Source organism: Parambassis ranga, chromosome 5 (genome assembly GCF_900634625.1).
Source record: "Parambassis ranga chromosome 5, fParRan2.1, whole genome shotgun sequence".
Lineage (NCBI taxonomy): Eukaryota > Metazoa > Chordata > Actinopteri > Ambassidae > Parambassis > Parambassis ranga.
This window is the reverse complement of record NC_041026.1, coordinates 27,020,590-27,225,080: the sequence shown is the minus strand read 5'-3', so window position 1 is coordinate 27,225,080 and position 204,491 is coordinate 27,020,590. Positions and strand designations below refer to the sequence as shown.

General features: G+C 40.7%; 2 protein-coding genes across 13 annotated transcripts; both read right to left on the bottom strand.

The window, feature by feature from the left end:
* Positions 1 to 10,318: 10,318 nt before the first annotated feature.
* On the bottom strand, positions 10,319 to 16,026 carry mdfic2 (MyoD family inhibitor domain containing 2). Its single transcript, XM_028407358.1, has 2 exons — positions 15,896 to 16,026; positions 10,319 to 10,566 (listed from the first exon to the last, which is right to left on the bottom strand). Exons 1-2 carry the CDS (start codon positions 15,990 to 15,992, stop codon positions 10,319 to 10,321), a joined length of 345 nt encoding a protein of 114 aa, XP_028263159.1. The 5' UTR covers positions 15,993 to 16,026.
* A 50,787-nt stretch (positions 16,027 to 66,813) lies between these two features.
* foxp1b (forkhead box P1b) lies at positions 66,814 to 203,159 on the bottom strand. Of its 12 annotated transcripts, none has more exons than XM_028407313.1 (21): positions 202,696 to 202,876; positions 198,866 to 198,937; positions 188,914 to 188,975; positions 173,359 to 173,398; positions 157,632 to 157,698; positions 140,226 to 140,395; positions 116,160 to 116,282; positions 99,700 to 99,837; positions 99,316 to 99,423; positions 95,827 to 95,977; positions 89,876 to 90,068; positions 84,811 to 84,918; positions 80,569 to 80,656; positions 79,198 to 79,281; positions 75,291 to 75,495; positions 75,083 to 75,159; positions 74,367 to 74,468; positions 73,270 to 73,391; positions 72,379 to 72,445; positions 72,024 to 72,178; positions 66,814 to 69,488 (listed from the first exon to the last, which is right to left on the bottom strand). In XM_028407313.1, exons 6-21 carry the CDS (start codon positions 140,382 to 140,384, stop codon positions 69,344 to 69,346), a joined length of 2,025 nt encoding a protein of 674 aa, XP_028263114.1. In that variant the 5' UTR covers positions 140,385 to 140,395; positions 157,632 to 157,698; positions 173,359 to 173,398; positions 188,914 to 188,975; positions 198,866 to 198,937; positions 202,696 to 202,876; the 3' UTR covers positions 66,814 to 69,343. The 12 variants fall into 12 exon arrangements, with proteins under 12 accessions (XP_028263114.1, XP_028263108.1, XP_028263113.1 ...); XM_028407307.1 differs by having other exon boundaries at positions 72,379 to 72,448; positions 202,696 to 202,875; XM_028407312.1 differs by having other exon boundaries at positions 72,379 to 72,448; positions 99,316 to 99,420; positions 202,696 to 202,875.
* Between the last annotated feature and the right edge of the window lie 1,332 nt (positions 203,160 to 204,491).

Sequence of the window (204,491 nt, the reverse complement as noted above, 5' to 3'; positions counted from 1 at the left end):
ATTTTTATGGTGAAATATAAAAACTTTTTCACATTGCAGAATTTTAGTCACAGTTTTTTTCATGTAGCAGGCTGTTTTACTATCTCACCACTGAGGGGCAGTAAAAAGACAGGCAGCTACAGCTCTGATACAAGGACACAAAGTTACAGCAAGAGGCTATCACATTATTTGCTGTCATCTGAAGGTAATAACACTGAACTGTGTATGAGCAGATTATTATGAAATAAGAGCACCTATCCAATTCTAGTGTTCAAACAGCTATTCAGAAAAACTAGACAAATACTAATAGATTTTCAATTAAATACAGTTTGATAGTGTACAGTTACATTTTAAATGCATTGAAGATGTAATCATTTTTAGAGCAGTTATTTGAATATCTGTTAAAAGTTGAGAGAGAGTAAAGACGATATATATAATAAAATAGGAAAACCTATTTGCATCTGCACAAAATCTAGATTCAGATTTATTTGCACACTTAAAGATGGGACGCACTCTGTGGTTAGCTCTGACAATAAGTGTGGACTCCATTCCACCAGAAATGTTGTATTATGTGGTTTTCAAGCCATCGCAGTCACCATTTAGGGACAGTGTTTAAACTGTTGTTTTGCCATCATGTTTTTCAGCGCATTAAACTCTTTCAAAGCCCTCTTGGAGAGGATCATGTTGTCTTTTACAATTGCAGCCAAAAGAGCTAAATCCATAATTCGAACAGCAAAACATGATCCCATGAACGCCACAGCCTGCTTCATGAGGTGTAAGTGATCTTGAATCCATTATTTATGACCTCCTTTTGGTACCATTACACTAAAGAGTGGGACCCTGTCATACACAGCTCTGTTGTGCTAAACACTTCTCCAGCAGAAAAAAGCCACTTGCACCCTCACACTTCAAATCTACTTTGATTAATGCTCAGCTCTGTCACGGCATGTAACGTTTTACAGCAGCAGCCGTTCCGAGGAAGACCCGGGTCGATGCTGAACAACACAACGTGGCACTGTGTGTTGCTGAGCAAGCTGTGTCCTGTGGTGACAAGATGACCTAAGGGTTTATGGATGACATATTAACATTTGACAATATCAATACACGTTCATTGATGGATTATAGGATCCGGGTACATTCGCTCCCTGTGAACAGTTCAAAGATGAAATGTTACCCCTTATAAATTGAGTTGAGCCCCCCGATGCTATCATCAGAGGTAGGATGGCGCAACAGCAAAAAGAAAATGTCAACATTTATCTTCTAATAAGGGTTAGGAGTGCTGCGTAAACTTCAAACTTAACGACCCAAGACAATTTAATTGGACTAATTATGCGATGGAAAATCTGATCCAAAACATGAAGCAAATTACCTTCACAATACCAAACTGTCACTTGGCTGTGGCATTGTTCATCATTATCTTGGGTCTCCATTCAAATAAAGAAAACAAATAAACAAAGCAGCTGTAACAAGTTGTACTTCAAAGATTTACATATAGCAGTTAGCTTAGCATTGTAGAGGTGCCACAATAACAGGTATAAAATTGAGATTGTGAAAGTAACTTAGCACCTTTGAAATTTCCAGTTTTCGCTGTCTGTAAAAAACAACAAATAAAATGCAGTTTTATTTATTTATTACTTGATAGCACATCTTTAGCATCGTGCTGAGCGAAAGTTAGCCTACTTCAGAGTAGGTATTGGGCATCTCTTAAGGTGGAGCTAGGCAAGCCTTCAATGAGATATCAGTGCAGAGCAAACTGAAAGAGCTAGCTCTAGCACACAGAATGACTATGGAATATATGCAAGATTTAAAAAAATAAATAAAAATTTCATTCAAAGTTTGCATCTTTTAATTTTCTTCCACAGAAGAACCGGCACCAACTATGAACTGCTGTTTCATTTCGATCACGAGGGGTTGCATCAAGTTTGATTAGGCCTTTGTGTTCTCTTGTGATTGCACGTGTGTGTGTGTGTTGCACTTGTCTCGCTGAAGGCACTGGATCATTGTCTACCAACAATTGTTAGCTCATGTGTTATTCATTGAAAAGCTGTTTTGCTGTTTGCTCTCTGCGTGGTACCTGCTGACTTCACTTTAACTGTCTGTTGGGTGTATCTCAGAGGGCTTTCCAATAAATAAAGTGGGCAGCATTATTATATTCTATTTCATTTGGATGCTTGTGAGGTGACTTGCACCATCAGGATTTATTAAGAACCTTTTACCAAAATCATGTGTGAGTATTCTTCTGTTGTGTCTTCGCTTAAAAACACAAGATTTTGTCTTAATCAATTCAGATATTTCATAATAAAATCAAAACATACCTGATGTGTTTTTCTTTCATCACTTGCTTTGACTACAGATGTGCTTTAAAAGACCACACTGTATTATTTTCTGCATTTTATCCAACGTAATTGTGCTGTGTCTTTTAAAGAAGCATCTCTTATGGCATCTAAAGAGGTGTCTAAAAACAATTCAAATGTCCACATCCTGTCTCCGCATCGTAAATATATCAAGCTTTTATTCAACATTAATACTGAGCCAGGGAAACATTGCACTCCGAGTTCTCTAATTACAATGCAGCTAATGTATTATTTCCTTCCCATGTGGGATTACTTTCATCTTTCCCATTAAGATGCACATTTTGTTTGGATACTCAAATTACAAACCCCATATTAAATCTGACTGTGCAAAAGGCATTGATCATAGCCCCGATAGCTGCACTCCAACTTTGATTTAATTTGCACTTCCATTAATATCTATGAGACGTCCGATTGTCGTCTTGGGCATATTGATGGTATTGTAAGCCCTGCCTTCATATAATGTTCCCCAGCGGCAATGAGGAAATGTTACAGAGAATTAGGCCGAGAAGCAGGCTCAGTGGAACTGGCACTGCAGTCAGAAATTCATTATCCTAATAAATAGAAGGGAAAAAAGCAAGAATCTTAAGAGAAATCTTTCTCTCTCTCTCGCTCTCACTCTCTCTCTCTCTCTCTCTCTCGCTCTTCCTCTCTCGCCACAAAAACAGAAAAAAAGCCCTCACTATGGCTTGAGAGTGTAAGTCTGTTACTTAGGTACTTCTTGTTATTGCTGCTCGGGCACCCAAGGGTCTTCTTGGGACCCTGAGAAGTCTTTAAAATGTGCCTGATGATTCAATAGAATAGCAGTCACTTACTGCCTGCCTGCATGAGGCTTTACATCCACACTGTTTGGATGTATGTGGCTGTATCTCTGGGTGAGTGTTACATTAATGAGAATGCAGGCTAAATCTCATTAAAATCATTCGCAACACTTGTGTGTGTGAATGAAATGGGAATCATCAAAACAGAATACAATACAATACTTCAGTGGTATAGACTAGATAAGTGTCAAGCCATGCTGATTCCTTATGTTGATTAATGAAGTGCCAACTGAGTATATGTACTGTTCCTTTCCTTTGTTGAAGCCTTGACGTGCTGTTTTCTGTGGGGAAAACACCACTGGAGCCAAGAGACATGAGTTATGCTGTAATTAATGCAATCATGAAGATGAAAATAGCTGTTGTTGCAACCAGAAAACGACAATGAAGAGCGTGTGAACCGAGGAAGATTCATTGTTAGGTGTCTGCGTTCGGAGACTGTGCCATCCTCTGAGGCCCCACTCCGAGGCTCGACAGTGTATCTTTCAGTAAAGCAGTGCCCCTGAAACAAATATGTTTTACTGCATCTGTCCCTTCCTTTTAGCACAGCTTTTACTACAGACATCTGCAAGCTTTTTCAGTGGATGGCACAATTTCCCTTTTTGTTTTCAAAAAGAAAAAAAGGGGGGGGGGGGGGTCTGGGGTCTCTGCTTCTCTTATGATTCTGCCAGAGTGATTCATTTGCAGGTCATTAAAAAACTCGTCTTTTGAAAGCGTTAGGCTGCTCAGGTGGCGCAGCCTGTGCAGGGGAGACACGTCGTAAATAAAGGCAGCTACATTTCAAATGCCATAAATAGGGGACACCTAAGGACCTTGCATGATTGCAGACATCTAATCATTTAATTTATGCGTGTCTAAAGGAGCCCTCATTAACATTCAAGTAGCACTCATCTGTCTAGCAGGATCATTCCGAAGGCTGCATCACTCTCAGATGGAACGTATCTATTTGGGCAACACAGCATGGCTACACACTCAGCAAGCACCTTCTCGCTTCCTCCCCTCTCAATGTCATGAGAGACACAGCATGTAACTCTCATAACTTACAGTGTGTGATTTGTGATCCAGTGATTGTGTTGCTGTTAATGTGGGAACCTTTGACAAAGTTAAAGCCATATTCTCTAGGTCACAGCACCATGTTGAGACTAACATTTCTGGCTGTATTGCAACAAATCATTTAACCTTTTTCTCTGGACAAAAGGTGCGTCTCAGACTGTATTTGCAGACAATCTTCAGCAGCCTTTTGATGAAGACAACTGAAGCCTGTGATGTTTATTTTTGAAGACTGTCTGAAGTCTTTGTTAGCACTGCGATACGGTAACACACCTCAGTGTCTGCACAGCAGATGCATGCATGACAGAAACTCAATAATAATTGGCGTGGATTGCTTTTGACACGTGCTGCTTGCTGACAGCTGCTTTGTTCTATGGTCAGATTTCATATTTAACACATCAAAGAGTTGGGATACTTCACACTCAGCTAAGGACTGATAGCAGGTCTGACACTTTGCTGTTAAGAGTGGAGCACGTTGGTCTTTCTCTGGTGGAGAAAAAAGTCACGTTGATTTTTTGTGTTCATTCCCCTTTTTTGCAAGAAAGATGAAGAGAGACAGTCTTTTACAAGAAAAACAGTGGGCACTACAGAGATGTGAAGTGTCATGTTTGCATTAATAATAAAGGGATTGTCACATTTACATTAAAGGCTGTCTAAAAAGCATCTCCTACATTTGTTATAAATCAAGATATCATGAAAAGTGAGAAACTGTAACTAAGCAGACGAACTTTCTAAAGCACTGTTTTCCACTCAAGGTATGATTAATTTTACACCTGTACTAAGTCCAACTGATGCTAAATATAACTTAGGCTCTACACATTCAAATCCTGATTTTAATCCAGCTTTATCACACTTTTGGACAGTATGGCATTTACCAAATGTGCAGGGCTTTGGGCTCAAACACACTGATGTATGAGAGTATCTGTTGTAATTCGATGTAATGAATGCATGCTTCTGTGGGAACCTTGTATATCCAAACCTCCCATTTTACTGTCAAATACTTAAAATTGCATACCTGTTATAATTTTAACCAAAATAAATATTGACTTTATAAACAGTCTATAGCCTTTATAGTACTTTCAGTGTTCGCTGCTCTCTGGCTCTCTGATAAACAAATATGTCTGAGCTAGGATCCAGGGCTTGTGGGAAATAGTGCTTGTTAAAGGCAGCAAAAACATAAATATTGAATAAACTGTTATATTTATGTAGACTTAGGAGGCACGGCAGACAACATCCTTTTGAAAAATGCAGTGTTCCAAGGCTGTACGCTTTGTTGAGTTAATAGCATCTGTACAAATGTCAGCAGGAATTGAAATTAGCTTTCTACTATGCAGCAGGTGTGCAGTTAGTGTGTCATTTTGTTAGCCTGAAATGTAGAAAAGGGAGCAAACTGCATTTGCAAACATGTACAGCAACCTTGGTTAAAGGCAAATCAAGGCAAAATATATGTGCCAAAAAACTGCAGTTTTTCAAGCAGCCACTTGGGGCCATCTTTAGTCACACATGCGGTGTATGCTTGTAAACTGCTCAGTAAAGACTTTTATAACTCATAGAACTAAAGTTAGCTTCATGTTAGCCTAATTAGTGAGCTGACAAATCTGCCAGAGACCATAAATTACTTGTAAAGATGGAGTCTGTCCCCATCCATTGAACAAAAGTGAGGCCAAAGTATCTCTCTTTGACGCCATCTTGGAAACCAGCGTCTCCACCTTAGAGCTCAAGAGATAAAGATGCATCGTTGCTTTTCCACCTAAACATCCACCCATTCTTCCTTTATTTTTGTGCCGTGTAATCAAATACGAATAATGTACACATAATGTGAACACAGATCGGCGTGATAATGAAATAGCCAACAAGCCATAAACTATGTCTGGGAAAATGTTTTTGAGGAATACTCTTAGTTGGGTCCGTATACTAACATGAAGGTGGGGTTTATGTCTGGGGCAAACTGAGATGTTTCTGTCTTTTCTGTACCTTTGTCTAAAGTCAAGATAACTTATTGTCTTTCCAGACTCCTGGTATTGAGGAAGAGACTCATTTATAGTTAATGTCATTGGGTCTTACACTCAGAGGGCCTGGAGGAAAGTGGAAGCATTTTAGAGCAATGTGTTTTAGGCCCCCTAATCAACCTAGAAGACCTGCAACACCCCTTCTTTATAAGGCAAGGGGAAGGAAGGTGGGGGCTTTTTAATGACTTTGAGTTAAACACACCATTTCAACTAATACACAAGGAGTGAAGGAGGCATGCTCCTCTCTATAGGCAGTATCCAGCAGCATTTTGATGTCTCTAACAAGAACACAATAAATTGTTCCTCATTATTCAGTAATTAACTCCAATGCGCCGGGTCCCCATCCCCCTGTGCCACGCTCTAAATCACCACCCTCCTCTCCTCTTCTCCTGCTACACAGCTCTTTAATTTCCTCTATGCTGTGGGGGGTGGGGGCAAGAGAAGGTGGAGGCGGGGGGCACACGCAGCTTGATCCACTCCATCATTCCCTTGCCACCCTCTAGTCACCCCTGTTCACCCGGCCACACCCTCCCCCTCCCTCCTCTCTTTCTCCTTCCCGTCCCCCATGCCAGCTCCTCATCAGAGTGTGTGCTCTCTGCAGGACGCCACCTGGTTAAAGGAGGAAGAGGTCACATGAGCCAGGGCGACAGGCTCAAGTCACGTTCAGCACAGCAGCGCCTTGTAGTATCAAAGCATCAAAACTCGCCCCCCCGGCTCTGCTCGCTGTCTTTTCGCTGGGCTTTCCCCTTCCTCCTCTGTTCTTAATTGTTAAAATGAGGTCATTAATTGGAGGCTGAGTCAAATCACCTGTCATTTCAGCTGGGAATCATCCGCTGATTGAAAGGTATCATAAAAACCTGCCCAGGGCCTGGTTTTTGCAGAGCCTGCTGGGAGCTCCCTTTGTGTCTTGTACGATCTCCGCCCACGGGCCCACAACTCACTTTACTTTCTGCGGCGGAGATTAGGCGGGTAGTCTTGGGTGACACACATCCACACACATGGCCCAAATATAGATTCAAGGCAGTCAGTAGTGTCAGGCGCAATTCCTGGAGGATGTTTTGTGGAGTGTTCGTTTTTTTCGCTGTACTATTAACGCCCCTGACCTAATTGAGGATGATGCTCACATACACCACTTCTCTATATGGGAGTGAGGTCAGGTTCATTTGAGGGGGTAATTGTGAAATTGGCATGTAAACTAGGACAATAGAACAAATGACAAAAAAAATGAGGACAGATGACAAATTCTTGATAGATTTTTAATAAATTCAAACATGTCCTGCTACATTAATGGAATAAAAGGCAGATCATATGAAGCTAATTTTATTGAGGGACTGTGTTTTCCTATGTTTACTGTCTTCAAATGTCATAATGCGGTGTTGCGGAAGGTTATTTTTTCAGACTTCACAGTATTTTGTTTCTCTTATGAGAAACACATGCATCATATATTTGAAGTGACGTCAACTTAAATGCACCCAAACATTCTTCACCTTGTGACAGCTACACAGCACGCTGCAAAGGTACAGAAGGCATTACTCTCATCCACTTAAAAATGCTCCACTTACTTAGGAAAATCAGAGAAAATGTTGGCAATATTAACACAAAAAGACCATTAGAAAAACAGCCTCTAAATTATTCTGAATGCACAATGCTACATAAAGCTTCGGGACCCCATTTCCCACACGGACGTAATCTTGAAGAACACTACATAAGATGCTGACAAACCCGCTGTTTGAAATAAAAACCCTCTAAACACATGGCATTAATATTTAATGGTGCTGCTTCCTCGGGAGGCCACTCTGGGCTGCAGCGCTGTGTCTGAAGGGAGATGGTATTAGTGCTGTGTGCTCAGGAGGAAGAGCAGCTTCACACTAATGAAGCGATCAGGGCCTGAACTCTGTGAAGAAACCTCATATCCGATTAGTGAGCAGAGATGCATGTAAACACGGGCAAGCAGCACGCAATTAGATCACTTTGTTAATGTGAGTCTTGTGTCACTAAACACAACAGCGGAGTGGCGTGCGGTGTTTGAAGTGTTTTGTTTGCAACAACCCATTTCACATTTAATCATTTCAGCATTGCAGTTTCTTTTTGACCCTCTTCACAACTGTTTTGAATTAGACTGGGAGCTGGAGGAGCAGTATGAAAGCTAATGGGTTAACACTACCCTCTGAGCAGCCATTAAGGTGCATGCGTGTGTTGTGCAGCAGTGAAAACCACCTGACCTTGTCCGCACTCGCTCGGCTGGGATGGGACAGAATTTGAACCGAGCCAGTAAAGGACGGGCCATTTGGATGTTATTAAAAAACATTAGAGTTTCTAAAGCCCATGCTACTCCCAACGCCATCAGGTAATTTGAAAGAGATCCAGAGAGTTTAAGATGTGCAGATGTTTTCGCTTTAAAACTGGCATCTGTTTATGCAGACACACTTTATGTTCGAAAAACCACAAAGGACATCCAATAGGTTTTATGGAGCAGTATCAGCCAGAGCACTCAGCTCTGTAATTGTACTGCACCAGGTAATGAGAAAATTGGTCACAAACAGTGCTCCCTGTAGATGTAACCCGCAACATACAATTTTGCACAGCATGTGCAGTATCTACCTTTATTTGTCTGTGCTGTTCTGTCTAAGCCTCTGTGCAGCTTTCAGGAGGTCAAACATGCTCACAGTTTAGAGACTAATTCATATCAGGGGATGAATTCTGTCTAAAAGTTCCCATTTAACTTTAACATACATATAAAACCTACACATTCAGCCTATAGAAAGTTGATTTCGTTGAACGTTTGTCAGAGACAAATGAACAAATGTTTTGTGTAAACCTTTATAGTCAATTCCAAGATAATGTGAAACATTTTCCAAATACTGCAGGCGGAAGCTTCTGCTGCTGTGTTCTAGATGAACAACTAGTCCTTGTGCTGTGGTACATTTAACACACAACTGATCCCAGTATTTTAGTTTAAAGGTGAAGGGATTGGGTTATTATCTGGTCTGGTATGGTAACTTAACTGTTAGAAATACACACACACACACGTTCCATTTTCAAACACTGAAATATTGACCTCATGTTATGTTTTCCTGGTGAGGACAGGCTGTCAAACATAAAAAAGAATATTAATGTAAACCAATAGTAATGCAGCACTTCCACAGTTAACTAACTATCATCCTGTTTTATGTATGAATACACAGTTTTGTCATTTGCGAGCTGTATGTTGTGATCATCGTTTACACTGCACATAGGATGTGCTAGCGTAGTGCTGCTATCATAGTCTCCTAGTTTGTGGAGAGGGATCTCTCAGCCTTTACATGTAACAGTAGAAAACAAATGTTTGGTACAGTAATTGAATATACTCCTGGAGTACTGCGTACTCACTCTGACCCGTCTGGGAAACAGATGATGCTTAAGAACAATGTTGTTCTGTGTACCGTTCTCTCTCTGACATAGCTGCTTTGCTCCCGTGTCCATTTGCCATTATGTGACAAGGACATATTTCAAACTCAAGTGATCCAAACAGTGATCTACCACTTGAGAGAACTGTCTTTGAGAACTGGGGTCGAGGGGAGTGACAAGGACAAGTGTCCTACAAATGCCATATCCAGCAGCTCCTGTGTTTCCAGTGGCACTTGAACTGAAATAGGCACGCTCAACAGGGGACAGGCTTCAAGATTTTTTTCTGGCACTTCAGAAAGACTATCATGTTGAAGTTGGAGTGCGTGTTGGTGTGTCAGTGTGTGTATAGCGATGGAATTTACAGGCCTCAAGGCCATTGAATTGTTTGTGATGACACTGCTGCCTTGCTGCATAGTGATTCGGTACTGTACAATTTAAATTCAGCACACTACATTACTCATACTGTTAAGTTATTCACTCATGCAGTAGATGGTGACTGTTACAGTCATGATGTGAGAAGACAGAGGCCAGAAAGACCTTTGGATCCTAATGTGAAATGATCAGGCTACATGCAGATTTCTAGCAGCAAAGTGAGCTTTTTATTATAATATATATTTTAGTAATCGCATGTGTAGTATTTATTCAAAGCTACTAACATAAATATTACTGTGTGATGCCGTTTTACAAAAAAGAAATTATTTGCTTGACAGGTGAAGGCTTCTTGCTAGTGATAGCATATTTCTGAAACCTCCATAGCCAGCTCCAGGCAGTCACTTGCATCACGACAGGAACTGAGCAGACCGCAGTCCAAGTCCGTGCAAAAGTCCTCATCAGTGCTGGGTGTGGACTCCACAGAGGAGACAACTTGTTTGTAGTCTGGACAGCAGTGATTGGTGAGTCCCTCTGGTAGCATGTGGATCATATCGTAGAAACGGCAGAAGAGACAGCTCAGGACGATTCCTGCACAGTCGACTGAGGGAGACACCAAAATAATTTACTCAACTTTTCTTTATCGATATTTAGTTTATGCTGTTTTAAAGGGCTGCAACTCATTCACACATTCGCAATGACCTCTTTGAAATAATGTATGATGAATAGTGTTTAAACCATATCTTGGGACATAAATCATCTCTGCTGCCATAAGAGCTGCTGGTCTTCACTTAGATCTTATAACATTTTAAAAGCTCCCCTTCCTTCCTTTGCACATGCATAATTTAGGAAATCATGCCTCGTTCCCTCACACAGAGGCGAGCAAGAAAGCTGTTTGGAGACATAATCAATTACCAGAAGTCTCTCTTGTATACTTTGCCAGGAGCACTTCAAATGTGCATTGTGGTTGCAGTGAAACAATGCCATGTGTCTTCCTAGCAGCTTTTGCCAAATTGTTGCCCCATGGGAGCTATGAAGTGTGAGATCATTGAATGACACTGAACTGTGACCACGAACGCATAGTTATTCGCCAAAGACACAACGCAGGAGCGACCTTACAACTTGAGCTTTAGAGAAGCTGTGCTTCTGATCTGTACCAAAATATGTTTCTACATGAGTGTTGTGATGTTGGTTGGTTGGTTTATATGTTTAGAATACTATTTATGGCAATCAAGACTTGGTCCGGGGATAAATCGTGCATAGTAGTTCATATTGGTGACCAATGTTTTGATCAATTAAAGGGATTTGATTGTTTTGCTCTTACTGTCAGTGTTGTATTGCTTCTGGTACCCCGAATTTCCCTGAGGAACCTTCCAAAGGGATTAATAACTATTAATTCTATTCTATTCTATTCTATTCTATTCTATTCTATCTCTGATGATTAATCACCTTTTATAACTTTGAAAGGAGACTTCTGTTTCTGTACCAAGGACTTGCAGTTGTTGCTAAAGTAGGCTCAGAGATGTAGGCTATGCTATCATCAACAAACATCCAGCTCTCCCAGTACAACAGACTTTGGCCAAACAAGAATGTGACAGCAGTCTAGGAAAAACTAGGCAAAACATCAACGTTGTCAATGATTCATGCTGAGAACCCTGTTTGATTTTGTTTTTCTTCACAATAGACAGGTGAGCTGACATTACTGCAAATACAGCACACAGCAGCAAAGTATACAGCATGGTCCAATGACTCACCCTTTATGTTTTGTTCATTGATGATCTCCAGCTGCTAATGTCACTCATCCTATTATGTGCTTATCACTGTGTTTTCATTGTCTCAGCCCATAGTAGTCATGTTCAGCTGTCATTATTTGACATGCCATGCAATGTCATCAACCAGGAAGTAATAGACAATAGATGCCCTTTATAATATTCTGGTTAGTTCATGATTTAACATCCAGCAAATGTTGCTATGCTCAAATAGCTGAGTGTTTCAATGAGGATCCAAAATGGCAGCTAGCTACAGTGTAATAAAGTCAGTGTATCATGGTATAACATATACTGAAATGTGCACAAAAATTAAAAAGAATTTTAAAAACATAAATAAATAAATAATAGGTGAATAATGGATGTGTAAAGAAAGCAACAACAAAAAGTTATGTGTTCATCATTTGATTACATTTTTTTCATTTCTTTAAAATAAAAATGATAACATTTTCAGTTTGTGCTGTAATCACTTGATGAGTAGTGAGTCTACTATGGTGGCCATTTTTTTACATTAATCCTTTTTTATTTTTCGCTGTAGTTTCAGATTGTAAATTATTCACACATTTTCATAATTGATTATATGAAGTGTATTTAGGCATTCTCACAGCATGGTGAGGCATAAACCTAGCTATTCGTCAGATTTTCTATTCTGTCTGTGGTCTGGTATTATTATGCTGCATATTAATCATTGTTTATTACATTAGTGGAAAAGCTGTGTTGGGATGAAAAGTGAATTCCATAATGGTTTTACTTGAAGACTCAACACAGGATTATTTTTCTTTCAATAATTTGTGTTTATCTAGAAGGGTTCAGCAAGCAGCAGCCCAGAGCAGCTGTGTGTGCAGTTAGGACATCAGGTGTGATGGAGTGCTGAAGTCACTGACCTCCTATGTTTCTGTGCTGAGAAGAAGAGAGAGAGTCTGTGGTGTGAGATGATGCAGAGGAAGTTCTTCTGAGATACATTTTCGAAGAGAAAAAAGGGGAAGAGGAGCCATCACACTCTGTTTAGTGTCTGTGCCTTCACTCTCTCCAGGTTCAACAGAGGTGCCAAGTCCCAGTCACTGACTGGAGACCCTGACCCTAGCCCTAACCCTAACCCTACACTGAATTCCTTCTGTATACACAGACAAAGTGTTAAATGATTACAAGCATATAAGCCTGCAATGGGTAGTAGTCTTTTTTCATTTTCTTTTTTTTTTTAGTAGTTCCAAATTTCTGCATACATTATAAACCATGTTTTTCATTCCTAAAGCTTAGAATGCGTCATCCCATTACCTGTAATAATATAAATTTTGAATGTACTGTTTCTTGAACAGTGACAGGCAGCACAAACTCAGACTAATTGATTTCAATTAGAATGGTATTTCGTGTCTACAACACAGTTTAGCCTGTATAAAATCCTATGTCAGCATTGTGCCTCTCAAACATAGGTGGAGCCTACAAAGGTAAGCAAATTGGTAAGCAATATTCCCATTAAACTCACATTGTGAGTTGCTTTAGATAGTGCTATGTAATTATTATGTATTATGTATTATTATTATGTGTCATTTTTATGACAGCCATCATGATGACCAACAACAACCTTACACTGTTTTAATGCTTAACCAGTTTTAAATGCCTAAACCTAACCACACACAAAACGAGTTGAAAGTGACGTATAGCTTTTACAGTGTCATGAGGGCAGGTGGGGACTGGAGGGTGAATGTCTGTCCTTCTAACTTGCAACATGAAAATGGAAGATGTATGTTTGCACGAAAAAACTGCCAATTTAATGTGTAAACACTCATTGGAATCAATACATTTCGGAAATGTTTCTAAAGGACAGGACAGTGGCATGTGACACATGGAGGAAATGACTCTCTCACCATAGCCAATGAGCTATAGGCTACCTAAATGCACTGCCTGCTCCACTATTGGTTGCTTTTACCCAATGTTATAATGTTTTACTAACTAATTGGTTATGTTGGTTCCATGAAGACACAGTCATTCAGTATTGTAACAAAGTATTGTTGAGTGGGAATCTTGACCAAGTCATTGCTGATCAACCAAGTTTACAATCTGACATTGAACCAAGCCTGACATATGGGTTACATTGTACTGGTGCCATTTCCACAAATGTACTGAAATGGTGAAAGTTTTATCTTAGACTAGATCTGTTTTTTAACATCTGATTCTAATAGATAATAATGAATTATTGTGTTGGTTTCAGTTTATTTTTTTAATGTCTGTTCAAAAATAAAATATTCATCCTGTCTGTTTTATTAAACATTTAATGCCGGTTAATTTATTCACTTTTGAAAGTTGAATAAACTACATCTGTCTTACCTAAATTGTCGAAAGAGAGATACAAATAGACTTTGCTCAGGGCTGTATCAGCCACGTTAAGCTTTTATTAGCATTTTTGTTTTAAAATATGTATAAAATAACAAAGTTCAAAACGATGTTATCGCCTTTTGTCAGCTAGGAAGAAAAAAAGTCTTTCATCCTTCTCTATGATTGTCATCATTTTTTTTCTGTCATGTCTCAGTGATGGAGGGAGATGTGCAGGAGGCAGGGACTCTTCCTTGAAGTTCAACAAGTTAAAATGATCTTCAGAATCAGTGGCATATGCATGCACGTTTGAACTGAGATTCAATGTGATGCTCCTGGGTTATCTAATGAATTAAGTAAGAAGTGCAGCTGCTCCATGCCCATGACCATTAGCTAATAGAGAAATAAGGCCTGCAGGCATAATATGCATTTTTCAGGTTTTGTTCCAGTATTTCTCTGAGCCACACTCGCTCATTAGGCACCACAGTTACTCTGTGTGGTGTGTCTAAGAATGATTTTAATCAAAATGCAAACTCGAATTGGCAGTACAGTGAAATCCTCAAACACTTTACGAATGTATGTAACCAGACAAAGAAAATACAGCAGTGTCACTACTCAAAAGTATGAGTTGTTGGTGTAAATTGTCCTAAAACCTTTCTACATTTTTAGTCCAAAAATTACTTAATATCCAGATTTCCTATAATGTCTAGAAGTAGGCATGTCTATTGTTTATTCAGCTTTACGAACATAAAGCTATGGATAAGCAAGAACATGAACAAACAAGAACAAACAAGCTGAGCTCATACACACTGAACAAAAATGACATCACTGAGACCATAACGATAGGCCAGGTATATGTCTGCAGTGTGGAAACTTTATAAAGTGTCAGAAATTGAGGGTGGAGTTAAAATAACTGCATCATAGAAGGAAGAAGTGAATGACCTTCCATCAGTGCTTTAAAGTTAACCACCTAGCTTAGCATGCTGCTCCTCTACAGGACAGACTTTGACAGATGCAAAAACTAAATTAATCAATATCAGTTAAAAAATGGCCTCATTTCGTATATCAGCAAAAATCCATAAATGAAACAGATAAGTTAAAAAAGAAAAAAAAAATTTACAGTGAATTCTCTTGGGCATTTCCAGATGGCAGGGACAATTGTCCCTTGGAGTATGTAAGAGACCTTTGAACTTTTATACCTAAGATCCAAAACTCTTAACTGAACTGTATATACCTTAATTTTAAATACAAGCTTACGTCACCTGCTTTAATCAGTTGAATTTAATTCATTTTATTTATATAGTGTCTTTAACAGTCTGTACTTAGGTGCTGTACAGAAACCCAGAGCCTGACCCCAGAGCAAACAGTAGCAGGAAAAACTCCCCTCTAAACGGAATGAACTCTGAGCAGGACCCAACTAATAGGGGGGCCCTCCTGTTGATGGCCAGCTAGGTAGAGGAGGAGAAGAAGAGGTAGACAGGACAGAGAGGATGAAAGACGCAGAGTTAGCTTCCTATGATTCGTGACCCTTTTTTTTCAGTGGGGCAGCCCTATCTACAACTGAGTGTAATGTTTGTGTGATATGTTGTTGACAAGATGAATCAATTTCTGCAGGAGCAAAATGTCTGTTGTACAGTTACATGACACTATAGGGAGCAGTGATGTTAGAATGTGTTGTGTGAAGAAAGCTTAGTTAAGAATATAACAGGAATACACCGTTTATTTGAAATTTGGCATTATGCCATATTCATGATGACACTGGGTGTGTGTGCATGCATACCTAATGATTAATCATCTTAAAAACAAACACAATGACTCAATATTGACACTTTCTACAGACGCTGACATTAACGTACCTCCTCTCACCCATGTAGCAGTCCCCTCAGCACTGTTTACTCCCCGGTTGTCTTTCACATCAGCCCTTGGATTTGTTTCATCTGCCATCTGGTCCATTGCATCACAGATAAAAAATGCACTTAGTATGACAAACCTGATTATCTCTAGCCAAAACGATGTGGCTGCACACATCTGAGGCCAGTGTGACTTAATGTCTAAGCCTGTGGTACCGCAGCCCGGTGTCTTCATACACTCCTCATGCGCTCTTGGGACTGGGTTCTCACACGCAGCTGGCTGCAGCACAGTGTTCCTGCCCTATAGCTGTGGAGGCAGCTGTTTACTTTACGGAAAAGCAGAAAGCATTCAGGACAAATTATCATTTAGGCTACATAGCACAGAGTCCATTTGGCCTGCTGCCTGCTATACTGTAAGCCTCTACAGTGTTCCCATGACGTTGGCAAAAACACTGTAGATCCGCTTCTATCAAAACATCACTCGGCCAAAGTCAGCATCATTTTATTAGTTTGAATTTTTTTCCCCTCTGTGAAGTGAAAATGAAGCCAAAGGCAAAATGCAGAGTATCACATAATAAGAGGAAATATCACAATAGTCCCTGTTCACATGCATTATTAAGCAATCATTACACACTATAAAGAGATTTTATAATGTATAAAAAGTAATAATATGGGAGAAAAAACATAAACATGAGGTGCCAAGTCAATGTTTTCAGCCATTATTTGAGTAACAGGTTAAGATGAGACGTCTCATCTCTCTGATGGTATGCACCAGGCAGCCAGGGCCATTTTGTTTGTTGGGGTGAAACATGCAGTGAAACACGAACAGTGAGCTGCATTCAAATTCCTCCCAATACAAGCCAACCAATTTACTCTAATTAGGCTCAACACTAGAGTTGCATTTTAATAGACGCCCCGCTGTGTTTGCATATGTTTAGAGAACAAGAGTCATGCTAATTGAAAAATTAAGATGTGAGAGTATTTGTCTATTGAGCTCCCACTATGCTGCACTCAGTGCAAATATAACTCCTGAGGAGAGTTTCTGCTGCTTTCTCTCTTTATGATTCTTTCTCTTGTGTTGTGATAAGGAATGATCAAGAAAAGGCCATCACTCACAAACACCATGTCCCTGCTCTTTTATTTTGTTGTTTCTCGCTGACACAGCAGGTTTTGTTTCACCGGTCTATGTCAATCATGCTGTCAGAGAGGTTCAGCGGGTTACGTGGTTAATTTGACTCCTATGGAAATGTGCTCTCTGTGAAATGAGCTGTGCCCTGGATCTGCAGAGAAGTCACCGTGGTTGACACCCCGCCCCATTAGAGCTTCCCCTAATGTGGAGCAAAGTGACAGTCAGAGTTTAAGTTCAGGTACAAATTACACAATGTGCAAGTGACAGCTTTCTGACCCTGTTTACAGCACAAAGTCCACTCCATTATTTACACATGTAAACACCTACTCCACCCTTTCTTCAATGTGGAGCCGTTAATTTGGCTTCACTCTGAATGCATATTACATACTAAACTACTAAACAATATCCTAGCCAATAGTTTTTATTGGTCAGTATATTCTGTCTAAGGTAAAGGTGGCACTGTCACATCACAGCAATAAACTTCCTGCTTTGAACCTGTTAGCTTGCTTGGACCTTTGTGAGTGGAGTTTGTACACTCTGCCTGTACCCACCTTCCAAAGAGGTGCATGTTAGGTTAACTGGGAAATCTATATTGGCCGTAGGTGTAAGTGCTTTTCTATGTGTGGCCCTGCAGTGGACTGGTTACTTAACCAGTTTGTGTCCTGTCTCTCGCCCATTGACATCTGGGGTGGGCACCAGCTGTATAGGATGCAGTTTGGGAGAATGGATGAATGTTTAAAAACTATACCAGACATGTACTACAAAGGTAAAAATGTAAAAACAAATGTGATACGACAATTGTTTTTTGAGTGCCATTGGAGAAGGTATATCAGATTATGCCATTTCTGAATCTACACAGGCTAGACAAGGTGAACTGCCAGTGACATCTTTGGCCTATATGCATACGTATGTGCTTGGTGTTTCCTTTCACTTTTCAGTCACTGTTTGCTTAGTTATTGCCACTGTTTGTTTAGATGAAAAAATATTTTGAATTTGGTAAAAACCTACCGGCTAAAAGTTCCAATAGCAGGATTTTTAGATGCACTCATCCACATGGTCAAAAGAAGGTGTGATTGTGTAAATACTGTGAATATCCTTTAAAATCAAAACAATGAGCAGCATTTGTGGACAGACTGTTGAAGTTGGGTTGTTGCACGATAAAATGACTAAATATATAGGAGCATCTTTTTATGCACAGCAATCAAACACACCCTGGTGTGTCCTCACCTCATACACCATGTTTGACCACCTCACCTAGCATACAGAAAGAGGGGGTGTAACATGATTAGCTGAGTAGAAAACATTTGAAATGCATGCAGCTTTGAGCTTGCTGATACAGCTGTCCACTTCACATGCATTCAACACATTTCTCATTGTCAAAAAAAATGCAGTTAATTTCTGTACTTGGCACTTCAAAATGTTCTAAAGTTTAACAGATAATGCCACCTTTTTCTGTTTTTTCTCTCATTCCTTTTTCCTGGATCACCTTGGAAGGACACGTTAACATTTACCCCATGTATGTGTGTGGCCCCTGGCAGGTGTTTCATGCAGCTGAATGGAAATTGTGTGTGTGTGTGTGTTTTTCTGGTTTTAGTAAAATGTCTTCGTTTGTTGAACATGCTGCCGGTGCAGAGGTCCCCTTTGCCCCTTAATGAGTTCCATGGAGAGTAAGTGTCATAGCTGTGCTCTGGTGATGAGAGCGGACTCCCATGTCACCTTGAGGCCGGCTAACACAAAGGGAAGACGACACTTGATGTCATATTCACTCTATTCTTTTAAAAAATGGGTAACCCTGGTGTACTGGGATTACTCTTACAGGCAGATGCCAGTGTCCTCAGACAGATCAAAGGTGGGTAAAACAGTTGGAGTGGCTGGTTCGTGTTAAGTGATGAGAAGGAAATGGGTGCTTTTGTTTTCCTACAGGACAATAATCACACAGAACACACACAATAACACAATGATGTACAAGTTAAATATTATAAAATGTGTTGATAAATTATTTACTTAGCTATGGATTAGAAATTAGGAGCATTTTCCCCTATACAAATAGGTGATAACCCTGAGAAATAACATAACAAGAAACTAGAAGTGCCACCACTCGCTCACCCATTGGTGACACACACTTGGTGAAATCTCTGCACTTTCCTGCTGTTATTTGCGGTCCTCATTAACCACCACAGAGTGCACTGTGGAGCACTTTGTTCTGATCCACTTAAAGTGCTGTACCTTAAATCAGAGCTCACCTTGCACACTCTGGGGAGTGTTTTTTGCTGAGCCCATTAAGAGCACAATAATTCATTTTCGAGATATAGTTCTAATTGAACGTGTCTGATATATTACATTTTTTCTCCCCCACCACCATCTTTAAGGACACCTGCCTACCTTTATGACAGTTGAGCTGGGGGTGGGGACATGGACGAAACTCCTGCTGCTTTGTGACAGAGAGAGAGAGAAAAAAAATCACTCTTTCCAAATTAAGATTTCAGATAAATGACCTTACAAAGTAAAGGAAATCAAAGAAGTATGGGAACGGGGTAAATTGGATTCTTTGGCGTCTAACAGTATATGACTTAAACCAACTGGGGATTCTCTCCATGCTCGAGGAAGTGAGCATTTCCTAAGGCAACAGCCCCACCTGGGACCTCCTGATGATCCATGGGGTGTACGTAAAAAGCCTTGAAGTTATTCAACCCACTAAAAGGCTAAATAGATTTTTTTCTATTAACATTTAGGCTGTATTGCTCTGATTCTGGGGCTTCCATACTGGTTTCAGGCAATCTATTTAATTTTACTTTGTCAATATTCTGTATTTAATTTGCATAGCTTAATGTCTGAGATCAGCCTAGATGTCAACAATGGTTCTAACAAAAGCAGACATGTTTTCTGAGTAATTGAAGTATAATATAAATCTGAGTGTAAATCAACCGCAATGTCACATAATTGGAATTAAACTGGAACTGTATAGAACTACGAGATTTAAGTAACCAAAACAAACAATATATTATGTTTTGTCTTATTTAACTTTTCATTAATAGGCAGCGGAACAACAAAAAACACATGTCTCTAATTAAGTTGCCATGGATAATTTAAAGGGATGGGTTTTTGATTTTAGGTATTTCTTGGTTCAGTTGGGGTAAATACGGCCATAGACATATAGTTGGTACTTACCATCTCATCTGGGCATCTTACACACTTTCAGCCAGTGAATGCCACACTGCAATACTGTTCCAAGGAAGCCAAGGATCTCTGCCGAGGGATCTAAGTGTGCCTGTCTGTATCTCTTACCTTCAAGAACTATTCATCTGGCCTACTTCACATTTGACATGTTTATTGACATAAACCCGAACAGTACAGCGCCAGGTTTGAAGTGAATTTGTGGCTTTCTATATCTGCATATCTATCTTTTATCCTTCAAGGATGCTTTTTTTTAACAGATTGATTCTATCATTAGTCCTGTTCAGGCTACTGTTTCTTTTGTTATGGTTTTCTGTCTTCTTATTCTTCTTCTGTCCTCTTTTTGGTAGGTTTTAAGACACACCCAGGAAATAAATAGATACTGTGAACATGAAACATTGCTTGAAAGTGATATAAAGATCAACTGGAGTTGAACTTGTGATTTCCACATTGGTAAACATGGGTTTGTTTGGGAACCTGCAGAACGAACATGCCAAGGTAGCCAGCCGGCTCAGGTGAACAGCAAGCTGACACTTGTTGGAAAGATACCTACATGCTAACTTGTAGTTGAGTGTGAGCTTGTTTGGCAAATTGCACAAAAATATCTCCCTCTGAACAACATACTTTTCTTTTGTGAAGTGAGATGGTCAGTGATTCAAAGTGTGACATCATTATGTCAGTGTTTTCAGACTGAAAATCAGAGATCTGCAGGTGAGTTTGGTTTAGGAGTTCCTTGTCTCTCTGATTGTGGTTGTTGTTGATTAGTGCTGATGATGGTCCAGCAGATAAGGATGCCACCTTTCAACATGGTGACCGAAGTTCAATTACTAGGTGAATTATTGTCTGCATGAATGACTATGTGTGCCCAAACCTAAAGAACAATCAACCAAACTTGAAACTTGCATCATTTCATTTGCGAAACGCTGACCTTGCAATTTCTTGCAATTTGCACTTTGACCTTCAAAGGAACATGGGGGAAAGCAGCTAAGATACGAAAGATAGCTTGCTCAGGTAAGCTAGCTTTTACTTGTTATGAAATTAGCTGTATTTTAGCTTGTACCTAACTTAATTCACAGTCATATGTTGTTTTGTGTTATATGTTAGCTTGTTGCACACTGGATCTGTCCCATTTGTTTAATCCATACTTACTCCAGTCATCATTTTGTCTCAGGTTACAGCTGAATACATATGTTTCTAATATACAGGTACAGCTTGATCATCCCAACAGGCAAAATTAAACTCTACTGGTTTATATGAGCTTCACACAGGCATCATGAGAAATAAATAATAAAAAATCAATGTTGGCACAGACTCAAGCCCTGCTCCACAGGCTAAATGCTTGAATTGATCATTGATGCTTTCTCACCAATAAGCAGTTTAAAATGACTAATTGGGAGTAGGGGCTAAGAGAAGCCCGGTCGTTTGCTATTAGTGTAATGATGATATGACATCAGACGTTTTCTGTAAAGCATTGTCTTGTTGTTATTGGGCAAGACAGATTATGATTGGGTTTAGTCAGTGCACATTATGAGATGCTCCTTAAGTAGTGTTCATAAAGCAAAGCTCCTTGCTGTGTCAGAGTGATAATAAGGATAGTGATTCATATATACTTAAAGAGTCAAGGGGTGCACTGTGTTAGACCTGTATTTTCTTTTATTTGTCCTTGCTGTTGGGGGGATCATGGATCTTTTGCTTCCCTTGTCCTCACATACATCAGATGGAGAGCTCTGTCTGGCAAGTCATTGATATTCCAGCTCTGTTTTTACACATTGTCATTTTATCTTTCTCATTACTGTCATTACTACAGACTCAGATACATCTCATTACAAGGGTAATTGGGACAAACATAAAATCTGTGCCCCCCCTCCCTTTAAGTTGGATACCTTTCAAATGCTCAAAGTAGATAATCCCTGTGTTGGGTCCACAACAGCTGTTAATATTCTGTGATAATGTAGCTTCAAACACACTCGTTAATACGAGTTCAAATGTTTCAGCATATTGTCTGCTGTGCACCTGTACACTCTATTACACGTGATTATATGCAACCACGTCATACTGTGAAAGCAATAGCAGACACGCGCTGGAACATCCGAGCGCACATGCGTGCTTTTATGTGAAGCTGGCTCTGGATTCAGATGTCTTTTTATTTTTAGCTGGTCCTCTTTTCTGTCGGAGGCCCATGAAGTCTTTTCCATCTACAACTTAGTTCCTCAGCCAAATATTGACTTTGGGATCTGATTATTAAGCAATTTCCACAAAACTTCAAATTACTATCTGAACAATTATTTTAAAGACGTTACAAGACCCAGTAGACCCCCAAGGTCTTGAAACTGATTATGCAAAAAGATAATTGCTATGAAGATTTAAAAAAGAATGAAATTGGTTTGACAAACCTATAAGTTGTTAACTACTGCTCAGTGCAAAAGAATACATTTGCTGACAAGGCCACAAAGAACCGGAGCAGAGGAGGCTTTTCCCGTGTGTGCTCAGGTGGGCGGGAGGTATCTCTCTCTTTATTATCACAGCTAATGGCATTCCAGATCTGTCCTCAATTATACAGGATGAGATGAACTATTAATTAATAATTCTTCTGATAGATAAATTGTGCCATGTTCAGCAGATGTGCACTTCTCAGAGATGAGGGGAGGCACAGATGGAGGCTATTGACCAACAGTGGCCCTGTTTTTGTGTCTGCTCTTATAGATGTGTGAGCTTTATCGCAGCTTGACATGTTGTTATGTTCTCTGTCCCCCTCCTGTTCTGCTCTAACTGCCCATGTATACCATCAGAGGCCGTCCATGTTTTCCTGATTTACTGTGTGTTAAGCCAATGTTGCATAATTTGTGTTTTAAGGAGAGATATTAATCCTTCTCCACTTTGTGCGAACTGGTTATTTTTTTCTCCCAGGTTAAATGTACACTGCCTGAAAAATGACACATCCTCATAGTACTTTTGAGCAAAGGCTGAGTTGTATAATTTTCCCATAAGCTGGGAGCGTTTAAGTGTAGAAAGGAGAAATTATATGGCTATGAATGGCTTCCTTAATAGTGATATCACTTCCTAGAACAAAAGAAGGTGGCTCGCCGATGAGCCGGGGAGTGCGGATGCCGGCTCGATTGGCCATTTCCGTGGCTTCCATTAAGGTCATGCACTGTGCCACCGTGCCGGAGAGTGCATGAGTGACAACACGGCCGAAGACGAATGGAGCACTCTCCCACAAACCTCGTTAGGACTGAAATCACCGAAAAAATAATAGTTATTAAATTAATTGCAGTCATAATCTCGTAAAATATGTGTCAAAAAATTATATGCGGTTCGATTAACACATAACATGGGTGTCAAATCCGTAATAAAACCCTGATCAATAAAACAATAACCATGTTGTTAAAAGCAGTCATTGAAAGGTGTTGCTGGCAGTGGGCTCCAGGGGTGAGCAACCCTTTTAATATAAACGGATTTCATCTTTCCACAGTGTCACCTAAATCACCTCAATGTTTGTGTATACAATTAAAATAAGATAATAAATTGCAGCAATGGATGGATTGCGAACGCTCCCTTTGACCCCATACATCAGGCTTTGTCAGTGGCCCAGAAAATGCATGTCTAACAATCTGTTGATTACAATGTGGTGAGAGCAGAGGCCCCTTCGGTAGGGAGGGGGGATGACTGTTGCAGGATACATTATTTTAACATATTGTTATGTTTAAATCGATAAGTTCTAAACGAGCGCTAACGACTACTATTAATTAAACTTTGAGAATCTTTTATTAGAAAAGTTACCACTTGTGTGCTTGATTTAATGAATGGTTTATTATTTCATTTTGTTGGCCCTGACCATTATGCCCAAACGACTGGTCTTTTATCTTGAAATGAAGCGAGGCACGGCGTAGTTTATTTGCAGTGCAGAGATGATAACGCGTCAGTTGAAGGGCATATTTGTTTTAAAGCCTTTGAGGACTAACCGTGACTAGTTCTTGATACAATTTGCCTGCACCATATTGAAATCATTTCCCTCCCCTTTTCTCTGGCCCTTAAGATATTATTATTTTTTATCAGTGTGTTTATATGAAATCATTTGAGTGGGGATGTCAATTTGAAAATGAAATTGTCTGTGCAAAGGAAATCATTCAGATTGGAAATTAATGGTACTGCAATTAAAACTTGAGAGTTACAGTATTTGGTAACAATTATGATAATGACTGTAGCTGGAGGTGTGAATTACACAACGGGAGGGGGGGGGGGGTGGGCGGTGTTAACATGTGCTGGAAAGCTAGCAGTAGCAGCCTCTTCCTCACATTGTGAATTTTGTGTCCCGTTTCTTCTAATAGAGCGATGCCACTGTGAAAATATCTTAGCTTCTCCACTGTGGAATGTGTGTTATTCCATTACTGAACACAGATAAACTGCCTTTTGTGATACTGCTGCAGGAAGCTCTTTGCTCTCCAGCTGCCACTGATGGAACGTGTCCTACATTGTACCGCAGTAATAGAGTGGTTTATCAGCTCATGTTGAGAGTAGCTATAGGCTAAGTATGGTTGAGAGTCACAATTACCAACAGACACAACATGCTGTTTGTCTGCTCATGATTAATGCGCTGGATCAATGTGGGCCGTTGCAAAGATGCAGGGTGATGGAAGATTCCTGTGAGATTTTTTTTCCTTCTTCTCCTTCTTCTCCCTGTTTTCTTTTTTTTTCTCCCCCCCACACACACTGCTATCAGCCAAATTGGATGATCAGTGGGGGAATTCTCCCACTCTCTGGGGTTTTCGCTGTGGTTTGTAGATTTTGCCTTCAGGTTTGAAATTCACTCAAACTGCTGAAGTTCTTTATTCAGTTTTCAATTGAGCATTAAGCAGGGGTCCAAATGGGGGAAAGCGGCAGCCTTTTTTTTCTTAGCTGGGAAAGAAATGTTTACATTGTGACATTACTTGCAGTCCCATGTCAGCTAGAATAAACCATAAACAGATGTCTAAATAATTTATTATACACCCTATTTTTCACAGTATCTTAAAAATGATTGAATGATCAGCTACAATTTCTCACTTGATTAGCTTAGCGTAATCAACTGCAACATACATGTCTGTCCAGAAATAAAACTTCCATTATTGTTGCTTTCCTGAAAACAGAAACTCATCTTAAATGAGCTTTAGTGAGGTGCTCTCAGACTCACGTTGCCTGTCTTCTTTCATTTCCAGCCTTTATGATGAGCTGTGCTATACCCAGAATGCTGAATTATTCCTTTAATGACCACCACCTTTGGTTATAAAAGTCTAATATCATTCCAGTGGGCATTGTGAATGCAGCTAAATTGCTCTGCCAGGCTCAGAGCAGGCCATTAAATTGACTAGTACACTCAGCTCAGATTTCAATAGCTTTCAAACAAAAGCCGATCATTCAACACTGAAAACGGCAACGTGTGGTTTAAGTGCAAAGGCCAGCACCACATACCAGAGGTTACTTTGCAAGATTTTATGGATAGTCCTGCCACACGGTATTTAGATATAACCCTCTTCATGGTTCAAACAAATTAGAACATAATATGCTTTTTGGACAAGGCTCAAAAAATGTATTCAACGCATAGTATCTTCCAGAAGGTGTGTTCTTGTTTTTTTTTTTTTTTTTCATCTGGATGCAGAACACTGAGCCCGGAGCCAGAGCTCAGAAAGAGAATTACCCATCAATTCCTGAGCAGATTCAGTGGTCAGTAATTGAATGAGTGAATCCCATTGTCCAATTACCCGCATTATCTGTGGATACTCCTCTCATTAAAAGGCTGGGGAGGAAGGAGAATAATTAAAAAGATTTGCAGCATGGGCATTTAATGATGACGCTGCTTTTGCCTGATATACTCTACAGGACCAGTGAGATCATGTGGGATTGAAGGCAGAGGAGCAGCACCCCCACCACCACCTCAACCCCTCTCTTTATCCCTGCCCTCCCTGCAGCGCCAGCTGGCTCCACTCTGACAGTGAGTGGGCTTCAGCCACAGCTCCGCGGGGACGAGCACACACTGCGGAGGGCCTCAATCTGAAACCTCGCAGGCTTTTCATTTGCAAGTTTTTAAAATTCTCTCTCTAAATGTAAATACACACTGAATATTAAAAAACAGCAGGGTACATTAAAAAGTCACAGTGCCAAAGTGCAGTGTAAACACTTGTAGTAGAGTGCTAAATTGCTGTTTGGCTCGTGGGGCTGCTGGCAGCTGAGACACATACCTGTGGTAGGAATGCCTTCGTCAGGTAGAAATGCTTTGCACCATTAAGCTTGTGAGTGCTTCAAGAAACCCCCAGACCCAAACCCCCCTCCCCCCACCCGAACCTCTCCATCTCCACTTCCATGAAGCACAGCTCTAATTAGCGCAATCTCAATGAAAAACACCAGTGCAATTTGTGAAGATCTTTCGCCGTAGGGGCCTGCTTAGTTCAAGATGTTTTTTACCTCAAAGAGCACATCACATGGTCAAGTGCGCTCTTGCGTGGTGCGTCTGGACAGCCCACGGTTTTACTGTAAACATGCTTGAAGTGTTGCTCAGGAAATTGCAGAGCAGAATGGTTTCATATCTGAATAGAAGTTGTCCAGAATTTTTTGTGAGTCATTCTAAAGAAGCAGCAGCTGACTGTGTTTAGTCGTTTAGTCACTTGTGATGCTTTTTGGTAGTACTCAACTTGATATTTGATGTTTATGGAACATCTTAATTGCTGTAAATATTAGGTTAAATACTTCCCAACAGCTGGCGTGGGTCAAGAGCCTTTGGTCTGGCCGGAGTTAAGAGAATAATGTTTGATCATCCACAGGCTACCTTTGATTATTTTTTGGGCAGGCCAGATGATGGGCTGAACTCCTGTGTCACTAAGCTACAACCTGACACAGAACTCACACTGCTGAGATGATTGGCTATGTGCACCAAGTGTTTAAATCCTTGCTTTGGCAGGGCACCTTGTTTTCAGTCAGGTTATTGCCATGTTTTTTAAATATGTTGAGATGATTCACTCAAATTTTAAAATGGATTAGCACTTCTAGAACTTCTGAAGAAACTGGCTGTTTAGTTCTATTTATTTCAACTTATTATGTCTCAGTCAACCTACTACTTAAATAGGAAAACACACACGTCAAATATAGTCTATATATAACCAACTCTGATAATAGTCTGTTTTTCTTAGAGTCAATAAATCCATAAAACATTCCAGGCCCACAGATTCCTGTAACATATATTGGACAATTTCCCAAAGCCTGATATATTTTCAGCTTTGTGGCACCACATGTGTCTTCATGATGAACATGTGTGCTGTTTATTTAGAGCTGATCCCACACCGCAGTGCTGCTGGAGCATTACAATTCACTGGTAGAAAATAGTCCTGAAAAACTGCTCCATATGCTAAAAGCTACATTACTAAGCTGGTTTAAGGATTTATTTAGCATTGTAATATTAAAGGAGAAGTCTTAAGTTTACAAAAAATCACACCTCCATGGTAGGAACTATAGACACAGAGACAATAATGGTTTTATTTGGCCAGTTTTTGAGACTTCTGTCGCCACACTAATAATGTGGGAATGAACTGATTCTGTTTTCTGGCACTGAAAAATACACAAAAAAGGACAATGACAGTACTTTCCAATAACAATGTGCATATTGACAATTCACTTTTTTTAATAATAACTCTATGTATAACCCCAAGTTAACATGTGTCAGAGCTGAAATACCACTTATTTTCTCCAATAAGTTAAGTAATCTTAGCAAACAGAACTCAAACAATCTCTGATGCACAACAACGAGTTAAATAATTTGGTTGAAATGATCCTGTATGAGTAGTAGTGTTTTTCTGGCTTACTTCTCAGAGAGATAAGAGATAAGTAAATATATATGTATATATGACCTATTTTCTCATGTCATACTGTGACTGTCAGTACAGAATACTTAAACATCCAGACAACTGTCCATAAAACTGTGGTGAAGGATAACACATCTCTTTGATTTGGGGCTGCTCACAATGTTCTTCTAAGGTAATGGTGCTAACTGTAATTAGAAGAAATCTAAGGTAAGTAGCACAAAGGCTAAATGAGCAGATACTGTAGTTATCCATGAGGCAGATTTTCTCTGTCATCAGAGATATATTGTTTCCCACACATCTCTCCTGTGCAGCCTCAAGATGAAATGCTGTGTAAAAGGTGCCATATGAGTGTCAGTGGAGATTAATCACACTTATCCCTGATCTGTGGTGACATTCCTAACCGGGTCACCTGCAAAAAGATGACTTTAGAGCTGAAATAGTCCAGCCCTGCTCACAAAGTGGGAACCTGCACAGGGAAACAAGCCACAACCACATGAAAGAAGCCAGAGAAACATCACATGAGCAGCTGCTGGATCACAGAGCAGAACAATTGGTTTTAATAATGATGAGATGATATTGGTTGTTGGCTTGATGATTGATGTGTGTGCCTGTGTGGATTTCTCTGTGTGTGTTATTGCACAGTAGAGGAAATTGAAGCAGTGTTAGTGGTTAACCTCAGACATTTGTCTCTCAAATTTTCAAATTTTGAGTTCAGCTTACCCAAATGGACACTAAGTAAACATCTGCAACGAGATGGGAATAGTCTGAATTTTGTTTTCCAGTAATTAGATTTGCTGTTTTAAACTGTCTGGTAATTTCATAAGAATACCTTCTTTATTGCACTGAGTTCTTCCTCACTGTGCTCATATTTATGATGGCAGCAGAGCACACAATTCAAAGGTCAAGCCCCTCATACCGGGATGGTAGTGAGGTGTCTTTGCCAGGACTGAATCAACAGTCAGCCATTGTGAAGAAACTGGAGAACAGCCACTAGTTTCAGGACCTCTCGCTTCGCTCTGTCTCCAGGCCTCTTAACTTTTCAGAGAACAGAGTTCTGTCTCAAAGTTGAGCAGCTCAGGCCAAGGATTTTCCTTAACCTCTTTTGAGAAATGGACCGCGGGGTGAATTCATAAAAGAGCAGTCTGTTGGACAATTTGTCTTTTGACAGGAGGGAACATTGGAAGCCACCAGAGGGTGGTCAGCGGTGAGTGGCACAGCCGTGCCTGGGGCGGTACCTGCAGGCCATTCTTCCTCATGATTTGTCCTGGATGAGGAGAGGAGGGAGCAGCAGAGAGGGTCGCCATCTGGCCCCGGCCAGGGAATTAGAGTGGTGAGGTGCGGGTGGCGGGTTGCGCGTTCTGTGTCAGTACGACTCCATCAGGGCTGTTTGTGAACAGATGTTCTGTGGTGTGTTCGCTCCAGCACAGCTCAGGAGGGAAAGACGTGTCTATCAGTGGCTGGAGGCTTTCAGGGGAGCAGCAGACTCTGACCTTGAGCCTGCTGCATGCCAATCCCTGTATCCCTAAGCCCTGTGAGACCACCAAACGCTGCCCTATCTGGACATCAGATAGACTGAGTGATGTACAAACACAATTCGTTTAATCGCAGATATGCAACCATTAAAGTCAGAAGAGGGTATAATCCTGATGATTTGTCTGCCATATTGAAAAAAGTTCAACCCTCACTTCTCAAAATGCAGCACTAGTCAGCTTTTATTTTAACCACAGTATCAGTTTCTCTCTGGCTTACTGTGTATTATCCTTCTTCATGAACAGAGGACAGTGTAAAATGCAAGGGCAACAGGATCTATATCCTCTGCCTCCATCATCCGGATCTCAGCAATCAATAAGCGTTTAATCAGTCAATTATATGGCACTAATTTAACAGCCTGCAGGTAAAGCCATCTCCGAGCACTTCCCCATGAAAATAGAGGCCATAGGAAATTTATCTTTCGGAAAAATGTTAGAGCAGAATATGAAGATTTCAAAGGAAGAGATGTGGATGTCCACAACATGTCATCCACACTGGAAGATAGGGAGGACAAACGGAGAGCTGCAGTTTAGTAGAAATGGTTAAGGAGACGATAATGTACGAGGATGAAAGATTGCAGTTATCAAAATCGAAGATGCCCCATGGTAGGAGTGATCTACAAATACTTTTTAATCAGTGAAGAAAGAGGCAGTCATGGACTTTGGTGGTGAGGGGGATATTCTACTGAATCCAGTGGAAAAGATCACACAGAGTCAGCTGCTCTCCTCTCAGTGTCTGTGCTGAACAATGCGCACATTCTCCTTAATATTTATTAAACAAATATCCCAGCCTTCTCACTGACATCAGACAAATTTGCAAAACTGAACTCTTCATGGCAACAAATTTGTTTGTTTGTTCATAAACTGAGAGCTGATGTTTTATTTATGTGCAGTTATTAGAGAAGACTGTGCTGAATTGATGTTTACCTAATGTGGAACAAAAACAAGAAGCCTGACAGAATAACACACAGAGTTTGCTGGAGACCTGGCTTATAATTTCTGGTGTCAATATTTGAATTGTTGAGAGGAAGTATTATGGGCACGGGTCGCTCTTGGAGGGTGCAGTGTAGCTCGTCGCTCACCTATAAAAACTAACATCTGTTGAAGCATACATTAAATTTAAAAATATCTGCACAGAGATCACCGGGTAAAGTACAGTCAACCAGATGTCGCTTTAAAAGTGCCAGATGGAACAATGAAAGCGGGATTGGAAATTAGAAAGCACTGTGAAAGGTCAGATCAATTAAGAAAGCTGCGTTGGCTGCCATATGACAATTAAGGCAAGTTTAAAGCACTTGAGCTGACGGGGCAGTGGAGTGAGTGGCTGTCGCAGATTGGAACTTCTTTGGGGCACAAAAAAAATGTGCACATGCAGGACAGGGGAACCTTCCTGGACTGGAGTGCATTTACACCAGGTCAAGGTTAATGACCCGCACAGATAAACCTGATAGAACGCCTCACAGCGCTGCTCACGACCTTTGTCCGTCAGTATTAAGGAGCCAATAAATTACAGCTGTGACTTTAAGTGACATTGAAATTTGCTCGGTGCCTAATGAGAGAAAGAGAGGGAGACAGCACACAGAGAGTGTATGAAAAATACAAAACACTTTCCAACATGAGTTTTTGTTAAAATGCGCCCTCTTCCCTGGATTATCCTTTATTCAAAGCTCTTTGAGCACCAAAATCAAACTGTTATTACAGATACTGTTGTCCCAGATGGATGAAGCACCCATGAGTGCACATGAACCACAAGGGGGCAATATTTGCTTTGTTTGTCTGCATCCTCCCCAGGCGCGCACACACACACACACACACACATACGCTGATTTACATTTATGTTTTGCATTTGCACATTTGGACCAAGTACAGTTTAGCTGTTCATTTACATTGCAACATGTTAACAGTAACCATGATAAGCTGTTTCCTGTAGCAACAACAGCTCACACTGTCTGACTAACAGGACCACAGGCTCTTTTTGTTACAATTTACAGGCAATAATAATTTACAGACTAAAACAGCTGCTTTTCTTTTTATATCCAGAGCTTATCTGTACTTTTTTTGGGAAAATTTCTGCAGAGTAACATCTGTTGTCTTGCTCTGGTTTCCTTTGAACAGAGGATTAACAAGCCATTGTTCTAAGTGGTCAAGCATGCAGTGGTACGGCTTGGTACAGAGCCCTGAGAGGCAGGAGATCTTTTCCACTCTTAAACACTCTGAACAAGACCATTTAGGAATTTCTTACACAATTTGTTCAGTTGATTCTTCCAAAGTTCTGTTGTAAGCACTTCTGCAGTGTGCAAACGGAATTATTCATCGCATTAATGATAACATAAATGCAGCGGCGACAAAATTTAATGCACCCGCAGAGATTACCTTTATTTACTCATGAAAATGAATACATTGAACTACTTTTTTTGGAAAGTGGGATCTCTGTAAAATGGTTCTTTTGAACTCTGTCCCTGCCATACTGAGAAGGATATATGTTAGGTCTGCTAATATCTCCATTTGCATGTCCTTAATATACAGTTTTAATTATAGATAAGAATAACCTGTGATAGCAGCACCTCTGCAGCTATGGCACTCCCGCAGTATGTAGAATTTCTGTAGATTAGTGTTAATAGTGTTTTCTGCAGGAAGATAAGATGGTCAGAGTAACTCCAAATAAGATGTGTACTCACTCCTGATCATCCAGTTTTTATACATTTATAAGGATAACCAATAACTGTACCTACATTTTAACCTGGTCATTTTATTATACTTCTGTATTTTTGCCAAAAAAAGGGGTCAGTTTCATACTTTGCAGCAGGTGCATCATCATCAGCTGTTACTGTACACTGCACTCTGGGCTGGGCTCCTTTCCCATGTGTTTTTGTCTCCATTGATTGTTAGGCTACTCTGCTGGAATGTGGGAATTAATTAGACAATTTGTATAATGGACTTAGGCACATAAAGACACGCGGGGCTGGACAGAGTGGCAGCATCCTGTGGCTTCCATTGTCCTTGAGGAACTCTCATCCAGATGTTCAAACGGATTGGAGGCTGACCCTTCACCCGCTCCTAATTATCATCTGAATGACAACATAGCCCAGATCAATAGTTCCCAGTCACAGTTTGAAGATCACAGATAAGAAGCCACCTTGTTGTCAGAGAGAAAATGCTAATGTAATTAATGTTCAATAATCCTCTGGCAAAGGATCTGAGTGTGGATATTAGGACCGGATATTTACTCCAAACAACCCCATGAGGAGAAAACACACCAACCTGGACAACAGGGTTTCAGGGTTTTAATGGTTTAGGATTGTGCAGGCCACAGTGTGCTGTGAAAGTGTAAAACAGAGGAGACTTCCTGTTGAGACTGCAACTCATGATGAGGTCAATGGGACTCTTTAGAGAGGTGTCAGACTCCCTCACTGCCCTCCCTGTGTGTGTGTGTGTGTGTGTGTGTGTGTGTGTGTGTGTGTGTGTGTGGCCAGCTACTGTAGATGCACACTGCAGGCATCTCTGCTGCCATCGCAGACATGCTGTTTAATTACACTTCATGATAACGACACCATAATGTGCATTCTCTGGAGGTATTTTAACCCTTTAACTTTCAGCGACATTTCTCTGATCTCTGTCCTCTGTGTTTGTATTTGCTTGTTAAAATCAGTGATGGATGGAATGACTGTACTTGTAATTAGTTGCTGTAATCCATACAACAAAAATAATCAATCAATTTCCTTAAAGCTATAGAGCATTTTAGTGTCTTCCAGCTTGTTTTGATATGTCACATTTGCATTTAACAGGATGCTCACGGCTCTGTCTGGTGTCAAAAATAACAACAACAATAATACAGCATAAAATGGTGTAAAAACAGTAAGATAACTGGCTGTTGGCTGTGCTTGAATATTAGAGTGACTGAATATTTTCAAACGTATAAAAAATAAAAACTTTTTTACAGCATTCCCCTCAGTGAAACCTTTGAACATGTCTTTACAGCAAAATGTCATGAAACCACCATCCTCTGCTGTCCAGTTCTGCTGACCTCATGACACACACAGGATGGCACCAGCGTCCTCCTCTTCATGGTGCACCTCTTTCTTTCAATCTCAACCCAGCCACTACTGTTTAGGACTTTCTAACTGACTAAGTTCCTGATTAACATGATCATTTTTTTTAATCTTCTAAACCGCCGCTTGCAACAATGCTTCCCACTGAGGCAATAGTAATTTCTCTGAGAAGTTTCACTCTTCATGATTCAAAATCATAAACCCAGCATGTGTCAATGAAAACACCTATCCATGAGTTTTGCAAATATGAGAACAAGTTGTGAATAAATAGGCATAGATGCCCAATTAAAGGAATTGTTATTGTGAAATAGTGGATCTCATTGGGATTTTGCTTCAGTAACCATCCCATTCTAGCTTAAATGATCTAGGCCTATATGAGCAGTGAAGAGAGGGGATGTTTATATGTGTGGGAGGGTGTGTTCGTTACAAGATGGAGAGAGATAGAGCAATACAATTTATTCCTTAAGTGAGGTAAGGGCCATATTGCCCACCATTAACAGAGCAGAACGTCAGCACAGGCTGATAATTAAGTAATCCATGAGAGCATGAGCAATATAGGACAATCACTAACATCCACTGCTCCTTCGCCACATCAAGCTACTCATCCTCCAGACCCCCGCAACCCCAACATCATTTTAGATTACACTGGAAAATATTATTGCATTGTGATTTGAAACTGCTGTTACGGAGGAAAATGTTCTGCTTGCAGCTCCAAACTAATGATACCAGTGAGATGAACTCATTTCAAAGACGCGTGTCGCCTGTCACACTTTTCTGATTTGCTCCCTTTGGAAAGTTTGGGTTAATGTTTGGTTGAACATGGGAAGAAGGATGTTGGTTCATTTTTTTTAAAGTGTGGGTTTGTGTGCATGCTTCATAAAATGAATGAATGTGAGTCATTCTAAATGGATTTTTGAGAATTCACCTTTAATTGATTTTAAAGGCATTTAGGCTAATGTTGTACAAATGCATTAATACAAATGGAATCACTCAAGTCTGACAGTCATTTTTTATCCTACATAACGCTAAGGTTTCCAGTTTCACAATTAAATTAAATTTGCATGAAATGTGAAAAGGTGAAAGAACTATCATGTATTTCATTTTTTGTTTGTTTTTGATCGTAACGTCCTAATGTGAGCAGGTATAAAAACATCTTCAAAATGTAAACAAAAGTGTGATAAAAGCTTCCAGATACACTGGAGTTCACTTCTGTTGCTATCAATGATAAATAAAAGCTTCATTTGAGCAGAAAAAAAAAATCTAAATAAACTAGAAATAAAACTGCATTTATCTACCTGTGATTCTTTAACTCATGCTAATCCTTAGCCACACACAAAGACTTTACCACCTTTAATTTTCAATATCTATATTGTTTTGTTTCTAATTTTCACCGTGACATACTTTTTCATCACTTCTTGCTGTTTTCTCGTCCTGCTTGTGGAAAAATGGACAACATCTCATCCCACGTTTCACCATGTCTCTGAAATATTTATCCAAAATGCAATTTACAACAATGCACAATGTACATCAGCAGTCTGCATCATCCGTCTCCCTGCTTGTCCAAATGCATTTTCTTTGTTTCTTAAAAGAAATTGAATCATGGGAGGTTTAAGACAAGACTCTTCAATTTTTTTTTCCTCGCTTCCTAACAAACGGTAACATTTTAATTCTTGCTTTCATCCCTCAAGACTGAAAACACAATTTCATGATCACCTCGCTGTTAGAGCCTTGTTTAATAATTCCCAATTATGCAGCCAGGCACCTAGTCCACAGCGTGAGCCCCACCATGCAGCCTGAACAGCAGCTGGCCCGCTGCTCTGTGTGTGTTCAGTCACCTTGATATCATCGATGCGCATGTTCCCCCATCTTAGCAGGTTACAATGCCTGGACCTATGCTGTTGTATTAATAATACAGCATGGTATTGTCCAAGAGGGAGTTTACTCTGTGTCTAAGGCTCCTGCCCCTTTTTTCTCCAATTTGTTACGCAGTTTACCCAAACATGGAGCATGCAGCGTTTCAGGCCCCACGTGTGGCGCATGGGGACGACTTCCACTTACTGTGGGAGAAAAAAATGCACTCCTGACACAAGAGGGCTGTGAAAGAGTCTGTATTTACAAGTTTCAAATGAAAGGCATGTTTGTGCTTATTTGAGCTTAGCACATATCCCTCTGGTGACACATAAGCTGAGGAACAGGGAAATGTACTCACACAGTCATGCTATTATCATTCAAACAGGTGCAGTTTAAGCACACTGCATCCTCTGTTTAATATAAATCACCTGAAGGGCTCCTCATGAAAACAACATGCTAATATGATGATGTGTCAACTAAGCTAAACATCTCGGGGCTGTCAGTTTGATAAACAAGCATTCATTTTGCCTAAAGTCATCATTTTTAGATTCATTGTCTATTGACCAACAAATATTTTTTTTCTCAGGCTTTGACACTTTGTGTTAGAGGAAGTAACAACTTAATTTACTTAAGTACACAGTCACACCACAGTGAGCTGTTGTTTATACTGTTAATACTGCTTAAATTGAGCCTGACTGATATATCTGTCTTAAGATGTCAGCTAAGTCTTTGTAAAAATAACATTGGATGATATTTTTACAGAATAGTGCAGAAAAGTAACGTGTGTGTGTGTGTGTGTGTATCATCAAAGCAAAGGTGACCATAGTGACAGATCAAGCATATGAAACATATTCATAATAATGAAGAAAAACAAAGTCCAGCTAAACGACTACGAATATTCTTCTTTGAAATATAAATATTAAAATCTAATATTGGTCAGGCTCTAGGTAGTTTGTTAAAACAATGCCACACATCTAATCATTTTACTCTGTACCCTAATGTAGTGTAGTGTAAAGTATAATATTTCACTTTATTTCTTTAACTAATCCATATGTAGCAAAGTAAATAGACTTTACATTTCTCCGCTGGTTGCACTCATTTAGCAAATATAATATACTTGTGTATAATACACTTGTATACTTGTGCAAAGTGCAGAAGATGACAAAACCTAGAGACAGAATCAAATAAAGACATCTAAATCCAACAGAAGATTACAAAGATCATTATTGCAGTGAAACAATTTAATGAAGTCGGTGACCAACAAGCAGCTGAACTCATCAACTCCCTGAGTTAATACTAAAGACCGGTGGAGGGTGTGTTTTGCTGTCGTGTTTGAAAATGTTTTTCCTTCTCAGTGTGCCTTCTGCATTTCCTTCCTGCTCTTTGTTCCTCTGCTAAACATATCTCTAAGTCACCCTGGGTATCACAACGGGACGTGCTCTCACCCTCCAGCAAACCTTTATATTAGACTGTTGCCTCGGTGTATGTTGTGTGTAGTGCTGCGTTACGCATCCGTTAGTAGTTTTGTTGTTTTGTTTCATGGTTTTGGACGTCGGTGGGTGCAGACTTTGCTGAATGTTAAACAAGAAACCTGCCTATATTGCTTTTTCTTAATCAATACCACCTTAGTGTTAATGCATGAGTATCAGTGAATGGGGTATAAGTAAGGGAGGTGGGAGAAATCACACCCACACACACAGACACACACACCTGTGCCAGAGCATGCATTACATTATACAGTGAAGCTATTCAGGAATGAAAATATCTGACTGTGACTGGGTTATGACACAGTACAGTTCACATCTTTATTTTTCTAAGCTTTCTTTCTTTCCTTCTTTTTTTCTTCCTTCTTTTGCATGTCACCTTTAATACTGCCCTCCCTCTCCATATGGAAGCAAGCTCCATATTAGTGATTGCAGGTTATTTAGAGGTCAAAAGTCTGATCAGAACCATGTGTTGTGAACATTATGTATACATTTTTCACGTCAGTCCTTGTGGAAATCAATCCTTTGCGGTGACCCACCCATGTGCACTCAGAAAGTGCATTTATGAGCTTGTTGAAGTTGAAGAAACACACACAGGTGATCAAGTTTACATTTTCATCAGTCTGATCTTTTTTCTCTAATATTGTTCCTCAAAAACCTCATTTTCTCCATCCTTAGCGGCAGGAATTTGATGACATTTCTGATTTACAGTGTGATATTAGTCATATTTCCTTATGTGGTCTGAAAAATGAAATAAAAAAGTGAGCAGCTCCTGTATGTGTGTGTGCTCCTTGTTGTGTATACTTGTGTGCAGGGCCATGCAGGCCTCTTCAAAGCAATCTCTCTCCATATGGTGTTGTGTGCTGTGAGTGGGTCAACTTGCAGCACAGCTCTGGAGAGGGGGGGATTTTCTCCCTGTCCATTGTCTGTCCGCAGAGCCTGCAGAGAGAGCCTGCCGCTTTCAGGGCATCACTGCCAGCCCCTAATATGGCAAATGAATGCATGAGCGAATACAAGGGTGAATAACTGAATGAATAACCAAAGACAATTTACATAATTGCATGTAGGATATGTATTTTCTAACGTTTGAACAGCTATTTGCATATCCATACGCTATAGAAATTATTCAGTCAATACCGAAGATCCATCATGTAAATACAACTCTTTTGAAATAAGAGAAATCGGGATGGAAAAAATAATTCAAACAATAATAATGTTAATGATGTTTTGTGCCCTGAGAGAATCTCTCCCTCCCAGCCTCTAGAGAAATGACAGAGTGCTTCCAAAACTTCAGTTATGATATGTTTGCTTAGCAGGTAAATATCAGGCACAAACGGGTGTGTTGTTTCCTTTTTTTCTCCTTCTTTGCCTGCAGCATTGATCTTAGCTCAAACAAACCATCCATTTCAAATGTCAAGGGGTCCTTGTTTCACACATGTGATCACAGTTTGCAGAAACTCCCCTGCAAATTGTCACCACTGTCTTGTTGCATCACTTGAAGTGCTATTTTCCCTCATGTCACCGTCCTTTGTGATCAAGATAGACACGGGTTTATGCACGCCGACATCTTTTGAACCGTTCCAAAGCGCCACTATCACTCCATGTTCCTTTTGTTGTTGTTTGAGGTGGGATAAGAGGCCCGTTAACCTTCACATCTCTTGCTCTAAAATGAATACAGGTTGGTTTGGTGGCAGTGGAAGGGGGGCGGGTTTGAAGTGAAGAGAGTGGCAGATGAAGAGGGAGATGGGGGAAGAGAAAGGGGGGAACGGTGGATAGCAAAGTGTTGTGCGTGTGTGTGTTACGACCTGCCTACCCTTCACCTTTTGTCTCACCGTGTGGTGCTGTTGGAGGATATGTGAAGAGCCGGACTCTGGCCAGCAGAATGGCACCCCTGCCTGGGTTTTCACCCGCCCGCCCTTTCTCCCTCTTTCACTCCATCTTACTGGCCTGCAGCTATGAACACATATTTTCTCTGTTAGAGTGGGGGGTGGGTGGGGTGAGAGCAGAGAGGAACCAAACACATCAAAAGCCCAAGGATGGAGTACGTAGTTGTATTTGACCAGGTCATTCAGTGCTGTCAGGTTGTACTTGGTGCAGGAGAACTGAAGGCTTCCTCTCTTCTCTCAATCACCACATTTCACAGCTCACAGTTGAGTACGAGCCTTTATGACTCATTTTGCTTGTCATACTTAAATTTCTCTTGTTTGTCAGCCATAATTCAGCATCTCATGAATTAGTTATGAGAATAACTGCTTTCATTTAGAGGCTTTAACCTGTTCAAAATCCTCCTTGGCTGACTTGGCAGAAGCACACACACACATTGCATTGTGTGGGTGCTGCAGGCAGCCCCCGTGAAGCCACTGTGGATATGCCGTTCTCTGTCCATCCACAAACGGGGGGTGATGTAAATGAGATGGCCTGAGGTCCAAAGAGACAGAGGGGGGGACGGGGTGGGGGGTTGGTGAAGTACCACTGATCACTGTCCACCACATTAAGCACCACTCATTCCCTCACACACAATCATCTCATCATATGCAAAACAGCAGCCTTCCGGTGTGAAAAACAACAACAGCCGCGCTAATGAAACACTCACTTTTAATGTGCTTCTGAGTAGCATGTCATTGGCTAAAAATGGAAAGATGTTGTGTGTTAACTATAAATGTGTTTTATTTTATGCTTTCCCTTAGCATTATACCCTTATTGGAAGACAAACTTATATAAAGTCCATAATTAATAAGAGGAATATTTTAGCTGGCAACCAAAACCATAATTGTTTCCTAAACCTAACTAAGTTGTTTTGGTGAGTAAATGTAACCAAACCACAAGATGGAAAGTAAAAGAGAACATTCTGACTTCTCGTCACACGTGGTCATTGGTTTAGCTTCCCTTCGCTTATATAATTACTTCATAGGTAGCTCTTTAGTGTCAGTTTTCATTCCTCTCATTTCTCATTTCAAAGCAAGGTGGGTGGTGGTCACACAGGGGCTTTCATACTGGAGACCTTCCATGTGGAACACTTCAATTTTTTACAGTGTTTTAGATTAAGGCACCACTGCAACAAGCCACTATTTTCTGATGACAAGCTCTGCAAAAGACAAGGCTACACTAGCGTTTTTAAGTGCCCTCTAAATTTGACAATTTTCCTGTTTAGGACATGCTGCCTTAACACTAAGGAAAGACGGACATAGAAAAACCAATGTCAAATAAAAAAGTCTCTTAAGAAAAAAAACTGTATGCAAAGATAAAAATAAAAAGAGATGGCATGGAAAGCATGGAACTGTCCTTCAAGAGACAACAAGCTCGTTGAATTATGGGTATAGATTAGAGTTGATAGTAGACACCTCCTGAGCTGATTTGTCAATAAAATTGGCTTTCGGTTGCATGTGCTGTCAATAGTACAGGAGACATGTCCGTGACCCCATGCAGATTCTTCAGCACACTCTTAATAACTCAACAGATCCTGGCAAGACTGCATCCCGTATTTGTTAGCGACGAACGTAGCAAAAGCCGACACTTCTCGTGTACTTTACCCCCCCCCCCCCCCCCCCCCCCCCCCCCCCCCCGGTCCACTCAGCAAACATGTGCTGCTGAGGTTATTTACAGCAGCTGCAAGTTCTGCAGCAGTTAACACATTTGTACTCCCTGAATGCTTCATTTATTAAACTGCGTCGGTGCAATTTGTTCACTTAGCTACATGCCTACCTATTTGTTCCTTTACATGACAGGGTAGAGCTTCCTGTCAGTAGTGTTTTTGTTTCCTCTTAGTACGCTTCCAGCATTCAAATGTGCTGAACACACCGAGTGCACCCGGGCAGGAGAGGAAGAGAAGGGAAGGAGAGTAAGCAGACTGCAGTAAACAACGCTTTGGCTCTTTAAATAAAACATTTGTTTGTGATTGAGGCTTCATGATGTGAACAGCATGACCTGTTTTACTGGGAGTCTCTGAACAGCCAGCCCGTCGCCCTCACAGAAACAGATCCCATCTCTCTACCCAAAGACTCAGGGCCTATTTATATTGCATGAGAACAAATTTTTTTGACAACTTGAGTGATAGATTCATACAAGGCCCAAATGTTTTCTTTTTCTGCAGAGACTCTGTCTGAGTGACATAAATTGCTATTAATAAAAATTTTAACAATACATGGCAAATGAGTTTTGTCTGTTAACATGGAGGGAAGCAGGAGCAAATGGTGCTGGTGCAGGGCTTCCTGGGAATACAGGGCGATGTCTGAGTCAACATTTGAAGTAAGTAGCGGAGGAAAGAAAGCATGTGGTGCTGTATCCTGTGGAATAACCGGAGCACATGTTCTGCTAGCAACTGAGAAAACACAGCTTAACTGACCACGATGACAATTAATTCTTCAAAATTCTGCTTTAACCAATCTGCAAAAGATTTGCTAATGGTGGAGTTTATTTTGGACTAATGAATGGGGAAAATTTTAGTGATCTGAAAAAAAAAACATAATTGTTTAATGGTTAATTTTTCACCGATTAATTTTTGTTTCCTTATGAATTTAAGAAAGCTTTTGATGATAAACACCACAGTGTTAGTGCTATGTCGGCTCAGAACTGTGGGCATTTACCATTTGTTTGAAGCCTGTGAGAGTCACTCACTGGGTTCATTGGGTATTTTGCTGGCTGATTCAGTCAAGTGAGTTAGGCTTTTTAAAACTTTTTGCTAAATTAATCAATTTCCAAAAAGACAAAGAGATGAGGCCGTTATCACTGTTCGGAAATGTAGCTTTATCAAGTGATGATCTAGACTAGAGGACATGCGGATTGTTTTGATGTTATTTCTGCTCTAATGCTTGGCTTTTTCAAATGGGAGTGTTTGAGGGGAGTCAGCCTCTAATGGCCACTTTGGGAACTGCAGTTTTTGTCACTTGCTTTTTTTGTCTTCTTTTTTGTCCCCTTTATCAAATATTTACCATTCAAGACAGCAACAGTACAACCTTTCCTTGGTAAACAAATAAACAACAAATAAACAAATTGAACTTCTTTCTACCTGGATCATGTTGTTTTTTTCCTCTGACGTTTTTCAACTGTTTGAGCACCAAAACTGAAATTCTGTTCCTTTTGTTTGAGACAGTATAGGCTGAAAACCCAAAATATGTGCTCTTAAAACCAAAACAATCTGCACTGCCGGTAGAGGTAAGTGATTAATAATGTTTTGTGCGTGTGATTTGTGTGAACTGACACTTTGGTATTTCGTGTATTCAGTAGACACATACCGAAAACAAAGACTTCTCTGTACACTTTTGTTTTTATTTCTCAATCTCATCCTTCGTTTCCTATTATTTAGTTTTGGTTCAGTCCTCATTAAAAGCTGGCTGTGCCCCGCTCACAGTTAACACACACACACACACACACACTGCATGAGGCGGACCCACAGCAGTAGGCCAGGATTCCACAGTTGCCTCTCTATCTCCCCTCTACGCGCTTTGCCTCTCACTTTGTGCTGAAATAATTAACTGCGTGCATGTTTGAAGGCGGGATTACAGTTGTCTAATTGTAGTGAACGTTGTCATGGAGACTATCAGACCATCGGTGAATAAACAGGCTTACTTGGCAGTGTTTGGCTAAAACAGGGCTTTGTGCAGATGTCAGACACAGATTTATGATGGTGAAACAGATTATATTTGGCAGGAGAATCAATAGGCTGACCACTCTGGACTGGGTGCTTATTTTGATAAACAGCTCTGTGGATGTAACCTGCCCAGAAGCTCGTCTGATCGTGTGTTTGCTCTGAAAGTGCAAATTAATGCAGAAGTTTACTTTCCACAGCTGCACAGCTGGGTTCCACTTCAAAGTTTTACACAGATGGACTCTTCGTTGCTGTGAGGATCGTTTAAGGCTTTTCAGATAGTAATATGACACATTATTAGCTTTTTGATAGCAAAAACAGACAACAGACATTAATCAGAGGGAGAATCACTGACTAATGCGATGCTGGATTAGGTGTCTCACATTTTAAAGACAAATCTGGAGAGGATGTCAGAAATAATATCTCGAATTTCTGGAAACAATGATCAAACATCTGGAAAATAACACACTGCTTTGTTATTTAAATGGCATCCAGAAGTCAAGAAGAAGATGATGACCCTAACAGTCAGTTTTACTGTGTTGATGACATTACAGAGTCTTGTGTCTGCACAGTAGGAGAATGCAGTGAGTAGTTGTGTATGGTGAAAAAATATGAAGCAAACGATAACATGGTGTTAATGGTGTCACAAACCGAACGAAATAAACATTTATAGCAGCTGGCATTTGAAGGAAAATGTTCAACTACCAAATGAAAGGCTCAAGAGTTTAGTGCTTAGTGCTTAGTAACTACAAGTCACTTGTTTGCTGTAACCATTTCTTCCAAAATATTGATTGAAATAATAATTATTATTATTAACCTCAGATTAACTCTTACAAGTTTGGGTATGAACAGAAAGGCCAACACATCCTCACAAAATCCACACTCCGTCAATGATCCCACAACCACATGCCTGTGAAGGATATAGTCCTGCTTTAGACACCCATTGCACTGTTGATTCTGTTAAGGGCTTCATAAATGCCATAAATGTTGTGGTTACAGGCATTGAAAGCAACTCAGAAACGTGGTCAGGTTGAGGTAAAAATGGATTAAAGCACACATACTCATGACACACTTGAAGCAAAACTTTTCCCTTCACTACCACCATTCTTGGCTACCATGCTGATGAGTCCCTCCCCCAACAACACATATGACATGCAGGCTGCAGATACGTGCATTGTGGTCATTTCAAAAGCCTGGAAATATTGAACCTTGTTCTGGGTTTTCCTACTGATGACAGGCTGGAAAAATTAAAATGGCCCAAAAACTAGCCTCACCATTTAAAATGATGATTGAGCTTTTAGCAGGCTGTAATTTATTTTTTTATGTAAGTGGCCTGTTTTCATTAATATAGATGTGATCTTGTTTTAGAGCAGACACACTATAAAGGCTGACAAAAGTCTACAGTTAGAGAGGGAAGGCATGGATGCTGCTTATGACTTTTCTTTAGACTTTTCCTCAGGTGGTTGTGCTTTTCTTGTCAGACTTTTGAGCGCTTCATGACCTTTCAGGAAACCTTTTATTTTCTCTCACTTTGCCAGTGAATGTTGGTCAGGATTAGGATTGGACCTAAATGAACACTGAGGTCCCTGGTCGCATGAATGTCATTATAATTGAACTAAACATTTTTTATAAATTGTAAGTCAGTGATTGTCTTGGTCATCTGCAGCAGCCTCCGTGCAGCAGCCTCCATGCAGCAGCCTCTGTGCAGCAGCAGCTTCAGCTCATATCCCACCTCCCTCTTGGACAATTTAATTTGATTGCTAAGACAAGAAAGCTTGGTCAATGCTGTGCCATTGATTTTATATAACTCGTGCTGTGTGAATTGTGTAACTGCCTGTAAGTGCTGCCACTGTGAATACAGCATGAATGCTCAGTTGATCTCTGTTAAGATACTGTAAAATTAAAACAGCTACACAATCAGCTTTTATTGGCATCTGTCAGATTTTTCTATTCAATTTTCCACTAGGTGAATGCTGTCCTGAGCACATAAATCAGGTCTACATTGTGACCAAGTTATGATGGAATGCAGCTATCCATCATCTCATCTAAGGCCCGGATGTACTCAAGTCCTAACAGCAATCAGCGGCTAATCCCCATTTATACGATTTAAGAATAGGATATGTCCTTCATAAATCCACTTTACACATGCCTGCAAACTTAAAACAAATTCTGTTAACAGACAGGAGAAAAACATTCCTGCACCAGGAAGTCAATGACGCCGGTATTCCCTCAGGGTGCACATTACCATTGTTGTGAGCCAGGTTAATGTACTTCAAACAAGGTTTATTATACACTGCAGTGCACAATAGTGAGGTGAGGAGTGTATGTGCTGTAAGGTGAGGGAAGGAGCTGATCTCTCTGTGCTGTCTGTAGTGTGTGCAGTATAATGACTCAAGTGCTACGGAAAAAATATCAGTACAGATTAATCCACTACTATGATCCTGTTATGGTTATCTCCTCTTGTAGCTTGTTAACAACACATGTTGAAGCATTTTTGATGACTTCATATTAAGTGTTTCTTTGTTGTTATGTTTCATTGCTTAATGGCCAGCAGAGATCAGTTGTTGTCTCATAGATCTCTCACCAGTCACAATGGGTTTGCCTATAACCATCATTCTTTCATACTAAATAAACATTACCGCCCCTATCACAGAAACCAATGTTTTCATCAAAGTTCTAAACATCAATGTTAGACTGATGGTTCTTTGACTTCTCAGTACTACTACACCAACTGATAAACTTAATTAATAAAACCCCCATTGGTTTATGTTCTATTTAGATGAAAAGGTCTTTGGTCTATAGTGGGCAGAACATAGTGGGATTCCTCAAGGTTTCATTCTTGGTTCTCTCTTTGTTTCCTCTTTCCCTTCTAACGTTATTTATGCATATGACACTTAAGTATAGAGTGCCCAACACTCCATTCAAGTGCTCCTATGGCTGTACATAGACTGAAGTAGCATTTTAAAAGAACATATTAAAGGAACAGCTTGTATTATGTACACATGTAGCCGTGTAAAGCTGCCCACTGCATCTCAATTTGTCCGCAGAGTCCCTCTCAGACTGTCCAGGGGTCCTGAATGGGGGCTTTTACGCCTGGCTCCTACACTGAGGGGCCTGCAGCTTATCAATATTGCAAAGGAATAAAGTAGGCCGGTTGATGACTGACAGGAGTGTTGCGAGTAATCAACCATTACCATGCTCCATACTAGGACAGTAACAAAAATATAGATTTGGAGATACACTTTGTTAAAGCTGTTAAATAAATGATGAGGAAATGTATGGCTTACTGCACATCCTAAAGAAAGTTACTTGTGGTACAGGAGATAAATACAATGCATGCTGCTGGTCTGTTATGTCAGCCAGGCAGTGAAGAACACCACAGCTTTTAGTGAGTCCTGCACACTTTAAACTAAGGGGTCAGTATCAGAGTGGGGAGGGACATTGGCGACTCTGTTGTTGTGGCGCCCCTCACTGCTTGTTTCTCATTCACAAGAACATAAGCTGCAGCTCAAATGGATGAAGAAAATACCTTTATTTCAATTATAAAGTATAGATATGACTGACTTTGAACACAGCAGGGGCACAGAAGCCCTGCACGGTTTTTGTTCATTATGCTGTGGTACCTTAGCGGCGGCCTACAGTGCTGCAATAAAAGACCAATGAACGGTGCACATCCTGTATTGATTTGTTTGCTGAATATCAGAGTGAATTTTCAGATGTATTTATAATGGGCTTATTAAAGCCCTCTTTGATCTAAAGAATACAACAATAACAGAATTGCCTGTGTTGTTTGCAATGAAAATCCACTGTGGTAAAAAAAATGTCAATATTAACTGGAGTTTTTTAGTTATTTTTCCTTTTAATCATAAAATGTAATCAGTTTCAAAGGTGGGGGGTCAGCCCGCTGATGTTATTCTTTTATATCATTGATGTAAAGCTGTCCATCACATTTGCCTTTTCTTATAAATGAAATATTCTATTTGAAACACAAACAGCTTTAATTATTGAAGCTGACATTACGTTTGACTTTGACAGACTGCCAGCTGTTGACTTTGGATAAAGAAAAGAGAGAGGGATATTAGTTTAGTTTCTGTCCTCTGCACTTGTATGATCACATTATTTGGAGGTGACTCTCATCGACTGTAAGAGATACTGAACACAAAGACAAGTGATCTGATGAAATGATGATTAATGTGAGAGGGTTTTAAGTAAGAACGAAGATCAAATCACTGTGCTTGTTTTTTTTTTCAAATGGTGTTTAAGTGGAGTCAAATGAAGGAACAATAAGGAAGACAATATCAAGTGAAACTCAAGGGACACTCAGTGTCACATTATTGTCTGAAGAAAAAACACTTTAAGCGGCACCACATTTAACTAGAGGAAATGAAAGAGAGACGATAATCAGGGGTTAACATTTGCTGGACAATAACACCGGTGGATGGCAGTTACCACACACAATGAGATGTTTATCTGAAATAAAAAATGATGCTTCTTTATTTAGGAATTGATTAATTGTGGCATTGGCAGATAGATGCGAAAATGTGACTGAGGCACTCACTCGGGCAATCAACACACACACACACACAGATATATACAAGGAAACCAAACTTTCAAAGTAAAACAGGAAACAACCTTAACAAACCAGGAACAATACAAATATACTAAAATAACCAGCTTCTTAACCATTTTCTGAATACCTTAGGTGGTTAAGGTCTTATTCAAAGTAAGCTATAATCATAATAAGACATCGGACATCTTACAACTTAGTACTTTAATCACACTGTAGTGTTGTTTTTTGTTATTCAGTGTAAACTCCTTGAACCTATAGCTCAGCACCAGCTTCGTGTCTTACCTGGTTACCTTGCTGCAGGCACCCTAAGCTCTTCCCCGTCTTGCTTTTAGACCTTTTGTAAGTGGACTGCAGCTCAAACGGGTTGAGATCCTGTGTTTAACTCAACCCTGCATTTGTTGAGTATATTCCACCTCCTCTCAAATGTTCTCTGTTTGGTTTGGCAGTCGGTTAGGATTGTTGCCTTGCTCAGTGATGAATGTAGTCCAGGGAGTTTATTTTAATGTATTTGGTTCGAACTGAGCACACACAACACTGTGTTGTGTAGCTTCCAGCAGCAGCAGTGAAATCATCAATACATTCCAGTGAGTCAGTGCCACTGGCAGCTAAACACCCTAACATAAAATACAGCCCTTCATTGGCATTGTTACAGTTGTATATTTGCAGTTAAGCTGATGGTCTATAAAAGAAGTGGTTCTTCATATTTGAGGAATTTATATCCCAGGCTGTAGTCACCAGGAAAATTTAACGTGAGGTTGATATTTCAGTCCTTAAAAACACGTGAGTGTATTTCTCCAGCCTCATCTCTACATGTTGATGGGGGCGGGGACTCGTCCTGATGGCAGTCAAGTATGACAACAGCATGACAGGAATGGTTTTTCTTGTAAAATGTGTTTAATGTTTTGAATTTGATTGTTTTAAGGTGATCTTTATCTAAACTGTCTGTCTAATACTGTTTTTAAAGCCTAAACTTAACCAGTGTTTTTTTATGCCAAAACCAACCACAATTAAAAACAGGATTTAACAACAGGTGAAACCAAAACAACTGAGAGAAACTGAACCCTGGACTCCTGAATGAAAGTCCACCATGGTGCATACACCACACTATCCCCAGCCTACCTCCTTACTCTGACTTTTCAGATGTATTGGTCTCATGACCAAAACCTTGTGTCGTGTCTGGAAGTATTATTGAATAAATGTGACATTTTTTTCCCTGAGGACGTGTTGTATGTTGTTATGGTGGAGGAGAGAAATGCAGCTTAAGAAAAAAAAAAATCAGGGTGAGTCCATCAGATCCTTAATCGTTAAAAAGTCTAACAATAATGAGAAAATGCCAAATAATAAATAACGGGACCAGGATGTTAAAAAAAAGAAAAAAAACTCACTTCTGTCAAAAGGTCATAACAAATTTAACAACAAGGAGCCTGGTCCATCACTTTTTAATGTCCCTGGCAAAGGCAAAGGTCACTGTGAGCATAAAAGTGTTCTTCCATGAGACTTCATGTGTCAAATTATATTAAAAACATTTAAAAAAAACACAAATATGATACAATGATGAAGATGTTGTGTGGTGAGGTAGAAGTAGGACCAAAACTCAGAGCAAGTAATGCAAGTCCAACAAAAGGTGAGCTTTATTCAGCCAGGGTGCACAACAATAAGCTAGGAGCCAGGGCACAAACTAAATAGACTAAACTCCAAAAACAAGGAAATAAATAACAAACCTAACAAAGGATAAATCCAAGGAGCGAAACAGGAGGACAAGGAGGACACACAACTCACACAGGTAAGACAAACAATGATCCGACAAGGATAAAGGAGAACACAGGGCTTAAAAGGAGGAAGACAAGACACAGGTGGAAACAATCAGGGAGGAGCAGGTAATCACAGAGGCGGGAAAACAAGAGGAAGTAAAGACACAACAGGAAGAAACAGGGAACACAGGACTACAAATCAAGACAGAACTACAAAGCGCACCATAGAACAAGAGGGAGGAAGGACAGCAGAAAGGACAGGAGGGGAAGAGAAGAAAGAAGATGACAGAAGGGAGAGAGAGAGGAAAGAAAATGCTAAATAATAATAAATAAGAGGAAGGAATATACTAAATAATCTAAAAATGATAAGCAAAAGCAAAATGAATACAAAACAATGATCAAAACACAGGCTCATAACAGAAGAGAAATCCAAAAAGTCAAAGGTCATCAGTCTAAACTGACATGGGTACAAACTGCAACCTCAAATCTGTAAATCTTGATCTTAATCTTAAATATAGTTTTATGAAAAAAAAAACTATTTAAGTGTCAGTTTCCATGAGACTTTAACGTTGTGTAAATTTGCTCCGGTGAATAGATCTACTGTGTCGCTGCTTACCAGGAGCGATATCAGGCTCACTTGAGCAGCTAATGAAAGCTGACATAGGGATTGAATCAGTATTCATGAATTTGTCATGCAGCTGACATGACACTATTGTTTAGGTGTTACAAAATAATAAATAACTGGGTACTAAATTGCTGGCGTGTCTTGGATCATTATGATGTTCATGAAAATGTGAAGATACAGACACATGAAAGCTTGGTGCATTTTCAGTGATAATGAAGGTAAAACTTGTATCTGTGTCTCCACTGTGGTGCAACATGAATGTGTTATTTTTTGAAACCAAGAATCTGTTGTCCATATTTAGGAAGAGCTGGTCTGAACCCAAAAATATCATTTCACTTGGCAGGCCTCTACAGGCGACCAGTTGCTACTGCCTTCTGCCTTTGTGGATGAAAAAAAAAACAGAAACAAATTTACCTCCTTATGGATGCAATCACTGGGACTTATCAAACGAGGCCATTTATAAACACTTCTTCCTGTTGGACAGCATGCACGTACCTGTTTCAAATTAACTCTATAAGAGCTATCTTCACTTTTTCAGTTGTGGTGAGGTGGCTTTTTTCTATACAGAAAAACAATCAAGCTGAAGGTTATTTGATCCCGCGCTGTGAAACATGGCGGTGTGAAGATTTGATAAAGCTGCAGATAGCAATTCGACAGGGACGTCGCATGTTTCTCAGACAGATGACGATCCTGCTTCCACGCCGAGCCTGATTGAGAGACAGCTCAGCTCGGCTGCCAACAAACACAAATGACTCTCTGTTTCTCATTGTGTTGATGAGGTGCTGCAAAGGTGCAACGTATGGAGTAGCCAGAGTAAACTGAGCCGTGATTGCTATGAGCTGAAACGCTTCCATGTGAAGCGATGGTCCGTGTCCCGTGTTCTCTGCAGACAGCAGTGTTTGGTTAAAGCACGGCTCCACATTAAACTGGAGCTGTGAAACAGTTTGACTTGTGCAAATATCACTCATACATAAATGTTCACGCTGTTAGTAATGTTTTTCCTTTTTATGGAATCTGTGGCACCGAGGGTTATTTTACAATCTGGACTTTTTTTTTTCAGACAGGTTGCCTTATATAAAACCTCCTCTCACACACACGGTGCATGAAAACATCAGTAAATTTTAAATATCTATAAATCGTTTTATTTAAGAAAAGCTGGAGGAGCGGGGCGATCATTTTCACTTCTTTTAGTGCAGGATAATACTGACATTCTTCTGAAGGCAATGTAAGCCAGAAGGTATTGTATTAGTTTAGGATTTCATACATCAGTTAGAGAACAAACCAACAGCTGGTACTCGGGCCTGTTCTGCCAAAAGGGTGCCACCCTCAGTCATACAACCTGAACGACAGAACTGAGGGGAAAGCAGAGCCTTTTCTTTCCTTTAAACATAAAACAAAGTCATGTATTGTAACGTGGCACCTCTCGTGTTTGTTTTAATCATCCTGTGGCACACAATAGCTCTGACAAAACGGCAAATTAAGTAGAGCAGAGCGCACTCAATCCTTGTGAAAAATTTGCTCATTTGGAGGGGAAATTAAAACAACAAATAAATAAACAATTCAGTTTCTCCAAAGACTTAATTCTTCCGCATTTCAAACACCACAGCAGCTAATTATAGCCTTAATTCAGGAGCTTTGATGCATTTTTCCCTCAGCAGGAATCCCTGGCTTTTCTTTTCCTGGAAGTGCTTTTTCTGCTGCTCCTGAGGTAAACTGCCTGATGGCGCGCAGCAGGCTCTGATCAGTCTGAGCACATAGTGGTTTTATCTGTGTGTGTGTGTGTGTGAAGCAGAAAGAGTGATCCAGAACCAGAGCTGACCCCATACCATGTTGACTGCATTGTGGAAATGGCACAAGAACTGAGCCTAGGCAGATTCTAGACTTTGAAGGTCTGGAAAAGGCAACCGCAACCCAGGCAGCCTTTTTGACATCGTGCAGAAAATGTGCATCTCCACAGCAAAAAATAATACCTTGCTGGTAGAGAGTTGTGGACTCACAGCCGCATGGAGCTTCCACGTCTGACTTTGGCAGGCCCTCTGAGTGTGTGCAAGCACTAGCCCAAGATCAACAGCGGAGAAGGAGAAACCACCCCGGGTGTCGGCAGACCGCTGCTGTTGGGCCCGTCACACACAGGAGGGCTGCTGCTGTCACACTGAAACGCACAAAACCGTAAACTTGTCTGGCCCATATGAAATGCATGGGAGGGAAGGGGGAGGAGGTGGGGGGGGTGTCTTGTGCTCATGCAAGGATGGAAGCATATAGCCTGGGCACTGCCGTTTCCTCTTGGCTTGCTTCCCAGTCTGTCTTCAAGCCCACACCCCACACAGGCATCCAGACCGCCACACATGCAAAGAAGTGTGAATGTAACAGGAGGGGGGTCACTGCGAGGCTAGAAAGTGACGCAGCTCCCTCGCTCTCCTGTTAAAGTCGACCCGGGGTGACATATGACATCCAGACATGCAGGGAATAATTGTTTTCACTGATGCTCCCTGATGATGCCTCGGCCATGTATGAGGCTCCTCGTCTCGGCGGACTGCCGCTCATGTGTTTTCCATCAGGGAAGTCTGTGGTTACCTTCCTGATTTTGCTGGACTGGAAAAACATAGCTAATATGGTGTGAGCTGGAAAAAGCTTTGATGCAGGGGCTTTACAAATAAACCTCTGAATGCCATATGGTTTGCATTCATCTCTTAATTTATTTCCTATAAATGTCTATTGAATATTCTGTGGAGCCAACATGTGTGTAACCAGACTTGGAAAACAGAAGGCCAGGGAGAGCAGTTTGTGGCAAAGTGTGATTATTATGATGTGTGTCTTTTTTTTGCCTCTTTGCTGAATGATAGATGGGCTGCTGAGCTGCTCCAAAACAAGCAAACAAGAAAACATGCAAACAGAGCGTTACAGCCTCCCCGGCTCACCTTACAGCGCCAGGGCCCGACACAAAGAAAATTCCACACGGAGAGCAATTAAAAAGTAACGATTGTAAGCTTCACCATGACTCATCAACTGACAGACTTTTCCCCATTAAGCTGGATATTGGGTTACCAACTGACAGAGAAGTCAACAGACAGCAGGCGTCCAGTAGTGGAAGTGAGCTTTTTCCAAACGCAGCAGACTTTCCTACATTGGCTTCCAGCTAAGTGGAGATAAAACCTGCTTTCTGGCTTCAGGCTTCACTGTGACTTACATTTGTCATCAGCAGCTGCCTGTGTGGGTGTCAGCTTTATAAAACAACACCGCATTTTGTTCCTTTTAATATTCTGCATGCAAAAACACCAAGGAACAAACATGTCAAACGTTCATTTCTCAGTTGCGGTCAGGCACATTTTCCACTTGCTTGACCTTTTCCACCCGAGTGTGTTTAATCTCTGCAGCTGTATGAAAAAAAAAGCAGGAAGTGGGCTGCGAGTTTCATTTTCTGAACACTAAAACGATAGAAAAAACGCTGGCAGGGTGTGAAGACAAAAGGCAGCAGGTTTGAGTGTGCGTCTAAACAAAGTTACAAAAAATGATGGGTGCTGATAGAGTGAGTGTGCCGGACAGTGAACTGCTGCCTCTGAGAACCTGTCACATGGCATTTGGTGAACACTTTAAGCCAAAATGAGACATTTTTAGCACGTCTGAGGCTCCTGGCAGTTTTAATGCCACGCTGTGCTGTACACAGAGCAGCAAGCTATTAAAGGATGCACTTGCAGCGTGTGTGACACTTAGCAGCAAATATGTTCCAAACAGAATATTCATGCCTTTCCCTGCGGTCCAACCAAACGCAGCCGAGTCCTGTATTTACTTTCAGCGGGGTGAGAGGAGAGGAGAGGCTATAATCACTGATTGAAATGTAAATGTGAGGTAGCTAACTGAAGTATTAAGGCCAGGACAGAGTGGAGATATGAATTACAATCTGTCTGACAAATTTTTTCTCATCGGATATTATGTAAATGGAAGTATAAGTGACTGGTAGGATTTGAAACAAAACTCGATGCGCAAGGCGATAAGTGAGAGTGGTTGACAGAGTGCTTCTGGTTATCCACGGATATGTTGAATTCAGAGCTGATAATTTGATCATGCAAAATATATTCATTACATAAGGGTCCCTACATGCTAATAAAACACATTGTGTGTTTTATAAAGTTAATATTTACAAGAGTGGAAAAAGCAGTTAAAACTAAATACACTTTTAGAATAGACAAAGAAAGCCCACAGTCATCAGGAGGAAAGGTACGATCTGCTTTCACTCCAATGTACATCCATGTGTAAAATGCATTTATAGTATAGTATAGTCTTATCTCACACATTGTTTATTCAGGCTTGACTAAAGCAAAAGATCTAAAAAAAGTTCCCACACTAACTTTGCAACTGGCATCCATTCTTTTTTATTTATGTTAAACAACATACTCAAACCCCTGATTGTACTTCTGTTATTTGATAAATGATCTGTATTATTATCATTTAAACCCCCCAATAAAGACTCATTAGGCACAGCTGCAACAGTTGATGTCCAGGAACACTATATATTTATGAGGGTATTTACTCATGTTTACTCATTGTTTATGCCATGCTCACATATGCCTTATCCACTTTTAAAAGACTGAAACATGTCATCAACATGGAACAGGTGTGTAGGGCTCTGTGTCCTTGCTGTGTGATTCCATCACACCAAAAATAAAACCAGAACTTCTAGCTTTTATTTCCGAAGTTGGCAGATTCCAGACAGGACAGGATGGTATTTTTAGAAAATGGATTTAACATTGTTGTTTATTTAATTTCATTTCTGTTTGTAGCAGTCTTTTACAAACACCATTTCCCAGAAGCCCCAAACCACAGCAGGCTAAAAATAACCAGCTTTGACAGAAGAGGTGAGTCCAAGTGGAGCTCGTCCGCCTTACTGAACACCCTCCAGCATGACATGTATCTACTGCTGTCGAGGTCATCGGCCACCCCGAGGCTCGGGGGATAAGAAAGTTTCAGTTATAGGCTTCGCTGAATGAATAACAAACATAAAAACAGATTCTGTTGTTGGCTGCAGATAACATCAAAGTAAACTCCTGTTCGACAGTGTAATCTTTTTCCTCCTCTGTTTAGAAATATGTGTGTGTGTGTGTATGGGTTACCCAGCCCAGTTCCCCGTCTGTAAACAATAGGGGTGTGGATTAGTTTGGAAACAATGTGTTTATTTAAAAAGCCCACTTCCTGTATGGACTCAGAAAGTCTCCCATTAATTTTATTGGCGGCGGCTCCAGTTCTGAAAATCATTGTTTAGAGAGGGGGAAATACAAAACACACAGGGCAAAAAGGAACACTTTGCATCTGTGCTTGGTTCCTGTGTGATAGGACGACAACATTAATACAGTTAGTGTGAGCTGTTTGTGCATTGAAAGGATCTCAGCCATGTTTTTGTTGAGACTGCTTTGGCGTTTGGTGCTGCGTGCTGTACGTGTACAGATGTGACTTTTATTAAAAATAAAAAAAGGAAGCCAAACAAATTTTCTGCTTAGTCTAAACTGCCATCAGCAGTCTGCAGAATCTGCCTGCAGGGACTGAGATTCAGCTGAGGGCTGTTGAGCCCAGGAGCGACGCCCACCATCCCTAACTGCCCAAAGCCACATCCTGTCCAAAAGGAAAAGACTTGCACTTTCTCCTCAGGAGGAACACATGCATTAATGTGATCTCAATTACCCATAAAGCAATCCTGCAGCAGCAGCCCCGCTTGCACCTCGCAGGCTCATTCGGTGTCGGTCACATCCTGTAGCCGATCTTGATGGCTGCGGCGGAAAAAGTTCTGAGGCCCCGGGAGCAGGAAACAAACAAAAACTCCTGACGTGCCGTCACGGCGAACCAATTTTGCAATACTGTGTGGGCCTGGTGAAGTTTATGGGTTAATTTCTGAGACTGACAGATATGAGGGGGGATGAAAAGGCATTAGGAATAAGCAGTGCAACCTTAGCACATCCAGACGCGTGCTCACAGGCCAGAGAGTAACAGGTAAACTCGGGGAAGGGTGGTTAAGCCCTAGTTAGGCATGTAAATCCCACCCTTTACAGGCAAAGCGCTCCAGTAGATCCCTGTCAATTTCCTGCAGCTGTGCTTGGGCGGATTTACATGAATACACTCTATCACTAGCGCTTAGCCTCCTGTGTTATACATTTTGGGGCGGGTTATAAAATTGGTTATTTTCATCTTACTTTTTTTTTGTCTTCAGTAGAGAAAGGGTGGTTTTATTTACAAGCCAGCCAGCATGGCTTCTTTTGTAAATTGACTCCTCAGTTTTGTCCACAGGCCAGGCACAAGAAGGTTAGCTGCCTGTTTCCTGATAAGCTGGCAGAACCTATCAACCCCGGCAAGAAGATAGTGCTCTGTATTTCTGTCATGCTTTATCATCAGCTGGGGTGAAACTAAACCGGTGTTAAGCGAGAGTAGAGGGACCATTTCCCTGGATTAGAGGCGTCAACTTTAATTTCAAAGACCAATGGTGTATCCAGGAAAGGTGCAGGCTTCGCTTGCCACAGATTGGCAGCAGGGTCCTGATAAGGACCCAGTAACGTTGTTCGCATTCACCACGGGGGCCTATTGATCTCCGAGCCGCTGGTTCATTTCATAAAATACAAGGCAAATGGTGTTAGAGCAGCAGTACGGCTCCCCCATTCACCAGGCGCACGGCGTCCCGTGCCAAGTTGTCTCAGCTCCGAGGTGTCGAATGGGGAACACACCACGGGAAGACAGGGTATTTGTCAGGAGTCATTAAGGAGGGAGTTGAAGCTTTCTGTCACAGAATGCAGGCCAATGAGCTGCAGAGGAAATTGTATTTAAGACGCGTCAGGTTACAACAAAAGTTTTTATTCGGAGAAGTCTTCCAGCTCAGCGTGGCGCTCTCACTGGTCAAAAAGAAACATGGCGCTCAACATCTGAGAGCCCCATTCATATCAATAACTCGATACTTGATGGGCACAGATTCATATTGAAATGTCTCCCTTCTAGACCGAATTTATGAAAAGCATAATCACAACATGAGGGCCCTCTTATTTTATTATCAGTGGGTGTTGTTATTAGAAAACCATTTCAAATGATCTGTCACATGGGAACAAATATCATTTACAAACCACTAATGACTTGCAAACACTCCTCTAGCCTCCGGTGCAGAGTGACGCCTTCGCACAGCGTGTGCTCTGCTCGCCTCTCTACGGGGACGTGCAGTGGGATGCTGCACGCTTTCAGAATCAAACAGAATAAACAGGAAGACCTTTTTCTTTCCAGCTCAGGCCATACAGCATTAATTCTTAAAAAATCAGCCCATTTAAACCTGTCATTACCACGGCCATCTAATGGTTTTTAGGTGTGTGTTTGTTGCAAAAATTCAAATGAGACACTAAAATATGTACATATTCTCTGCAGAGATGGATTAGGTTTTGAGTATTAATAATTAAGCAGGCATTATTATTATTACACTATGCATCTTCTGCACGGATCAAACTCACCTCACTGCCGGACTGCTAATAATGAGTCATCAATAAAACATTCTCATAATGTCAGAGAGACACTTGTGTAGATGCACGCTCTAATTTTTACACAGGCTGACTCTGTCATTAGTTCACTATGCCGTGAATGCTCCGCCATGCAAAACACAGAGGAGGTTACAGAGGTGGCCTGATGTGGCCTGACAGTCGGCGCATCAAGCTGCTCCTTCATTAATGTTAATCATCTTGATATTGTGAATAACCAAATCACTGCACCTATATGCAAATATTTAAAGCATTTTACTTTTTAATGGAAAAAAAAAAGGTGTTTTTGTTTCCGGCAGTTTCATTTGCATAGTAATCGTGTCTGTTGTGCCACATTTCTTTAACCTCACACTGAATCAGCACTGTGCTTGGAGCAGCTTGAAAAATAAAATAAAGGCTATAGCATTAAAAATATATATATATTAAAGTCTATGTGAAAGTTTAATGCAGGCTGTTGGACTTGATACCTTACAACATTTTATATAATAAGAAACTAAGAAAAGCACAGACCAGAGGGAGAGAGAGAGCCATCTTTTATTGCCACCCAGACATAATAACTTAATGCAAATTGTAACTAGTTAAGCACAGCAAAATAATATGATACCATTGTCTGCGGCAGATTGCTATTATAATGTTAGCATGTGCAAATAATCACATTTTCGAGCTGATACAATTACATTATTTGTTCTGGTTGTATCATGCACCAATAAAAGCAAACATCATATTAGGATTCATGGCACTTTTCGCATTGCGTTATCAATATGTGGAAATAATTGTCTGCTGAGAGATTAAATTACATTATTGTGTATCTTTTTCATGCCTAATAAATAATGATGGATGGCTCTTATTTTCATCACCACCTGCAAACCATTTTGTCTCTCACCCCCCCCCCCCCCCCCCCCCCCCCCCCCGCAAGTTAAAAATGAGAGAATAAATAAAGAAATAAAAGGGGCGCACGAAGATCCTGCAGCAACACCAACCCGGAGGTGCTTGTCATGAAGTTTTAAGCATCCGAAAAAGGGAAAAAAAGGGAACGTGCAAGATAGATAGCTAGATAGACACCCTAAAAGTCGACAGGGAAGGTGCTTGGAAGAGTATTTCCTGTGTATGACCAAATGTTGTTCCTTCAAACTGATACATAAACTGAAAGTCACACAGAAAAACTTCATTATTTTATTTGGCAGTTTATAAAGAGCTATAGGTTGTCTGCTTCATCTCAGTGTGCATAAATGCACCATCAATGAAAAATGTGTTGCTTGATGGTGAACAATAAATTCCATTACCCTGTAAGAGGAAAGATTGTTTCATTGTTGCTGTTGGAAAGTTGAGGTCATGACTTTAATGTTTTATTTTCTCAAAAAGTTACGAGATAATAACCAACAGGTCCACATGAAGTATCAACATCATCCATGGACATAACATACAACATTTTGAACCTTTATTCTGGTGGATGGATCCTTAGCCCTAGGTTCGAGTCCGCCTGACACCACAAGTTGTTTTGATTTCACCTGCAGGTAATTTTAGTTTTGTCAGTCATGGTTGAATTTGGCATAAAAACACAGGGTAACACATAGGGTAAAGAGTCATGATCATTTTAAAACACATGAATTAATTTTACAAGGAAAAAGCACTTATGTCACATAGTAACCATTTTTTTTGGCTAAGGACTGAAATATTCGATCTCAAACTCCAAACTTAGTTGGTAGATTTTAAACAGGAGTGATTTAAGTCAAACTCAAAATTCAAATATCTGAACTATGGAACATTTCACTGTGTGTGCCAACAAATCACCAGTCACATGATCAGAAAGGGAATTTGTGATGCTGAAAATACATTTTAATAATAACCAAATGGCAAAAAAGGGGTAGACACGCCATAGAACCCCACTGACAATAAGGTCAATATGACATAATTAGATATACAAATGGAAAAACACAGTTTCACATACAGTCTTTTGTTGTATCTATAGCAGTGTGAGTGAGGTGAACCTTGACCATGTTGTTTTCCAGAGATAAGTGTGCAGCAGCCAGCTGTGTGGCCTCCTCATTCACTTTCACTCCTTTTTGCATATCCTTAATTTTAAGCACTTGATTTGCACTTTGTGAGAGATAAGAGGATTGATCAGGCCGCACTCAGGAGGCTTCATGTTTGACTTTCTCTCTTTCTTTTTTTTTCTTCCAGGCCACCAATCTTAGCTGTCAATACCTAAAACTCCTGTTGCACGCCATGCATTTGTTGGCGCCATGATAAAACAAGGTGAGGACATCACTCCGCCTCCACCTCCTCTACCTCCTTCCAGTTAATTGGCATCAGAGAGAGAAATGCTGCTATAACTTCATAACTTCTTAAGTCATGCCTTGTGCACAGCTAGACGTACGGTGTTGTAAAAATTTACATTTTAATGAAATATTTGAATAAGCACTTGAAATTCACTCTACCAGGTCTCCTGGTTCTAAAACCAACATTTCATGTTTGTGTTTTGAATGGCAGCGTCAGAGAAATTAGCATGCCAGTCATACAGATTAGGAGGGCATCAGTGTAAAGTCACAGGCTGCCTCAATCAAGGTTCACTGCAGGTAAACACTACCCATGACATGTTTAAATGATAGCTTTAAAAAAAAATGAAGGGAAAAAGCAATAAATCCACAGTGGAAGGACAGGAAGACCATATAGGAATCAGAGCAGGAAGTGAATAGAAATTCTATCTCCAGTTTACATTAAACTACATCTGTCAGAGGACCAGCTAGCATTTAAATTCACACATGAGCAATGCTTCTAAATCAAACATAAATGAGCTTGAGTATAGTGTGCAGTTTTTTAAAAGGAAGTATGGATTATGTAGCTGCAGACAGCTTATGGCCGCCACATGCATTATAAATGATGTTGTATAGGATGGCTTGGCCTTAGTGTTGTATGAATTATCAATTCGTTTTAAAGGAGAAATAACATTATATAAAATTAGTATAGAATAGGTTGACTTTCTTGTCAATGATCAGACGAGTGATGTCACTCTCATGTTAGCAGCATGTTAGCTTAGTCTAGCTGAAAAGGCACAAAAGTGGAGCCAACTCTCATTCAATGACAGTTGTCCTGTAGGGAGGTACCAGTGCTAAGCTAATGGCTGCTGTCTGAACAAGCCTGTAAGTGATGCCAATGCTAGAGTACATGCACATGTACAGCTTGTCTGTAGCAGTATAACCAATGCTAAGCTAATGGCAGCTGTATGTACAGGACATTTTTACAACATATTTTGATACAAATGCTAAGCTAATGGCTGCTGTATGTACAGGCATCATAAAGGTAGAAATGCTAAGTTAATGGCGGCAGTTTATATAGGCACAGAGGAGGAACCAATTTTTGTATCCTTCAAAAATGAAAGTTAAAACACTATCTGTCAGGTCAGGTCAGGTCAATGTCCGGTCATTGCTTTCACACTCAGTATACATACAAAGATCCCACATCAACACATCTATCAGTCTTGAAACATGGTGGGCAAGCTATGTGAAATCCAATAAATAATCAATGACCTGCTTTTTATTTCTCTCTTCTGATCACAGATCTATCATTGTTTTTAAAAACCACCCCAGCAGCAGCCACTTCTGTTAATTCACTATGACACAAATTGCAAAAGCGAGTAATTATTCATGTTATTTTGCATCCCTTCAATTATTAAAGGAAAACATTTCTTTCAATAAGGCAGGATGCTGTGGACATGAGTGCAGCTCCTGCAGCCAGGACTGCAGCTCGGTGCAGACCTGCAGTTCACCTCATCACAAGAGATACTTTGTCTACAGCAAACCTGAGGCTCTGCGCAGCACAGCTGCTCCACACTGTCAGGTTAGAACACTCAGCCACTGTGCTGGCTGAACACAGAGTCCTGTTGACTCCATTTTTATCACAGAAATTAAAACAATAGATTAAGTGTTGGTATAGATAGATCACATGTAATGATTTTACAAGGTACAAGGTGCTGAATCCTTGTTGTTCAGCATGAAAACATACATACAGTGAGGATAATAAGTATGAACACCCTGCTATTTTGCAAGTTCTCCCACTTAGACATCATGGAGGGGTCTGAAATTTTCATCGTCAGGTGCATGTCCACTGTGACAGACATAATCTAAAGAGAAAAATCCAGAACTCACAATGTATGGTTTTTTTAACTACTTTTTTAAGTATTTGAAACCCTGTCTATTAGCTAGAATTCGGACCCTCAAAGACCTGTTTGTCCACCTTTAAAAAGTCCACCTCCATTCGAGTTATTGTCCTAAATCAGATGCACTTGTTTGAGGTCATTAGCTGCATAAAGACACCTGTCCACCCCATACAATCAGCAAGACTCCAACTACTAACATGGCCAAGACCAAAGAGCAGTCCAAAGACACCAGAGACAAAATTGTACACCTCCACAAGGCTGGAAAGGGCTATGGGGAAATTGCCAAGCAGCTTGGTGAAGAAAGGTCCACTGTTAGAGCAATCATCAGAAAATGGAAGAAGCTAAACATGACTGTCAATCTCCCTCGGACTGGGGCTCCATGCAAGATCTCACCTCATGGGTTCTCAATTAACCTAAGATGGAAGAGAAATTGCAAAATAGCAGGGTGTTCAAATAGAGGTAGTGTTGTTTTTTCCTCACTGGAGTGGTGTGGTTAGTGCAGTGAGCGGTGTGAATAAAGCACCGAGCTTTAGGTGCTTTCAAGATAACTATATGGTAAAGTACTTAACTAAAGAAGTCAAATCTTAAACACAAACTGCTAAATTTCAAAATAAAGGGCAACACAGTCTACATTTCCAAAGGGGGAAATTGTTGGATTTAGGTTGCTATAACAGCATCATTTATTTCTCATGGTAGCACCTGCCTCATATTGGAAGTCATCTTCAGTTAGTGAAGCTGTCGATGGATCCAACAGCTCCCCAACCCTTAACCCTCTGTTACCAAGAGAAGGAGACATCTGAGCATCTGAGATATTTACCCAATGAATGTAATTACCATTGGCTACACACTCGAGGCCTGCTAACTGATGTGATAAGCACCTTTATACTTTCATCTTCCTTTAGTTCCCGTTTTAATTGCTTATACTCTCTTTGAAACCTAGCTGTGCCCTCTAATAAAGAAGAAAGCAGGCCCAGCTGTGAATCACTGATTGTTGTGTTGGAGCTACAGTGAAACAGGCCTTGTGGTATTGTTGTGTATATCTGTGTGTGTGTGTGTGTAGGGGCGGGGGGCAGTGAGGCATGCCTTTTGAACAGCAGGTGGTAATTGAAACAAAACAAGAGCTGATTAGGGAAGCGTCTGGCAACTCATGATCCAAACAGTGAGCCGCCGAGGAGCCCAAACACAAGAGCCCTGGAATAAAGTGGTCATCATCTAATTAACAGAACACATTTTAATTACCGAGTAAACCAAGCAGTGCGCTGTGTCAATTTAACTGATGTGGTAAGTGCCAGTTTACAATATCAGAAACAGACAAATAATTGGAATCTAATTACAAGCAGGTCTATTGCACACCAACGCCTGCAGCCCATCTTAATAAACAAATTTTTACATCAAACCATGAATAACAAACACTGCAGGACTGCTAATTGCCTCACTGCAATGTTTGGGAGTTTGCCAGCTTTGACTATTTGACTGAAGCTCTTGTGTGAATGGATGAGGCAGCCCCGTGCTTTAATTAGAATAAAGTGAACAGCAGCCATCCACGTTTGTTTTTGCAATCTGACGGAGCTAAACAATATGAGTGTGATCTGTCTGCAGGGCGGGGCGGAGCACGTCTCTGGGGTTAAACAGCATTATGTCAGATTAATGAGGAAAATTAACAGTAATCTGTTAACAATGTTATAGACTCCATCCACATATTTTCTGACTTACTTCAGCTGCTGCTGAGGTAGTTAGACAGTATTTGTCTGGGTGGAGGGAATTTCACTTTTGTGGCCCGCAGCCTCAGAATGAGAAATAAAAAGTTACACAGAGTAATAATAAAAATAGCCAAATAACAGCACACTGAATAATGAAATCAAATGTTAATGTCTAAATTACATTATTTATTAGTTAACTTATTATTATGGTCTATTAGTAAAATGGCACTCATCTATGAGTTAATCAGCATCACCAAAAGGTCTGCTGCTGTCAGTGGAAAAGTAACAAAATCATTGATTAACAATTGATTTGTTAGAGATGTATTTGTTAAAAAAGGGGCAAAGACTTTTATTCATGTATAATATCTGTCATACACTAGATTAGGAAGCAGGATGGGGTTCGATCCAACAATCTTTGTACAATACTTTATATTTACAGTACAGTCAGTGCCCAATCGTGCCTATTTAGAACCTTAGCCTAGGTCAAAGGTCATCCTTTGCTATAACACATAACACTACCTCAGGCACAATGTAACTGACTGTCGGCTGCTTTATATTTATTACAGTAAGAAATATCGGGACTAAAATGTGACAATGTCAGGGCTGTGGCTCCATGTGCTGAGGGCCAATCAGGAGGCAGATTTTTACCAAAATAGGATGCCAACCCACAACTGCACCTTCTTTTGATGGCCACTTGAGGCTTGACTTAAATCCTCCATGTTAAAATGTTCAAATTAACAGCAAAAATAGTCTAACATAAAATATATTTAGTCTCTATTGATAATTTCCCTGTTTATTAACTACTGTACGATATAATCTATACTTCTACCAGAGAGGGTGGGAGGAGCTAATGTAAGAGTTGCTCTTTTAGGTGTGAATCAGCATACTTGCTTTTTCCCGTCAGCCAACATCACATGAAATCCAACAATTGATCAAAAACACACCTGTAATACCAATTTATAGCCATAGGTGATGCTAGGACATGGCTCTGCAGCATATTAAAATGAAAAACCTCATCTTCAGAAGGACATCACTAAAAGTGATGAGATTACACCTCAGTCAGTTAAAACTAGATCCAAACTTTATTCCAGAGCTGTTTTCTTAAATGTGAATATAATGGACATGTGGTGTTCAGCCGGACTGCTGTGCTGCTGCCAGTGGTCTTCAAAGAAACTCAAGATTTATAAGTGAAGGAGCAGCGTTGGCTGATCATGTCACTCCATTATATCTCACCCTGTATTTCATCCATCTTTATGGACTATAATAATATCGTATGTTAATGCCTCTCTGTAAGTTATTGTGTGATTAATCTGCGAGAATATTTCCTCTCTGAGTGAAACACCTTCGGTGTGTTCACATTAAGTCCATCCAGTTTGTGATCAGTGTCATGAAAACAACAGATACACACAGGAATCCTGCATGAAATACTGCCTGCAGAAAGATTGCTTGTGATTTTATATCGTTTCCATTAAATCTTGTCTTTCAAAGGCCTTAATTAATAACAGACTTGACATTTATGTTTTCTTGCAGTAAGCCAAGCAAGAAAGGATTTATGTCACCTAAAGCTTTTTAACAAATCAATGCAACTATTTGTAATTGCTTGTTTCACAAGATTAAAAGTGCTTAGACTTGATCTCTGTCTCCTGTTTAGTGGCCGACGTGACCTGCGCCTCTGTCATAAAAAGCCAAGTCCTGGTCATCAGCATTAGCCCCCGTCACCAAATCCATATCGACTATTATTTGTGGGAGTTGTAATGCTGTTACAATTTATAGCTTATCAAATGTAGTTACCTAAATTGCTCTTGGGAAAAGACAGTTTAACTGTCTCTTTTTAATTACGTTATAATTTAATGTTTTTAGGCCCAGAGTCCTGCAGCAGGCGACAAACTCTTGGTTTGGTCTTGCAGGTCCAAATAAAGAGGTAAACAGCACCGACGTGTGTTATTTATCCACGTGTTGTATCATCTGTTCAACCAGTCAAAATAAAAGATTCATTGAATGAAAGACTTTGAGGAAAATCATCTGAACAACCAGCATTTTATTGCATGTTTAGAATGCTCACGTCAGTCATCGCCACTGACTACAACAGAGTGGTCTGCATCAGACAGACGAGGAATGATGAGGTTACAGACTGATGGAAGTGATGAGCAATAATATTTCTGTCTAAGGAAAAAAAAACTACAGAGTACATCTTCAAAGAAAAGGAGAAAGAGAAACAGAAAAGCTGCTGCAGGATGAGAGCACCGTGACAGCTCCTGGGCTGCCACCCCCCCGTCCTTACTCTCCTCTCCTCCCACCCTCCCCCTCCATCTGGAAAGAAACAAAGTGTGATGTGAGAGTATCGGAGAAAGAGGGGGACGGAATGACAGCGGGCTGGATGGTTGGTGATGGATGAAACAATGGCGGCTGCCAGTGTGTGTGTGTGTGTGTGAGAGATTTTTTTTGAGAGGGGTGGTTCTGATGCCCACAGGCTCCGAGCAGCATCTAACCTGTGACCCGCCTGCTGTGCTTGGCCCGACTCGTTCACAATGACCACTTGAGATAAAAAATATAAATATCCCGATGCCAAACAAAGTGTGTGTTTAACCTACATGACATGGATGAGGAGGACACATCTTTGATGTGCGAGTGAAAACAACCAAAAAAAAGAAAAAAAAAAGAAAAAAGACAGCATTTAACAATATTCTTTACATCTTGGCACTGCATATTTTTCTTCTTTTTCCTATTAATTTCATATAAAATATCATTAGATTGATACACCCTTATATTATTACCACTTAACCCCTCCCCCTCCCCAAAAACTCTGTGACCCTGGGATTAGTCATGCAAAGATATCTCCCGTCTTGTAGAGGAAATATACCTGTCCTGCTCGTTCTTTCTTTTTTTTATTCTCAGAGCAGGTAATCTTTAACATACAGCCACAGAAGGCAGTGGTTGGACCATCAAAAGGAAGTATCAAAAAACAGCTTAACACAAAGGGAAAAAAAATCTGTACAAAATGCTTATGATATCAGAGAAAAGTCTGTTTTCTATATTACATTTTAAAATCGGGGATAATCCCCCCTCCCAGCCTGCCCCTGCCCAGCTCTGCCCAGACGTCTGCATGGATGGTGTGACTTTTTTTTCATATTTTTTTTTTTTAAAGCAAGGATTACTAAGTAAAATACATTTGCAGCACAGTTTGCTATTTCCAATACATACAGCAGTTTTTCTCATAGCTATTTCATAGTTAATACAAAGCGATTAAAGCAAACATCATAACACAAATGTATTTTTGATCTTAAAAAAAAACAAAAAAGAGAGAGAGAGAGAGGTAAAGACAAAGGCTATACTGACATGTATGTACAACCTAACATTTGGAACGCCCTTTAAAACAACCCATCAGTACATCAGAGACAGGATGAACAGTGCCACACACAGCTGGGTGATGGTTTCAACAAAAAGGCCTGAGGTTTGGATTGGTTTGGCAAAAAAAAAAAATATAAAATTTTTTTTAAAAAAAGGATGAGACCTTTAAGATAAACAAGCTCTAATTTCATTTTTATGTAATTTTCTTTCTACAGTATCAGACTACACATGCAAGACATACAACTAAGTACAACTGAGTGAAATGTTTATTTTTTTCTCATTTATTGAATCATTCCCTATAGGTTTGAACTGAGGTATGCGTCCTAACAGTTTTCTCATGCTGTTATCTTTAGTAATGTCAAGCTACACATGCTGAGAATGATCTAATCTACCAGCACTTTTCCTCCTTTCAGAATACCAAACAAACCAGCCAGATGACTGGGGGTTTGTGGATGAGCTCGGCCCTGTTTCTCACGATCCCAAAGCCCGGCTGTAACTGACCCATCCCACAGCTGCCTGGATATTAAATACATCTTCTGGAAACCACAGATTGCCATTTTCCATTTTAGTTAATGAGCGGTGAAAACAAACAAACAAGAAAAAAAAAGAAAAGAAAAAGATAACTGCCATAAAGTACCTTGTACCCAGCTTATTAGTTGACAGGAGTGTTTTTTAATATAAAAAGTAATAAGTTGACAGAAATGAAACACAATCATAAAGTCTTGCCAATCTCAACAACATCAACAACAACAGAAAGGGGGTAAAAAAAAAAGGAAAGGAAAGTGGCGTACAATCATTTCAAAGGATACAAATAGAGTCAAAGAGAAACACTGAATCATTGTGTGGTCCAGTTGAAGCACAGAATCCATTTCACATTGTTCTCTTTTTTTCCATTTACCAGCTCTTTTTTTCCTCATCTACTTTTATCTACATACCCTTTATGTTGCACACAGATCTGCTCCTGACCAAAAAGCTCCCTTTTCCACTCACTGGCCCAAAGACAAAAATAAAGAAACAGAAAAAAAAGAGAAAAAGAAAGAAAGTTTCCCTAATTTGGTCATCATGTCAGACTGTCAGCGCCTCCCATTCAGATTTGGTCACTGCACAATATAACTGATAACTGCAGCTGTCCTGTCTGAGACCCTGCCACCCCCCCCCCCCTCCCCTCACGACCCCCACCCTTTGGTTTTTTTTTTAATTAAAAAAATAAAATAAAAAAAGAGCAAAAACAGCAGTCTGAGGAGCATTTAAAACTACCTGTCGCCGGCTAGCCGACATCCAATGGGAGAGAATGAAAGAAAGATATTTGGCCTTATCTGCTATTGCATGGAACACACACAACACTGACTTGTAGGTAAATCTTTGGTTGTCACAGAACAAGATATTAAAACACATAAAAAAGCCAAATAAAACATCAAATATAATAAAACTAGGAATAAATTAAAAGTGGTTGATTGCAGTCTTCTCTAAAATTTAACTTTTTTTTTTTAATTTTTGCTGCATCATGTAACTACATGTGGATTCCACTCTGTTCAATGGCCTACAGCTATTGGCTTTTTTTGTGGGGGGAGTAACATTGAACGTTGAGGCGTCCACACACTTCCTAAATGGCGTATGTGTTTTTTGGGCCCTTTGCGATGGCTGTCATAAGCTGGAATGTGCAACGTTTTTTAGGTCTTATTGCAGGTCTCTAGGATTGTTCCCTCGATGAAAGAAAATGAGCATTTCATCTGGTGTGCAATTATTAACACTCAAAACTTAAAACTAGTCATGCACGTGATACAAAATAAAACTACAGGGAATGCACGTTTATCTTCCAATGAAATTACAGCATGGAAATAAAAGCAGACACGTTTGATTAACGATGACAGTTGCGTTCAGGAATCACAATTAGTTGGTCTAAATCATTATCTCGCCGGTGCACACCTGACATTTTCATTTAAAAAAAAAAAGAAAGAAAGGAAAAAGAAAAGAAAGAACCCGGAGCTTGTGAGTGATCAGAAATTCTGTTGCAGCTCAGCATGCTCTGCCGTGAGGGGCTGTTTTAAAGTATAATTTCATAAGGATAAATCATAACCTGCATGATTTCTCTGTCATTCATTCGCATCTTAAATTAAACTTCATTGATGCGTGGAGAGAGCCTTCATTATGAGTAGTGCATTGCCAATGGACTTCATGAGCAGGATGGGAGGAGGGGGATGGTGGGGTGGGCAAGGAGCAGGCTACACATCAGAGTGGTGACTTTTTTTTTTCCTTTTTGGAAGATTGTGGAATAAATGACAGAAAAATACTACTGACATTCTGCTTCATGTGTGTGTGTGTGTGTGTGTGTGTGTGTGTGTGTGCTTAAATGAAAGGAAATCATAAACATTCATAATCAAGTGCTGACCACACAGAATCTCCACAGCATGGGCATGAGGTCTGATCAGGAATAATAATAATATTAATAATAATATTAATAAACAGCATTGAATGATGGAAAAAGACACAGTATGTTGATATTTTATAAACTTTCACCCCCCAAACGAAAAAAAAAAAAAACACCCAGAAATAAAACTAAATAAACATCCCTCCCACTCTTGATGGAATCAAACCAATAAGAAGTGTTGAAGGCAGTGACAATGAACAGAAGTCCGCACTCGCTCTCCCTCACACACACGGTGTAAATTAAACGTCAGTCATTCTCTCTCTCTCTTCAGTTTATGTTCAGATGTCTGGTAGAAGGAGGGAGGGAGAGAAAAATGGGGGGTGGGTGGGCGAGAGACATAACCCCCTCCGCCCCCCCTGTCTTTGCAGTCCGCTGAGGTGCAGTCCGTACTGGCTGCGCGGCGAGGGGTCTCCCAGACTCTCAAACTGTGGCGCCCCCGTACCAAACAAGTCCGTCCGACACATGAGTAGAAATGAAGTTCACTTTTTAAGTGTTTTTTAAATCAAAAGTAGAAAGAAATCAGAAAAAGGAGCCCTCACGTGTGGAGGCGATCTCTGTGTTTTTCTGTGTGTGTGTGTGTTCTTGCTATGTATTGTAATGGCACTAAAAAGTTAACTTGGAGACATTTGAGAGCTGTCATCAGTGGCTGAGACTGCAGTTCAGTGTTTGTTATCTGAGGAGCGTTTTTTTTTTCCGTCTCCCAGATGACGCAGACTGCCTCGGCCTCTGGGGTTGGGGAGGGGTGGCGCCAGCCTTACAGCATGTCGTCGTGGCCCTGGTCGTCGTCATAATCTCTGTGGTGATCAAAATCCGGACTGTGATTGGCAGTTGTTACCAGGGACAGGGGCCCTTCGTGGTCATCAGGGTCCAGTGGTTCCTCTTTAACGCTGATGTGATGCCTGGTGGAGGAGAGGAGAGTAAAAACTGTAGCTTCAGTTCTACTAGTACTTTGTTAAATGAGTTTTTTCTAACCTCACACACATGCAGAGAGTAAATGATAGCGACCTGTGCTGATTCTGTTTATAAAGGAAGGAGCAGGGGAACAAAAACAAATGTCTGGCTTCACTGAGACTGTGAGGAGAAGCCTCACTGGCACTGATGATAATTTCAGCTTTCTTTTGAGGTATTCCAATCCCGGCAAAGCTGCAGGCTTTTTATTTTCATGGCAACCGACAACAGGGTATTCACTTAGAATTGATAAATGAGGAAGATTAACAACGTGAGACGAGGAGAGGAGAGAATGGACTCTGCGGAGCGAGTGGGCTGCCGTTGTCAGCCTCCTGGTGGCGGAGGATCAGCGGCGCGCTGTGTGTTCCCCTTCCTGCTCGTTAACATGCACAACCTGCGAGGCGGGTCTCCAGAGGACGACCCCGAGCCGGCTTCTATCATTAATCAACTTCAAGCAAACACAGCGACCAGACACCGCCATACATGCTTTAAACTCCAGAATTAATGCATATTTTCAACCAAGTGTCAATAAGGGAAGAAAAGCGCTGGCAGGAGAGGCGTGCGAGGAGAGCGGCAGCGGCGCTCTCGGCACAACGCTGTGATAAGAAACAGAGCCCTTATGAGAATAATAACGCTGTCACTTGTAAACAAGGCAAAAACATGAGCCCCCCCAGCTCACCGCCTGAGCAAAAGAGCCACTAAAGAGATGAGATCTGCCAAATTTCTCATTACAGAAACAGAGCAGGAATAAAGCGCAGGGGGGAGAAGAGGCCTGGATGTGGCAGGGAGGAGGGAAAAAAAAACATTATGAGCAGCTGCGGGGGACTTGCCGCTCTAACCTGCGGTGCCAGGCTGCTGTAGTGGAGGTATAGCGGTGTCAGGATGAGGCACCGGGCTCATTTACTACAACAACAAGGGACAACTGGCACATTCTTCATCACCAAAGCTTGCATTTGATTTATTCACACCAGGATGTCTTGTGTGATTTGCAACTATTGTGATGGAGGCAATGGTATGCTAATGAGCTGACATATTTTGGTGTAAATTATAAAAAGGGTAAAAAGTAAAGTCAGCTTTTCTATCATTTTCACATCAAAGAAACTCCACAAGTGCCGTTGCCTCAGGTCTGACTCTGTGGCTGCAGGGCAGACATGAAATTGTTATTATTATGCTATTGAACTGCATGCTGATTCCACACTTTGCTTATAATTAGCCTTCTCTGGATACCTGATTCCCGTCTGGCTGTTTAGGAAGGCGTGCTTTTGCTTTCTTCACAGTGTCAAATAGCTGTGTCCTGTCATCCAGCAGCACACTGGCACATGTGGAAAGCATATGTTGTTACACGGTTAACGGTGGTGTTGAACTGTTCAGAGCAGTGCCAAAGCATAATGCCAGGTATGTTTTGCTAATAAGAGAAAAAAGTTCTTTAAAAGCAAAAGAAAACAGATTTAACTCATTTTGTACTTGCATAAAGCTTATAGACATAATTATGGAGAAGGAGCAGTGAGCTCTATCAGCCTAAAGATAGAAGCAGAGGGGCAGAGGGAGAAGCAGGCTGCCTTTAGGCCAGCACACCCATCCTGTCTCTGCCTTTCCTGTTCCACAGCCACGCTCAGAGCTATGTTCACAGTGATTAGGGATGGCACTTTCCTCCATTTGGCCAGGAGCTCATTACTGCACCTTTTTTTTTGTTTTCAGGCAGAATTTCCCCCCAAGCTCAGATATTTCAGGAGGCCATCCCTGAGTCTCCTACCAGTGCTGCACATCGGTGGTCTGCCCCCACATCTGGAAACGATGCAGCGTGTGCTGTATTATTTTAGGCTTCAAACAACTTAGCAGACACTCCTATACAACAAGTGAATGGGGAGCTGCGGTTTCCAGGCCGACCGCAACTTTCCTACATGAGAATCTTGGATGATGTCCTCCAGACTAATTATGCTTTTGTGTTGTTTTTCTTTCAGAGGCTCGGGAGCGTTTCTGAATGTGTTGCAGCTCATGTTGCACCGTGTCCAAGCCAGCAGCTCTGTCACTCTTCGTTCTGGCATTTAGTAAATATTTTAACTAACTGGAATGCTGATCATGGCGGGGTTCAGACAGACAGCAGGACACATAAAGGAGAGTTCATAAACTCCCTGTAAAAACAACAGAGGGGCTCCGGTCTTCTCTTCCCAGCCGGTCTGGTGATGGAAGCTCCGAAAAGGTGGAGTTTCCTTTACTGCAGGGAGGCCTGCCACAGCACTGGCCGTGACCCCACACACACACACACACACCACTCTAATATCATCCCCTCTCCACTTTATTTATTGTCCCTCTGCCGTTGTTTCTGTTTGATCTAATGCCATGTATTAGGTCATTTCAGTGCATTTTGGGTGGGCACAGAAATTATTTTCTGTCTACATCTATTTGGAGTGTTTCTGTCTCAGTGGAGACAGCCCACTTTTCTTACACAGACTGTGCTGGTGATAGAAAGCGTGCGTGCCACTCACATAGCTGGCAGGGGCGAGCGTCCCGGGCTGCTGTCACTGCCGTTGCTGTTTCCATGGTCCATCGCTCCATTCATCTCCTCGCGGATGGCGTTGGCCAGGGAGTTGAGGGTGGAAGCAGTAGTGTATAGAGGTGTGGTGTTTTCTGCCATTGAAGCCTGAAAAGCAAAGCCCGAAGCATTAAATGTAAAACGGAAGAGGCTTGTCAGCACTTTCGCAGTTACCCATCACTCTTTTCATGCCCGCACATCCCCGTAAAAACAAAGTGTAAGTATGAGACAGAAAAAGACGTATTTCTTTCTGTCTTTTAAAGTTCAGACTGAGGCAGCTGAGGGATGAAGTCACTTATTATTTTTACCTGGAAGGCAGCAGAGAGGGTCGAACCATAGCCCAAGCTGGTCTGAATGTTCTTCACTAAGGCTGGACTTCTGCAAACAGAAAAAATTAAATTACAACCACAGACTCGTGTCTCACCTAGCGTGCATTCCTCAGATCCAGTATCTTATTTCATAAAAAGAAATCGATGCACTTTGTAAAAGAATTTAACAAGTTTACTGGTGTAGTAATATGGATATTAAAGCTACAGATGTACAATACCACACAACTATCTTCAACACTTTGAAGGAAGAACAGCTTGATGGAGGAAGATCTTGTGAAAGCATGATGAATGGCAAGCTCAACACAAAAAGCATGATGGCAACACTGAGAGGGGAGGGGTGGGCATGCAGGTCAGAGGGGAGAGGAGGGCCATTGGAGTTTGCAGGGCGGCGGGGAAGTGCTTACTGTACGAGCAGCTCGTCACCGGGGATGTATTTCCGAGGTCGGCCTCGCTGAACGTGGCGGCCGCGCTTAAACTCCTCATCATCAACAGTCCAAAAGGACCCAAACTCACCCTCTAATCTCACAAAGCACTTATGCAGGGAAAGGTTGGTGCGAATGGCACCCTGGGAAAGCACACCAGCAGGGAAGGGGTGGGGGACAGCCAGATGCAGATGCAGTGATAGACAGGACAGACACATTATGGACAGACAGACACACACAGATACAAGGGAGGAGGGGGAGGGGGGAGGGAGAGGGTGAAGATCAAAATGAAAATCACCAAAACCCGTCTGAAAGCATGAAGAGGGAGGCACGCCAAAGCAAGCAGGGACTTTGGACAGACAATGAGATGGAGCAGCAGCAGTCTCTTCCCATCAGTCACCGCTGAGAGACACACGCTAGTCAGGGCTCAAAAAAAGGCCAAACCTACCCACTGATCTTTTGAGGCCGTCTCTTTTGGAACTCTATTTCGTCGACTGTCCACACAGCCCCTTTTACGTTTTCTACTCGCACAAAACACTTGTGAAGACTAAGATTATGCCGGACTGCATTCTGCAGTTGGTGTGAAAACAAAGAGAGAAAAAGGGTTTCTATCAGAACAGTAAACATGTCTTCATGGGAATAAAACTTCATTTCAGAGAGGAAATATTTTGACAGGCACTGGATGAAAACCTGAGTGAAAACAATAAATATTTCAGAAGGTTATTGGCAGCAAATGGTCCTAAAGTTCCAAATGACTTAAACAACACGTAAATATTTACAAGTTTCCATAGCAATAGTCCTGAGTCAGTGACATCTTTGTTTTCTTATCATTCAAGCACTGCCTCTTCTGATTAATCAGTGTAAATTTTGTTTGACCAGAAAATGTAAAAAAAAAGTGTTCTACATATATCATCCTTGTGTTATTCCAGGAGCTGAGCTGAGTGTATGTATATACTACAGTAAGTGTGTGTGTAGAGAGGAATCCAGTGTTTATAACACCAATGTGCCCCTATGGAAAGGCTGTCAGTAAGTGCGGGAGCTGATGGAGAATGCGGGTAGAGCAGGGTCGTGGTGAGTGTGTTAGGTCAAAATGATCAAATCCAGCTTCATCTTTGCTTTGGAAATCCTGTCTCCAGTCGTTTCTGTTTTGTTGTTTTGTTTGTGTGTTTTTGTGGCCTGTTAGAAAACAGAGTGTTCCCATCTGAAGTGGGCTCAGCCAGGATTCACTGGCGAGCACTGCTATGTTCAACTAATGCCGCCCACCATCAGAACATCCCCACACATTACATTTTCAACTTTTCTTCCCTTATTTCTTTATTTATTTTTTTTTTTTTTACAGAAATGCACAAATTCCTCTGTTGTGTGGTTGAGATGTTTGTATAAAGGCTCATTTAAACAAGATAAGACGTGTATTATATATTTGTGCAAAGGTTCATTTAAAAAGGTGTTATGGCTGTCTACTGTATTTTTAACTCTCCCTAACAATGTTTTTTCTTTAATTCTCTGCTTCTGGCTGAAAGCTGTAAAGAGGAAGAACAAAATTACCTTCCACGTTGCTGCGTTGCGCCTAAAATATGCAAACATTCGTGTGAACCAGTTGTAGATTTCGTTTAGTGTTAGCTGCTTTTCTGGAGATTCGAGGATTGCCTGGATGAGGAACAGTGACAGAAACAAACATTTACAATTTTTCTCCCTTCACAAACTGATTAATAATTCACAGAAGGCATGCAGGTTTGTGTGTGGTTTCCTGAGCAGACAGCAAGAAAGAAACTGTGCAAAATGTACTCTGTTTCCAGAAACTCTAATGCACTTTTATATTCAAAATGGCAGATTTGAATATATTTTCTTTTGCGGGTGTAAATGAAGGGCAAGCAAAAACATTTCTCAGGCAGATTACAGGGCAGCAATTATGGACAGCTCAGATTAATTCCTGAGATCCCAGATTACTGCGGTCGAGCGATAATTGACTGGCCATCTTAAAACAGGTTCATCCCTACTGTTGTGTGAAATGAATTTGGTAATAATCACAGCCACTGAAACGCTTAATCAAACAAAAGTGTCATATGTGGTTGTGTTTTGAATTCCCAATGCATTTTTGGACTCATTTGCAGATGCTTTATCTGTTCTTCTGTTGAAATTGTGTTCAAATATAAATGAGCAGTGAAAGAAGTGCATTGCGTATCTGCTATATTTCCTGCAAGATCCATTTTTTTTCCATTCACTAAAACGGAAAATGGTTAAAGAGGAAGCGGATGCCTTACCTGTCTTATTAATGAGGCGTACGTGAATGGCGGTCTAACATCTGTGTTCATGTAAAAGTCTTTGTTCTGACTGATATCTGTAGACAGGAAAAAAAAGTGTCATGAAGGAATTACATTATCATGTATGTTGATTATTGTGTGCATACAGTTACAGGTTACAGTATACATGTGTGATTGTGTTATTCTGCTTTTATTTGTCACTGTGTACCTGGGGAGATGGGCATGTTGTACTTGTCTGAGTAGCGCCGTCTCATAGGGCCCACGCTGTGGAGGCTGTTGGCTGTGATGACGGAGTGGGTCTGGGATAACGGTGTAAGAGGTGCTGTGGGTGTGGTGGGGGTCTGTGGAAGGCTCAGAGGGGAAGAGGCCTCAGGGGCTGTCTTGGACAACGTGACATTGGACACTAGGTTGAGCTGAGAGAAGGAAAGCAGACCAAACAAACAGAAAGAGAGACAGAGCTCGGTTAGTCTTCTAATTACCTCAGCGTCTCTGCCTCATTGACTATGCATATCTCCTCTCTAATTGCGGGCGGGCCCTCAGATGATCCATGAACATTCGCTAAATGTTTGGAAAACAACCCTGGAGCCCTGCTCATCCACTCTCCACCTCCTCTATTCTTCCAGGCTTCCAGTCCTCTCCCCTCCCTGTTCCCAGCTCTCCGTTACACCGCCTTTGTCTAATCTTTTGTCCCGTTTGGACAACACACCCCCACCTCATCCAGCCACGGTAACTGGCGAGGGGCTGAGTTGTGAAGGAGAGATGGGCTGCCTGTGCAGCTCTGAAAAATGACAGTGAGAGCCTCACCTACCGCTGAGCTGCCCTGTTAATAAGGCAGCCAGAGGAAGAAGCCAATCTGGGCTAATTACAAGCTGAAATTGTATTGTGAGCACTCTAATTAGGAGCTGCTTACGGAGGTGATCTGATGATTAACTGCTGTATCTGACTGACCTCCATCATCGGGGCTATCACGGCCGCAGTAAAGATGGACACTTAATATTTTCATGGACAGCCTTGTGTAGAAAATATCTGGTTCCATCAACAAGGATGTCTTGGACTGGACTAAGGCAAAGGAGGGACTTAAAGTAATAATGGCTACAAGGTAAACTAATTACGCCAAGTCCTCCAAAGGTATAGCATGGCTTCTAGCAGCTGCGGCAGCTCCGAGCCAAGTGCCAAGCCTCCATACTGGAGCAGCAGTCAAGTGGAAAATTCTAGCCTGACCCCCTGCTCCAGCTATTAATTGGCAGGAAAACTAATGACACATATACATATTCCCGCAAAATTGTTCTAATTGCTAATTTGCCGAAGGAGGCCAGTTTCCAAATTAAACATGACTTCAGAGTGTGAGAAGAAGAAGAAGAAAAATACAGAGAGAGAAATAAAAAGCTGGAGGAAGGGAGGACAGTGCGAGAAGGAAACATCTCATCTTTGACATCACATGCTGATTATGAGGGATTAAATGTGCTGATAACAGTGGTGATGACAGTTTTTAACATCTGACTTTACAATCACGTAGCTGTTAGCCACCCAACACATTTTCACTGCAGTGTTTTTATTTTTATTTTTAGTTTTATTGTTATTTTATAACAGAAAACAAGAATATTAGCTGCAAGCTGCTCTGACCAAATTTAGTGTCATTTGTTTTCTGAAAAACACCCATTTTACCAGACATGTGTCCAAGTCCTCACAATGTCTATTTATGTTTCGGAGACTGAACTCTGCCTTTTTTGGCAGAGTCTGCCCAAATAATTTGGATTTCTGCAGTGATGCACGCACAAATGTGGGCTACATCCTCAGCAGCAGTAGCACAAGACGTGTTATTCTAAATCATGAACAAAATAAATTACACTTGGGTTTGCGTGTTTCTGACACAATGCTATCAATAGAATGGGGCTGTGGTGTTGACTTCTCTTCCTGTGGATTAGCGGGCTTTGTTTCATGTTTCATCCATATTCCCTGGCCATAAACACAGAGAGGCTTCAACAATAGGCCAGACAGGCTGGTAATAGCCTTGCCTTTGTTTGCCTCACCATTTGGGCTCACTCCAGTTCCTAGACAAAATGAGACTTCAGACTGAAATTAATTAAATGGTAATTGGTGATCTAATTATACTGGCTTTGACTCGGCAAGCTGCTAAAGAAAATAAACAAAAAGTCCCTCCTTAATTATGTATGGCGTAAAAGGTCAGATTTCTGACAAGAATGCTTAGTGACACTGTGTGCAGACACCCACCCACACACAGAGAGGCAAATACAAACACACACACACACAGAAACACGCATTGCTAATGTGGCACATTTTGTTTTGATCTTCCCCCCACCCCCATCCACCTCAGATGAATAAAATGAATCCTATTCATTTGATGCTGTGAATGTGCAGTATCAGTTTGTTTGTCTTTAATTATAACTAAATGTAAACCAGCAAGTTCATCTGAAATGCTTTGCTGTGACAGCTGGCTACTTAAATGTGCCTTTTTTATATTCAACAGCACAGAAAACAGAACTAGCAATTACTGGAAGAACTTTTTTTTTCTTCAGAGTGTCTCTATTTCCAGTCAGCTCTGAGAATACTTTCATTCTGAATCTTCTTTGTGGCTACCTCTGATGCTGCAGCCTCACTACACCCTCAGTGGGACCGTGGGCCCTGACCTGTGTAAGTCCACCACTCAGCCAGCTGAACTCAGACATATTTATCATAGCATTTCACAGCAGCTCGCAGCATGCAAAACTGCACTGGAGAACAGCAGTCTATTTATTTGAATAAAAATCCCAGCTCGCCCCCTCGAGAGAGTTAATGTTGAGCTCTGACACAACCATTCTCACGAGCCCCGGGGAGAGAGGCGAGGTAGCGAACTCAAGATGCTATCAGGCGCCCCTACCACTTTTCATATACAAATGTCCCTGTGTCAGAGCCCTCGTTCTGCACTCTAATCTACACAATCAGAGTGTGTGACACGGGCGCAGCTTTAACAGACAGCTTATTGTCATTCGACATCTCTGGGCTCTTTATGTTGACTGGCTGCGCTGTGCGGAGCGCACATGCAGCCTCTGGATGTCAATAGCCAGCTCTCTGACTGTAAATAAATGATCCAAGCTGCACAGTGAGTTGAGGGGCTCCCACATGTATATTGTGCATCTGTGTGTATGTGTCTGTGTGTGTGTGATTTCACGCCCTGCTGTAAAATGATCTTTGCTCATTTGGCTCTCTGAATGAACTGTCACGCAGACTGAAATATGGTGGTGAGGCCCCCCTCTTAAACATGACAAAATAGAGCAGACACTTAAATGCCATATGTTATGCCTTAGCCCCTATAGGATAGGGATTAAGAAGGAGGCTTTATGGCACAGGATTCGTTGAAAGTGATAAGTATAATGTTTAGAATATGTCAAGATGATAATAAATTGATATTAACATTTAAGTTACATTACTCCATACCAATAATAGCTGAAGGTTAAAACTTTTTAACCCTTTAAATGAGGGCTGTAATGTTCTCAGTGAAGAACATTACAGATACAGTAGATGTCATCAACACTGTATTTAGATGTCTGTGCCTTACATCAGTGTTACTTTCAAGATTAGTAAGTGCTACCCTCTATTAACGCATCAATATTCTGCCTCTCTCAGTCATAACAGACCAGACAATGTTTTGCTGAACCTGTTTATTTTGTAGTACTGGTTCATTTCAGGCTACAGTTGTCTTTTTTTTTTCAATTTTAGCAGAATTATATTGTTGCTGTTTTATTAAATGTCTTTTTTCTCTGCACAGGTAACACACATTTAATCTATTATTATTAATCATACATGATTCTTTCTATTATTCTGCACTTCCCCATCTTTACTGTATGTCCAAACTAGTTCCCTGGAGCTTGAGATGAGGGGCCATTACAGAGTGTGCATCCAGTTCATCAATGATACTAAATTGAATCTCAGATGTCAGCAGATGTGGTCCAAACTATATTTACTGCCTCCCTCAAGAGAACAGCTGTTGTTATTTAGCAGATAAATAAGAAGATGGAGGAAGGGATTAATGAATACATGTTGGCCAATTAAGACAAACAAAAGGACGGGGGAGGGATGTGAGAGACAGAGAGATGTATGACAGGGTTGCTGCTCACCGGCTGTGGGGTGGCTTTGGGCTCTGTAGACTTGACATGAAGGTGCGTCATCATGGCTTGCAGACGCTCTTTGTCCTTTGCTAGCTGTAATGAGAAAGTGAAAACATTACATTTTTATTAACACATGCGCACATAAAAATCTATCTGTACTTGTATTAATTCTATACATGCCTTGGTAGTGAAAACATCATTTACAACAATCACAATCTTTCAATTGTTTGTTTTCAAAATGGATTTGGAGGCTGTCAACAAGTTCTTTAACACTTAAGTCTCCAAGTCAAGGTTAAAATATACTGTGTCTTATTGCCAATAACAAGCCCTGGCCTTTCTACCTGTCTAAAAACTCTCTGCTGTCTTAGCTGCCAGCCTAAATTATGGTGACAGGCTGCATGCAGAGGAAGTCTGTGTCTGATAAACCTTCACTCGATCTCTCTGGATAATACAGCACCAGGGCGGAAATAACAGGACGCAGGCATGGTGCAATGTTTCAGCAAGTCATTGTTTAATGTTAACATCCTGTAAACCACAACTGTTTTATACTCATTATCAGTCATTTTGGAGTTATTATGTGGCTGATATGTGAACCACAACAGAACATTTTTCTAAGTCTGGAACATATTACTTTGGATCTTTTCTCTATTTCTTTTGCTAATTAAAAAAAGTAGTTTAATGAAATGGCTGTTTTTTTTTGCTCTGAAAGTCTAACAAATAACTGTGTACATTAGCTTAGCGGTCATGTTCACCATTTAACCCACCACTGTCACAAAAAACACACACATGACACACACAGGCCTACTGTATGACTCACTGGCCATTACAAAGACCCCCTAATGGAATGACAGTGAACCGCGTCTTTTTCCATAAGTGCATTCCTAATGTACGGAGACATGTTTTTCTTTTTCTCACAGATAAAAGGACGTTAAAGACCACAGATTTTTCTATATCAACAGATAGCTGCACCATGTTGAAATAGCTTTTCTGTACCTTTAACTCGCTCAACACTGGGCACCTATGCACACTGTTCGCTGGAGTCATTTCACCAAGTGTTTTATTGTTAGTGCCAAACAGTTAAAAGTCATAAATAACTTTAAAACCCAGTAAAATTCAAAATGTAATTATCTTCTCTACTTAGCCCCGGGCCCTTCATATATCTTTTCCTGGCTGTCATGCATACATAACACATTTTTAATGACTGGTTATTCACAAATGTACAAAATTACTTCATTCTGCCCCCCACCACCCCAAATCCCCTCCATGAGTGACCCCATGGCTGATATCAGACAGACAGGGAGGGGTTCGGCAGACACTGAGGAAGTGTCAGCAGGAGAGGACACATAAATATTTGGATCAAAACAACCGCTGGGACAATACCTGCAGCTCCAGCTGTTGTACGACCTGCATTTGCACTCGACACTGGGCTGTGCTCCTGTCATCCAGGGCGTGCTCATTGTTAAGATGCCTGGAAACAAAAAACATCAAAAAACGTCACTAATGTCAGTTCAGCTTAGATGTAAGAAACGAGTCTGTTTAATGATAACTAAACAGACAATATTGTAACTAAGCACATGTATGGAGACTATGTGGTAAAATATATGCAAATACTATACATAAAACTAACAGCAGGGATTACACTGTCCACAAAAGAAGAAATTCTTATTTTAACATACAAGAATGAAACTCAATATTTCATGATGGTCATGTCTGCTCCAACTACAGCTCACAGATAAGAGAGATGATTGAAGAATTTCAGGTTGGATTCCTTTGCTAAATTATGCACCAGTGCCCTAATGTCATTTCTTCTCACTGCAGCTCTCCTTTGCCTGGTTGATTTTGCTTCTTTTTTTGGTGTTTTGTATGTTAATTAAATTGTTAAAATTAAGCGAATACAAGTAAAGGCATACCAAATGTAGAGGACAACAGGACAAGGAGATGGGATCTGTCACAAACTTGAATTATAGATATAATTACGCGTGATTATTTTATACAGGGAAGATGTTCTCTTTTCCTGTATGTTTATAACTAATCTAAATAAGTAGCTCACTGGGTAGCAGACAGGGTTTTTTCTGTGATTTATATAAAATGGTGGAGATAAGGTTCATGAGTGAAGGAAATATGATTGGAGGAATTTTATCAGCCGCCGCATGAATTACTGTTTGAAAATGCTTATGCAGGGGCATTTCATTAATCATTTAATCATAATCCGAGCAGGATGTTTGAACTGATTTCACAAATACCCTTTCATTTCACTACTTCATTATGCTCGCTAATGGATCCAATATATTATATATATCATAAATTATATCACATCTTCGGTGACCATGTAGGTCACTGTCACCAGGCATGTCTGTGTGTGCACAGAGTGGCGCCGGCAGATGGGAGAGAAGGTGTGTGTAACGTGGCAGCCTTTTCATATGCACTTTTTTTTCTGTCATTTACTGCAAATCAAAAATAGCCACAGCCAACCTGCGATGGCAGAGGAGTTATGATAGACCAATAAATTTGACACCATTGCTTTATGTACAGACAACACATTTGTGCATTAAAGACCACATTTACACTCAGAAAACAGACACACGAAAGAAGGGAAAATGGATAGAGCTTCGTTTGAAATATGAAGGCTTCTCTTCTGCTGTGGTGTTTTCAACCTTGATGTGAATGATTTAAATCTTTATGGGAAACATGCTCTCTCCCCCACTTCAGGGCTTCCTATTGTGTTTTGATAATACATTTTTCAAACTGACTGTGACATACATTCAGTACTTGGAAGTTAATTATTGTGGCAAAAAAAATGGAATTAAAAAGGCATATTTAAAGAAAGCGTGGGCAATAACCCCCTTTACTGAAATCAATTCAGACCTCTCTGGGCTTTCCATTTGTTTGAGTCAAATAAATGCCCATTTAATTAAGTAGGCCAGAAAATGAAACTGGTAAACATTTCAGGACATCTTACTAAATTTCAAAGAAGAAAATAATAGGTAAAGACGTTTCAACTCCAATTTAACTGGCACAGACTGAATTTTCAATGAAGGGTGGCCTACGTGAGCAGCTTTGGAATTTCTCTGTTCATAGGAGACATGTGCCCTGCTTCTTTTCATCCTTTGTTACATTCCACTTTATTTCTTCTAATGACATGGAGAGTCACAGTGCATAATTAATAGGAAATGAAATATTCAGATGGCCCTAATGCAGCCTTGAGAGGAGTGTCTGGACACGGGAGCAGGGGATACGGGGAATTGACATAGAGAGAGACTATGAACGTTGGCATGTGTCACTTTCTGGACTTCAAATGAAGCCACTTTTAAAAGCTCTCTGGCAGAATGACAGACTCTAATGTAAATTGCCACAATAAAACAAGTTAAATAGATATTCACGCAGTCGGCTTTTTACATACCAGTTAGTTTGCCTATATTTTTTTTTCTTTACAGTTTGTAATTATATAGACTGGAGCCACAGCTTAAGGCTGTCTCTGAGGAAGGTTTATCTTCTCTACTGTTGGGCTGAATTTAAATTAAATGCACACATCTGCACAGCAGTATTCACATTTAACACTGTTATTTTTGATGTTTGAAAATAATTACTTCTCTTTTAACTTTCATTGATCGTTCAAATTTTTTTATTTCTTTATTATGACCATTTTTTTTACAATTGTTTTCACTGCATAATGTGAGGTGTGAGAGACGAGTTTCTGTGGTCTGAGTATAAAGACAGTGCAGCACTAGAGGGCACTGTAGTGTTTCACTGGATCTGACCTCTGACTGGACACTGAAGAGAAGGGTCTTGACCTTAATTAAAACACCAGGCTCTTCTCTGAACCCGGCCCCACCCTTTGTCTGTGCTGAACCCGAAAACAGGAACAAGGATTTAGTGCTTTGTATTTATCAAGATAGTGCGTGTAGGTATGTAATGTTTTCTTTAAAAGATAAAATAAATACACAGGCAGTTTAAAACAACATTTCAGCCCTGTGTTAGTTGTTACTGTTGGCATGTGGAGCAGAAATCTGGTTGACGTTAGAGTCCTCCTCACCTTTCTTTCTCCATGGTACACAGCACACTGTGTTCTGCTGACTGTTCTGCACACTCACAAACACACACCTCTCTCTTCACTTATATTTCCAACCTGAGGAGACTTTTGTAAGAAAATTATAAAGCCTGATGTATTCTTTGTTTTTATTTTTGATTCTTTTTGGAGGCCTGCAGTATCAGTTGCTGGGTTTCATGTGGAAGTGCTTAAGGGTTTGAGAGTTAACACCTTGGTGAGCTGCTCGCACTCTTGCCTGCTGTTAAACAAAGGCAGCTTTGTGGAGACTCTCCCCAAATGTTTTCTTAACATGTTCCAAGCAGTTTGAGCAGGCAACTAAAGTAAACAAGATGTTGCCATGATAAAAACACTTGTAAAAACATAGCAGAGTGCACTTCGAGACTTTTTAAGGCAGAGCTCTACCGGGCGCGTTGAATTTAATTCTCCTCTGTTCTATAAACAAAGGGTGAGGCAATGTCAGAATACAATAAATAATGATAGATTTAAGCAGGCACTCCCAAAGTTAAAATATGTGCATCTATGAGTGAACTTGTGTGAGTGTATACATGTTTTAATAGCTCAGGATGTTTATCATATTAGAAGAAAAATATACAACTTCTTTTCAATCACACAGACACTATAACCTAACTACACAAATAGGCCGATAAGCCTTTCAAATGCAGACTGGTTTGAAGCGGATTTATGTAAACAATGAAAAGAGGATTCAAAGGGAGTCAAAACTTTTAGCAGCCTGTGAGGCATTCTTCTGCAGCACCTTTCTCTGCTGCCTGTGTGTTCGCTGGGTGCTTGTTTTAGGATAATGGAATTGTGTCATATCTTGTTTAAAGTGCGACTAATCCGGGGTGACAGTGAGCCATTGATCTGCTGCCACAACGCAGATGTTTTCATCCTTTCTGTAACCATGGCACTGTTATGTGTTGGATTACCTAGAGCGCACTGCACACAGGGTTGATTAGTAAACCAGGGGTCTGACTCAAAGTGGGAATCAGGAAGCAAAACAATGGCATATGTCAGGCTGGACAAAGGTTTCAAATCTGTTATATAGCACAGAAAGATGCTACGCAGCAGGCAATGTCGACTAAACTGGTGTAATTTACTGTATTATTTTAACAGAAGTGAGTTGTGGGCCTTTCATAAAATAAACCCTGCGAACCAAAAAGCAAGTCACAGACAAGAAGGAAGGAAAACAAATACACCAGAGAGATAGAAAAAGCTGAGCACGCAGTCCAAGACAATACAGAAATCCTCCTGTCCAGTGACAAGGGCAAACATGCAGAGCGCCCTAAGTGTGAGCTGCCACAGATAAACATCCTACCGTTGTTTGTTTGGGAAAAACGGCCCCCGTCTCCATGGGAACTGCACTTATCACAGGAATTAGAGGCCCATGCCGTTCCCAGAAGGAGACCCCACCACAGTACCCTTGTCAAGAGAGGGCCAACCCAGACTCAAGAATAACAACCAACTGCACCTGCAGAGCCTCTGAGTCGCTGGGGGTCACCAAATGTGTAATCGACCCAACAAGAGGACAAACAAACTGTGATAGAAACATACCACCGAGCATGACTTTTACTTACTTGAGGAATGACTGGAAGTCATCGAACACCGCCTCACATCCAGGCCACTTGCAAACACCATGGCCATATAGAGGGTGACCGTGGGGAGAATGGTCTTCTAGCGTAGATCTAGAAATGAGATTTAGAGAGAAAATTTTGATTCAAAATGTTTTTTTTCATCACATAATCCTATATGTTGTTTCCACATGAAAACACTGATTTCTACTTGATCTGTGAACCTTGGGTTCTGTGGAATCAGTGTACCTGTGCGATCACTGCTTGCTCTGCTCTTAAAAGAGAGGACTCTTGTTGTGAAAGCACAAGCAAATCAATATGTAATTATTTAGTATCACTGAGCCATGTTACAATTTACTTTGATCAAGACTGCTAGGGGGCTCCCTGGGTCGCTGTTTTTTCCTGTGCCGCCTGCTGCATCATGTCTCAAAGCCCACCTGGAGGAGTCTGTAGCACAACATAAAACCTCCAGTTTCCCACAGTGTACAAACTGTAAACATCCTCGCCTGGTATCAATTTATCTACTGACCAATCCATGTCACCAGGGGCTGACAAGCGCGCATCCATTGGGAGCGTATGGCTTCGTACAATCAGTCTAAATAGCAGGAACATCCCTGAAAAACAAACTTTACAACATCTTCCATATGGCGAGAGGCGTGGAACCACAGCTAACCACAATCAGAACTGAGAGAAAGCAGCCTGTGTGGAGGCAGTGTCTGCTAAGAGAGCGAGACAGGCAGCCATATGGACACAGGCACTATACAAGACACACAACTTTCAGCTACAAGAGCCTGGGGGACTGGCCTATATCGCTACCACCTGTGCTTCTGGCGGCTCGTGAGCACAATGCTGCTGCTTCTCCTCCGGTGCGAGCCCTGCTCTCTAAGACAAGGGGACGGATAAGGAGATTCATTGCACCACAAACTCTTGTGTGTTGCCACGTGGGAATAACTCCAGCCTCTAAAAATCTCATTCATATACATAGATTTAATAAGAGATAATGTCTAATTCTGCTACTTCGGGGGATCGGTTTGAGGACCAAAAAGGAAACAAATAAATAACATTTTGCATTTCGCAGCCAATCATCCACCTGGATGATTTAAAAATTGGGTAATTTAAAAATTAATGCAAATATGAATTACAAAAAAAAAATCTAACCATGGTGTACCAATTTTGCAGGATTAAACAAGCTGGTGTTCAGATTAAAATCTCATTTGTATCAATGTTAGTAAAGCTGTACCTCAAGTAGGAAATTTTAAAGGTCGTCACAGGTTTCCTTGTGTTATAATTACTTGCTTAAGAGTTCACATTGTTCATAACATGTGATAATTGCATTGCAATTAGGAAGCAGTCAAGCATTCATGAATGTGGTTAGCAGCTTTTTTCTTTCTCTTTCAAAAGTCTGAATTTTTTTTTATTCAATTATGAATAATGCATTCACATTAAGACCTGTGTTTTGATACAGCTAATAAATAGATGGCAGAAGACCTATTATAATGAGTTTTTAACAAGGAAATGTGTGGACTGGTGGAGGTAACGCTGGTTTTTAATTTAAAGAGATCCCTTTTTTTAATTCTTTGCAAGGAGGCTTGTTGGTTAATTCTGTATTAATAAGATATTGAAATGTGGAGTGCGCTGGGAATCAGTGAGCACAAAGCACTGTGAGCGGCTGGCGGCAGAAGAGCCCTTTTTAACGGTAGATGGCTAAACAGTAGTAAATGACAGAATTTACACCAAATGAGCTACATTAGTGTAATGGGAGAAGAGTGTAGTATTCATGGGGTTTTCTCCCGTTTGAGCACATGTTCTGAAAAAAAAAAAAAAAAATGATCAGCAGTTCCCTGTGTTGCGTTAAATTTGACTTGCACCCACGACAGGTCTGTCAGGATGTTATTATTGTCAGGCTGCCCGGGGGAAGAACACTCTAATGATCTTGTAACAGCGATGAGGAAAACCATGTCATCAGCTTCCTTTAGAAGAGAAGGAACATTAAAGTGACTATAGACCTGGACAGACAGTGTGTGAACCTTCCAGGTGTTGCACTGTGCTTATGTGCCGACAGACAGGAGCACACAAAGATGATTCTGACAGCTGCAAGCCAGTTGTTTTCTAACTCACTTATTTTGATGAGATGCTTTGGGCCATAAACAAGTAAAGATCTACTGCATCCTGCGCTGACAGACTCAATCTATCAGCAAAAGTGGAGAGATTGATGTCTACCATGTTGGGTCAGAGTGTGGCTACAGTGTGTAAAGCCAGTCACAACACTCTCCCTCACTGTTGGTGCTGATGTTTGCCTATTCCCATGTGTGTTCTCCTCTCCTCTGCAGCTCTCCAAGCTCTACACTGGAACCCATCCCTCCATCCTGGTGCCACTGCATGATTTACCCTCAATGATTTAATTATCATTTTTTTCTCATGTAAGACAAATGAAAGGCAAGAGAGAGATGGGAGTGCTGTGCCAAATCTTATTATTTATCTCCTTAACAGATTGCTGTGTTACAGTCCCTGAGCTGTGGTTACTGATGGTTGTTGGGAAGTAAAGTGGGCCAAGCGCTTTGTGAGGATGCTCCCCCTTACAACGCTGATGCAGCACTGTATTGGGAATTTGTGTCAGATACAGATCAGGCACGTTTGATTTAAATAAGCAAATCATTGAATAAAGATGACCCAGCTCACAGGGGTATATCTCTATCTATGCATCACAGTTCGTGGGTTGGGAAACAACATGGGCTGACAGATTGAGTGACTCAGGCTCTGGTCATATCAGGGATGTTATTCAGACAAACAGAAATCCCAGCCTAGCTTGCCAGAGTGTTCTTTGAAACAACTAAAAGCAGGAACACGTGCCTCATCTTCGGTGTGTCAAGCCGGCAGTGATTGAATTTCTCCTCCTTCCTTAAGACGGAAGTGCAAAGCCGGTGAGTGATTCCTGTGGATGCACTTAAGGTTTTAGTTGCAGGCGTCGTTGTGCCTGGCAGATTTTATATGACACATGAAACTAACTACATGGTACTTAGGGCCTGCTGTAAACCAATCTGAAGCCAGTCGGGAAAACAGGCCCATCAGCAGAGAGGCTTGTTTCTGTTGCATGACAAAAGGACTTGCAAAACCGCATCAATTAAAAGTTCATTAAGTTCAGCACTGGGAGGATGAGTGGATGCTCTCTATTTACGCCCAGGCCGGCCCAGCCCATTATCTTCAACCTGATTATTCAAATCCCTGGATTATAACACAGACGTTTTCTCAGAGCCTTGCTTAGAATAATCATACTTAATAATATTTCATTTTTCTTCCCATGGAGTCTGATTAGAATTGAGTCTGCATCATCAAAAGAGGAATAATGCTCTTGATAGTTGTGCGATTTAAATGTTCCAAAATTAACACAAGAAAGGATTATTGGTTGTGTGGATCTAAATTAGCATCATTCAGCACTTAATAAGGAATGTTTTGTGTTCACTTTGTATCAGTCATCTTTCTGCGTAATTGCACATTTGAATCTCTGGGTGTAGGTGATGCACTTCCTTGAACAGATGGTTGTGGATGAGAATCACCTGCTTGGTTTTCTGACAGATCTAAGATACTGCAAGAATATTCAGACTGAGACTGCCTTCTTCACTTAAGCCTGTGTTAAACTGCTGCTGACATCTTCTTTAATCTCTGACAGTCAGCGCCAGGCAGAGGGGCTGCCAGCTCTTGCGTTATGTCTTTTCCTATGTTTCATGGAGCCCTCAGCAGAGGCTGGTTCTTGCCTTTTCCTGCCATCGATGCTCACCTTGTTTGCTCGCTTGCGACAAGTTGTGATGGAGTGAGCGAGTCAATATCCTCCCTTGCGATTTGTCTTTAACTGCACAAAACCAGACATACAGCCAGACGCTGGGTGAAGGACTGGAAGCCTGTGGATACTGTCAAGTGTGGGAACGGCCATGTCTTAAAATATTTTTCCTTCACTTGCAAAAAGATATCAGTAAAGAGGGTAAACCTGCGCAGGTAGTATGCCAGGAAACTATTTAAAAACAACAGCACTAATTTAAAAGCAAATAGCTATTTTCTATTTGTATCTCTTCATATGTGAACCATTGCATATTCTCCTGATGTCACTCACATACCACCACCCCGTTCCAAGGCCCTCCCCACGAGCAGCCCTTCTTCACCTCCGAGGGCCTGCCGGCTTACTGTGCTAAACATGTTTTCATCGGCATTGCTTTCATAATGACGCGTAGGTTTTGATCACTGAAACACAAGTCAGATGTTATGCAGTGAGCTCATGGTGCCTGGAGGCTCCTCACTAGCAGTTCAAAGATCAGGCTTTGGTGGAAGAAAACAAGCAAATGTGTAAGATGCCAAATTAATTCCTTCCTTAAAGACACGTACACAGAAACACACACACACACTGCTCAGAAAGCAAATGCCTTTCATACATGATTCATCCTGGTTGTAGAAAATATGATAGAGCCAGTGCTTGTTTTTTTTATCCTATAATGGCTTATTGTTCTTGTGTATTTTTTTAATCCTAAACTGACAGGTTCAATCTATGTGTCAACAACTTCTCAGCATACAAGGAAGTTCACTGGTAAATTAAATGTTCTCAAGGAAATATAGCTGTAATTCTCATTGAGTGAACAAAGACAGGTCCTGTTCACTTATTACCTGTATGGCAATGCAGTTTCCACTGCATGTACTATTTCTCCAGATCCCTGTATTCCTTCCAGGTGTTCCAATAAAATCCACACAGAAAAGAAACCATACTTGTAATGACTACTTACAATCTATAAGTAAATGGTAATCTGCGCTGATCTTTGGGGACCACCATCGACTGGAGGCTTGTGAAAAATTGATAATTGAAATAGGACTGTATGTCACATAGGCCTTCGGTTCCATTACAGTGAAGACTGTTTCAGATCAACAGTTACCAGTAGGTGGTTACAAGTGAAAATAGATTAGCTGTGATCCCTTTAAGCTTGTATGTCTTCACTGACCCATAAATTGAGCATGCAAACACAGTGGGACACATGCAAATCAGAGAAAACAAAACATTTAGAAAAACTTCTTTGCAGATGGAGGGACTTACCCTTCTCTTTTGTGACTCATGTACTGCCCATTGGTAGAAACATGCTGGTTGAGGAGTGGGTTCTTTGGCGGTGCCGGGGAGGACAGGTCGAGGCCCCGGTGGCCGTTGTTGCTGCTGCTGTTGTTGTGCTCCTCCTTCACATGAGCATTTGTCACTTCTTTCCACAGTTGTTGCAGCTCTGCTGGAATCATGCCTGAGACAAACAAATTGGATAATTAAATCAATTAAGAGCTAATCCAACTCTTCTCTTCATCACTTAATTAAATCAAAGCATCTGTAAACAAAGCCGAGTATTAATTAGAAAATATTCCACTACAGGGTAATGCACTGAGAGCTCCCTCCTCCTCCTCCTCTCTCCACCACCTCCTTCACTCCCTCCCATTTTTCCTGTGATCTGAAGCGTGTTTGTATACACAAATCCCTGGCATTCACGCAAATTTCATGCCCAGAGTAAATAATTAACATCCAGACAAGGCATGAAATCTGAATAATCACCATCATTTTCTCCCAACAACAGGGATGTGCAGAACACACACAACAAAAAGTTTACAATAGCAAACACTAGAAAACATCCTCCCCTGTCTCCTTGAGAAACAGGACCCTGGGGTAATATTCTCAAAAGCGCATTAATGTGCAAAATACTTAAAGCTCTGCACCGCCTCCAATTGACACACAAGACTTAAACCTCATTTAACAAGTCAAGCCCACTGCAGCTCACATAGCCCTTTGAAAAAAAATCCCTTGAAGACAGACGACATCTTTCTGTGTGCTGCAAACACATCTACAGAGCGCGTGTGTCCTTTTTCTGCTTATGAGTGACAGCAATCCCGACACCCAGGGCCAGACTCGGGATGAAGAACGATAATGCTGTGTTTGTGCACCCCACTTTCCGTGTCTCAGAGAAGAGAGCCTTTGTTGGCACACAATATATATGTGTCCATCTATGGTGTGTCTGTTCCTGTGCCGGAGAAGTCTGCTTTCACTTGACACAAATAAGAATAAAGCTGATATGTAAAATAAGATTAAACCTCATGGGTGAGAATCTGTGTGCTCTTCGTGTTTTCAGTCAAAACACAGCACATGTGGATAAGCCTGATTTTAACAGCAGAATATGTGTGGATTTTGTATTCAAATCTGTGTTTAAATGAGCCACAGGTTTTGAGCGTGGTGAAAGAAGCCTTCAGATATGTGGTGAGTTTAACCACAGAGCAAATGGGCAAGACTGCTCGCTTAACATTACAATTAATTAAATCCATTCTCAAAATGAGCACTGGCAAATGAAAGATGATTTGCACATGCTTATCTCCTTGGGTTTATATTCTCCGGATCCCCCCCCTCCCTCCCTGTTTCTCATCACCAGCTCTATAGATACCAGAAGTGCTCCTTTCAAGCACCAGATTGTACTACATTGTGTGCAAAATGCTTAGTCTTAATTTATTCCTGTTGTGGAAAATAACTGTGAGGTGAAGATCTCAATACGATCAGCAAAAATATTTTTAATTTGATAAGCTACTAAAGATTTTAATTATGCTGGTAATGGAGAACATTGGCCTAATGAGGCGGAGGACTCCAGAGAGACGCAGGGGCTAAGAACTGTGAAATGAGTCTGATAGGATTGCTGTAAATTCACACTAGATCGTTTGCATATCAAAGAGCAGGAAATGATTGCAGGACAAATCAATAACCTTTCCACGTTCCAAGGAGTGTCTTTCCTCATTCGAATATTTCAACACACCCTCTCTATTCTGTCTGCCTGTATTCTCCCTTATTCTCTTCAATGTCTTGATGTACCCTAATCGAAGTGCACGTCCATGACAGCCTAAACATGGTTAATATTGCGGCCTGTGTTATAGCATGCTAATCCACTGCTTGTTGATATCCAAATGCGTTATCAAAGGATACATTGTTGTTTGGAACTCAAGTTTTTATTTTTATTTTGTTTGTTTCTTCGTTTTCTGTGATAGCTGGTTTAGAAGGGGAAGGTCACTGGTGATGCGAGTGTCCTGCGCTCCGACAGCGGGAACAATCATTTTCCCCCCACTTGGTGCCCGGTGACAGTGGGCGATGTATTTTTAGCCGATGTGCTTGACAGGGCAGCCCACACTGGCTCAATTACCCAGCAGTCCTGGTGACCCCAACACCACTGTTTACTCAGATGAAACCACAGCGGATAGACTGGTCTGATGAGAGAGGTAACGGAGTGGGACCAAGCTGTCTCTTTCTGGACCTACTCTGTAGTTTTATTGCTCGCTTCCCCCTCTGTTCTCCCACCTAACCCTAACCTCTTCAAACTCAACAACAGCTATGGCTCATGATTCCACATAAATGACAATAAAACACCATTACACAAATGTCTCAGTGAGTATTATATTTTGTGTTTGGACAAAATGAATTGACTTTCTCTCCATCTGATTACTGTGGGACACATAATGACATTGATCTGTAAATCCCCTTTTCCTGGGTCCCCAGTTTGTCCATCCTTTAAATGCCAGATTGGTTTATCTTTCCCCTTTCCATTTTTCAACACAACTATTCCACTCATTACGACTGGGAAATACGGACAAGCACTTTAAAAAATGTATGTTGTTGGGACACTTGATTGATCACCGGCCTCCCAACTCAATTTTACCTCTGCAGGTAGCTCTGGCACAGAGACAGGCCGAGCTCTTCAACCTTTTCCTGTCCTTGTCCCCCTGTACCCAGGTGACCATGTTCAAGCAAGCAGAAAGTTGATTTAAGGTTCATAATGACATCAGTTGCAGGCCATCATCCCCCAAATAAAAAATGGCCCCCAGTGCTCCAGGCTCTTTAAACCGTGCTGTTACTTCTCGCACACTGTGCCAGTGCCATGGGGGGACAGTGACATCGCTATTAGTTTATTGTTCCGTCAGACTGGGACCTTTACTGCACCCCTGTTTATGTTGCCGTAATCACTGGCCTGCTGATATGCACCCCTTAGGCCTGAAATATGTCCTGTCCTAATGCTGCAGGAACTATTACGAGTAGCCCACTGCTGGACGTATCAATCACTGACAGGTCAGCCGCATTACCCGCCGCTGTCCCTGATGTGCTGCTGTTCTGTGAGCACTTCATGGCTCGCCACATTCTTTTCTTTCATATTACCGACAAATTTGTCTTGTCACTGTCCCACTGGCCTCTCCCAGACAGCTTAAATGATGTTGTGCTGCTACAAGAACTCATGCTCTTGCAGAGCAACCTCAGAGGGTGAGGGTCCATTTTTGCTAGGATGTGCACAAACACTGGCCACCTCTTGTGACACACACACAGCCACATGTACAGCAATATTTATACACACACAAATATGCAACACCTGAGCAGCGACTGACTCACTTATCAGGTCAAGAGGACAGGCTTTTTCTGCGGTGGGTGAAGAGTGGGGTGGTTGGATCAAATTTATATTTATGAGAGTTATATCCTCCCAACACACTGTTGTAATTTATAACAGATACCGTCTGCCCGCTTCCAAGACTTTGAACATTAATGTCAAAAGAATTTATGACAAGAGAAACAAATTATACTCCAGATAATGTGAGCAATTGTTTTTCACTCAAAACTGCTATCTACAAGTTTATACTTAATTAGTGCTATCAATTTTTTGAAAAGCTAATTCAAATGCATTCCTTCAGTCCATCGTTTTGGCAGAACAATGACAGTAATCTGTCTCAGCCAACAGTATAGCTAAGCAGACATTTATAAAACTGAGCTGTAAACTGCATCATAGTAGATCTAACCAATAGCTACTTTTCTTTTAATTACTCCTTCTTTAATTATTGTCCCAGCTCAGGATTGCATTCAGTAGCATTGGCCTTTTAAAATAAATTATACTGATATCTGGATTTTTAAATGAAAGAAATAAAAATCATCATTTAAAAAGTCATGGTAATTTTACTACCCCAAGTTTGAATCCACAATCACTGAGACCCAAACAGAACAGATCAAGCCATCACTTCCGATGCAGCGCTAACTGCTAGCTGAATATTGCAGATTAGATCTGAGCCTCATAGGCCTGGCCCGCTGATGCATGAAAGGGTTTAGTGATGTGGAAAACAGAAAGGTCATCAATAACTTCAAACAGCCAAGCAGAAAATGTGTAGAATAGGAAGACAAACTGGGGGCCTGAAGCACAAGCCTAAGTACTGTAACAGCTTACTGAGACACAGAGTTAAAAATCAGTGGACGGAAAGGGCAATATACCCAGGTCTGAGTAAATGCTACAAATGAGAAATGATACTTATTTTCACCACACTGCCATTAAAATACAGTCATTCAGAATTAAGAGTAAAGTATAAAAATGTATTTTTATATAATTCTATAATTTCTGACAGATCATTGAGATGCCAAACAATTATTCAGTAATTGCCCAGTAGAAATTAAGCATGTAGTGTGACACACGCAATCTCCCCATTAATACAAGTAACTGAAATTGCAGCTTTAACAGAATTAACCACTGACAGCATAAAACTGAAAAGGCCATGGAAAAAGGATATACACTCAGTACACTCACTGTCTTGATATGATGAGACACCTCAGAGGCATTTGGTGATCACATAGAATAAACAGGATGTTCTGTGCCTGTTGTGAAATCTATCATAAGTACAGTAACTAGTCATATCACTCATATAATGCTTTACTCAAGGGGTGTGTGAGTGTTTGCCAGACATCTGACACAGAGCAATTCAACGAAGCACACTCACAACATAGCACTGCCCCACGCCTGTGCCAATGGCAATTGTCTGTAAGCGGATGAGTGATTCCATGCCCAGTCCAAACAATAACACCACTGTACAAACCGTGTTTGTGTTTGCCTATTACCTAAGCACCCCCCCTCCATAAGCCTCCCATGTTTTATCTTGTTATTTCAAAACTGTTTGTCTTAGCTGGGAATGCTGAATAGTCGATGTCATGTTCTAAAACCCTTATGACTGTGTCTTTTGTCACGAGGGGGCCACTCCTTAACAAAACATTAGAAAATAAATAAGAAATAAACTTCTTGGCCAAACAACAAGTATTGACTCCCTATCAGGTAACAGGCGGTTTCACAATAACAAGTTCACCGGCAGTTTAGGAACAATAGATCTAGTCTTCCTCCAAGCTAAAGGATGCCAATCACAGACACAGACACAGGACAGGACAAAGAGTTGAAGGCCAAAGAGTGGATCTCCATGTCTGAACAATGGGATATGTTACTTCTAAAGTCAAGTGTAACATAGTAATAGCAGTAAACTGCAGACTGCCCTGGACTGAAAGGTAACACATGCCATTCAACAAATAGAGTTGACTTAAGATTTAACATAGGTGTGTCTTTAGTCATGAAACACATACAGTAGTTACATACTTGGTGTATTGTTCACTTTGGTTAAGTCAATTAGTAGAGGCGATGTGATTGTAGCCACGAAGTAACAATGGCAGGTCAAATCATTCTGGATGGATTCTTGCTACAATGTCTCAATAATGTAATTAATACTCTGTAAATTCATACCACAAGCAATCTGACTGTTTTGTGAGTAAAGCTCTAAAGATGTTTTTTTAAAAAAATCATGTTTTTAAATCAAATTTTTATTTATATAGTATTAAATAATGTGATCTTTGACCTAAAAAATAATTTTGTTTAGTAGAATTTTCAAATACACAGCCAAAGTCTATGTACAGGTTACAGCTACCAAACCAAATGCACAATATGGAATATTTAACTAAAAATCCTGTATTAATAGACTGATGCATGTGAATAATCCTAATCTCTACTGTACACAACTGGAGGCCAATTCTTCCTTTGCACACGATCCTTTAAAACTTGCAAATACATGTGTGATACAAGTCATGCCTAGACTATTTTGTTGCAGTGTGTTGTTACAACAGTGCTTGTGTTGAGCAATAGTGACCTGATGGAGGTAGAGATTTGGATGTTCTGAAGGCTGATAAGAGATACTGACCCTGAGTGAGGGAGTGCAATGGCAGGCTTGTCTGTCCAGGCTGGATGGTGAGCAGCCCTTGCCTCTGAAGGTTGAGCAGGTGCTGCTGCTGGACCTGCTGGACCTGCAGGAGCTGCTGCTGGAAGGCCAACTGCTGTGCTGACACCTGCTGCTGGTGGCACAGAAACAGAGTTTGTGTTCAGTAAAACATCTGTGTAGACCATTTAACAGAAACATTTCACAATAAGGATGTAAAATCATTCATAAAAAAAAGAGTTTAATGGATTTCACGTGTGCTTACACACTATAGCTTGGTGTAACTTTCATAAATTTTGTCTTTGGTGTGGGGTTTGTCTGTGCCCCCTTAAGACAGGTAGACTATACATCTCTCTCTCTCTTAATTAACGAGGAGTCGGGAGGCAAATGACAAACAATGAAACAACATAGTTAATCATTCATAATAAGAGCCACAGGAATTTAATTACAGCCATTCATAATTCAGCAAACAACGTGTGACTAAATCAAAGTGCTTAATAACCACCCTAGCAACTCTCACAACTCTCCCAGGCATGGCGCTGAGCTCGGGGATACACTGTTTCCCCCGGCGAGCGCAGCAAGCTGTGTTCAGTCGTATACGGACTGACTGAGAGGTTGCTGTTTTGTTGATGTTACTGTGCTGTGGCTGTTTCATCAAAAAGCATTTCATGAAATAGTGATGTGTCCTTGCACATGTTGGGGTTACGTGAGGAACGTTTGGCTCTGAAAAGTGAAACGTGTGAACTTTGAGGGGATGAAAAAGTGAAAGGAGAGTGCAGAAGAAAATGGAAAGAAAAAAAGACAAAGTCAGAATAATAAATAGAAGGAAATTATTTAATATCCCCAATCCCCTATGAGTCAAAACAAATGAGAGATGCTATTTAGATAACAGGGGCACAGAGCAGACGGAGATGACTTTTAACCCTTTCATCAATCCTTGTCTCAATAAATCCGCGGTCAACTCAACAAAATGTCAGTTATCGCCAATTAAACAAGATCTATTAGGACACCTTCTCTATTTTCTGAAAGATAAGGACAAAACAAGCATGCCTGAGACTCAACAGGATACGAAGAACGTCTGTTTATGAGTATACAAGGCCAGTTGTCAAGCGGGTGGGAGGAGAGGGGGCACTAAAAGCAGTGCCGGGGCTGCCAAGCTGTGCACCGCACCCTTTTACCAAACACAGGATACACCACTTTGTTTACTTCTCACAATTGAGTGCATACAAAAAAGGTCTCAGCGCAACACGGCAGTCAGGTCACTTGCTGGCGGCTCAGAAACCACTGAAACAGCCAGATAAAATGGGTCCCCTCCGCCCACCCCCGTTCGGCTTGTCAAAAAAGGTCTAGCAGCCTTCCTATCCCTTCCTCTACCTCCCTCCCTCCTGCCCCACACCCAGCCGGCTGCTCCTGCACTGACTGACTAAAAATAAAGCTTTGGGCAGCGCTGGTCTATTACAGAAAGCTGGGTCGTCTCATTGGATCAATCAGAGGAAGAAGGCACTTTGACAATGGTAGTGGAGGGTCAAAATTGAAGAGAAACCCTGTTCCTGCGATTTAACCCAAAAGGGAGAAAGTGAGACAGAGGAAGAGGAGAGACGTGATAGAGATCTCACAGGGATTTCAGTGAAATTCAGGATACAGGTGGCCTGCGATCTCCTGTGATCTGCCCTGTTTATGAAAGATGGCTGCTTCTTTTTTCCCTTCCACCAGTGTGAGAGAAGTTTCTCATGTCTTTAGTGGCTCTCTGTTCACCCACTCCTGTCTGACAGCCTGAGATAAAGATAATAGTGCTACGGGGGTGGGAGTTCACAAGGAACAATGTCTTTCATCAAAACGCTAAATAAATAGAGGGTGGCTTTTCAGAAAAAAAAAAGAAGGAAGAAAGAAAATCAAGTACTGCAAATGAATTTAACTCTCTCCCCTTCACATTTTTTTCTTCTGGTCCCATCAGCTGACAGCAGCTCCTGTGTGCTCCCAGCATGCAGACACATTAAAAACCCCAGACCCAATAGACCAAATAAGAGGTTAACAAGAAGTGGCACGAGGGAGAGAAAAATACAGTCCGTGACAAATGATAAAGAGTGGCACTGGCAGGCCTTTATTGTCAAGCTTCAAATATAAAGTTAAAGATCTTTGAAAAACTAAATTTTGATGTCTTTAAAATAAAAGAGGCACAAAGCAACAACAGGGGGTTATTGTCTGGCAGCCACAGGGGAGTCACTGCATAATTCTTATTCTGTCTTTTCATGGCTGCTAGAAATGCGACTTGAAAAAAAAATGAGAGCGATGGGAAGAGAAAGAAAACATCGGCAGAGGGGAGAGCCTCTCGAGGCTGCATCCATTTCCTATGATCATACATAATATGCTTCAAAAGTACTTTTTTCTTTTATTCTCATGCTCCATTCAACTGATCAATTGCACCTCCTTGTCTTCCCCCCTCCCTCCCCCACCCTCACCCCCCCTCTGCTCTTCTACTGTTTACATCTGATGCGACTTGGTGACAGGCCCTATCTGAGGCCGAGGAGCTCTGCTGTCATGTTGATTTATGGGAGCATCACGCCACAACTTGTCCAAACTGAAGCCCGCAGTTCATTAATTAGGGAGCTACGACTTTGAAGTTGGAAGCTTCGACAGCACATGAACGTGTGTGAGCGTGAGCATGCATGAATGTGAGTGTGTGTCTGCTTTTAACATTGGGCTTAATTTTCGGAGCCTCTTTTGCTCTCCAAAACATGGAACTCAACGGGGACAAGAGCAAAAATTCCCAGATTGTCTTTGAACTTCTTCTGACCGCACAATAATAATTTGCTTTGTCCACAGTGATGCCTGTATCCGCCTGTCATTAACACGCATTAAGCTGCTGCCTATGAGCAAGCCCTGCTGTACTATGGGGAGTGAAGGAGAGAGAGAGAGAGAGCAAGAAAGAAAAATGGAGAAAAAAAAACCTCAACACAGGCAACAAAGCTGGGAGCGCTCTCTGCACTGATATCTCACAATTACATGCCTTCTCTTCCTCTGCCATTTCCATGTTAATTACCGAGAAAAGCCTCTCAGATTTATATGCTCCGTGTTTCTGCCTTCTCCCTTCTGCCTTTCATTATGTCCTACACACAGCTCACAGGAACGGTCATCTCTTTGTTGCATAGGACACTTGTTTATGTGAAAAAAAAATCTAGAACAATGGACCTGAGTCTCAGGCTCTATAAAATATGTACATTTAATGTAGATATGTGTCCAGAAAAAGGGAGACAATATATTCTTAGCACAATATCAGTCAGTTTTTGTCATTTATCCAACAAGTCTGACATGCTAATCAGAAGCATGAGTGCACTTGATTCCCCCCCCAACCACTCTCTGCTTTAACCACAGTCTGAAAGCAGATGGAGTTGAGGGAGAGCGCACACATGCCTTCCATGCTCTGTCTGGCCAAGGTTTGGTAATGGCAGGCGGTTGGAGTGATGTCAGCCCTACCTCTTTACTCTGCTTGCTGCCTGCATGTTGCTGCTGTTGCTGCTGCTGCTGTAGGAGCTGGAGGTGGAGCTGTTCCTGCTGCTTTTTGTAGAACTCTTGGAGTTGCTGCTGCAAAAAAGGGAGGAAGGCGACATGTGAGTCAAAGTCTGTCAGTCATGTGAACTCAGCAGTGGGTTTTGTGAGAATTTTCAATACTTTGAGGAATGTTGTCTTTGAGGCTTAAAAACGAAAGAAGAACAGCAGTTCAAAGTGAATTTATCTTGGTGAAACATAGCCTATACATAAGAAGATTTTCATTTCAAACTGAGGCGTTCTGCATTTGAAACATGATGGCCTTGTCTGAAAAAATTATTTATGACATGAATGTCAGCTGTGTTAGATTACCTGCTGTAACATGAGGGCCTGTTGCTGCTGGAGAAGAACCTGGAGCTGCTGAGGGCTCAGGACTTGCTGCTGAAGGATCTGCTGCATCTGCTGTGGAGTTATCACTTGAGGTGTCATCATAGCCACTGACACTGGAACCTGCACAGACAAAAAGAACAAGCACAGATTAAACATTTTTTAGTTTTAAAATTGATGACATGGAATAAACTGCTAAAAAAAGACTCCAACAGGATTGGTGGAATTGATTTTAAGTGTTATCTTGAGGTGTTACAACGTGCACACAAACACACACTTCAACCCCTCCAACCATTATGACACCAATGATGACTGAGACTGGCTAAGGGACACAAGACTGTGAGTGTGCCAATGAGCATATACCCACACTGCATCCACCCCAACCGCCATCCTTCGACCTTCCTCTCTCACACACAAACCCCTCAGCACCCTCTGATATGATCTGCATCTGCTGCGATGCTCCTCAGAGCTCGCCGTTTATACAACACGGCAAATATGTCATACCTGAGGACGTGAAAGATTGCCTCAAAAATGCTGCGGTTCACTCATTGCACACGCACGACATGTCATGTGAGAACATTTCATTAGAGACGCTGTCAACAGCGATCTATTATTGTGAAGATATAGAGTGCCTGGAGGAGGAGCCATAGTGAAGAACACACACAGTCCTCTAACTAACTCCCAGCAGAAAGGTGTGAGTGCATGACTCCTCAAAACAAATGATTTGTTGTGACACTGAAAGAGCCCCCACAGTTGTCAGGGTGCCTTAATTGCTCTGGCGACATAGGGGACTTGGAGTGTGTCTGGATGCTGCCACTCACTACTATGATGTGCAATACCATTAAAAGCTCCTTTCCTTGACATTTGGATGACAAACAGCAACTGAGATGCGCTTGATACTGCTGCGCCTTTTGCAATTGTTAACATGTTGTGGCGGCAGTGCTTTTGTGTATGTGCATGAATACATTAGTATGTAAGTGTAGAAGTGAGTGTAAGATGTACCTCTCAGGCTGATGTCAGCAGCTGATAGAGCAGACATAACTGGTGACAGTCTGTCTTCACCAAGGTTACCTAAATTGTGTGGCCACCTCGTAGCTAATGACACCCCTTTGAATTTTTCATGCTTTTCAGAATGTAATTTAGCTGTTTAAAATCTCGTCCGGTAACTAAGGGGCTTTTCTTGACACGCACCCTGCATGCATATCACCTTATTCATTGTCCCCATTGTAGCATAAAACAAAAACAAAGCACTGCCGTAATGAACAGCTTGTACTGAAAATGTGGAGTAAAGGGCAGCGATGTCAAATAGGACGGACCGGTGTTGATGCTCTCCGTTAACTTTATTGAGCAGTGCCAGACTACACTAGGCTTCCAGCCCCAAATAGAATAAAGGAGGCTCAGCCCCACCCAGGACTAACACACACTTCACATTTCTCATTTCCAGCACCCGGCATAGGGGTGCGAGGAGCAAATGCAATATTAATTCCCTCCTGTATTATGTCTTAATATGCAGTTCATCTTGACTTTTGCACATGACTTGTCCTGTCATTTGCATAGCCCCGGCCTCCCATTTCCTAATTTCACAGTCATTATCCACTGAAGTCCTTTTTTCTGGGCATCACTAATTTTGATGAACTATTTTGAAGGTCAGCCAAGCAGCCTTGTCTTGCTGAGATGCAAGCCTCCTATATGCTGTGATATATAGTGTACAAAGAAAACCTGACATTTACTGTAGGAGGATAAACAATAATGTCCACATTTTTTTAAAGCTTCACTTTTACAGCATGCATTAAAAATCTACTCCTTATTTGTCATGCTCTATTTTTTACTAGCGTGTGAAAGCTGTAAATTTAGTCTTATGTTCAAATGTATAATCATTTTGCCATGCCATATTACACAGTGTGATGTGGAAAAAAGGAGAGCAAACTTCAAGTTAACACAGAGGTTTTACACACTTAGGCAGCTCTCAACAGCTGTCAATTTCATTACAATTTGCACTGATTTTTCCTTCAATGAAACCATTTTATTTCTTTACACCTGAGGTGTATATCTCATCATGGTTTCACACTTTGCCTTGTCAGGAGCATCTGACTCACAGTAACTACAGCAAGAGCAGCTTCCTCTGTGCACAGCCCCAGCAAGAGGCTATTACAGACCCCCATTTTATTACCCATTACTACTGAGGTCATTAGCAGCAAGAGGGATTGTATGCTTCTTAACCTATTGATCAATGTAACTACTACCATTTAATCCTGTGCTGAAGGAGTGAAAATCTGCCTAAGACTGGGTCCTATTGAGTGGAAGGGCGGGAGGAGCACTTTAACTAAAAAATATTGCCTTGGCCGCTGTATCATGCCCATTTAACGCAAACACAGGACGCCAGTCGCCATTTAGAGCACTCCCATATGGTGCACTCCCTTATCTCTTGGATAACATCATGACTCCAAATGATCCACAAAAATACATCACCATCTAAAGATAGTCTAAAAAGGAGACTCGTACTTGGGCTAATAACTGGAGGGATCCACTGAGCCCAGCTCTAATCTACACTACGAATATGAGGGTGTGAAAAAGAGGACATTCTGAGGATGCCAGAAATAGCTGACGTTTATGAATTTTCACGAAGGTGTGGTGCTCTCCAGGTGCCTCCCATACATAAACATTCAAACCTGGAACATTCTCACACAGCTGCAGAGTGACTGGAGGCAATATACTGTACCAGCACAGGCCTGCCGGGCAGACACACAGACGCAGACAAACACACACACACACACAAATCTAAACTGTGGCATGTTAACTGCCACAAGTACATACAGGCACATGTGCAACCCATAAGACAATGTGTAGGAAAAGAAAAACCCTATCTTCAATATACAGTAAAGAGAATCTTGGAGGACGAATTAAAATCTAAAAGAAATGAAAAAATGACAAATACATTTAGTATTAATAATTAGTATTTTTTTATTTAAAAGAAATGCTAAAAATATAGTGCTTATGTTCACTGCACCATTCGCACACACCCTACAGAAAGCATTTATCATTAAAGGGCACCTGCATTAAGGCAACTTCTCTTTGTGCATTATTAAGAGAAAAGTCCAAAATATTATAATCTAATGAGGGAACGCACGTCACAGACCTGAAAACGTTACAGAGAGTCACTGATTCAGAGTTAATGAAGATGCTCCCTGAGCACCCCCTCCTATAACAAGTCAGAGGTCAAAGAGTGGTGAAAAGAAGTAGGGTGAACGAGGCAGTCCGGTAGCCCCTGCTCCCTGCACCGAGGCAATTAAGAGAACCAGGAATGAGGGACAAGGGGGTGAACGTCAGTGAGACCGACAGAGAGCGATTCACTGGCCGTTGAGATGCAGCTTGGTTAAAAGAAAAAAGGGAAGAAAAAAAAAAAAAAGAGAATTATCAAATTTTCATTTGTGCTCCCTGGGGTCATCTTGTTTTGTGGGGGCATCAAATGGAATGGAGAAGTAAAAAAGAAATAACAAGCCCTAGAGAAATCACAGAGCCTAGTCCGTTTGATGCTGTTGTTATACCTTGGCCTGCTGTGGCGCAAGGAAACGACTTCCCATCCCGACTATGATCTGCTGCATGAAAATGTCGCCGAAATGAGGATTTCACGGGAGCTATTGTACTTAAGTGATGTGTGAACATAATTAGTCGTCGACAAGACTGGAAAGACTAATTTCATATTTCCCATTCAGGTTGATTGAAATCTCTCAAGTGGAGAATAGTTATTTCCCTCTAAAAAGTAGATGCAATACATTTGCACCAATACGCCTTATTCATAATAAGCATGATGATAATAATAATAATAATATGAATAATAATAATAATTACATTGCATGCAATTGCATGTAAAAAATGTAAATTATTCAGTATAACTAAAAAAATGTAAAAGTCAAGGATTAGCAGAAATATGTCCATGTGTTAAGACCACCACAAATTCTTTCTGTCAGCCACAATCAAGCTGTTTTAAAAATATTTACAGCTCAAATAAACAAGATAATCGCAGCCATATTTTGTATCCATTAACCATACACTATATATTCTGCAACAGGAGTGCCAGGGTGTAAGGGGGCTTGGATTCACATTATTTGCCGCAACTGTAATAACAAAAGTTAAGATTGCATTTTAATTAACTTGTGGACTACAAACAAACAGGTTTTTGCCGGAGCTCGACCCAGTGTCGGGTTTAAACAAACAAACTGCACAGCGAAGTGAGCGACTTCTCACCCCAACAATAACAGCTGAGCTGCGACCCTGGATGCTGTTTCCCACACTGAAGGCAGCCACCACTGCAGGTGACCACTGCTGAGAGGGAAGCATACAGGGCACCCTCCCTTTCCTCCCCCTAAAACACACACACAGGCGCACGCACACACACACACACACCATCCTCTGGAAATTTAGTAATATTTGCCTTACAATTATACTATAAATTATACTTTCAACTTTCAATAAGCAGCTACTTAAATAAAATGTATAATAGTAACACTAATGTAATTAGGCATATTTATGAAAAAAAAAAAAAAATAAAATAATAAAAACCAAACATTTTGACGTGTGACTCAGTGTCCTGTCACTCTTTCTGACCTTTTAAGCCACACCTCCAAGCACATATTTCACAAGGCATTTAAATTCTGAAACCTGGCCTACAAATTTAGCATGACTACTATCCCACACACCACCGTTCACTGTTTTGACCTTTCTGGGAAACATCTTCTCTACAGACACTGACGGTGTAAACCGTGTGGCCGTGATCTACAGTTCACCAGCTCGGCACAGTTACGCAACGCTGCACGTTTTCAGATGCATTATTTGAGTCAGTTGAGATTTAATTAAGATCACAGCCTCTAAAATCCCTTTCAAATGAAACTGTATTCAAAAGACAATGGCTGACACATCCTCGTACAGATTGTTTCTATTCTCTGCACACCAGCAACGCAAAGCTAATCCTTGTTTCCATGACGGCAGACAAGAAGGACACAAATGATGTTGTTTTTTGACACTCTTGATGTTGTTGTGATTTGTTATTCATTTAAAGTAAACAGACAAAAAATAAACATATAAAGTATATGTGAGAAGCAGGTTTAAAACATTCTTTTAAAACTTTTATTTACAAAGTGCAACATGTCAATAACCACTACTCCCTTAATATATAAACTGTGATGGAGATGAGGGGTGAAAAAGACCTGCTGTCATGAAACACTCTGCACCATGTAATCTCATCATTATCCTGCCATCTCAACCTTTGGAAGCACATGGCATCTCAAGTGTAGAGTTAATCTTCCTATTTGAAACGGAGACGCATATACTGTAAGCAGTAATGACCCTTAAAAAAAGACTCAAGACTTTTTCATGTAAAAACATGTTTCAGTCTGGAAAGCTTGGATATAACAGCAGAGAGCAGCTGGTGGCTCACTATATCACTGCTAAACTATTCCCCCGTCTCTGCGTTCTGTCTTGCCTGCCTGCCCTAGTACAAAGCAGGGACCGTCCCTGTAAAGGATATCCCAGCGAGCCGTGGGGCTCGGCAGGCAACCCCTCTGTGCCCCCCTCTTTGGGTACACAGCTAATATCTGGTTGCCTATGTCATGGTTTAGAAATGACAGGTGCTGGCAGCCCCTCGCCTTGACAGGCCACTGCACAAATAACGCCCCTGCCTGAAAGGGCTAATGCACTACTAATGAACAATAAATCAACTTTGATTACAAACTGTCAACCCAATCAGCTCGCACTCCAGCTCTCCCAAACTGCGAGTCTCGGCTGCACAGCTGCACGGCATTACGGCAAAAACTGCCCTGTTTAGGCTTCACTCTTCTTTTCCTCCTCCTTCCTCAACCATCTGATAAGTCTCCTCCACCGTTCTCCTCCATCTCTCCTATCATTCAGGCAGCCGCGTACTTACAACTGATGCAAGGAGCTGAAACGTTGCACCAAAAAAGTTTCAGCTAAATGGTAAGTGCAAACAGATAAAAACAAAAACAGGCTGAAAAAGTCAAACACAGATGCATTCTTGTTTTTCCTCAATTACTGCAGTCAAAATACATAAAGGAGGTTGTAAAAACAGAAGAAAGTCAATAGCTGTCTTCTGTGTGAAACCTCAAATCTGTCAAACACAGCTCAAACTTGACAGCAGAAAAATGGAGAAAAATGACCACAACTTTCCCTCCTAAATGCACTCCCTTTGTAGCAAGAACAGACACACACAAACACAACAGACACGGGCACACGCAGAGAATCACACACTCTTAACTTTTCAGAAAGATATAAGCGATGACATTTGGAGTGACAGCGCGGCTCCAACGTGGTTTGTGGTGACGGTGTCAAATATAGAGCTGTGCCAGCCTATGTCTTAATTCACTGTGACACCAAGAGGAGAGTGAGGATTAGTCCAGGCCATAGCCTCAGAGGAAGCAAAGTCTGACCAGCACTCATTAACTAAGCAGCACATATCAGCATAAAATAAAACAGCCAGTGTACACAGTGTGTGAAAAATAAACTCTCTATGTAAGTACTTAAATGCATTACCCTGAGGATATTCTTAACATAAGAGCATGACAAATATTTTCAGAAAGAGAGACAAACAACAAAAGAAGGCACACCTGCACCCTCTTTTCCTAGAACTTTCCATAATTCAAACAGCACACAGTACATTACCAGATCCTGCTTAACTGGTTAGCTCACTATCAGCAAAGTAAACAAAACCTAAATCAAACACTAAAATGTCAGTAAAAAACATAATGTATATCAATGTAACACATTTAAATAGAAGGGCAAAGAACCAAAAACAACCCTTCTGCACCAACTAGGAGTTAAAAGCACAACCTCTGACAACCATCAACAGATAAACAAAAGCTCCTAAAGCATGCAGACTCGTTTTGAATAACTTTCATACATGGTAAATCTAATGTATCCTTATCAGAACATGCCTGTAAACTGTCAGGATCTCCACTCCAAAGTAAACCCTGGATAACTGCTCTTCTATGAGAAACTACATGACAAAATGAACCAATTGCAATGATAGAACATCAACGATAGACAGACAATAAACCTCCTTTTCTCCTTCTCCCCAGTCAAATTAAATTGTCAAGTTTTTTACACAAGAAAGCTGGCAAAATCACAGAAATCAATCATATTGACAAACCTGACAAACTCCATTTAGCTGGCAGGGTAAACAGAGTGCCGGGCCACGCGGTGTGGAGTGAAGCAGAGCGGAGAGCAGAGCGGCGAGGGAAAGAGAGAGAGAGTGAGAGAGAGAGAGAGAGAGAGAGAGAGAGGTAGAGGCTCACAGGCTGGGAGGCAGGGAGGCAGAGAACAAGCGCTGCTGTGCTGTGGAGTCTCCAACCTTCCTCAGGATACAGACAGATTGCACGCGCAAGGTTGCTCCCTGGCTGACAAAATACAAAACTATCCAATCAACCACACCCTTCTCCACCAATCACAACCGGCCTTCTAAACATAATCAATTCAAATGGGGCCACACAATAGGGAGCCTCGGGCTGGGCTGCAGGTGAAACTGTGCTTTTGTGTGAGGGCCCCTTTAAAAAAAAAAAAAAAAAAAAAAAGAAAGGCAGTTGACGGCTGTTAACCCTTTGACCCCTGCCGGGAGTCCGGCCATGCTATTGAAACAATGGGAGTTTAAAGAAAAGAGGCCCTTTAATTAAACAACAGATAAGTAAACACAGCTATCCAGCGAAAAAAAAGAAAACTGGCCCCGCTATCAGCCTCTTTATTGTTCTGCTAAAAGAAACTGTTTACAGTGCCTGAACAAAGACAACTCATTTTATATGCCGAGAACAACAAATGCACAAACAATTTACAAGCTTTGTAGTTATTTAGACTTTTTCTTCCTCTTTAATTTCCCAAGAGAACACATGCATTTTATTTTAGATAGTTAAAAGGTATTTATGAGAATAGTTTGTTTGTCACTGTATTTAGTTTACAGTACAATGCAACTAGTTGTAATACACAAAAATTAGTTTAGTGTATTCATACAACCACAGCTGGTTTTAAACACTTATCCTACAATTTGGCCTCAGACAAGCTCAAACCACTTAAATTAACAGCTAACATTACACCAGCTACCAGGCAATCCATCCAACTCCATCCCAATGAGAGCAATTAGCTGTCATGATATCATCACACTCTTTAACACCCGTGTGCACTCAGCAAGGGGAGAAGACAGGAGAAGAAAACAGGACCCTGCCACCTACTGGAGATCTGACTGAACACACCAGGAGAGGCAGAGGCATGATGAAACCACAGCTCCTGACAATGTGTGTGTGTGTGTGTGTGTGTGTATAAAGCAAAAAGAAAGGTTGCTAATCAGTCCCAATTTAAAAATTAACAATAAAATCAGGTTCACTAAGTTCTGCAGCACACTTAACAAGGAATTAGCACAAAGACATGAGGCAGGATTAACACCTCACTTTGTTAATTATCATGACAATAAACACAGAGCTGAATAACAGGGCTCTTAAACACAGCTCATATCAACAGCTGTAAACCCTTGGCCAAGGATGAAGGAATGTTCATGGGATGCATTCCAGTCCACAAACATACTGGTAAAATAAACAGAGCACATGCATAACAAGCCACTGCTCTCATCTGCTAATAACTAACAATGAGCTCTGCTAAGCCTGACCTATATAAATTATTGACTGGGACACCTCAAGTGTCAAAAGTGACAATTCCAATACATATCATAGTGAATAATTAAGTGGAAGAAAAGGGGCTTTTATTTTCTATCTGACACACTCAAGACGGCTCACACAAAAAGACAGTGACATGCAGGCATGTGCCTACAACTACATGCACATACTCGACACACACACAAACACACGTGTGCACAAAGTGGTTTAGGCTATGGCCACACTCTTCTCCCCCGGCACTCTCCCTGGGGTGGCATGTCGGCGTATTCTCAATAAAACACCTTCTTAGCAGTAATAGGCCACTGTTCTCATTTCAACGCTCCCAAAGGCCTCATGATAAATTTAGCAGACACACAGTTCAAGCTTCTCCTCTCACACACTGTCTTTCTAATCCATTGCCTCTGTGCCTCTGCCATGTAAAATAATTACACATTTGTGTCGATGTGATACACACACTATATAGATTTTTTTTTGTTCCTCTGTACAGAGAAACATCAATATCCTTGAGCCTTGAACTGAGATCCCTTGTGATAGTTTACAGAGAGTACAGAGCGATTGTGTTCATGACAGAGTGGATGACATTATAAAATACTCCCATTTCCTGCTTGAAATAGAGAGAAAGTATGAGTTAATGTCTGGTCTGGCCTGGGCTTTGCTCCGCTCTGCTCCGACTAACGATAACGACTCAGCTCCAATTACAAAGCCTTCCCAAAACACTAACGCAGCTAGTGAATAAGCTGTGCGGGCATGCCAGCCAATGTCTTAATGCTACTACAAAAAGAGAAGGAGAGAGGAAGTGGAGGAAAATACAAAACTATGCTCATTCCTTTTCTTGAAAGGCACTAGTGACCTGGACCATTGTCATGAGAAAACAAACACAGTCTGTTTCCCTGTGTGTGTGTGTGTGTGTGTGTAAGAAGTAAATCATTGTTTACTGGCAGAGGGAGTCAGCAGGGCATGTGTGGGACCTATATAAATAACAGCTGCTCTATATAATATCACCAAGGCAACAATACCTTTTAGATCTACAACAGTATCAGTGTATGTGAGCTTTAGTTCTGTTTTTAATATTACTTTAACAATACTCCCAATAAATGTAAACAATCAATTGTGTTTTCACACTACACCAAAACCTAACTTTTTTATTTATTAAATTTATCATTTTTTTCCCATGTGGTGTTTTCTAACAAGAACTTGCCTAAATAAAACTGTAATTTTACTCATGCATTTACAACCTACTGATACTCCCTCTCATACATGGAAGAAGTCATATTTAAAGTGAATGAGGTTATCACCCGAAGCAGAGTAAGTTACTGTAAGTCACGTCTGACTCACCGTGTTCCTCTTGCTCTATTATATATGGGTTTGGTTATTTACTTTTAATTTCAGTATTCGAGAACACATTGTTTAGTCAGCACATGTGAGCTTTGTATTTGCTAAATATTTCCCTGAGGTGATATGCCAGCCTGTGTATGACGGTTCCAGTCTAGTGTGGTTTTTCACTTAGTCAAAACAAGAACACTTTTGGGTTTAAGCAACAGCGATTTAAGGAGGTGGGGGAATTTTTGCCCTGTCTTGTTTGGCAATTGATTCATCTTAGATTTAAATCGAAAACTATATTAATACAGAGAAACTCAGTACTGAGTATTTTAACATGCAATAACAAAGACTATTTGTGGTCGCCTTGAAGATAAATATAACTTGACAACTATATCTGAAGTTAAATTGGTGCATTTAACCTGCTAGTGATCATATCATATTGTAAACAAATATGAGAGATAAATACGTGAGATTTACTACAATGACTGGTGAGACTCGGTCTAGTCTGTGGGTGGCTCTTGTCATCACTTTTGTAGGATGCACCAAGCACTATGATTAACTACCTTGCTAACATGTTCTGTGGTGTTATTAAACTGCATTTGTTAGCCTGCCCTGCTTCCAACACTAACTAATAAAAAACCCTCACAAACAGTCCTGTAGATGACACACACAGAGAAGCAGTCTTGCTGATTCTTTCCTATTTTTCATGTGAAAACTGTATTACTACGTCCTTATGCTTTCTGTAGACTGGGTGTAGCTACATGGATGACTAGTTAGTTTACTGTACACTGTCCAACACAAGTAAAATGCTCCAAATTATGTCCTCGCATAGCCCTTCTGTTTTTTTGCATCTCTCTCTTGCGGTCTGAGCAGAAATCCTTTCTCTCTTCCTAACAAGAAGTGAAAATAGAACCAGAGAAATGCCAAGCTGTCAGAAGTGTGCAATGACACCCAAATAGAAGCTGTATTGTGAGCTGATGCTGACTTGACTGCACCTTGCATAGCTGTTAGTGTTTATTAAAGCTATGGTTGACTGTGCTTCCATCCATCCTTCCACTCGTCTGCAAAGGGCATGTGAATCACTCCAAACAACACACGCCTGACATCAAGATATAATGCCAGAGGATGACACAGAGATACAACAAATTTTAGAGGGAAGTGTATGTATGTGTGTGTGTGTGTGTGCATGTAGATGACTGAGTTAGGTGGAGGGTTGACTGCTTTAAGGGAAACATCAGGCCTCCAATGAATAGAGGGTCCTGAAAATGGTAGAGTGGCTCCCAGCGCTGTGACTGGAGTCAATTCGACAATCATCGTCTTGGCTGGAAGAGAGCTCCCAACACAGCTGCCCCCCTCGCTCCAACGCATACACACACACACACACACACACACAAGTCTCTACTTGGCTTTGTGGAATTGGGACAGATGACTTCATTCTGACAGGATTATCCCAAACCTGGTTTTAATCTATACAGTACACATAATACATTTTTACAATATGACAAGGAAAACAAGCAGCAAAAGAGACGGCCTGATCCCCAGGTTCTATGTGAGCACCGACCTTGGTGTTGTGCTGATCATTCCTGACAGATTGTATCACCTCAAAGCAACACACACATCAAAATGAGATTTCATTACAGCATCACCTTGAGACTTTTTACAAACACAAAGAGATGAACTGCTTCTACAGCTCACGCACACAGCTGATGAATTATGGGATTTTACTGTTGAAAACACTTTGTAGACTGACAGGGGAGCTATTCAGAAGCATATTTCCCTAAAATATTGAAGGCATTGAAACATCCTGGAGGTAAAGAAGTGAAGACCACAAAAAAATGTCAACAATTTCAATTTTAATCAGGAGAGTATTCAGGGAAAAATCAGCTGTTCAAGAAGTAGTTCAACACTTTGGGAATATTGACTTATTTGTTTTATCACCAGGAGTTATGATGAATAGATCTACCACACTGCCGTGTTCTTACACTTATCTACAATTTATCCTCAACAGAAAAATGCCAAAAAAATCAATTTGTGATCAACATTGTGCATGTACAAATCTGCAGTATTTGTTATCAGGGCAGCTATAAAAATGGCAGAGAAGCTTGTTCGGAAAGGTCAATCAAACAATGATGATTTTTCCTAAATATAACTATAACCTTTTGGTGCCCAATAAAATAACATCTGAAACTCAAAGTAATGGTCTGACACAAAACTAACTGCAGTCTTCATGCTGCCATTCACCTTAGTTTGCTGACATTTTTGTGCTACCTTAGCTTAGCTCAGACACATGAAATGACACAAAATGTGCAAACAACAATGCAAGCATCTATTTCCTGACATGGACAGTGACTCCCTGAAATCTTTGACAGCCTTACAGTGAGGACAAACATTCATGGTTAGCTGTTTGTTATATTTCCAATCTTTGTGCTAACCTGTGCTAAATGGCTGCTGGCAGTGGCTACATATTTACAAAACATTTCAAGAGAATCTTTATCTCATATAAGCTTAACTACAACATTAAACCAGACTTACTGTCAGCTCGCCAGTAGGCTACTACTGCTGTGCCACTTTGGGCCAGTGGCCGACTGGGCTGTGGAAACACCTCAAAATGCTGCCTCAGATCACCCTGCAGCACTGGCTGAGCTCCAGCTGACAGGCTTTGGCCTAGTGCTCTAATGACTTACAGATTGGAGCTCTGTGGTATACATGTGTCAGGACAATGCCATGGGCCTACTGCAAAAACAGTAGGAGAGGGAGAGAAAGAGAGCCGGCGGCTTCTCCCTGTCCTGTCAGACAGAGGCTTGGCCCCTGGATTGTGTCACATCACGCTTCCCCCCAACAGACCACAAATGAAGGATGTGAAGAGCAAGCGCGGGGAGGAGGGGCGTATGTAGGGGCGCTCTCCAACTTAAAAGGCTTTCATCCTGTAAACTGAAAAGACATTATCTTTTGACCTGGAGATGCCCTCTGTGAGGCTGTACACTATGGTGTGAAAACACAGAGTGAGAGAAAGAGAGAAAAAGGAAAAGAGAAGGAAGAAGGCTGGATTGTGACTTCAACTAATAATAGTGCAGATAAGAAAACTGTCTGCTGGCATGGTTTTGAAACATTATCAGCAGTTTCTCTGTGTCTGAAGAATAACAAGTGTTGCACCTTTGACATTATGAAAATGTGCAACATTTATCTGAGGATTGTGAATAGCATTCCTCAATGCAAAGTAAGACTACATGAAACCCAAAGGAGACATATCATTTAGTGTCAAAGAAGCTCTTCACTTAAACAGGAAAATAGAGGTTCTCAATATGTAAAGCTATTTTTATTTCCACAATCTAATTATCTCTGCTAACATGTTATCTACATGCTTCTCCTCTTAGGTCACTTGTGCACCAGAGCAGGCAAACTACAGACAGAAACCACTCAATGTCATTCAAGCAGTGTCCATGCAGAGATCATCCACTGGCCACTGGCCATACCTCACACTGTAACAGTGACATGAAGAGTAGAGATCACATTCAGACACAATCCTGGATGGAAACAAGTTTAATCTGGGTATTACTGTATGATGATCGTAAGACACCATGTTGACACAGCATCTACTGCCCAGCTGAGTGCCATATAATCCCCTGTAGGAGGTGGATGCACACCTAGGATTCCTGGCAATGAGGTGTAGTTAACCAGCCGGTCTCGTGTGCAACACCACAAACGAGCATCAACTTCCCCTCCCCCTACCTCGGAGCTGGTGGACTATCAGCGAGGGTCCGACAGTGTTGTTCCTAATTACCTATTTCTCTACTCCTGATCCTGCGGCTGGCATAATTAGTTACCTGGGGCTGCAATCCAATTTGAAGTGATGACAAGAAAGTGATCCATGAAAAAGTAATAAGTTAAATCCAATTTCAGCCTGCCTCTAATTAAATGCACATGGAACTAATGAGTCAAACCCTACCATTTCACTGATAATGGTAATTAGCGGGGTGGGAGTTGCTGGCTCTCGTTGTCGTGCCACTGTAGGTGTGAAGCGCAAAAGGTAAAAGCGGCATGGATTCTTTTAATTACATGTGTCATTCTGTCGATGTAATTTACTGGCTTTTTGACCAGTCAAGTATGTTTAGCTGCTTTCCAGCCTGCATGGCAGATGTTTGTATATCTAGCATGATTAAAAGGCCTCTAGGCTGCTGAGTGTACAGCACAGGCATCTTCATCCACAGGCAGGGGTAGGCGGTGCAGGGCTGAGAGGGTTTGGAAGAGGAAGGGGAGGGAGAGGGGGGCACCCCTGTTGGGGAGATATAAAACCAAAGAGCCATTTAATGCTGATCAAGGATTCTGAGGCTTGTTTGACTCATATTTTTCCCTTTAGTACTCTATGCAGGTCACCTTTTTCAGATGTTTCATATATACTGTGCTTCATTATTTTTTGACTTGAATGAATTGGAAAGTGAGTCACATATCCAAATGAGTAAAAGTCTCTCTGCACATCTTCTCATGCCTAATAGGAAGCCCGCTGAGATGAATGGAGTCTCGTCTGCAGATCAGGTGCTTTTATGAGGTGTCAGCTTACTACACAGTCTCATAATTGTTGGATCATGTCTTTTGATGACCCAGTCCAGCTCAACAGAGAATCATTATCCGGGTGATGTGTGATGGAGTGAATGTTATGTGTGTGTGTGTTTGTGTGAAGGGGGCTCTTCTTGTTCTTAAAAGAGGAAGTGAGATGTGACTCTGTTTGTGAGACAGAAAACAACAGAAATCTCTCCACCAGAAATCCATCAGAGGAGAAAATAAAGCCCCAAACAAATGTAATGCACGCTTACACAGATCGGCACACTGATCCTTATGTATGAACACTTGGCTTGTGTGGTTGGCCTGTGTTTAATTAGCAGAATATGTAATTCAGAGATAAACAAACACTTGTCTGGACCTGTGGCTTTTTCATAATGGCAGTTTCAACCCAGAAAAAAATGTAACATACAACATAAGAGAGCTGGCAATTTACAGTGTTAGTTAGATACTACAGCAAGCCTGAGCTCTCTTCACAAGAACTGGGCAGAAGAGGGGAGGGGAGGGGAAGTGGGGGGAAAGGGCCCGACTCGCTTTTCAATAGCTGAGTGACAGCTTGGCCAAGCTCTCTGTATACATTAATAAATTAGAATTTTAATTTTGTCTTTGTCTGCAGGAGATGGTCTAGTACTTCACTATGTACCAACAACTGGCTGTACGCTGGAATCTGCCGTTGTGGTCCCCTCTGTTGACCTCTGCAGCACAATTCCCTGGCAGGCTGGGGAAACTGTTTAGTTTGATCCTTTCAACTTATTTGAATCCTGACAAATATGCACACAACTGAAAGGTCATCACAGTCATATTTCATCCTCTGGAGCTATTCCGAAGACATCTGCACAACAAAGAGGCTTTTCCACAACCTGACATTAGACCTAGCTGCTACAATAGCTCATTAAAAAGGGCCCCCAATGGGATAGTAAGGGTATTAAATATTATATATATACACACACACAGAACAGGGCCTCCGTATTAATTACCAAATATGCCCTGAAGTCGTTTGCGATTTCACACTGACACAAACAACCCGTCCTTGTTCAAACAAAGATATACATCTCTGAGGCAGCTGATCTGAAATTTACGTAAATATTGCATCATATATGCAGCGATGTTCGATTTAAAAGCAAGTTGGAAAAGAATGATTTTTTTTCCCTGCTGTTTCTTTTCAATGCATTACAAAGGCAGTCCAAATAACTGTCCCACCACCTATTGAACTCTCACACCCTTTTACTCATCTCTCCCTGTTCCACCTCCAAGCCCACCACCTGGATCACCAACCCAGTAGTGGGCTCTGCTCCATAGCACCTCCTGCTGCTGGTGGTAGCAGCCTGCCTCTTCTCTTATTTCTGTGATTAAAAGGCAATCAGGGAAATTATTGAGCTCCCTCTGCCTGTCCAGACCACCTTCTCTGAGGGAAGAAGCTCTCTCGCTTCTCCCTTGTCTTCTCCCTTATTTAAACACTTCCTCCAGCTTATACACAGACACAGTCAATGAAAAAAGTCCTGTCTACTGTTAAAAAAATCAACAAGGGTGATCATAGCAATACTGGATGAGCTTGTGTGATCTAAACTGGTCACAAAGGGGCTTTCTGCCAGCCTGGCCTACATACAGAGCCTACATACTGCTGCCTCTAATGTTCTGTCAAGATTTCAGCGACACATGGTTGATTTTGACTGTGTGTGTGTGTGTGCTGCTAATCACACATAATGCGTGAGCATACATGACTGCAAATGTTGCACTGCTGATTTTAATTTCCTGTTTGTGAACTTAGCATAGTGCTGTTCTTTTCTTGCACACTGTGTTCTCGCAAAAGTTGCATAATTTTGGAACAACCACAAAGTCAAATAACGAAAGCCACTGATACCATGGGTTAATATATAAGAGAGTACAAAATATTTACAGTACCTGTAGACTTTGTTGCTTATCGTTGATTTTAGGGGATTTGCGGCCAGTGTTTGGTTGCATTTGCTGTGACTGCTGCTGCTGCTGCTGCTGCTGGAGAAGTATTTGCCGGGCCATCTGAAGAGCCTGATGGAGAGAAATACAAAGAAATGTTAACAACGCTCAAAAGAAATGCTACAAGTATACAGGCTTAAAGTCCCTTGGGAACACTTTGATGCCTATTATCAGAGCAGATGCCTTCTGATAGAAAACAAACAGGGATACTCTCTTATTCAGTTATAAACCTATGGCTGGAATATACAATTATCAGAAGTCACGAAAAAATTCACACACACAAAAAGAAAGAAAAAAAAAACACAATCGATAGTCTCCAGAAGAAATATTTATCTGTTGATAAGTTGCACTTACACCAAACAAAAACTGTCAAAGACACTAATCAGTGCTTTTGATCCTCCTTTAGCTCAGTCAAACCCCCCCTCAGGAAAGCAAATAAAAGACTTTATGGCCGCTTCAAATATCTGTTAAAGGACACGGCCTTCTCAGTGGAAAACAAAATACAGTGCAGTCACATGTTTATTGCTCTAGCTACTCCCTTTTCCTTTACGATAAATAATCAAACATGCCATCCAGAGCAAACAAAGCTGGAGTGAGCTGGGGGAAAAAAACACAGTGGTCTTGAAAACGGTCAGCGATACCAAGAAAAGCAAGCGTTGTGTTCCCACAGTGAGCTGGCCAGCCTCACACCTCCACCAGTAAACCATCTGGGTAAATAACTAGCCTCATTCTTTCCATGTTCCTCAGACGATTGCTCCCACAATTAAACAAACAGTTGGTGGGGGTGCGTCCCAGCTCATCTCATGGAGTAACTATCTATTAGGTTATTAGAAAAGTTCAGAAACTGTAAAAGTAAATTTAATAAGAAGACTGTCAGAAAAAAACAAACAAAACACAGAAAAGAGGAAAAAGCCAGAGCGATGTGTGAGAATGTGAGTGAAACCTTTAAAAGACTGTGTGAAAGTAAGATATCGACAGGGAAAGAGCAAGTAGAAAGCCCTGTGTACAGACTAAAAGATAGTAATGCCAGTAAAGACTTAGTGCCAGTAAAGCCAGACAATACTTTAAGGCAGAAAGGGGAGAGTCAGTAAGCGGGTGGAAGCAAATAGCTGTATGATGGTCTGTGTGTGGGTGTATGTGTTGACCCTCCCAAACACACGGCTGTTGGATGACATCATGAGGCATAAATATGACCACAGGCTACAAAGAGGCCACACTGGCATTTCACCATGCTTAACTTTTTTTCCGCCTGTCTGTCTCTGTCCTCTGCTGAGGTCTCATGAAGATAAATGATACAAGCCCAACATATCTCATTCTGCATGCCTAATTGTCTTTGTTGTGGGGAAACCCCTTCAAGTGTGTATACTCATAAAGAAAGTGAATACATTCAAACAAAGAACTATGTGAGCAAGATTCACTCCCACGTATGTCGGCAATATTTACATTTTAGGCAATAACTTTTCACTCCAGCGGCATTTAATCTGGATTAAAAACCTTAAACAGAATCTGAAGTAATGGGATTAGAAAAATAACAAATGATTACCCTGTGAGGCTGCCTTGTCTGGTGATGCTGAGCATCATTAATTGTGAAAAATGTACAGAATATTTTTTATTTTTAGATTTTACTTTTGTTTCACTCAGTATATATATAAAAAACAAAAGATAAACTTTATTTCTGCAAGCTATTAAGATAATATTCATAATGGAAATTTAATGTGGTTTGCGCAAGCTAGGATCCGTCAACACATTCTGAAACGCTGCTAACACATAAATTCAAAAGAGGAAAAAAAAAGCAGTAACAAAATCATTCACTATGCCTAAGGCGTGGTATTACGGGTACCCTGAAGAGTAAACAAAGTTTGCTGTTTTCTTTTTCTCTGTAACTGATGACACATGCAGTGAAATGTGTGTGTGCGGCATGTGTGTCTGGGTTTACAACCGAGGGTGTTGGAACAAAGTTGAGTCAACAGGATATGATAGGAAGTTCAGTCAGTAATGGATGAAAAGATACATTTCTGGGAAGTCTTTCCACACTGTCATCAGTATATACAGAAAAGAAAGAGAAAAAGCAGAGCAAAAGGTCACTTATTCCAGAAACATATCAATTATTAAACTGCTTTAAGGGGATCATTGTTTAGAATGTAATAGTAATGTTTTAAAGACACCTAAAACTACGATTATTTTATGTATTTATGCTGTCAAAACATAATATAAGGTTGACCACTAGAGTCCTATTGTGTGTAGATGTTTGATAGTACTGTAAAATCATTTATTCATGGGAAACGGAGCTATAGTGCCATTTTGACTGCACACATTGTATTAAAGGGCCTGTGTGTGGGATTGAGCAACATCTAGTGATGAAGGTGCAAATTGCAATCCACTCAATACCCCTCCATTTCTCAACCCTCCTCATTTCTATATAGGAGAGCCTATGGTGGCTGCAGCGTCAAAGTAAAGAGGCCTTCTCCCTAAAGCCAGTGTTCAATTTGTCCATCCTGGGCTACTGTAGAAACATGGTTGGCTCTGTGACCTATGCAGATAAGATGGGCTCATTCAAAGATGATTAAAAAAAGAAAACAGCAATTGTGGTCAAAGGTAACTATGACGACTACTATTAATAAAAAAAAATAAGCTATTCGATTTTTGTTAATACATGCCCCTAAATTATACACACTAGTCCTTTAAAGAAAATGAGTCACATGGCAATTTAAACAATGACAGCGTTTTGCCACATTGCATGAAATGAGAAAATTATTAACACAGCCTCCTACTTTTCATGTCAACAGCTTCATCAAATTATTTTCCAATTAAAGTAAGGGCAATAATTATGTGATCATGCCCTTGAAAACATAGTCAATGATCATCTTGACATAGGCAAATTAACTGAAATCACACTGCTGCCTGACAGTGCAAGCCTGAATATGTTGGCTTAATAACAACTTTAGAAAGCCAACGTTACAGGATGTGTGTCACTGTTGGTTAAATAATGAAGAGACAAAAAGGCGAGCAGGCTGAGAACCGGTGCTGTGAGGTCGGCCTCACGTTTAGGAATGCTGCTGTCAGGTTTGTATTAAAAACACTGGAGGTGGGATGCCTTTGAGAGGCCTAATGCTGGGCTAAAATAACCTATTGTGAACTGTCACTGCGATGTTTACACAGCACCAACTCCTGTATTTCAGAGCTCTCTAGTCCTCACCCTCTACCTGGAATTTATCCTCTTTGATCTTCCAGTCAGGGGTACTAGATGCATGATGCCAATGTAGGGAGCTGCCCCAGACAAAGTGTTATAAACAATGAAGAAGGACAGTATGTTTTGTTGGATAGGTTTTAAATAGAGAAAAAAAATAAGTGGCTATACAGGACATAAGAAAAGTGAACTCTGTCAAATTTTCAGTTTTATTTTTACTTCTGGTATATTACATTGTCTTACATGAAGACTAAAATGTATTATTCTTTAGTTTAGTTGTGGGAAAAAAAACAGATTTAAGTATGTTACATCATTTGCTGCTTTACAATTCAAGACTACAGCAGCCCTATTATAGTGTAAAAGTGAGGTTGTTTAGGAGGCAAGCTTGTTACTGGAATAAGAACTGCAAACACAGACGCCTACATTTATACCCCATACTTACATGCATTGTTTGTGAGTGCACAGGCACAAAAATACACACCATAGAGGGAGTGAACCCTCCAGGTGCTTTTGATTAGAAAACACCCTCCAGCACATGGCAAGGTTTTATCAGCGACAAAGACGTTGCAATTTGGTCTCCTTGTCATTTGCAATCCTCTTTTATTTTCCACATTTTGAATGTGTTCAAAGTTCACATCCTCTTCCCCATGTTAACACAACTTCCTCAATAAACAACAGCCGTTTTATCTGCATCTACTTTCACACCATATTAGTGAATAGAGGCAGGAGCGTCTCTTGTGTCCCTGGGCTATCATGCTGTGATAAGGGAACTGCTAAGTACTGGATGTCTTTATGTGCAGTCTGCACATGTGGATTATTTACAGGCTTTGGGGTTTCCTGCTGCTAAAGCCAGCTCTGGGTGTCTTACAAATCCCAGCTCAGAGCATTGCCACACAGTCAAGTCTGCTCTCTGCTGAATCCCTTGCTGTACCTTTTTCCCACTACAATGAAAGCCAGACATATTTCAGATAGGTCTCTCTGTTCTCAGTTTTTTTTTTTCGCAACTTTACTGACCTCAAAAACAACAGTCTGCTGGAGGAACAAGAGCATTCACTTCTTCTAAAGTGAAGTCTAAAGCACACTGTTAAAATCACATTTTCTGAATAGAAAAGAAAAGCATTATAAAGTTAGACATGACAGTGAGCGTCTCCATCAAAAGTCAGGGAAAAGGCAGGGCTAGCGCTGTTTGTTCAGGCCCATTAACAGAAGGACCTCTGTAGCTCTATATATGTCAAGCTCCTCTTGCCACGGCTGGGGAAGACCTTGAACGTGAAATGGTTTCAAGCAGATTGCTCCTAATTGCTAGAAGATGTGCGAGCAGGTGTAACCAGATCCCTGCGGCCACTCAGAGAAAAGGAGAACGAGCTACATGTGCATCTGTTTGCGTGTGTGTGAGAGTGTGTGCTCCAGTATGTTTACTCCACGGCCACATTTGGACAGGGTTTATTAGGCAGAAGAGTGTGGCTCCGAGACAGCTAGCAACAACACAAGTAATAGGTTAGCTCTTAATGTAGTCCGGCTCAGAAGACACCTGGCCCTCTGGTCTCACACTGCAGCCTCAGTGGGGCTTCAACACCGGCGGCCTAAATGTCAAGGTTATCTGCTTGACTTTCTGACTGACTGCGCATCTCAACTCACCTGACATTTATCACTTCGGTTATTTTCCTTTTCAAAAACAAGGCCCTCTGCTGCTGAGCGGTAACCAAGCCAAGAGGCCAGGTTCTTTACTCGACAGCTTTTTCCATGTAAGCTGCAAACAAACTGAGCCTGAGAACATTCTTCCACAAGGAGCTACAGCAATCAGTTCATAAATTTTAAGGACTATTGTAGCCAGTGGATTTCAGTAAAAGCTGGAGGTATCCTGCATTGACTATATCTAATGGATAACAATCAAGTTAGAGGTGTGTTGACTATGCAAACATATAGTAGAGGAAGTCACTTGGAATACTTGTAATTTTAATTGAAACGCATATATTTTTTATTTTTATGGCAGGGGGTGATTTTAAACATGTAAGCGGATAAGCAGTGAGGATCATGTCTATTTAAATTAATTGCATTTTCCCCCCTTTCTCTTTCCCTCAGTAATACAGACGTTTATCTGCAATGCAAAGCAGGGAAAGTCTGGTTTCCCAGTAAGTATATAATTAATGCCATTTCCAAAAAGCCACTCCACATGGAAAACAGGCCCGATGCTCAAACCTTGCACATTACAGGGCTCTCGCAACAACACTCTCAGCATTTCCGTCCCCCGCCATTATTAAACGAATACTGCGTTTATTACAGCTTTAGTGCGGTGTAAACTCATAAACACCCTCCCAGAGTACAAGAGGAACTGTCAACTAAATATTGTTTCTCTCATGAGTCGCTCTTCCACCTCAATTACGCCTTTCAACTTCACAGGCTCAGTATGATGAAGTGGCAGTAAAAATCATTCACATTAATACACCATTGTGCATCTGCTGCTAAAGGTAATTAAAGAAGTAAATGACTCATAAGAATAGACATATTAGCCGCAAAATGAAAGGCAACTAGGCTGCCTCATGAAAATATGTACCATTAAGATACTGCATTTTCATATTGAGGTAATCAGCTCCACTAGCCTGATGCTGATTTAATCCACTCCAGTGGAAAGTCTATCAGCGCATAGCCGCGTGTCACTGTCTCTCTTATGTCTACCCGCCAAGAGCCAGGCATTCTACTTTAGTATTGACTGTGAATGGCTCCACTAAAGGAGGGAGGTCACACACAGGCACATCAGTTGGAGGAACAGTCAATGCTTAGGTGTCATTTAGAGGCAGATGGAGAGGAAGAGACGTGAAAAGACGATAAAGTGAGAGCTAAAAAGAGTGTGGGGGGGGGGATCTGGGAACAATGCAGCGGGCAGATCTCAGCAGCTCCTCTCACCCTGACCTTAGCTTTTTATTCTGAGCATATGATGCCCACCGCTGAATACAACGATAATATCCGTCAAGTTGATAAAGTAAGAGGAAAAGAGCAGAGGCATGCCAACTGTGAGGGGTACTTAGACGGACTGTTAGAAAACACACGCTGCTCCCGATTGCATCTTTGTTGGAAGTGTTGCATCACTTTTGTAGCAGAGAGTGTTGTGCTTGGGAAAATGGGTGCTTCCAAAAACCCAGCATGAGACCTAGAATACTGTGAGCAGATTTTATCATGTGTGAATGATATTGTTTAGAATGGGAAGATCTATCTGCCCTGGTCTCATAGACAGAGGACTCAACATTATTGATACGCGTGAGACTTCCGGGGATACGACCAGTAAAACCCCTAAATCTTCCAATTTAGTTGTGGTGAATATAGATGACTGTATACTGCGTAACAACTATAGGATGGTGCTTGAAGCAGGGAAGAGTTGCCACAGCCACAGAGGGTCACAGCGCTTGAGGTCTGAACTGATGGTCTGTGTTGTCAGCTGACCATTCCTTGGACTCTATACCACAGGGCATGTTGATTAACAGCACGGATGCAAAAGTAACTCATCTAGATGAATAATCCCACTAATCAGTAAAGCAGATGATAAACATGACACTGCCCACAGCAAATTCTTTCTGTTCCCATGAAGATAGATTGGAAATGACATCTGCCCAAAGAGCAGATGAACATCTTTTTGATTTGATTATCTAAAATCCCTCTTCTGGGAGTAAACAAGATTCTGCATTTCTTAAACAACCCTTGCATAGCCTTTACGGTAGTTTCTTAGTAATTTTTTTTTTACTGTATACCTTTTCCTGCTGATGCTCACTGCCTTGAACTGTCCTGACCTGAGACCAAACACATCATGAGCTGCTCAGGGAGAATTCCCAGTGTGTGTGTATGTGTGTTGAACCAGAGTTCCTCTGAAGAAGAAGATTTTCTATAAATCACAGGCCAGTCCAATTGGCTATGGATTGAGTTGCAGCGGGGAGAGACGGCTCCCTGGGAATAGCAGTGTCTCTGTTGAAGTCATTCCAAGATGGGTAATATGATCCTATGCCGCCAGGAATAAAGGAAGCGAAGAGAAAAGCAGGAAAAAAAAATCTGATTGCCCCGGTCATAAAGAGGAGTAATCTCCAGCAGTGTCCAGACACATCACCCGTCACAGTGGACTGTAATGTATCACAGTCTCACAGGCAGATGATGTGACACATGGTGGGCCTGGCTTTTTTTGGCGGTCTTCTCTTATTCCAGGAATTATTAACCTTTATTGACTTGGTATAGGAAGATGTGGAAGTTTCAGTGGAAGACAAAAAAACGTATACTTCTGTTGGTAATGCATAGTTTTTATACCTTTCAAATATGACTCCTAAGTAAAACTATGGGCAGCTATGTGATGTACTGTCGATGGGAAGTTACAAACCACGGTAATTCAACTTAATAGAAATGGCTTGTCTGTCAACAGTATGATTTATAGCATATCAGGAAGACAGAAGTGCAAATATCACACAACAAAACCACCTGTCCTTTGTTGACAAGCTAACCACTGTGTATAATAAACTTCCATCGGCATTTGTGTTGAAATGTGTATGAGTATTTAGGGACCTTAGTTTAGCCAATGAACAGTTTTTAAAACAACCTAAAGCTAGTTAATGCTGCTGAAAGTGCCAACAATGCACTGATCTGAACTAAATCTTTAAAGGTAAGTAATTTTTCTCTGATTTTCTCTGATTAATGAATCTGACAGTAACACATCAATGATGGAGCCCAGAGGAGAGCAGTATTCCATCCCCATCTGTGACAAAATAATTGACAACTGTTCAGAACTGAGCATGTTGAACCAGGAAATTAATGTAATAAAGTTAAAGGAGAAGCAGGGAATTGGGGAACATTTGGTGCCATTTTAAGTAACCACTGGCAAAGCCGCCAACGCCACTAAAACCCATTATTGACAAATGAAATGGTTTCTTGTAGCTTTAAGGAAAAACTGATCTCCAGCTATTACTCAATCTATCAGTAAAGACTAAAACCCAGGACAGAGGTACTTGTTTGAAACAGTATTAGACTGACCAACCCTACTGGTGCATCTAGCAGCCCAGGACCTGTAAAGAAGACAGGTCACGGTTCTGATTTACAAATCCTATTCCATTTGAGCCCTTTTTCAGGAGTGTTTATGGACTAACATGTCATTTCGTTGCTTTCAGTGTAAGCACTTTTCTAAACCACCTCCAGCTTAATTAACATTCAGAGTGCAGTGTAGTGACAGAATTGGTCGCCCTCAATCTGCCTGAGCCACCTTCAGCTTTAGGAGCTGAGACCTGCAGGCTGCAGGCTTCAATAAATATCGCAGAAGAAGATGATCACAACTCAAATTAAGTTATGCACTAAGCTTGAAAGGCTTACATAAACATGTGAAGGAAATATTAAACAACGACAAACTGGAGAGAAGAAACTATAGTTTAAAACGTCTCTTGGTGCAAGTAGAACATTACTCGAATTAGCGCAATTGTGTGAATAATTTTGCCAGATGTTGAATTTTCATTGACGAGTGAACATTGCGTCAATACAATAAATCATTATCCTTTCTGTATTGTTTTCTTTTTTCTTTTTTTTTTTTACAGGGAGAGATACTTAGCAGTGGTTGGCATGAATTAAGAGGGAGAAGTAAAATACATGAGGCAGAAGTAGCCCAAACAACAAGCACTGCAGGAACCAAGGGCATGTGGGCTATAGAGCTGTTGGGGCGGTGGGCGGGGGGATGACAGACTGCTGTTCAACTCCATTAGCTGCTATGTGAGAGGGGTGCATCTAGCAGCACACGACCTGTGAAGAATCTTAGATCTCACTCTATCTTGGAATGGGGACTGCCGCATTAATTCTAGGAAACTGTAATCTCTCAAGCAAATCAAATTACTCTCATTAAGCGCAAGAAGAAAACTGCCTCTGTAATAAGTATGTATAAAAAGTATTTATTACCAATAATCACCACTTTAATATGAGTGAGCATACAATGGCTTTATTTTTGCTGATTAAGTTTAAAAATGGAGAAACAAGGAAGGGCACATTCCCCCGGACACGTACATATAGCATTTGCAAACACACACTAATACACAGCTCATGGAGTTTATGAGAGCGGTTGATACAGTGATTAAAGGGGAGGGTGGAGGGATACAGTGCTTGAGGGCCTTGGAGAGGACATGCCTCACCTAGTCATAAAAACACACCTCTGTCTTTAAGCCAGCACCAGAATCGCTCTCAGTGGGTTCACTTGGAGGTGAATCGCTAAAGAATTTACATGCAAAGTAGCACATGTCATCACCCAGACAGTGCGCTCGCACATGTAGCGTTGCACTGTAACTTGGCATACACCCGCTGACCAACACATATTTGCGACGGTTTGTGAAGTTGATGGCCTGACCCGGGGCAGACGCTCTCAGAACAAAGCTATTTCTGAAATACACACAGCTGCTACAGACTTTGTTTCCCTCCACGATTTGTTATTTGCATAATGTGAGTATCTGCAAGCCTAACTATTCCACCAAACAGCCAACTGTATGTTAATGTTATGCTTGTATGATTTTACACAGTAAACAAAGCAAAATAACATTGTGGGCAAAATGAGGTGAAGTCTTTGCTCTTCTTCCAGGATGTGACATCATTTCATGAGCTGCCAAGTATAATTGCCCTGCTGGTAAATGAAAGAGACGCAGCTTTCCTCCCTCCCTGTTTCTAGTTTTTGATTCTATGGTCACATAACCAATTAATTACATAAAAATGGTAACAAAAAAACATCAAAATGGGTAAAGAAAAAAAACAAGAAAAAAATAATTTGTCTCGATAAAATCAATTAGGATGAAGGGTCAGTGGGTCATTCATTTACTGGTTCAGCATAATTACCTGTTTTCTTCCCCTCATTTACTTCTTTATTCATCTGGGACACTGATGTCCCTGCAAACCAAAAGAACACACTTTTTTTTGTGATTATTCAAATTAAACACAGACTCCTGAGAGAGAACGTCTGTCAGGCTACAATGCGGCAAAGCTAATATGCTCTAAAAACAAACTCCCCTGAAGCAAAATGTGGAAATTCTATTAGATGTCAGCCTACATACTGTAAATTTCACTCTGACTTGCCCAATCAGGTAATAAATAAATAAATAAAAGACAGAATCAAATTAGAAATCACAATTTGATCTTGTGGAGTATGAATTATGAAGGAAAATATGCTGAAGCGCTGATATGTGCTTGGCATGAGGACAGGTTACAGCAATACTGTTGCCCTGTGGCTACAAATCACGGCTGGTGCTTCTTTAACTGTCTATCAAGAAGGCCGTATCCACTCCTGTCTGTCCTGTCTGCCATGATTCACAGAGGGTGGAAGGCGGAGGAGAAGAAGGATCACGGCTCACTATAAATGGTCTTTCCTTCTTTTGAAGAACAGAAAAGAAGCTGTAAAGACATTTATAAACTACACTCTTCCTATATAAAGCTGTTGGTCTTTTAATAGACAGAAGCATTTCTCATGTTTAACACATAAAAGCCGAGCCAGTTAGTCTGCCTGCAGAATATCACATTAACACTTTGTAAACATCCACCCATAAAGATAATTATTTTGATTGCAGGACTCTTCTGAGGCTTTTCTTTCCTCCTCAACATCTGGTTAAAATATGGGGCAAGTGCTAGCTTTCTGGCTCCCGCTCAGGTGGTTAAAATAGACTGCACACGTACACATATAAATAGAGTAGTGGGTAACTTTCATTTTTTTTCTCCTCTTCTAGTTTATGATTTTTTTTCTTCCTTTTACTCTTGTGGCGAGTCAGCGAAAAGGCAAGAAGCTGTGGCTCCCCACATTGCACCTGCCAGGAAGTGATCTTTTTCTCTCTCGCCAGAGGGAGGCTGCTGGGATATGTCGGGACATGCCGCCGTAGCATGCGCATTAAGCTTGATGCTCCAACAGGCAGGGCATGGGGAGGTACAGAGGCACATGCGGCAGTTTTTCATTCATCATGAGCCAGCAAAGACTGGAAGGAATGCCCTGTAAGAATATAAGTCCCTGGGCAATACTCTAGAAAGAAAAATCATCATCAGGATAAAAAATAATATTTCACTAGTCTTGTTTTGTTGCTTTTCCTGTACTCTTAGTAGGATATTGGAGCCATATAGACGAGAGGAGGCCTCAAGAGTGGAATGGAGCACAGGAGATTGTGATAATTGCCAAGATGCTGCTACCGTCGAGTCCCCTGTCCCCTCACCTCCAAATCCCAGCGGCCCCGTTTTCAATTTAACACAGGACTTGACCAGATTTCACTCATTGCAGAACTAAGGCACATCTTTGACACTTTTACATTAGAAGCACAGCTTTCTCCTGATTAAAAACGTCCCTCTGCCTCCCCCCTTCTCCTGCTGTACGGCGAGAGGTAATGCGAGAGGGGTGTCCATTTCCTGTCCTTCCTTTCCTTCCAAATCAACCACAAATAACTCACAGCCTCCTGTGCCTATCTTGATTTCACTCTAGAAGATAAGGACACCATTTATTGTTTTCATTGAGCTTGAGTGCTAAGACAGAGAGCACCAAATTACTCTCAGATCGAGATAAATACACCACAAATCGCTAATTCAATCCATCTTCAATGCTGGTGATGTTTTGAAGTGAGGGGGATATCAAAAGATTGCGCTGTGAAACCGGAATCTGGTGGTGTGATACCAGCTAGAGACCTCATCAAATTGAGAAGAAAATGTAACTTGAGTTAGAATTCCCTTTGGAGAAGCAGTGAGCTAGTAATATTTTTTGGGCTAAATATAAAATGTTCTTATATGTGCATCCTTTATTTCTATTGGGGGGGGGGGGGGGGGAATTGACAGCCAACAGGTGTTACCACTTTGATTACATGCTGACGATATGATTCAGAGTTTGAAGTATATGTATCAGACTGTGTGCTTGTGTGGAGAGCAGCTCTGCTCCTGGTAGAGGTAGGATGTTAGTGAGGGGGCCGAGAAGTGGTATTTACTGATGCGGTTATCTTGTTCTGTGACAGGCAGGATCACTCAATCAGCCGCTGAAGCTGGGCCCATGCGAGCATTACACGCGCATCACCATACTTCTGGGGAGGAGGCGTCAGCCAAGCCAAATCTGATCAACAAATGCAGTTCTCCAGTGCCACAGCTATCTGAGATGATGATGATATTATGTGGAAGTGAACAAAGTGATGGAGACAGCACGGTGAGAAAGACAGAAGGAGAGACAGAATGAGACCTGAAGGTGGTGCGACCTCTTCTGAGGCGTCGCTTCTTAAAGGCAAAGTGTCCCACTATTGGAAAGCAAAAGGGATACCACTATGACTCATTTTAAGAAACACATGCCTCCCAACACTCACTTTACCAAATCAAAGAACCAAGCATTTATATGTTGGACATAGTCTTGCATTAATTATCAAAAACTTGTCCACTTGGGTTACATACCAATTAAAAACACAATTCTGGCAGCATCCAGATGACATTTCTAATGATACCTTAAAAAAATAAATAAATAAATAAAAAATACTGACATGTACATGTTATTAAAGGGTTTGAGAAATTTGCATATAGCAATGAGGAAAAATAAATATAGTGTTGAGTGTGCAGATAAGAGCTCAGTAATTAGGAGTAGGTATTGCAGTGGTGGAAAACATTTGAAGAATAAACCTGGAATAGTTTGCTTCTTTCGCTGTTGCCCTACAGATATTTTACATTATTCAATCCAAAATACCATCTTTCTGATTCTAACTTTTCTTTTGCATGTTAATGTTTAATAAGAGCCCTTGGCTATCTATGGGCACAATTATTAGATATCCGCAGAGAGAAATTGAAAAATTAATCATACTCTCAATTTTGTACTTCTCTGATCCATTGGAAATGGCTCTAAGAGCTGAGGCTTCTCCCCTGTCACAGCCTCCATCTAAAAACAATCAATCTGCTGCCAAAGATGGCTTGCTTCTGCAACCAACACAATTGCATCAATACAGTAATTAACTGATTAATGTATATGTTGGCACATGTCCTGATGCAACACAACACTGATAATCATGTTGCAAGAGGTGATGATTAGAGAAACGTTCCTCCCTGATCTGGTAGAGGAATACTGAGTGTGTGTTTAATTACCGAACACATTACACAACCCTTCATTGTCTGTGTTCAATAGTACATTGTGTTAAATATGTTTATGGGCCATGAGCACATGGTGTTTGATGACGCACAACTCAATCTTAAATGCATATAGAGCTAAATCAGGATGCACAACCCTTTCTTTCCTGTTACAAAACTGCTAGATGTCTTGTCATTTATGTAAACAAAGTGCAATTTCTGAGTGAATAGAATATATTGTAAGTATGGTCAGTCTCTATACAAACCAGCATTTAGTTACAGATGATTCAACTGTTATTGCACAGTATCAACTATCTAAGTGGCAATTTTAGCTTTTAAAAGGCTCATGTGTCGATAATAATATACTATATAGACAATAACAGTAATTTGCATTTAGTAATGCCTCAATACCGCTGTGAAAGACTCAGTGTGAGGTAGAGTACTATATCTGAATAGGTTAAACTGAAGCCACTTTAATCACACCTTCCTCTAGCTATGGTTATTTTTATTTACCAATTATTACACATGATTGAATAAATAAATTATTGCATAAACAAAGCAGGTACCTTTGTGTGGATAAGAATGTATCCTTGCTTAAACAACATAGATTAAATTCAAGATGGTAGGCTGTAAGTGTTAAAATTTAACAAACCAGGACTAATTCTGTTTGAATATTGTAAAAAAATGTTACAGATATTTACTTGATAAAGATTACTGTGTACTGGTTAGTATGAAGCATGTAGTCTAGTAGTCAGTGTACAACCAACAAGGCAGTCTGTATGTATGGGAACTTAGTAGTAAAATACAGATGCAGTTCCATCAAACAGTTGTGTCTTGGACTAAATCCCAGCTTAAAAAAAACTGATTGATAAATTGCTGCCAGGAATGAAATGTGTAACGGACACATCAAAGCATGTGTGGGAGCAGTGCTGTCCAATTCATTCTCATGTTCAGTTTTATTTCTCAATGAAGCACAGTTATACTATTGTTATAGGTATTATACTGTTTTTTTTATGTCAGTGAGAACAAGACCAGTGACTGATCCTGTGCCTTCCAGTCAGTATTGGACTTACACAATTTCCAATTCTTCAAACATGACCCTGCATCCCACCCACAGACATGCATGCATTCTGTCCAGAGAAAAAATGGCCTCCTCCTTAAACAACTCTTTCTTTAACATCTGCCCAGAAGCAGCACTGCTGCCTTTTGTCCACTCACTGTCTCCTAAGGCATGTCATCCAGCTCTAATCAAGCAGAAAATGGTCATAAATATTTCTTTCTGCTAGATTTCACATTCACATTTCACGCAGGGACATGATATTTTCCCCTTCTACCTTCAGGGAGTACCTAATGCAAAAAACAGTTACTTATATTCAAGGCTCATGTTCCTTCAGTCAAATGCAGAACATATTCCCAGTTTGCAGGGAAGAAAACAAGAAAAAAGGGGGGAGAAAAGGAGGAAAGCAGAGGGGGAAGACATAAAGGGCTGTCTTATTTTCTGTGCCATTTACTGGCTAGTACTTTCACAGCCATCCCATTACATCATGTCAAAGATTGTACACAAGCAAATAACAACAGCGTATCAGAGACCACAGCGAGGGAGCGGCACACATTGTCCTGGAGGTCTCTCTGTCACCAACTGAGGAGGGAAAAACATTTGTTTTTATTGTCCATTTAAATAATATATATACTTTTTTTGTAAACAGAAAAAGGTTGCACAAGGATATTATATGAACTATTGTCTCTGGCCTGGCTAAGTATTTATGGCACATGTCATTCACAGGATGCTGAGGTGCCATCACTATTATTTATGAGAAGACATCCCATCATGGCATATCATTCTCTAAATGGTATACAGCTATTCACCAGTGAATACCGACCTGTGCCATTTTTCTCTCAAATAGAGGCCATGTCACCGCTGAACGTACAGGGGGGTTGTTATTAATCACTGATACACGCGTTGATGGGTGAATACATGTCAAACAATCAAATTTACTCTGAGAGACCTATACGCGGTGTGGCTGTCCATGCATATTTACTTCAGTGAAGGCTCATTTGATCATCAGAACAGGTAGTTTATCATATTCCAGCCTGTGTTCCCAAAAACACAGCTGTCAACTTTGTTTTAGTGAATCTTAAGGGAAAAAAGGGGGAAAATATACAATGCACAGTGTGAACAGAGTTGCATAAGAACTGTTATAAGATATGGTTCTGAATGCAGGCACAACACATAACATAATTTTGGCTACAACACATATGATATGGGGGAATCATAACCAAGAAAATAATAATAGTGTGCAGTGAGGTAGAGCTGCCAAATCATCATTCATATGAAGGAAAAGTTAATTTAAAACACACAGACAGGTACAAACACCACTGCGTCAAAACAGCGTTCACAGCTTCTCTTAAATTCACCGATTCCTTGTGTCTCATTTAGAAGTAAGAAAAACAAACATAACTTCTGTTAGTACTCGCAGGTGTTTTCACAGGTGTGCCGCAGATATGCGTGGACAAGGTTTAGCATTAGCGATGCATAGGATTTAAGGCCTGGCTAGCGCACCTGCAGGGAGGGAGGGAAGGCATGATATTGGTCGTGAACACCAACCAATCACTGCATGTGATCTACAGATGTAGATCTTTTTCTCTTTTTTCAGAGCTTGTATGTTATTTTTTTCTGTTATATATTCGGTATATAGTCAATTTCAAGCAATATAACAAATAGTGGCTACTGGATAAAATTACCTACACTGCCTGTAGACGAATGTCGCGATAATGCCTCATATCACTTCTTGTCTTAATGCAGCCGAGGTTGTGTATGTAACCTACTATTGATGGTTGATGCACATTCTGCACAAACCAAAAACAACTCCAGTTGTTTGTTCATACATTTTTGTATTTACTTGTATTTGTTGCAGAAGCATATTAAGTAAATCTATTTCAAAGCCACTTGTTGATAGTGGGCGGCAGTGCCAGGGCCAGACTGTATTCAAACGTTCCAAGTGTAATGTGTCAAAACAGAAAAATGAAATGCATGTTGTTAGTAAATTCCAAAGCCCTGTTTCAGCAATAAAGACTGTTTAATTACTATGATGCCCAATTATGCCTAATATCACAAATTTGCATCATACCTAAATTTATATGTATTGTATGTGATGCAGGAGGTAGGATCTTTAGGACTGCCAAAACACAAATGATTTCTTTTTTAAATATCAATGTAAATTAATTCAGGCAGTAAAGGGTTAAAGGGTATTCCACCAGTTCTATACATTGAGGTCAGGATACCTGTCATGGTGTCCTGGTGACATAAGTTACATAATGGTCTCAGGCAGATCATAGCTTTAATTACATTTCCTTTTCCATCTGTAAACACACTTTCTCATGATTATCCTTCTTTAATTTTTCCTAATGTCACTTAAGAGTGCCACATCAATTCTAGTGAAGATAAATCAAAACCTTGAAGAAACAGGAAATAAACAAACCTTCTAACCCTCTAGTTCTGTTCAGATCACTGTATCCTTGTTAGTTCCTATCAGTTAGCTCACCTGTTTTGACCTACTCTTAAACAGTGTGTCCTTTATTGTTGTCTCAGGGTGCTGTGGGGAGCAGCCTGTGTGCTAACAAACGACAGCAGGTGGCATTTTGCTACTGTGCAATCACCTAGTTTCCTTTATAACCTCAGAACTCCCACCCCTCTGTCACCCTGCTTGGCCAGGAGTAGCGGGCCCAGGCCTAGAATGAACATTGATGTGTATAACCCACACTGTGCCATGAGATTATGAATAAGATATAAAAGCTAGGCTGACTACAGGGTTTTCACATTAGCCTAGCTGTGTAGGTGATGCTCTCTATGCATACATGTATACTAGCAAGTGCACATACTTGCACGAGCACTTAAGATGCGTGCAGACGTGCACAGACACCAACATCTTTCATGCACATACTGAGTCTCGTTGAACAATCTGAGGCAACTCTACCCATGTCGCCATTCACATGTGCACCCAAAAGATGCCTTAATCTGCAACAAGGATTAGGGCTTTTTGAAACAAATAAGTGTTTTAAAAGGAGACGGTCCTGGTTTCAATTTCAATAGCTCATTTAACCCTTATCTGCCCAAATCCTTGGGGTCCATTCTATGTTAATTGGATCTACATTGCACAAGCATTGGGGGTGTTAACAAGCACAGCCTATGAATATTAATTACCCTGAAGTTTTCTGCACAGGAAAGACTTACTGATACATATTAATTCTATGAAGTTTTTAAAGTAGTGCTCTCATTAAAAATGAATAGGCACTGCGTTTGAATGTTTTCCCAAGAGGAATTGTGCATCCTTAAGTCTATCCCTAATAAATTGGGTCAGATTTGCTACCCTTAAAGAATAGCTTCTCCTTAAAATGGCATTATTATTCAACTAAGTGTAAACATTCCAATCGGGTGAAGAGAGGGTTTTGTTCAAACTGTGTTTTGACAATGGCCATTAAAGCCAGTCATGTCTGAGCGTGTACTTTCCCGACCACAGCCTCCTGAGGCCCTGTTAAAACGGTTACTTATTTACAACACTAAACACACAAGTTGTTCAGCTAAACAGCGCAAAATTACTCTCTGCGCCTGTGTGTGTGCATGTGTGTGGATCTGTGTATGTGCATCTTGATGTGGAGCGGTTGTTGGCACTACCTTAAATAAAACATTGAGGATGCATTAGTCCTCTGGCTAGCCGAGGCCTCTCTCTAAGCCATTTAATACTGAACTGATGCGGACGTGTTTCCCTGTCTGTCTGCCTCCAGCCAGCTGCTTCAGACACCTGCTCAAAGTTTAGAGTTGCCCACTTCAGCTCAAACACGCAGACCATCAAAGACCATCCGGGCACCACACAATGAGAGCCACTTCACTCTTCCTAATGATACCAGCATACACTTGCATCATTTACATGGGAGGCTTTTGTATATGCGCGTTTCCTTCACTGGTATTCTCACTCACACATTTTCTGCTGGGATAAAGGGACTATTTAACCTTAAAAAAAAAGATGTGCACAGAAAATACTGTTTAACCACCCTTATCTCTGCTTTATAGTTAATATATTATAAAGGAAACTTGGTTTGGTGATGTAATGCAGCAATTAGATTGATGTTGATTTGAATGACTACACTGCACAGCCTGTCTTTGTCACATGTTGTTAATATGCCTAATGAAATCAATTACTAGAATATTGATCAAAAAACTAACTTGTTCCTCATTGCTTCATATTTGCCTTTTGGTTTTGTTGGCATGCAGCACCTTTTCTGTGTAGTTGATAGAATCTTGCAACATTACATCATTATTTTGGTTTGGTTAGGTGTCTTTGGTCTATGCCGGCCTGTTTTGTTGTGCTGGTGGATGTTTTTTAGTGGTTTTGTTTGTCTTATAAAATTGTACTGCCATGAAAAGCAGTAATTTATAACCACTGTTTTATGGCTACAGGAGCTAATGGGTCTGTTTATTACACTTTGTATGTGTTTTCATCACATCTGAATGCCATTTCTGTTGGAAAAAAAGTAGGGTAAGTAGTTTTGAGTAGTCCTATAGATTGTACTGCAAAAAAGATGGATGAGTTTTTCATGTCTTCACGCATAGTTTAACGGTATGGCCATGTTGGCAGGGACTGAGTCTGCTCAACTCCTGTTTAATCCAAATACAGGCAAAGAAGTGTAGCATATGCACATGGAGCTGAGATTCTTAGTGCAGTAAGAGTCTTGTTAGTGACCACAGATTAAGTCAAGAAAAATGCATTTATTGACTCATTAAATCCCATCAAAAGTACTGGATTTCATGACACAATGGAAACTCAACACTAAACAAGCTAATAATAGTATTCTTGTATATAATAATCTAAAGAATAAGAAACCTAATGTCTTTATCTAAGTGCTTTATATTCAGAGTACAAAACGTTATTTTACTACAGAGCATGTTTTTGAGCTGGGTCGATGGTGTGACATGAGTGTGTCTTCTTCTATGTGTGTGTTCACTCTGACTACCATGATGTCAAACAACTCCAGCGATTCCCCTCCCCCTGCTGCCCACATAAGCAGGGCGTGTAAACAGGATGTCGACCTGAGCAACAGTCAACTATGTTAAACTATGGGTTTCGGCACACATGCAACCTGTGCTTCATCTCTTCTCAGTTGGAGAGCGGCGGCTGGAGGTAGACTCAACAAAATGGATGAGTTCATGGGCAGGCTGCCTTGGAAGGCATCCATAAGACAAAGGAAACCTGCTGGGTGGTGTACCTCTTGAAAACCTCACTGACAAAACCTGGGTGACAAAAGGATTTGACAAGTTGTGTGTAGACTAAACATTTTTTTTTCTTTCAGATTAAAAATTGCAACTGTGTTTAAAAAAGAAATATGATTCAAGTGAGAGGGGCATGAAAGCCATCATGATATGTTCGGTGACAGAGCCTGTTTTTTCCCCCTTTGATAATTATTTCCAGTTTTTTTTCCACATAGCAACGCATCACTGTTCAATTTTCACCTCCATCTGTGTGATTATTAATCAGATCACACATCAATTGCCAGAACCAGCAAAGAAATTCAGCCTGTAATAAAACTGTCATGTGCTGTGGTATAAAGACAGATGTTGCCAGTTGTGTGATAACATAATTAAACTGTTCTGTGAGGGATTCCATAAAATTATTCAAATTGGACGAGCACTATCATTTTACCAATAAGCAATTTAGGGCAATATGCAGTGTCATAACACTGATGTTATCCTCTCCGCCAGATTTTCCAATAAGTCGGAGCCTCTGCTTGGCCTCCTGTGACAATATGAGCAGTATACATGAAGATACCTGAGAGCTCCTGGAGATGGATGAGTATGCTCAGTAAGACTGTGGGGACTTGGATGCTTTCAGTGGATCACACTGCTGCGAGTTGGATCAGGAAGGGAGCAGACATTCAGTCGGATAATGCAACACAGCTATTGGTCAAAGCACTCTGAGCAAAGAAGCCTTTATCACACGTTATATATTCGGCATTACACTGCACACACACACACACACACACACACACACACACACACACATACATTCTGCAGTAGAGCAAATACAAAGATACTGGTAGGAATTCAATTCAAAAGCACAATGATAAGACTGTGTTCTTCTTGTGTAATCCAGGCATAGCACTGTCTCCCTCTTGTCCTCAGCTCTGCAGCAGAACACATACGATTAGCAGAGATCTGAGGCAGAAAATGCTCTCTGGCCTCTTCTCTGACCTGACACTGTTAACTCTCTCAGTCTGACCATTAGCCCATAATGTGGACTGGACGCCAGAAACCAGCAGGCCTTGCACTTGAAGGCATGGCCTTTGGTCCTTCATTCTGTCTGAGAATGTATCTACTCATACGTGTGCACTATATGGCTGTGTGTGTATGTAGTGCCTCTTCCTGCAGCCCGGAAGACAGAGAAGAGCTCTGTGACGGCACCTGAGATGTGCATTTCCACCTTCTCAAGCCTCCACAGGGGACTTGCATTATGCAAACCAGAAATCTGTGCACACTCAGCTCTTTCAGCAGCCGCTCTTTTGCGTGTCACTCTCTCCTCTACTGTACACGCAACATGACGGACACCTCAACCACAGATAGGCAGATAGGGGGGAAAAACATGTATGCACGTATGCATGTAGCTCTCTTGAAACCCAATTTTGAACGAGAAGCTTTACTGAAAATGACCATACACATCTGAGGATATCCTGGTCATGAACTAAATATCCTGGAGACAGCTGCTCCAGCACCTCCTCATATTATGATGTCGCTGTGTGTGTGTGTTTATCTGACAACTACAGCTGCACAAGTCAACTTCCTGTTACAAAATAATTTAAATCACAAATCACAAAACAGGTTATTGCAAAAGCACTTTCCTACTACTGTTTTTTGTTTTGTTTTCTCTCCAACCGAATCTTCACTTCCTCATGTGGATAACGTTAAAACCACAACTTCTGCAACACAAACAAAAACATGGAGAAAATAAATAGATTGTGGCACAGACATGAAGAAAATATTCTGTTTAAGTTCTAAAAAAAGGAGACTCATTTATAATACACAAGCAAAAGCAAAACAAACTAAGCATGCCAAAGAAGCAACAGAATGCACAACAAACATTTATAATATACCCATATGTCAAACTATTACAACACAACAGAAACATTAACTTCCTTAAATAGTGGAGTGTGTTAAATTTCAACAGCATCTTAAAGAAAAAAAAACAGACAGCTCCTTTTTTTCACCCTTCTTTCTTAACAAACAGTATTTGACTCACTAATAGAGATGCTTAAATCAAGCTTATGGTCCACTTCCCCCAAATCTGACTAGCCTACAAGATGAATTCCCCTGTCAGAATCAAGATGATCAAACAGATTACAATTATTTCATCCCCCATCTTTATTAATGAGGACTGTCTTTCATAGTTATGTTCCCTAATAAGAATAAATGATATGCCACTGCCAGGTTTGTTGTTCTGGCTCACTCAGGGGACTCTCAGACATTTGCACTTTGAGTCTGAGAACATTTTAGATTGATTTTTGCATCACCTAAAGGGGTAATAGCATCTTGGATGTTTTCTGAAGAACAAAGAATGCAGAAAAAGAAAGTCTCAGTGTGTCAGTTAGAGGCGTATTAGTGCGAGCCACAAATAAAACTTAAAAGAAAAGACTGTGAAATGCCACAGAAGTAAAAAGTTATCAAGTAATTGAGCGACGATCGTAATGCCCTGGGGACAATTAACATGGTTCATGGTGCATGAGTGAAAATCCTGGGTTAGTCTAATGGGAGAATAAAGAGACTGCCTGCCTTCCCAGTAACACTACCATGGTAAGCAGCCTATCAAAGCCCAGCGTCAGAAGCTGAAAGTGAGGCATCTTGTCCTTCGTCTCCATTCATGTGTCATTTAGCACACACAACAATTAGCACACCTCCCTTGTTTCAACTCCAAAGGCAGGCCGAAAAAATTAATCACTGGATTTGTTCAAAGGGCATAAACCAAAAAGCGCCTGTTATTTAACACAGTCCAAAGGCAGAAAATGTGACAGTAATATATTAAATCTGAAGGGAGAGAGTTGCTTGTTTTTCCTTCCTTTAATTGTCAGGGCAGATGCTGGAGAGCAATAGTCTTTCTGGACGACTTGAAAAACAGGGACCATGCTTGGACGACTGGCTCTATTCTAGTGGGGAGGCTTTATTTCTAGCCCTTCTTGGTGTCAAGTACACATCTATGACACTTTTCACTCCCGCTCTCCCTCTCCCCTGCCTCACATTTATCAAAGTTGTAACCCTGTTGTCTTTGCAGAGCGAATCAGAATGTGCCCCTGGCAAAGAATGAAGGAAAAGTCAACAGGAATTAAGTTTCAGTGCAACTGTTTACTCAACTGTGGCCTGCAGTTATTGAAATTTTATCCATGGTTTTGTATGACTACTGCAGTAATGAATTCAGTATGGCTGTGATTTTCTCACTGACGACATGCTCATTCTGAGCTGGAAAAAAATGACATGGATGGGAGGTGGGGTTTGGGACTGGGGTCTGGAGCTGGAGGGGGTGGGGGAGTGGGGACAGTGTAGATCTAGAGAAGCCTAAAGCCTAAGAGAGAGACAATGACCCACCCTCCCTGCTTACTAACTAACATTTCTTCCTTTTGTTTTACACAATAATATGTGACTAACACAAGCAGCATGCGCGCACACACCCTGCACGACAACATCTGAAGCATTTTATATGTTGCATAGGGACATCATTAAAAAGAACATATCACTATAGTCAACATAAAAGGGCATAAAAGGGAATTGGAAACACATAAAGCTTATGCACACCCAGCACCTTCTTATGTATAACACCAAATGAAAAACCAAGAATTGACTTTTCATTAGTAATTTGTTTTTAAAATGACGTATGAAAGAACTTCCTCCTCATTTCTAAATGATAGATATCACATAAAATATCATATCATCATAATGCCATAGTGTTTCTGCTGAAAGATAATGAATGACAATAGTGAGTAATGCTCAGTTCTATATGTTACAATGCATATCCTCCTGTGCTCTATGCAGCATCATTGTTCCCCTCTCACTACAAATCCTGATGGATGTGCTGTGACAACAGACAACAGCACAGAGCCTGTGCATCATCACCAAACAGCTCCTGACAACAACCCCAGTTGTGCTGTCGGATAGACCAAGATAGCAGAAGACACACTGATCTTTTCAATGTTGTTTCCTTAAACACACTGTCGTGTGCCACACATAACGCTGACACCAACAGAAAGAGCTTGTCTGTTTGCCTCATGTCTGAGATGGCGAAACTGTTTCGGCTTCACCGACGATAACAGCGTCGTGCATCGCGGCACCTCATTGGTTAACAAGACAGAGTGTGGCATTAGTTGTGAGTGTGAGGTGTGTTTACAACGAATGCTGTCATCCTATTGGACGTCATGGTTTCTTAACTGTCTACAAAATCCTGTGGCACCTACATACTTAAAATATGTCAGAACATCATCATAAATATTTTACTAAAATGCAGATGCTGCATGCTACGATAAACACATTCACAACCAAACACAATCACAGAGAGAGAGCACTTCCCCTTCTTTAAATATTCAAACGGGGCCTCAATATACATAAATAATAATAATAATGTGTTTATATACTGGATGTACTTTGAGGTGGGATTAAATATTAAGTGGCACTTTAAGAGGCAGATTGGGCCTGCTGTTGACATGCCTTAATAAAGAAGACAGGTGTGAAAGGGGGACTGGTCTACCTGGTGCTGCTGGACATGCAGGAGGTCCACTGCAGTCACCTCAACTGATGGCGTGGCGCTTTTGGGACGTCCCTCCCGGGGTACACTCTCCAGACTCGTTCCTCCATTTTGATTGGCTGGTCCGTTGCTTGTCGCCTCCGTCCCAGATTCTTGCATCATGACTTAAAAACCTGAGAGAGGACGCAGAAAAGAGAAAACAGGGACAGAGACAGGGAGAACCAGCTGTTTAAACACACAGCAATGAGGTCGCATTTCAACTGTGAGCCAAACTATAAACATCTGTCATATCCTTCCCACACAATTTCACTTTTATTGCAGGTTTCCATGCTGGTTTGTGCTTCCTTGTGTCTTCCTTGTTTGTTTGCTTGTAGCCTATGCAATGAGGCAAACACACACACGCACACTCACAGACAGCTTCTAAACAGAGCAATGAACTGTTCCTTTGTTTTGTCTTTTTTCCGGTGCAGATCCCTTGCAGATGACAAGTCCATACTGGGCTGCAGAAAAGTGAGCAGGAATCAGGTTTTGTTTGTGTTTTCCATTATAGGCTATATGCAGGGGTGCAGTGGAGGGTTGGGGTCCAGTACACATGAGAGGAACCCAACCTGAGTTGAGTGAGAGCAGAGGAGCCCAAGAAAACACTGGACCTCCAAAACAAAACACTTTCTATGGAAATGGATATATTTACTTGCATGGCTCCCAGAAGAACCACGGCAGAATGGCTTTTTAATGGGAAACAGGGCGACTGTGTGAGGCCTGCCAAAGAATCTCCATGAGAAACATCCAATATGAGGCCGAGCAAAAACAGTCAAATCCTTGAGGGGTGCTCAATTAACACCAAAATACAAGTCGGAATATAAACAAATGCCTTTGAGTTGGAAAAAAATGTTGTCTTTCATAACTTAATCTAACTCAAAAAGTGAAACACACAAATACAGGCGGTGTAGTTTGCATACTTATTGTAAAATACGGCCACAGCAATCAGCATTAAATGGGAATACATAGCCATTGTTTTAGATGTTATGTCTTCTGTTCTGTTTTGGAATACACAAAAGGCAGACAGACATGCTGTCCCGACCACAGCCCCCCGACTCTCTAGGGATAAGTGCCAGTGACACTGGTGCATATCTGTGCCTGTATTCCGCAAATCAGTGGAATGATTTACAGCTATTGTGCAGTGGTCACAGGCCTCATTGGCGCAACGTCTCCCAATTCCAGGGCAGTTAATGAAGCTGACCAAGTCAGGCAGAAGCGAATTAACTTGGCTGATTAATTATTTATATGAAGCAGAATAAATGCCTTTAAAACACTGGGCCTCATCATGAAAGTATGTGAAAATGGAACTAAATGCAGATTTATGGTGTTGCATTTAAGGCGTGTAATGGGAAGGCCAATGTGAGTGTATATGCGCTCAGGTACACAGTGTCTCCAGAGATCTGATCTAAACATGATGCAGACACACACCCAGACACCATGGGGACACACACTCAGGCTGACAGATAGGAAATTGAGGTTGACAACTTGTCACATAAGAATATTTACAGAGCAGAGGTGAGATAATAATCTAGACATGGGATTATTAAAAAAAAATAGACAGTGCTAGAAGCAGCACAGTTCCTTTAAATGCTTCCCGCTTAGTATTATCAGTAGCAGTTTGAGGCTATGGGGAGCAGTACCAGAATAAAATTCAAACCCAAAGAGCACTATGGTTTACATCTTCTCTCCTGTAGAAGCCCTTCTTGCAAGAAGTATAACTGAATGAGTCATCTGACACTGTGGCCTGTGCCGGTTCAGTTGTGTGTCACAACGCCCCCACACTCAGGGGCCTGTCTGAGCAGCTTGGGCCTGGCCTACAAGCTCTGTTCTCTGGGTTTGGGCTAAAGCCGGCCCCCCTCTCCCTCCAGACAGATGTTGACCCGGCTCACCCCTCTAGTCTGGCACGGCCTCCCTCCATAATGGGATTTTCTAAACAAGGGAGTGAGCAAAAGGAATACTGTGGGATGGGACGGAGCCAGCCACAACTCCATCTACAGGCCCTTGCTCGCACCAACTCCCCTTCTGAAACACCAATTAGAAACACACATTCTCAGGCGAAATTAAATGCCATTTGAAATAAACCATGTGCTGACGTTATTCACCCCCACTTATTTATTTATTTTTTTAAATAAAAGACATTTTTCCACATGCAGAAACAGGGCTGTCTTTTTTTCTAAAGCTACATAAAAGGGGGGAGGTAATGGCTATTATACATGCACTGTCATTCCATGCAAAATTTTCATAATTGTAACGGAAAGGCGTAAATTTCCAAATGCATGGCATCTCAAAAAGTAATCAAGAGAATGAGCCGCGGGGCTATTTTAATGTATGCAAAACTAGTGACCCACAATAAAGGAGAGAAAGGCTACAACGAATGCAAAGTAATGCGCGCATGCTTGGATCCGGCACCGATGAGGGGATGGCTAAAATTAACACCCAATTAATTTTCGAATTGACAAACAAATGAAACCCATAAATCTACTTTCTCATTAATTTTACCACAGAATAATTCAAAGCTGCAATATCATGAACGAAAAAATTGGAGGAAAAAAGAAAATGGAAAATGGGCATTATCCATCATAAATATCAAGCAGATAGGAAAGAGCCTTATTAGAGAGTTGTGCTGATAACAGTGTTAATCTGTGAAGCACTAAGGCAGGGACACCATCATCAGCCAGGGCTTGGGCAACAGCAGTCATGTGCCTTGGCCCTGCGTTTGTTTATCTATTTATTTTCACTTTGCTCAGGGGATTGCCTTGTGTGTGTGATGACTCAAAAAACTAAGTTTTTCCATCCGTTCCATTTATACAACACACACAAATTCAGCAGTAATTATGGGTCAAGTGTCTACTAAAAGGGGTGTAGTTACGGGGGTTGAAAACATATGTGTTCATGGCCCAAACACTTCAACATTAAACAACACAAAAAACGAGACATGAGAAAAACCCTCCTTGTTATTAATGGAGCATGTCAGGTTTTTGTTTGTTTGTTTTTTAAAGAAAGAAATCAAAATAATGAAAATTCAAGGAGATCAAAACAAGGCAACAACAGTTTTTTGTTGTTTTTTTTTTAAAAAAGGAAAGGAAAAAAAGAACTGGCTGTGCTGTTGATTATTAGATGTCTGTCTGTTCTTTGGGGGAGTTGCTTGCAAAACAAAACAAGTGTTTGGAACAAACACTGGATAATAAAAAAAGGTCAGAGTTTCTGTTTGTTTACAGTTTGTTTTGTTTTTCCTGCCTCAAATATGGGAAGTACAGTACAAACACGAGTCACATGTGTCTCCCACCTGACCAGACAGGTTGAAGGTTAAGAACAGCCGGCAGCCAGAGCTCATCAGCCCTGCCTCTCCTCCTCTTCCACACCCACCCCTCCCTCACTTGAAATCTAATGCCTGTCCCCCTGTCATGCTTGCCTGGAATTCAACAGCTCAAACAAGTCAGCAGTCGATTCAAGGTAGGGTCGGCCCCGCGCAGCTGTGCTTTGACCCTTCTCCATGTTCTGTTTTTCTTTTAATGCTCATGACAGTAAAAGCCTCACTGGCCACCTGCTTCGATTCACCAAGTTCTCACACAGCCCTTGTTTACACAAGCACACAACAAAAGCACAACATTTCTTGGGCGGGAGATAAAGACACACAAAGGAGGAGACAATGGGGAGAGGCTCACTTTAGAGCTGTTGAAGTTCGGCTTGGTTGCTAAACTAGACAACACATCAGCGTGTACCAAAGGTGCAAAAGCAGAATGCTTCTCAAGGTTTCTTAAGAATCTTGTGTTTTTCTGTATTTTGGCTCCTGATGAGGGAAGAGCTGAAAGACAAACACAAGCTGCATGCTAAATAATCCATTATCACAGTCCTTATCACTGATAACAAACTACTCTGAGTATATGTCTCTTGATAATACTCCACCAGACAGACAGACACAAATATTGGGCTAAATTCCAACAAACTTTCCAAACTGTCGCCCCACACCCTTTCACATATTAGCTCTTAAAAAAGCCTCTTGCAAAGCAGAACCATCTCAATCAAGCAGACCGAAACTGGACCTGGACCAGCTACAATCGACTGGCCGCTCTGCTGAGAGGAACAAACTGCTTCAATGACATTCTGCCAAAGGAGACTTCACAGTCAGACCAAACAACCATGTAATCTTGTCAGCCACTTCAACCAAGTCACAGATAAGCAAAGCATATCTCCAGACTACTGTGACAATATAGAAGTAACACACACCCTCCTCGAGTAATACCCCCTTTACAAAAACCTAGATCCTTGCACCACATGAGACACAGAGGCATTTTTCAAGTTCTTCCCAGACCTTGTACAGGGTATAAGCAGACCACTCACATGGGCAAACAAAGCGGCTGTTTGTTTAATAAGTGATTGCTGCCATGACTACAGTAAACAGGAGGAGCAGGGGTTTGTGTTTATGAACAAACACATCTCCTTGCGGGAGCCATTTAATATTAACCAGGTGGAATGATCAGCCGATTTCCTAGGTGACACTCGGGGCAGGCATAGTGTAAACAGGTTCTACGAGGGGGAGGAGCGGGTGGGGGCAGCCTGTAGAGAATCAAGGTCGATGCAAATGCAGCTTTGACTAGAATAAACAGCGAGGCAAAAGTCAAGATAAACAAAATGTCATTCTTCTGACATCTGAAGATGCATTAACATGGTGTGTTGCAGCTGTTGGCAAGCCCTGTGAAAGTGAACAAGATGGGTGACGATGGTTGTGGGCAGCCATGGAGGTGGTCTCTTATGGAAACGCATCATTGTCAAGCAATGCAATCAAGTGTTGCTTGCAGACCCAACAAACAGTGGCTTCTCACAACAGCGCAGCAAGGAACTTGTAAAAACATGTTAAACATTTACCTCATTCAATTATTCAGTAACTGGGTTTGTGGAAGTAACAAAGGATGTCTGAGGGCTGCTTGAGCTGGCGCTCCCAACATCAGGGTATGGGCTGTAAAACAACTGTTCAAGTGAACAGAAAAATATGTTATCTTGCTTGCATTACCTAATTTATGTGAGACTTCCACTGTAAACAAGGGTCTGCAATATCAAAAATGTAATTGTCAAAAAATATGTTATTACAAAAGACAAGGCATCTAATGTATTGTAATGACTTAGAAGCTGCACGTCACCTTGACTATGAATTTTTCATGCATACAACAACCTGCCATCTGCTGAGCTGAAGCCATCCAATGAGGCTTCCCTACCCAGAATCCTAGTGTTTTGACTCCACTTCTCCCACTGATATAATTTAGTCTCCCAAAAAACTGAAAAGAAGGCATAAAATATGAGCAAAACACATATTTATAACACATCAGGATGACTGCGATAGAATTCTCAAGCATGAAATCTAGAGCCAAAGCTATTACTACACCAAGAGCGGAGGAGAGGAGCTTAACATTCAAGCAGTGGTGACTATGATGATTCATATGAATATCAACCTATTATCACGCTACAAGCGCAGATAAATTAACAATAAGAAGGGTACTAGAAGGCAGACTCCAGTAGAGAATCTGAGTAGATCCATAATTTCAGAAAATACACAAACCAGTTTGTCTCCTTTGCATGAAGCCATCTGAGAAACACCTCGGTGTAAAGGCCTGCTGTGCACAGACAATGACGGAATGTGCCAAAGTAAGGCAGGCCATGGTATTTTTAGTACAACTAGGGCCGATAGAGACTAAGTAAATAGAGAAGTCTAATGAGTTTAAATCTGGTTGGGCATGAATGGAATAGTAATTCTGGGATGTGGAGCCTCTTTAAGGAGTGGTTCGCCACACATTTTCTCAGCGACTCTCCTTCATTTGACTTTGATAATCTCGCTCACATGTGGCTCATGCCCATTAACACTACAGCGAGAGGACAGACACCAGGAGACAAGGGGGCCTTTTTCTGACCACAGGCTCAGTGCACGGGAAACAGTAAGCATTGCTTTCTTCAAGCTCATCTTACCCAATTAGACCTATCAAACATGCACACCCAAAGAAAAACACCAATATCACCATATCTATCAGCATCCTATGGGAACTGAAAAGGCACTTATTGTTTTAACATTACTTAAAGTGTGTCATATATTTTTAATCATTTTTACTAGAATCCATGTAAGGGCTGCTCCCATGTGAACATGTGGAGAGGAAATGTGTCAAATGCATTTTCCTGGGAAAAGCAAGGTTAGACTTAACGAACTTGTCTAATTAATATTGTGTGCCACATGCACAGACAGGACAAAATTATTAGAATTGCTGCTGTCCTTTTTTTAAGGGGGGGGGGTCAGCTCACCATAGTGCACACTTTCTTTGTGAGCTGGCAACATATACCAACATGATTTTTTTACAGAAGATTTTCAAGTACTGTTAAATCATCAAGACAGACCTGTGGTAAACCACAGCTCCATACACAGAGTAAGCCGCTAATTACTGCCGAGTAAGTCATCATCTGTGGTAGATGCATTCATCATGTTTCCTCCCTTATGATAACTGGAGGAAACTATAAGTGTATGGCCTAAACCCTGAGTATAACAACATTTGTCTGCAGAAAAAAACACAGCAGGTGTACGTCTCCCACCTCTTTTGTTTGGAGTTAGTCACAAAGAGTTTTTCTATCTAATAGGCTGCTCAAAATAAAGTAAATATTCAGTATCCAATTTACTGTCATTGTTATGGGAGTGGTCTTAACCACTGACTGGATCAATTGTTCCTCACTGAGGTACTGGCCAAAGAAGTATGTTATAATTTTAAAAGCTCAGCTTCCCATAGAGAAGACAGAGGGGGTTAAAAAGGAAGGGAGTTTGTGCCTTCCATTAAGCAGTTAAACTGAAGATAAAGGGCAGGGGGTTAAATACCAAAAGACCTTACATGAATTTCTGCCTTTTAATGGAATCAGGTTTTAACAACTCTTTTTTTGTTAAATACAGCCCATGTCAGGATGATGCGTCCCTCTCATAAAGCAGCACAATGACAATGTACAGTGGCACTAATACAAGGACATAGTTCATCATGACATTTTCTGCAATTCCCAACTGATTAGGGTCATTATGTTGGAGGCCTGATTTATGTTGTCATTTCCTCTCACCGATCCTGCATCAATGAATCTTAATGAATTGGTAAATAAGGGTGAAGATTACACTGTGTGACACCGCAACATTTCTCACCCTCAACGGCCGAGATTTATGTAGCCAATTAGAGACTAACAGAGAAAATTGGCTGGCAGAAAAATAATATTCTTTATGGTACAAAATGGAGGAGCATTCTCAGTGAAGGGCAATTGTATTGTCAGTGTTAAAGTCCATAAACCACCCTCCTCACCCACCTTTAAAACACAAAGGGGAAGCCAGGCGCTTGTTTGCAAGCCGAGGGATGTAAGGGCAAGTTTAGACCAATGCGAGGCTGGCTAACAGGGCCGGTGAGCCAAAGTCCTTAACATTCACCATGGACGGTCTCACATGTTTGATCAGCATAAATATACCCCTGTACGACAAACATGTTTACCTTCTCTCAGCAAACATCAGACAATCAGACACCATGAGGTGCTGCTTCTCTAATGAAGACACAGGAGCTTTTTATCAAGGCCAGCCATGTCCCTCGCAGAAATATGCCTCTTTTATTCAGACATCAAAAAACATTTTTTTTATATGAAGGACAGCAGACAAATTATTTGTGCTAAACTTACAATAAGGTGAGATTTTTCAATTAGTTTTTTGTGGGGAGAAAATCTTAGTTAGAAAACACATTCAAATGCCCTTCATCTTTTTTTCCCTTTTTCAAAGTATGAATATCAAAATGCAATCACCTCTTTGAAGATATGTCTGATCAACACATAGAGGAAGACATATACAATCTGATTATGGGCTCTTACGTATTCCTGGGTACATCATTATTACAGCCATGATTGTTTTTATTTCTCAGATGCAGATTAGGGCACTGAGGATGATTACAGTGAGGGACAAAACAGTTTTTGTGTATCACTACAAAGCATGAAAATCTTGCCTGCTTATTAATACCAACTTCTTAAAAGGGCACTTAGAGTTATAATGAGAGCCTTTATGTATTACATATTGTGACTAGATTTAGTGTGAGGAAGCGGCTCTCCACATCAAACACGCTGGCTTGCTATTAGGCACAGGGGCTGAGGGATGCTGTGTGAAAAGGAGTGGAAAATTAAAGCTGAAGCAACGCAGGAAAGGGCTTAATTTACTGGCATGTACAGTATGCAAATGAGATTACTCTCAGCTTAACTGCATCATTTATGTCCATAATAACAGCATCATCATTACAGGGCTCAAATTAAATTACACTGTAATTAGCATATCAAAGTGATTGGTTAAAGTTTAAAACAAATACCCAATTTTGTTAATGAACATCTGTAATCACCATGTAGACTCTCAGTGAAAACATCCAAAACAAATATGTGTTTTGGAGAAGGGGAGGAATATCCCTCCCAAATGACACGTCTGTCTCTCTCTGTATGTGTGTATGTGTGTGTGAGTACCACAGTGCTGTTGGTAAGGTGGGGGTGTTTTACCTGGAGAGCTCCACACACTCAGGATATATTTCCCAAACTCCGGGAGATCAAAGATCCAATTTCCCACAGTTGCCACTTCAGGAGCTCATCAATAAAATACTAATCACTTCACGGCTGATTCTGAGAATGGAGACGCAGCCAAAGGCTTAGGGAGACTTCCATATCACAAAAAAACACCTCTGCTCTGACTGTCTTGACTGTTTTTGAATGTGCACATGTATTTTCCAGTCAGGTTTATCCAATAGCTGTCCTGCCTTTTCCCCCTTTTTCTTCTGATACCTAAACATGGTGAGTTTTAACATCTAGCACTATAGCTCAGACCACTGACAGAAACGACACACGCCTTCTTTCATGTTCAAATTAAAGAAAATAACACATTTAGAAGTTATGATTCACTTTTACAACTTCCAAAGAAAGTCTGATACTCCTCAATAAAGTACTATGACTACCTTTGTTTTCCATTTTTCCACATTATCACCACCACTCTTTACCGTTTGGTACTAATGCAACAAAAGGGGGCTAGGAGCTTGTAGGTGTACATTATCAGAAATGCACTTGTCAAATTTTAAAAAAGTGGCATCTTATTTTATTCATTAAGAAATCCATTAAAGGGCCTTATTCCTTGCAAGTATGTAAAGGATGTGCCTTTCAAGGTAGAGCTAGGGCAAATCCACTCCATCAGCTAATGACGGCACTCATTACACAGAGAAGCTGGCTAATGAAGGTGCGGTGGCCGGCCGATCCCCTCACCCAGCATAAAGCCCTATGAAATGCTAATATCTCACTTCTAATTAAAGGATACTAAGTCCAAATGCACCTTCACGGCTAGTAGCTGGCAACATAAATTTTATTTTTCAACACTACACTACACCCCGAGATGTGCCTGAGCAACATTCCATTAATTCATATTTAATACCCCCACTAGTCCTGCGTTTGCTTTGCTATCTGCCTCTCCTCTCCTCCTCTCCCCTATCAGCTTCATATTGTGAGTAAGCACATCATTACGCTTTCTAAGAGTAATTTTTTTTTGGTGCACATATTACTTTAAAGTGCTTCCAGAAATAAACACGTATGCACACAACAGCCTTGATGTGAGTGTCAGAGGAGTAAAGGTCAGGAAAAAAATCCAAAGTGATAAAAAGGAAAATATGCCAGTATTGCCCCTTCTGCACCTGTGTACATTTACAATGTTTACACATCTTTGCCTGTAAATATGTTTACAAGAAAACCTGCTGTCTTTCTCTGAAACTGACCTTGAAGCCAGTAAACAACCCTTTCACAAAGTTCATTAATGTCAAAGAGGGTATAGTCTTTCCCCACAGATGAAAAAAAAAAAAACACAAAAGGTCAGTGCCATTAGCTTATCAAGAAATATATAACTGCAATGAGCTGGAAATTATAGTTCAGCCTGAACAAATACTGATTAAATTTGAGTGGAATATAAGCCTGAGCTGTAGTTGAAACTCCATGTAAACCCACAGCAAGTATGAGTAGGTAAAAATGTCAAATGTTAGCAAATAATTTAATCATTTCTTTGCAACTCCTTCTGAGTGTGCTTCATGATTTTCACTATGACTATCACTGTTTATGTTTAGTCACTGGGATACAGAGAGCAAGAATGTATCATGTTTCTTTCCCAGGTATTCCGATGTGACGCTGGTTTCATTATGAATACACTTTTAAGGTCAGCTTTGATTTAATAACTTTAATAATGAATCAATATATCGGTAATACGTAAAAGAAAAATTCCAAAACACATCAAGATTATACTTAACTTAGCATTTGTTTTTACAATGATGAAATGTTTTAAATTTAGTGCATCATTTGCCAAAGAGGAGCAGTAAAATGCATGGCTTTAAAGGTCAGTGTTAAGAACATATCACATGACGTCTGTTTGATCCCAGCCCAAGTATTTTCCCAAGGATTCTATGGCTCTGTACTGTGTAAATCACGCAGCCTGACCTTCTACATTCCTCATGCTCTGTCCTCCCATTCATCCACAGGCACAGATAATACTGGGCAAATATCATAAACGTGAGGATTTTAGGATTGAGGTGAGGCTGCCATCATCCTCCACCAACTGGGGAAAAGAAAGCACATGCATCAGAAAGAACCCAATTTCCAACTACTGCCACACTAACCTGGTGGTGAGACCACCTAATACCTAAAAGTCTACGAATAACCCACAGAGAATTCTCTCAGATAATTTCAGAAACTTCATAAGACATTTTACCAGGATGAGTCCTCACATCAAACTTCTGTAATAAGAGGTATTTACAACAACAATTTCAGTTAAACTCCAGAACAATTAAACATGAAAAGCCACGGCTGCCAAAATGCTACATTTCTCTGCAGTATTCCAGGGTTTTTTAGTGTGTGCGGTCATGATTTCATCCAAGTATCATAACGGGTTTCTAAGCATCGCCAAGACATTTCCAGTTCAAACGCAGCGTCGGCTTCGGCCCAGGGCGTGACCTGCAGCTGAACTGGCCTCTGCTTGGCCACAGGGAGGAGGGCAACAGCCACTCCAAACATATCACCCCACCCCCTGATAAATAACTTAACACAGCAAACAGAGGCCCATCAGTCAACCCACACATAGCTAACACCAGGACAGGGACAGAGATCGATGGGGAGATACAGACAAATAAAGAAAGACAGAAAAAAAGACAAGAAAAGAAGGGAACACAGAAGTAGGGAGGAGGGGGTACATTGTGAGGGCATCAAACACTAGAGAGTAGATAAATATCACACGGGAGCCTGAGCCAAGCAGCGTGGAAGGCCAAGTACTGTAAGGCTGTGAAAGCCAGTCTATTTTGCCGAGCTGTGACATTTGTTTCTTATTGTCTAAGTGGCAGCTGAAAGCGTCTCCCTGCGAGGGCCCCTCGGCTCTGCTCCGGCCCGCTTTGACAGGGAGGTAACCATATTAGGACGTGTATGGTAAAGTAAACAATAACATAGTTGCAATGAGATGGAAATTTTTCAGCTAATGGTGTTTGTCATTCCTGTTTTCAGTGCACTGAGCAGCCCTGTGTTTTTTCTAGCCGGCCAGAGAGACTTTGTTTATGAAAACAACACAGGAGCCAAGGCTAAAACCAGAGGAGGGAAAAAAGAAAAACTGTAAATAAATATCAGTTTAAAAAATGCCTCCACCTTTTTTCATTTGATTACATAAATAAACCCACATTTGGTTACATGCACACACTATAGCGGGTAGGTTTGAAGTTTGATCTTTCTCTCCATTTTGGGCTTTTCTTCTACATCAATCCACTAACACAAACTGTTCTCTTTCTACAGTAGATAAATCTGAGCTGGTACAATTTTAGTTGTCTGAAAAAAAAATTTTCACTGAAATAGCACAGATATGATCACTTTCATGCCACAAAAACATCCTACAAATGTTTTTCTTCAAAATGACGCACTTCTTTTTTAATAGAAACACACTGTCAGCCAAATACAATTCAAACTAATGGCATTTGGTGGAATCATCCAATATAATTACACCAATCTGCAGTCACTCAAAGGATCCAACTAAAGCAAGTAAATTGTACATTTGAATTTTTCTCAAAAGCTGACATTAATAATTTGTACCACTGACCAATAGCAAACCATCTTGACAGTGCTGACCTTTAACAAAATCAAGAGCCCAAAGTGTAGCAAACATCATAGCTCATTAGCTGTGTTGCACTATTCAGTTTCCTGATACAGCAGTGGTATTGTCGCAGACAGTTAGGAAAAGGGAGTTAGCGATGTAAACAGTAGCCTTGAATAAACTGACTGTATAGTGACCATTAGTGACAAAATGTAGTCCCCCTCCAATACAGCTGACTGGATCGACCTGCTAATGCCCACTAACTGCAATGGGGAAAGGATTTCAGCATTTCCAGCGGCATCACCTGAAAAAATAAGATCATTGCATTTTGCAGGTTTCCCCACTTTTAAAAAGCCATCATAAAGTACATGCTTAACTCAATATGAAAAACTGGAACTTGAGAGCATAGGTGGATTTCTGTGCAACACCACCATTGAAACATCTACAATGGGGTAGAACGTAGCGCTTTATGGCTTATCCAGCAGATTGTTACAGAAGATTACATGCACAACATTCAAAAGGGAGGACTGAGGTCTCACAGGTCCTGAAGAGAATAAAAGTCTCTGCAGCACCAACTTCAAAACTTGTGTACATATGACCACAGATAATAGTCGTGTGGATTTTTCCTTGTGTTAACTTGGCTTGGGCCAATATCTATGCAAGTCTAAAATTTCTCATGCTCTGCCTAGAAGTCTATTATAATCATTGGTAGCAATTGCTTTATTGTCCCAGATGTAGCTAGCCATTATAATTGTTTCATTTTACAGTACATTTACAGTACCTGTCACATTTCTTTCAAATACAGCAGGTTGTAAAGTAGCCCTGATGCAAAGACTTTTACTAAACACATAAGGAAACGATAGACATGGTAACAAGCCATAAGGGCTTTTATGATGCAACTAGCTCCTGTTAGCATTTATGTAAATAGCTTGTCATCATACATTAACATTACATTAAATTCATATGCAAATTAAAGATAAACACATTCTGAGGTGGTACTGTATTATGTACTCAACAAAAACTCACAAACAATGTGAAATGTGTTGAGTATTGGGTCGAACTTTTCTACCAAGCAGCTCCATTTAATAACTGTGATGAATTACTATTTTCAGATATGTCCACTCCAAATTAATGTAGCTGAATAATAACAACAACAACAACAACAATAATAATAATAATAATAAAATATATTTACTATTGATTAGACTCCTTTATGTCTGCATTAATAATGTTTTAACCTAACATACTTACTAACAAGGCAGTGTATCAGATAGGGGTTGCAATCTCTGGGTTGAATGAAAGGGCTAAGATGGTTTCAAATGTTTCATTTGTCACTGACATCAACAGCATTTTGATCTATCTAAAAGAAATGCATCCGCAATTCTTCTGTTTTATGTTTCACCCGTGATTTTTTTCCTCCTCCCTGTTCACTCCCTTTCCTTTGGCTCTGGTTACCACGTTATCTTTTCCACGTAAAAGGGAAGGCATAAGCACCACTGGAGTAAGTCTAAGTGTGGAAAACAAAGACTTTCCAGCTCTTTTAAATACTACTAGCTGACTCACTGTTCAGCTATTTTAAAATAAAGGGCTTTATCTCAACGTGAAGTTGTAAAATAGAATGTCTAACCAAAATCTACATTGTCCCAGTGTCCATGTGCATTTCCACAGCCATATAGTCAACTATATTACAAAGGAGAAGGAAATGTACAACTCCTCCACTCATGTCCTCTCCAAATGTTGACTTTCTTTGTTTGGTTTTTACCCACCTCTCTCCAGTGTGCTCGTTCTCTCAGCCTCATTCCTAATCTCACACTAAAAATGCAAGCTGTTTATTTGCGTAGGGCTGAAGCCATTCCATTAAGTAGCCCCACCAGGTGCTTTATCCCTAAAAGGGATTTGTTTTCTAAAATAAACGGAGAAAGCAAAGGACTGCCAAAGTGATGTTTACCATGACATGGAATGAGAGCAACAAAGTCAAAACTATCCAAATAAGAGTCTCTGCAGCACGTAGGAACTTTTTTGAATTCCCTCACATCGACAAAGACCTTCAAAAACCTTTGTGTCTTAAAGCAGGACACTGTGTACATATGTGTTTCAATGGCTTCAAGTACAATATATTGTTTGGCTGTAAAGACAGATACTTCTCTAGGTTACCACAGAAAAATGCAGTATAGTCATGTTGCCAGGGACACAACAAATCAATCTCATTTATTAGCTCTATTCCATCTTTTCTGAACCTGAGACACAAGACTTTTGGTCCTTTTCTGTCACTTTTGTGATTTTCTTTTCATCTCGCTGTAAGACAACTCATCTGCAGATGGAATTTGCTTACTTTTGTCACCTCAGTCAATCTCACACTGTCAGGTTAGCCGTCTGCACCTGGTAGCCGACTGACATAATCAAAGCTCCTCACTCTCCGAGGCAGGCCAGAGTGTGTACATCCATCAATATGTTTCAGACCGAACGAAGACATGTCTGTTTGATGCTGATAGAAAAATAGATTGAAACTTGTCAAATGCCCTTTTTTCCTCTAAAAAGATATTTTAAGTAGCTTCAAGATCACACATCTGTGATAACATTATCAGACCAACTTCACCTACCTCACAACAGAAGATAATTCACATGAAAGATGTAAGAAAGATGCAAGAGAACGTAAGAAGAAGCTGCTCTATTGTGTAGCACAGTGGATTGAGCATGAGGCATGCATTTAACAGTGCAACGTGTTTAGTCAGACAATACAGAGGCGGGCGATCTGCCAAAGTGTGTTCTGATAGCAGCTGATGCAGCCATGGGAGAAGAGCATCAGATAGGAAGAGCAGACGGTGGCCAGGTGAGGGTGTTTAGAAGGCTTTGACACATCCTGTGATCTCAATCAACAGGAAAAGGCAGAGGCATGCTGTCGCTTTATGTCTCTGCCTTGGCTTCCATTGTGACGTCTTTGTAGGGACGATAATTTTTCATTTTCACGCTGCCTTGCATCTATTCTGCCTGTCACTGTTTTTAACTAAAGCAGATAAGCTCAGAGAGTAGATTACGTTACTTACAGTGCATGAAAAACACAGCAACAAAACTGCCAGTGACAGAAGCGTTTAACTTTCTTGCTAGAAATCTCCCCCATGTGGCACTTTTGCTACAGCGAGTTGTTTATTATGTTCCAAGCAAGGCATAAGCGATTAAAGGAGCTCTTAAGAATCAAAGTGTTCTAAATGCATGGAAACACAGCCGGCTGTAAATGCCACAGAATTAGAAGCTTACCAAGCCTAATACTAATACATGGCAATTTTCAGCTTGATGCTGATATAAAGAAATTACTTTTTTAAAGTAAGCAATAAATGCAGTCAAGGGAACTATTACAGAATTATATTTTCATCCCAGCATAAATCTGAACACGACCTTTCAGTGGGTCCAACTCATGAATCCACTTGTTTATTCTTAACACTTCCATAAAAAGTAGATTAGACAAAGAAACTTCAACAGCTAAAACGACAGCAGTAACAACCAAAGCCTTCACAGAAAGGGGAGAATTACAAGAAACTGCTTGTTTGCACAACGTGTTCCTCTCTCCCTTACATGGATTCATGAAATTCAAATGAACTCCATCATGAGACGATAATATTTTGAAGCCCTAAAAAACATGCTTTTTGGGCATCTGAGGATTCTCTCTCTCTTTTTGTAAAGCTGGATGTCATCAGGTCTGAATAAATTGGTCAAAAAGCAGCTTGCTCACAGCACACATCAGCCAGTCCTATCACACATCCTGTAATGATAAACATTCTTCTAAATCCTTTTACACCTGCATTTCAAAATCCCATATAAAAATTTGTATACAGTTAATACTATTGTTCAATAATGTTTGAGAATGGTAAGAAAGGTTGGTCCAAATATAGAGACAAATGAGCCTGATACACACTTTTCTCGCAGCACTTGCCCTGTTGACTCTATTGCACTTTAAAAGAGCTTTAAACACCAAGACATATTAATCCCATAAGCTGCCGTGGGGATTTCTGCATGAGTGATGCAATCAAAATCACATTGGAAGCTTGTGTCAATAATTAAGCTGATTTTGCCACATTAACATTAATTACACAACCATTTGGAAGATTTCAGGGCTGATCTTACATCTGGTAGAAAGCAGCTGAGGGGCCTAGTGGAGTGGACCCGAGTATGTGAAGAATGCACTGCAGATAAACTACAGAAACACCATTCCTCCACTTTATTTATCTAGCATAAATTAGCATTTTGTTGAAACCTAAATGATGCTATTGATGAACCAAAGTGTCAACTATAAGCACAATGTCAAAAGATAAGGATTTCAATATTTAGAAAAAATGTAATAAATCTGACAAAAATTTGATACCTTCGTAATTCATTATTGTATTTCCTGAAAAAATGTCTATGGACCAGAGTTATACTTTAAAATACTGCTCAGAACAGCTTTGCTGTTCCATAATAGCTACAAACAATGCTTCACACATGTCGACGTATCTAAGTACAAGTCATGATATGTTGAAGGGGAGGGAGTGAGTGAGAGGAGGAGAAGAAACGATATAAGACAGACAAAAGAGAATAGGAGAGAGAGATGACGTGAGGTTCAAGTTGTAGGAGACAGAAAACAGACTCACTCCACCTCTGAAGCCCTGAGCTCCTGAAGTGTTAACACCCTCCCTCCCTCCACACACACACACACACACATACAACTTCCCCGAAGTCATACTTTGCCTCACCCGGTCGCTGGAACCAAAAGTTCACATCCTGGGGGCCTCAAACCATCTCAGATAGGGGGACAGGTGTGAAGAGCAAACATGAGATTTCAACCAGAATGGCTTAGATGCCAAGTACAACAACAGTCTGCATACTGCAACGCCCCCTTCTTGTTTGGTAAACATGGTATTACCATATTTGAACTGACAACTTCAAATTGAGCAACTGCACCCATGTCATCACATCTTACACAGTGCAACATTAAACAGTTCTAAAACTGTTTAAAATCATGTAAACTGACTCTACATTCACCCTTTAAGCAAACTGAACCTTTACTACTCACCAAGCTAATCTCAAAATGGCAAAGCACAGGGTGCACCTGTCGCGTCCTCTGCACAACCTCTTGCCCCCACGTACACACATACAATACAGTACACAAACAAGACAACCACACTGCATTTAGTTAATTATTAAGCTGATTCAATAGAGCATACGCGCACACACACAAACACAGGCAGGGGCTGAAGTCTGGTGAATGATTGTGTGTTTACCTTCTACAGGGACTTGCTTATTTAAAGGAAACTTCAGTTCCAGCGGTGGTAAAACAGCCTCCTCACCCTGCAGACACAAAATGGAGAATTATTTATAGTTATGAAATAATAACCACTGCAGCATCATCGGCATCCACAAGTTAATTTGCAAAAAAACATAACGAAAAAAACAAAAACAAATAGAGCTCATGGGTGTAAACTAACCCACCAGTTGTTATTGATCACAATTGATAACATACACAAACAGTTACTTGTATGTTCTGAGAAATCATGTGAAGCAATCAATTCCCTGCATTCCTGTGCTGTTTGCTTTCCTTTGTTTGTATGAAGTAGTACCAGTCAGTGTATCATCCTTGGCTGCTAGGAACATGAAAGTCATCATTTAAGCTGAGAGCAAGGCAGAAGGCACCTTTCGTTTATCTCTCTGCCGCCTAGTATTGTCACCGCTGGACACATCCTTCCACCAGTCTGTTAACTACAACTACACCCACAGACGATAACAAATGAACAATGGAGCTGCCTGTGAGTAATTTGGTTTATTTGCAAGACAAAAACTTTTTTTATAATACTGACAGTGGATGCCCTTCTTGGCCCCCCCTGCTGGTGAACACACTGTATCGGTACCTGCTCTGCCCTGACTCAACTCCCCTGGGTGGCTCTGATCTGCATGCACACAGCTTTCCTAACTGAGCACTCAACCCAGGCAAAGAAAGATGAAAAAAAGAGAGAGAAGGAAACAAAATCTTATTTTTATGGTAAACTGAGAAGTGACTGTGGGGCAATATCTCAGGTGAATTTGAATAAAAGCATTAAAGCATATCCAAATATGAAAGGAAAGTAAAAAAAAAAAAGCTCCAACTCCCTCTCCCACTGTTCTTTTTGCCGTTTACATTTGGCAGTCAAAACTGTGGCTGGGCATTTGTGTATGTGTATATCTAAAGCAGGCTAAACGGACACACACACACACCAGCCTAACTTGCACAGTTTCAGCATTAATTATGGGTTAAATGCCCTTGTTGAAAACACGAGTCAACATGCAGTTCGCTCTAAACTCTACAGAGGGTTGAACAATCATCCAAAATGGACCATTCCCACACAACCACCCTATTAATGTGATTCATTACACTTCAATTAACATATCATCAATGGAATCGTAAATCAATGGCGAGTGGTGACAAATGACAGATATTTTCAGTTTCAAAGTACTAAACATCATTAATTCCCATCACCTGAAAGAGCCCTGGGAGCTAAATGAGTTTACCCAATGCATAACATCCATTTAGATAAATGTTCCATCATTTTAATGATGGAAAATTTGTATCGGAGAGAAAAGGCAACAACGGGATCCTGCTATCAGCTGTACGCCTTTTCTCCTTGTAATATAATGCCCATCTTGTAATACCTAAACAGATAATTGTCTCCATTTCAAACAGCACAGGGATGTAATATTGCCATTTAGAACAGTGGGGTGCGGAGATCGTAGGGTGAGGATAAACAAGCACATGCTGCTTCGCCCGGTTGGGAAAACCGAGCCCATCACACACTCCCACATTGAGATTTTAGGGAATAGAACAACTCCTGGTTGAGATAATTACCCACCTAGGTGGGTTATGTGCATGCTCAGCGAGAGGGCTGAGATAAGAATATGAATCAAAATGCAATAAATTCAAAAGACAAAGGAAACTAAGTAGCATTTTGCAAGGTTCCCTTGTAAAGCCTTGAGAGAATGTTGCAGGTCTGTGATGTTAAACAAAGTGGAAAATAGGACAACAAACGACTTCCGACAACAAAATATCTCACAGTAGTAACAAGACTCTTGTGTGCAATAGAAAAACATTAGCTTGATACCTTTAGAGTATGAGATGATCCAAATAAAAGTTTCCATTCTCTATGCAAATGCCACCGGCTTATTGTAGTCATGGGGGAAAACACACAAACACTCCATTTTCAGAGGAAATGGACAATCAGAAGGGTTTTTTGCTATGATAATGAACAGCAGTGGTTACATATGAGCACGAACAAAGACCCATTTTATTCCGTCCACAAACCTGTGAAGTGGACTTCCCTATTTGTGATGGGGTCGCGGCTTCACAATATGCTCTCTAGTCCCAGGTATGTTATCGGTGCCTTTGGCTTTGTTGTAAGATTGCATGTTCAAAATATGAATTAATACCTCTCCACTGAAACGCACCCAATCCCAACAAAAGGCCTGCATTCACTGTGGACAGCTCTTCAGCCCCTCTAATGGACAGGCTCTCCTCTCTCTTCACACCGTGCAGACAAAAAGATGAGGACCCATGAATATTTACCACTAGGTAAAGTTATTCCATTAATTACTCTAAGCACGTTTAATACTGTATCTGTGGCTACTTCTGTGGCGGCTCGTTAATGAACCTTCACACATCATTACCATATTAATTAATGCTCAACTCAATGGTTGCCAGAGTTGTCTCGTAGTTCTTTACAGCCCATCCCGGATGTTTGGACCACTTAGTATCAGCATCTGAATACATCTACTGTATCTAGTTATCATGGCACAGCCTAATACCCGTGTTTAAATAAAACAAAAAAAAGTTCTGACACTGGTTCAACACTGCTTAAGGCTGGTGGATCTGTATTAAGTCACTGCGTCACTGTGTAAATAAAAAAAGGGCGTAGGAGAGTTTTAGTTGTGTGAAGTCTGTGATATCAATATACAGGGTCATTGCTGTTTGTTTTTAGGGTGTGTGCAGGAGATTTTCCAAGTCACTGTCTGTGCTCTAAAACACAGGAAAATCTAAAGCATGACTCACTTTTCAACAAGCGCAGCTGCTTACTGTATGATCTGATCTGCTTAAAAGGGCTGACTACACACTATTTTCACCCCTTTTCTTATGAGATTTTATTAAGAAGGACTGATTAAATGAAAAACATGGCTAAGTCTCGTAAAGACTAAAAGTCAGCATTTAAAAAAGTGAAAAAACAAGCGTTTTTTTTTTTCTTTTTGATGTGATTGGCAGGATCCTGGCGTTATATTGTAACACCCACACAGACTGTAAACAACAGCACTTTCTGACACGCAAACAGACTCAAAACCCACCAATTAAACCCAACTTCAATCCAGCCAGCCTTTATTCTGGCTGCTTTTTTCACATTCTTTTTTTTTTTTAAAAGCTTAAAAGGCAACAGTGCAGTCTGGTGAATGTCAGGCCTGTCTGATCCCCCAGATTCTTTGGACCTGCCCTCACGTTTTGCTGAGCTAAGAACAAAGTGCACAGAGTGCACATAGAGAGCTTTGCTGTCTTTATACCAAGAAAGTAGAATTTCACTTCTAATTCAAAACAAGCAAGGCCACACATATCTTGACACTATTTAAACAGCTTATTGATTATAAAAATGACCTTAGCAGATAGCAGAGGAACACACTTAATACTTCAAATAAAGAGGCGAAACATCAGAAAGCTACACTGTAAATGATTCTGTCAGCTGAGAAGTCACAGCTAGGGCAGCAGGGAATCTACGGAGTCTCACACTTGGCATGTGAAATTAGATCAGCGCAGTCAAAAACTGCTTCAACCCTGATCCCACACATGCAGGACAGCAGACAAAGGGCTAACACACAGTGAACATTATGCAATCCTATTTTTATAACCAAACCCTTTTCCACCCTGTCAAGTACGAGGACTGTCAATTCTACCCAGCCATATCAAGTTTCCACTCCTGCCCAGGTCCCAGCTCCTCTCCAACCACAGATCCTGTGCGCTATTAATATCAATAAACTGCAGATTCCATTTCCCCAGACAAAGACAGAGGGAGAACAAGATGCGATGAGTGAGAGGAGGAACTAATACCCTCATGCATCACCATGGGGTTAACACTTACTCTCACCCCCAACCCTGCCGCACTGACAAAAGGAACATTTTGCATACTATCAGGTAGACACCATTTCATACATGCTATACGAGAGCACATTTTTACTTAACATGCACACAACTATACTGTACTGCATAAACACTAACTGTGTGTTTTTGTGTAATGATTTTATTTTAACTTGAGAACACATTCCTCAATTTTTTAATTAGCTTACACACATAAATCTCACACTATTTAGGCAGTTTTGCACTGGAGATGCAATAGGTAAAAGTACAATAGCACTCATTACCAGGTCATCTGCAGCAGACATAAATGTTTCTTGGATCTAACACTGTTCATTGGAAATGCAAACAGAGCACACCTTTTCTAATGCATCTCCACATATTTGTCAGCAAATCCATACAAAATTCTATCCAGGGTTTCAAACTTTGTAGCGAATAAAGTGAAAGATATTTTTTTTTAAATTGTAATTAGAAAAAAAAACTGCGAATGGTATTTCTCTCTCAAAGGTGTAACAGAATTTGCACCGCAGTTGTCTTTCAAGCTTTGGGTGCTTAGCATTTAACATTTTATTTTCTGATTAACTGATCAATCTGTTTAAAAAAATAGGCTTTTATGAAGTTAATAATTTGCCATATTTCTTAGTGGAGCAATCAGGACCCAAACATGCTGTATACTGTTGATAAAAAAAGACTGGAAGCTGTTTATTCTTATGCATAAAATGTCTAAGACAACTGCATATATTCATATGCATATATATATATATATATATATATAATTATGCAATAACCCAACAGTGCCTTTCTCTTGTTTACTTAACACAGAGGACACAGCCATCCTGATTGTAAAAACTTTTGTGGAACTGTCACTGGACAAATGAAAACATGGTCTTGGTGTTTATGCTCAGTCTGTGCAGTGTGGAAGGTTCCCAGCTGTGCAGGAAGGCAGACTGAAAGTCATGTTGGCACTAAGCTAATCCTGCTAGCATCCCATAGCTAACAGACAAAATACATCAAAGGCTTCATTTATAAATCTTCAGTTTTACAGTGCATGCTTTTTTCATCTAAAAAACAGACTACCTGTTGTTATCTACACCTTAAAATAACTCTGGCAATCACTTTTACAACATACCAACGGCTACACCCACATGGACTTATTCAGTACAACCACCACTGTCCAATAAAAGGCAAGAGGAGGAGGGGAAGAAAAGGATGAGAGACTGTGTCTAAAGATATTACATTTTTATAAACTTGGCCATTAACAGTTAAACCAACTTTCACTGTGTCTATGAAACTGTACAGTATATTGATGCAGATTCCCTCCAAGCACTGAGTGTTTAAAATCCACTTCTGAAGAAGAGGAGAAAGCTGCAAGTGAAAGTAGCAGGTATGGAGTAGTTGGAGTAGTGTGTGGTAGTTGAGTGTGTTTGTATGTATGTGAGAAAACGAGAGAGAGAGAGAGAGAGAGAGAGAGAGAGAGAGGACAGGCTGGAGTGCTGAGGGACTAGAGGTATGTGGTCAAAACAAAACAAACGCCCATGCCTTGCTCTGGATTAAATATGCAGGAAGAGGCCCCTTTGCATAAACACAAACACTCAGCAAATGAAGAACTGGCACAGAGCAGATGCCTGCTGAGAGCCCTACCTGTCCTGGCCTCTTTTAATTAGACAAGAGCAGGCAGAACAAATGAACATCAACACGGTCACACAAGGCAGAACAAAAGAAAGGAGAAAAAAAAATGCTTCCTCAATCCTAAAAAAATGTCCTTAATGAGAAGAACAGATTTTAGAGAAGCTGGAAAAAGGGGGTGCCTATCTTCACACTATAAAAATATATTTGTTTTTCTAGTATCATCGTCTTGTTTACAGCTTGTCAGATACTATAAATAAGCATTTTATAATGCTAATTCACCAAAATGACAGATTAAACTAACATTAACAGTCCATGCACAACACCAGTTGGAAGACTTCATCAAAATGGTTAATTACAACCTGAGATGTTAATTAAATTTTAAAATATCAAATTTAATTAATTTAACTAGGTCATTTTTTTGGTTTTTATTAAATGATGTCCTCGATAAAAAAGTACACCTTGTGATCATTTTCTCCATCCTTACATATCCTTTTCTGCACAGCTTCAGGTGGAAAATGCAGAAAATGATTTATGCAAGCTTCTATTGTCCACCATCTTTCTTCATAAAGACTCTTGTATGTCCTCACTTTCCTTCCTCCCTTCCACTTATACTCCTCCTCTATCTGTGTCCCTTTCTTTCAGGACAGGAATGCAGGAGTCTGCGGTGTAGTGGGAAATTGAAGAAGAACTGACATTCAGGGGAGAATGGGAGCCGAGCCCCTCCAGAAAATCTAGAGAGAAGCATCAGATGCTGAGTGACACATACTGATGTGGCCAGTCAAAGATGTAATTTTCATTTGAAACCCTCTCAAATGGATCAGGGTGGGGGTTTTAGCAGTGAGGTGACACTAGCTGCCAAGAGAGGGGGGACAGGGAGAAATTTAGGGGTGAGAGAGAATAAGATGGAGAGAGAGGAGAGCAGAAATGAAAATAAACAGGGTGTAGGGTTTCAAAGGCAAGGGGGACACAGGCATTCCATTGTTCAAGCCAATTATCAGTGGAAAATAATAACAACAGATGGATCCAGAGCGGCCAACTTGTGCCGGAGCACCCTGGCGCTGGAGAACAGATGATGAAATGTGAGAGTGCTTTTGGAGGGGCGGGGAGAGAGCGAGAGGTGGGGGTGGGGGGGTTGCTGCCCCATAGTCACACATACACATAAACACACACACAGTGCTTCACACACCAGATGTGAACTTCCACAAGGACAGCTTAATATGTGCTCTCTGGCCACCACTTGTGCTGCATAGTTACAACATTCCAGACAATGGCATGGTCAACACCTCCACACATTCAAAAGGGGCATCTGAAGTCAGATGATACATATGGCACCCGTGTTGCTGTATGGTAAATTTAAACGTGTGCATTCCTTTTATGTTTAACAAAGCTGGGTCATCTGATGTCCAGCACATGCTTGTTGCTGTAACTGGAGTGCATTAAAAACACTACAACATGCATTACTTAGAATGAAGATACATTTTTTTCCTTTTTTTTGCCCTGGATTTTCTTTTATTCAAATGAGCACATATCCCAGATGACCTGTTGTGATGTGCTCATTTGATGTTTTCCAGCGTGCCTAACGTTCAGAGACAGGCAGATGTAACAGTGCAGCAGAGACAGACCTCACTGAGTCTGGCTTCATTCACAGATCCCTCATATCAGCCACAGACTGACAGTGAGCGGAGGGGGCTGCAACCTTAAAACAAAACCAATTCTCTGTGTGCCTTGTCAAGGGTGGAAGATGTCTACAGATAGCAGTACAAAAGATCTGCCCTTCCTTTTCACAAGAAAAGAGAAGTTTTTGTTTCATTAACTCCAGACTAAAGCGTAATTATCTCCCAATAGACCTTAATCACCAACAGAAGGATAATGGAACAAAAAGCAGTGTCTTCTTCAGTCATTAAAGTTTTTGATGTTGTTGTTCTTCTTTCTTTTTTCTTTCCTCTGCACTTCTGCACTGAGTCCATCAAACAATGCAAACCATTAATAGGCGCTTGAGTAAAATCTAATTTTCAGATATCGGTTGTAAGATTATGGTCATAAAACTCTCTGCTTTCTTTGGCCCTTTTCTATCAGACTCGTTGACCTGTTGACCTATTGGTGAAATGAAACCATTGTTTAATTTCATTGTTATGAATTGTTATATGATTATAAATGAACAACGTTGAAATAAAATCAAAAATACCCTTTTAAATGTATATATAATCTAAATGACTAACACTGCTTGAAGGTGCTTGTTATGTTATACCCCAAATGATAAATCCCTAGAGGATTGCGCACAAGGATTTCTACAAGAGAAAAAAAAAATAAAAGAATGAAAAACTTTGCCTAGATTTAATTAGCTTAAGAGAAATAATTGCCATTAGCAAATCCCGTTAAATGGGGTGAGACATTTTGTTGAAAAAAAAGTCATATTTTTGGACGATGAGGAGACAAAAGGTTTTCAAACAGGAACTGGCGGGCCATCAGCCGTTTAGTGCACTGACACTGAGGTCGAGTTAATTAGACTATTGTCATTTTAATCAGGACAGCTCGGCGGCCATCACTTCCTGAAAGAGCCAGTGGACTTTAAACAGCTGAGGGTTTTTTTGTGCGTGTGTGAACGTATGCACATGCACTGTACATGTGTGTGTGTTGGCCCGAGGTGTCATCCAGCTATGGGTTACGCAGTATGGTCTGGTTCTCTCACATGCTTAGAACATTAATGAGCTGGAGACACACCAAGGAAACAAAGGAGCCTGGAGGATCACCAGGGGAAACTACTCGCCTCTGCTCTACTCATGTCTCAGTTCATTTGAAAATAATTTAAATATCAAATATTTGAAATAATTTGCTTCTCCCTGGCTATCAGATTTTGAATAGGGAGTCTTTCATGTCTTCGTTATTATGTTCTTCACTGGCATTAGCATTTAAAACATAATTAAAGTAACCATATTTTCAAGGTGCTTACCATTATGTTAGAATAATGATTTATTTTTTTCTGATTTCCATATTTTATAAATACAATGGAAAGATCGTAATAACAAACCAAAGAACGGCAAATTATCAAATCTTTGCTGAATATCTTTAATCTAAAGAGTTTTAATCAAAACTGACAAAGGACTAGGTTCAACCTGCTCTAGGCTCACATGATGAAATCCACTTTGTGCCACTTCTTGTAAGGAAAATGACAAGAAAAAAAATGTGTCTAAAGAATGGTTAAGCCAGCACCAATCGTATTTGAGTTTAGCCACCAGCACACAGAGCTCAGAGAGGAGGAGCTGAATGCATGAACTGTCAGTGGAGCTCTGCCAATCTGCAGAGGTGATAAAGAGGCCAGCTTAATATTAACACCAAAACATCTTTGTAACTTTTCCCCTGGCCATAGTTCAGGTCATGTGTGGACAAGGTGACAAAGGTAACCTGGAGACAAATGCTGCTGAACTTCCCCCTGTGACACTGCTGTCAGCCCGAGGGCAGGACTGGCCAATGACATTAGCCACGCTTTTGAGTACAAAGTAGACTACTGCAATATTTCATATTCGCCCAACCTCAAGGGAAACTGCATTAAAAGGGACTGGAGCAGCCCAGGCACATTTGACTCCATGCCACCACTACTGTGTCTGTTTATGATTATATTAATGGTTCTGTAAGTTCATCGTTTTTAACATTAGTCATTAAAATTTTACAGGGAGTTAATATTAATCTGATCAGAAATTATCTTCCTTCAATAATTCAATATACACATTAATAATTCAATAAAAAGAATGTTCTGCATAGTTGAGGGGTAAAAACTGGAAATTTTCAATAACTGCAGACAGTACAGTAACTACAAAATATGAACTGCCAGTGACTGAGACTTCATTTGTAAGGTGCCTTGTTAGCAAAGGTAACCAACAAGCACTTTGTAAAAATGATTGCAACCTTCTTGTTTCACCTTAATCTGGTTTGTAATCCAGATTTTAATGCACTGACAAACCGGGGGTCTCAGGTTGCAGTATCCACTTGTGTGCATTCAGAGATAAAGAAAACATGCAGACAGTGAAGCCTCTGTGCCATTAAAAACCCCTGCACTGCCCAAGTTCCTCCATGAGAGATTTACAGGGATTAGATGGTGAAATAAAGGCCTAATCTTTATTTGACAGGGAAGCCAATCTCTGGCTCACTGGTCAACCTCTTGCAGTGGGCCCCTCGTTCACAACTCACTTTCACTGCTGCACACCTCAGGCTTGTTTAAAACCACATTTAGCTTCCATATAGTGCCCTGTATGAGGTCTCAATCCCATCATTCAAAAAAAGAGGGAAAAGGTGTGATTTTTCATATGAACACTGTGCAAAGGCACAGAGCTAAAAAGACTTGGTCCACAAATGATGTCCTGTATTGGGTTACAGCCTTACTTGCATGTGAGTACATTTTAATAGCCATTTCATCTGTATTTTTTCCTTTTTTTTTATCCAAGCTATGCCTGATTGAAAATCTAACCAATTTCCATGTGCAGTTTAATGACAGATGGAAAAAGATATTTCATGAAGATGTGTAGTCAGGACTGATAAACTATTAATCACATTGCTGGACAATGACACCAGCTAAATTTAACTGCAAAATGTGTCAAGTAACAGCCTACTTATACATTAAATTATTCATCACAGGGGGCTGTTATTACAGAGCATATAGAACTGAAACTTACAGATTCCACTTAATTACATGTGTGTTGATGATCGCCACAGATGTCAGTTTGGGCTGGCAATCCTTCACTGTTTACCCCTGTCAGGCAGTGGGTGGGGCCTTCTCTTGCACTTCTGTCCCTGTTCGGCTTACTAGAGGTGGCCTTTACTGTTTTTCATCATTAATGCTAAATACTAAGGGTCCTTTTGCCAAGACTTAACTAAAATATAAATGAATTAAGTATATGTGTATGTGATGAATAGTCTCTGTGGTTCAGCTTCATAAAGCTCTTATTATGGGAGTTAAAAGATGGCACTATCTAGCCCATCTGTTGCTTGTACTTTATCTACATTTTTGACACTGAAAACAGCAACTATTATTACACTGCAAAGAATATTAGGAAAAAGGATACTTCACTCTCTGACTGTTCTCTGATTTGGATAGACAGCATACAGAGTTTGAAGAAACAACTGAGAAATGCAGAAGCTGTAGTCATATTAGCCTTGCAGGAGGACAAAGGCTGCGATGACCACCCATAACTTAGCTGCTGGTGGTGTCTTTCATTAAATTGTTCTCACAATAAACCAATGTTTGTGTAACATGGCAGAACAGAGTAAAGACTGTTCCTTCCAGTTTATATGCCACTCGGTTGTATGTGATCCTAACACTTGGGGACACACTACACAGTGACAGATTTTTGTATGATGATGGGGTGACTGCTTCTGATGAGGGGATCACACACTAAATAGTTTGCCAAACCAACTAAAGCTAACTGAATGCAGCAAACTCTCGTGACAAACAAACACACATACCAGTTGGTGGCAGTATTGTGTCAATTTGTTGTATGCCGAACGCCAACACGCTCAAACAAGAAGAAGAAGGAAGAAGAGGTGATAAAACATGGAAGCGAATCGGCTAGCTGCTGCTGCTGTTGAAACATCAACAATTAAAAGCGGGTTTGGATCAAGTCGTGGAGACAACTGTCCAACCAGTGCAGACTGGTGCAGACTTGACTCGACAGGAAAATTTTGTGTAAAATCGGGCAAAAAAAAAATCATGTAGTGTGTACTCAGCCTTAGATGCTAGATAATGCACAATGGTGTTCTCTACAATATCAAAAATTCTATATTTGGTATTTAGCTTTACCTTTAATATTCATCCAGGTCATGGACATGTCCAATAGCTGAAACCCTCTTTAGCTTCTGAAACTCTTGGACTATATCTGCAATGTGTTTAGTTGAATAATAAGAACATTCACACACAGTTAAAAGCTTAAACTTTTTAAAACAAATTATTACAGTAGAAGCTCTGCCAAAAGGGACATTACCTTTACTTTTATCTGTGTAAAAGCTGTGACAAGCAAAACACACTACATTTGAAAATGACCATTAGGATCTGAATTCCCTCAATTAAAGCAAATGATACATATTATTACAATATGTCAAAAAAGTGTAAAAAAAAAGAGAGAGAGAGAGAGGGGAGGGGAGGGGAGGGGAGGGGGGATGCAGTTGTGAGGTGGAAGCTGCATTTCCTCCAATGAAATTACAAAATTTAAAACTGAAGCAACACAAAGGTCATGTAGTTATAAGAGGTCATTTTCTTATGGCAGACAAAAGCTTTGTTTGTGTGCTCCACATCCCCCACTCAGTTTTCTCCCTGACTGTCTCCCTCTCTCTTCCTTGTATCATCCCCAGCTCACAGCAGCAAACAGAGTTGTATGCAAATACTAAAAGCCATAATGCATTACATTGTTTGGTATTAACATTTGAATATTTAAATGGCGCGTTTTAGATCTAGATATTCCCAATTTCCATATACTGTACATGTTGAATGCAGACAGTTAAAGTTGCCCACATGGCAGGTTGCTCACTTTGTGAGTATATTTGCATCTTTCCTATAACATATTGGTTTGACATGCCATCATTTTCATGATTACGTTCTTGCTGCATACATATTTGTTAGCAATGCAAGTTACCTACAGTATGTTCAGTAAATGACTACTTTATGTGGCCTGTGTCAAAGCCACAGAGCTAGGGGTATGAATCACCCACGTACATGCCACTTAACCAAATTGGCAAAGCTGATAAGCCATATTTACATAGCAGTGTTGCTGGGTGCGATTACTATCAGTAAAACTTCCCCCCACGCTTTAATGGAAAGTTGGGATATAACTTAGTGTGGGTTACAGCTGCCCTCGGGAAAATAGCTCAATTACACCCATGGATATAAACACTCATGTGGCTGTCGGAGTGGTAAACAGATGTGGGGTGACAGTAGGTAGTACATGCTCAGTCAAGCAGCTGTTGTTGCACCTTCATTCATTCACTTGTTCTCTTTCCTGTCCTCACAGCTCAACATGAAGCCACACTATTTGCTTACAGGGCAGAGGCAACAGAGAGATTAAGCTTCTGGGAATATCATTAACATGTTTCCTAATGCACCCTGAACTTTTACTGCCACTGTCAAACAAAACAATCAGGTTGCATAAAGTGTGAATTTAGTCTATATCTTTTTTTCCATACAGGCCATGCAGAATAGTACAAAAATCATGCTATTTTACCAACCTCTTTACCAACTAAAAAGATACATAAGAGTATTCAGAATTATTTATTTTATTTTGTCTTAGCGCACTGTGAATTTGTACTCACATAGCGCATTGAAAAGGACATCCCCTTTGGCTGTCGTCTCATTGGGAGCCTACCTGTCACACGGCTGATATGACGCTCTTTGAATGCAGTGTGTACATGTGATCAGAGCTGCAGCAAGCACCCCAGATGACAAAGTGACTAGGAGTGTCAAAGCAGCCTACAAACAGGCCTGTCCTCTTCCAGACAGGAAGCTGGGAGCAGCAGAGGCACTGCCTTGTCTCATCTGCCAGCAGCTCTCGCTGCCTCCCTGCCTCATCACAGCAACCATGTCTGATGGTGTGCACAACTCCATGCTGGACGGCTGTTTTGATTTCAGCCTGTGTGACACATCTGTTGCTTGTCACGTTGCATTGTGCCTGTCTGTGAGCTGAGCGAGACGGGGGCAAATGTGCTCCTCAACCCTCTGTTCATGTTTACAAACAGGGGCTTGTACTCACAAACAGGCCAACATGATATGCATCATGTGGAAGGTCAGGTAGCCTTATGAGACCGTTTGTGCACCTGTGCAGATGGTGGCACTATCCATCAATCCTCATAGCTTGCTGCAAATGTGGAGGCATAGGATGTGAGTGCTCTATATTAAAAGATGCACTATCTGCTAATAAACGTGCAATCTTAAGTAAAAGTCAGAAGCAACTATAGTGCTGATTGTATGTAATATAAAAAAGAAAAACGTATGGATCTTGGTCACTTTAAAAATTCTCCATCGCTGTACACCACGTCCTGAAAATCAATTATTTCAATCTCACGTCTAATTGAGAAAATTTGCTACAGTCGTAAATCAAATCTGCATCAAGGGCGCATTCTTCACAATGTGCTCTTTATGGGCTTTTAAAGTACTCTGTAAGAGCATTTCACTAAACTACCAAAATCAAGGCTATTCTATGCAAGGCTTCCACTGTCAGCTTAAATACATGATGATGACCACGACTAATTGGATCCATCCAATCCATCCATCTATGAATTACACATTCTAATTCAGCGAAAATAAAATGACATTGTTTCACTCAGTGTAAGGCAAGCCCAGCACTAAAGAAGCAGAAAGGTATTTATTAATGGGATGTTACAGTAGCTTAGAAGGGGTGCTTCATGCCCTTGTCTTTCATATTAAAGACCTGTGAGTTTTTTTTAACAAATATTTACTTATTTATCTTATTTATTTTATATGGTAATCAAAAACTAAAAAAAAAAAAAACTTGCTACTGAAAAATTAAGGCTTGTCTATGGACAATTTGCATGAGTATCAAACCCCAGCCAGTTATGTAAATGCAATCCCTCTTAAGAGGGTGGGGAAAAAAATTTCAGATGGCTCATTTACATTGTCAAATGACACAACACTCATACTTTCCATTTACTATCAAGCTGTTATGCAGACACACTAACCTGGAAAAGATCTGTGTGTGTGTGCGTGTGTGTGTGTGTGTGTGTGTGTGTGTGTGTGTGTGTGTGTGTGTGTGTGTGTGTGTGTGCGTGTGTGTGTGTGTAGCTCCTCAACACTATGTAACAATACTGCTGCAAAACAAACTGAAGTCGGGCTGAGCTTGTACACGCAGTGATCGAATACCGTGACTGCCATTTTGACCGGCCTCATCAGACCACAAGACAACACGTAGCAGGGCTGGCACGGCAGGGAGGCACAACGCTGCTATGGGGCTTTAATATATTCAAAGAGGGATCATTTACTTAAGGCTTGCATCCAAGGATCAGTCTGGCCTTCATTAGCCTCAATCTGACACGGATGTGAACAACATGTTGGCTTGCCACATGATCACTGCCCCTCCTCCCTCCCCAAACCCCAAACACTCAAGCTCCCCTCCCTTCTCTGAGACCTGCACAGCAAATTCCTCTGGAAATATCACAGGTTGTTAGCATTCCAGAGAGAATTTTACATGGGTGTACACTCAGGCCTTAATTAGAGACTCTATTTGATCATTCAGCAGCTGGGCTTTATTAAAAATACAAGTTCACATCGCCTTACAGTCACCCCCGGCTCAGTGTGAAAGAGCTCACAGAGGCATGGCGAGTCTATGAAACAGGAAAATGAATATTCATTACTTGAAATGTAGGGTCCCTGTATGGGAAATCTACATCTTGCTTAACAGTATTTACACTTGGTTTAGAATCACATTACATATCCCTCACATGACATGTGTCACCATTCTGAAGAAGATGGATGCATTTTTTAATTAGAGCTGACTAATGAGAGCATTACTGTCTAATGATGGTGTAAATATTATTTCAAAGCCTATTCTATAAACTCAGATACAATGTTGCATATATTAAAATTAAAAAACACAGTCAGAAACACAATATTACAAGCCCTTTTCAGAGTTCCACTGAAAGCCTCAACATAAATGTCAGCACAGAACCTGAGCTACATCGACCTGACAAGAACCGAGGAGATGTAAACTCCATCTGACCAAGGTCGACAGGGACTATAAAACAAACACTGGGTTTAAGGTGAAGTCTTCCCTGCGTGAAGGTTAGTCATGTTTTGTGTTTACACTACACTGCAGGCTTTGAAATTGTTTTGCAGTGCGGAGTCTGCCCGGGGTCATTGTTTGTTTTTGACGTGTTTATACACCACACAAGGAGTAATGACTTCTAGGATAGTCTGGGGATGCAGACATGATCCAGCACACTATCTGCAATTTTCTTTACTTTTCAGGTTCACAGTTAACTTTCAGCGGTCAACAGCGACAGGACTCACACTGACTGTAGGGAGTAGGGGGTAGCTGTCAGCATATGTGCAGCATTCAAAGTGATGGCTATGCACAACTGCATCAGGAAATGAGGAAAACGGTTACTATGCAAAACTTTTCTTATCATCTTGTGGCATTCAAACACATAACAATTTCCATATAATGCCCTGCTTTGACAAGGGATTAAACACCAGTTTGTCCAAAAGTAGTGATGACTTGTATTTCTTGAGCAACATGTTAAGTACTTACTTTGACTTCTGGATCCACAAGACGATACCACTGGAGTCTCCTGGTTGGACAAGCAAGCAGCACATACAAGGGAAGGAGAGGAGAAGTAGAAGAAAGGAGGTGGGAGAGGGAAAGTTGTGGGTTGGGGGTAGTAAAATGGAAAAAAAGAAAAACAGTGGAAATTATTTTAAACGTAAAAGGTGACAAAAGCAAAAACATTCTTGTTTTTCCATAATCACCGTATTCAATAACAACCATGGTGCCACCTCAGGTGCTATTTAGCCGATGACTGTAGTGTGTGTGTGTGTGTGTGTGTGTGTGTGCGCACCTGTGTGTATATGCGTGAGCGTGCATGTGTGCATGCGTGCAAGTACACAAGCTCACACCTCTGAGTTCAGTATGAAAGCAACAGCAAAGGGACACAAAACAGGTCACTTTCAAATTAATATTCATTAGGGCAGAATTAAATAGGTTTCCCAGTGCCCCCCTCTGAATACATGTGGATACATATTTAGCATCTCAAACAAGAACTCCCTTGATTAAACAAATAATGACGCATTCCAAAAACTGTAACTGAGTCCAAATTAATTTGAGTATTGCTCTAATTGCATTTAAACACTGCTCCTCCCTAACCTTAGATCAAGCATTTTTTTTAATTACTGGCTTCTGAAGACTGAATCCCTACAGTGTTGATGGGAAATATAAATAGGCTATGTTTTACAGCAACTCTAAATGTTTTTATTCACTATAAATGAAGCTCTACTAGAGTGAGGTCTGAGAACACTCAAGCTTTCAGAAATAGCTTGTTCATGGTATTAAACTGCACTTTTCGATTCACCCCACTTTAACTCTTGGCCTTTCACAGCTGAGCTCCGTCATTCAGTCCCACTGCCCTGTGCCCCTTTGCCTTAACTCCTTCCCTCCGTTTTCAAACACGCAGGGAAGAAACTACAAAATGTGTTTCCTGAAAGAGAGGAGAGGTGGAAAAAGCCCATCCTGCCCTGAGAATCACCGCCGCCCCACCAGAGCCGCCGCCACTGGCCTTTCTGCAGAGGCAGCAAAAGTTCCCCGAGAGGGGAGCATCTGCCAACTCAAACAGGGCTCATTCTCCTCTCTGTGGGCCGCCAGCCGCCCATGTGGGCCTGCGCTGGGCTTCCTGAGGGCTCGCTGCAGCTGGAGGATTTTGAATAAAGGTAACAGCAATGTCACAGCTACTGTAAACTTGCTAGGCTGCTCCTGTCAGCAGGACATTCCCAATCAAAGCAGAAACAACCCCACCTAAAACACAACGCATTGTTTTTTTTTCCACTGGCCCCAACTGCAAACTTCCCACGAAATCACAAAGTGAGCACAAAGGCGAGAGGGCAACCACTGTTCCCTGATCTTGCCAAACAAAATGCCAAGAGACCGGGAATGACATTCAGCTCTGGGGTTTAAAAATATGAGCAATTTGAAAATGATTAGAGTCTTATTTTCTTGTTGAGCGCCTGACACAGGAGAGGAAACCAGAACAATCAAGCCAACTGACTTTTTTTTTCTGCTGAATTTAGAAACACTAATTAGTTTTGCTCTCATAAAGCCAACCTGAAAACGACCAATTAGAAAGTGAAAATGAGACGTGCAGAGGAAACAAGAGCTTGTCATTTGCACTGTTTAGGTCCCATATGCACGACTTTACAGTGATGACTTTCACACAAACTCAAGATGACTAAACCTGATGTCACGTATGCACTCTAATCAAACAACCTTTTGCTTGGATAGGAGGAAACTATTACAGATCTGTATGGCCACATCAAACCCAGGCTGGGCAATGCAGATGTCTGAGGCACTAGGCTGGGGAGAGGATACAGCCCACCAGGCTGACCACAGCACCAGCTGGTTTCAGCTTCAGACCTACCAGGGCCAAACAGTTACCCCCTTCACAGGTGCCCGGTTTCTATGAATTTCCTCTTTCAAGGGTACTGGAATAAATCCTCTGCAAGTATAATTGTTTCACTCTTACAACAGGGGCAGCTACCTTCAAGTGCTTACATTTCACACACAGTATTTCTCCTGCTGAGTGCTGTTGGTTCATATTTAGCCAGTCATTAGAAGCAAATGTAAAACTTGTGGAAATTATCTGCAGGAATTTCATCGCTATTCCCCAAGCAAACAGTGGCAAGTGTTTCATCACTGTCGGACTGAAGACGGATGGGCTGTCAGTGCCTTCCTCTGCCCAGGATCCAGCTCCTGGGCTGAGAAGTGGCTAAAAAAGGCCAGGGCAACACTTTCCAGGCCTGCGCCTTTTACTGGGAGTAATTCTCAGATGCCAGATCGCTGCCAACGTCCTTGCAGCCAATGGCAGAGAGGCCAGTAAGTTCACATTAACTGCAGAGTGTAACTGCACTGAACATCTGCTCATGAATGAGAGCGCTGCCCACTAACTCAGCGAGTTGAAGCCCACTGATGAAAAATTCAACGTTCTCCTCGTTGGCACGCTTGTTTTGCACTATTCTCCTGAGCCCCCAGAATTATATTAAGAGAATTTCAGCCCAGCCTGGTGTATCTGAGAGAACAGCTGGCGCTGAAAAGGGATCTGCCGCTCGGCGAGAGCTCAGGGACTTCACACGGGATCTGCCTTCCCCTACACCATTTGTCCTTGAAGGAAAAAAAATATCAGTGTTAAGCACCCAGGTAATAATAAGAAAGCAGAGGCTACATTTAGCTGATTACACCACCCATGTGTGCTACAGCGGACAGAGCATAACCAATAAAGACATGAATCGATATGGAGTGGAAAGGGAAGACAGAGGGCCAGTTGCGACAATAAGTAGCCCCCCCCAGGAGACCCATTCAGCACACCTCTCCTTTGTGTGGCTTGTTTGCTCATTAGATTGTTAACTAGCAAGAATCCGGCCCATACCCCACAACATGGAATCGGACTAATCAGAAACAGAAGCAGTCTGTTCAGAGGGACAACTACATCAAAGTCTTTGGAAAGTATAAAGGCTGTCCCACAATCTTGACCTTCAATTGCTGTGATTATGTGTCTCATAAATTTATGATAATCCAGGAAATACAAAAGGGACAAACTGTATTATTGTAAACCAAATACAGATCATCAGTGACTCATAGTGCACAGTGACAGGAGCGGACAAAGTTTTTCCTCTAAAAATGATGAAATACTTTCTACATTTAAAAGTGTGAAGTTTAAGGAAGTGATAACTGTTAGCAAACACTAAGAATAAAAGATTACCAAACGCAGTAATTTCACTTCTGTCTTTCTGGAAATACAGTTAACAGATTTCTATATGTCAGCACAGAGGGTGACTGAAATGTTTATTTCATCCCTAATTTAATCCTAATCTCAGTTTCACCTAAATATATAGGCTAGTTTCACATGCTACAACTGCCCTCCCTGTCCTGATGAACAGGGTTTCTGTGTACCACATGCAGAAGCAAGCAGGGATGATTCCTTTTCTCTCTTTTTTTATACAATGCTGTGGATAATGTGGCAACAGCCCAAAAGGGGATCTGTGAATATGATATCGGACAATGAAAACCAAGAGGATGTCTGGAGAGAAGCTCATTTAGCTGGTGATAAATGACAGCACTTTGTCTTCCTGACAAGATCCCTCCTTCATCAAATGTCCACCTTCACATGGAAATAGGAAATCACACATTATCACACTGACAAACAATTACAACCATGTCATTAGCGGCAACCCTGGGCCTGGAACCATTAACAAAACACAATGTTGCACACCACGCTTAACTATCAGAAGAAACACAGGATGTAGATGAAAAAACGCTGATAAATCAATCATGACACAAACAACCTGATGCTTATACTTTAGGAGATTTAAATGGTGGGATATCAGCTGCGTGTGCCAGCTAAATAAATCACAAATTAATCTCAAGCGATCAAAAGTTCTGAATAAAGATTTATGTCTTTGCTGATGACAGAACAGTGCTTGCTTTATATTAAAAGTCAACACTTTAAAGTAGTTTCTCTGTAAGTGACTTAATCAGATACAGAGCATTAGTATCTGTTTTAATACATCTCCCGGTGTCAGCCAGCAAATGAAAAAGCTAGCCTCTGTAAATATGACTGCTTACTTCAAACACAAACATTGTTGACACCTAATGTAATTTCAGCGGGACATCCAACTGAAAGCACACCGGGGTAATATAATGCTCTTAATGAGAATTCCTTCCAGCTTGAGACCTTGGCGAGATAGCCATAATGCATGGCTTCTCTTTTTAATAAAATAATTGTTACAGTTATTAAAGATGAATCTCATCACAGTCGAGATGACAAAATAATTCATTACCAAAACCAAGGCTTTAAATAGCTGCAAATTATGAAGCCCTACCCCCCAACCCTCTGAAAATACACTTCCAGATAAATGGGTTCGTTATTTCATATAAATATTAGATATACGCTGTCCTTGAAAGGGAAGAAATATCACAACTGTCTGTTAAAAAGTTTGCAGATACACACCGCACCATAATCGATCAATAATAAACAAAAATCTAAACATAAACTATATTAGGTGTAGTTTATTTTTTTCTTGTGATCCCTTGTGTCCACAGTGGTATGTTCAGGTTCAATCAGTCATCGCAAATTCCCAGTTTTATTAGCAGTCTTTACATTAAAAGATGAAAAAAATGCCTGTTTTTCCCTACATATCCTAATTTTGCCTATATGATGCTACACATACTCTACTTTGTCTTGTTTTGTAACCTACTGCGTCCCTCCTTACTGCATCTCAATGTGGGAATCAGAGAAAGCGTTAGAACACGTTTGTACAAACTTCCACCAATCCCTCCCACATGTCCACCCCTTCCTGTTCACAGCTCTCTTTTAGCTTTATTTATGTATTCAAAAGAGATAATTTACAGTGATGGCATGGAAACTTCCCAGCATGCCTTTTAACCTGTCGTTTTTCACTCTCTCCACAGCAGGATGTCCAGAGGAAATGCTTTATTAAGATCCTGCCGACATGAAGAGCTGCTGTGACTTACTGGTGCATTACTGTCTAAAAGGCAAAGTTATTTAGACCAATAAAAGGCTAATATATTGTTGGAGTGGAATTACACAGAAGTTATCTCTGCCTTAATAACATCACCACAACCCCTGATGTTGTTTAGATCAATAAAGCCCATTAAAGTACAGACCTCAAGTGCAGATAAGGCTGCACTGCCACAGCAAAATACTGCTTGCTAGCATCAAGCAGAGGTCTTTCTGTGGCACACAAAAAAGTGGCTAAAATGAGAAAAAAAAAACACTTCAAACTTAATACCATAAAAACCTTAAATCCAATGATGTTCATTGTCTGTCTCTAGGAGCCTCCTGGTCTCCAGATGAAACAAGCAGAAAGATGCTAATGGATTTTAGATATTGGTCAGACAGAGAAAAGCCGGCAAATGTCAAATGTGAAGCTGTGCTGCAATGTTTGGCTCCATCTTTTAGAATTTACTGTTAGGGAGATGTGGGCTTTGAAAAGTTTTTTTATTATTTCAACACATCTTTTAAATCCCCCTATGTTCTTTCTACTTTCCATTTATTTTTAACTGATCATTAGTTATACAGTCTGCTTTGATGCTGTCACTGTAAACAATCACTAATTGTAAACCCACTTTTAAAAAGGAAAAAAATTAAAAATTAAAGCTGCAAGCAGCATTGCGGGCCCTCGTGCATCTTGCGATCCGTGGGGCCATCGCAGTGTCCTGTCCTATGCTCTTCTCTCCTCTCATTTCCAGAGACGTACAACAAAAACATGTTTAAAAGAGAAATTTCCTGCTGCCAGTAGGTGGCGCTATGACTGCGTCATCATATTAGCATATCTGTTCAGACTCGGGTCCATAGCAGTACTGTAAGATTTTGTCCACATTGAATGAAGTATGTTGGTGGTACTGCAGAAAATACAGTGTTTCTTTGCAAAGGTGAATGGTCAACTTTGAGGCCACGCCCCGGCCACACCATAACACTTTTGAAATAGTTTTGGAATGCGTCTATTCCCTCTGGTATCCTGAGTGGACACAGTGAATTTCAGCTCAATTGGATGAAGTATGCGAGGCATGAAAAGTTTTGTAGGAGGGTCAGAAATCGCCAAAAATTACTGCAAAATTCCACACTGCGGACTTCCTGTTGGGTGTGGAGGGGGGGTCCAAGAGACTTTTTGTGCGTCTTGGAGTGATACACATGTGTGCAATTTTCATGATCCTACTCAAAACAGGCCAGGGGGGCAGGCAGAAAAACCTATAAAAACACAACATTTTGTGTAGCCAGTAGGTGGCACTCTGTCAAAGCCTCAATATTGTTGTATAGATGTTTTTAGGGTCAGACTCTGATCATACATGTGACATTTCGTACAGATCGGACAGAAAACACAGAAGTTATAGCGACTTCCTGTTTCCTCTGAAATGGTCAAACTTTGAGGCCACGTCCCGGCCACACCGTAAGACTTTTGTAAGAGTTTTGGAATGCGTCTATTCCCTCTGGTGTCCTGAGTGGACACAGTGAATTTCAGCTCAATTAGATGAAGTATGCGAGGCGTGAAAAGTTTTGTAGCAGGGTCAGAAATCGCCAAAAATGGCTGCAAAATTCCACACTTCCTGTTGGGTTTAGAGGGGGGTCCAAGAGACTTTTTTGTGTGTCTTGAGGTGATACATATGTGTGCCAATTTTCATAATCCTGTGTCAAACCGGCCACAGGGGCTACGCGTTAGGGGGCGCTATAGAGTCATTTTCCTATGTGCGTTTCAACAGTCAGCAAATTTCAAAATTTTTCGGGCAAATGAATTTTTGGTGAGTTTTGGGGCATGTTAAGGGCCCCCAAAAATGCGATCGAATTATTATTATTAAAATAATAATAATTCCTAAGGTTTCAATAGGGCTACTGCACCATTCGGTGCTCGGGCGCTAATAAAAGAAACAAATCTCTATCCAGTATTTCCAGTATTTCCAACTGCACTGTTCCAGCATTTTAACATGGTTTCCATTCACACTGTTCTCATTCTTAACAGCGTCCAACAGGTGCTGCACTAAATCATAAGTGAGGCTGCTGTCCATTGGCCCCTGAGGACTGATGACCACCATTTGGCCACACCCTCAAGTGATGATGACAACACACAAAGAAGAAGAGAACTCAGAAGTGTGTGTGTGAGTGTGTGTCTGCGCACACACACACAATCACGTTAGAGAGTGCAGTATTCACGTGCACTTGTAAATAGCAGCACATAGAGACACCACAGGAAACCACAGGAAACAGAGTTTTGACGCTATCTCTATAAGCACGCGAAATGACAAACAAGATTTTTTTTTTTTTTTTTTTTAGTACAACATGTCCCCTAAGGCCTAGTCACTGTCAATAGGAAGTTTACAAACACCATGCTACTCTGTGTTATGTGGGGGGGAAATACACTCAGAATATAAACAATGTCAGACAAAAAAAAAACATAGCAACACAACTTTCTGGTGCACTTCTCACCTCAGTGAAAGAGGACCACTTTGGACAGAAACTGTAACTTTCTGTGGAGAAAGCCACTCTGCACCTAATGTTTTCATCATCTTTGTTTATATTATATTTTTGTGCTATGCTTTACTCGCACTTAATAATATTACAACTTTAGTCACTGTAACGCATTACTAAAAAACTGATCATTTCCAAGTAAACTTTATCCTACTCCTGTTTATTTTTTACATGTAAGTCCTTTACAGCTTTGAATTAGGTACTTTCATCTAAAGTATTAATTAAGGCCTATGGAAAGCTGTGACAGTGAACACAGAGACTGGACAGAACATTATTCAAAGTGATGACTGTGAATAATAACTGAGAAAAATTACCAACTATGACAATGTGATATTACCCAGAAATAAATACAGTGAGACAAGAAAGATGAGGAAGAAAAAGAGGACATACAAGAGAGAGCAAATCTTCTAGCAGCAAGTGAAAGCATAAATAAAGTGTGGCACATCTTTTACCTTCTTCAATTATCTGCCTTTTGACATGCAAGCTGAGCACAGTGTAATTAACATCTCAGGAGATAATGGGGTCACTACTCACTGATCAATCTCACACATATATTATCTGCCTCTTTTACCAATCCAACTGCCTGTTATTCCAAGAAGGAAATATTCCACAGCTTTTTGCTTTTTGGGTGTGGGCATTTAATAAAACTCTGGTAATAGGCCTAATGACTCATCCAATTGAGCTCATTTTCCAAAACATCAATTAGGCTAAGACCCAACTTAAACTGAGCAGTGTCGGTCACAGTGAAAAGAAAATCTTTGGGCACAAAGGTAACCATGTTGTCATCATTATTTGAGACAACAACATGAGACAGAGAAAAGGTAGAAATACTGTAACTTTCCTAACACTCTTACCTCTGTGCTTTTAGCAGTAACAGGTGTTGCTGCTGGGTTCTTTGACCCGATTAAAGCAATGTGACAAAACAATCTGGAATGTATTTGACTTTCTCAGTGTTGGCTAAATTCACTTTGTTTTGGCTTGTGAAATAAAATAAGCTTTGAGGTACATTCTTAACTCATTACAAACAAAGATGCATTCTCTTTCCTCCAATAAATATTACAGATTCACTCTCTCTCTCACTCTTACGAGCTCAACATGCATATAAAACCGCCCTAGACTGTGAGCTCGCATAGGCATTTTTTGACTGAGCGAATACATTCATTTGATAAAACAAACTAATCACACATGAAAAAGGCACCTGAATGCTCTAAATAGTAAAACTACAAAGTAGCTAGCCAACGTAGCTTAGCTAAAGTCTTTTTTCTAGTTATGATGACTGAGCTGCCATTTAAACAGCAACACTGTTCTGATAAACATTCACACTAAATGTGCATGAATCCTAATAATATTTTACTCACGGTCACATCCACAACCTCCACTCCAAGGCGCAGAGCATTGTACTGTTGCTACAAAGGATCTGGATGAGGCAGTCCTACTGTTTAAATAATGCCTTACACATTCTAATACACATTCATTTCCTTCTAAAAATGTCTAAAACATATAGCGCTCAATAAAATGATGAACAAACTATCCACAGATTCATTCTCAACAGTCTCTGACAGCAACAACCATGTAATTTTATGACGCCTACTGTACCCAAACATGTTAAAAGAAAGTGTTAACAAGTTCCGTTGGATTATTTCTCTCCCCTCCCACCACTAGCGTCTCCTTGTCATGGCTATTCTGCCCCTGGAATGGTGACGCACCTGCGCCCCTACACTGCTGCACTGTGGTTTCCCCTCAGGTTGTATGTCTGATGCCTTTGAACAAACCTCAAATAAGCTCTGAGATTTATGTCGCCATGTTTGTGAGTTCCGCCCTCTCTTGTGTGTTGTTTCTGTCGGGTCAGAAGCTAAGTTCACAGATTTGGTGAAGACCTGTCCCCAGACAGAACTGGGAGAGAACAGAGCTAACCAACAGAAGCAGCCAGGGCAGAGACTATGACACTGATTTCACTGACAGAAGCAATGATTGAATACAATAAAGACAGAAGCCACACTTCCTCTTTAGAGACCGAGCTGGCAAAAGTGTGTAATAAGCACGTCCCTTTAATGACAACTGCTGTTTAACTGCATCACTCACACATCTGTTAATCATAACTCGTACTGGGCTATGGTGTTAAACCTCAAGACAGAGCATAATATCTGCTCTGATTTTCCTATCCTACACCTGTTACTGTTATAACAGTATTAACTCTGCTGGCAATAGTGTTAAAAGCTAAAACTAAACACAACCAAAAACAACTAATTCCAAAAATAATTCTCCCAGACACCATCCAATTAACAAGAAATTGTTCTCGTCTATGAAGGTCAAAAACTACGCATAAACATAAAACTATAATAGGCACAAAAAGTTTCCAAAAGAAGCTTTCACAGAAGTACATACAAGACAATCACTGCTGTTGTTGCTGCAGGGAGTGTTATAAGCTGCACTTTCAGTGTATTATTAAGTCAAAGCTGCCTGGACATGTGGGGGCTGTTTTACAATTTAGGCTTTAGCAGATGTGCATTTTATGTGGCAGGTTCTCAAGAGTTTAGATGCCGCTGTCCACATAGATGGGCCGTAAGGCAGGTCATAAAACCTGCCTTTGAAACTTCAGGCAGATTAATGCCAACATGACAGCTAGTGAACAGAGATCAGAACGACCATTTCATTCCTCACCAGATGAAAGCCAGTGATGGCAGTAGTTGGACAAGTACATTGTACAGTACAAGTAGAGTTGTGCAAGCTATATGTTTAGGTTTATCTGAATAATAATGAAGTAACAATAATTCCTCTTGGGTGGTATGACATGATGTACACACTTGCATATTTAAAGTGAGCACTTTACTGTAATGTGAATAGTGTGACAACAACGGTAATTGTACTGCAACCACAGTGTAATTACTGGGATTTACACACGCCCCCAACCCCTGCTTTACAAGGTGGAATTCCTGGCAGGATACCTACACACTCTCTTTTAGACCTTCTCAAAGCATACACTATTTTTTACACTTAGTTTTGTTCACTTTTTTGTAACACCTGAAGACAATCTTTGTCACACAATGCAAGTTTAGGGTTTCACACTTCTTTTCCACAGTGACCTGTGTTGACTTTGGTACCACCTCCTGGGCCAGGCAGGAAGGCATGCTGAGTGAGCTCTCTGCTGGCTGTATCCAGATCAGCCTCTTACACAATACAGGCTGCCTGGCCCTGCAGCAGGCCAACCCCTCCTCTCCAATATCCCACTTCCCATTCTTGATCAAACCTGGGGATTGTAGAGTGAGGGTGGAGATGAGAAAGATGGGAGGTTGTATGTGTGTGTGGTGGTGGGAGGGGGGGGCACATCCTGCGTGAAACCGCATCCTGAACAAGCATCGCTGCATCTCACTGTAAATAAATACTCTCTCCTCCGCGTAGCTTCCGTCAACTGTCACCGCCTTGGCTCCCAATCACCTTCAAGTCCAAACAGGAAAGTGCAGGGAGGCGAGGGAGATGGCAGATATGAGCTTTAATTTGCTTCTAGCTGCACTTTAGCCCGGGTGCACACTACTTCCTATTCTCCTGCTCTGACCAGCTGCCCCGGCTTCGTTCCAGACCCTGAGTCCTTCCTGTCACCTTTCATTACCACATTATCCAGGAGGAGGCTCCCTGCGTAGCCGGGAAATCACCATTTGGTGGTTACCCCCCCCTTCCCTCCGCCTCATTTATATTGTATTGTGCAAGACATTCAAAGCCACGCGCAACATCCTCAGAGGAGCACTGCTGCCTTGTTACCTGCTAATCCCCTGTGCATTATAACAGGAGGTGCAACTGAACAACAGAGCATGACGAAGGTAACAACTGAGATATGACAAGCTCTCAGTCCATAAATTGCTTTGTGCAACAAGACTCTCGTCAGAATGCTGAAGTGTGTAAACAGTCATTATTTGATTAAGTATTAAAACTGGAATATCATATGATAAAACAGGACTCATTGAAGGAAACTAAATAAACCATGTTTATACAGCTCCTATAAAAGGTCCTATTTCAACTTTTCCTTCAAAAGTGAGGGCATCCAGGCCCACAATCCTCCAGCACTTCTTGTATTGCTTTATTACACTTGAATGAGCTGAGCTGAAAATTGCATGCAGCTGCTGACTGCAGCGCATCAGTGTTTGGCCTGGACTTAGCCTTGCCCACTAGGCTTGAAAAATCATTCAGTAACTGATCTGTCAGGAGAGGACAGTAAACCACATCTATAGAACATACCTTATAGGTTCTTGTGTATTAAAATTAAATGGCTAAATATATTTTTACAGGACAGCATATGTAATAAAATGCATTGCTACATTTTAGTCACTAAGAATTAAGACAACTCTGACCCTGAAATACTGCTTTAACAGTGACATAATGTATGCTGGAAAGATGCAACATACTCATAAAGCTTTGGACTACTCCCATCCAAAATAAATAAAAGCTACGAACCAGGTGAAAACAGTAATGGAAAGCCAACAAAATTTCTCAATTAAAACAAAACAGGACTAAACTAGATAAGATTGCTACTTTATGCAAACTCTTTTATAAAAATATTTTACAGGAGAAAAACAGATGCAGAGGAAAGCCAAAATTTTTAGTACCATCTGTCCTTTGTGTAATATTTTACATGTGATCAGAACTCATGTGTTGATTAAGTTACAAACATATTAAGCCTCACTCCTTTTCGAATGCCAGTATTGTGAAGTGAGCTGTATTCTGCAAGGCTGTTTCATTTGTTTTAACTTGTGCCATCCAACAGTTGCAGGCGCCTTCCTCTTTGCCTGAGGAGAAAGCTCACTGGCCAGATGCATTACTTTAAAGAGCAGCATCTAACTGAGCACGTCTCAACATGCCCAAGGGGAGTGTGAGTGTCTACGAGTTTGGGTGTGTTTATGTTTTATCCTCAGGACCCCCAATTGTTGTCCATTTCCTGTGTTAAGACAAAATAAGCACATAAAGGCCAGAATGTGCTCTTCCCTGGCCTTCACCCACATCACAGCACTTTTCCGCACAAGTGGCTAACCAGAGATAATTATACAATTAAAACAATTTTCCGCATCTATCTGTCAGACCGATCTAATTCACCATTTGAATGACACTAATGGAGTAAGCCTTTCTCTCTACAAAAAGCTCCAACACAGAGGAAAACTGAGGGAGCCAAGAGGAATACTGCTGTATTTGTTTAGCAGGATGTTAGTGACTAAAGTTAAGACCCAGTGTTTTTTCATTATGACCCATAGTGCAGCAAGGAAATGGGGAGGTTCATTTGATTATTGGTTCAAATTAACCCTTGGTTGCAGAACAAAGAAAAAACGAGTGACCCTCATATTTTTCGAGACAACACTCCCTTCAACCAGCGCTGACATTAATAATTCATCATGACAAAATACATTACCAGAGATGCTGAATGTGAAAGAAAATAAAAGTTGAATGCGACAGAAAAACACATTAAAGCTGAGTTCTGGCATTTAACAGCAGTTAACTGCAATCTTGTATTGTTTAAATTAAGTGGAACAATATTCATATTGAATATTTTTTTTCACTGTCTAATCTGAAGAGAAATGAGGACTTGAGACTATGGCGTTTAGAAAGGGTGTAAACGACAAAGGAGGGTTTAGTCAAACCTTGACCTGGATATCCTGCATCTCCGTCCACCCAGTGTGGACAAGGAACACAACTCCTACACAAGTTGAAGGGAAATGCTTGCATGGTGTGGCTCTGTCCTTCTCAGCTAGCTCCACAAAGTACAATGGCAGCAGGGAGTTTTATGTTTATGAGAGATCCTGATGGGGATACACATATCCATTAGATATGAGTCTGCCTGTAAAGGGGGCCTAGTATTAACCCACAAGCAAGTGCCCCATCAGCAGAGAGGAAAAAGCTGCCTTTTATGGCAACAGATCACAGACTCAAGCCATTGGCCACAAAGCCCACAAATGAGGCGTTAAGTGTAGTGGCAGGGCAGCAGAGAAAGAGGAGCATAGAGATATGACCCTCTTCTCATCCATGCATGAATCTGCCCTCTGCCTCTCTTTCTTCCTCTCTCTCTTTTTCTCTCTCTCTCTCTCGCTTTCTGCCACCCCTACAAAAAGGAAATGTCAAAACATGCTTACCCTCCCAACACCACCAAATAACATCTGTCACCTGCAGCAGAAATCATTAAAGCATTGGTAATGTTGCCGTCAAGCTACGTAATTTGTATAACTGAATATTAATTCTTATACAATATTTGGAGAGATTCCTAATGGACATTTTCTATAATTAATTGCCAGATAGAGGCAGGGCTAGTGCGGCAAAGTTAAAAAATACAACCTGACATGGAGATTGGGAAACAGAGTGCAGCAAAGGGCCTGCTGGGACGGTTTCATCATCGTGCCTGACCCCCCCTGCTGCTGGGAATGGCAGGAGATGGGGGAAGCAGGGAGGAGATAGACTCCTCTTCACAGTCAGAGATTTAATTGCACGCAGATTCCATTACCTCTGCACAAATGTCACATTCTCTTCTGATCAGGGGGCATGGCAGCCACTGGCAGCATGGCTGGCAAGCAGCCAGACTATAGTGCAGAAAGTGTTCAGCCAATCAGAGCTCTCAGGGCAGACAGAGGTGAGCAGAGGGACGGAGAAGCTACTGTACGCAAAAGATATTTAAAAAAAACAAAGGCAAGTCACGAACACAAAGCAGCTGATGGTGAACATTCAGGCAGCAAGATGTTGTATTAACAAAAGCCAAATATTTCATAGATATGGGATATATAATATGATGCGCTTATGCTTCCATACTATTCAACATAAAAAAATCTCAGCTTAACATACATTGAACATTTGAGGTCAAAGATCCTTAAATATATGAACAAATGTTTTCTAATTCACCAACATATCCGACAATAAATAGTCCAAGTGAAAAAATGGTATTTAACTGACTTTCTATATTGTATATTTATAATATAGAAGACTATATTTCCAATGTATAAGCAAAATAAACCTGGGATTTTAAATTATTTTTTCTTTACACCATATATTCTGGTGGATTAATAATTAGTTAATCGGCTAACTGATCAATCATTTGCAGAAATTGTGCTTGGTTTCAAGAAACTTTTAAATGGTTGTGAGGAAGGGGATGTTTTAATCAGAAATGCCCTTAATGGCTGATATTTTACCCGTAGCTTATTAATGTATGTGAGCTTTTGCCACAGGAAATTTCTAACACTGGTCAATGTGTATACAATACTAGGCATAAGCCTGTTAATCTTATTGCTATAAACAGCATAAGCAGAGGCACAAAGTTTAGACTGAACACTTCGCTCAGGCAGCATCTTCCCTCACCAATTCCTCCACACTGGATTTAGTTTACATTATGTTATTAGTCTTAATGTAATATTGCATTTTGAAGTCATAGACATATGAAAATATGTGAAAGTATAATTTATCAATCAAACAGCAGTCGTGCAGCTGGCAAAAACAGATCTCTGGATGCATGCAGGCAAAAACATTGTTCTCTTGCTTAAAATCTGATAAGTTCCTTTTGAGAGGTGAATCCCTGAATCTTCTAGTTAAATGTAATATCATATTATTGTTTTTAAGCAGATTAATCTAAAGATCTGATGAAGTATCCATGATTGGCTGTGTTGATTCTCCAAATGGGAAGACAGCCATTTACAAGAGCAACCCAGACCTTTTTCAATTACTGGCAAAAACTGGACATGGACAGCAAATGAGAGGCCCGGAACTAGTCTACACAAATGTGGTCCTGGGGTTTAATTTACTTAAAATAATTGCAATACTGGTCAGTAAAATCTCAATTACATATTTTCCTCCAAAACATTCAGCTCTCTTTAGGACTATTTGTGTCTTTATCATTCACTTAAGTGGGCTAGAAAGCTTAACAATAAAACTGATGAAAAGCTCACAATAAATCTGTTTGGATCTGCTTTATGATAATTATGGCTCAATACAAAGAGGCCGAATCGTGAAATCTTACAGTGTTTTGGAGACAATTCACTGACAAACAGCCCTCATATTACCACATGCAACAAGGTGGGATTGGTGGGAGGATTGCTACATACCGTGATCACAGCTGCACGACAGATTGGCACTCCATTCCTCCAATGACAATTCAGCTCTCAGTCTGGAGGGCAGAAACATGTACGTTCGCAGAGGACACAAACACAGAGAGAGAGAGAGAGAAGGAAGGAAGGGGAAAGATACAACGATTACAAACAGGAAGTGAAAAGGTGGGGGAAAGCCCCTACACAAGTACACTAAGCCCACATGTACAGATATGACATAAAAACTGGCAAAAGTAAACGTGATTGACATCAGTATTTGATCATTTATGACACACTCATTCCTGTTGGCATATCCTGGCCTATATGCATGTAAAGTTATCTTTCTTTTATATCTGAACAAGGAGATAAGACATACGCACACACAATTAACATATCAGCAAAAGTGTGACTAGTTTCGGTGGTTCATTTCTCACCTTAGGGTAAACATGTCACAATGTTCCCCTTTATTAACATTTGCAATAACCGCATAAATATTTCCAGTATTATTTCACATTTTGCACACATTTAGTACATTTCTGTGGCTAAAGGATTTTATGTAACTTCCAGTTCCATAAAAAGAAAAAAACATTTTATAAGAAAAAATTAAAGCAATTGCTGTCCATTGAAAACCTCACTAGTAACACAACAGACAAAGCTAAAAAATGTTGAGTCTGATTAGACTTGGGAAAGCATTCGTTGTGACCAGCAGGCCCTTCAACGATCTCTGCTTTAGTAATAGTAACAAATTGTACAAGACTGTACTATTATAAAATGTCTGAAACAAGCTGGATGTGATGTTTATTCAAAAACCTGGTGCTGAGCTCAAATGCATTCATCTGTAACCGGATAAACAAGTGGAAAGATGCTAATGACGTCTATATACAATTCAGATCATGCAAATGAGGCAGCTGAATGGATGGCTTCTGGTTCTGTCCCTGTCACAGGAGTCATGGCTGCATGTGTGGCTTGTTGGCCTGTGATATATGTGTGTACGACTTTGCTGTTTAATGCGGCTGTGTTTCTAACAGCACAGTAAAGCAATTCAGCACCCGCTTAATTGGCCCACTCTATGAGAAAGCGTGTCAAAAACCAGATCTATAACTCTTTTTCTGTGTGTAGCAGTGTAGCTCTCCAACCAGACACAACAAACCACAGCCCCGACGTCCCAACTCCTCATAATTCACCAGTGTGGAATTCAACTAACCCCATTAGTGCAGCCGTTGTTTCCACAGCCCGTCCACATTCCTGGGCCTGCCATCGGCCCCAGATAAGACCCTTCTGATTACTCGGTTGCATGCCTGTCATTACTCCCAAAAATATGTTGATCCCAACAGAACCCCCCCCCCCCCCCACCCTCCACCCTCCAATGGATTTATGGCTGCACTATTGTGTCCCAATGCCCCTAAAAAGAAGGGCTTGCTTTGAAAGGTCCCCTTTACTTCAAGATCAACAACAGAGTGTACTGTGCTGCACACAACACTCAAGTTTACAAACTACTATAGGAGAAGATTTAAAAGACATTTTGTATTTTTGTGTGGTCTCAAGAAAGGGGTGTTAAAATAACATGGGGATGCATTGAGAGTTAGCTTTGACTTTGTGTCTTAAAAGCAAATTAACAAGAACTTTAGAACATAGTTCAGTTTTATACTGTTTTCTGTCCATAAAAAGTAAACAAACCATTTAAAGTAAAGTACATTTTAAAACACCAACATAGACTTAAAACTCTACCCTCAACAGTAAAGCCTTCTCACTTTGTGGCCTTTTGCTTGCCAGCTGCTCAACACTCAATTCACTCCTGCTCTGGAAACATGTGGTTGTAATCCCCCCTTTTCACTCAAATTACAAACTATGTCAGTTTCTGAAGAAACTCCACATCCAACTACTTCGCAGCATGCGTGTTAATTGCCACTCATTTGTGAGTTTCCAAGCAAACTAGGCAGGTATTTGAAGCTGTCCAGCATTCTTAAAGAGTACAAGGTTGAAAATTAGCACCTGATAGCTGACAAGTAGACAAAATATTATAGGTCACGGCATAAAACAAAACATGTAAACATATTTGTTGCCAAAGAATGGCTGTGTATTAGTCAGGACGATCTCATGCATGCATATTGAATTACAATCATTCAAAAGTACAGTCAAAGTGATGCGGGCTACATGTTAGTCAGACATCAGATCTAAAGAGATATGGGCCCATCAATATATAAACAGTAATGCAAAGATGCATGCAGGATGCTTCAAATCTATAACATAAAGTAAATGTGAGAGAAGTGTACAACAAGCTATATGTAAACAATACGCAGGCTGCAGATCATAATGATGATGGATGATGGATCTAACATACACTCAGAGTCCGGCCAGTGATCAGGCTGAGCAAAGACTGCAACTGCAATTGGGGACATTGGTGCTGTATCGGATCAATGGCTTGACCCATTAAGTCACACCACTCCCTGTACCTCATCTAATAAGAGCCAGTCTTTGGGAACACCCCTGGCTGACCCATGCTGCTGGGGACAATTACAAGAGAGTGGTCTTTCAGGACCGACGCCCACTTGACCCGGTAGCATAAAGACGCAGAGGAGATCCACATGATTTAAACTTCTCCCTAAGACGTGCTGACAAGGTTACAGGGTCAACTCAGACATTAACAGGTCAGTGTGTGGCCCACTTGGGAACAATTACTCCCAGTCACAGCTAAGTGGACACTTGATTGAACACGACGGAGGCAGGACACACTTCCCACAGATAACAATCCCCAGAGCCATTTAGGATAAAAAGCCCTTGTGATACAGCCTTTATGGGCAAAATTCATCTTCCTTTTCCCTTTTAAAAGAATGTGAGAGTGTGATAGAGAGCCATTCTCTGGAAGAGATGAGTCTCTCAAAGCATTACCATTTTCTAGCAATACTAATAGCTGCTTATGACGGAGAAACAATTACAAGGTGACTGGGAGAAAAGGCTAAACAGTGGGATGAGCTGTTAAGATTGGATTTTTCATTCATTGGACAAACAGACTTCTCACCAATAAAAGATAACAAATAACGCTCATATTTTCAACAGCAACATAACAAGACCCAAAGTAAAAGAGCTTAACGTAGTGACATAAATTTACCTCTCCTCGATAAATATCTCATCTCTAATTAACTGTGTGGGTGCTGCAGTTTTTATGCTGCTCAACCTTTAACCTACTGACAGTTTGACCCCTCTCCCACCACAATGACTAAAACTTTGCCTCAAACATCTGGTGTCTTATGAGTACACACAGCAACAAACACACTCCTTAGGTCTGAGTTGTTTCATGTCACAACTCAACAATAAATAGTTGATGTGTTTCATCATAATGTGTGGGTTTGAAGGAGAAAACAAACTAAACAGATGTTTTTGGGTAGCTACTGCAGATAAAACAGTATACTTAGCTTATGTGCATCTCTGTGTAAAATGGTCACTCTTGTCCTATAGTCTCTTCGTACACAAATAGCGCTTATCGATTCGTGAACACATTTTCCCCACATTTGCATAAGCTGTGTGTTGTTTGTGGTATTGTTTCTTTTTTCAGGAGCTTTGTTTATTTATTTCTGTGAAAATCAGTTCCACATTGTCCCTCGATCTGCAGCAGTGGCTTGTGCTGCAGCTGTGGGTTGTTAGTGGCTGAAGATGACACAGTTCACCACTTCTCCAGAAGACAAGCAAGCCCAGAGACCAGCACAGCTGCTGAGGACGAAGGAGAAGAGAGAAGAGGACTCTTCTCCTCTCCTCTCCTTCAGAGGCTAGAGTAGAGGATTTGACACTTTTAATATATGGATAAAACATCCCTCTGTTAACAAACTGATGTCATTCCACTGGTCTTTAACAGTGCACAATGTCAGCTGCAAAAAATGATTATGTTTCTCCCCTATCTTTCTCTCCCTCCCTCCTCATTAACAGAGCTCTTTTCCAATTCATTTGGGACCCCTGAGATACAACCTTCCCAAAGAATGTAGCACAGTGACAACATTAACCTATTTGCACATGCAGAGTGCAAAAGCAACAGGCTAACCCATAGGTTGTTGTGGTAGTCAGCTTTATTCCCCAGGACCATTTTGTAACCAAGTGGGCATCATGTGAATACCATCTGGGTACCACTTATTTAAAGCTGGCAGAAGTCCCGTGGCAGGCGGCCTGGCATTGAAGAGAAGGGAATAAATTGCATCATTTACTTAACATGCATTTACCGTTGTGCCTGTTAAAAGCCCATGACTAAATAATTTGTTTTTTTCTGCTGCCAGTTTCCCCTGTCAGCCAAAATTGTGTTGTATGAGCGACAGACAGAGCAACTGTCAAAAGGCTGATAAAGGAGGTATCGAGATGTTAAACACGTGAAATCACATTTACCAAGTATATTAACAGCCCTAAATCCATTTACACCAAAGAAATCTCCCAGTGCGTTATGCATTGCACAGAACCCATAAACAGACAATAAACACATTGTAATTATAATGCCAACTCTTTAATTACGTGTGTCATTTGGGGATGGTCGAGCTCACTAATTGTCAGAGTGATGTGAAAGGACTGGGGGAGGCAAAAGGGAGATCAAGCCTCAGGCCCAATGAGAACCATATTCCCCATTCTCCAAGCGTGTTAGAAGGCAGAAAATTCAATTGGCATGGTTCCAAGTAAGAACAGTCCAAACAGCCTTAATCAGCGGGGACAAACTCCATGCAAATCATTTACATTAGCACAAGTGGAGAGAGTAGAAAAAAATTAAACTTTCATTCTCAGAACATGAAAGCAAGGAAATTCCTTTGCCTCCCATAACCTCATGGCCAGGTGAATTTAACCAATGACAAGCAGCTCCAGATGCCATTGACCAAATCTTATGCTATTTGGAGAGACAAAGAAGGGAAAACACACCAACAACAAGGTGCAATGAGCTGGTAGCTCAAAAAAATTAACCATTATACACCCAATGAATACAATTACTAATTAATTGTATTCTATAGGTCACGGCATAAAACTAAAGATTACTGAGCGAATTACTATAACCACTGTGAGTACAGTGCACCCTGAAACACTGAAACAACCTTCAGATGAATCATCAGCCCAGCAGTTAAGCAACAAGAAACCGTCTCTACCATTGTTTACATACTGACTGGCACTATGCGGTTGACCCTGATGAGAACAACATACAACCTCCAATGGCTTGATCTCACTTGGTGGAAAAAAAAGAGCTGTCACTGTGAATTTGGCAGGAGGGTGTGGCGTTCAATCAATGAAGGTGGAGAAACTTAAACACAAACAAAACCAATCTATTATTGGTTCCACAGCATGAAATCATACATTAGCTGAGCTCATACTGAAACAGTCCATCCTGCACCAGTCACTCCGCAATTTACTGCTCAAATTGTTCTCACCTCTGCCTTTTTTCCATTCCTCTGTCTATGTGAGGTTCAACTGAACACTTCACTGTGCCCTGGAAGGTATTTTACACAGGACCACAATTGATAACAGATCAGAGTGACTGAGTGAAAGAGAAAGAGCGCATGAAGGATACAGAATTTTCATCTACAATCCATCTCATATTCTAATGTAGCTATTATGCTCTAAAAAGAGACTGCTCATCTATTCATTTTATGGGGCATTTGCAAAAAAGATGACACTGCAAGAGGCTTGGTCGGAGTGATTAAAATTCTTTGAATTAGCCCTTCAATCACTGCATACAATTGCGTATAAAGTACACAGAAATGCACTCAAAAGCCTGCCCCAGCTCCTCTCTGTAGTAGGATATGAAAAGATTGATTTACTCATTCCTCACTATGAGTTGTTTTCAGTGTGAGGAATTGATTGGTCAACACATTAAAAGCTTGTACATCATGCACTCCATACACACAACATGAAAAGGCTTTTAGAAAAATGGCCAATAACCCAGAACAGCTGATTGCTTAAAACACAGTATATCTACAGTATTTACAACAGGTGTAGTGAATTTCTAACAGAATGCAGTAAACAGTACATATAAGTTGTGAGCTGGGAGAAAAAAAGCAACCCTGGAACATGATGTGCATGTTGCTGCTTGTTAGTGTTGCAATATTATGCATATGTTTCACAAACTTTATACTTGAGGAAAAATGCTACTAAACAAATGTATCATGTACAAGTTGTGATATCTAAAAACGAAATTTGAATTTCTACCCGACGCGTGCACAGCATGTCTGCCACTGCAATCCTACAAGACGCTGGTATGACTGGCCATCTTCACTGCTCAAATCTGAAACTTCATTCTATTTTTATCATTGCTGAAGAACACAAGTAGGCTTTTTCTCATGCTACTACCTGGAACAAAAATAAAGTTTCAGTTCTAGTTTAGTTTTGTCTGTCACCCACTCATACTCTTGTTCTCCCTATGACTTCACGTCACGTTTTTTTTTTTTAGACTTAGCCGGGTAGTACAAAAACGTCCTCTAAGCAACATTGAACAATATTTTCATCCCTCGTAATAATTCATAAAAAACTTAGCCGCATCAGAGTCATGAAGATAAGTCAGCAGTACCAATTCTGATCAACTGCAAAATGCTGGTTTAAGAAAGAAAGACAAAAGTGCTAAACTGCACCAGATCTTTTTCATGTTTTACATGGATGTACTTTTGACTGTTGTCCTTTCCTCTCCGCTGTAAACAGATGCTTTTGTTTTTGACAGGTCACGTTTTACACGCTATGTGCCTGTTGTTACGGCTTGCTCTTATGTCACCCTGGTACCTTTGTATGTGTGTATGCTGTACAGAGGTAAAACCACATTGCTCTTAGAAAACAAAGGAACACTGCAGGTAGTAGATTATGACACCAAAGGCTACTGAAGCACTTCCTAAGATTGCATTTAAAATATAAAATGACAATGCATATTAAAAGGCATCTAGAATGCTTCTATTGTTAAGCAGGAAGGTCTGATTCCAACCTGTGTGTCATCCCCTCTGTCCATCTCCAAATGACCTCTCATACATTTTTAAAGTAACTTTACTGTGGCACAGCACAATGTTATGTACATTACAGGGAACAGATTTTCCAAATTTCTGCTCATGGCTATTTTATCTTGTCCCTTGCTGCAAATCAGAAAGCAAACTGCTGCACTTGTTTCTGTATGATTCGGGTGAGACCTTTATAGGATCATCGGCAACCACTGCGGCTGTCGCCTCCGATCTACAAGGGACTTTACACACATCCGCAGCCTCTGAGCCACTCTGTGAAAGCCACAGATGTATCATACCTGACAAGGATCCTTACGTGGATTTCAACTTTACACTTATGTGATAAACGTGAACCATAAGGTACTGGAGTCTCAATAATTCCAAACATCCTTTGATTAAATTTAAAGGTTGTAGTGCTTTTAACAGTGTATATATGCAAAAGAGAGAAGGACCATAGCTACAGACACTGCATGCCCTGCATGTGGGCACCCAGTTATTTATGATAAACTAAAAAATGTTGTTTAGGAAACAAGATCAGGACTTGAGTTTATTATGATCCTTTTTTTTTGTTTGTTTGTTTTTTGTTCTTTACATTTCACTAAACGAAATGTTGAAATTTGTTCTGACAAACTAACACCTTCTAAAAAAAAAAAAGTTAATATTTGGTCTTAGTACAAAATAGTATTTTTTGTGACCACAGTGTCTCACTGGAGACATAAAAGTAGCAGATATCATCTACAGTAAGAAAAAATAAAAAAAGGGTATTATTTTATCTTTTATATCTTCCAAACTATGACATAAACATATTTGTTTACCAACTGAAGCATACTAAAAATGATCAAAGTAAGAAAACCAAATGAAGCAACCGTGGCAAAGTGTTTATCTAGTCTGCACATGCAGCAAATGGTTAGCCACACTATCTGCTTCAACACATAATTCCATCCCAGGCTAATCTATTGACCAAAATGATAAACAAAATAACTCCTGCGAAAATAACCATCTCCAACTGAGTGGTTTGGGAATGGAGCCCCACCCTGTTTACAACGCTGAGAACAAAAACAAACTCCCTCAAAGGAGCCCAGGCAAATGCAAGTCACACACTCCAACCAATGCAGGCAAACAACAACAATGTCTGAAGATCTACTGGGAGAGCAGACTATGAAACAACAGCAGCCTGCGCACAAACAAGGTGTGCATCTCTGTGCGTTAGAGGGAGTCAACTGGAGAGTGTCTGTGAAAAAGAAAGAGAGAAAGCGAGAGTTGGTGTGAAAGTGGAATTGAGTAGCAAACAAAGTCAAATACCACCCGCGCCAACCCTAGTCTCAGGTCAACTGAATCATCAGGAGTCAGGGAAGATACCGTCACCACCTTCCTTGAATAGCACACAAAACCACATCAGTATGACTTCACCATGGCAAACGCAGTACTTTCAGAACACTCTCTCTCTCTCAATGTCCTGGGGACTCTGAAGAAGTAATGAATCTCAGTTAACAAGGCCATTATCAGTGAAGAGACTACATCATCAGGAAGGACTAAGAATCCATAAGGCCCTTACATCTACAGGTCTTTTATTGTTGCTATTCTTACTAGCCAGGTATGCTGTTAACGATTTTACAAAAAAAGATAAAAGTATCATGTTTGATCTCACACTGTACATCATCACAGTAAACAATGAGATGGTATAAGGGACACAAGCCCAATTAGCCATCCTTGCTCTCCACTGTCAAGTGTTTAAACAGCCTGCAAAGATGATAATTGTAACCTGCATACTTTCATCTGTGCTCCAGGCTCATCAGCATGGTAGCACCTTTGCTTAAGCGCCACAGTGCATCATGGGTAATTACTGCTTCCCAATTACCTCCCAGCTGGTAAATATATATCAAATAAACAAGCAACAACCCGTCAATTAGGAGCACCCTTTCATAATGGAGGTTCAAAATGGTGTTTTATGTACAGACATGAGGAAAGCAGAGAGACAGGGGAGCATTCAACATCAAAGTGAACTTGTATCTGTTCACCATAAGTCATCTCAACATTTTACAGTTTGTAAAATAATTAAATCACATGTGTTTTTGAGGCAATTAATGTGTACCTCTAATTAAAAGGTGTTTTAATTGATAACACAACCAAATATACAACAGGGGATCAGCACATTCCAGCAATAAAAAAACTTTAAAATCTAACATGGCCTTTTCTTTGCAGATTAGCGAAGGGGGACAGTAACATTGTTGAATTCAAAGGCACAGAGAACAGCTGCAGTAACAGTCTGTCAACAAAATTTGCATTGCTGCTCTCTCCTCATCTCCATTACTCTCTCCTGTCTCTCCTCAAGCCCACGGAGCTGCCGGCTCAGATCTGAGTACTCTGATGGCTTATCACATAGCGAGCAGCAGGCTAAGCCGGAGTGATGCGCCCAAAAGACATGATCAAAGCACACCAACTTTCCACCCAGCAATGATGATGGAAGAGCAGGTCCTGCCATGTTACGTTTCTTATTAGGCTGGGACTGCCAACTGAAAGCACAGCCGAGAAGTCAAAGATGTGCCCCTAAAAAAAATGTCTCCTGCAACCTTATTTTACATTACACTACTTACCAGGGTACTTCTTCACTTACCAGGGTTGAAGTAATAGTCTGTGACATTTTCATATTAGTAAATGTCAGTTTTGCTACTCTCATCCCCACTCTTATATAAAATAGTTATGATTTAATCTATAACCAGAGCTTTTATTTTGACATTCAGTCGTGGAAAGGTTTTAAGATCTAAACACAAATGTGGCTTTTTGGCATGATCAGAAGAACCTGTAAGATAGTACAAAAAGCCACCACAGTAGAAAAGACTGCCGTCACAAGGGAACAGATGATAAGAGGTGTGCATGACCAAAACTATAGACATCAGGCTCTACATCATTTCTGACTATGTAAAGCTTTAGTCTTGACAACAAATCTTTTGGAAAAATGAAGTTTCACATGCTGAGCTGTTGCTTGCAGGTAGTGTTTTTAACACGCTATAAAAGTACAAACGAAGAGAACTTACACTTCCAGTTCTGACGTAACCAACTTTCATTAGAGGCTTTAAAATTCTTCTTCACTTCCTTTCCATGTTGCCCTGTAACGACAAAACAAAAAATAGTGTGTGAGTATCTTGTACGTACATTCAGCCAAAATGTTAATAAATGCATTAAAAAAATGAAAGGAACAACATCCACCAGCTCATCCAAGCCACATCATAAACACACAGACTGGACAGCTGATATAAACAGGTGCTGGGGTTTCGCCTGGCAGCTGAGCACAGCTTGTAGCATATGTCTGAGCCCCTCATGTCTGGACGAAAATCTTTGTAGCCTACCTGCATCCTTTCCATAAACAGACACGTGTTGTGTTACTAAAGAAACTCTGATTTTAAATATTACATGATTAAGGCTCACATAAGGAGACAACAGGGAGTGGTACTATAACTGTTTAAAGAATTGAAGAGCTTATTTAATAAAATCAGATTTTCTACCCATTAACTGAAGTGGCTGACTTATACAATTAGACTGATTTGATAATCATGAAAGAGTTAAAAACTGAATGCAGAACAAGGTGTCAAAGCACACTGTCAAGTCGATCATTTTTCTGTCATCATCTTGTTTGAGTCCATCAGCAACACACTCACATCAGTATTTTCCTGTGTGGAGCATCAGATGAATATTTTTCAAAATGTGTAGCTTGTATGGCTTGTATTTTAAAAGCTATCATATAAAGGGGACTAAACAAATATTTATTATTGCTAGTACCACTGCCATGTGGTTTATTGTATGCAAGTTGTAAGACAGGCTGCAACAACACTTTATGCAGGCCATGTAGCAAAACATCTGTAGGCTATGTATACCAGTCCAGTTATTAAATAAAATAACAATGCTGTTTTCTCACCAACAACTGACTAAATTTGCCAACTTAATAAACACAACTTAGATACAAGCTGTGTTCCACTGCTGCACTTTTGTTCACGAAACACAACACCAGTAGTAAATTCATTTTGTAAGTCAAGTTAATTGATTGTAATTGCATGCTCCCTCTCTTCCCATGCAAGCGGATGACATTTTTTGTCAGCATCTCTCCCTTTATTAAGGACAGACGACAGTAGAAGACAGTAATTAATAGCTGCACGAGTTAATGGCCATCCTGAGCATTTTGCAGTCTCCATAGAGACTGAGGAGCTGCACACCTGAAGCTGTCCACTCTCTGACCAATCGCCTTCCCTGGCATGGAGAACCGTCTGCCTGGGCGCACCACAGGGGCCGGGACACACTAACCTTTACCCTGGAAATATTGTTCTGCTTCCCTTTGTTATCACTTCCATTCATGTAATACAGCACTAATGAGCGTGCTGCACTCGTATTCATATTGCCGGTGCTCTTCCCCTTTGTGCTGCATGAATCAAACATGCAAAAATCACATGACAATTTCATTTACCAGAAAATTCCCTTTATTCATCTGTCACTTGTCTTTCTTTGTGCGAAAAGCAACTGGTTTGAGGGCGTCTTGTATCTGAAATCAAACGAAGGGTAAAGCTGGCAAATAAATCCGAAAAAGAAACAATATAGCAAAAGCAGAACCATATTCCCACACTGGACCTAAAATAACTCTCCTTATCATTCAGCTGCAAGCAAGGGTGCACAGTCAGTTTACAGCCCTTCTGTACCCAGCACAGGGTATTTCAATGTGTGCTCACAAATACTGAGCCGTCAGATGAAAGAGAGGACCGCTCCACTCACCGATGGGAGTCCTCACACTGAATGCATGAGTGACTGATTACTTTCTTACCAGTTGAACCTCAGCTCTCTACAAAGAAGAGCCTTAGCCCAAGCCTGAAGAGGCCAAACTAGAAACAAGGGCTTTCCAAATAATACAAAATCACAGATTGGTGCGTTAAGCATCTTGCGTCATTACAATGCATACAGCTGTTATTCCTCAAATTTCAGGTTTTTTTTATTCCTCCCCTGCCAACTCAATTTATTCACATGTAGTATGGGGCAGAGAAAGTACAGTCATTCTTGTTTCTAGAAGCAGACACGGGGGATGTTGGTAGCTTGTTGCTGAACGTCTGTACGCGAAAGCTGCGTCAAACAGCAGGCCAGGAAAAGTTGCAAGGAAAGTTCATCCTGTGTTTTAAAACCTGGGTCAGCATTTGCTAAGGTCCATTTCTGCATAAGTGAGCACACAAACCCCAGTGCCTGTTCAAATAGTCTGCAGCTCTCTCTCAGGCAGCTCATGACAACAGCCCAGCAGCAGCACTGTTTGATCTCCAATGTTTTCCTTAATCTGGGTTGTCAAGGTTCGCTTGTTGGAGGCTGTTTACTTTACTTCTCCTACAAAAAAGTGTTTTTTTTCCCCCTCAGACAATGACTAATCCAAAGACCAAGAAGGAGGGAGCACTGCCAGCACTAGTTGTTAAAGCTGCAGTTTCCCTTTTCTAAATTTTCAGATGGTTTTACTGCTGTTGCCAGATGCAGACTTACTGTATAAAACATTAGGACAATAGTCACTTCATATATGTAGCCTATGCAATGTAAATACACGTGCATGTACTGTGTTTTTAATTTATACAATTTAAAATATTTTTGGTGAGAATACCATTTTAATTATTAATAGCTTGCACTGAGCACATTATACAGCTGGTTCAACATGACTATATATATATTTGAAAGATTTAAAGGCTGCACAGTGCCTTTGTTTGTGTAAATTTGCTTGTAAACACTTGTTATAAAATGTTAGATAAAACAGGAAAAAAATGATTTACTGCATCTGAATATTATGAACAGGAACTGGGGTTTGATTGCTACAGTGCTGTACAGCATTCCTCTGGATTCTGCAGTAGAATAATATTAAATCATTATTAAAAGCAGCTGTAATGACAACTGGCTTCTGTTAATTTAAGAAAAATTAAACTGTATTTTTATCAAATGGAAATAAAGTGATGTGAAGTTACAGCCAGTTTACATTTATGGAAATGTCCAACTGTAAAACACATGATATCAAACCATCTAACAAAACAGCTAAAAAGACTTTATGTTTAACACTTTAAATGTCGAGTTAATAACATTTAAAGTTATCAGAGCTGTTAATTAAAAATGAATTTAGCGAAATCCTTTGTGTTAATGAAACGTTAACTGTGGACTGAATATCCGCTTTACGTGTGTTTGTGTGCTGGATTATCGCTGATCAGCCAACACCAAAACAACAACAGGCTCCAATGTCGCTGATGATGGACAGCCTAATAAAAGTAAGCCGCCTGTTAGCTTTAGCGGCATCACGGTTATGATAAGTTTAGTTTCGGACTCTTCTAATGCCTTCCCCCCGGTCTTTCGGAGTTTGGAGGACAGCTAACACGTGGGGAAAAGCTCCTTCCCTGGTCTCACTCCAAAGAAATCACGGCACTCAAACTTCCCTTACACCACATAAACTTACAAACTTTTACGGCGTGCTCACAACAGGTAACACCGAAATTACGAGCTGTTAGCTGCTATCGCTAAGCTGCACTATATAACTAATTGTGGAAAATACTTTTCAACCATTGCATTTCCCCCCAGGGTCTCATGAGTAGCTTCAACTAAGTTAGGAACCAAACTTTCCAACAAAAAAGTAGAGGATACAAAGCTCGTAAAAACATAACAACCGTTATTTACGTCGGCGCTAAACAGCGCTGTTTACATTATAACGCAGGTGTTTGTTTATTTGTTTATTTTTCTATTTGTACGCATTGAGGCAAACGCGGAGACAAACTCCGGGTCTGTGTTCGAGTGAAGCAGCAGCAGCAGCAGCAGGTATCTAGATACGAAACAACAAAGCGAATGTTAACATTATGATAATAGTGAAACTTACCGGGATGGAAAACAACGCTTTACAGCAGCTAACAGGCGCACGCGGAGGGTACCGATTTGCTAGTATGAGATAACGAACCCCGTGCACGCGAGCTTGTGTACCGAGAACGCGTGCGACAACAAATCACACCGTAAACACTAACAATATTACCCCGCCCGCCTCGGTGTTTGTGGCGAGGTGGTGGCGGCGGTGGTGGTGGAGGAGGAGTAGGAGGAAGAGGAGGAAGAGGAGGAGGAGGAGGTGGTGGAGGGACTAACTAACTAACTTAAGTACAAGGAGAAAGAGATCATCTTACCGAGGGCGTCGAAATCAAGCAAAACGTGGAGTTTCACACTCGCTTGCCTGCCAGTGTGCCTCGTAGGGAAAAGGCATGAGCTCCCTTTCTTAATGTTGTTATTAGATTTTTAACGCGCCGAGAAAAGAGAGAGAGAGAGAAAAAGGAAGAATCACGGATTTGGATGTTGTTGTTTTGGTGTTCAAAGTCCGTGACGTCATATCCACCTGCTCTGGTAAACAACGTTCATTGCATTGCAGATCCTTCATAGAAACATCAGTTACAAGTACAATTCAGTAGCACTTAGTAGCACTTAGCAGGTCCTTTCTATGGGGAAATGTAATGATATGCATTAGTTTTAGCAGAAAGTGTGACAGGAGAGAGGGGGCTGTCAGAAAAGCTAAAATGTCTAAGCTGACTAATTACAGCTGAGGCAGAATGAACTTGTATTATTTCATAAAATTCTCTCCTGTCTTTTTTTTTAATCTAGGGTTCATCACATCTCTTCAAAAAGCTCACTTCCAGAAAAATGCTTTGACATAATCATCAAAGATGTTTTAATCTCAGCTGTGAGCTGAGGGCTTTTATTTTTTATTGTATTTTTTTAAATGACAGCATAGATAACCAGAGTGCAGGTTCTTACAGTTTAGTGCAGTTACACTTTTTTTAACTTGTGGCCTGACTATTCATTACACTTTTTAAATGAAACATGGCTGCACCTACACTTCAATCAAGTCATCAAGAATGTCCCTGCTTGGCAGAAAAGCTGTAGTTCTAAAGTTTTTCTCATTCTGTCACAAGAGGTGAAAAAAACATTATAGCAATAAAATATCAGTCACTTGTCCCAGAAGAAGAGGAGAATGGCTCAATTCTTAACAGTTCAGTTAACACTCTGTGTAAAGCAACATTAATTTAACCTCAAGAGAAAAATAATTTAAGACTTTTTTTTTTGTCCTTGATCATGGTCTGAGAATCACAAACGACATTACATTTATCATGGCTGCATCTGTGAGGACTGCTGCTGATGAACTCACCAGTCAAAGGCTGTTTCTTAGTAGAGAGCGCCACCTTCTGACCATTCCTGCTCACAAGAAAGCATACTCTAATATTACTACACAAAATCTATTTTTTACTTGTGTGTTTAGGGTGTTTTTGCTTTATACTACTATTAATCCTCTATATACAATCCAGCAAATTCTAACCTACCTTTGCCTAATAGCATCTGTAACCTTTAAATGGTGTGTACAAGCATATGTATCACAGCTTGAGTAAATTAAGATAATAAATGTTAAATCCTAGTATCAAAAATATGACTATAATATAAACAAATATGTCCCAACAGTTATTATTAGTATTTTTTAACTTAACCTGTATTAAAGGTTTATATACACTGTACACTACTGGACATGGTTACTGTGTGGCAACACATCACATCTTATGAACATCAAAATGTGCACACAGCAGCCTCATATCCACTCATCCAGTTGTGTTTCTAAATATCTGATTGATCATTGCTACAAGA

Excerpts from the sequence above, each read along its gene's own strand:
- mdfic2 (XM_028407358.1), bottom strand. The coding sequence starts at position 15,992 with ATGGACCAGATGGCAGATGAAACAAATCCAAGGGCTGATGTGAAAGAC. Across the intron at positions 10,567-15,895 it reads TGCTACATGGGTGAGAGGAG|TCGACTGTGCAGGAATCGTC; the intron begins GTACGTTAATGT and ends TGTCTCCCTCAG.
- foxp1b (XM_028407305.1), bottom strand. The coding sequence starts at position 140,384 with ATGATGCAAGAATCTGGGACGGAGGCGACAAGCAACGGACCAGCCAAT. Across the intron at positions 90,069-95,826 it reads ATTGCACTCCCTCACTCAGG|GCATGATTCCAGCAGAGCTG; the intron begins GTCAGTATCTCT and ends TGTTTGTCTCAG. Across the intron at positions 75,160-75,290 it reads CAACATGCCCATCTCCCCAG|ATATCAGTCAGAACAAAGAC; the intron begins GTACACAGTGAC and ends TCCTGTCTACAG.